At 37.8% G+C, this 288,358-nt stretch overlaps 9 protein-coding genes and 1 long non-coding RNA gene across 21 annotated transcripts; 2 read left to right on the top strand and 8 right to left on the bottom strand.

The window, feature by feature from the left end:
* Positions 1 to 76,829: 76,829 nt before the first annotated feature.
* LOC129359376 (endothelin-converting enzyme-like 1) lies at positions 76,830 to 132,606 on the top strand. 2 transcript variants are annotated; one of them, XM_055028957.1, is made up of 19 exons: positions 76,830 to 76,981; positions 85,528 to 85,710; positions 85,801 to 86,669; positions 87,831 to 87,899; positions 88,934 to 89,044; positions 89,139 to 89,231; positions 91,192 to 91,316; positions 110,945 to 111,167; positions 114,310 to 114,408; positions 114,895 to 114,969; positions 117,619 to 117,722; positions 118,519 to 118,577; positions 119,352 to 119,403; positions 122,740 to 122,807; positions 123,219 to 123,343; positions 125,880 to 125,945; positions 127,054 to 127,149; positions 130,154 to 130,230; positions 130,347 to 132,606. In XM_055028957.1, exons 3-19 carry the CDS (start codon positions 85,818 to 85,820, stop codon positions 130,444 to 130,446), a joined length of 2,394 nt encoding a protein of 797 aa, XP_054884932.1. In that variant the 5' UTR covers positions 76,830 to 76,981; positions 85,528 to 85,710; positions 85,801 to 85,817; the 3' UTR covers positions 130,447 to 132,606. The 2 variants fall into 2 exon arrangements, with proteins under 2 accessions (XP_054884932.1, XP_054884931.1); XM_055028956.1 differs by having other exon boundaries at positions 85,528 to 86,669.
* On the bottom strand, positions 98,934 to 101,551 carry LOC129359377 (uncharacterized). The gene is made up of 4 exons (XR_008605889.1): positions 101,388 to 101,551; positions 100,400 to 100,426; positions 99,677 to 99,767; positions 98,934 to 99,514 (listed from the first exon to the last, which is right to left on the bottom strand). It is a non-coding gene; the product is annotated as an uncharacterized LOC129359377 (long non-coding RNA).
* A 1,862-nt stretch (positions 132,607 to 134,468) lies between the features above and the next one.
* Positions 134,469 to 137,953, top strand: xaf1 (XIAP associated factor 1). Of its 3 annotated transcripts, none has more exons than XM_055028259.1 (7): positions 134,469 to 134,564; positions 135,142 to 135,277; positions 135,386 to 135,442; positions 136,070 to 136,280; positions 136,379 to 136,443; positions 137,215 to 137,457; positions 137,543 to 137,953. In XM_055028259.1, the coding sequence occupies exons 1-7, from the start codon at positions 134,527 to 134,529 to the stop codon at positions 137,585 to 137,587; spliced, it is 795 nt and encodes a 264-aa protein (XP_054884234.1). In that variant the 5' UTR covers positions 134,469 to 134,526; the 3' UTR covers positions 137,588 to 137,953. The 3 variants fall into 3 exon arrangements, with proteins under 3 accessions (XP_054884234.1, XP_054884233.1, XP_054884232.1); XM_055028258.1 differs by having other exon boundaries at positions 136,070 to 136,286; XM_055028257.1 differs by having other exon boundaries at positions 136,070 to 136,286; positions 136,376 to 136,443.
* Positions 137,954 to 138,763: 810 nt separating this feature from the next.
* Positions 138,764 to 144,928, bottom strand: tekt1 (tektin 1). Its single transcript, XM_055028255.1, has 8 exons — positions 144,808 to 144,928; positions 143,701 to 143,870; positions 143,429 to 143,594; positions 143,160 to 143,288; positions 142,897 to 143,043; positions 141,258 to 141,483; positions 140,244 to 140,440; positions 138,764 to 139,013 (listed from the first exon to the last, which is right to left on the bottom strand). The coding sequence occupies exons 2-8, from the start codon at positions 143,864 to 143,866 to the stop codon at positions 138,854 to 138,856; spliced, it is 1,191 nt and encodes a 396-aa protein (XP_054884230.1). The 5' UTR covers positions 143,867 to 143,870; positions 144,808 to 144,928; the 3' UTR covers positions 138,764 to 138,853.
* A 762-nt stretch (positions 144,929 to 145,690) lies between these two features.
* On the bottom strand, positions 145,691 to 156,053 carry LOC129358961 (inositol polyphosphate 5-phosphatase K-like). Of its 2 annotated transcripts, XM_055028253.1 has the most exons (13): positions 155,657 to 156,053; positions 155,267 to 155,342; positions 153,036 to 153,140; positions 152,481 to 152,589; positions 152,218 to 152,334; positions 151,528 to 151,703; positions 151,345 to 151,456; positions 151,126 to 151,235; positions 148,814 to 149,033; positions 148,177 to 148,314; positions 148,024 to 148,107; positions 147,837 to 147,941; positions 145,691 to 147,088 (listed from the first exon to the last, which is right to left on the bottom strand). In XM_055028253.1, exons 2-13 carry the CDS (start codon positions 155,329 to 155,331, stop codon positions 146,999 to 147,001), a joined length of 1,431 nt encoding a protein of 476 aa, XP_054884228.1. In that variant the 5' UTR covers positions 155,332 to 155,342; positions 155,657 to 156,053; the 3' UTR covers positions 145,691 to 146,998. The 2 variants fall into 2 exon arrangements, with proteins under 2 accessions (XP_054884228.1, XP_054884226.1); XM_055028251.1 differs by lacking the exons at positions 155,267 to 155,342; positions 155,657 to 156,053 and adding an exon at positions 153,487 to 155,245.
* Positions 156,054 to 156,133: 80 nt separating this feature from the next.
* LOC129358963 (phosphatidylinositol transfer protein alpha isoform-like) lies at positions 156,134 to 168,792 on the bottom strand. The gene is made up of 12 exons (XM_055028254.1): positions 168,677 to 168,792; positions 166,766 to 166,796; positions 161,521 to 161,666; positions 161,161 to 161,252; positions 160,926 to 160,933; positions 160,773 to 160,847; positions 158,963 to 159,040; positions 158,028 to 158,105; positions 157,839 to 157,949; positions 157,591 to 157,713; positions 156,930 to 156,987; positions 156,134 to 156,845 (listed from the first exon to the last, which is right to left on the bottom strand). The coding sequence occupies exons 1-11, from the start codon at positions 168,691 to 168,693 to the stop codon at positions 156,940 to 156,942; spliced, it is 807 nt and encodes a 268-aa protein (XP_054884229.1). The 5' UTR covers positions 168,694 to 168,792; the 3' UTR covers positions 156,134 to 156,845; positions 156,930 to 156,939.
* A 2,116-nt stretch (positions 168,793 to 170,908) lies between these two features.
* On the bottom strand, positions 170,909 to 197,186 carry LOC129359012 (large neutral amino acids transporter small subunit 4-like). The gene is made up of 14 exons (XM_055028339.1): positions 196,859 to 197,186; positions 193,931 to 194,146; positions 188,661 to 188,880; positions 188,526 to 188,581; positions 188,347 to 188,423; positions 181,188 to 181,280; positions 180,915 to 181,048; positions 180,105 to 180,316; positions 176,104 to 176,247; positions 175,687 to 175,813; positions 174,873 to 175,005; positions 174,422 to 174,495; positions 174,149 to 174,272; positions 170,909 to 174,059 (listed from the first exon to the last, which is right to left on the bottom strand). The coding sequence occupies exons 2-14, from the start codon at positions 194,088 to 194,090 to the stop codon at positions 173,898 to 173,900; spliced, it is 1,716 nt and encodes a 571-aa protein (XP_054884314.1). The 5' UTR covers positions 194,091 to 194,146; positions 196,859 to 197,186; the 3' UTR covers positions 170,909 to 173,897.
* Positions 197,187 to 200,849: 3,663 nt separating this feature from the next.
* LOC129359106 (unconventional myosin-Ic-like) lies at positions 200,850 to 253,249 on the bottom strand. Of its 7 annotated transcripts, none has more exons than XM_055028501.1 (32): positions 253,025 to 253,249; positions 220,665 to 220,820; positions 219,791 to 219,906; positions 217,197 to 217,395; positions 216,879 to 216,959; positions 216,443 to 216,622; positions 215,369 to 215,467; positions 213,513 to 213,623; positions 211,968 to 212,039; positions 211,668 to 211,787; positions 211,196 to 211,269; positions 209,886 to 209,991; positions 208,927 to 209,007; positions 208,319 to 208,410; positions 208,089 to 208,183; positions 207,141 to 207,187; positions 206,976 to 207,056; positions 206,397 to 206,502; positions 204,908 to 205,025; positions 204,401 to 204,514; positions 204,086 to 204,162; positions 203,936 to 204,004; positions 203,718 to 203,802; positions 203,439 to 203,598; positions 202,916 to 202,999; positions 202,718 to 202,811; positions 202,585 to 202,640; positions 202,366 to 202,501; positions 202,196 to 202,266; positions 202,010 to 202,107; positions 201,272 to 201,371; positions 200,850 to 201,110 (listed from the first exon to the last, which is right to left on the bottom strand). In XM_055028501.1, the coding sequence occupies exons 1-32, from the start codon at positions 253,112 to 253,114 to the stop codon at positions 201,084 to 201,086; spliced, it is 3,195 nt and encodes a 1,064-aa protein (XP_054884476.1). In that variant the 5' UTR covers positions 253,115 to 253,249; the 3' UTR covers positions 200,850 to 201,083. The 7 variants fall into 7 exon arrangements, with proteins under 7 accessions (XP_054884476.1, XP_054884479.1, XP_054884482.1 ...); XM_055028504.1 differs by lacking the exon at positions 253,025 to 253,249 and adding an exon at positions 248,723 to 249,175; XM_055028507.1 differs by lacking the exon at positions 253,025 to 253,249 and adding an exon at positions 248,107 to 248,224.
* Positions 253,250 to 260,896: 7,647 nt separating this feature from the next.
* ywhae1 (tyrosine 3-monooxygenase/tryptophan 5-monooxygenase activation protein, epsilon polypeptide 1) lies at positions 260,897 to 273,802 on the bottom strand. Of its 2 annotated transcripts, XM_055028516.1 has the most exons (7): positions 273,561 to 273,802; positions 271,781 to 271,980; positions 269,575 to 269,681; positions 266,233 to 266,439; positions 265,442 to 265,578; positions 264,008 to 264,055; positions 260,897 to 262,086 (listed from the first exon to the last, which is right to left on the bottom strand). In XM_055028516.1, the coding sequence occupies exons 1-6, from the start codon at positions 273,622 to 273,624 to the stop codon at positions 264,048 to 264,050; spliced, it is 723 nt and encodes a 240-aa protein (XP_054884491.1). In that variant the 5' UTR covers positions 273,625 to 273,802; the 3' UTR covers positions 260,897 to 262,086; positions 264,008 to 264,047. The 2 variants fall into 2 exon arrangements, with proteins under 2 accessions (XP_054884491.1, XP_054884490.1); XM_055028515.1 differs by lacking the exon at positions 264,008 to 264,055 and having other exon boundaries at positions 273,561 to 273,800.
* Positions 273,803 to 275,464: 1,662 nt separating this feature from the next.
* crk (v-crk avian sarcoma virus CT10 oncogene homolog) lies at positions 275,465 to 286,999 on the bottom strand. Its single transcript, XM_055028514.1, has 3 exons — positions 286,459 to 286,999; positions 283,930 to 284,498; positions 275,465 to 279,965 (listed from the first exon to the last, which is right to left on the bottom strand). Exons 1-3 carry the CDS (start codon positions 286,670 to 286,672, stop codon positions 279,828 to 279,830), a joined length of 921 nt encoding a protein of 306 aa, XP_054884489.1. The 5' UTR covers positions 286,673 to 286,999; the 3' UTR covers positions 275,465 to 279,827.
* Positions 287,000 to 288,358: the final 1,359 nt, after the last annotated feature.

Raw genomic sequence — 288,358 nt, 5'->3', positions numbered from 1 at the left:
TTAGTTTTATCAACAGCAAATTAAAACACACAGTGGCACTAAAGATAAGCAATTATAATAAAATCAAATATTGGCTGAACTCAAAGGTCCTCCCATAAAGTACATGAACATGAAAAGTAATTTTCTCTCCTGTTTTCCAAGCAGAAAAGTGATTATTTTAAATTAAATTGTTTTGTTTTTTATTAATGAGAGTTGAACAGTTTTCTATTTATTGCTTTTCCTAGACAAGTAAAAATTGTCATCATGTGTGTTTTAAACTAAGAAGAGCCCTTTTCCTCCAAAAAGTATTGTGGTATCAAAAATCTTATAGATTGTTTTTCTTAACATCGGTATTGAGCTTGAAATTTTAGTATAAAAACAACCTTAGTCTGAACCAAGGTGTTGAAAACCAGCCATGCATGTCTCATTTGATAAAACCTAAAAAAAAATTCAATTACAATTAAGTGTATGTTTCACTTACAGCTTTGTTAATTATTTTCAGTCACATTTGCCCTAAGGGAACAGTATCTAAATATTTGAAATAAGTAAACGAAAACCACCACAGCTTTAAAGAACCAAGTCCAGATCATCTGTTTGTGTGTGCAGGAATCTTATAACTGTCTGCTCAATGAAGACCTAAACTCAATCTTTCAAAGGAGAGGTTTTTGCCTTTATTGTGTTAACGGACTTTTTCGACGCTTGGCCAGAAAATGAGGTGCTGAGTTCTTGTCATTGAAGGAGTGTTATTCTGGTCCATTCAGCTCCACTAGATGGCTATAAAGGGACCAGACAGGGCTGGACACTGACAACCACTTTTAAATTGTGTTCAAGAAACTAATTTAGCTTTTCCCAAATTTTCCCCAACATTTAATACAAGAATATTACCTACACCAACACAAAGCTGTGTATGTTACCTGCACAAAATAGGCACAAAGTGTCTACAAATTTGACATTGAAAGCAGGATGTTTGCCCTGGAAACACACATATATAGCTTCTACTGAAAAAGAAACGTCTTGTTCTACAAACAACTTTCTTCAAACAAGACATTTCTGCAGACTACTTTTTTTTCTAAGAAGTGCATGTTTCATTATGTGCTGAGAGCTATGAAGTGAACATCAGTCAGAGCAAAAACAGCTACTGGATAAGTTTTTTAGCATTTCAAACAAATTTGTGCATTTCAGTTTGAAAAAAAAAAAAGAAAAGCAAGTGTGTGGAAATGAGGATGGAGTTGTCATCTAAAAAAAGTTTATGTTCTGGGGGAACAGCTGTGTGTCTTTCAGATTGTCTCACTAACGGATAAATTGAAACATCTGAGGCATTTCGACTCATCCTCTTTTTTTTTTTAAATTACCAGCTTCCAAATTGCCTTAAAGTGTTTGTCTGAGACTTTTGAGTCACTGTTCTAATTTGCTCATGCAGTACCTAGTACTACAAATGTACACCCTTAAAGATTTCTTCTGCTTTAATTTCTATCTTGATAATCAAAGGTTTACCTTTTTTAGTATTTGTTCACATATCTTGAGCAAATACAAGAGAGTTGATTATAGGCCTAGTAATCGGCTGACGTGATTTATTAATTTTCAACTTAAGATTTTTTTTTTGTTTTTTTTTTTTGACTGATGCCTTAAATGTTAATTCATACTGACTGACATGAACCAAGGAATAAACATAAATATTTACGACCACAGAGACAGCTAATTGTGGGATGAAAAGAAGATGGCCAGAGAAACAAGCCCACAGAAAAGGCACAAGAGGAATGTTTTGGAAGTTTTATAATCTGTTACATCTGGAGTTAAACTAACAACATTTTGGAAAACAACACCATATCAAGAATCAAACATGGTGAAAGTGGTAAGGCTGCTTTCTACTTCAGGACTAGGATGAGCTACTACAATTGATGGAAACATGCATTCGGGTCTCTTCTCAGAGGCACGAGAATGAAAACGTCCAGCAATCAGTTTTTGACATTAACCTCAAGCACACTTTAGGTATCTGGCAGAACAATGACCCTAAACACAACAGTAAGTTCCCACTCAATGGTTCCCAAACTTTTTTTTACACGGAGTCGAGTTGGTTAAGATGACTTTCTCCGTAATTTTGTATTTACTCAACTAACATTCACCTCTCATGCGAATTGATTTAACTGTAAACTTGGAACACTGACAAAAAAGCAAATGGAGAAGAAATATACGAGGGGGCAAATACTTTTTCAATGCACTGTACCTTCCTGAGCCTTGCAATGACAATAAATTGTACGCTCTCAACCTCTTCGGGCCAGTAGCACAGGTGAGGCCACAAATCTTCAATCTTTCTTCCTATTCCTCATTTCATCTCCTCCTTCTCCCTGCGTCTTCGTGGTCACTTCTGAAATACAAGTGTGTGTGTTTTTGTATGTGTACAGTGGAACACACAGAGATTTATAGGCCTTGAACATATGCTGGAGCAATCAAAGAATCACCTTCAACTCATTTCCTCTCTTATAATAAAAGGAGACAGAGAGTGTGGGAGTAAACGGAGGGAAGAAAATCATCAAGATGGAGCAGACTGATGAGAGAGACCAAGAAGGAGAAGAAAGAAAACACTCCAGACACAGAGGGAGGGTTGAGAGGAATGGTGGAAATGAGCCGAGAGTAAAAGGGTGCTGACAAGCCTGCTCTCATGGTTTTAGTTCAAACAAAAAGAGGATTAAAACAAAAGAAATAAAAAGTTGGGACAAGAGGAAATTTGGCAGATATCAGAATGAGAAAACCTGAAAGTTAGAAGCAGTGTAAAGTGTAGGCAGATGTGGTTATAACTCATTTTGTTATAAAAATGACAACTTGTTTATAGCTTAACCTCCATCGCCAAAAGATTGATGATTTCCTCAACTTTTATCTTTGTTTATATATTTGAAAAAATTATGAGTGGAATATTCTTAAAATGCATCAAAACAAAGCAGTTTTCTTTGTCTGTACTGTTTTTGTCGTTAGAAAACTTCGGCATGCAGATGCAGTTGAATTTTGTTTGACTGAGGCGAGTCGCTGCCCACTCACTTCAAATAAAGCGTATTACACACTACTCCTCTTCAACCGCTGCATTATAGGCATGGCCATAAAGGCAGTACAGCAAGCTCTGGGGATGTCATTCAACATCTGTATTTCAAATAAATACTGCACATCTTCTCTGCTGTCTCTTCCCTTTGCCTGTTGTCAGTCTCACTCAGTTAAGTAGAGAAGGAGGAGGAGCTTGTTTCTTAACCACAACAACAAAAAAATATTTGCCAACTTGTAACCGAGAGTTGTTCTGTGTCAGTAGGCCCGAGCAGTGAAGCTCTGGTGAAGGCCTATTGTAATGGCAAGATTTCTCGATTATTAGTCAAATTTGACATTGGGATCGAAGCACTGACGCAGGACCTAATAAAATCCCAAGATTTTTGCCACTTTTTTTGGGGGGCCTTTTGGAGGCTTTATCATATTCAAAAACTCACCAAACTTGACCTAAAATTGTCGCCCGAGGAAAATTTTCGGATTCTAGTGGAATCGCACATGGGCGTGGCCAAACTGCTCTACAGCGCCTCCTAACGTGAAATAGGGGAAACCGTAGATCATAGAGATCTGAAACTTAGTAAATGGGTAGATGCCCCCGAATCAAGAAAAAAAGTCTCTTTGAGGTACTTTGAGGTATCCCCTAAAATGCACAGTCACTATAACAGCTTCCTCTGATCATACAAGTAGTCCTGGAGTTCTTTTCTGTCCACTGGGGGCTGCCCTCACACCACAAATTGTCCGGAATTCACAGTTTGAGTAAGACTGCTGCGAATCATACATGATTCACATTTGTTAGTCTCTAAAGAGCCCAATAGCTTTAATTTGCAATTCAGCTCCACTGCGCTTGTGTGTCGTCAGGGAGCGCAACCTAAGACATCGGTGTGCGTCGCCTGGCGAATGGCTGCAGAAACTGTGCGAGAGCGTTGACGGTGGCGGGAGCGTGACATTGCTGGAAGCCCCGCGAACCCCACGAGGCCGGCGGCACGCTATGCTGCAAGGGCCTCCTATTTTCTTCTTTTTGTAGACATTTTTTGTTTTGTTGAGGTATTGCATGTTTGGATGATTATTTGCTCTTGTTTTTGGGTTCAGAGAAGCTGGAGGAATCTTTGCTCAAACTTTTTTACTTTTGAACAGTTGTTATGATGCGAAATGGTGGAAAAAAAGTATTGGCTTTACAACTTGGAGCAGCTTATTATCATCTCAAAAGCACAAATAAAGCATGAACTGTGGCCCCAAATCTCAGACACATTGAAAAGGAGGGTTGAGTATGTAAAGCTGCACTGAAGAGGAGAGAAGAGGAGGAGGAGAAATTTCAAACCATCTATTCCATTGATCATAATGAGCAAGGATCATATCCCTGACTCCCATCTCTCTATCTGGGTTTCCAAACTTGTGGCCAGACAGAAATGAGAAAATTAAGTCGATTAGCAAAGATAACCAACAACTCAGGACGACATCCAGGCCTTGTAGCTGAAATTTGTTGATGATTACTGGAAATCGAGATGTTAGCATGCCACAACTGTCACGCATAATGGCAACAGTTTTCTGTTGTAGAGCCCATCAAATTGGTTGGAAGACTGACTGCTACCTTAGAGTCTTCATGCTCACAGTATCACCATCCACAACAACTCTTTGAATATTGTTTCATGTCATTTGTAAAATCCCCATCTGGCATAAAAGAAGGTTTTTATGTTATTAATGAATTGTAATGTAATCTAAATATTTTCCTGGTTTTCAACCATATTTTCTCAAAGGTTTCTCCATTAATCTATGCAATGATGCTCCCATTGTTCCTCTGAAATTATAGAAAGATATGACAGTTCTAATACTAATAAATATATTCCCATTTTTATAGAAAGTAACTAGTTCTACCAACACACCAGGATTGCATTGCTGCATCCTGGTTTCAAGGTCCCCAAGACATTTCCAACAGGTTTGAAGAAATCAAAATCCAATTCAGTCCACAAAGTCAGCTTTTCAGATTGAAACAGAATATTACTCTTTCTTCTCAGCAGCTTTTTTCAATGAGACTGACTTTCTAATACAGAGGCTTTAGCAGAAGAGTCAGGTTTAGCACTTACTTCAGTGCCCTGCTCTCATTACGTCTGAAAGCCTCTGACACACACCATTACTTAACTCTGTGAGACTTGGTCACCCGTTGTCGTCACTTGTTTGCGAGCTGAACATATTTGACCTTTTCTTTTGAATTCCTTGGTTTCTCTGACTTTTGACCTTTTCTTTGCAAGTGTGTGATGCTTTTTCTTTTGTTGTTTTGGGGATTTTCCAACTTTCTTTGTACAGACTGCTTTAGTACACTTCTGCCTTTTGCTTGAATATTTACTTTTTTACGATCTTGTTAGCTTCCTGCTAATATAGTTTTGTAATTTCTTCAGTCAATGTTTAGATTTATTTAGAATTTAGTTGTTACACGTATGTATTTCAAAGAATTTTGGAAATATTTTATGAAACGGACTAAATCAACACGCAGTGTGAAAATAAAAAGATAATTTCTCAGCAAATATTAAACAGTCGTGATTAATATTGCATGCTCAGTCACTGATTATTTTCAACCGATTTGTTTAATTTTTGTGTCTAAATATGTGTAATTTAGACATAAATTTACGAGTGACTCAGACTTGTTGTGCCAGTCTGAGTCAATGCTTCTTGTCCTCGTTTGTGGTTTTCTCTTTCTCTCTTTCTCTCTGAAGAGCCACCACATACTCCTATTGATAGCATTTTTACCATGCAGTCTATATACGTGCAATTGTTTATTAGCTTAATACAAATGTCAACTTGATGAAGCAGATCTTTGTTAGATCCTCCCAAGCAATCATGGCACATTTGACAGTGAGTGAGCAGAGAGGAGGGCCATCTGGTGTTTCAGATAAGCACAGAGGTCTCTCAGCAGCAAATCACTTCTTAGCCTGTATCACAGACGCACACATTCACACCCAGAAAAAAGTAAATAAACAGAGTCACTTAGAGTCAGCCATCAATCACTAAATTCAGATCTTGTGATTTAGACCTGATAAAGCATGCTCACACAGCACGTCTCATAACTGACAGATCAGTCAGTTTTTGCAGTGTGTGGACTCCTCAAAAAAGCAGTTTGTGTAACTTGTGCTTCATATACGTCGGTGGCTTGGTTCTTACAGACCAGATACTGCGAGTCTGAACAGACTCGCGGCAGTGCTTGTGAAGAAATTCTTACTCTGCAACATGTGATTGCACTATTGATTTTTTTCACATAGACTTACTAACTATCCTGTTCCTAACGTTGTAAGATAGGGGATGTAATGTGGACCGTGTCTGTTAGCGCTAATTGCCAATAAAACACATCAAGTGCAACCACATGCAACATTGAAAATCTAATTTTAATTACCACACCTGAAGGGTTCACCAACTAAATTTTAATAATGAACGATCCAGTGTACATTCTGGATATAATTTAATAATCTACGATAAATTACTCCCTATCCTGAAATACTACAAATAACATCTTTCTAATAGGAAACAAAGGACTAAATTTATTTCCACTGTGTTTTATACAACTAAAACTCTCTCTTTACATCATTGAAGTTAAATATGTTCAGCTGTTAGCAACAAGCAACTGTCAAAAATATCCTTACATTATGTCATATTCTAATAAATATCAAAAACTACACTGAGCATTTGCACAATATCCAAGTCCAAGTTTTGTCAAGTGGTTTGTATTTGAGGCAGTGTGATGTGGTCTGAAGTAGATCTGTAGGCTGATATTTGATGACAGTATAAATATATAGTAGGATGGCAAAAAAAAAAAGACACTTGACCCAGTCCGAAGAATGTCCATAATAATCTGTTTACTTTAAAAATACTTGTGATCTTAACATATTTAAAGTGTGCCTTCTATGTTTGGTTAAAAATAATAGTTAAACAACAAATTTTAGATAGGTATACAAAGTAAAAAAATGACTAAGAACTAGAAATAAAAAAAAATCAATATCCCTGATGGGAACACTTGATAATCTCATCCTGGTTTCCAGTCCCGCTACTCTGACGTTTCCTCTGGATTTCTCAAAATGTCTTCCTGGTGCAGCTCAAACCGCTCCCACCTACATTCCTCATTGCTCTCCATCTCTGACCAGCTGAACACTAGCCTTGTTCTGTCAAACAACTCACTTACAGCCTCCACAAATTTGTCATCTCCATTTATGAGTAGAACTTCTCCTCCTCATCTTCTCCTCTAAGTCGTCATCCAACCTCCAGCTGTAATATTAATCAGTCACCTTCCCTCCTCTGGTGCACCTGGGTTAATCTTTTTCCCACTGGCAGCTCCTTCCTGAAAAATCACTTCTTCAGCGTTAACCTTTCTTTTCTATGTGTTCCCAATTGTTGCCTGCAGTCTATTTAAAATCAGTCATTATGACAGACACAAAGTTTGAGACATTTACAATTTATGTCTTGAAGAAGTAATATTTAAACCTAAATAACAGTTTTAAGCAAATGTGTGTAACTTCTCGCTTTAAAGAATAATTCTCAAACATATTTTTAATTTTAATGCATTGATTACAATGCTTATAATTTAATCAAGTATGAATTGCTCCTGTGCCGTGTTGTAATCTGAAATCATTACTTTGATTCTTTCGGAAATAGAAAAGTGCATGTCTTGCAGCAAGGTTGCATTGCTTTCTCAGGACTAACACATTGATTTTGTATTTATGTTCACACTGCTTCTTGCTCAAAGGCTCCAAAAGTTTTAATCTTAAAAATTGTTCAAAAACCTTAAATGAGATTATTTGCTTCATTGTGGGTGTGTCTGTCTCAATCCAGCACCGTTCTCTGTGATTGTATGATTAAAAAGTAGTTTGATCACAACTTTAAAGCACAGATATTAGTGCAGACATTTTATTTGACATAGGATTTTAAATGCATTAAAAATGACTGAATTACTTTTTCTGTTATGTGCCATTTTTGCATAACTGTCTGTAAGTCAATAAGCAAACACACATTATATATAATAGTAGGGAGCAATACTTCTTAAATGAGCTAAAAGAAAATGAAATGCCTTTTGCAATGCAATTGTCTAATGTTCGCAATCAGTGAGTAAAGCCATACAATTCTAAAAACAAAACGAGAGACATATTTATTTTTTCAAATGATTATTTTTTTCTGTCATGGATAGGTTTTTATTTTTAGATTTAGACACATTTTAAAACAGCAGCTGCTTAATAGGCAGTAAGGGAAAACAGTTTGCTTATGTTAGAAACATTATCCATCCATTTTCCTTACTGACTCATCCTTTCCTTGCTGGTGTCTGACTCAATTTGTCAATGGCTGACAGGCAGAGTAAACCAGAGGCGGGACCAAGTCTCAAGAAAATCTCAAGTCTTTGTCCTCAAGACCAAGTCAAGTCTCAAGTAAAGACGGTCAAGTCGAGTCTCAAGTCAAGACAGGCAAAAGTCGAGACAAGTCTCAAATCGGGAACTTGGAATTTCAAGTCCTTTTGAGTAGTTTTTCTTTCTTTTTGTTTTTAAACAATGTTCCAATAATCCTAAATGCAAATAATAGACCATGTGTTCTTTTTCAAATCAAACACACAATGCACTCATTGCAAATATAGCACAGTGGTTTTGAATTTGGATGTTATGGTAAGATATATATGTCAGTCCAAGTAGGGTTAAATCTACAGCCAATTTCAGGTCGCAGTATTGATAAAAACATGTTGCGTGAATCAACCTTCCCAGAATCACTAACCAAGACACAAAATAATGTGCTGCATTACCATCCAGAAACACTCAGAACGTCCCCACAGTGTTACGTTCTGGATTCTTACAATTGTAAAAGTAATTTCTGAAGGACAGCAAAATTACTGGATTTTGATTTTTTTTTTTTTAGCAAAATTATACCACTGGGTTATAAGTGAAAAATTTGTAGCCTTAATGCACTGACTGCAGTAAACAATCTATTTATATATAATTATATAATTTCCCAACATAAATGTCTTCAAATACACCCATACCTGTCAATTTTTGGATTTGAGAATATGGGGAATGTCTCTGTCCAGAACTCTGTCAGAGGAAGAGGGGACTAAAACTAACATAAGAGCAATGAGAGGGAGGGAATATTTATGGGAAAATACTGATACGGGAGCATGGTGGGAAAGGGGTGTAAGAAACCGAAGTTTCCCTTATGAATACACCATCCATTCTGTGATGGAACTGGACCCAGTTCATCATTATGATGGGATAGAGAGAAACAGGTCCAGAACCTGCTTTCTGATCCAGAGCCCCGCTCACCATGTTAGCTCACACTATCCACCGGCTTCCTGAGCTGGTGGATAGTGTGAGCTAACATGAGTATTGCTTATTAGCATATAGCTTTTAATCCCTTCTTGGCATTTGGTTCAAGCTTTTACCAATGTTACCCTTCTGATTTGAAAATATCGATGGATTGTATGTCAGGTTAAGCCTATGCAGGTGTTTGTCAGCTTGGAATACCATTGAAATTGTCTTTTTATTATTATTATTGATTGAAAAGTCCTCCTTAACATTCTTTGTGTAACTTCAAATACCTAACAGTTGGAAGTTGTTGTATCTTCATCTGAGATCATCTTCTTACAGGTTTTGCATGTTTCACACTGTTTTCAGATGAATATTTTATGATTGATGTGCCCAAAAAAATTACTCACAGAAGCATATTTAGTTTGAGTGTTTTTCTGTCTTTCATTTTGTTTCCCCTTGTTGTTTTTAAATCCTGTTAATTTGATAGGTTGTGCTACAGCTTATGCAAACATACATACGGAGTTTGGAAAAACAGGGTGATGGTCTGCGCGTGTTAATACGGAAGGAATGAAATTAATTCATGAGGCCACTTGATAAATAATGTTTTTTTTCAATTTTAAGACTGAGTAAAATATCAATTCTTTCCAAGTGAGCAGCTTCAAGTCAAGTCAAGTCCCAAGTCAATGGTGGGAAAGTCATAGTCAAATTCGAGTCTTTGTGCATTTATTCAAGTCAAGTCTCAAGTCTTACTTTTAATGACTCAAGTCTGACTTGAGTCCAAGTCATGTGAGTCCAGGCCCCACCTCTGGGGTAAACCCTGGAGAAATCAGCAATCTACCACAGGAGGGTGAAACAAATATGAGCAAAACAAAAAACAAACATTTGAGGATGAAGATTTCCTTGTTCTATTTATGTTTCATGCTGCTCCACCGCTTTGCCCTGCCCATTCCTGGTGACTGCTGATTGCTCCCACCCATGCTGCTGACTATATAAACTTCTGTTCAGCACTCACTCAGTGCAGGATTGTCTGTTGAAATCTTTGTGATAGCCTTCGAACGATCCATGTCTGACATCCTGATTGTGTATCTGACCCGTTTTCTGTTAATCAGCCCTGCCTGTTCTCTGACTGCTTTGTGAGTTACTCTGATATTGACTCTGAACCTTGCTCATAGGCGCCGGAACAGGAGGATCCAGGGGACAGATGGGCATTGCCCCACCCTCACTTTAAGGACCTTCCCTGCCTGTCCACTGGTCCCACCAAACATTTACTCAGGCTGACAATCTGTGACTGACATCTCTCTGTGTTTATATGCAGACAGTGGCACAGTCAAGTCTACTTCTCAGAGACCAAAGTTACATTTCTAAAATCAGATAAACATGTAAACCCTGGTGCAAATATGAGAATCTAAAGTTGTGGCATCAAGCTCCATGAGCTCCCACAGGGCGCATTGGTGACCTCTGTAGTCCTGTTAGTTACACTTCCAGTGTAGTCCTGTTAGTTACACTTCCAGTGTATTTACGACCTGAGTCTTAATCCATCATGTGAAGAGATCCTACTGCATAAACGCACATGAACACAACATTCAGTCACACAGCCAGTTAATGAACTGCTCACATTGTGCTGCCAGTATGTGTGAACTTGTACTCCGCCTCCCGTGTGGCACTTTTATGGATACAATTTATTGTCTACCTCTTTCTCTAAAGGGAATATTAATAGATTTATAACATGGCAAACTGTGCTATTCATTTTACGTATGAAGGAGCGTGAGATCTGGTCTGTCAAAAAAACAACAAAGTGACGGTGTGAGAGAAAAATTAGATGATGGTTGGTTTCTCTGGAGAGCTGACATGTCTGTATTCATCTTTGCAAACCAAAAATGTTTAATCAGCTGTCTGCTTGAAATATTATTTAACCCTCTCAGGCTCAAATTACTTGAAAAGACTGGCTAAGTTGTTGCAAATCTGCAACACCTGCCTGGAGAGGGTTAATGCAACATTTAAAACCACAGATGGAGATAAAAAGTTGGTTTTGCAGGTGACAAACAAAAGCAGTTTGTGGTCAGAGACAAGTGCCTTGTAAGAGAAATATTAATCAAAGAAGAAGGGCTATTATAACTCTGGAGGAGCTGCAGAGTTCCACTACTAAGATAGAAGAATCAGTTAACACATTCATGTACTGTATCTGTGCACATCTACAGATCAGAATTTCAAAGGATTTAGGTGGACAATGCCTGTGATCTGGAAGTCTCAACCAGGTTTTCTTCCATAATTGTTTCCATAAACTCAAACAAACTTCAAAATGTTTGCTGTAGAAACACATCCCCACCCCATGACACTGACACCACCAGATTTCATCATGAGGATGTGGTATTTAATGTGATGTGAGGTGTTAGTTTCATAGCAGCTCATTATTGTTGATTCATCATTAAGTTGACCCAAACATTAAGCTGAAAAGAAGGGGAGAAATGAGGAGGAAAAGGAGTTAAGGGTAGCGGAGGCAAAGAAGAGTAGAGAGAGTACAGGACAAGTCTGCTTTATACCTGCAGAAAGAAAAGAAAAAAGGAAGAAAACCAAGGAACCATAGCAATAAAAAACATGTGTGTAAGAAATACATTACTGATAAGGACACAGTACCAGTTGATACAAGATTTTTTTAGAATAAGAAATTTTGTTTATATAGCACGTTTTGAGCAACACGGGAGTTCAAAGTGCTTTATAATTTTTGGGGTGGAAACCGCAGCCCAACATATCTGAAAACACTTGAATGGGTGTGTGTAAACATGTTTTTGCATATAAGATTTCTCCATAAGAATGTTAAATAGAGGGTGTGGAGACCCACGAAGTCACCCATCCCAAAGGACATGAGGGAGATCGAAATCAGTGTCCTCATGACAGCTAAGGGGTTGAGAGAGAATATTTAGAATAAATATATGAGATTTATACTAATAATGAATGGACGTAAACCTCTGACCACAAATGCTGTGAGGACGCTCAAAGAGCAGTCTTTAATGTATTGACCAAAATCTCTTTGGCACATATGGGGCAAATAATTAATTAATCTACTTGTTCAATCACACAAAAATGCCTAGGTCTTCTGCTGGGATAGATTGAGTCACACTTCTAAACACCTTTGATTTATAAAGAAAAATTGTTAGAAAGACGCCACTGACAGATTAAGTGTGTGTCTGTGTGTATGCAAGAGAAAACTAAGGCTCATTAACAGGTTTTTTAATAGATGATCCAACTGGTTGAAGGTTGTAGGAAGGATAATGCTGCTTCTTAAGTGTGTCTCTTTCCCCCATCTTTAAAGAAACCAGTCCTTTCTCTTGGCCTGCTAAAAGCACAAAAATACAATTAGTTTTGGCTGAGCTCTGTGCCAATGTTTTAAGAGTGGAGAGAAGAAAGGAGAGGGAATAAAAAGATGGGAGAGTGACAGGGGAATTATATATATATTAAAAAAAATATTGCGAGCTGTTTTATTTGTCTTGCGAGCAGCAGGAGTATTAGTACACTTTTGATTGATCCTCCAGTGGTTCTGTGTATTGCCAAGTGGAAAGCTTTGTGCTCTAAAGGAAACACGTTTCCATCCTTTTGTCTGCCACCTCTTCTGACTCACTGTTGCTTGACAGCGATCCCAGTCAGTTCCCACTTTGTTCTGTCACAACTATAAAAACTCACAGTGTCATTAGTTGATGCTGTACGATATGTCATTAGGCATTTAGATTATAAAAGGCAAAAGAAATCATTGTTTAACATTGGAAACATTGGAATATCTAGAGATGATATGCTATTTATTTTTAGGATATCCTGCCCCCCAAATAACACTTTATCAACAAAACTAATTTAGGACTCTTATGAGAAATCTGCAAAACCTGATGTATAAACAATCTGCACATGTTGGGGTAAAGATGTAATTGATCACAAAGTCAGACAGATTAAAAGAAAGCGAATTTTTCCCCATGCTTGAAATGTACAGATGCAGTTTACCTGCCATGTTTTGATTTATCTAATAATGTAAAAGAAACATTTTCCATTGAGTTAAAAGCAACTAGAATGTTCAGCAGCTTTGTTCTGAGGGCCATGACATTGTTGAAAAGTCCTTAACATTTATTTTGTTCAAGAAATACATGACCATGTGTTACCTTTCAACAGGTAAAAATGTCTTTTTTTTAAAGAGCATCACAAGCCAGATGTTAATACCAACCGTGGTAGTTCATTCTAAACATATTTTGAGTATTTACTTTCGTTTCATTCCTCCACAGTTTAGGTAGGTACTGTTGAATAGCTTAAGGAAAACATGTTCTGCAGTCATTTTGTACTTTTCAAGTTGCTTCATTCATCTATTTTTTTGGGTATGTAGAAGTGCAATCTGTCAAATGATCTTTTTGAACATTAAAAAGAGCCATTTTTCAAGAGACTTTGGATACCCAAAGGGAAAGAAATACCAATGCTAGGGACAAAATAAGGATGGAAAAGAGGTGAATTAAGGCAGATATGTTAATTGTTGATGATAAATTTCTTCTTATACTTCTATCAGGATAATACATAAAAGCAGAAATTGTAATATTTTACTGTAAGAACATTCTGACAAGAAACAGTAAAGTTCGTCTCTAATTTTGGATGAACTTGCTCACCCCTAAAAAAAAGCTGATTTTACACATAATAGTAACATAAAGAACCAAAAATAACTGCAAATCCCTGCATGTGAGGAGGTGGAATTAACATATGTATGCTTTCTAGAATCATAAGTGAAACTGTCACCCTTTAATCTCTGTTGTTTTCACAAATTCTCCCTACCTCGGTGTCATGTGACTGCTGCAGGCTTTCGTTCTGACAGTAACAAAAAAAAAACATGTAGCTTCAACCTAATCTTCAACACATTCTTGGGTTTGTGCATCTCAGACAGCAGGACGCCTGTTGACACAGTGATCTAACAGTGTTCCTTTCTGAAGTACATACTCTAGTATACAAAGAAATAACACTGTCTCATTCTTAACACGTTCTGTGACTTTACCTTAATGCTTGACATTTTGGTGACTTGTGACGTCGTAATCACTGGCTGCGCTAGAATAGCAAATTCAAAATGCATCAAGTTTTTGAAGTTATATCTCAAAGAACATAACTTTAAAAAAATCTAAAGTACTTATTTAACGGCATACACAAAAATTCAATAAAGTGAAAAACTTTGAAAATCATATATTCCTCCCGTCACACAGGGAAGCCAGCATGGATGAAAGTAAAAGTAATATGTCTACTATTTACTCCTGTGGCTCATGTCCACTAATCAGTAATCTTCCTTCAACAGAACTCATTCAGCCACATATCAACTGCAAAATGTAAATACTAACTGCTGAACTGCATCCACAACGAAGTTTCAGGATTGACATGAGCTCATGGACATGAACTTATTAAATAAATGTAAAAAATTAGAATTTAAATATATTATAATATATTTAATATATTTAAATATTTCCAAGAGGAAAATAGTTAAAGTGATAATAGATGTGGTCCAAAATGAAGAGGCTAAAATATGAATGCAAAGAATCCCCAAATAAGAAAAATCCATTTCAGGATTCGATAAGGCAAATATCCACTGTTTGTTCAGACTGTCAAGATGAGCACTGTTGCTACTGGAACTGCTATGATGATTATTAATGTTGCCTACAAAGACAGAAGCTTTTATTAACCCACAAATACTGCAGATACACTTGAATATTTTCCTGTTTTTTCACCTTAAACAGGTGAAAAAACATGTCATCTATACATACATAGATGACATGTCATCTATGTCATTGTGATTTTTATGGGACAGACCAGAACAAAATATCACACTGGTTAAAAAAAAAGATAATGGAAACAACAAGAAAAGTGTGGCCCATATAAGCATTCAGATGTCTTTACCACTTCATAGAATCCAGTCAGACCAATTGACTCCAGACGTCACCTGTTTAAAGTAAATGGTATGTGTTTAGATCAAAGCACATTCCTTACTTAAAGGCCCCATAGCTCTGAGTCTCAAGTCTTTTGATGTCTCAAACAAGATTTCTTTCATTATTTACCTGCATTTACCAGAATCCATCTTCCTTTCACCTTGGACCAACTTCCCTCTGCCGGCTGACAAAAAGCAACCCCATAGGATAATGCTGCCACCACCATGTTTTCAGGGTTTTATATTGTAAGGATGATTTACCGGAACTTCCAAAACAGTTTCATTTTAGTCCACTTTTGGGCAATTTGCAGATTTCCCTTATTTAGCTCCATACTTTGTGCCAACTGAGAAGGTTCCCTGCCTTTGCCTCAACAAAATCCTGTAGTATTATTCTTATACTATGGAGATAATATGCTTAGAGTTTCAGCCTCATGTAAAGTTTTGTATTTCTGCAAAAAATATTTTATGATTTTATCAAGTGCCAGTAATGTTGCATTTCTGTTAAGCTTCTTTGTCCTGGCAACAGACTCTCCACCTGAACTTTGGGTTTCTGCAGGTCTGGCAGAGGTTGATCTTCATCTGGTCTGTCAGTTAAGATGGACGGCCATATATTGGTTGGTTTGCAGTTGTCAAACTTTTTGTTTTGTGTTTAATAGACTTAACTTTGCTTTGTGAAATGTTCAGTTTGGGATATTATTAGTTCAGCCTGACATCGACTCAGGAGGAAGCTGATTACATATGCATTTTAGTCCATTTTTGAAATGTCCTTCACCTTCCAATGTGTTTGCATTGTATTGCAGAGACATGAACATAAATTCTGATTCATACAGTGTACAGTTAAACTGTGCTATTTTTTAAAAAACAAGATCAAGAAGAGTCTTATACTGACCTATAACGAATCTATATCCATCACTTGATTGCTGTTGACAATTAGGAATGCTGTGTTTAGACCATATGTTTCCCCCTTTTTGGTCACTGCTTTTTTGAGTCCATCTGTTTATTTTCAGTTTGTTTTGCAAAGACACATCACAAATATTGATAAATCTTTTTAGTGTAAAATCCCTTAAATTCAAGTATAAATCATTAAAGTGTCTGCACCTAGCTTACACAATAAATAATGCTAGTTGACTGAAACATAGCGTATTTCCTCTGTCTCTGAACTGTAATTTCTTTCTGTGTGGATAGTTGGAGATAGGCCAGAAAAGGTGAGGGTAAAGTAAGAGTGATTGCAGAGCTTGTTATCAATAGATGGTTTCCTTCCTGCAAGTGTCTGTAGCTTGTGCAGTTTGCTCTTGTTGGCTCCAGTGAGAGTTCACCTGTTATATTTGCAGAGGATGCATGTGATGTCATCAGGATTTTATTCTGCAACACCAAAAACAATAACCCCTCCAAAGCTTGAAAATTTGTTGAGAACAGTTTACTAGTCCTTTTATTCTGAATGGTTTGTCTTTTTGGATTACTCAATAATCAATAAACTGTGATAAATTTTAAACACAAATCAGACATAGGTGAAACTTGTTCCACATGACTGAACAAAATAAAGAAAATATGGGATATTTTCCAATTGGTTTGGAATTCTTCACACCTATTGTTAGCCAGTGGGAATTTAAAAATCTCAAAAGCTGGAGCTTTTGCTTTTTTATGTGATTGTGACCTGACTTCAAATTTTGAAATATTGGCATGAAGCATTAACTTGTTTCAAATAAAAATGTTGATCTAAATATCATATACCTATATCATTTGAACTGCATGAAACCATCACTCCTCAGGGTGAGTGTCAGAACTTCACAAGACTGATCTACACTGAAGATTATTGGAGACATAGTACAACACTTCTCTGCCATTTTGGATCCAATATGCCATCTTGTGAACTTTTTCTGTCTGGAAAAACTCCTATCCTTCTAGATTTATACTTAACAAATTTAATAAATATTAAATGATGTTGTTGTGATCAGGCTTTAAAATCTGATTCCTAGCCAAAATTGTTACATTTCCCACAAGATCTTAGCTTCACCTAAGTTTTTCATGTGACACCAGTCCACGCTTAGCCCCACTCCTTGGGAAGATTTAATGATGAATTTCCTTTATTGGTCATAGTTTCTAAATTGTATCTGATCACAGACCAGTTAATGTCACATTTTCCAAATATTACATTGAATAATTTCCTGAAAATAAATATGCAATTTCTTCCAACTATTTGCTGAGTGTGATTCACTGCAATGTTAACAGGGGGTGGGGCTTTGTGCTCTCAGTCAGCAAAGTGTCACAGTGAAAACAAAAGTCTACACTGCAAAAATATAATTTGAGTTTGGAAAAAAAAAACCCTACTTGGTAGTGGAAAGAAAATGCACTAAAAAAAGCCAGTTACACAATTTTGTACACACTGCAAACGTACGACACAGAAATGCAGAATTTGGTTCTGGTTGCTGATAACTGGCTATCTCTCCGAGTGAGCAGACAGGATAAACCCAGTTGTGGATAAATCTCTTTCACATGCTTTCTGTCCCTTTCAGCCTCTCTCCCTCACACACATGTAGCAGCTGATCCATTTCTTTCCTCCCTCTATCTGTCTCAAACACACATACTCGCTCAGTCTCACTTGCATTCTGTTCACCTCCCTTCTGCCCTCGCGCTCATACACTTCTTTTTTGCTTTTGACCCCATTTATTTCATTTATGTACCACCCCTCTCATCCCATAACTCTTATTCCCACTCACACTTTTTTCCGTGCCTACATCTTCTTACTGTTTCTTTCTTCATATATCCCACAATCTCCATTGCTTCCTTTTGCATCTGATGCATTACGGACTTTTCTTCCTCCATCCCTTCTTCCTCTTTCCCATGACTTCTATTTTTCATCAGTCTCTAACACCCTGAGGTGCACCATGTGCTCTTCTCTTCCTAAGAGTGTTTTCACACCTAGTTGGTTTACAGTAGTCACAGACCTGGAGCAACAGCATCAGTTTGTGCTGTGAACAAAGGTCCCCCGAGAAATCAGTTTGCAAGCCCTGCGTACCACTGATATGACGGCTGGCTCAACATAAACAGGGTCAACTGAGAGTTAATGTTGTCGCTTTGCTTTTCCGCTCAGTGTACCGTTACTCTAGACTGAAAAATGCAGCAGGAAGGCTAGTCGTTTTTCACTGGCCTCAGTATTAAAGAGGAAATCCTGTACCATCTGTGGTTTCAATCAAAATCCTTCACAATTTCCAACAAAAACACGTTTGTGGAGCTCTACCAGCGACTTCGTATGCATGCAGATTTCTACAATCACATCTGGAGAGAAGAGCCTTGATAAAATAAAAAAAAAATGACTGGAACCTTTCCAAACATATCAGAGAAGTTGTAAGCTGTGAAAACTTGATCCAGCTAAAGCATTATTCCTGCACTGTAAAGATTAATCAACTAGTCACTCTCAGCAATGATTAGTGAATGTTCCTGTTGGCAGAACATTGGAGCAAGGGTGCTGAAACAATATGCTGGCACTGCAAAATACATATTACAAGTAAATTAAGTTTCTTAAAGATGGAAAAAACAGAAAAGAATTGGGAATTTCACAGATTGTTAGGAAACGACAACATTTAAAAGACAGGTTTTAATTTGGAGCATTAATTCTCTTCCATCTTTTCCACTGTTGTACTTATTTGTTGGTCAAGTTCATATCCTTTAAGTTAGACATCTGTGCCAGATTGATAACGGGAAAACTACAAGCTGAAATATTTTACATGCATATTTTATCCAAACAAGAAGAGAAAATCCAAATTTCAAAAATAGTCTATATTTCAAGGAACAATGAGAGTGAAACACATACATAAGTAATAAGCCCTCAAATTGTCTCAAAATCTTCAAGAAGTTTGAAACAATGAAATGAGCAACATTTAACATATAATAATTATCATTGCACTACTAGGTCAGACTGATGCAACTTTGTCTCTTGTTTTTTGATGTGTTAAAAATTACTTAGTCATTGATGTACCACTTTGACAATATTACCTCAAAGCAAAATTGTATCAAATAAAGTTAAGTGTGTCATAAAATTATTTGAAAGGTTGTTCTTTTATTTAAATCACTTCACCATTGCAGCCAGATTGTTCTCTTGTAACTAAGGCTCCTCCATAAGAAATAACAAAAATTTGACCAGTTGTCAGCCAAGACTAACATTTTGCTGCTCTATTTAGCCTTGTTGTGTGATGGTTAATATCACAAGATATTAGACATTATCCAGCACACAGAAATGATCCTGATGATAACCTGGGTATTATGATGAGGCACATCAGCAACTTAGTGATGCAAATGTTTCTGTAGACCAACTAAGACCTGTTTGGTTGGGTCTGATTCAAATCTGCATATATATTACATCAGAGGCTTGTATTTTTAGTAATAAGATATCTCTTGACTTGTTCAGCGATGTAGAATCGAGAGCAACTGAGAGAGATTGATCCTCTTCTGACCAAAGCACTGGGGCAGATGACAAGAGTCTGACAGTTATTGAAATAAATTGTGTGGAGATTCTTTGTACAGGGTAAGAGATTTGGAAAGCCAGGCATTGCTCATCCAATAGATGAGCTCGCATTCTGTCAGGACCTCACTGGCCTAGGAAGTATGTCGCTGACACAAATATCAGCTACTGCAGCTCGTATACATCCCCTAAATTGCTTTCAGAACAGATGCCTACACACACAGCTTTTATGGACTTTACATGTGGTCCATGTCTCCTGGATCTATGGAAACATGCGCTATACGTGTGATTGCTTCTCCAGATGTGGTGGGGTTTCCTCTACAATGAGCTCCATAGAGTGGAAAGCATGGGAGCGGTAGGAACTTACCTTTGATGTTAACATTAAAAACACTCTGCTTCTTTGCTGATATTCTCATTACTCTGGTCATACATATTCACATGCACACTTGACTGTAGTAACATATGTCGGCCACTTCACATGCAACACACACACACACAGCTGAGTGGGTCTTTTAGGAGCACAGTTCAGTCTGACTGATGGACTGACTTTCATAGATAGCTACAATCTGATCTGCTTTTCTTGACTTGCCCCCACACACACAAACTCATGCCCTCACGCACACTTGTAGAGGAGTCAAGGCAGTGAGCACAGCAGTCATTCACAGCAGAATGAGCTCTTCTCGGGTTGCAGTTTGAGCTCAGCACCACTGATGGGTCTGGCAAAGCAGGTCGAGACCGTAACACGCACCATATGTCTCCTGGAAACCATCAAGAACAAAACAAAGCCATCAACAGACTGCCAGCAGCGAGTACACCAGACTCATTCGCCCCCAAAATGGCCTCAAATTCATTATAGCTCACTCTGTGTTGACACAAGAATTCTTAAATGTTCTCGGCTCACAAACGGGGAATTTATTCCTGCAATAGAACGCAGGTTCATAAAGACACAATACTGAGACCTTTCGGTAGCAGTGTGCCCTCTATTATTCACAAAGCAAAGTCCACAGCTGAACAGTCAAAAACGAACATTGGGTCAGTCTGCCTCCAGTTCTGATTAACATGTTATTGTTGGAATAGATGGGCAAAATGAATTAGCACATTGTACACAAGCACTCGCATATCTCATTAAAAACCTGGTTCAGAAGTAGCAGATTTCTCATTTATGTGTTTATAGCCACTGTCTTTTACAACATGCATATTACTCAATTGCTCACATTTCAAATGTGGCCCTTGTCTCAAATACACCGACCAAAACACCTGTAAAAAGGTTCAGAACATCTGCATAAGTTACATCATCTGCACCTTTTTATTTTAGTATTTTTGTTTAGGATTTTTGTTACAGGTAATTCCCAGCAACTATTTATACTTACTGAGCTAATATACAATGCTTTACAAAAGTATTCATACCTTTACATTTTGTCACATATTTTATTTAGCTTTTTTGTGGTAACCCATAAAGCAATAGAAGTAAACGATGGACGGTGCCTTCTAACAGGAAGGTTATGGTTTGGAATCTCAGGCTGGGGTACTGTGATATGAAGCTGATATGAATCTGTCTTTTCTTTGCCGTGTGTCTGTGTTCCACAGTGATGGTCAGGTTCCCTGATCAAGTTCTATATCTCCTCGTGCACAATGACTAAACCAGCTCCTGCGCCTATCGATATTGAGTGGATATTGACGATGGATGGATAGAAAAATGATCATCAAAACATACCACATTAGAACACTGAACTAACTGCACGAAGGCTTTTGTGATATTAGTATTTTTGTCCTAAAAATATCTCTGTTTGTATGACTAGCTCAAAATTCTTTAGTTCCTACTTTGTCCTCTGACATTTATGAAGAGTTAGTAGCTGCACAGAAACTCCATATTCTACATGGCACTAATGTGGATAAAAAGCTAAAACTAGCAGGTGAAAAAAGATTTTTTAACTGACTTCAAATTCAGCAATATACATTTATATTCTTTGTATTGACACTGATGTTCTGAGTGTCTTTCCACAAGCTTCTCATGCAGTTTTCTGGAGATCAGATCCGTACCAGATAGAACTGGTTTGTAGACCGCTTCACTCACATACAACTTTTTAGATCTGCTCACAAACGTTATGTGACATTGAGATCAAGCTTGGATGATGCCCACTCCAAAACTTGAACATTGTTGTCTTTTAGTCACTTTGAAACTAATTCAATTGCATGCACTTTCCCCAAGCACAAGTTTTATCCAATATGCCAGTTTTCTTCTATCCAAAATACAGATTTTAATGGGACATTTCAAGATGAGGGTTCAAACTGGATTGGGTGTTTGGTTCTGTGCTATTTAACAAGGGTCAGCTTTTACGTCATGGAGTAACAATGAACCACAATCTGGGATGAAAGGCTTTAGATACCTTGTTACCTAAAGTACTACAATCTTTTCTTTACACGGTTTGTGAAATTAGAGCTTTTGATTTTAGATGTATCTATGAAATTATAGCTATTATTTTAATCATTCAGACATGATGTTCAATACAAAGCGTAAATGGATCAAAAAGAATTATATTGAAAAGATCATTGTGAATTTTGAGCTTTACAAATGATTTCCAATTTTATGCCATTACAAATGTACAGGTCTCTGCAACAACCAGAGCTATTATTTACATTACAGCCAATGGATATTATCATCCACTGAGGAGAGTTCATGGAGTCAGTCAAATTGGGAAAGTTGCCTCTCAGGAGCAACTTTCCCACATTAGATTCCTCTTTGCAATTATATATGGATGAAATATAAAGGGTATACAACAGTGTGCAATTAAACAAAAGTTTAAAGCTGCTTTATTTCTCTGTGCAAAGTTGTGCTGAAGACAGAAGTCAAACAATTTCTCAACCTGTGTAATCCAAGGACCTTTTCCAGGATCAAGTTAAAAATTACATCACCAATAATGTTTCATTGTAAAGTTTATCTACCAAGATAGAAGCTTCATGTAAATGTTCGCAAAAGCTGTTAAGCTACCAGTATAGTTCCTGATTTTCATGTTAGGTCCAGTTTAGCTCTGGAGCAGTATTAACTTGGGACACAAAAACAGGTTTAAAAGATTTGACTGCAATGTGGAACTAGTATTTCTTTTTTACAAATATTAAGAAATTATTGACATGAAATTAGCTCCTATATCTAGTTGAAAAGTTGCTTGTAAGTTAACCTTATTTTGAATCTTCCAAGATATTTGCACTAGAAACTAAACAAAAATACATGGTAAGATTTTGTTTTTGTGGTGTAGCCCACTGGAACAGTCAGCATCTCCTAAAGAAATAGTTAATTGAACATGTTCAGTAATTTATTTAGTCAGAAAAGTCACATTTTGTTTCTTGATTTGAAAAAGCAATAAAAAGGGTAATGGCATGTTTAACACTTGAGCTCTTTGATTCGAAGCAGAAATGCTTCTTCAATAATGTCTCCGACAGAACCTGCAAATTAATTTGATTATTTTATCTTCTTATTTTAAGTATTTTATCCCTTGCGTATTCAATCCATTAAAGTATGTGGATAACATGAGAAGGAAAAGAACTCCAGCTTTAGTGTCCAATGAAAAACTCTGTGTTCCAAACCCTTAAACTGCAGCAACTACAAATGCAACAACTAAATGAAGCAGATTTAAATCAAACGCTCTTCAAGTTTGTATAAAATGCATTCAGCTGTTCTTTGCAGCCTGATGTACCAAACCATGAAATCGTAGCTGAGTCATTGTGCTGCTTCTAAATTAATGAGGCCACTTTGGAGATTTATTCTTAAAGCTAATTACAGCATCTATGACTCTATGGCAAAATCAATCTCTGCTGCATTAATGACATCATAAGTGACTAAACCACTCAGACCAATGACATTATTTCATAAATGAGTAAGAAATAGCTTTATCAAAGCTACAAAAGTGTGAGCATGAGAAGGCAAATGGATTACCAACATCTGCAAAATGTTCCAAGTCCATAAGATTCAATGTGAGCACATTTATCAGTGATTGCAATTCATTAATAGAAACAATAGAAAGGTTACCACATATTTACAGAATGGTTGTGTAATTTGATTAAACAAGTTAACGTCACACAGATGGATCATCAGACAACCCCACTGCCTGATGATCCCACCATTATTGCGATTGCATACTGTGAAAAGTAAGAGTCTTTGATACTGTATATTTGTAATGAGATATTATATACAGAACATCACCAGCTGATGCACACTGCTCTCATAAGAAAAAGTCACAGAATGACTTTTGTTTGTTTTATACATCTAATGGAACTTTTCAAAGGATCTCATGCTGCATGCAAAGAGGTTTTTATAACTATTTGCTGCTAGGATTAAGGCTTGAGATAACTTATTTTGGATGCCAAATTGCCTGACTCTGTAGCTTCCTCTGTAAAACTGTCATCACAGCGTACATAGAAGCATACATCACCGATAGAGAGGAATACAAGGAACAAAGGTAGAAAAGAGGACAAACAGAGTTAAAAAGGCATTCAGGGAGTATGGCTGCCTTACAGTAAGAAACACAATGGGTAACAGCTTTCTAGATAAAAAGATTAACAAAAACAGGTAAACAACGTTGGAAATAAAATGTCCTCCTTCTGTTCAAAGGTTTAGCCAGTAACCACAGGAAGAATGTGGAAGAAACTGAATCATTTATTCCAAACATTGCATTTTTTCTGCTGAAAACAATTCCAGTAAATAATTGTATGCCACAGAAGGAGCACTACTAAAGTCAAAATGGGATCTAATTATGGAATGAATTTTATGTGAACTCACTAGAGAAAGCATCAAGATAAAAACACACATCAGAGCTGAATTTTGAAATTCTCTTTATGAGTACAGAAACATTGTTTTTTATATTTACTTAAAATTTACAGAGTTAATTTATCAGCTATTCAAACATAATACCACCTGGACTAATATTAAAATTTGACTGCAGGCTATTCTGTTCTTATTCATCTATTAGTCAGTTTAGTCTTTGTTAATATACAAGAATATAATCATGTTTTCTTTTTTTGCAAACCAAGCGACAAGGCCACTCATAAATCACTTAATGAGATTCTATATACAGCAGACTTTCTGATTCCTGTCAGTATCATATATTTAGTTCCAAGCAGTCTTTCTGCTGTTTTTACACATTGGACAATTTTCCAGTTTAAACTTTTTTTGTCTACCCTCAACAGAATCTCACATTTTCCACTTCTTATTTTGTGTTTGAACACTGCTCATCCTCATTCTTTATGTATCATTTTATCTGGTTTTCTAACTTTGTAAACTTCAGTTGCTTTAACACCTCCATTGCTTTTTTTCCATGCACTAATTACAAGCAGACAGGTCAGACCTGAGGATGAGTGTTAGAAACCATATCAACTGTACGTTTCTTGGCCATTTGGGTCATGCCCAGATGGCCAAAGTAAGTAGTGCTTCCAGCATAAAGGCAGACCTATCACTGAAATTTGACAGAAAAAAATAATTTTGATATAAATCTTGTCTATCGGATTCCAAAGTCTAAATATCAGAAGACAATAAGGCAATATACTGTATAAAGTTAAAACAGTATGGCTTACAAAGGTTTTTTGGTAGAGTGAACTGTTTGTGGACTGAACATTTCCTTTAAATTTCATCACATCCCACCAGAATGGTTTCCAGTAAATTACTCTGATTCTATGTTCTCTTTATTACAAGTTTGGATCTCTGCTCATTTGTTTTCCCCTTACGTACTCACTGATCTCTTTCTCCTCTTCTATTTCCTGTAATTCACAAATAGTTTACAGCTTATCAAGATAATCACTGCCAGGATAATGGAAGGGCAAATTATATTTCATCTAGTTTATATGTAGGAGGTAAACTTGTTACTAATTACGTTTTGTTATTAGGACAGAGATTAGCTTCTGTGTGAGTTATTCCCTGAAGTTTTGAAGTCTCATATAGGAATAATTCTGTTTAGAACCAGGATGATGACTATTGCATATTATTGACCTGAAAACGCCTGCTAGTCACCCCAAAGTGCTTGATGAACGTATATCTGTTCTCCACTTTTGGCCTATTTGCGTCTGTGTGTGTGCTATAGCTGCAGCTCTGTCAGAGAGAGGCTATGAGCCAGTCAGTCAGTCAGTTAGCCGGTCAGCTGGTCAGCAGGGGGAGCACAGCATCTCCAAGACACTGATTTATTGGACAATTTCACAGCAGTGTCCGTGGTAATGGGACAGGATAAATGGCTGCCCTCTTACTGGCTGATCTCGACTCCTGGGGAAGAGCAACGCTGGCTCTGGCAGTGGAACTTTGTTCTTCGCTCATCTTTTCTGTTTTTGTTTTTTTTCCTCATTCTCAAAGTGATTAGTCTGTTTTTTATATGTATACCTCCTACTGTGTAAATCCTCTAGAATGAACTACCAACACATGCTAAAAATTTCTCATGCCCTCTTTATCCCTCATAATTATCCTGTTATGACTTATTGACTTTCTGTCTGTCGTCTTTTAACTCCATTTCTATTCATTCCCTCTCACACATTTGATTTCTCTCCCCATAATCCCCATTTTTTGTCCATTTTCCAATCTAATGGATGTTTGAAGTGTGGATTTCTAGTTTTATTTTAACCTCAGTTGACGTAAAATTGGTGTAAACATGGAGGGAGATGTAAATATTTACCAATAACTCTGTATGAGATTATTATCAGAACTCTGTCCACACAGAAGATTTGAAGTGATTCATGAGTACATTTTTGATAAGTTGTTGTCGGCATTCACCCAGTTTGATCAGAGTGTCACTACATGCATCAGACTAGTTAAAGTATCAAGCCTTTAAATGGATTTAATACCAAATAAATACTTTTAAAAGAAAAGGTTTTACAGTATCAACAACATGCTCTTACACTCAGAATTTAGATTATCTTCTCACTTGATACTTGTTGGGGATGTAGCATCTTATTATCCTCTGACATGTAGCTAGACTTTAAGAAAAAAAAGTTAAACTATTAAGAAATTAGAAATATTCACAGAAGCTTTTCAGCTGTTGAGTAAAACTAAAATGAAATTTAGTGATAACACTGAAAGATATCGAAAGATGAGATGTTAATCTCCACCTCTTCGATCAGAGAGGTAGCACTTGATAATCATCTCTTATTTCCATGCATCACAGAATAAAGTGATTAAATGATAAAGACTTGAACAGAGCAGCAAGTTAAGCTGCTTGAAGATACGCTGTGATTTAGACATAATGTTGGTGCGCTTGAGTGCTAAACACAGCAATGACATGAAGCATGTAGTGTGTCAGGACAGATGTGAAAGCAATACCTGTGTGTGCAGTAGGTCTATGGTGAGATTATATCCAATCATCTGCAAAAACACCATTTTAAGATATTAAAAAATTAGACCATAAAATTGATGGTCTGTTGATGAAATGTAGTTTTGTATTAAAGGTGTCAGTGATTATTTATGGATTGAGAAACTGTTTTATAATAAAACTGGATCATAAAATGCTCTAAGAACTGATTCAGAGCAAAGTTTTCTTGGGCACTGTTAGACCGTGTAAGCACACAAACTGTAAACTGAAATCAGGCACATGCTTTCTTGTGCCACACGAAATACGTTAACTGTAATGTTTTGTAATGTTATCTGTATTGGCCGTGTACACCACACATTTTGTAATGAGTCAGCTGATGTAATCTCCTGTGTTGCTGGTGGGATTTGGAGATAGAAATGGATAATCTCTTTGAAGTACAATCAATACATTTGTCATGAATAACGCCTTAGTACTAAAATGATTGTTATGACTTCATTCCTTTCATTTACAACTGTTTATTAGTACTGTGACAAATTGGTAAAATCTAGCAATGTCGAAATCAAAATCAATTATTTATTAGTTTATGCTGTAAATAAACAGTTGTAAACAATGCACCAATCTAACCTCTGTGCAACAAATTAAATGTCGACTACAAAGGTTTTGTATGTAGGTTCAGATCATATTCTTAAAAAAGTGCTCCAGCTCAGACTGACAAAGAAAATCATCGAAACCACATTAGGGAAATTCCCATCCACCCACCGTCCACAAATTAAACAAAATTGGTGTCAAACTTGTGCGCTTTTTTTGTTTGTACCCTATGATTTTAAATATAGATGTTCCCAGAAGTTATCTAAGGTCAACCAGCCTGGACACATTTACAAAAGCAAACACATTTATAACCAGCACAATGTTTGTGCACAATGTTTGTGCTGGTTATAATGTTTAAGATAATTTTTTATAATTTTTAAGATAAAAAAGGAAAAGTTTCCAGACACCATCACAAAACCCTAACTGTATTACAACCAAGCCTGTGTCAAGTAAACGTTACCCTCTGAATCTGAGAATAGGCGTTTAATCAAATTCTATCAAAACCTTCTGTCAAAACAAACCAAAAGTCAGTTTGCATCTGCAGTGGCACAAATCACCATAAACTCCCCACTCGTTTCTCTCGGAAATCATCTATTATAAGTCAAGTGATTCACCGCTTCAGTGGTTACTGTTCCTCCGATCAGGTTGATAAAAGAAGATGCTCAAAGCGAGGTAGGACAGAAAAACCGTCTTCTCATCCATATTACATTTCTGTACCCTCTTCTGTGGTCACCTGCTAACCCCCTCTTGTGAAATCCAGAAGTGCCTTTCTGCCTCAGTAACTACGAGGATGTCTCTGGAGATGAGATCTCTGATGCGCGCCCTGGGCATATTTGCAGAGCTGGGTTTTGACAGGAAAGAATCAAGGAAGCGTGGTGAAGACGAGCCAGATTGCAGTTTCCCGACAAAGAGAAGTTGAAGACTGAACAGGTTTGAGAAGCTGTCGTATTGTGTATTTTTTGTATTGGAAAACTTATCTGAGGAAGTTACATCTAGCTCAAACCTGGTAAGCTTCAGTAGCTTGCTATAAAAGTTTAATTATATCAAATTTAGCAATATTTTTCCCGGCAAAGGTCCTCTAAGGACACTTTACGAGACAATCATGTTTAATTCACATTCAAGCAGATACAATCTACTGGTCAAATGAAAACATGAGTCACATTTTTAATTTTACAATACACCTAAAAGTTCACTATGCTCTCTTTAATTGAGTGCCAGCAAAACCTTGAAAATGTCAAGTGGTCATTTTTGTTCTTTTTAAATGAAATAAATGTTACTATGTACAGTGTTCCCAAAATCCCAAAAACTGACAGAAAATCAGAAAAGTCACTTGAAGAGTGCTGTGGATAAGAGATGTTGTCACAGTCTGTCAGATTTGGAGAAATTTGCCAAGACACGATTGGAAAATACTGTCAGGATGTGAGACACTGACAGCCTGCTGCTCTAGAAAAGTGGATGAAAAGATGCTTCAGCAAAGTATTAATTTAAGGGTCTGCGCACATATGCAGCCAATACATTGGACTATTTTTATTATTTATTTATTTTTTCTTCTGATAGATTTGATTATCTAGCTGAAATACACAGTATCAATATCACATTATATGTGGGACAAAGTATTTATTTCATTTATCGAAGTTTCAATTTCCACATCACAGAAGATTGGTATTGAAACGGGGTTGTATACTTTGTAGAGATACTTTATAAAGTACAGAGTAACTTAACAAATGCAGTGTACTTCATTCCTTTTTTATTTAGTAAAAAAGAAACCTTCATGTTCAGTAAATTTCTCTAAAACCATCTCCACTTTCTTCCAGCTTTGAGGTAGATGAGAGGGAGAGAGATGTTTGGTTTATGCTGGAGAAATCTGCCTCAGACAAGAGACCAAATCTTCTGGTGCCAAGGTGGGATTGTTTATATTACTGACTGTAGTCAGATAAGAAGGTCACAGATATTATTACCACGAGTATTGCCTGTCTCTTCACCCTTTGAGAGTCAGATAGGTAATCAGTCAAGGCGAGGAGACTTTCTCACACAGAGAAGAGAGAAAAGTCTGATTTGGTTATATAAGTTGTGTTTGAGTTTCACACTGTGCCTTTTAAATGAAGTTAAAGCTCAAGGTTTAAATAAGGAGTAGAAGATATTTCATTTCTTATTTAAACTCTCATCAGTATATGTAAATTGTTTCTTTCCTAATTTACATTTCAGGTCATATGGACTAAATAAATAGCTAAAAGTAGCTTTTTGTTTTATTGTTTTTTTTTTTTTTCTCACAGCACAAGTTATCTCCCTCTCTAGTTGCAGAAATAGATGGGCTTATCAGCTTTTTAAATGTTTGTTCAATGAGAAAAGTAAAGAATTAATCTCAGACTGATAATTAGGTTGTTTTAGTTAATGGTAAAATATAGGAGAGTGATTTAATTGTTATTTGACTGTTTAGTGTAAAAAGAATAGTGAAGCAGAACAAATATTTAAAACATCAGACTGTGCATTCTTCTAAATAAGGAAGGTTGGGTTGCTGCAGCTTTAGACAAGAGGGTCTGGTGGTTTCTTAAGAAAACGGAAAAATGCGATTAGGACAGAAGAGACTCACAAGGAGAAAGGATGGAGAGAAAAACGGAAAACGCTGTAAGAAAGGGAGAAGAGCAAAAGACAGTGCAGACAGTGACAAAAGACAAAACAAAACCAGTCCGGAGTGTGAAAATGGCAATGTCAAAAAGGCAAAGAAAGAAAGGAGAAAGAGCGCAAAAGAAATTGAGGATAGAAAGAGCGAGGGAGTAGCAGTGAATACCTAATGGAGAGTGGTGGAGTCTATTGATCCAGTCGGCAGCGCAGGCTGTTTCATTTGGTCATTCAATTATTCAGTCATTTGGCTGATGTTGTTTCCCCCAGCAAAGGTTCAGAGCTTCCACTTCAGGCCACCCATGCAGAGCCTCTGAGCCACTCTGAAAACCATGAAAGTTATGAGTCTGTGGGAGAGTGATAGAGTGACACGGGGCTGTAGACTGGAAAAATTGAAAGCTTTAGCAAGTGTAGATCTTTCTTTATACAGTAGCCCCCAAAATGCTTCAATTCAGTGGTTGGCATATTTTCCTTTCTTCATACATTTTTCATTTTTGTCTCCCATTTTCTGGCCTCTGGCTTTCACATTACATTAGAGAGCGAGAGAGTCGGTTGTGAATTGAAAAGCTTCCTTTACGCAGATGGTGGTTGTAACTAAAAGCCTTTTTAAACCCCTTTCTGCAGTTCCAATTTTAACTTATATTTACAATTACACTTTTCATTTTATGTTAACTTTTTTACCAAAAACTTTAAAAATATAGAAAAATAAAAATTTTTTGACCAAAGAAATTTTTAGCCAAAAACTGCTGAATAAATTCTGCTAGCCAGTTCTGTCAGTGGCAGCTGCAAATTTGTTGATTTCTAGGGCAATCAACCACTTAAATTATAACCCCAAATTATCAGTCATGATCAACATAATTGGACCAGGAAAACATCCAAAAGAAGCAGTACATCAGACATCGATACCTGGAACTGAGATAAAAGCACATCCATGTGTTTGAATGGCCCAGTCAAAGTCCAGACTGGGCTTTGATCTAACAGAACTTCTGTGGAAAGAATTGAAAACTAATGAATTGAAAACTAAAATTAATAGCTCCATCAAGTATGACCAGTTTTGAGCTAATCTGCAAAAATAAATGGACAAAAAAAAATCCAATGTCTCGAAAAGCAAAACATACAAAAATGTACCTCAAAATACTTGGAACTGTAACTGCACTGAAAGGTGTTTCTGCAATGTATTGGTCTGGTGAATACTTGCAAATGGGACACTCTACATCTTTATTTGAAAGTGAAATGTGAAAACTATGGATAATTTTGTGCAATTTCACAAATATCTGCTAACATTAGCAATGCTTTTGTTTAGTAAGTGAAGTTAGCCAAATCCGGTTCACCGTGATTGCATCGTGCTCTAAATCGTACCTTTCTCTGGAATTCCTTTTACCTTTAGCCAAACTGTTAACTGACTCAGTCGTCTGACCTTGAAGAAGCAGGCGGTCCTAGTGTTTAGCTTGGTCCTGTTGTCATTCGCCATTAGCTTCACATTAGTCCAGGAAGATTTGTGGACTGACCTCTCATCAAATCATTTACTTCAATGAATCAATTTAGCCTGACACATGCAGTATATTAATCAGCCGCCTAGGCTGGCTTAATAGCTCAATCAGAAGCTGAGGATGGAGAGAGAGAATTAGAGATTGAAAGAAGGTCGTAATGGAAAAATGCTATCCTCAAGTAACCTGCAGTCTGTTTGGATCACATACTTACCAGACTCTCCTATGCTTGCCAAAGAAAGCAGGATAAACAACAGGAAGCAATTTTTTTTGTAATGTGATTTTTAAGTCAATGGAATGGTTGGTGGATGAAATGTTCTACAATTTCAGGGTGAAATTTCACATAATGTCACCCAGTAAACAAAGGTAAAAAAATGGAATTGAATACATTTTTTTCAGGCATTTTGCCTGTCATTGCCAGGATGCTGAAAAAGTGTAAAGGTTCCTTCAGGGCAAGCCCAAAGTTTTTTGGGACCCTGTGAATATTTTCATTTACACAGGGTCAAATTTACAACAAAAGCTCATCATTCCTAAACTCTACTTGCATGTGTTAACATACCTGCTATCATTTGCATAATTTGTAATTGGCTTACATCATACTTGTGTCACTATGTCTATTGATTTTAACTTTATAGGAGTAGCCAAGAGCAATAATTTCAGTTTTAAAATGCAGAATGATATTAAAGTGTGCCATATTATTTTAACTATTTTGAAAGTGTCAGCACACAAACACTGTATTCACAGTAAATCAAATGAGAAATGTAATTATATTTCCCAATTAGAGGCAAGAGAAAGAGATTAACCTATTATTTATGTACCAACTATAGAAATAATATAGATTTTTTTTTTTTTTTTTACATAGCAGTTCGAATAATGCAATGTTACTTTAAAATCTTAAAATCATGACAGCTTTATTAAATGCTAGACTGATGTTCTGGGGGCCCTCATTAGCTGCATAACTTGCAAATGCCTTTGGCCGGCTCTGGGTGCTTAAACCCCCAAAACTATAACATTCTGCTAAACCTGAAGCTAAAGCCCATTCCTGTGTTTATGTTTTGGTGTATTTAGGTCATTGAATTAGTTATTGACATAGTCATACATGACTGTGTTGATTGCTGGCAGATATGGCAAAGCCTTGTGTTAACACACAGGCTCACATGACTGCTCACCATCGGCCGTTAATTCATTGACTGATGGCAACATTTAGCTGCCATCCGTCCCTACTCTCTCCATCTGGTCTAATGTGCCTTCCATTTTTCTTTTGGCCTCTGCTTTTTCATTGTGTCCATGTGGGAGACAATATGCAGAACAGTGGCAACTCATACGTTTGTTCTTTTAACACTTTATTCTTACTTGCCACCTCCAAACTTATCCATTTCTACTATTATCTTCTGTACTCTTACAATGGATCACCTGTTCTTTACCTTCATCTTTATTCAAGGACAAGCACCTTATATGTCAACCACACATAAGGTTAATTATTTTTTTCTCCAAAGAGTTTTTGCGGTGCTAGTGGCTCGTATTTTCGACAGTAGACAGACAGGAAAGAGGGCAAAGAGAGGGGGGAAGACGTGCGGCAAAGGTCGCTGGGACCAGGAGTTTAACCTCCAAACATGGGGCGTGCTAACCCTCTGCGCCACCTCAGCACGCCCCAGGTGTCTCCCTTTCTACTGTCTGTGTATACAATGAGCCTCCTAGATAGTTTTTGGCTTACACCCCACATGGGGTTACTACCAACACATGCCAGTGTGCATATAACCGCACTCAAAACAGAGATTACACTCACATCAACCCAGAGAGCTGAGGCGCTAACTGGCTAACTTTCAACCAACAAACCTGGCATCTATCTCACAGCAGCTCTTTTCAAGCAGACTTAGTTATACAAAAACTGCCCACTGTACATTAGTGTGTTTAGTGTGTTACAAATGCTAAATGTAGCTTAATAGCAACAATGACATGCTTTCATTGTTTTTTTAACTCTACACATAGTTACAGATAATATTTTCAAAGATGTTTATTTTTCTCCTACTCCTTTAACTTTTCCTGTGTTAAATTGGATTATTCATAAGATTATTAGTATTTGCTAAATCCTAGAAAAACAAGTAAGATAATTCCACATTTGTTTCAATGTCAGACAAATTTAGACATTTACATATATTTCATTCATATTTAGCAGAATTGTCTTTTAAGCTGCACGACTTGGTTCAAACCTTGGCTCATTCCTCCTAGACTAACCTGCTGTAACCGAAGCAGTCATGTAGGTCGCTCTGCTGCCGCACACCATAAATTTTCTGTGGGAATGAGATCAGATGAGTGATAGCCACTAAAAAATAATTACTTTGTTGTTCTTCAAACTATTTCTAACTAATTTGGGCATGTGCATGAGACCATGTTTCATTTGGCAATCCCATTCCCATCGAAGCTTCAACTTCCTGGCTAAATTAAGACTTTGCTTCAATATTTTGTCATTTTCTTCTCATGATCACACCTATTTTGTAAAGTGCTGTGACCCACACAGCATGCTTGTTTGTTCTACGTCAAAGTACAAAAGTAAAACAAACAGCAAATGACTGAAATTTCTATGCCACAGTGTATATACGCATCTGGTTTTAGCTGTATGGAAGTGAACACCTGAATACAGAGATGAGTCATACACTGTTAGATTTCAAAGATGAGAGAAAGGGAAAATAAGTTAAGTGTACTGCTGTTTCCTCTTTGGACCAAGAAAAGTCCAGGGGCTCTCAAGATAATCAGTCGATGTTTTACTCTTCAAAAATAAATATTGGAAATAGACGGAAAGCTAGTTCCAGGAATGAACTCAGTGAAAGAGAGATGGTTTGTTCACAGAATATTTAACAACTATGACAGGTCCAGTAGTTTGAAACCAACTCCAGAAAGAAATGCAAATAAAGCAGATAAATGATTGACTTTTTATTTAATGTAATTTTGTAATTAAGTGTAATTAAAAAAAAAAAATTATGGTTGTTTTCATTGTAAAATTGTTAACCAGAAATGTAACAGACAGATCTAGTACATGAATTGTTGCACAATCTGTTGCCTTCTGCAGTTATAAAATGCCATACATATCAAACATATCTTAAAATGAATTTGACTTTGTGATTTGAAGCCTTGAAAAAGGCCACTATCTCCTTAAGAAGTTCCTGCTCTGACACTCCACCTTCAGTGTTTCATCACAACAATGCATCTTATTCTGCTGTTCACACCATTCCTTGGAGTGTTGGGCTGAGAAGTAGCTTGTATGATAAGATTTGCAGCTTCACCAGGTATTTGCCAATTGCTGCTGCCTCTTGTCTGAGGAGCTGCATGGAAAACGGCAAGCATTAGGCAACCCAAATACATGCCACTGGAGATTCAAGGATTTCTCAAACATATGTAAAAGAGTCAAACACTCCAAGTATGTTTTTGATGAGGGAACAACATAATATGATATAAAAATCAAAAATGCCGATCTGTCATATTTCCCTACAGCCTTTTTAAAAACATGATTTTTCTTCTACTTCATAACTACGCACTACTTTGTATTATTCTGTCACATAAAATCACAGAGAAATCCATTGAAGTTTGTGGCAGTAAAATGACAAAATGTGAAAAAAGTTAAAGTGGTGCTCCTAATCCACCCTGCCACTTCACATAATGCTTTTAATGTTTATGTTGTTCCACAGCAGACAGTCCCGGTAACTTCATTACTGACCGAATGTCCATTACAGTTCAGGGATGCTCGTGATTATTTATGCACATTTAAGCCAGAGTGCGTCTCTGTGTAATTCACTGTAAGGAGGCTTCATTGGAATTGCAAATCAATGTCCCAGCAGGCTTTGCCTCAGCCCCCTTTGGAAATATCTCCTCTCCTATGAAACCAGCCCTCTCCCTCACTGTTTTCCCTCCAGCCAAACATTCCCCTCTCTGTCTCTATCTCCTCTCTGCCTCTATTTGGTAGTTTGTCTTCCAGCCGACGTCTTGCCAGCAGTGCAGGTAGAGCACTTGTACCTGGGCACTTGGCCAATATCAGTCTGGGGTGGATAAGGAGGGAAGTCCACAGGGACAGAAAGATACTACACCTTCCAAAAGTATTCATGAATCAAGATCATTTGTACATTTTGTCCCATCACAACCATAGACCTCAATTTATTTTTATTGAGCTTTTATGCAATAGACAAACACAAAGTAGAACACAAAAAAGTGTAAGGGATACAATAGAGGGACCCATAAATTTAACATGGAAAATATGACTATTATGTAATATATTCTGCCACTGTGTCCTAAGGGTCACCCATGTAAGTAAAGAGAATCTACCTGCTTGTAATTTAATCTCAGTATAAATGCAGCTGCCCTGTTTCAGTGACTTATTAGGGAACAAACAGCATTATGAAGACCAAGGAATACGTCAGACAGGTCAAAGAGACCGCTGTGCAGAAGTTTAAAGCAAGATTAGGTTATGAAACAATATTCCAAGCTTTGAATGTCATGGAGAGCTTTGTCTAATCCATCATCTGAAAATAGGAAGAGTATGACACAACTGCTTGTGCAAATCTGGCCTTTAGAATTGTTAAAGTAAGCCATAAGAAGTCCCATTCAAAGACGCCATGAGCCATGTAAGGGAAATGGCTAATATATAAAGCCTTCTAGAGCTACCATCAATTACTGATATCTCCTCTCCAACACACCTGGATTTTGCATAATGATAGAAGGTTGTAAGATATGTTATGGATTCCTTTGGTTTTCTAAAACGTAAGGCTTTAGAGTACTTTAAATATCAAGCAAAACTGTACTAAAAATAAATCTGAATCTCTCTGGAGGATAGAGTTCACATTGTTTTCTGACTGTGGAAATTTACAAAATACTTTTAGCAAATAACATTACAACATGATCCAAAGCTTGATTTTACAATAATTCCCCTTTTGTAAAAAAGAGCTAGCAACACACAGCTAGAATCTATTGCAGCAATATTTCAATCTGTTTTCTGAATAATATTAAAATGAGAGCAAAAGTAAAATTAACTTATTTTCAAAAATGTGTGAAACATAATCTTGAATTTCTTGCCTCTGCAAGTGAAATTTTTTTCACAAAGCATGCCACACTTTTCAGATATTTTTGCATAAGAAGGCACCTTTTTGTGTTCAAATCCTTATAAAACACATTCAAGTTTGTGTTTTCAACAGAACAAGCTGGAAATCAATTTGTTGTTTAAGAAAGTTGATGAAAGGTGGAAGGAGTGAATTCTAATACTTGTGTTTTGTTTTTGCAGCAGATCTGTAGATGATCCATCTTAGAAGTTACTGACATTGATGCTGGCCGTGGTCCTGCGAGCCGACTGGAGACTTCTCTAAGTGCTCTCCTGGCATGACTTCCCGGCTGGTTATGAATTGATGCAACATGGTTTACAGTTAAAATGTCTGGACCAGACTGTGCCTTTTCCGTCTTTGATCATGACATGTTTTGGAAGAAGATGTCTTCCTTTTATGGTTCCACTTTGAATCAGAAGGCAGACTGCAGCTAAAAGAACAAATCGAAGGAGAGAGATCAGAGGAGGAGGGGATTATTTATGAGCAAAATGAAAAATCCTTCGAAAAGAATATAGCAGCTTGTTCTTAACCAGTGCAGAGAATGTGATGGGAAAGCCAGAGAACGCTGTCTCTTCTCCCTTCCAACACTATTTCAGCCTGCTGTACTTCTACTTCTTCCTTCGCCTCCTGTAACTGAGTGTATCCTTCAGGCTTCTCCTCACTGGCTGCTGTATAAGACCAACCTTTTACTGCTGCCTTGGCCGAATCAGTCACACTGACTTCTTTCACTCTCTCTTCTACTTCCCCCCCCCAATCTTTCTTTTATCTTTTAACCTGAGATTCTCCATAGTCCTCCATTTCTCAGACACTATGTTCTCTCTTCACCCTGCCTTCCCTCTGATTAGTCACATCATTCGTTCCCTTCTTCTTCTTCTCCTTCTTCTGCTTGTTTCCTAAGTTTACAAATGGCAAAAATTTTTCTGTCTGCCTTTACTACAAGCTGCTATCTCTCGGTTTATCCCTCTTTAACCTCTATTTACTCTTTCTATCCATCCAGCCCAGAGGACACATCTCCAAGGATCCCTTTCTTCTTCTCTCCTTTTTTTATACATTCACATCTTCCTTTCCCTCTCTCCACCTCTGTGGATTTTATTTTCTGCAATTTCCTTGCATTCAGCCTCTCCCTTCACCAAGCTGAGCTCAACCAAATCCTTGACGATTTTTTTACTCTCTGTTTTGGTTCCATTTTTGACCCTCAGCGTCTCATCCCTTGCCCTTCCTCTCTGCTGCTTTTTATTTATTTCCCTCTTTCCATCACCGAGTCCGTCTTCAGGTCCTGCCACCAAATAAGATTTCGGGGCCAAGGCCTATGTGCTCCTCTCTACTCTCAGATTATAGTGTGTTACTGAAGGTTGTGTTCAGGACCTTTTACTGAGTGTAACTCCCAAAGAGGAGAGGGAAAAGTTGTCATCTGACATGTAGTATTTTTTTAAATCCATCTTTTTTGTTTGCTTTTTGCTCAAATGATGTTTAGGATGTCATTTTCATCATGCATGTGCTGCCATTATATATATATATATATATATATATACATATGTATATATATATATATATATATAAAAGCAACTATGTGCTGCTCTCATGTCAATATGGACTCAGATCTCAGAGGAATATTTACCATCCCTCTGTTACATTGATGCCCCAAAGATTTAAGGCAGATCTGAAGATAAATGTTGATTCAAACCAGTTTTAACAAGGTGTGCTTAACAAAGCGTTCAGTTAATGTTGTGTTCACCTTAATCGATGTACAACTATTCTGTGAAGGCCTCAGAGGTTAGTTAGTGAACATTGTTGAATTACCAGAATAACTGAATAACACAACAGGCTGAATACAAATGCATGCCACACTTTTGTTTTTGTAAAGGAATTTGAAAATCCAGTATCATCTTCCTTTTTCTTTATTAGTATGCAAAGCTTTTACTGACCTGTCTCATAAAATCCCTCCCCAAAAAAAAGGTTTAAGTTAGACACAATGACAAAAATTTACTTTAAAGGATGCAGACATTTTTGCACAGCTCTAGGTCATATGGACAGGTAAAGTTGAAATCTGTCACGTAACCTCTTTAGCATCATTTGTACTTCTTTCTGGGTGTTTGTACTGACTAATACAGTGAGAACTGTCGTCGACACAGAAAGCAGAAACTAACTCCTCATTGACGGTATCCAGCAGAGTCCTTACTGGAGCCAAACACTAACTGTCCATGACAGGTCATGGCAGAGGGTTGCTCAGTTTTGGAAAATGGAGCATGGCTTGTTTAGGCTTTTAAGCCCACCTAGAAATGTCCTCCTGTGTGGAAAACAAAGTTGCCTGTTGGGTGTAAACATGCAGGTAACAGTCAGAGGAGCATCAACAGCTATTTTCATATAAATGACATCCAAGCACTGATCTGACAAGACATTTTGAAGAGAAACTGTTACTTGATATTTTGTCATCCATTACATTGAATAGTTATCTCTACTGAAATGACATGCAACAACAGTTTTCCTAAAGCTATGTTATAAAAATTACAAAATTGGTTAGGAAAACAGCGGCCCAGGTCAAAAGTGATTTACAGTGATAGGATCATTTTAGTCGCAAGATGTTTTTCCTAATAAAAATCTTTTAGAAAAGGTTCCAACCAGAATGCATCTACATCTACTTATGGGCTATTATGACCATCCATCAACTTATAAATGTATTTCATCTTCTCTGTTTGAAGTAATGTGGGAAAGAACTGATTTGTAGATTAAAAGGCAACATTAGAAGAAAAATGCCTTTATTTTTGATTCAATCAATTAATTAAAGTCCAGTTTAACTCTGAACTCCATTTAATGGGCTCAAATTTCCTCTAACTGCTTTGATCTTTGAAGTAAAAATAAATTGTTCTGCCCTAAAGAAGTGTACAAGATTTGATTTTTTTTATTTATTCAGTGCCATATGTTACCATAGTAAAGTGTTCAGACTGTGAGGCAAGCAATCTCATGAAAATGCTAAAGAAACTATTGTCTCTGATAAAACCACAGTTGTAGCGAGTGTAATCTATTGATATCATTATAGCTGTATTCCTTATTTGGTCATTTCAGATATATTTGTGTCTCCAATTCCCCTGAACTAGCACACCTCTGGCTCCATTTCCCACCAGCAGGAAACTGATCCATCAAGTCAGACACAGTAGGATGCCAGCACTGGCCATTGCCAGTATAACTCTTGGCACAGTGAGCCGGCCTACTGCCACATCATGCCAGGAGGCCAGATTAGATCCACTTCACCTCATCCTGCTGGTATGCCAGTTTTACTTCACCTCTGTGCTCTGCCTGCGGGTGAAGAGGTGCCAATCCAGCTGTGTCTAACCCCTTTATAGACTAAGTTTTGTGTGTGTGTGTGTGTGTGTGTGTGTGTGTGTGTGTGTGTGTGTGTGTGTGTGTGTGTGTGTGTGTGTGTGTGTGTGTGTGTGTGTGTGTGTGGGGGTGTGTGTGTGTGTGTGTGTGTGTGTGTGGGTGTGTGTGTGCGTGTGTGTGTGTGTGTGTGGGAGGGAAGGACGAATGAAGCCAAAGGACCAGAGAGAGAGAGAGATAAATAAATGGACAATGTCGATGGATACGGTTGTCACAAAGACAGGGAGCAGGATTGTAATTTTTCGCTTAAATGCTTTTTAAACTCATGTTTTCCATCTTTAGAAAGAAATATGCATTACAGAACAGAAATACCAACACACACTGATGAACCCATTCCACGATGTTCATGTCTAACAGTAAAATCCTAAATTCACCAAAAAAATCTAGATTAAAAATAGCAACAAAAAAAAAAGTTGTGATTGTCATTTCATGTGCAATACCGAAAAAGAGAAGCAATAGTGGCCATTTTGTAAACGGTCATGTTACTGTTTTGCTTCATCAGTCATCTAGGACACCATGATCTTAACACCCCCATCACATTACGAAATGCCTGCTTTGTGTTTCAATGTCCTGCTTTGCTGCCTTGGGTCAAGAAAACCTCATCATCAACTCTCTATGCATCTGACGCTGCAGCGTATGCAGTATGACCACCAAAGAAGTCAGGCTGAGTTTTTTTTTTGGAAACAATTCTGTAGTATGACCAACACAACTAAGAAATTTCACAAATATACAATATATTCATAAACAGTAAATTGAGAATTTAATCATGAGAATGAAATTCTGTTCAGAATCAATATTTGTTTTTCTTTTTATGTGGTGCTGCAGATTTTTGTAAGCCTAAGGCTGGATCAGTTTTTAGTTATTTTCCTCAGTGAAAGTTATTAGTTGTGGTAAAGCAGAACATGTTTATTGTGACTTCATTCACTCTCTGACTCGACACACCTGCTGTGTAAAAGCCTCTGGTTGGGATTCCTTTTGCTGCATTGGCCCATCACTCACATCAACTTCGCCTCTCTTTGCTTTCTCTCCATTTTATATCACACTTTGCTTTCTCCTCTTCACCTCGGCTCCATTTCATCATTTCCCTCTTTCACGCTGTTTCCATCTTCGCCATCATCCTTTCCCCAGCTCAACCAGACTCTTCTGCATTGTAAATGGATTTATAGATACACACACAATCATAGGTGAATGCACAAACACACAAGCACATTGATATACACAATAATTTGCTTTGCTTCTTGTTCCAATAACCTAAGAAAATTCACATTGACGCTTCATGTGAACACACACATACTGAACAGTGTTTAATCAGTCTGGACCCACAGGCAGGAGCCCATCTGACTGATGATGTTTATTTACGCAGCAAAATCTAGAAGCTTATTTTCAACTCACACTGATCTTACTGGATGTTAATTTACTCAGTGAATGGTCATGAATGTAGCTAATAGATAATTGTTCCTTAAATGAACTCTTAGTATGTTACATTTAACATCAAAGTTTTAATGTGGAGACTCATATACTTCCATATGTAAAGTTCCCCCATCACTGCTGTAAATTTAACATAATTAGGAATGTATAATCATAACATATAATTTACAAATATAGCCAATACATGTTGTCCCAATATATTTCAAATATTCTTTAAAATGAAAGACAGAGAAATTACGTTGTGTCATTTCTGTTTTAGAAATCAGTCCCTTTTCTTGACAGCAAGACATGATTTTCTAATGTGTGCAGAAAGTGAAAAATAAATGGACACCCCTTATACAGACAAAATGCAGCTGTGAAAGCAGCAATACTTTTGCTCTGAAATATCCGAATACTAAAAGTTTCTTGAAATTCCTTTTTAGTATTGTTATTATTATTGGCACAAATGTGGGAATAGCACTGGTGTGAAAGAGTACTGGTGCAATCATTGGTCTGCAGAACATAACATTAGTTTCCTCTGAAAAATGCATCAGGGAAACAGATTTGTCTGAAACTGTCCTTGTCCATGTCTTGACAGAGAGAATTTAGAGGCCTCAGAGCCCAGATAACTCAACAATTCCTTAAGTCTATTTAAGGATTCTTTCATGGAAAAATAAAACTTGAACTGAAGTATCTGAATGGAAATTGGTGTTTTCAAATGCTTGCTTGGATCAGTTTGGTTGGAGGTTACATTGTAGCTAGTTAGTAGTTTATTTGCAACAATAGCTTTTTTAGGGCTTGATATTCAAAAGGTTTGCATGTACAAAAACAAACCTGAACTGCAAAAACCATGCAGACAGGATTGTGTCAGCAAAAGGAGAATAGAAGGTGGAGTAAGTTTAGTGTGTCTGAGTGTTTAGGTTAGGGATACATGCAGAACATTGCCAGTGTCACAATTATAAGCATGACCCTCCCTGTACCTGTTTATCTCCTTTTAAAGTGGATTCCCAAGATAAGTGAAATATGTACCCTACAAACCAAGAGATATAAACCCATAGCTTTAGAGATATTCTGATCTAGACACCAGCCATCACATTTTGACCCATGTTTGTTCTATTTTTACCCCTGTAAAACAGACATAGGGAAGACAATGTTCACTGGAAATGTTGCACTTTGAAGAGATCATCTGTAATATTCACTTCACTTCAGAGGTTATAATGTTATGCCTTATTGAGGGATTTTACTTTATGTTTTTTTTCTTTTTTATGGCTTTAGTGATTTGGATAAAGAGTAAATATATCAACTGAGAACCTGTCATCATTGCTGGCATCTCCCTTCGCTGATTTGCTCTAAGACATCTCACTGAAAATTATGGTCTTCTGGTCTTTCTGTGCTCAGTTTCTCACTTGAAAATTACATGTAATCATTTCAATTACCTTTAATAAAGCCTTCTCCAACATTGTCATTTTATAACCACATATATTGCTTCTCAACTTAGACATGTAAACATCAAACATACATAAGAAAGTTTCCTCATCTCACAGATTTTTAACTCTCAAAAGTGCATTCATTTCAGTAAATATACCTTCATGTCCTAGATTGACTCTTTTTGCCTTCACAACTGAATAAGTTCATTGTGCCATGGATTCAACAAGATGTGAGAAACATTGATATGATCGCAACATGTTTTCCATGGCTTTTTTTGAATAAGCTTCCATCCATTGCTATACTTTTTCTTGCAGGTCACAGTTATCATTTTAGGGTTTCCTCTGTGTGGAGCTCGGCTGGAGACTGGAGAAATCTTATAATATGATATTAAGCTTTAAAAAAAATCAATATTGGTAACAACTCTTGACCCAAAATTGAGATGCCTCTTACGATACGATTAATTTCCAGCTGAAAGGTACGATTAGAAGAAGGGTACATAAAGGAATGAAGATTCTCAATCACAAAACTGAGGTAAGCTTCTCAGTTATTACCACAATATACCAAAAACGTCAACCACACCATTACACTGCCACCAGTCTGAACCATAAAGCAGTACAAATGTCGGAGCACATAATCTGAATGTTGCAGCTGCATTCAAGATTTGTAAACCACACGATACTTTCTAATCTGTTACTGTTTGATTCTGTTGAGTGGTTGTCAACTGTTGTCTCAACTTTCTGTCCCTGTTGACCGATGTCATCCAAGCTTTCCCTGCTCTGACAGTCAGTCATAATGCTCAATTAAAATTGTTATTTACAGTACAGTAATTGATAAAATAGATTGAGATTCAATTATCCCAAAAGGTTATTGATTTCAGTCAAAAACTAATGAAGCATTACTTCCTCATAATACAGTTTTGTCTTTGCATTTTGAAATAGAATTTGGAATACATAAAAAGTGTCCAAAAATCCAACGTGAACATTTCTGGACTCTGGGAAGAAGCTGGAGCACAGCTGAGCATGTAAACTATACATAGATTTAAAACCAGGACGTTATTGCTGCAGCTCCAAAAACATTCCCATTTAAATTATTGTACAATTAATTCACTGAAATAAATTCACCCCACCATGTACAGCAAACACCAGCTAGCACACCCCAGTGCTGCTTTCTCCTCTTAGCAAGGGCTGCGTAATTATTTAGTTTTACAGCTGTGATTACCACAGGCAATGACTTCGGGCTGCAGTATTAGTACATCCATTTCCCTTTTCCCCCTCTTCTGTCACAATGTGGGTCTCCTGTATTCTTCTGTATTGATCTTGTTTGCCTCTGTGATGTGATCAGAGGCAGGCTGTGAGGGTATATCTACTCAGTGACCAGCTATTCGTACCCCTTGCCTTAGCTATGGGATAAAAAGAAACCCCCTGCTGACTAAATGGGCCTGACACATGCAGTGACCGGGTTTTCAGTGGCCCAATAATATGCCTCCCTGCTGAGCGAGTAATGCTGGAATCGACTTGGTGTGAGAGGACACGCCCCTCAGCATATCAACAGAAGTGAAAAAATTCACATGTGTGATGTGCACTGGGATTTGCTCATATTCAAACATTGAAAGGCACATGAGCATCATCACACATGCCTTCAGTAGTGTGTTGGTGGAAGAATGCGAGAGAGTGTGCATGACAGGTGGAGTGCAGCGAGTGCCATTTTAATTTTAAAACTCACTGAAGTAGAGATAGTTCTAATTTGCTGTGGCCTCCCAAGTGGCCCAGCATAATGGACTGAAAATGGGCTCCAAATTAAAGTTAGGGCCCTCCAAACACAGCCAAATGGACTGGCCTGAAAAAGCCTCGCACAACAAACACTCACACACTGCAGTACTCACTAACCTTAACAGCACTACAGGAGTTTAATCACACCATCAGCAGGGTTACTGTAGATGAGCAGAAGTTGTTGATTTTGTTTACTCATTATATTCTCAGACCTCAACTTCAAACTTTTAAGAGACCACCCACCTTTGTTAGTTTTTGAAGTAGCAGATTATGTGAGCAATGGGTTGCCAGAACCTTAGGTGATTTAAGATTCACTTAAATCCAATTAAAAGGACTGGAAAAAAAAAAAAAGTTTTGTTCAACCAAAGTTATGATCTTATTATTCAGATGCCAGAACATTGTTATTCAGGGGTTTATATTTTGTTGTAAATACATTTCTTAATTTTCTGCGTGTAATATACCAGGGGCTTTAAACAGTATTAAAACATAGTTAGCTCCTAAATCTGACTATAACTGCAGAATTATAAAATCATTTCCCTTCAGAGGTAATAAAAAGTGAGTCACACTGGGACAAGCAATAAACGAGTCTTAATTTTGACTCCACCAATCAGAAAAAAAATCTCTGAGAAAGTCACAGGAACATTCTGGTTTTTATGATTTGAGCTAAACAGGTGAATATTTCAATTGAATCCAGAATGTTGGACGTCCACTGCATTTGTTAGCTACTTTTGACATTTTATCAAAAGATAAAACTACTTAGCAAAAGCAGTTCTTGCTGCGCTAGTAGCTTGTAAATTTTTTTTTGATAACCTGACAGATTGGTTGTAAATACATTTGGAGGTTGCTTTCTGCTCTGTTTTGCTCAGATATTTTGTTTTTACATATTGACTGTTAAATAAAAAAAACCTGTCAAATGATTACAGAATTGAGAAGGTTTAGGCACCATTTTTACTATGAGCTTTAGGCTCATCACTACGCTTTAGGTGGTTGTTCTAGTTCTCATGAGCCAAAGTCCGACATGTTGAAGAAGATCTGCAGCACTCTAGTCTATTTTAGATCCAAGCAATCACTTAAGACATGCAGGACACCGGCCAGCAGGTACTGGACTTACCACCTGTTCTAGGCAGAGCCTTCAGGGCTATAAATCCTTTGCTTTTAACAAAGCTATTAGACATTCTGAGGTCTAGGCTTAATTGCAAGGGGAATAACTTACAGTCCCAGTCTTCTCCTTGGCTTTTGGCCTCGTTTCAAGAACATTTTTGATATATAGATTTTTTTATAACTTTGTACAGCACAGTGGTCCAATGAGGTTGTTGGAAAAAACTGGCTTGATTATTCATCCTGATCCACTTATTTCAGACCTTTTCTGAAAAGGCAGTTGGAAATAAAGGCACAATTCTTGTAGGTAAGGCAGAGTGTTTTTTTTTTCCTTCATGGCCTTTGTAAAGCTCAGCACATTGTCATTTGGATCAGTAGCCCTCCCCCTGACTTAGTGATGACAAGGAAATGGTCAATTGAGACACTTATGTGTTCTGTAGATTATCTGGCTTCAAAGTTCATGTCAAAAATATAAATGTGAGTGACAACATGCGCTTATTATGAAGGCATCTTTTCACAGCCAAAACCAGGACAGAAGAAATATCCCTTAAATGAAATGAATAAATATATGTTCACTACTACATGTTTCTAAAACATGTTTTCAGTTCAGTTTGTCAGTAATTTCACTGCTCCTAAAGAAAGAAAAAACAACAAACACTAGATCCATAAGCCGACCTTTTTGAGAATGAACTGCCTTGCTTCACAGCACCAAACCATTCTGATTGCAGGTGGTAAACAACGTGGTGCCTCCTTTGTTCCTCTTATTGCGATGTTTGTTCGCACCTTTTTAGCAAATCTGCAGGTCCAACAAACAATGACTTCAGACGTGAGACATTTTTAGACTCTGATTTGTGTACCAGCTTTAACTGCTTCCGCCTTCTTATTTGCAATTCAGATTTTGACCAAACTGTTGGAATCTGAAAGAAACCCTTTATGTTTGTCAAAATGAAACAAAGTGCTGTGAATGGAAGGATGAAATCCCAGGTTCTCCCTGCAATTTGCTGGTGTTTGGACCTGCTTCAGACAGCTATGTTGGTGATGCGTGGAGTGAGTTAATTACTTTGGGTGCGGGACATCTCAGCAAAGACACTAACATATAGTTAGTACAGTAAAGTCTAGTTTGTTTCCGACACATCTTGTACCATACATTTTGGTTTCATCACAATAAAAAAACAGGATTATATTCAAGCGCAATGTCTCTTGGCAGATTTAAATTCTTGTCAGCCAAAAACAGAGCGATGAAGTAATTCAAGTTCATTTGTATTACACATTTCAGCAACACTGCAGTTCAAAGTGCTTTACACAATAAAAACATAATAATAACCAATTATGAAGCAAACAAAAAATGTTACATTTTGTCAAATGCCATCATCAAAGCCATTAATAATATATATCAAATATATTGATCAATGTTCCAGTTATTAATCAAAGGAAGGTAATTTGAAGCAGATGAGTTTTTAGACTTGAATTAAAGGGACTTGATTTCTGGCTTTTTTGCAGTTTTCTGCAAGTTTGTCCCTGATAGGTTAAGCAAAAATACTGGTTCAAGTCTACTTAGCATCCCCAAGACCAAACATGCATCCATATATCATGACAGGTCTGGAGGGTTGATGCAACAACAAAAGGTCTTTAATGTATTTTGGTGCTCAGCCATTCAGTGACTTATGAACTGATGAAACAGCAATGACAGCAAAAACTAATGGTTTACATCCGATTTCCACTATCTTGATGACTTTTTCATTTCCAAAAAAGCACAGGTTAATATGTCATCATTCTATGACAGGTAAAGTAAGTTTTACTAATAAGAACTTTAAAAAAACCTCACATTAAAAAAATAATATTTTAGAAGATTAATCAAATTAGCAGAATTTGTCAACAGGTAATTTTTCCCAAAATCCCACTACAGTTTGATTTCTTTGAAAACAATTGCAAAGCCTGCTGGGAACTTCCTGTTGAAGTCTGAGAGCTAAATGCAACAGTCAAATGTTTTGAACTTCTGCGGTCAAGATAGTGGAAAAGAAAGCCAAACTCATTTTCCCTGTAACTCTAACATAAGATGCGTGTGTGTTTAAGCACAAACAAAACAAATGATTAAATCATTTATTGAGCAATTTCTGCCAGTTTTTCCAATAAGTGATGAGTAAGTTATGAGTTATAAGTTATCTTATTGTAAAACATGTCTATGTCCACAGAATGTTGCAACTTTTCAGTTGCAGCTTAAATTTCTTAGAATTTACATCATTATCATTATTCTTAATACCAAAATGGCAAGACCTTGCCAAATGAAATGTCTTCTGAGTTTTGCACACAGCGCTGCTCTCCATCATCAAACAGGTGTCTTTGTGTGTGTGAATGAGGAATAGATGTCCCGAGACTCCAGGGTCTGCTCTCTCTTCCAAACAGACGCTGTGCCAAAGTGCCTGTGAGCCTGAGATCTCAGCCTGAAGCCAAGCAATCTTTGAGTCATTTATATTGATCATCTGTGCTATCAGCTCTGCTCTGCTGATATGTTGATTTCCTGCAGTGAGAAAGGACAGGCGTGCATGCTTAAGAAAAGGAAGAAGGCACATCAGTTGAGCCACATTTGATCCGGATTACTGTGCAGTAGCACTAATTCAGTTTGTCAGGTGGACATTAAGGACAAAACGCTCACAGATCCAACATGACATGTGCTTAGACAAACAGAGGTCGACAGACGCATGCAGCAAAATAAAGACCCGTCAAGATGAATGTCATCCAACGGCCCCGTGACAAACACAATTTGTTAAATCATGCAAGGTCACGCCTGCCAATTAAGATTCACAGCTTTGAAATACTCATACGTTTAGAATAAACATTTTTTTAAACAAAAATACTAGAAAAGTTTGATCTTAAACAGCATTGGACTCAGGTTTTAAAGTTAGAAGTCACTTTTATATTTGGATTCCTTGCCATTCCGCATTACCTTCTGTCTGGGAATAACAGCACACAACCAGTTAGTTATAATTTCACAGTATAAATGTTGCGTATGCATATAGAACTTAAGATGTATTATTAATGAAGTGACCATGGAAATGTGTGCTGTTCCACACAAACTCCATACCTTGTGAACACGTTTCCACAATTGTTGGCTAATTGATGACACTCACAGGGTAAGATGGGAAAATTGTTATTGTTGTGAAAACTATTATTGCATAAACCAGAGAAACATGAAAAAACATGTTTGCAGTGATACGAATAGATATTAACTTTTGCAAAGTGCAGCAGAAAACCCCTTTCACATTCATGACTTTGGCCTTTTTTAAATATATTGGTCAAATTATAGTTTTTGTTTTCATATTTAAATGTGGGCATTTCAAATGAGGTAGTGTTTCCTAATGTGTGCTCATTTTAATGTTGATTATGATGTGTAAGAAATATGGCAGGATGCATAACATACATTTGTTGATGTGGGTTTTTTTGTTTTGTTTTTTGTTTTTTTGTTTCAAGATAAACCATGAATCAGTTGGAAATCACCTAAAATCATTAAACCTTTGGCTTTGGTCTTCAACTGGTCAACCAAATCTTAAATGAAAGACATTCTTGGACCCCTTGAAGCCAAAACTCAACTTTGTAGTACTTCCAATTTGAAATAAATTCAATGTTGTTAATTTGATAAATTGAGCAACATGTGTTTTGTAGAGTGGAAGTTCAAGTTTCAACAAAATAAACGCAGCTTACTTTGTAACTGTCCCGAGTTTGTGAGTGAAGTATTTACAGTTTCAGAAATCAAAGTGTCAAAACCTGAAGCTCACAGCAGCTCAGCATTATACCTCCATAATAATCAACCCATATATTCACTGATAAATATCTGACTGATCTCTCAGTCAGCTGACATATTAGCTGACCTTTAATGGTAGGTTCATAATGAAATATTTCTCATTTCATCATCAGAAACAATCCTAAAGATTTAAGATTATGGAATAAAGTCAACTTTCCCTACAGGCTGAATGTGATGAGTTAGCAGTTAGCAGTCATCAGGCTGCCGCTGTGTCCCAATAAACTAGAGTGGTTGCAGAGCACTGACAACACATGGACAGAATCAATCATCACTCCCAATCAGGTTAAATGGAAAACAGCGCTTGGTCTAAGTCCACGGGTGTGGCTTTGCTGCTCTGAGTGTGAGCGCAGAGGCAATGACCTCCCATTGCGTGAGAATGAATTGATTAATTTACACTCTCAGTAATCACTGTACTTGTGAGAATTTGTGTACTGATGAGTGTCATTTTGCTGCACTATTTGTAGGTTCATTTTTTATAAACTAAATGTTATTTATTGTTATATGATGCAGATTAAGAAGAAGCATTCGGTGTACATTGGCAAGGAATTGGTAGCTATTATTTACAACTATCATTATTATTATTATCATTATCTTTAACCATTACTTTGTAACCATTCTGTCTATGTAATTTATTTGTTGGCTTGTTAGCACAGTATATTGAACAGCTTGCAATTTGAACTGGAAATATCATAACACATTTCGGCCAGGTGAAACTCTTTAGAAACAAGAAACTATTGTTTATGATGTCACAATGATTCAGACTCTAGAAAATATGATGCAAACACTTGGTGGTATATAGAGAGTAATATGCATAGGGAAACTGCAGGTACTCCTTTTCAGAGGTTTCTGATAAACCATTAATCATTAAGTTCATGTGAAACAACAACAAATCTTTTATGCAGAAAAATGTCAAAAAAATCACAAACTAAAAAAGGTTGCACTCAGAAACTTATTCAGATTCTCCTCAGCATCTTTTGGAGTTCACACCTGTCATCAACAGACTGTGTCTTGTCTGAGATAAGAGTCAGTGTTTCTCTGACAGGATCTGCCTTTTTATGGGAAGTTTTGGTCGTGCCTGACATATGACAACAAATAGAACTAAATATGACCCCCCCCAAAAAAATCCTGAAAGTTCCCTTGACAAAGGTTGTGGACAAGAGGAGTTCTCACATTGTGAAAGATGTGTAAAACTTTGTAAAGTACAGAAAGTAAATATAGGCAAGAAAAGAAAGAGATTGTTCCCATAGACTGAATTTAACAAATTAATAATAAGGTGAAAACCAAACCTACATACAAATTGATATTAGATATTATTTTTCAGTTGAAGTCCACCACATTGAAGGTGGAAAAAATATAAATTGTGGTCAGAAAAACTTGGCATTTCAGTAGTGTTTTCACTTTTTAGAACTGTTTCTGAGATGAGCACAATACTAGCAATTATTATCAGTAATATATAAACAATATTTTTGTAAATCTTTTATATTTTTAATATTCTAAAAACTGCCCAATACTGTTTACTTTAGTGATATGATGTGTAGTAGAGAAGCTTATTCAGCTGGTAGTAAGACAACACAAACAGGCTAATAATTTTTAATTAACATCACTGCACAGCATCTGCCGTCACATCTGCTGGGTGTCATCAGCAGTTTGCAGTGATAATGATAATACTATTGCTGTCAAATATGAAGCCTAATTGTTTTGGAGAAAGCTGACAATAAACTGTCTCCAACATTTAAAGGTTTGGGGTTTCATATCTCTGTGAGTTGACTATTAAACCTACCAGAGGTAGTTAATCAGAATCAATGAAAGTCTAATTTAATGTGTTGTAACCTTTCAGGTTTTCCTTTACCGTTTCTCTGACATCATTTGGGCTCTGTATGGATATCACTTTTTTAAGCATTCATATAGTATCACTCTCACATGCATTAGGGCAGGTCTGCAGCTCTTTACCAGATCTGGTCTACTGCTTAACAATCAATATGTGTCAGAGTGTAACCTCAGCGCTGCCCAGAAGGGCCTCATTCTGGTTCGTTCATTCTCGTTCGCGCTTCCTCACTGACTGTCCTTGTCTGTCTTTCCAAAATTTTAGTTGCCTTGTGATGGATGTTGTTGTATTATTTATATCAGTATGATTATTCTAACACAGCTTCCAAGCTAAACTTGCCACTCATCACTGTCCAAACTGCACTTAGAATGAATTGTTTTATTTCACATCAATTGATTTAAGGTATTTCCTGAAGTTGACAACTACATGCCTTTCCCAGCATACAGTTTGAATTAGGAGGTGGAATATAAAGGGTCCACACAGGGTGGTCAAATGTATTGTAAAATTAAAGAAGACAAATCTGCGTTGGATTGTGATTAAGTGAGACAGTGATTGTCTTCTTTCAGAAGAATTACGATGGAGAAATAAAACATGGCTGAACTATAGTAAAATAAGTAATAAAAGACCAACATATACTTTTTGGTTAATACGTTACAAACAGATCAAAGATTTAAAGCTATGCTTAAAGAAAAAGAAATTAAGGACTATGCTAAAGAGAAAGAGAAAAAGTTGACCAAAATGCATACATTTCTTCAGAAGTAGGTCTTTTTTATAATGCATGTATCTACTGATGGTGGTAAGCTCATCGTAATTTCATTCGCTCACTGCTTGTAGTGTTTGAAAATGATGAAGCAACTGCTGAGTCAACTGCTTCCCGTCTTTGCTCAGAAAATGCACACATCCTGAGGTCTAATTTCCCAAGTGAATCTATAGTAATTAAGTCCAATTATCACTGATAGAGCATTTTTTACTGATCTAGAAATGATGAATTATGAAAACAACAACATGACCAATTAAGGTCGTAGCTCTGGGCTCACATGTTTTTAAAAATAAATTGTGTTTTTATTTGTTAAGTTGTGTTAAGTTTTCATAAAAGTTTGCTCATTCATTTCATTAAGGAAGATGCAAGTCAGCTGGTTCCTCTTCAGCCAATATATTTGAAGTGCTAAAAGTAGAGAATAAACACTGACACAAAGCCAGTCCTGGGAAAGTAAAGGTACTGTAAGATCTCAGGTTTCTATTAGTGTGAATTTCTTCTTCATGTATTGTTTCAATAGCATAAGCGGAGAGTTAGGGACACTTAGTCAGAGATGGTATTCTGCAGACCTACCTTGGTTGCAGCAAACAGTGAATTGGCCAATCGTGGCTGTAGCAAAATGCTTTTAGGTATCTGGAAGTTGTTACGACAACTTGTTGAGGTTCAAATATTTCAGAAACTGTTGATTTACCTGGATTTTCAACAGATTTATTTATTTTTTTTTGTACTTTAGACTGGTCCAAAAAAACAACGAAAATGTCAATTTGTCTGGCTAAAAATGCCTTATTGATGTCAGAGGTGCAAGGAAATGGGCAGAAAGGTTTGAGAAATCAAATAACCGCTCACTGCGGCAGAGTTTTGCAGAATACCAACTCTGAGTACAAACTGTTCAACCTTGAAGCAGCCATGCTAAGAGCAGGAAGCTGAGGCTATATTTAAAAAAAGGACAACTTCAATACTTGGACGGATGAGCTTGAAATGTATTGCAGGAAAGCATGAATACATCATGTCTTGTATGTCTAGTGTAGGTGGTGCAATGACAGCCGACTGGCAATCTGTTTACACTGGAGTAATCCAGAACAGAGTGAGTGTGGGCACAGGTGGAAGCAAAGTGACGTGAGGAAGGCTGAAGTTAGCAGTAAAACCTGTCCTGCATTAGGCATGATGATGTTCTGAAAAACGAGCAAAATATTGTCCTCATCAATTTAGTATAGTCACAATATAACGCATTAAGTCTCCTCTCTTACCAACTAATCCTGGGTCACTAGTTTTGGCAAATAATTAGCCAAAACTGTCTAACCACCTTCCCAGCAGTATAAATAACCCTGCACCTGGGTTAAAGTAGTAACCCTGTTTTTAATGTGTATTTTTAGGGGTTTTGTGGTGTATTTAGCTTTTTATGAGCTTGTTTAATTTTGACTACATCTGTAATAAATAATGAGGTAGTGAATTGAGTGGTTCTATTTGTGTGTTACACCTAGAGTTAGACGAAAATTATTTTAGAACCTAGTAGAGACCAGATTGTTCACATTGTAAAACCCAATGAATGACAGGGGGTGAACCTTTTTTCTACTTTTTCAGTAGAAAAGATATGAAAGATATAAATAATGAAAGATAGTATGAAAGATATGAATAAATAAATCTCTGAGAAAATGTCTAACATGTTTTTGGCTTTATTTTCATTGCTGCAGTGAGTGAAAGAAAAGACGACGCAGTATTTATGCATCACATACTTTGAATTTCCAATCTCGCATCACAATCACAGCAGGACTGAAACAGCAGATTATTCCTCAAGACAAACATTAATTCATGAAATGTTATTGACTCAAGAAAAGATATATCTTATCACTTAGTATTTTGGATGAGAGGTGAGGTGAATTAGAGAAGATGAAACATAATCCCTAAGTTCGTCAGGGTGGAATATGAACTCTCTCATTAAATAAAACAAATAACCTAGAATGGGTCTGTTCATGAGTTGCAAACAAAACATCTCTGTCACTCCTCACAATATACCATTTTACTTTTCTCAAGCATAGTTTTACGCACGCATGTAAAGAAATGTATTTACTTTTCTTGTGACTGCATTTACTCTGGCAGGGCAAGAATGTATTTCATCTAAAACTATGATTCAGTTTAAATGTTTTTTTATTATTATTATTTTGTCCCAATCAGAGTTAATAATTCAAAATACAGCTCAAGTAATTAAAAAAAACATTGTATACACAAGTCTGATTTCATTGTCAGATTTTTCTAATCCACAAAGGGTTAAAACTTTCATTTCACTGAAACATTAACTCAAATCCATGTTAGTTGTTTACACAAATCTTGCTTTTCTTTTTCTTTCAAAAACATTGAAATCATATGATTCATAATCAACTTGTGCCCCACCAAAAAAAAGTTAAACTATTGAAATGTACAAGACTTACATTACATTCCTGCTGACAATGAATGTACTTCAGAAAAAATAAAATTATAACTGAACTTGTAACACTCCTCAACATAATATTCACACATTTTGCAAACATAAGTAATTACACCTTGAAAAGAATACGTGGACACAGACTTAACAGCAAATAATTCCCGTTAAAACACTTCACTTTTTCCAATTTCACTCTGAAAACTAAGAAGATCCTTGCAATGACCCTGACAGTCATTGAGTCACTGGGTTTGCTGGTCCTTGGCATAACCAGAAACGATGGCCTTAAGGCAGCTGGATGTGGCGTAGCAGCATCACAATGATCTCTCAGCATTGCAGCTTCTGCCAGCAGTCATCCACACACATGCCATATGCCATGCTTCCCTCCAAACACTTCAGTAATCCTTCCCCTCCCTGTCTGCAACAACTGGAACAAAACTGCTGGCTCCCACCATGCAGGGGAGCAAAGAGAAAAGACACCAACTTAATATTCTTCATAGGGATCGTTCAATTATGAGATGAAAGAACATGAGGAAATTGAATCCATGACCAGCAGAAAACAGGAAATGTGAGACTTCACTCACACATCTAGGATTAATAGTCTGCTGTGATGATCTATTCTTTATGAACTCAATACAAGCAATGAGACTGAGTTCACATATTGGAAATGACTTGCTCACAGGATATCACTGAATGCACTGCAAAGGTTCCAATAAAATATCCACTGTGCTTTGCTGTCTTATTATTCTTTGTGTTAGCTTTCTCTTTATATGTGTTGTGTTCAGAGCTTTATTTGGTTTTTGAATTTCTTCAACTCTGCTTCATTTGTTCATTGTTAGATTTAGCCCTTGGATTTTTCCTTCACCTTAGCTGAGTTTACATTAGCAAAGTTTCTTGATTGCATGAAATGTATTATGGAATAAATTATCAGAATGTATCATTTACATGAGCACAAAATTAATTAATATGGCCATAATGTGTGTTTTCATGCACCGTTCTATTTAGTTAAGAAGCACTGACCTGCGCAGAGTTGTAAATTTTCCCTACAAAAACCCCACAGAAGTTGGGGTTTTTAAATTTTACTTATACGCGCCTTGGAGAGAGTCTATTTTAATATGTGCTGAACTGAAAAATAAACACACTAGTGTTTGATCTGTGTCGTCTGACAATCGATCCATGCCAAGTTCTGACAATTGAGATGTATATTTTCCAAGCACATAGTGCTTTTTTATACCACAATCGTAACTGTTACCTCTAGTTGTTCAAAAAATAGCAAAAAAATCATTTAAAAAAATAACTTAAAATAAATTTATCTTTCCATTATTGCTGCACCTGACATCTTGAAAATGGCCTCTGTCACTTTAAGAATCACTTGTTTTTTGTGCCATTTCTCCTTCAGCACGCTATCACAATATTGCTTTATTGAGGCTGTTTATAATTGGTCTGTAAAAAAATAAAATAAAATAAAAAAATTCAATTTAATTTCTGTCATATCTATTTTTATTGTGAATATAAAATATTCAACTTTCAAAACTACAGAAACACTGTAAATGTAAAGAATTTTCTTCTCCTCAGGAATGGGAGGATCTTTAAGCATAAAGCTAAGCACTAAATCTGTTGTTACAGTTTAGTAAGACACAATATTAGGAGTAAAGAGACGATAACAAATATTTTTATAATGACACATTTAGCTTAAGAACAAGAGAAGGTTGAGGTAAATTAAGCTTACTTTGTTTTATACAGCACTGAGTTGGAAAGACTTTCATCGTCATTGAGATGAAGGTAAAATTAAGAAATTTTCACTGAAAAATATGTTCATTGGGTTTACCCTAAACAAAAATCAGTTCTGCCATATTACAGTTCATTAATTTATGCTCATAGTTCACTTTCCAGAGATTAACAAAGTTCAAAGCTCCAACAAGAACAAGAATAAATTCCCCTTCATTCAACATATTTTGGCTGAAAAAAAAGTTTAAAACAATATTTAGTTCATGACGTCATTCACAAAGCGGCATATCATTTATGCTAATGCCTACAATCTGTTTCATTCAGTCTTGTTGTCCTTGTCCACATAATCTGTAGGTTATAATGTCTGAATTTCAAAAACAGCTGTTCTCCTTCACAAATTGTAATGCTACGTCTGAAAGTGGGATTGAAAGCCTGTCAGTCCATTTAGACTACATTTGTAATTGTGGTCACTTTCAACCCTTTTATTATCATCCCATCAGTGAAGGCAGAATTTGGAATGAGCTTTTAGCGTTCTTTTGTTTGTTTGTTTGTTTGTTTTTTAGAGCTGTTTCACTGAATAACATCTTCAGAATAAAATCGTGAACTATAAGCTGTACTGTTATTTTAGCTATTTACCTGAAGTGTTGCTTAACATAGCTAGACCTATACCTCCCTCCAATAAACAATAAATTTGCAAGTTAATTGTTTAGTTTTGATGTTTAGGAATGAGACCTCAGTGAATATTCCTGAGTAACAGCATTGTCAAGTGTAAAGTCAGTGGAGACATATTAAACTATCAATATTTTGTCTCAGACTACGGTTACTTATCTAAATTACTTTGCGTTAGTGTGTGTTACTATTTTCTTTTGTGATTAAATTTTACTTCTACGCACCTTGGAGAGAGTCTATGCGACAGTATCAGCAGCGAGAGAAACATAAACAGTGGAGGGAGATGCGTATTTTGTTGCAGGAAAAACAGGAACTATTTAGAGTTTCGCTCGCCAAGTTCGATTATTATAAGCAGCTTTTGACTTGTGTTTTTTAAAGTTGCTTGTAGATTTAATGAGTTGCGGTGTTTGGGCTTAATAAGCAAACATAAACCCCAGAATTAGTCTGACATTTTAGTTAGACTCTCCCTGTCCATCATTTCCCGGATGATCCGTCCAGCTGTGTCTTTGTTAATGCCAGGTCAACATATTACCTCTGAATGACGTCGAGCTTCGCGTTGCGCTGCAGAAATCGAAACTAATAGGAACAGTGCAATAAATGTGAAAACAGCCATGAACGAGTCCGTAAAGTTGTGCAACTAAACGCCATTATAATCATTGATATTAAAATCCTATGTCTACTTTTCCAAACAATACGTACAAATGTTTTTGTTTTTTTTTTTGTACTGTTGTAAACATGAAACAATCTCCCCTTCAGTTTAACCATATAAGTGGAGACACATTATTTCCACCTCAACTCATGAATCATTATAAACTAACTTGCAATTAAGTAGCAGAAAAGTTTGTACTTACGCCTAAGTAGAATTTAGAGATCAATTAACAAAGCAGTGGTGATTTCAGACTGGGGCAGGAAGCTGGAGCGCCCGGAGACAAACCTGCAAACAGAAAACTAACTTGTAGTTCTCCTCCGCTTGTCCAAGTCCTGCAAAGCAGTCCTCCGTACAGGTGATAGATAGATAGATAGATAGATAGATAGATAGATAGATAGATAGATAGATAGATAGATAGATAGATAGATAGATAGATAGATAGATAGATAGATAGATAGATAGATAGATAGATAGATAGATAGATAGATAGATAGATAGATAGATAGATAGATAGATAGATAGATAGATAGATAGATAGATAGATAGATAGATAGATAGATAGATAGATAGATAGATAGATAGATAGATAGATAGATAGATAGATAGATAGATAGATAGATAGATAGATAGATAGATAGATAGATAGATAGATAGATAGATAGATAGATAGATAGATAGATAGATAGATAGATAGATAGATAGATAGATAGATAGATAGATAGATAGATAGATAGATAGATAGATAGATAGATAGATAGATAGATAGATAGATAGATAGATAGATAGATAGATAGATAGATAGATAGATAGATAGATAGATAGATAGATAGATAGATAGATAGATAGATAGATAGATAGATAGATAGATAGATAGATAGATAGATAGATAGATAGATAGATAGATAGATAGATAGATAGATAGATAGATAGATGACATCAAAAGGCTGGAAAATATGTTTAGTTGTCAGTAAAACAAAAATAAAAATGAACCTCATACTCTTTCTTGTTTATGGTGACTGATACCAAGGAAAACTGAAATTAAAGCTTGCTGCAATATCAAATGGCACTTAGGATGAGAATAAAAGGCAAAGAGGGGGAAAATAAATTTGAAATGAGTGGAACATTTTGAAAGGAAACAATCAGAGTATTGTGAAGAAGCATATTGGATGTTTTAAGGTGAAAAATTGAAAACGATGGAATAAAATCAGGATGAAACAGCCCGTTTTGTCTGGGTGAAGGTGTGTAAAAACCATTGTTCAGCATCAGCTGCATCCTTAAGGCGAGGCTGTATTGACAGGTGTTGTCAGCAGAGGGCCTAATCTAGTTTGGGTTTTTTGCCAGAGGCATTTGTACCCATGTGTGGACAAAGACTGTATAAATTGGGTGGGGCAGATTCATTTTCTATATCTAATATTTGTGCAGCAAACTGTTGTTTATTCATGAGGATTATTTTATGGCTTATGTGTGTAAGTTATGCTATGTCTATCAGCTCAATATCAGCATTTCAATTATTTCTTTTCCTTATTATCCTGACATTGTCCAGTTAGCTGTCTCCAACATCAAGCAGCACATGAAATATTGACAAGGGAATGAACAGACAATTAAAAATCAGAGGTTATTAATTATTGATGTTTGTGTGTCAGTCTGCAAGATGTTGATCCTCCTCTCTGACAGCCCCACACCCGACTGACTGAAGGCTAAAGACTTAAGAGGCATGGCAGGAGGACAGCCTGCTGCTCCCTGCAGCTTTGATTGTCCCATTTGGTGGAATAGGACTACACCAATACCGATGATGGATGAGTAGGAAAATCGGATGGTGGCTAACTGTGTCCGAAATAACAACAAATAAATTTCCAGAGAGCAGAACAAGCTGTAAACATCAACTCCTGTATGTGGAGAATTGAACACTGTGCTGTGGCTTTCACTTTGTATGCTTTCAGCAGCGATGCAAATGTGTGGAGATCAGATGACAGTTATAGTTTTTAACCCCAGCTTTTTTATACAGACATGCCTTTACATGTTCCTTTTTTCTACATTTGTAGACAGTGTTAATTACTAGTTTTATACGAATATGCTTGAGTGGCTGACAGTAGATTAAAGCAGAGTCATGTGAGGGAAACAACACTGTGACACTTTTCATTCGAGTCTTCATCGTGACCTAAAGTTTAAGTCAGCAAAGGTTAAAAATGAGAAAACTAGATTTGTTGATATGGGGGAAGGCAGAAAAAAAGTTTTGTAATTTTGATTCAGCTTATCCAGCTGAATGATTTATTTTTACGGTGAGATTTTGAGTTCTTTGATTACATTCTAATTTTTGCTCCTAATAGTCAGAAAAAGCAAAACTCATTTGAAATATTACAAATGTAAACTGCTACATATACTTTGCACATCCCAGTTATCCTAGGATATGTTTTGAATCCGTATACTGGACTTCCTACTCTCACGCATGAGTGGGGATGTGTAGTAGCCACAGATGGAGAACCAGAGAAGCCAGAACATTAAATTCAACTCTGAATGTTACTTTTAATTATCAAAAAGACAATTTAATTCTAACATAATTAAGGAATAACAACACAATAACTGTCGGCTCATAACGGTGAATAATAAAAATCCCATCATCTTGTCAGTCTTCCAAATGCCAACTTCAAGCACTAGTTGTGATCACACAGCCAAAAGAATTTACCAAAAGAATTTACAGCAGATTGCCGAGTGGAGGCTCAACCTGTAAGGTTTCCGTTTTTCTGTTTCTGATAAGCTCAGTTGGGAAGGGAACTGAATTATTGTACTTTGAATAATTTGTACATTTTGTGTTAAACTGAATCAGTTTGTGTTGTGCAGTTAATGAAGATAGCAGATTGGATTGGTGTTTTAGCTCTGTCTTGACCTCCCTGACCCTTAAATCCCTTCTATTGCCTCCAGAAATTATATTATTAGTCAACAGAGCCCAACTGTGTGTAATTTAATCTCAGTGCAAATCCATCTGTTCTGTGAAGGTCTCAGAGGTTTGTTAGTGATCATTAGAAAACAAACAACTTCATGAAGACCAAAAATTACAGCAGGGTGAGAGTTGTGAAAAAAATTTAAGGGGTTAAGTTTTAAAAGAATATTCCGGAAAGGCTTAGCTCTGGAGGATCTGCAGCGACCCACAGCTCAGGTGTGAGAATCTGCTGGTGCAACACAACATAAAGCCTATTTGCACAAGACATTTAGGAAACACGGCAAACATGTGAAATAAAGTAGTATAACAGAAGTTTTCAGCGAAGAACAAAATCCTGTAGGTGGCAGGATTTTGCATTTTCCGGTGAACATATTCCATGGTGAAACATGGTGACCACAGCATCATTCTATGGGAATTTCTTTAAGCAGGGACAGCAAACTGGTCAAAGTAAATGGGAAGATGTATGGAGCTAAATAAAGGGCTACAGTGGTGAAAAAACAGATAGATTTTGTAAAAGATTCAAGCATGGAATCAAAGTTGGCCCTGAACACACAACCAGAGTAAATTATGGTTATGACTGAAGCATATTCATGTGTTAAATGAGTCACTGAAAGTCCAACTCAATCTAAATGTGAATCTCTCACATTACTGTAAGAACTATAGCTCAAACTCAGCCTGACTGAACTTGAGCTATTTTGCAAAGAAAATTTGTCTTCAGATTTGCAAAGTTTGTAGAGCTATACCACGAGACACTTGTAGCTGTATTTTAATTAAAATGTTTACTCACAGGAATAACAATGCATTCCATAATGCTTTATTTACAAACACGATTAAAAACCAGACATAGCTTCCCTTTAACTTCAGAATTATACCTCACTTTGTGTTGTAGTCAGATAAAAGTAAGTTCAAAAGGTTTCTGTAATTTTAAGACACTGAATGTGATATTTATTTTAGTCCCTCATACGAGACACGTTTAAAGTGATGCAATATAAATAGAAAAACAAGTTATATGTGAACTGAATATCTTGACCATCTATAAAAATGGAGACATGCACACTGAGGCAGTGATGGGAGGAGGGCAATGTGATCTCTGGGAGCACATACAATTTAATTACAGCTGCCATCAGACTAATTTACAGCAACCTGTACCCCAGCCTTGCTTAACTTTTGCATGTATTTAGACCTTCTCACATTTATCTCTGGATTTAAAACTCTGCCACTGTCTTCCACATCAACTCCTGAGACAGACATAGAGGTACATTTATGCCATCCAAGGGGGAAAAAGCTAATATGGGTCGACTGCTTGCAACCATGGAGAGACATGCATTCACTTTGATTTTTTTTTTTTTTTTTTTTTTTTTAGCTTTAATGTAATCTTGCCTCAGCTACTGGCTTCATTGGTCTGATGTAAATGAAAACGGGTATTTATGGTTTTCAGAAAAGATGGATTGAGTGGAAGGGGAGGCAGGGAGCGTGAGGGGGTTACAGCCCTGAACTGACTCCACTCAGCCTATCAATTGGTGGAAAGGGATGAGAAAAGGAGAGGGGTACAGTGTGTGTGTGCGTGTGTGTGTGTGTGTGTTATCTGGGGGACTGGGGTGTGTGTGTGTGCAATGGATCAGAAGTGGAGGATGGGTAAAGACTTGTTAAATGGATGGAAGGAGAGGTGGAGAGATTAGTAATAAAGGGGGAAAGGTGAAGAGATTGCATGAGGAGAAACGAAGGGAGGAGATGAAATAGAGATTGGAGACGGTGTAGATTAAACAGATTGAAAAGCGAGGGATTGTTTTTCCTTTTCATTTCACATTGGTTTAACTTGCCAAGAGGAGCAGTCAAGTCCAACTGTCTGAGTGCGAGTCTGTCTGTGCAGAGTGCAATGTCGCAGGGGAGTGTGATATACAGTCTGACTATTACATGCAGAAAATCCTCTCAGGAGGATGCTGTAATGTGTGCAGTAATGTGGCACTGTGTCAACAGAGAAGAAGGAAAACTCAACCTATGTGTTCTGCAGAGATAACAATGGTGACAAATGCAGAGGTTGCACACTGTCATGATCAAACAACTGAGTTTCTAAAAGTTGAGTGCTTCAAGGAATGCTTTGTGAGCTTTTATCACTGAAAGAAAAAAAAAAACTTTTGTCCCTTCTGTACCTACAGGAGTAACTCAACTGTATAAATAATTCACCTGGGATGGAAAAATACTTAAATACTAATAGAACACAGAGAAATCAGACAATGGAGACACTGCAATGTTTCAATTCAGTTTATCTATAGAGCACCAATTCACAACGCATCATCTCAGGGCACTTAACAAACAGAAGTGAAGTCCATCCGTGCATACATGTCTTTTCTGAGTTTCTTTAGTCTCTATATGTGGTGACTAGAAGAAAGAAGAATGTGCTGTTGCAGTCAGAAGATGTTTCTGGCTAAAGAAAGAGTAATTATGTAGTGCAGAGATTGTTCAGGACTGTTCACCATATTTTCATGTTATGAAGCATCTTTCTCCTTGAGGCCATCCTCCACTTTCTTTAAATGGTTTTTAAAGTCACTGGCTTTGATGCGCCTCCTGTTCCTATTATATGCATGACTTTTGCATCGTCAGTCTCGTCTGTTGCCCAAGAAAAAAACTTGAACAGACTTAAACCCTAAATAATGACAATAAGGTACTGATATTTTTCCTCACTTGCACCTCTTCTCCCTTGGTAGAAATTTTGGCTCGCATATTTCTGCTTCCTCTGAAATCTACAATCATCTCCTTCGTCCTTTTCACATGTTGTTTGGAATTAAGAAAGATCACAGTTCTTGACTTGTAGTGCTGCTGAATGACTACATTTGGCTGAAAGAATTGAAGAAATCTCCACCTCTTTCACATCTTGTATCTGGCACTGTGATAAAATTTGTGTCATCTTGTATCATGCTGTGAAAAAAAGAAGTGCGGATGGAAAACATACATCTGATTTTTAAGCACTCAAAGCTTTTGGTTAACCTTCAGCCCCAAAATGAAGCTAGGAATAGGATCCTATTCCAAGTTTCCTATGACCTTTGAACCACAGGCCCATTTAACTGGTCATAATAAGTCTGTGCTGATATCACAATCTGGTTTTCAAGATCTAAATCACCAAAACTAATCAAAGCTGAAGTGGATAATTCCATATCTAACAAAGATTGTTTAATAGTAGGGCTACAAAGTATGCAATATGTATTATTATTGATGAGTGATAGCCATACGCCTTGAGATGTATAAATAAAATATTAAAAACCATATTTCTGCTTTGGGTTCATAGCAAACATAGATCATAGATAATGACAGTCACAAAGTTTCATTGGAAAACGTGCTTCTGTCTGACTTTTTGATGTTTTGGCAATGAAACAGTTCAGCTGTTGTTTCTCATTGACTTGGCCACCACTTTAGCTTTTAAAAGATTTTATGCTGCGTTAAACAACAAATGTTACCAGTTATATTTGGAGCAAACAGACCCTGAATGAATAATGCTTAAACAATTACCTAACACCTATTGCACTCCATTCAGGGAAAGCACTGCCTCACTTGTCATCATGACATGTAAAGTACTAATAATAAGAGCAAGTCAGTTTATTCACTTGAGTCTTTAATAAACATATTTTGAATGATTTCAGAATTTCTGTGGCTAAAACTGCTGAATTTATGCATTTCTTGTTTGAGTACATTTAAGAGGAAGGTGAGGCAGTGGTGACTGTGACTCCCCTTAGTTTTTATGTATTTATCTTATGTGATACAGCAAACAAATGATTAACAAACTGTTAAAATCTGGTTTTAATTACCAACCAGGATTAAGTCAACAAAAGAAATTGAGTTTGTGGACAAAAACATGAGCAACAATGTGTTAAGATATTCATATTTAGATAATGGTTTTGGAAAATAACAGCGTTTGGGAGAAGAATCAAGAGATGCAATATCGATGGAAAATGGTATTAAATATGCACATTAACACATAATTGAATCAGGGCATGCAATACCAAAAAGCATCAGAATCTGTATGAGAATGGGAAGAGGAATGTAAGTAGTTTAGAACAAACCTTACAGTACTTACTTAGAGAGCTCATAATAAAAAAACAAATTTATTCTTTCACGTACTCTTAACTCGCCTTTATTTCTGTCATAGACGATCAACAATGGTCTAAATTTTTTACAAAATGTCATCATGAGTAATGAATTATTTCGGTTAATTGTCTCTTTTCAAGATTTATCACAACAGGTCAAAACTTTGGGTCATTCTAACACATGAATGTTCAATTCATCAACAAGGACAGCGCAATAAACAAAGTTACCTGTTAAGAACAAACCAACCTTTGTTTTGTGCAAAGAGTTTTCTAACCACAGGTTAATTTGAAACCCATTTCTTGGTTGAACCTTTTTTTAAAAGGCAACAAAATTAATATGAGAACTTTTGATGATTCCCATCACACAGGCAGATGCTAAATTACTTTGACCATTGACACGTATATGAAAATGCATATTACAGAAAACTAATACTCCACAACAAAGTAAGTTGGTATCTATTAGCGTTCACATGTTTAGTTTTCTTTCAGCCATGGATTTACTATGGCTAAGATCAGTTAACATTTTTATTGCTGATAAACTGTTCTAGCTATGAGAACCTGTAAATAAAAAGGACATTTGAAGTAAATGATGCTTCGGATCTTACTGGTTTGCAGTCTCTACCTGGTCCTACTGGAACAAAGCATTGCCACAGTATGATGCTACCACTGGCAAGTTTTATAATGGGTAATGTACAGTTTTAGATTTCATATGTAAGCCAAATAGAAAAAGATTTCATCTGACCTGAGGTCTGTGACCTCTCCCCTACATGGCTTGTGGGAAACTGTGAGGAGAACTTTGATGATTCTGGTTTGTGGAGTGCATGACCAAATGTTGTCCTGCCAACAGATTATCCCACCTGGGCTGTGGATCTTCTGCAGCAGTAACAATTGGCCTCTTGGCTGCTTCTCCAATTCATGCTCTCCTTTATTGACATTCAGTATAGGTACGCTTAAGTACACCCATGGCTCCCCTCTGTTTGTTCCTCAAATTCAAAGAAATACTTTCAAATGTACAGCCCTTAGATGTCAACAGAAGTTTTTTAAGAAAAAAATATTTTATTTTATTGAAGCACTTTACTCTCGTCCTCTTTGTCTTAATGTGATGGTGAGCAGCGATCAGGTTGAGCTTCTGTCAGTGGGTAGCTGGAACTCTACATTCAAATTAAAACCCAATTATGTTCTCATTTCACGCTTTTTTATTGGACCCATAATGGAGAATTTGGAAATCGACACAGTGGGAAAGGAGGACAGAGAAGGAGGGAAAATTGAGGTAAAAGAATCCAAACGAGGTGTAACTATTAACTAATTCCTCCTGGTTTCTTTTATTTCTCTCCACGTCTCTGTGTGCATATTTGACTTGCTGCTCTGAAAACCACAGTAACACTCACAGCGATCATAAAAAACTCAAACGGGCAACCAACAATGAAGGACTTGCATACTTGCATTTCTATGTCCACATCCAGATGATATTTTAACAAGAACTAATTGTGACATAAAATTGTTTTCAGTCCTGAATTGAGATCACAACACAACAAGGTGGACAGACTTTGTTTATACACTAGATGCTGTTCTGTTTCTAACCTGTGTATTTTGGAATTCGCTGAATCATGGTTCTGTCACAAATGTGCACTATTTTTAAATTGTAATTGGATTTATTAAGGGAAAAATCTACGAAACCCAGCCTAAGTATATATAAATTAATAGTCTGAACAGGCCTAAAATAGACAAGTCATGCTGAAAAATCCTCTTTGGTTGACTTAAAACAACTCTGCAAGAGAAGTGGAACAAAATTCTACTTCTCCTTGTCTCTAAACACAGATATAGACTGATGTAAAAGAGTGACCTGACATTTGTGGCAAACTCTGGATTGCAATTTTTTTAATTTGTTGTTTTCTATATGCAAATATATATTCGGTATGCAAACAACTGTAGATATTGTTTAAAAACAATAAATTTGAATTTATTGTGTTTTCCCAAATCAACACTCGCACACAGGCTCAAATGTATGCCAATACCCCACTTGTATTTAATTAAATACCTCTATCAAGTTGCGTTCACTCACACTTTTTTTATATAAAAAAGAAACTTCTAACATAATCTTGGAGGGTATTTGACTTAAATTGCTTTGTTCTACAGCCTAGTTTATATATTTGAGTATGGCATTCATTCCAAAAGAACCACAATATTCCTAATAATTAAAAGTAGACAAGTGACTATTCCAAGTTTGTTGTAAAGCAGCACATTCATAACAAATTCTGGATTGTGGATCATGATTCTTTCAAAGTAAAGTTGAAATAAAAACATGAAAAGTTGTCATGAGTAAACACAGATAGACTGTGCAACTTACTACTGTTCTGCATCATTGTGTTTTCTGAACAACAACAAAAAAGATGCATAGTCTTAAGCAAACTCACATCTTCTCCATTTCGCTCTGGTGTCCTCTCTGGGATGACTGATTGATTGTACAAGAGAACACAACCAGCACAATTAGTTCATCTTGTTAGTGTTTCCCTGGGGGCCTTTTGACATGTTAGCCTCCCTCTTCACACAGACACACTACGGTTTCTCTTACTCCCTCCCCCCACCACTTTTTCAATCACTCTCTCCACTCTAATTTTTGCCTTTTTTTTTGTCCCTAGCCCTCATTCACCTCATGCCCCTGTCCCACCTTTTCTCTGTCAATCAGTCAAACAGCACCTTATTAGCCAACACATTCACATCCTTGCTTCTCTCCCGCTGCTGCTGTAACTCTTTTAATTACAATGAGTTAAAAATTACGAGCCCAGAACGCCGAGCCGCTTGGCAGGCTTGCTTTAATTGGCTCATGTAGTAATTCCGGACAGAGGAATGGGAGTGGGTCGCAGGGTGGGTCGCACATGGGTGGCAGAGAAAGAGATATAGAGACTGACTTTCAAATGACCTCTTTAATCAATTGACAGGCGATAGGGAAGCTTCTGCAGCGCTTATTTCCACTTGCACTACCCCGCCCTTCAAACACCACTGATGAAGTTCCCTTCCTCACACTCTCATCTGAATATTTGCTGTGTAATAAGACCTGCATTGGCTCTGGTTTGCACTTTTAAGAAAAAAGTGATGGCTGTATAGCAGTGTTTGCCTACCGGCACCTCTATTGGTGGTCGGTTCTGCAATTAAATCTCAGCTGCGGGCCCCTTTTGGACGCCGTACGTTTTCAGATTCAAGATGGAAAAGGGCCCAAAGAAAAGCCGCACATACACATCCCAGGAGCATTCCACTTTCAGCCATGAATTCATAATGATTTGAAATGATTTATGGCTCCACCCTCCCTCATATGGTAAGCCACCTCTGGAAGCACTCTGCTATATTAAAAAGAAATGCACTGCTCCTCCACACCGCTGTAAGAGGTAAGGCTGGTCAGCCTAAACAAGTCATAAAGCTCTTCTTGCCTCAGTAGATCCTGAACTGTGCCTGCTCCACTGCAGTTCCTTCTAGGCTGGCTCCACCCATCCAATAATACAGATATATTTGTGTCCTTTGCAGCAAATGTGCATTAAAATGTAGGTCGCTCAGAGGCTAAGTGGATATGTGTGTGCAGATGGTGACAGTGACAAAGATGTAAGTGATGATGGCAGCTGACCAAAGGATCCATATAGGGATGACATCATGCTCCAAAGGAAAAAAAAGAGGAGGGTTGCTTTTTTGTGCAAACAGGCTCAGAATAATAATGTAGGAGGAGATCTCTGAGCACTGATTCTCCCGAGGCTCCTAATCTATCGATGCCTCCACCCCTGCACCCTTCAGTGTCCATAGCTCTTCTGTACCACGCCCTTTATCACGGGGTCCTGACACCTGTCCTTTTCACATGTTCACGAGTTTTTCCTCTGAAAGTGCAGGTTACTGGCCGCTAATCAGGTCTCTGCCTTTTCCAATCACTGTGGTGCCACTTCCCCTTCAGTTCCAATCTGACTCTTTTTTTCTTCTGGTTTGTGGCATTCAGTGAACTGCTTTAGAGCTGAGCAGATGCCGACCCTGACGTCTATAAAATTACTTATTTAAAAGTAAAAAGAATTTGGTGAAAAGGCTTCTCAAGTACTGGGTAAGTGATCAAAATATCAATCATGTAATATTTTAAAATTGCATCATCAGATGGGCCAAAATATTAAATTATATGGAACTTTTTGCATTTTATGGAACAAAATGAAAATTATTAAAAATGTTTACAAAATAACAAAAAAATCCAAATAATTTTTTTTCAATCTATAACTTATTAAACTTTAACAAAAACTGCAGTGTATCTGGTGAATGTTTGGTAAAAACAAGTTTCATTCAGTCAGAAATTTAATTCCAGTGAGAAGCCCGATACTTCACAATAAAATTACTAAAATAAAAGTAAAATAATACATGTTTAAAAATACTCCTAAAAGTACTTTTTTCCCAAAAAAGTTATTTAAATAAGTGTAACCGAGTAAATGTAGTTAGTGCCTAACTGTGAGGTTCTCTTTGCGCAGTCTGTTTGCTCAGATGGGCTGCCATGTATTTCCAATTAAAGGTGGCGGGTTGAACTCAAACTGGTTGTACTGGATTTTCTCTTGAGGTATCAGAGCAAAAAGAATGACTGAAAACGCTTACTTATCAAATTTGTGTCTGCAAAAAAAGAAAAAGAAAATCTAAGTATCACTTCCCTTTGATTTCTCATTTATTCTCAACTGTCTGTTGATCAATTAGAAAAAAATCTAAATATGTGTTGAAATGTTAGGTGCGGCACCCCTGCAGAACAAAAAGTGTTGCGTTCATGTTTATGCTTTGAAGTTGTGAAGGTGTGAGACGTCAGTAATCTGTAGTAAGTGCAGAGGCTTCTGTAGGCTGCCAGTCATGTAGAAAATGCATTCATTTGTTTAGATTAATTACAGCAACATCTCTAAGCCAATGCCTTGTTTATTTCCTCAAGTCAAAAGGCTTCATATTTGTCTGAAAGTTTCTTCTTGAGACTTTCTGCTAAGTTTACTTTCCTGTTTCTCCTTCCTTCACTTATCCACCAATTCTCTCCATCCATCTCCTTCTTTCTCAGCATATCTATCCTATCCATGTTGCCTTTCTCTCCGGCTGTTTGAAGGAGAGCTCTTTGAGGGTCCGTTGACTTAATTAGTGTAATGGGGTTTTGACACTTGAGACTGAACAAGTAAAAAAGATGTAGAAGAGGGATGGAGAAGGGGGCAAATGAAAGGACATTGTTATTAGTTTTATACAAAAGCCTTGGTTCACAAATCTAACAAAAAACACTCAGTGCTCCATGGAGAAATGGTTTGCTGGAACATTTGTTGCATTTTTTTATAATTCCTTCATTAGTATAAATGCTTAATTGTTCCATTTGTGTTTGCAGGAAATAGCAACTTTTTGGGCACATTTCCTCAGCAGTCAAGCATTCCCAAGCCTTTCTCAAAAAAAAAAGTTCTAATTATCTGACTTTGTGACTTTCACCTTGTTTATGGTCTCTCTGCTTAATTGCAGCTCAAGATGTTTTCAGGGACCATTGAGGGGATTAACTTAGTTTGCTGGAAACAAATTTGTCAATTTTTCTTTTCCTATCAGAAGGAAGCTGAATATTTTGACATGCTTCTTGAACTTTTGTGTATTTTATCACACTGAAAGACACAAACACATGTGTATTTAGTTGGAATTTTATGTAGCAGATCAACAGAAATTAAGACATTACTATAAAGTAAAAAATATGAGAAATGGTTTTCAAACTGTTTCAGAAATTTGAAAAGAGTGGAGTTTATATCTACTACTTAAATCTCTTTTGATCAAAGTTTGTTGTATTTCCCACACTGCTTCTGGTAAACTGCAAATAACACTCCATTCAGCTTTCTTTCAACAAGGGCTTTCTTTTTACAAATCTTACCTAAACTTAACATTTAAATCCACAACTTATATTTGCCAACCCTCCAGAGTCATTTAGGGTCTGCTTTTCTAACTAATAATATTAAGTCCCCATTACAGCAGATTGAAGGTTGTGGTTGTTGTGAAAAATGTTCCAGGGGTATGAATTCTTTTAGAGGTGACTGTAAATCTCACAAATTTATATTCCTCTGGAAATCTGGTTTCTACATGCTCAGCAGAAGATATTATTTACAAATGCTGTCCCTGGCTGCTCAATTTAAATCTGGACCTAAAGTAAAGGAAAACTAAACAAGAACAGATGAGTAAAATAATGATATGCACAAAACAAAGAAGTCAGGAAGAAGGTAGTTGGACAGAAGAAAATTGAAAGCCAAGATCTTGTCCATCTTCTTTAGGGTTTATTTACATTTCAGAGATTTTCTCTGTATGCTGTCTGGCACATACATAAGATGGAAAAGCATATGGCTATTTAAAGTAATATTAATTGGTTGTTTCATTTGAATGGAACTGGACATAAGCAGTCCATGTTTTAAGCATATAGAAGTTATACAGTCCCATTTCTTTAAAACTTCACCTCTTTTGGAAGTTTCGATCAGATTTTAATCTTTTTTGCACGATCCATGCTCCCCTGTGCAGCAGGATGCAGGCATGGTTAGGAGTAAGGTGCTCTTGCTGATTCCATAATAAGGAAAATTATCAAATGGACTTGATTAATAACCTGCATTATCAGTAAATGTGACAACCTCTAAAAAGTCAGGAGTTTTAGCAGTTTGCTTATTTAATGCTTGAAGACGTTTTTCTATGCCAAGATGGAAAGACATTAGTATTATCATGAGAAATGCAACTGTTGCCTGCCATTGATTTCAACCAGGGTTAAATGGCAATTTCCATACAATCTATCATACTGAGTGAAAGGATGTTAAGTCAGAAGATGAATGTGACTTTTTTGGAGCCATATTCACCAGTTGACATTAGTACTTGGAAAAAGTATGTGGCTTGGATTTTCAGTTACTATTCACTGAATCGCAATACCTCTCAAACATTATTTTCAGTATATGTCAGACCAAAATGAGGCTATTGGCCCACTGTGTTCTGCACCATTTTTGGAGAAAAACATACAGAGCACATCAGCGCTAATATACCTATTTTCAGCCCTAGTGGTGGAGGGCTGATAATTTGGGGATTACAGAGTCAATTCCTGTGTCAAATGTAAAATTATCAGCAAGGCTGCAGAAGCGTGGCAGAAAATGGATCATAAAACAGGACAATGACCCTCAGTCAAAGCAGAAAATCTTCAATAGCATGGCTGGCAGATAGTTTATTTATTGAGTTTAGGAATGTATTGTTCTGCATAAACACTCTTTCGCTCATAAACCTACACATAAGTGTTGTCAAAGCTTCCCAGCCTTTTACTTCAATTGGAAATGGAATTAAGATTAAATAATTTGTATGGCTTCACATTCCTGCCAAAAATCTGAGGTGTGTATAAACATGTATTAACTAGGAACACACAGGCTGGAACGTGGCAGCAATTCCATTCAACAGAGAGTGACCGGTTTATACGTTCCTCTGGCTTTTGGTAGGAATGTGATTTCTTTTCCATAAATTTCTTTAATATGAATTTGTGACTTACAGAACATAGAAATTACTATATTTATACAGTAGCTGATTTACTGCAGCTGTAGAGTTTATTCTGAAACAATTAAAAGTGTCTCATTGGTCTAACTTGACATTTCATTGACACTGTTCATACACCTGCTGTCATAAATTCCTTGTTTCCTGCCACGAATCATGTTGCCATTCTGTTCACAGCTCCTCCTTTTGCTGCTGATTAGCTCTTTGCTCTTACCTGTGCCTCTGCTTTAGTGCCGTGGAATACTGATTGCTCTCACCTGTGCTGTGGGCTATAAAAACTCCTACTCTACACTCACTCACAGTGAGATTGTTGTCAATCATTGAGTGGTTCTGTCCCATGGCTTTCTTATGAGAAGGTTCCAAACCTGTCGTTACCTCTGCCATGTTTGTACTATTAGTTTCGTGTATTTGAATATTGATAATTGCATCATTATTTCGGCTTGTTCTGCCTTCCATGTCTGCCTATTGCTGGCCTAAATTATTTGGCCCACCATTGAGTTAAAGATCAAAAGCACTTGAATCATTCATGTCCTCTAGGTAAGGCCAGATCAATGAAGTGGAGTGTGTGAATCACTTTACCCTTCTACTAAAGTTTTTTTCTCTCTTTGTGACATAGAGCACATAATTCCCAGGACAGAGTGTGTCCTTCGCTATAAGGTCTTGTGGGTGAAACAATCCCTGGACATTTTGCTTTCCTCCAGGGATTCAAAACAGTCAAGGTCAGAGTCACTGTATATCTGAGGAAAGCACCTGTCAGTTAAACCACTATTCACACAATTCTGCTTGTTTGCTGCCAGTCACTCACCATCCTTTCTTCTTCATAGAGTCTAACCAGATGGCTGCTATTTCAGCTTCTGCATTTCCTATTGTTTCAATAAACATTGCTTTGACCTTTCTTGGGTTCTGGTTTACATCTTGATTTCAACTTGTTGATCTGTTGATCTGCTTGTGCCTGCTTATACAAACGAGTGCTTTGCATTGTCCTTAAATTGTCTGTCACTAAAATTGTCTGAGAAAACTTAGGCTTAGATGGACATTATGTCCCTCTGACTTCTGATTATCACCCTTCAACAATCAACCAAACCTATAAACTGGGGATCCACAAATCTTGGCCTCAAAAGCTAACAGCTTTTATATTTGGCTCTGCTTCACCACACGCAAGTCAAGTGAGAAGGTCATTAACATGACTATGGAGAAGTTGACTGCATACCTATTTGCCAGGCAGCCATTTGATGCAGGCATGTTGAAGAAGGAACAAATCTAAAATTGGATTTGAGGACCCATCCTTTTAATGGTCAATAAGTACAAATGGTATTTTGCTACCAGTTACTTTGTTCATTCTCTGTACTGATCTCACTCTGGTATGCTCATTCCTTTTCTTTGCAGCTCATTGCTGAACCCTTCCAGTTCCTGCTTGGGCTCGTCCCTGAGTTTTGCTCCTGCCGGTCTGTCTCCATCCATCCTTCTTTGCCCTGGCTGCTCGGTCTGTGCCCTTGCTGCTCTTTTTTTCTGCTTGTGCCTGCTGCCTTGTCAATCTGGTTCATCTAATGAGAAAACACCTGCACAGTCAGTGTGTTCTGGCTTGAATAGAGTAATGGGTAATGGCCTAAACTTTAACACAAATATAAAATATATACATTCTCAAACACAGCAAACTTAAATAAGTCCAAAGTTTACATCCTCAGTTTCTGGCTGCCCTAAAGCTAGCAGGGATTTTTTATTTATTTCTCCACTGCACATTTGTGATGAGATAAACTCGAGATGATTATGAGAAGGTGCAAATTCTCTCTCTGCCACATTGTTTTTTTTGTTTGTTTGTTTTTTTAAGTCTCTATATTTCCAGTGCACATACACCAACTTTTTAAAATTTAGAAAGCATTTAACATCCTTTTTGCCATTTAAATCTGTGTCTGATGAGGAGGACAGATTAAAATTTAGTAGAAAATCTCAATTTAGCAATGTAACCATTACAGTGCTTTACAATGGTACACACACAGAGAGAGAGAGAGACATACACATCTAGCTTTAACTCCTCCAGGAATCGGCCTATCCGACAGCTGGGGCAGGGTCCCAGTAGGGGTACAAGCAATATAAATGGCGCTCCCAGTTCTCCATTAGTCTGTCTGAGAGGAAGATGTAGGGGGTGGACACACAGGGTTGGGTGAGGCTCAGGTGCTGAGCAGGCAGGTCTCCTCTCATCTTATCTAAGTTGTTGTACCTTTTGGGCAAACTGCCTCCATCCATCTTAAGCCAAACTAAACCCAAGAGCTACCTGGAGGCTAACTATCCAGTTCTGTTTTAGCCTTTGGACAGGAAGCACAGGTGTATTATCAAGTGTATTATAATGTGGTTTACAATGCTTTGTGTGTTCCTTTGAAATCAATTAGCTTAGTTTTGTAAGTTCTTGAAATACAATAGTCTTTACATTGGACTCATCTCTCTGAGATTTCAGCTTCATTAGGGATCTTGATGAATCAAGTGAACCAGGTCAAAGGAATATTTTTAGAAACTCAGAAATAGCATTGCAGTCCTGAGCTTTATTGAAACTCTTGGATAATTATCAAAAGATGGTATGTTTGCATAAAGAGGTTTTTCAGATCAGCCTTTTTGTATGGTATTTAGTTTAACTATTTTAACAATCCCCAGAGCCAATAGATCCCATCCTTGTTTGGTAATCTGGATTTCTAACTGAGAAGTGGTTTTGTGTACATTAAGCCAGAAGTGAGCAGGTTTCTTTGCTTGTCCCGGTGGCAGCAGGTGTGTAAATAACATCCCAATATCAAATACAGATAAATCAAAGAGCTGAAGGACTAGAACACACACTGCCTTCCCCTTCTCCTCCTCATTGCTCCCTCCCTCTCTCATTCATGTGCTGGGCCACTTGTTATAATTCTGGGTCTGTAGGCCGCATGTGTTGCAGCATAATTTTGCCAAGTGTCCTGCTTACATGCAGGCTAACAGCTGCCCACATCCACTGCTTCACTGAGCCGAATTACAAGCCAGCAGGCCTGGTCTGCCTGACATTATTGTTTCCTGTTAGGAAAATCAGCGCATTGCATGGTGGGAAGAGAGCAGCAGAATGGACCCAAAGAAAAGATAATTAGGAAATCATTTTATAGCAAAATGTCAGTCTTGCAGCGAGTTGCAAAATGTTGTCATTCTGTAACCTTTAAGGTTTTAGTACATTGCCACGTTAGAATGTGTATCACTTTCCTAAAATAATGACCTAAGTCTTTTATTGCCAAACATAATTTTGGGGAAAAAAATTTCCACCTCTTTCTTTTCAAAGGATGTTAAAGGTAACAATAAATACTTTAGGCAAAAACTTACTTAGGCCATTATTTTATAAACGTGACATGTAATGGTGTATTTTTCTGGGATGTTTTATTATAGACAGTCATAAATAGTAACTGTGAAGTGTGAACTTTTACTGGATCTAACATTTTTACATACATAAATCTATAGTGTGCACTATAATTTTGTTCAGTCCACAGAACAGAATACCTCTTTCAACTCTTTACAGAATTGAACAAAAATAATTTGTTCAATTCTTCCCACAGATCTTCAGTTGAATTTAGGTCTAGACTTTGACTGGCCCATTGCTTGGTCCATTCTACAAAAGATGCTGTGCTTGTATTTAGCTTAACCCAACTTCCCATCGGCTGTCACCTTCTTCTCTACATTTAATGAAGAAAAGCATCCTAATAGCATGATGTTATTGCATAGTGTTTTGCATACCAAAAAGTTCTGTTTTGGTCTCATCTCTCCAGAAAACATTTTCTTTCCCAAATGTTTTATGATTTCCCAATCTTCAAACATTTCCTAGAGCACTATTCAATTCATCATCCAAAAATGAAAAGCCAGCATACTATCAGTGGTGTCAAGCTAAATGTATGGGTGAGCAAGAAGACAATTAGAGAAGCACCTATGAGCCATCATTTCTTTGTAGGAGCTGCAGAGATCAACAACAAAGGATGAGAGAATCTGCCAATTGGACCTTTATTAGTCATGCAGGGGAAACAAAAAATATTTGGAAACATTTATTCTGCTCAGATGTGACTAAAATTTAATTTACTGGTTTACATGCAAACTAACAGTTAACATTACCCTGAACACATAATTAAAATAGTGGTGATCATAATGAAGGAATGCTTTTCTTCAGCTGGGACAGAGAAGATGGTTAATTGACGGGGAGATGGGTGGTGCTAAATCATGTAAATATCTTGGAATAAGCCTTGATAGAAGCTGCAAAACATTTTGCAGATAAAGACTGGGGTGGAGGACAACAACCTTAAACATAAATCCAGAGCTATAGAGGAATGAGTAATAAAGTTTTTAAGATAACAAATTAACAGTCATGACCTGCAGATCAGTGAAAGGATTGATTTTATCCAGAGGTTTGATGGTGGGCCATCCTTTATTTAGTCAGGTATGAAAACTGTAATTGAATTTTAGCATTTCATGTAGAAAAACTGGTGTATTTGTGTTTGTAACTCCCTGAGGTGCAGTTTCTTTAAATATGCACTCATCGATGTGCATGTGTGCACGCCAGCGTGCGCGCGTGTGTGTGTCTCACCTTGTTAATGAAGCATTCCCTCCCTTTTTCCCTCCCTCCGCCTCTGTCCTCATACATCGGAGGCTGTGCGCTGCAGCGGCCGCAGAAAGAGCCGCGGATCCTGGTGTGTGCCGATCTCCGGAGGGTCCCGGATAATCCAGCTGGACCCTCAGTGGACTGGATCTTCCTGCTTACCCATACTAAGCAGAAGTGGGGGGTTTCACATTCCGTGCGGGGATTTTTAATTCACTCAGCGCAGGTAAGCCGTTTTAGTACCATAAGTTTTCTTCACTCCGCGGACACTCACGTTTCCACCGAGGCTGATCCTCTAGGGGTTTGCCGTCTGAGAGTCACTGCAGATGGGGTTCAAATGATAGAGAAAGATGATGAAACAAGTGGAGGCGCCCAGAGATAAAGTGAATAAGTCGGAGACTGTGTACCCTGTTCCGCTCCTGTCTCTGCGCACATGGTTTCAGTTTAGGATGCGCAAGCAACCGAAGTTTTAGTGTAGTCACCTGCTGATATGGAGACTTAGTCTATTTGTTAGACTAAATATTGCATACGTTCTGCTCTTATTCTATATTAAGAATGCCACATTTAAATATTCTGAATGCGTTAATTTGCGAGCGAACCTGTTTCCAATGTGAATTGTTGCGTCTTTTCAGAGTTAATTCCAAGATCATCGGAAAACATTTGTGAACCGTAGTGATTCAGATAGAATACATATTAAAAGTCTTTTGTACTGCAATGAGGTTGGATCCTCAGGCCCCCACCTTCCCCAAGTGCGTCTTTACGCGCTGTCAGTTCAGTCGCCAAGGCAAGTGTCAAAGGAAAACAAAGGGAAACAAGTAAAAGAGTCATGCGTCCTTTTTGTTTATTTAAAATATTTATACCCTACAGAAACTTCTGGAAAATGAGTTTGTAAAGCAGATCAGATTTTCTGAATACACAAATTGATGGTTGTCTGCGCGTAATACTCAACCTTGTTTAAAGTTGACTGAAACCTCTTTATATCGCTCAGAGTTTGAACTCATACATTTTAAACGTTGGAAATGTTAATTGGTACAAGAAATCTTAAGTAGGCCTAAATGCTTAAAATACGCAACCTAGTCAAAGAATAAACAGACGCATCAGAGTTAAAGTCCTCAGTCGGTGTGCGCTCTCACTTTAGCTGCTGTGTAACTTCAGTTTTAAATTATGTTCACAGCCGAACTACACTGATTAAAAATACATTCACCCAAAAAGTTTGGTGAAATAAATGGCAAAAGTGTTGTCAATTTTAAACAATATATCTAAATACTAATGCAGCATAAATTATATTCTAATAAACTACTGTTTTCATTTTGTTTTCTGGTTAGCATTCTGTGTTGAAAGAGAAACAAAAAGCTGAGCAAAACATTTTAAAAAACTGAAAGAAATGAACTATTGTCATCTATTGTCAAGGAGACTTGTAAATCTTTTCCCTGACAAGATGCGGCGTTCATTGGTATTGACTGGCTCAAGATTAAGGAGCTCAGCCAGCTACCAAATTTCACTTTTGAAACCAACTAAAGTGGATTCAAGCTTACATTCTTGTTCCAACATAAATACTGTCTCAATCCTGCTGGAAGTTCTTAGGTTTATTAAATTATTACAAATCTTCATACTGGGACCCATAAATACATATCAGTCTTGTTCTCTGCTTGTTAATTGGCAACATGTTAATTTAAGGGTTAGGCAAGATTTGTTATCAAAATGAACAAGCTGATGTTTTGAAAATTCAACCATTATCAAATATTACATTTAAAAACTGATATGATTGACTGCATTTTAATTTTAACGACTAATATTTAATGTCCAAAATTAATTCATTCCAAAATTAATTAATTCATTTTTACAGTGTAACTCAGATTGGAAGCAGATTGTGTATTTTCCCAGAAAATAAAGGATAGATCAATAAAATGGATTTGCATCAGTGTGGACTCAGAAGTGGCTACATTGTAAATAAAAGAATAAACTCTACTTCATTAACATTTTTAGTCGTGTTACTGTCAACCCTGGTATGTCACATATTTTTCATGTAAGTTATCTTCGTTTAAAATATCATCACTTTGTGTCTTCTAATAAAGTATCACAATCTGATACTTATCATTTTCAACAATTGTTATGTTTTAATAAAAAAGAGAACAATTGAACTATTAGAAAAGCTTCAAATAATCTTGTGTGCAAGATTCAGTACATGCATGCTTAAACAGCTCCGCAGAGGAAGTTCTGCTTGAGTACAACTCTAAGTAGAATGTTAGTACTCATGAGCAGTGTGTCCAAATGGGTAGCCCATACAAATGCAGCGCAGCGCTCTGCTGCAGCCTCTGGCGACTGGTGATAAGACTCAAGGGGGCTGACTTTCACTCTGAACCCTCCGAGTGTCGTAGCTATACTGCTCACGGGGAAAAGCTCGGTGACCATTTTGATTAAGGGATAATAAACCCATTTATAGAGGGCTTGCAGGTGATGCAACTTGGCGGAGAAAAGATAAAAGAAGATGGTTGCTTCTAAGCCCTTATTTCTGGGTACCACTAAATATCATTACAAACTGCAGCAAAGAGAGAGCAACTTTTTTTTTTCCTCAGAAAACTTGCAGTTTCTGCTTGGAGTAAAACATGAGCATGATGTGTTCTGACCAGTAATTAGATGACGAGTGGCAGAGTTATTATTAATGTATTAATATCATATAATCTGTGGCTCCGCTGTGAGGAGTTGGCAGACAGTTTTAACCTCAACTGACTTTCATCATCAGAATAAATTCTACGAGACCACAGGGAGCAGTTCGGATCTCATAAAGTCTCAGCTTCCCATGATTCCAAAGCGAAACCATAATCAGCTTCCATTTGCCGAGAACAAGCAATATTCTCATTTTAGGAATTTGAATTATGTGACAAGTAACCTTTATGATCTGAAAATTGTCATCCATCAAAGTCTGTGTGACAGTGATGTGAACCTGGTGCTGCACAAATGCTTCTAAATTAAGTACAAATTGATACAATGTGATTCAGAACTACAAGCACTGTTACTCTTAAAATAACTTTTAACATTTCCATCCATATTTGACACATTTATTCTCTGACTTAAAGTTTCCTCTTTTTCTGGTTGAAGTTGAAGAAAATGTTTCATTTTGTCCCCAGTCGCCACGCGTGCTTGAGATATTTTGTCTGATCTTTAAGAAATTCATGGATTTGTTGCTCTCAGCTTTGCAACAATAATTGACTATTTTTTGTTGCATCAAATGACAGCCATACTGAGTTTGGCTGTCATTAACAAATACATAAGAGCAATTTGTGTATTTGTTAAAAAATGAAATGATGAATGGTATTAAAGAGTTTGGATACACAACATGAAACTTTCATATTTCTTTTTATAAAGTTAAGATTACTTTTTTTGTTGCTTTTGCTAATAAAATAAAATTTTTAAAATAAACACCAGCTTTTAATTCGCAACCATTGTACATTAAAAATAACAGAATAAATATATTTTCTAATTATGAAATGGTTCTAATGTCAAAAATACATTTGAAAAAATGCTTGTACAGGTTTTAGTCAAACTGTTTAGATTTTGAACAAGAGATAATCACATTTGTTCCAGACTCATTAAAGAAATGTGATATAGCCCTTTTGTTAAATGCCAACACTTCAAAGTGAGCCCAAATTAGCAGTTTTTATTGACTAACACTTGTGGTATTATCACAGTGTTTACAAAGTATTTAAATCTTGTCATTTGGTCAGTATTTCCATTTTCTATTTAGTACCAATCTGAGGTGAGAGCAACGACACCTGTGAGCGCTGCTTCTGCAAGTGACTCTTCTGCAAATTGGTCCCGGGTCCGTACCTGCAATGCTCTGAAAGATTTTCTCCTGCATTTTACCTGATTTAAGGTGACTGCGAGAAATGCGTTGTTGTAACTCCTAAAAGCTAATTCCGGTTCTGTTCAATCTACCTTTTCTCTCCATGGCTGTAAACTGTCACACTGAAGAGATCATGTTGAGCAGAAGTGATTTTGTTCTCCAAATCAAACTGTGGTACAGCTGGGTGAGTTGGGTCCAATCAACTCGGCGTGTGGAACTAAAATATAGATATTTTTTAAAAGGGTGTCATGAGAATTAACAGAGATTGTGTATTTATTTATATTTTTGTCAGATTTGCAGGAAGTGCAGACATGTTTGTTTGGGTCAAAAAGTCAAGTCAAGTGTATTTATGCAAATTAAATTACTTACAAATGATAAAAGCTGTATATTAGCTGTTGTTACTGTTTTGTTCTTTCCCTACTCCTTCTTTTAATACTCAGCTCCTTTACTAGGAGTTGAGGATTTATACTAAACTCAAATAAATGGTGTTTGACTCATTTATTTTTGGGTCAAACACTGAAAAATTTGCAAATCATTGCGCTAATGGAATACTAATGGGTATGCATACATGGAGGAGGGTCAATGTACTGTTAACGGAATCTCTGTTCCCCCTGAATATCCCCTAAGCCATATTTTATATCAATAATAACTGATGCGTGGTGACTTTTTGACAACTGCTAAGGAGCAGTCCATCAGTTGTGCTGTATCAGTGCAGCATTTAAAGGTTCATGTGACAAGCTTGAGCGAGAAAGAGGGCGTGCGTGTGTGAGTGTGCAGTTGCATTAGTATAACTCTCAGATTTTAGACTGTGTCATGTTTGGTAAATAGCCATTTATCATGCAAACCTCTCACTGCGATGGTACCCACAAGATCCAATCCATTAGCCATACATTAAATGTCCACCCAGCATGTGATCATCTGTTCTGTGTGCATGTGTATCTCAGAATTTGTTATCATACTTAAGGAGTTGTGACACAGAGAGGGGTGTTTCCAGATTTGCTAGTGGAGGGAAGTTGCATGGAGAGATACTTCATATTTTGAATTGCAATCCAATTTTCTTCACATTATAGTGAACACAGGGCAGGAGTCTGTGTGAGTGGCTCTGCTTGCTTGGACCTAGAATGATTATCATGGGGTGTGTGTGTCTGTGTAACAATGCAGAAGACTGATGGATGATAGGGTGGAGTGATAATGACTCTCCACAGACACAGTATCCTTGAATCTTACTGAGTTTTCTTTCCTATTCTTCTCACTTTGATGTACTCAGTTTCCCTGCTCTAGACTTTTCGTCTGCAAGTGGGAGCAGCATTAGAATGATGTAAAGAGCAAGGGGTCACCATGGTTCCACAAGCTATGTATAGAAGACGAAGGAAGCCTGAGTGTAAGAGGGGAAGCCTTGCGTGTCTGAAGTCTCAGGCAGAAAGGGAGATTCCTCTGTGGTACTGAGAAATGTGTCGCTTTTATTACCTAGCAAGCATTTTCTGATGTTTTATGTTTGCTCTTAAAAGTTTGAAGTCATTTTCTGTAAAATAAAATAATCATTTATTTGATTATGAAAATCAGAAAATGTAATTTCAGGTACTAAAAAGCCATAAACATATTTTAAAGTCACATGTACATGGTTCTTAACTAAAAGCTATAGGCATTTACAAAAGCAAAGACAGAAAAGCAAATCCTTGTTGGTAGTAAGAAAAAAGCTACATTTACACTTTGCATAAAACATGGTAAAATTGGCAATCTTATTTTTAAATAAAAAATGACAAGTAATTTAATTATATATAATTAATTTTTATATATAGACACTATGTATATAGTGCCTTGTATTTATTTATTGTAAAGCACTTTAGTTAATGCAAGGCATTGTTGGAAGATGCTAAGTAAAGTCTAAGTTTATTATTGGAGTAAGAGTATATATCTTTATTTCCTGTATTTAGCTGTTAAAATAATCACCCACTAATCTTATACAGTTCATTATTATCCCTCAAAGAATAAAAAACGTGGGTTCCACTTTTCCTTGGTTGTATTTTCCTTATCTTTATATAACACTTAAAAAAGTCAACCAACAGCTTGTAAAACAAATCAGAGCTGAACCTACATTCTCAGAGGTGATAACAGGGATCAATTTTTACAAACTGCCTTCACAGCTTTCAGCAAGTGGGTTTCCACACACTAAGACACACACACTTTCTTCAACAGTTGATTAACATAATGCATCATCCAGCACTTTCCACTAACCTCAGCTATCCCAAAACGTCTGTTTCTAATGAAGATATTGAAAACTATTTGTCCATTTTTTTAATCCCCTGTTTCAAAATGCTTTAAAATTTTAAACTCCTTAAGTCTTAATTAGCTTAGGTGCCAGAGGAAGAAAACATTTCCGCTTGTTTGTGATTATTAATTTAATCTAATAGGTCATTCTTTGAACACTGTCTTCTGTGGGACAGACTCAATTTCTTTTGTTGGATTTTAGTCTTTCACAAGTAAGCTTAATAATACATCAAAAGAGAGAAGAAAATCTGAAAAGAGAAAAGTATGAATTACATAAAGAACGTAAATTTTGCATTTAACGTTTGCAAATATTTGTGTAGTGTAGCTGAGACCTAATAAATTCTACTCGTTTGCATGATTCCTAGCCTCTTTTACACACTGTATGAGCTCTCTCAATAAGAAATTTTGATTTTTGAACTGATGAAGGCTGGGTTATGAATGAGGGAAAAATGTATTTGCAATTACAAGAATTACCTACTACTTTTGTGCAAGTAGGGAAACGCCTCACTAGATTTGCAGAACTATGCCCAAAGTCAGGATCTCACTTTTTGCACAATTCTACACAAGAGATTTTGCAGAGCAACCTATGAGAAATGTGATACAAATATAATATTTTTAGTGTGTAAGTTTTGCAAATATATTTAATTTTGCAAACAATCTGCAAAGACATTTTAATTGTTGGAAGTGCCTGGAAATATTTTCTTGGAATTACTTGTAATTCTAAGCAAACCTAAGAAAAATTGTAAACCTTTTTACGTTGACTGAAACAGCAGGAGAAATAAAAGAAATCATTGATTTGGAATATCTTGCAAGTAAATGTATTAGAAAATATCTGTTGTCGACTAATTTACACTGAGATTCTTGAAATATGACGGCATAAAATTCAATTAGGACTTAGGATGGAGAAGTGAAGAGTAAACCAAAAACTATTATCTCCCTACCCAGAATATTCAGTGGCATACACTGGAAATATGTTTTTTTCTTTTAGAGATTAGATTAAAGGAGATGGTTGTTGGTTGGGCTGTTTTTCTAGGGATGGCCCTTAAAATTGACTCTGAATCAAAGAAAAGGTTTCCGTTGCGCTTTGGCAAGATCTGACCAACAGAAGAAAATTCAGATACTTGCTTTTTACTTAACTAACATAAATTTAAGTCATAGAGATCACAAAGTATTGAAAAACAATTAGTTACTTAGCTGAAGTACAATCAATCAACACATTAGAGATATTTTGAATTAAATCTCTATCTCCACTTGGCTAAGAGAACCAATTCACATAAGAAACCATGCAGACAGGGGATACCGCTCCATCCTGTGGAAGACGGTCCTGACTCGGAGAGACTCAGACGCTGGCCTCGATGTAGAGGGACTCGGAGGACGGTCCCGTCTCAGAGGCCAGTCCCGAGTCAGAGGCCAGTCCCGAATAGGAGCCCGGTCAGAAGTCGTGGGCCGGTCCCGACTAAGAGGGCCTTGAATGCCATCCCCATTTGAAGGCCTTTCCAGACTTGGAAGCCTTTCCCAACTTGGAGGCCTGTCCTGACTCAGAGGGACTCGGAGGCCGGTCCTGACTCGAAATACGATTCCTTCTCGGATTCCGGTCCTCACTCAGAGGGACTGAGAGGCCGGTCCCCACTCGTACACAGGAATATTCAGCTTTTTATGAATTTTTCACCCCATGGGGAAAACCGCTCTGTCCTGTGGCAGAATTGAGAATTACAATTACATAAAATTGATGTTTTAGGTCCTGCTGCAGACATAACTGCCTAGCGGTGGTTAAGAGATTGATTAACTTAAATGGTCTCTATTATGTGTTTTCAAGATATATATTGCCATTCCATAGCACAGTAAGGTCGCCCTGCTATCTTTTGGTTTTAAAAATGTTTCATACATATCAAATATGATTTAAAAGAAATTTGACCCCTGAAATTAGGTCTCTGTCTCTTTGTGCTCTTTTGCGACTCTCCAACTTCAACTCGCCATCGCAACATTTTTTCATTCATAGTTTAGCAGCATTCTTAGGAGTGTTTCACTGAGAAGAAGTCTGTATGATCAGCTCAGCAGATATGCAGTTTAACCAGGTGTTTGCTTTCTGCTACTGCCACTAGTCTGAAGGAGCTGAGAAAACTAAATGAAGGTGAATAAAAATGTCCATCCTTCATCCAATTAACCCAGGTCCTCAATGCATCCTGTTGTGAAAATGGCCTATTTTTTGTGTAATACCCCAAATAAGCAACTTTGCTGGTCTGATAAATGGTGCGCAGGGTGAGAACGTCTGTCTGTGCCTGTTGATGTGACAGAGGCAATAAAGTCTGGGTCTCCCTGCAGTAATATTAGTTTACATCAATTTGGACTGACACCAGTCAAGTTATGGTTATTGTAACACCTCTCCACGGTCCAGCTGATGCCCAGGTCTTTGCTCACCATCCCCAGTGATATGCAGGCAATTTTAAGTCACCCAAGGGATACTCTGTGTCCCCTGAGGGATGACTAGGACTAATCAATTGAGCAGCTTGAGCTGACAAACAGAGGCAGACAAAGAAGGGAAAGATGCGACAAAACGGATGTTATTCTGTCATTCTCTGTTGTTGTGATGTTGGATTCAATTTCCTATTTCTCTTGTGAGTTACAGCCCTCCTCTGTCTCATTTCTATTTTTATTGACAGGTGACCTGAAACTGATTGCCAAGTAGGAGGACAGGAGAACAAATGGAAGGAGTGCAGAGAGAAAGTGGATAAGAAAGATACCAGAAGCAGGACCAGAAGGTTTCCTTCTGCAACAGGGAAGTCTCTTTCAATACAGGACTTTGACTTCAAAAGCAGACAGTGGGCAATATCAGAATAAGAAAGGTAGGCTTTAGACACACTTTAGTCAGGAGGACATTATTCTAAAGGCAGAAAAAGATAATATCCCAACTTTTTATTTCCTAAGACCTTCAGTTACCACCTGGTCTTTTATGATGGAGAAGACATACTCCCTAACTGCCCACTACGATGAGTTCCAGGAAATCAAATATGGTGGTCGCTACAGCAGTGACATCCTCAGCAATGGCATGACCCTTCACCTAGGCGGCAGCCTGGACCGCCATGTGGTCCGAGGAAGGGGCAACACCTGGTCAAACGGCCGAAACAAAGACCTGAGCGGCAACAGCAGCAGCGGGGGCCTTCCTCGCTGGAGCAGGAGGGAGAATTGTCTCCTGTCTGCATTGGTCTTTGCTGCAGGCATGTGTCTCATCCTGGGGAGCATGCTGGCTCTCAAATACATTTCACTTGATGACACGGACTGCAGGCAGGATTGCCAACACAAACGCTCCCTTATGCGGGCAACTCGCTTCGTTCAGGCCAATATTGACATAACCATACAGCCTTGCCAGGACTTCTATTCCTTTGCCTGTGGAGGCTGGCTGAGGCGCCATGGTATCCCCGAAGACAAGCTCAGCTATGGCATTATCACAGCTATTGGAGAGCAAAATGAGGAGAAGCTACAGCAACTCCTTCTGGAGCCGGTTCAGAGACATGGGCCAGAATCTGCAGAGCGGAAGGTCAAGGAGTTCTATCGGTCCTGCATCAACATCAAGGATATTGACAAACTGGGGTCAAAACCCATGACAGAGGTGTTAGACAGCTGCGGAGGATGGGACCTGGAGGGAGCTCCTTCGGGCGCTGCTGGGTGGGAGAAGGAGGACGCCCCCCAGAGGCCAGATTTTAATGAGCTGCTCTACAGGACGCAGGGGGTTTTTAGCACTGCTGTCTTCTTCTCCCTCACCGTCAATGTGGACGATAAAAACTCCTCCAGGAACGCTATCAGGGTGAGCTCAGAAAACTAAATAGGGTTTGTAAATTGCTTATCTGTGCTTGTGTGCTGTTGGCTTTTTATTGGCTCTTTAGGAACTTAATTGGCATGATCATCTCCTTTATCAAGTTCTACTGTCTTGAGAAAGCTCTGTTTTAAATGCATAATATCATTTTTTTGGTGAGGAAGGGAAAAGTTTACAAGTTTTATGAATCTCAGGATTTGTTATAGCAATCTCTGTTCAGTGCAAAATTGTCCGGTTTGGTCAGCATGATTACATTTTGATCCAGAGGTTGAAGATCAAGTCCAGATTCCTTTTATAAAAATTGTGAAATCACCAATTAGCTTAAAATCAATAGTTAATTCTGATACAGATGTTATCATGACATGAAATTGTGAGTTTAATTGTAAATTCCCACACCACACGTTCATCAGGTTGTGTGTGTATAGAGAGCATTTCTGGGAAAAGTGCCTAGTGGAACAGCACTTTGAGCCAGTAAGACTAGAAATGGATCATGTAAGGTCAGCATATTTACCAGTTATTAAATTAGTCAGTTAAAGAAGATAAATGTTTCAAACATAAAAACAGGCAGGGGTAGGTATGTGGGCCAATTGTCATAGCTTATGCTAATGGTGACCGCACCTTGACACCACTTCAACTTTGACATCCATCATTATGTAGAAAAATTGTCTTTTATTAACATGAAACCTCGTTCAATGAGGCTTACACCCCTGGATATATGGTGCTGTGTAATTTTGATCCAGTCACAGTCACATTTTGAATATGTTATGATGAACAATTATTAAATCTCAGAGTTCATAGGCAAATGGATTCTTTGGCCTGTGGGAAACTCAAGGGTTCAATTAACCTGAAAATAACACAACAACCAAAATCCACAAATCATGTTTTCCCCAATTAACTGCAAAGACTTAATCTTGGCGGATGTGTGAAAATAAGAGTTGCTTAACTGTGTTAATTATTAATTACATGTTATGAATAATTCTGACAGTAGGCATTCAGTGTGTCGAATAAAATGTTGGTGTTACAGCAAAGCTTTCAATCACTGACTAGATCTGAATGTACACCTATGGTGTGCTTACAGGGAAACAGATAAAAACATACTTAAATTTACATCAGATTGAATTCTTAACTTTTTATTTTTTTGTGATTTTGTAGATTGATCAAGAGGGACTCACTCTGCCAGAGAGAAGCCTCTACCTCGGTCAGGATGAGGATAGTGTGAAGGTGAACAAAATTTTGCTTCTGTTATCTCTTCTCATCTTTTCCCCTCATTTTAATTCCTTCATTTCACCTATTTTAGTCCCTTAGTTTCCTCAAATTACTTTTTCACGGTGCATTTCAAAAGTATTAATTTGAAACATCAACATTTTCGCATTTTGTCACTTCACGCACAAACTTCAATGCATTTGACTGTTTTTAAGTGACAGACTAACATGATTGCCTAATTACAACATGGAAGAAAAAAAGTCCCATTTCTTAAAAATCTGAAAAGCTTGACATACATATGTTTTATCCTCTTTTCTTCTAATACACTTTTAGAAAATGAGAAGCAACTAACACAAATATTTTTTTCTGGTTTTTTTTTCATTCACTACTGCGGCTGATTAAAACACAACATCTCAGTTCATCTCTCTACATCTTGTCAAGTCCTGAATTCCTTCCTAAACTCAGTATCCTGCACACACATTTCCTTCTGGTAAAAATCACTGCCTTAATTCAAAGCAACCACAAACTGTTGAGTTGGGCAGCTGATTATAAATACATAAGAGGTGTATTATATATAGAAGAAGTTTTTTAAATAAAAATAAACAGTGAGTAATTTTTTCTTCATTTCAAAAATTTAGCTGGTTTTAAACAACATTCTAAATAAATACCGAGAGGCTGGCGATCCCATTATAACAAATTGTGAAAAAGATGAGAGCTGTAGGAGAACTAAGAGTTTATTCTCCACTCTTTCTTGACCTCCTAACCTCACCTGTAATATTTATTGTTGTTTTTGAAACTGGCCTTGATCGTTTTCTCTGCTGCCCTTCATTCAACCATTTCCCCCTAAATCCTCTCTGCCTTTTCTTGCCCCTCCATCTGGCCCAACTGACTCTCCCCTCATTCTTCTTCATCAACCCACCTGTTATCCCTCACCCACTGTGCTTTTGTTATCCCTTCCATTTTGCCACATATCACCATCGCCACCAGTCATTACTGTTGCTGTCGCTGTGGCACCTCCTGTCCTTCAGCGCTGATGTCACTGTATTTCCCAGATCCTGGCAGCGTACAAAGCCCTGATGGAGCGCCTGCTGAGCATGCTGGGAGCTCACAATGCCACACAGAAGTCCAAGGAGATTATAGAGCTGGAGACCCAACTGGCCAATGTGAGCTGAAAGAGCATAGCCTTTTGCACATGTGCAATCATGCATGCTGGTGCTTGTGCATTTTCATTGTTTAACCACGTGTTTCTTTCAACAGATCACTGTGTCGGAGTATGATGACCAAAGGAAAGACATCAGCACAATGTACAACCGAATCACTCTGAGGCAGCTGCAGCGCATCGCACCTAGCGTGAGTGCAGCACACACAAACACACGCACAGACAACACATATAAATTATATTTAGCTATACTGCAGGAAAATTTTATTTGTCTTGTTTTTAGTTTTTTCTTTTTTGTCATGAGACTTTGTCAGATAACTTTTTTTTTAATCAGACAAAGATTAAAGATTATTTTGAGAAAAAAGCTACTCAAACCAATCAAGCCTCATCGTTTAAGGCACATTAGCCCTATTGAGTTATCTTGGTCTAATATTAAAATTATATTGTATATTTGAATAAAAAATTTAAAAAAAAAAGGTATTTTGGATAGGGGAAACGTTTTTTACAGCACTGGACATACAGATGTTTTTGATAAAAACTGGTTTAAAATTTGAGTTCCAGGAGAGCATTTTGTGTAGTGATGTTCGTGTGTATGACTAAGAAACAGTGAACACAGAAAGAGAGAGGCCTAAGTGGCTCTGAAACCTGTGGCAGGGAAGCAGTCTGAGATACAGATTGAAACAAAATGTTCAAGAAACAGAGAAAATGAGGACGTATTGGGGGTTATTCACAGAAACGGAGAGAAGTAGGAGAAACGGAGAGAAGTAGGAGGAAAGAAACAGGAGGTAAAGGTTAGGGGGAAAACAGCGGGAAAGGAAGGAGGAGTCTCTTGAGGTGTGTCTCCTTGCTTGGAAAGGATGGATGAAAGTTGACTTGGAAGAAATGGAAACTCGGCAAAAGATACAGAGCTGATCTTAAGGAGATCAGCAAACAACAGCTACAATAAAAACTTTGCAAAGGCTTAACTCAAGTGTCAATAAAGGGGGTGCGAGAGAGCGTGACTGTTCTGTAGCAGATTGGATGATGCTTCTTAAAAGCAATTTGTTGCAGCAATTTATTCGGAATGAATTACTAGTTCCTCGCTGCTACCTCATTAACTGGCCAGGTTGGTCTTCTCAGTAGCAAGCCTGCAGCACACTGATATACTAAGTCTTTTGGACTTATACAAACATATATTGTAAAACAAAGTTACATTAAAAGGAGTGCTGGGGGACACTTCAAAGGTGGGAAGTAATGGCTGTGAATGCTTTGAAAAAAGGGGGAAGAGTTCATGGGGGGTTACAAAAGCGTCTTACAAAAGCTGAGTGACAGCTTGAGGTAGCAAATAGAACAAGAAGAGATAGTATTTTATGCTATTTTTAAAGAATACACCACTCTCTCTGTCATCTTGTAAAGAGCAAAAATAATCTGTGAGAACACAATAATGCAAAAACATCTTGGAACTAGAAAAAATGCCTGGTTATCAGTAAAAGGGGCTTTGTGGCACACATAGTTGACATTTTTTCATCACTTTGGATACATCATGTTGGGGTTTTCTGAAGCAGAGCAGATTAAGATCAGCTGTGGATAATCACCAATCACAATGTGGACAATTTCTGTTTTTTTAAAAAAGCTTTGTCTTACAATACCAATTTTATTTGATTCTGATTTACCAGCAACTTTTTTCTAACCACTTCAACCTCAGAAATTGTGAGCTTTCAAAGGTGCCATGTGCTGTTATTACTTATGCATATTAGGAGCAGAGTGGATGTAATGTTGCATATGTGGGAGAGCACTGGATCCAAAATAGGGTTGAACCTTTTTAAGACAAAAGCACAACAATTAACTGTCATTAGTGTCTCAGATTACCAATTAGCACAATTAGTAAGGATATTATGAAAACCGCAAACTCCATATGCATGTGAAGAACCAGAATCTGCTTTATTGTGTGCAAAATATTTGAGGATTTGAAGAGCTGACATCACACAGACATAAAGAGTAAATATAGTTTAGAATAAATAAAATCAATAGCCACTACTTAATGATCTGTTTGATAACAAAAACAATCATGTTATGTGTTTTATATGACTGTAAATAAATACAAGTAGTAAGGTCTTTACAGAAAGTTGCTATTTTTAAGAGGGAATAAGACTTTTGGGATTTCTTCCACAGCTTCACTGGAAGCGATTGTTGGACCGAATTTTCCACGACAACTTCTCTGAAGACGAAGAGATCGTGGTGCTCGCCACTGATTACATACAGAAAGTCTCTGACATCATCAAGAACACTTCAAAGAGGTGAGGAAAGTAAAAGCAGTCCTAAGTGTGGAGCCAGGGTGGGGGAGAGTACAATGATGGTGGGGAAGTGTATGGAAAATTGATTTCATTAGACTCATGCAGTTTACAGTCGGGTTGTTTTATATGTGTGTGTGCGAGCGTGCGAGCGTGCGTGCGTGCGTTTTGTGGGCTGCCTGTGGTTGAGGCCTGTCACTGGCATTTGGAGCACAACAGATGTATAGATTAGCTTTTTAGTGCTGCTGTGCATGTATTTGTGTATGTATTCATGTTTGTGCGTGTTTGGAGAGAGTCACTGTTGGGTGAACTTCCAGTTCTACTGCAGCTGATTATTATTGATCTACACTTACACCTTCCACATCTCCTGCAGTCCCAGATAGAGGCACATGAACAGACCCCTGTGCATGTACTTTCACCTCCTTCTTCTTGACAGACTTCAGGGGAGGTCTTAGAGGGCTGCTGCACGTCAGGGTGTGTGTTTCAGCCAGTGACAGCTCGCCAATAGTCACACTGCTCCACACATATACACAATGGCTCTCAGCCCCCATGCATGGCTGACTGGTTGCATGACTGGCGGGTGGATTTCTTGCTTGTCATTTCTGTCTGAGGCAGGATGCATGTCTGTGTAACAACATAACCGCTTTAGACATTTTGGTAATTTCATGAATGGCCGGTTCATGACGCTACCGTCTCATTTAGTCCTGCCATTCCTTCATGTCCTCTCAATGATTCAACCATACCTACAAGTGTTTTATCCTGAAATTTCTGATTGATTTTGTGCAAATCTGGGGCTGGATAACATATTGATTGCTTTTACACAAGATATATAATCAATTTACCAGAAACATTTCCACTTAAAGTCATGATATGAAATTGGAAATTGACAAAAGTCAGCCTATGGTTGGAGATGACTGATGGCTTTTGTTAATGGAAGCTAAACTAATCAGCTAATGCAGTAATAGATTACCTTATCAAAGTGATCAATGGAAAAAGTTCTTTGTTGTCCTGTTTGTGCTCTCTGTGGCACAAACAGGTCAAGTTGTTTGATAAAACAAAACAAGTTCTTGTATTTTACTGAAAAGTTACTTATGAGTTAGTTTCAATCATTTCAAGCATACAAAGATATTTGCAGTAGAAACTAAACCAAAAGTACTTGTTAAGGTTTAGTGTTTTTGCAGTGTAGTCATCCCCAAACTGATGCTTCAGTTTGGGGATGCAATGCCCCAAACTGGTGCTTCTTTTCTTTTAGCCACGGATTGTTTGTTTGGTTTCTTTCTTGCCCACTCAGCAGTCACACTCAACTCTGCTTTAAAAATTAACATCAAATTCTGAAAACTCACCCAGCAAGTCAATAGTGTGAAATGTCTTTCTGTCCAGTTCATTCTAATGAGATTGTTGCTTTAAAATATATATTTATATGTATATAATGGAATCTGTTTGCAAATTAAAGACAAAAAATATATAGTTAGGACAAATAATTGTAAGAGCAGTATGAGATTTAAAAATAAAAAATTTAACAGGCAAACTGCACCAAATATTTGTGCTTTATGAGTTAAGAATTGGATAATGAATAATGAAGTAAATAATATTAATTTTGAAGATTACTGACACCAAATGCAGAAATGGGACTCTTACCTGATATGGGGTTTTTTAAAAGCAAGACTGTCCACTAAATCTTCCTGCTGAGATGGTGGAGAAACAGGTCACTGGACATTTAGCGGTTCTTCACCTGCACAAAGAACCATAACTCAGATTTCTGCAGTGATCATTCATCTGCACTTTGATACTTGGAATGAGCAGATCTATTTCAAAAAGGTCATCGTGGTTATCATTGCGTTTTGAAATGTCAGCTGACTAATTTGCCTAATCTTTGCAGATAACAAAGACCGGCAGAAACCTTTTGTATCTGAAAAGGTTTCGAAATGATTTTGTCACAAGCAGCTTGAGTCTTTTGCTCATGATCAACTTCAACATACGAACTTATAGGGATATTAAGAAATATGGATTATTATTCACTGTTAATAAAATGTATTGTTTTTCTTGGTAGAGTTCAGAATGTTCACCAATATTTTTGCTTTGCTGTGTGTTTTGGTTCTCCTTATGCTCTTTGAAGAAAGAATCTGATTGGTTCTTGTCCTTGAATATGTAACCTCTGAGCTAATTTGATATGGTCCCTCTCTGGCCTCGTTTACACTGAGCTAGAGTTTAGATCAGGCCTAGCCCATCCAAACCCAATCAGATCTGACTAATTAGCTTTAATTATAGATCCAAACAAATTATATTAAGATTTTGCTGCTTTTGTTTAGAGCATAACTTGAGTAAACAGTGTAACTTCTGGTGTTTCTACCTTTTATCTTTGGTTTTACATTTTCCAACTCCATCTGGTCACTTGATCTAACTTCAGGGTGAGTAAAGTGCAAATCATCTGGGATGTGTGATTGATGGGAGTTGAGCTGTATGTACATTATACACATTCGCTACAGTCTAGTGAATGTCTGCATCGTACCTACTTCTCCTAATCACCTACTAGGACTGAAGTAGATTAACACAACTTTATATGGAGCATTTATGTTTGGTCTTCTCTTTGCTGGATGTATTGTGGGTTTTATAAAGTCACCACAGAAACCCGAGTCGGATCCAACCATCAAGCAAATAATTTTTGCCCAACCCAGCCCAAATTTTGGGTAGAGTTCAGGCTACAAATCTAAACGCTTCACTACGCTGGTTCTCAATAAAACTAACATTTTTGTTGTGATCCAGTCACTTGTTTACACGTCACTGGTGATCGGTGTCTTTGACATCGACACTTTTTGAAACCAGAACTTTTTGGAAATGCTCCCCATGGACGGATGAAGTTCTCTGCAGGTGTGAAAGGCCACACAGGTAATGGAGACACTGAACAGACCCGTGAGGCAAAGCAGAATTCTCACCAGATGCTACAATAACAGTGCCAGATAGTGGCATGGCATGACATTGGATTTAAGGGTTCTTAGTCTCATCTACAGTGATGTAGAGTCATGTAACTCTGGAACATTTCCCCAATAGACATCAGAAAATGCCAGCAGTTTCCAGACAGCGTTCTTGTGTAAACAAAGCCTCAATATTCCAAATCCCCTTATAGCTGGAGTTGTCTGTGAAACAGAGAGAGACAGCTGTGCTACAACTGGAAAATGTTGCTGTCTGAGCCCTTTTTAGGAAACTGAATGCCTTCTTGGAAAGCAGAAGTTGTCTTTCACCCCTGGGACAGCTGGAGTAAAGCAGTATCAAAAGGTTCACCCTGCTCGGCTGAGCTGGAGAGCAGGAGCATCTGCATTCAAGTAAAAATTAAATGGGGGGGGAAGTTGTGGTTTCACAGTGAAAATACAAGAATTTGGGCCAAAAGCTCCATTTACTTTGCAAAAATAATTTTGATGCAGGCAATCCACAATAGTCTGCAATAATCAAAATAAAGACAAAGCCTTTCACTGCATAATGACAGCACTCTCATAAAAAGGCTGAGCAATTTCATCTGTGGATGACTTGAACATTGAATGTAAGTTCTGTGGAAGATGACTGTCTTAATGGCGTCATGTGGACTTGACATACATTAGCTGCTCGGTTTCATCCAAATATGAGAATTTGTATTTCGTGAGGCAACGAGCTGCTCCTTTAAAGGCATCCTGCACTTATCAAAGTGCACTTAAAAATCAACATGAGTATTTTTCGGAAGCTTGCTTTTTAGTCTTGTTTACAGAGATTAGATGATTATTATTATTATTATTATTATTATTATTATTATTATTATTATTATTATTATTATTATTATTATTATTTTGCTAAATATGGCTACACCAGCTTCTCCAAACACATTTTTATTTAAAGCACAGTGGTTGCATGTGAAAAAAAAGAAATTTCAGTAAAGCTGAAACTTACTTTCAAATGTAATAAAGTTTATCTGTTTGCACAGATTCTCGTCAATTTTTTGTACATGCTGTTTGCTTTAATTATGACTGCTTTACTGCAGGCCAGCTGACAGCCTGGCTTGTTCACAAGACAAGATAATCTTTATGGACCCCATTCACAGTATTCTGCAATTTGTGGAAAATTAACTAATATTTACTGTTGGGTTTATTATTCAAATAAACTCTGAAAGAATCACTAGGACCCAAAAACTTGTCTTTCTGCAGACAGGGGAGAAGCGTGTCAGACTTACGTGCGTCAGATGAGCTAACTCCAACAGGCCAACTCCAACAAGGTCTTGCAACATTCATTCACTTCTAAGCATAGGCGTGTCATCGTAATGATAATTCAACAGCAAAAACAAGTACACAAGTACAAAATGCATTCCATATTTGTAACTCTTTAAGAAAGCTGCGTTTGAGTATTTACACAGGATGTCACCTATCTTTGTAGACAGCTGCACAAGTGTCTGCACATTATCAGGAAATTTTATTAAGAGAAAATCACATTTTGCAGAAGTATAAAAACAGCAGATACATCAGTAAATAAATAGTCAAAAGTATCAATTCCCTATCATTTACAATCTCAAGACGTAATTGACACTGCATTCTGTCTCCCTGCTTTTTGGGGGGGGTTTCCGGGTAAACCAAGATACGTGTAAATACTGTCATACATGGAGGTGTTACACGGAAATGAGTCATTAATATCGTATAGAAGAAAAGCAGCGAATGCTGCAAGTTAATGCTTGGTTGCGGTGTACTGGGTTTCATTAGAAACTTTTTTAGTTACTTTGAAGAATTAATGTAGCATACTGTACTGTTTGATAACTAGAATTAATTTGAATGCATGACTGAAGAAAAATTGGGATTTTTTGTAAAATGCTTTGAGAAAGTATTTGTTGTGAATTAGTTTTCTTATAAATAAACTGAGTTGCCCTCCACAAAACTTTTTTTTTTTTCTAGGGCAAATTTGATGTTATCTTGATGTGATTTCAACTTAATTTTTGTTTTTTGTTTTATTTTGCTCTCCTTTTGTCAATTATGTGCATGTTATCTTAAAATGTTGTTGTTTTGTTGGTTGTTTTGCCCAGATATTAAAGGATAATCCAGTTTGCTTAGTGCGGTACCATCCCTGCTTTCACAACTATTAGGCTTGTTTAACTCCTCTTGTAATGCTAGGTCTGGTACCCTGTTGTTTACCGATGCTGCCTCTCAGCTGTTCAACCATCCATCCCTCTTGATGGCTTTTGTAATGAGTTCTTCTCTACATTTCAATCATCCCTCTCTGCCTGTCATTTGTTTTCGCCAGGAGTGTCTAACTGACAGTATGCTTTTTCCATTTTATCACTCAGTCAACGTTTGGCAGAAATGGGTTCCGGTTTAGAGGTACAAACACTTTGTGCTCAAAGGATGCATTCATCACCTTGGAAAACTTGACTCTCCCCAGCCTTAGTTGCATAAAATGATCACTGGTAAACTGCAGAGTGTTTGGTAGTTTTTTTCCTTTCTTCCTGTGCTTGTCTGGTTGGTGAAACTCTTGTGAAGCTTCAGAAGACGCTTGTTTTCTAGAGCAGAGTGCCAGCTTTGATTGAACTTGGCCTTTTGGGAACATCAAGGTTTCTCATGCAGCTATAGTGGTGAAACAAAGATTGGATGAACCAGAACTCTGTCAGTGTACATCGTTCAGTAGCAATAAGGTATGTAGCTCGCTTTGCCAAAACTTCTCACATCTATAAAATGCAAGTTGGAAGTACAGACAGTTGTTAAAATATGAAAACCGTATAATTTTTTTTTCAATTTCCAAACTTCAACACTGACCATTATCAAGTGGCTGTATTGTATAATAACGCAGACATAGGCTATGCCTGTTTATGCCACCTTCTACATTTCAATAAATCTAACCAAATCGCCAGTCTTTTCTACTCTTTAAAAGTTTTGAATTTGCGAGTGTAATTGAGTCAAATTATTTTTAGAATTTGTAAAAACATGCACTGAATATGTACCAAACCATGCATGTTGGACCTTACCCTCTTTCTGACTCCTCCTCAGTCCTCCTGACTCAGTTTTCTCCCCCTCTTTCTTATCCTCTTCAAACTTTTTCTCCAATCATCTGCTCCTCCCGTTGTGCCCATCTGTCTTTCTACTTTCCAAACCTCTCTCTGCATCTGCCACAACTCTTTCTGATAAAATCTTTTTCCTTTCAGTTCTTTTTCATTTCCCAAGCAAACTCTCCTTTCACTCTATCTGCAGTTTGTCTCTGCCACTCCTTCCTTATGTGCAAATCTTTCTTTTCTCTCTCAGCTTCCTGTAACAATGAATATTTTCTTACATATCATTCTCTGTGAACTGCAGAACTGTTTTTTTTTCTTTTACCTGGTTCTGATTCCTAAAAGATAAATTGTTGGAATTTTAGACAGACTAAGATAATAGAATTGGTAACTCTTGTGTCTTAGTTGTGTAATTTAGAACCTTAAATAACTTAATTAAACAAACTCAATGTCCTTATAACAAAAGTACTATTTTCATTTTGTCTGATTTTTTTTTTTCTTTTTATAAAACATAAGAAAACTTTCTAAGACATGCATTCAAGGTTACCTTCTTATTGCAACTATATGAGGAGTTTGTGCTTGAAAGTTTTGATTCCTTTAAATCAGTGTAGAGCAATGTTGAACATATGAAAGTTCACAAAGATGGTTAGCATTGATCTTTTTTTAATATAAAAATTACAAGTCTGACATTTTGCTGCTGAGTGGAAGCTGTGGTACAATGCAGCTTGTGCAAGACAAACAAAAATACTCTAGAATAAATACTTCACTCACCTCTTAAATTAAGTAGATAAAATAATTTTCAATCAGGAGTTCAAGTTAATTGTTGCTCTACATTGCTACACTGAAAAAAATAAGTCATTGGATGAACATAAAAAAATTATGGAAAGGATTTCCACCTGATTACTTTGCTTTATTTCAGCACCATGTACTTGTGTTACTCCTATTTAAAGCAAATGTGTTAGGTCAACCTAATTTATTAAGATTATTCCAATGTAAAGCAAATGTGTTGGCTCCACTTGTTACAATGGTGATTCAATGGGTGATTCTAAATCAAACATGTTGGCTCAACGTAATATATTGTGGTTATTCTTATATAAATTAAATGAGTTGGCAAAACATAATTCATTAAGGTTGTTCTAATTTAAACCAAATATGTTGGCTTAACCAGAATTATGGTAATGCAATGGATGATTATAAATCAAATGAGTTGGCTCTACTCCATTCATTATGGTTATTCAAATTCAAATGAAATGTGTTGACTCAACATATTTTTTAAAGGTTCCTTTAACTCAGTTACTATAGCGTGACCCAATGTAATGCAATACAGCCAGCCCAACTAATCTGCAATGTTTAGGACCAAATCATTGATGTTACTTCATTAAGATGAATGTAAATCTAGTTGAAACCACCTTATTTTACAGTGGTACCTTCACACTACCTGATTCAGTAGGTCCAACTCACTAAAAGTAAGTTAGCTCAACAAATATGCTTCATGCTAAAAGACAGCTAGTTAATCGTGTGGAAATCCTTTCCATTATTTCATGACGTTAATTCAAAGACATATTTTCAAGTGTTAATGAAGCATTTTAAGATAGCACTAGGTGAAAGTGTAGGAAAAACACTCAACAATTAGAAAAGGTACAACACAATTGTATTTTCAGAATTGTTATACATCGTTTTTTTACACAGCACAAAACACAGCCGAGTTGGACATTGAAATAAAAAAAAACAACTACAAAAAGGTTACAGTTTCATTTCCCAGCCAATTCTTTACAACATAAAACATGTCAGTATAGTTGCTCAACTTAGAGAACTGTAACAATATAAATCTTTTCTACTGCAGACTTTAAACACTCATTTTCCATATGAAACTTTGCTCAACTTAGCAGCGAGTTTCATATTGAGAACTTGTGCTTTCTTTGATAAGTTCTTTCCATCCAATTTCATTATTATTTTCTGTATTACTTCAAAGGTATGCTTGAATTACTGAGCAAGTTGAGTGCTGAACGCACTAAACTTGAGGGTAGCTCAAGTTTAGTGCGTAGATTAGTCCCAGCAGCATCACTATTGCAGAAGATACACTGCCCAAGCTGTTCATAACTTCCACCTCCTCCAGGACAATCCCAACATCCAGATGTGCATCGGCACCCTCTGCTCAAATGACGATTCCGAGGACAGTCTCGGCTTTGGCCATTTCTGCACATTCATCAACGTCCTAAGGGAGTTAGGGAAGGGTATTGGGGGGGAGACAATTCACATGTAATTAAATAAATAAATTAAGACTGACATTGATTGAGTCACTCATGGACCTTAGTTGGTGAAAGTATTTTAACAACTCTTAGGAGTTCTATTGTAAACAAAAAACAATTTAACATACCATGTACTCCCTCACCAGCTTCTCTGGATCTTCATTTAGGTACACACAGACCTTTGAGGATGCACTCTCGTCTGACCTCAGCAGTGTCTTCCTAAATATGCAGATCAAAAAACAAAGAGAACAATCTCAAAACTCCAGCAGTATAGGTTCACACACTTGAAAGCATAGCTACATTCAAAGGAAGTCACAACAAAAGTGATCAGTGGCTTGCAGTCTATTTGAAAGATATTTAAAATTGTTAGTATCCCTTCATTATGCCATGACTAAAATTGAGTTTAACATCTCATTTAAACATCTAACTGAAGCTGTTAGATGTTTAAATAAAGACATGAATATATCACCAAAGAAATATGTGAAAAGTACAGAATGGTCAACACAGTCTATATCCTTCTACTTAAATGAATATGCAAAGCATTCCATGTCTTACAAGTACATGGACAGTCTATGTGTGGGCATGGATAACGTCGCATATGCCGGTGTTTAAGTGTAAAATGTTTTAACAGGTCATATCTACGAGACAGAGAGAGACTACACTTCTTACATTTCCACATCCCCACGCAAATAAAGACAAATAAAACAGACTGGCCAAATAAATGTTTAGCTGAACCCTAGCTTTATAAGCACACTAACCCTACATTCAGTCACTTTAGATCTGGCAAAACTTACTATTAGCCACTGAAATCTATAACTTGATAGCCGATGAGCCCCTTGACCAGAACTCACGCAGGTGGATTACAGACAGGTGATGTTCTGAAAGAGATCAGATATATTTTCAGCCATTAAAATATGCAATTCATACTGAACTGAGTTTTATTTTTTAGTACAAGTCCCTTGAATGCCTCATGAATATAACCACTGGACACATGCAGGCACATATGTGCAGAACAATGGTGAATTGAACATGGTAGAAAGCAATAGTAACATAGGTCAAAATGAGCACATGCAATCAACACAAAAAACATCAACATTTCAAAATTAAACCAATGAACTTCAATATTGTTTCTGAGCTACAATTATTTGGGGACAACAAAGAAGAGTCCAAAAAACCCCAACATCTTTACAGCAGAGGAATATGTATTTTAAAGGAAAAAAATAGAAAGCTCAAGTCTGTAATAATGAATAATCCATTGAGAGTTTTAACCTGACAAAATATACTAGAAATCCATAACTAACAGGTATTTTAGGAACATTTAACAAAGCTCAGAAAGCAATGCTTTCTGCAGGTTTCACCGACTGAAATGTAGGACTTTTTATTACCATAATTAATTAAGAATCTCGATGATGATAGAAAGGTACCAAAGTGTGTGTGTGTATCTACATTTACCTCCATAGTAACATTACTGAAATAGAATTAAAATAGTTAGAAATAGACTGATGTTAGATCAGTCTGTTAAAAATCCACTAAACCTCCAGGGAGCTCAGGAGGAGCAAAACTGTGACATTTCTGGGGTCCATTTGTGTCTCTGGCGGCAGCTTTGTGACCCTTACACTACATATGGCTCTGCAGACTTTTTTCGCACAGAATGTACCTAACATGGTGCGGCGATAAATGTAAACAAAAAGCTATCTGCCTTAACCTAACCGACTTAATCTACAGAACATGAAATAATGTGACACAAGTATGGAACAAGTAGAAAATGGTGCAAATGGTAGAGAAATTTTAAGTTACATATTTTTATATGGATTTAGATGAAAATAGTTTGACTCTTACCTTCTTCAAATTAAGTAGATGCACGCCAGGAATCTCCCCTCTGCCCTTGAAAAAACCCAACAAGGTGCAAGCCAGTTATCTCGCGTGATTTTCCGTAATCTCTTGATGTCGCTGGATCCTCTTCAGCGGGAGATGAGTCTGACACAATAGCGCTTTGGAACTGACGTCACTGTGTTTTTTTTTTATTAGATTAACTTTGACAAATATTGATATTGAATAAAATAAAAAAACCACACACATACACACACACACACACACACACACACACACACCCCCCCCCACACACACACACACACACATATATATATATATATATATATATATATATATATATATATATATATATATATATATATATATATATATATATATATATATATATATATATATATATATATCTTGGCACAGCCAAGATACTGCGCAGGACCATCAAGCTCCCAGGCCTCTGGTAGACGCCTGGGAGCTTGAGGAATTAGATGTATTCAAGTTGAGATAACGTCATTCAATCACGTTAGTCCAGTTGAGAGAAAAAAACCGATTGTCTCGCGTGTTCTCGCGTGATATCCCGTGATCTCACTCGTTGTCGTCAGCACAATATCAGTCTAAATATAATGAATCATGTTAGCTCAACATGATTCAATTTTATAAATGTGAAGTCGTGGAATATCTTGTTTATCCAACATGATTTTATCACGTTTTCGCTTCAAACCCAACATTATTGTGTGAAAGGTACATGATATTTTTTTGTTAATGTAATACGCCCCGACGTTCTTTTTTTTTTGGCGGAAGATCTAGCTGACGTAATTGAATCACGTTATCTCACCTTGAATACATTTTATTCCATTTGCGAGAAAAAACCGATTGTCTCGCGTATTCTCGCGTGATATCCCGTGATTTCCCGTAATCTTGCGTGAACTTGCGTGATATCGCGTGATCTCACTCGTGGTCTTCAGCATAGGATAGGTCTGACTATAATGAATCATGTTCGCTCAACATGATTCAATTTTATAAACGTTGAAGTTGTGGAATATCTTGTTTATGCAACATGATTGTATCATGGTTTTGGCTCAAACATGCAATTATTTAGTTAACAGTACATGATATTCTTTTGTTAATGTGATCACCCCTGAGGTTCCTTTTTTACAGTGTAAAATACATTCATCTTTCTACTATTGCTAGAGACTCCAGAGTCGCCTACAGCACAGAGCCAAAGTTTTATCAGATTGTTCCACTAAACATTAAAAATCCTAAACCTCAGATGTAGACTCTTTCTTGCTCTTTCTTTAAAACATTTGTAACACTTCCCACTGACCAGTACGGCATGGGTCAGTGTGGTCCAGTACGCTGTCATTGTCCTTGGCCCTTTTCTGTTGTAGGACAATAGAACAGTATAATCAATGCAGCGCTACTTGGGTTCTTGGAATCAGAAAAATTTCAGTGCTTGACCCCACAGCTCCAGGGTCATTTGTGCATCACGTCACACTCTGCTTTAAACTCACCGGCCCAGTGAGAGTCTCACTAGTGCAGTGGAAATAGTGTACCAAACCGCACTGATCCATGCTGTACCACTTGGAGGAAACAAGGCATCTCAGTGTTTCATTTTCTCTCTAAGCTGTTGTCCAGGTGAACAGCTGCACCTTTCCTCTTAACGGAGGATATTATGTATTTTCCAGGCACATAATGCACAATAAAGTAACTATATCACCACCAGTTGTTATGCATATATCTTGTATGCATCAAAAATTACTTGAAAGAAATCTGACTTTACATCATAGCCGTATCTGACATTTTAAAATTGGGCCTCTGTCTCTTTAAGGAGCTTGTACACTTTCCAACACTACACCTTCAGTGTGTTATCACTAAACTGTTCATTAATGCTGTCTACAATTGTTCTTGAGAGCTCAATGAGCAGCTTCACTATGTGATTCCTAATTATTACTGCTACTCGTCTGGAGGAGCCGAGTGTGGGAATGACATGACAGGAGTGCTGTGTGTGGTGAAAGTTCAACTAGAGACTGAAGCTCCCAGGAGTAGCTTTGTGGAAATAGGCAACTTTTTTTTCACAAAGCTCTGCTAAGGATTTATGTACCCCTGAATGGTTGCTAGAGGATTTCTCAAACATGCATGGAAGAATCGAAACAACACTAAAGTATGTTTTTGAGAAAATAACACTACAGCATGACGTAAAGCTTAAAAAAGTGGATTTTACATTATACCCGCCCTTTAAGATGAAAACGATCCTTCTTTTAATAAGACAAGCTTGCTTTTTTCACATTCCCAGATAAGGTGATTGTATTCTCATGATGACACAAAGCTCTCCACTAATTTGGTACTCAGCTATGTCAAAGCCCACAGCTCCAGGGTCATCAGTATGTTCAGTAAATGACCAGACTGTACAAGCTTTAATGATCCTCTGGAGCGAGGGATCGCCCTCTATAATGCACAACCTGTCTGTTTTAAACACAGAAGCCTTTCTGTCAGGTAGTGAATAAGGTGTAGAGACATCCACCTGTATTTTCTGGCTAAATTGTGTCATAAGCACCGGGGAAATCAAAGAACATGATCCCCACGGTGCTCCCTGAAAAAGGTGGATGATAGCATCTCGAAGAACTGCCCCTTGGCAAAAAGCAAACTGCGGTGCGTCCTGAGAGCAGCCGACTTGCTTTCCAAGGTGCAGAATTTGAGTTGTGCCAGGACTCTTCATGGCTCAGCCGTGACACGCTTTATGCTGTGTCCTCATGGAACAATTGTCTCTCTTTGTCTCCGCCAGTGCCTGAGTTTGAGTTCTTGAAGTTAGCTTCTGTTAAGTTATCAGAATTAGGTCCCTTATGACGGAAGTCTTCTGAGCTGTTTTTAATTGATTCAATCACTCCAAGGATTCATTGATATTTTCAACAAACTCAGTGTTATGACATCTTTCTACTACAGGTGAGGAAAGGCATTCTTACAATGACCTCACAAAGATTCACTTCAGAAAATCCTAACCAACCAGCCCTTTCTGGGCTGCAATTTGTGATGAATTAAAGCAGAAAATGACTGAAATAAGGGCATCTCTCACTTTAGATGTAGAAAACACCATAATTTTCTATTTGAAGTTCTTGGTTAAATGAAGATTATTTTAAATCCGAGTCTGTGGGGGATATGAATAATTTTAAACCGTAAATCCCGATAGATAGGGTTACTAAAAAGGTATATGACTATATTCTTAATCTGTTACTTGTTGCTTGTTCGCCTTTTGTTTCAGATCACTTCTTGTCCTTTTTAAAGCTTTTCATCATCTGCTCCATCGGTACAACACAATTTTTAAAATTTTCTCCCCCACTCCATCGTCCTCTTGCTTTCAGATTGATAAAATTCCCGTCAAATAATTCTACTGACAATAGCCGTCACCCCTTGATGTCTCCCCTTCATTCATCCATCACTTTTGCTCCTCTTCTTTCTCCCTCTTGTGTGTGTGTGTGTGTGTGTGTGTGTGTGTGTGTGTGTGTGTGTGTGTGTGTGTGTGTGTGTGTGTGTGTGTGTGTGTGTGTGTGTGTGTGTGTGTGTGTGTGTGTGTACTGTTCCTGTTGCGGTTGTGAATGCAGCCAATCCCATTAGTCAGATGAGCGGACCGCCAATGAGGGGGAAAGCGTAATGACAACACCAGAGTCTCCCCCACTTTCAGCTCCCTCCCTTGCCACCACCGTCTGTTCTCCCTGTCACTCATGTGTTGGTGTGTGTGCGAGTGTGAGAATCCAGTGTGTGTGTGTGTGTGTGTGTGTGTGTGTGTGTGTGTGTGTGTGTGTGGGGGTGTGTGTGTGTGTGTGTGTGTGTGTGTGTGTGTGTGTGTGGGTGTGTGTCTGTTTGGGTCTTGCAATCCGAAGCCTAGCAGGAGGAGTCTGTTTGCTGTGTGTTTACTTAGGTAAGTTTGCGTGCACTGTGTGAGTGTTCATGTCTAATCCAGAGATGTAAAACAGCAGCAATTGAGGGTTCACTCCCTGCTGTGCCCATCAAGTACTTTCTGAGAAAGCTTTTCCCTAAACAGTAGATTTTATGCTGCGGTGGCTGTCAGCTGTCAAGGGTGGATTCCCAGCAGGGCCTCCAGAGCTGGAAACACATGTCGTTCAGCTACCGTAAGGTATTATGTATAAAAGTCTTACAAAAAGCCTTTTTCTGTCTGTGTAGAGTTTGGGTGGACAGCTTGAGAATTACCATATATCTCTAATTACTTTAATTTAACACTCAGAAAGATCAAACTCAAAAAGTTGCCCCCTAAGTGTCCATCTAAAATTAAAGCATAGCTGGAGTGAAGTTTGGAATAGAGGAGACCCTCCCTCCTCCATTAACTGCATGGTCATTACCTGCAGTAATGTGTTAATGTAGTGCAAAGGGACAGTGTCTTTTCATCTCCTTAACTAGCTCCATTAAAACCTATTCAGCTAATGAGCCTTCACTCAGCCCTGTGGTAATTAAAGCCTATACTGCTTAAACTGTGCAGCTCTCTGACAGACACTTTCATTCCCCTCTGTTGTGGCTCCTCATCCTGTTTTAGTTTGTGCACCATGCAAGATTTCTAGAAGCAAAAGAAGATGCAGAGTCTGTAAAAATTATAGATTTTGTAACACAAAATATAGGCCAATCAATAATTTCACAACTTTTTATACATGTGAACTATTTTTGAAAGAAATTATATTTACATATTAAAAAGCTCTAATAACCTTGCTGCATAAATGTGCAAACTCCTAAATTGTTGGTGTCCAAAGATTTTGCACTGTAGGCCAAAATTTAAGGGCTTACGTTTTTTTTCCCCCCAATTAAGAGCAAAATAATTTTGTTGTTGTTTCTATTTTACCTGCTCAGCTATAAATAAAACATAAATACTTAACAAAGCAAAATAAAAAAAATTTAATCTGAAAAACAGTCTTAAATAATGGTGAAAACTTTTTTAAAATTGTCTGTTTTTTCTCTTTTTTTGGTATAAAATATGTCTATTCTATTCCCAGTGAGTCATGCAATCACCTAATAACTGAATGAGCTTATACATTTTGATGTGGTAAAAATAAATAGCTGAATGTCAAATTTAACATCAGAATGAGGGAGAGGAAGCTTTCAAACATGTCATGGTTTTTGATGGTATGTTCGACATACTTCAGAAACTGTTAATCTAATGGAATTTTCTAACTTAACCACCTAACACACAACCAACATCGTTGCAAATAGAGGTGTACCAGAAACACATGAAGGCAAAGGCTCCGCTTTGTTCTTTTGAATGTACAAAAATAGTGACTAATTGTGTTAAAATCTTTGACATGCTAAAATCGATGTAATTAATAAATCAAAATGGATGCTTTAAGGTCCCGACCCTAAAGCAAATCTGAATAATTTACACAGACCATGCTTACTCTGATATTGTTCATGTATCTTGAATTCTTGATTATTTAAATAACAAGTCACAGAATTATCCATTTACGCCTGCAATAATGATAGGCAATGAAAAGTTGCTATATCTGAAGGCAAGCGTCTCAGAAGGAGCACAACAAATTTCAGATTTTTAAAAAGCTGTTTTCAACTCTGTGGCTTTAATGAGGTGTATAGGTTATAAAATGGTCTGGAAAGTTACATCATCCAGCAGCAAAATTACTCTGTGTACTTTAAACAATCTTGACCTCAGAGCGAGAAACTGCATTAAGCTACAAAACAATGGAGTCTTTTATTTTACTGACACATATTACGAAGCTTATGAGGAAGAAATTTCAAACAGTTTTACCTCTTTATGATGAGCAACTATACTCATTAGCCCAGTTTGCATTGCTACCTCTAACATCACCCCAATATTTATATTCTAGATGTTTAATCTTGTGTCAGTTTTCCAACAGACTGCCAAGTTTTTCAGATTTTACACGCTTCATGGTAAATCCACAAGAGAGAAATATTCTGCATTAGTTACCCTCATGCTTCCTCTGAAGCTGTGTGTTGCTGCTGCAGAACTCCAGTTGTCTGTACAGTCCCACACAACTTCCACTGCTCTAAATGTCTGCAAACAGTACATGCAGACATGTACTGGTTACAGTACATGTCTGCATGTACTGCAGACGCCTGTCTGGCATTTTCTCCCTTCTAACATCAAAATATCTCTGAAGCACAAGAGCACTGGAGAATCCTCTCCCTACTCGTGTTTGAAACATCTATTGACATGCAACACAGGAAACTGATCCATATATTTTATTGTTTTGGTGCGTAAAGTAAAATAGCTCAAAATAAGCCCTGCATCAACAGCACTATCATGGTGTTGGGATTTGTGAATTGGTCGGTGGCCTCAACCCACCTTCAATCTAAGAGTGATGTCAGCATGGGGCCTGATAATATTGAATCTGACTGGCCTCACGCTACAAGAAGAAGTAGGATACATGTTGAATATGAGCCACACAGAAAATACGTGGGCAATTAGAAAAGTTTTATAATTGCAACTTTTCCTTGTTTATGTCACATTTGCAATAAGTATTTCTTCTTTTCAATTTGGCAAGCCATTCAGAAGTCTAAAAAAGCAAACCAGACTCTACTCCACAGTTATTCTTGTTTTGCCACCTGTTGCATCATATGCCGCTATCTTACAACGATCCTAATGTGGCAGTCGCAAAGAACAGTAAACATCCAAGAACACCCAACACCTGCTTTCCTGTTTTACAGTCTTGAATAACAAACATCTATAAATTAAATGGTTTTGCGGGGTTGGTTTTAATCATAATTAACTCATTGTGGAGTGTCCCCAGACTATCATCACTTTTCTTCAGAGATGCTTCAAATAAAGCTGCTCAATACGCATCGGACACATGTCTTAGATCCACCATTATCATATAGATGACTTCCACATAAGTATGATAGCTTTACTTTACACACACACTCCCAAACCTATACCACTCATGTGGGCATAGCTGCAGTAAAAAGAGCAAGTCAAACCTGTAACTGCGATAACATATATATTGTAATCAGCACATTGTCCTCAGCTGTTACCAGAAGTCCAGTCATTTACTAAACCACCCGCCTCTCTCCCTCATCCTTCCTCTTTCTTTGCTGTTAATTAAATTGTCCTCACAATTCTGCTGTTGGACCTCAGGGTGGTGTTGCCAAGGCACTTTTGACTTAACATCTGTCATGCATAAGCAATATTATTCATAAAAACAGCAAAAAAAAAAAAAACAGCAACAAACAACAACAACAACATGCCTGAAGTTTAGCATGCAGCTTCACAGTAGGAGCAGGGGGCATTTGTCTCTGCGAGGCAGATTGGATGCACAGACCCAGTGGGAGCACGAGGACACACCATCGCTGCATCGTCTGGGGGGCAGAAGACGCAGCTTGAATACATACGTGAATGATCCATTTTCTCTTCCTCTGCTTGACATTTTCTTCAGCCCTCTGCTGCCTCACTCCTGTTAGTCAATCTGGATCGGAGGGAGCTCTTTACTGCTGGACCCCGCTGATTTCTCACTGTTCAGCAGTGTTTCTCTGACTCTGCACATGAGACAAGTAGTAGGAGGTGTGCTCAAGATACAGAATCCTGACTCAAAAATCCATGAATTAAATAAGTAATTAAATTCAGCTACACCTTGTTTTGATTCCCATATTTTCACAATTTATATAAAAATAAGGTAGGTATTGTAGTTGGCTAATTATGTGAATTTAGCTGCAGATTTGTCAGTTTGGGCTTAAAGTAAATGAAAAAAAGCATCCTCAGGCAACACTCTGACATTTTTCACATTTATAAGAGGATTTATCAAAATTATTTGCATTTAATCTGCTACCAAATAGGATTTAAAAGGTAGTGACATTTCATCAGTTGAATAAAGCTAACCTATCTCACAACAGTCTAATTGCAACTCATGTTCCATAGCTTCAAGGAAAAAGTGAACGTGTAGTTTTTCTATATATGAAGCTTTAAGTTTGATTAACAACAGGAATGAAGCTAAATCCCTCAGCTCTTGGTCTGTGATGGAGTGGTGGAGCAGCAGTACTGTGAAAGAGAGACTCCTTCAAAATATTCTGTAGGTCCTGATAACATTGCTAAAATTAAAAATAAAATGAGTGATAGATGATGAACAAAGTCTGGATTTCAGAGGTCCAGTTCAGAAAAATCAGCACGACATTCCCTTTAATATGAATTTTGGCTTTTGAAGATTACATTGTCAATTGCTGTGCAAATACAAAAAATTCCAAGTTTGCTTTTTTCCACATTTCAAAGTGTATATTTCATACTTTAAACTTATTTTAATTTTGTAACAACCATAAAGTATTTTTCCAGCCCTTAGCAGTATTTTTTTCTTTTTTGCAGGATTTTCTTCATTTCACTCTTTCCGTATTCCTTTCTTTGTCCAGCTTCCCTGTCCTGTCGAAGAAAATCATATCAACAGCATTATGCTGCCGTCACCATTTTTCACAGAGGGCATGGGGTGTTGAGGTTTCCAGGTATTCTCCCACACATAGTGCTTATCTGTGAGCCAAAACAGTCTGGTTTTGGAGGAATTTCATCCACAGGGTTTTGGTTTCCATACACAACTTGCTGCCAGATTTAATTGGGACTTTTTATGTCTTTCTTTCAACAATGCTTTTCTTCTTGCCACTCTTGCCTAATGTAATTTGTGAAGCGCACAGCTAGATGTTGGTCTGACATATCTTGCTAGGTTTGGTGTTTTGTTTTTATTTTTTAATGAACCAAGGCCTTCCAGATTTTCACAACTAGGGATACCAAAGTCTGGTTTGAGCTTCTCAACTGATCTATCAGTTGTGTTTCTTGGTCTTTATGACGCTATTTACTTGGTAATGTTTTCTAACGAACATCTAAAGCTTTTTTTTTTTTTATCATTTGTGCATTTACCAACAATACAACAGAAGAGAAATATAATTTATTGTCCCACAATTTCTGTGCGACAGTTGCAATTAAAGCAAATACTTTGATACAAAATGAACATAAAATGTAAAAAAAAAAAAACGGAATATAAAATAAAAATACTCTAAAGTACAGTCAAAATTTCACCAATACAGTGTAGTTCTAAAAAAATTGTGTACTCCAGTCCAAAGGACCATGCAACTGAGTTGTTTAATTTTAAAATGTGCAAAACATGCATGACTGTAAAATATAAATAACTGCAACAGCAGAGATGTGCAGACGTCAGCAGAAACGTTATTCATATTGAGTAAAGTTGTACACATTCCAGCATTGATGTAAACACTTATTGAGTTTGTTGGGAGCAGTGATGCATCAAATGCAGCACAGCATTGTCAAATAAAACAAACCTGGACTTTGAAGCATGCTGATGGTAAAATGTCCATTCAGCCATTTTCTTCTCCCAGATAATCTGGTTCAAGAATTATGAGAGATGGAGATATTCCCAGAAGTCACAGTGTAAGAAATGATTGACATATGTCGATCATGTCCACACGATGTATGTGGAAGTATTGTGTCAAAATAATGTACATGTTTCTGGGTATTATTTAATGTAAAATGGTTTATTTTGAAAAACCCTTGACAGAAGAAATGTTGTGGCAAAAGACGAATAACGTATCTATTTTCTTCTCTTCAGGGTCCTGCATAACTACATGTTGTGGCGCATTGTGGCCGCGCTAAGTGAGCACCTGTCCACCGCCTTCCGAAGCACCATCCACGAGTTTTCTCGAGAGATCGACGGCACCGAGCAGCAGCTGGAGCTGGGCCGGCTCTGCCTCACTCAGGCCAACAAGCACTTCGGCATGGCTCTGGGGGCACTGTTTGTCAAGAAGCACTTCTCTTTAGAGAGCAAAGTCAAGGTTGGAATATATGCAGACACAAGCCTCTCCATCTGATGGCTTTACTTTAATCCTTTATTTTCTTCAAAAAAAAATCACTTGTTTTCATGTGTCATAAAATACTCCACATTTAGGCTCACATTTCTGTCTAGAGATACTTTACACTTATTGGCCGCTTTATTAGGAACAACGTGCTAGTGGGAGATTATTCCATTTCGCCATACTGAGGGTGGTTGTGGCGACCACTGGAGTGCAGTGAACACACTGTTGTTTTCAAGATAACAGCTTGAGATTATTTTTTCAGTTCAGCTGAGCTTTCAACTTTTTACACTTCTAAAACAAAGTGTAAAGTGATTTTTTTTCTTAAAAACAATTATTTTATAATAAACAGTATCATCAAACGACAGTATCATAGACCAGCTGTTCTTAAACTTTTTCATGCCATGGGAAAATTTGGGCGACCAATGCAGCTTGGCCACCCAAACTGCTCAGGCTTCTTGCCATGGACTCCTCTGCAAACTCATAATGTTATAAAATATGAAAAGAAACATGGACTTTTAGAATGCTTTTTCTCTACTTAATCCACTATTCAATAATTATAATTATTCTAAATTATATTTGCAGAATGATTGAAAATCAGATTTAATTTCATCTGACAAAAATTTTATTTAAAATTTATGGTTAGAAAATGTTTTGGATATTTTTTTATTTTAATTATTTATTTTTTGCTATTTTTCCTCATCTTCCCTCCAACTTTTTGAGGCCTCAGTAGCGCTCCCTGGTGGCTTACTTTGAAAAACACCACAGACTATAAACCACGAAAGGCAGTATAAATAAAGTTGGTAATAGTCCTTTGTCAGTTACGCATATGAAAGTTTTCAACAATTATTGTTCTAGAACCACAAAAATGTTCTTTCTCTGCTGGCAGCTAGCCTTGCTAATTTAAATTAACCTCTAAAAACACCAAAACTAACATATTAAAATAATTTTGCATAGGTTCTAAGTTTGCTACAATCATTCTAATGTTACCAGAAGCACCCAGTGTGCTTTCTGTGCTTCTAGGGCAGTTCTTCCAAAATGTGGTAAATATCATTTTTCACAATTTAACAGTGAACAAAAACACAATCAGCTTTGACAGCAGAAAATAACAAAGACTTATAGAAACAAAGCTTTCGTCAAAACACATTCTAGCCTGCAGCTATGGCAGCTCACACTGTGAAGTCTGAATACAAACATAAGCATATGCTTTCTGGTGAATAATAACTCTCTGTTTTACTTTTTCTGAAATCAAAATGTTCCATGATAAAATGTCCACTCTGACCAGGTCCAGGTACAACTGAATGCATTTCTGAAATGGAAACATTTAAATGCCTTTTAACAGCCCACATCATAACCTCAGTTAGATGTTTTCTAATAGAAACTAAATCTCTTTTGGCTAATGTATCTTCATCGAATAACAGAAAAACATTTTCGATTCAACAAAATTGTTATTTTCATTTTCCTTCTTTTGGAGGTCATCATTGTATTATCTTTATTTGAGTCTATAGAGACAGTGTCCAGCAGAGTATTTTGTCATGGCTCAATGGCTCAGATGGCTGAACTGGGATGTTGAAATCCCACCAGCACTAATCTGAGACATCTACCGTCTAGTTTTGTTTGCTGCTTTTTTTTCACTTTACTCTGTGCCTTGGTCAATCCCAAACATTTGGCATTTACTATTGTTTCACCTGAATACTCCTCCGTGATTTGTTTTGTCTGTTGTCTGTTCTAGGTCATGGAGATAATGATCCCAATGGGATTTCTAGTCTCTATAACTCCGTGTTCATTCTTTAAAATAAAACCCACCCTGTGTCTCCTTCATCTCTTCCAAAACATCTACTCACATCATCACACACATAGTCTAATATACAGCATTTCTGTTCTTTAATAACCTTTTCAATTTCTGCCAAACTGAATTTTAAAGCATGAAGCATTTTGACTAAATAAGCCGTGAATGCTAATTAATTTTTCTGGATGGTATCTTAATTGAAAGTTAAATTCCTGAGCTCCTTACGTTCCAGTTAAGATTCTAATAAGATAACAAAACTAACTTTCAGAAGTGATTTAAACTAATGAAGCCTTTTTGATTATTGCCAGGGATGAAAGCTTTTCATGATCAAGCATTTAGCAGCGGCTGCTTAACATCTCAAAACAACAATGGTTTTGAAGCTTCATGCGTGTAAATCTTGTATTGTGTGGACGGGATGGAAAGGTTTGAGTGAACATGCTGCATTTTTGTCATCGGCCATGCTAGCAATGATTGATTCTTTGTTTAGCATGCCTGTTTTTGTCATGACCACACAGGTAGCCAACCTCATTAAACATCACTCAGGTACCCTACTTTAGGGCAGTGACATTGTGTGCAGCTTTCACTCACTTACAGATGCTGCTTACCTCAGCATCAACAAGAATTAATGAGCCTTCAGGAGCTGCAGCTGAACAACAGACTGCTGCACAAAGAATGACTGGCTTTCTCGCTAAGCTTGTTATGGTGATTGGCAAATGTAGAGACGCGAGCGTCTCATAGGAGTGGCATTTTAAAAAACACACATGTAACATCTAAATAGGTAGCAAAAGGGTAAATACAAAGCTACTTCACAGCATCTCTGTTTTGGAGCATTTTTCTTCTTCAGAAGCAGAGATACAAACAAAATGTTTGTTCAGATGCTTTGATTTTCTGGCAAAATTCAGATCAGGCTTCATAAAGTTTTGACCTGCTGATACTGATGTTATCTAATTTCTCTTTAGGAGCTAAAGCTCCTAATGATTGTTGAGTAGTCAATCATATTTAAAGCTCAAGCAATTTCACACTGTAGAACAAAGAAGTCAGTTTTACGCTTACATCAAATTCAAAATCAATATATTTTTGGAATATTAATATTTTTTTTATTGTTAACATAATTAGCAAAACTAAAAATGCAGTCAGAGTGCATACTTTGGAAGTAAATACAGCTCTGGAAAAAACTGGAGACCATAGTCCTGACCCCCATTGAAAACCTCATTGTTTTTCCACCAAACATTGACTTCTGAACTCTTCTTGAGTTTAACATTAGTGTTGCTGTTGCTATGTGAATATGATCATTTCTCATTATCTGTACATAAATACTCTACTTTTTCCCTCCAGGTACAGAAGCTGGTGGAGGACATAAAACATGCCCTAGATCTTCGGCTGCAGGAATTGGACTGGATGGATGAGGCCACCAAGGAAGCTGCCAGAGCAAAGGTTGGAATCCTAAAATGAACCTTGAAATCACAAACACGACTTCCTGTGAGATCCGATTAGTACTTGAAAAGATTTTAATGACTTCTTTGTGTTTCTTTTCTTTTGAACAAGTCTAACTGATTGCTTAGTAAGATAGAAATGTGATAGGATACATCAAGGGCTTGACACTGAGAAGTGAGGATTGCCTAATCCGGATCTCTCTGTGGTGCTGATTTAGGGTCTGCACTGCAAGATATCCTTTCTAATTCTTTTACAATCTAAAGTTATAATCCTTTTACAGGGGCATGCTGAATATAAAGAGCTTTTCTGTAATCCTATTACACTGGGTTTGCTTGATTAGTTGATGCGCACAAGAGAGTTGGTCAGAAACCAGGCACATATGTGTGAAATTCAGTTGCTGCAAAGTGGATGTGGAATTTTGTTTGACCAATTTGTTTCTTTCTTTTTTGCATCATACCTACCTAATTACATCTCCTCTTCTCACAGCTGAAGCACATGATGGTGATGACGGGATACCCAGACTTCTTGCTCAAAGATGAACTCATTGATCAGGAATATGGGGTGAGTCATGAACCTCCTATTTCACTTTGGCCCATGCAGTCATCCAGTACCCACACATCATCCCCTCCAGTCATTCTTCCCAGCATCCAGCTCTTTCTCTTGAGCACTGGAAGGATTTATGGAACCATCATGCGTCACTGTGATTGAACTCAGTTAGAGAAAAATCCACCATCATTTACAGGACGGTGATGAGACCATTTATAATAAAGAAGCAGTTACAAGGATTGTTGATTCAGACAGATCCAAATAAAACTCTTGTCAAACAATTTGTTTTTAAAAGACGGCTGACAAATAACTCAAAAGAAATGAAGGATTTTCATTAAAATTCTGCATCGAAGTGGTAAACATGAAAACTAGAATTAACAATGTCCTCAGGAAAGGCAATCTTAAAGCGGTTGGACACAGCAGCTACTTATACATTTACACAATTGGATATTTTCTGATTTTTCACATTGCGTTTTAAGTTTTGTAGTTGTGGAAATCATTTTGTAAGACAGTGGACACTGACCCAGAAATATAACAATTTGAAATGGGAAGACAATCTAAGTTTCCACTCAAAATATTAGCGAGAAACAACACCAGTGATCAATTGCAGCACAGGATACACTCGAACTGCACAAGTAGCATTAATTGTTGCTGTGAAAGTATAGTTTCAAGACAACAAATGTTGATTTGAATGTGTAGATGTAAATCAAGTACATAGAGATTGCAGAACTTTTCTGAAAGCTAATTATGCCGTAGGAATTGGTCCTGATGACAGAGTATAATAGCTAAAAGCATGGAAGCTTGTGGGAACATTAGCTACAGAACAATTGCATAAAATCTCATCTGGAAGACAAACTAAGCATTTGTTTTAGTTTAATTATTTTCATATTTTACCTTCAAATGATTATGAATAACTGTAACCTGCACTGTCACATCCAGCGAACTCTGTGCAAGATGCTTTGATTTTCTAATTAATATCATGAATCCAGCTTTATCAATAAACACTGTATGACTTCTTCTTGAGAATTAGCTCTACTAATTTTATTAATAACACATCAACACAAAGTCGCTGCATAATATGGAAGCTAATGTTTCCATCCATTAGGGAAAATTTTAGTAAAAGAGAGAAAGTTGAGTTTCTTCTGCTACTTTTCTGAGTTTCCTCTACAAAAATCCCACAGCATGTTTTTAAGTAAGTTGATGCAAATATAGTTCCCTCTTGGGACTCAATCACTATCATAGCCCTTCAATCCGACATCTAAATTTCAATTTCTGAGTCGGTGTGCACTGCCTACAACATCTGCCAAAAAAAAAATCTGCTTCACCTTATCAGTCCTCTGCGATTTAAGTAGGTAGACCAAGCTTGGAGAGATGCCTGTCCAGGGTGAAGAGGCAGATTCACAGTGAGACAGTGTCCAGCCTTACTGTTTATTCCTTTTTTTCACACCTTCCTGCTGTGAGTTGTGACAAGTATTTATAATAGAATTAGTAAAGGGATCCAACTGCTATTTAGCAGGGTTTCACTGAATTTCCAATCAAAGAAAAAAGGCGTATCATATATTACGACTATCAGGGCTACCATTACTAGAAATTATTTTTGGGTCAGTAAGTTTTCTTGTGAATAGTTTCTGATGAAGCAATGTTATTAGTGTCTTATATCACAAGTATTATTTTTTTATTTACCCAGCAAATACATGAAAATGCAAAAATGTTTGAGGGGTCAATGAAGTCGGCCAAAGTGATTTTTTTTTGTTTTGTTTTTTTTTTGTAATCTGTTAGCCTTGATGATATTTGCTCTCTCTAGTGTTCCCTCTTGTCCTGAATAAACCACAGACAAGTTGATAAAAAACATTATGTTGTCTACATGTGTGTGCTTCTTCTGACTTCACACTTAAACACTTTACTGATACTATAAATGTTTACATTTGTGTCACTTGGTAACAGCATCGACACTGAAAGAGTGTCGTCAGCTGGATCTGGAAGGGCTTGTACATGGCGCATTCAAAGATAGAAAAAAAATCATATTTTTCTGTTTCCTACTGGATATTCACTGGTCAGAGCCAATGAAGCTAAAAATGGAAAGATTCTGATTTATCTGTCGAGCTCAAAGTTCAGTTTAGGGCAGGAGTCTTCAAACTTTCCAACTCAAAGAGCCATGTTTGTCTTTAGCTCAGTTAAATACAATTTGTTTGGCACTGCAAATGTCACATGATGTTTTTAAGAGAGAAATTATAAATATTATGGAAATCTACTGCATGAAATGTGTTGCCATTCTTTAAAAATATATATAATTTATTTAAATGTTTGGAGTTTATAATAATTAAAAGCTTAAATCCTTTACAAAACAGAGAATGAATACATTTTCTTCTATGGAATTTTTTTTTTAAAACTATATTAAAACACAGTAGATTTAAGATGTTCTTTTAGTTTCATTCTGTTGACTAAATTGCTAAATTGTGCATTTTTTTAAAATATAAACTTTATTGTTTTCACCCATATTATTACCTTTAAAAGGTCCAAAGAACCACTTGTAGCTCCAGACCTGGTCTAGTTGTAGACCCCTGGTCTAGAATATCCAACATGATTTGAATCACATTTCTGAAACTTCTTTGTTTTTAACCCGTTTATTCACACTCAAAATTTCATTGTTCCCTTACTTTGCAGTTTGACGTGAACAAGAAGACCTACTTCAAGAATATCCTCAACAGCATTAAGTTCAACATCAAACTGTCTGTCAGAAAAATACACGAAGAAGTGGACAAGACAGCGTGAGTGTCACTTTTTAGTTTTATAATTCCCAACATTATTCTGCATGTTTCAGATGCATCCCTTCCCCTGCTACGTGACTCTCATGTGTCTAACATGCCTAACATATGTTCCCAGAAATCTCTCTATTGCCACGTTAGCTGATGTACCTCTAAATTAAACAAACAGATCCTAAATCAGCATAAACAGCTGCAGAAAATCCATTTGACGTACTTATCTGTAGCAGCCAGGCAGCAGAAGAGTGCTGTGGGACACACGGTTCATTTTTCTAAAATACAGCCCTGCTTGGCTTGGATTGAGTGCATTTCTGTTATGACAACACATTACAGGCACATTAGTATTCCAGCATGCTTGACACAACGGTATCGTTAGCCCACACTCACATACGCCCTCTTTATCACCAAAAAGTGGACGTTTTATCACTCACTAGGTTTTGTCTGTGTTAAATAAAGACAGAAACTGTCTGTCTTGTCGCTCCACCGTCTCTCCTCAGTCCATGCAGAGCCATCACTCCTTTAGCTGGAACAAGGGCATCTTAGTCTGTCTGAGTTAGTCATTTGGGGGATCTATGCCAATCGATTTTACTGGCTTTAAGTGGATTACCATAAAGGAACCATCCATGTTTTTGTATGCACAAAGACACTTCAGCTGCAGAATGTTACAGAGTGGATTTCTCAACAGGGGGTTTGGAGGGATAAAGGCAGCAGTGTTTGTGATTCTGTTCAGTGTGTTTGGAGTGGATAGAGTGTGAGGGGATCTTGTCTCTAAAACCTTTTTTTGTCCAATTTTTTTCCTCAGGTGGCTTCTCCCCCCGCAGGCTCTTAATGCCTACTACCTCCCTAACAAGAACCAAATGGGTGAGTGCATGACTTTCCATCATTCACGGCCATACAAGTGCCAGATTCTGCCACAAACAAGCACACACACAAGGGAACCCTTCCTGTGTTTAGTCACAGACAATTACTCCATGTTGCTGTCTGTTTACAGCAAGTCAAACACAATAACTTCTGGAGGAACAAAAAAAATGTTAATCTCCCTATACCATAATCCCCCTCATCCCTTCCTTTCTACAACAGTTGGATGTTTAATGCACCCCTGAAGGAAAAACAAGCAGTATCACCTTCCTGAGCTTTAACAAATCTAGCCTGGCGATATCACCCCTTCCTTCGCTCTTCATCGTCTCCCAGGATCGGCCTGCCGTCTGTGTCTGCCTGAAGGATTCAATCTTTTCCAGAAAAATCAATGGCATGCTCACAGATTGATGCTGGGGGAGAGAAGGAGTTTGACAAACACAGTCATCAGAGTCCACAGGAATATTTTTTCTTAGCAGATAAGCTCTTACTCCTCTCAAGTTATCCACATTTTTTCCATTTTCCTTCCTTGTGTTCACTGTTTTTACAAGTGTAGTCAAGTTTGATTTTAAGACCAAGGCCATTGAAATGTAAGGCGGATGTGCAATAGTATGACAGTGTATTAGAACTCTAAGCAAAACACATGTGGCTTAAAGGAAACACAAAACTGCATTCCATTAAATATAAATTTTTGTTGTTATATTCAGGTAGGATTTTGGCCTAATACATTTCTAAACACTTGTAACTCTCTCATGTCACCTTTTTTTTTATCTGTCTCAGTTTTTCCTGCTGGCATCCTGCAGCCCACCCTCTACAATCCTGAGTTTCCACAGTGAGTATCCCCGCTGCCTCTCCTCAGAGAGTCCACAGTCGCTCCGCAGCTACAGCACCGGTCGTTAAAGACCGCGTTAGCCTGGAAACCCTCTGCTTCTCCTGATGTCCCAGCACACCTGATTAAACCAATTTAACTACCCACCAAGAGCTCAATTACTGAACAAGCCACTGCTAATGGAACAGGTGTCATTGAAAGGTCGTCTCCCTAAATTTAAGTCCTTCGAGTAATTTGATGGTGCATGAAAGAAGATCACGTCCCTGTCTGTCGCTGCCTGATATAACTCTCTCACTTGAGTATCAGATGAGATTTTTCTAATAAAATACTAAGAAATTACAGTAACAGAAATATTGGCTACAAAAATTTTTAATATTCAGTTGCTGTCAGAGGTTAACATTATCATTATAAGCAGATAGCATAGAATAGAATACAATTATCTTCTATTTGTCAATCAAAGAGGAAATCCAGGTGTGCCAGCAGTAAAGTGAAAGGCAAATTAAAGAACACATATACATTTAAAATGAAGCAATCCAATAACAACTATACAGTAAGATCACATATCCAGTGTATGAAAGACTGTACAGAATAAAATAGCTGATGCAGAATCTAAAAAATGTGCGGAAGCACCAAGATGATCACCGATGCTAAAATGAATGAGAAATTAGAATGCCAGAGTTAAAGTCCATCGTGGTTCTAGTTTTATTGCACAATAAACTGAGAGTGTGCTGACCAAGAAAGAAAACCCGGTTTCAAATACAGTACCTTTATAGCTGCAATAGATAACTTTTATTTAAGACAATCATGTTTTTTCAAATATTCATTAATACTGTCACTATGTAATGACAATATAATATAAGACATAATATCTGTGAAAAAATTTAGCCCCTCTGCCTTCTCCATGTGATCCTACTGCCATCTCCAGATATACAGCACTCCCGGTCAGAAACAGCCAATCAGAGTCAGGAGGAGGATGTTGGCACTGTCAATCAGCTCATGTACACACTGCCAAATGTGTTAATGGCAGACGAACAACTTACCGTTACAGGAAAATTATTTATCTGCCTTCATTGTTGGCCATTCTAACTGTCCCCATTAACAGCAGTCTCCGCTGCGGGGAAGGAGCTGTAGCGCAGCAGAGAGCAAGGGGCAGAGTGTGAGCAGTGCATACACAGGGATGATTGACAGCACTAAGACACTCCTCGTGGCTCTGATCAGTTGTTTCTGCAAATGACAGTAGGACAGGGGTGCCCAAAGTGGGTCCTCGAGGGCCGGCATCCTGCATATTTTAGTTTTCTCTCTGGTTTAACGCACCTGGATCCAATGATGGCTCATTAGAAGGCCTAAGACGAACACTGACTTGCTAAAAAGGTTGTTACTACCACCAGGGAGCAAACTAAAACATTCAGGATGCCGGCCCTCTAGGCCGGACTTTGGTCACCCCTGCATTAGGACATGAGGTTTCACACTGTAGTGACAGTTTTAACTAAGAGAAAAACGTATCATTTCTAAAAGTGAATTACTTTAGCTGTAATTTTGACTGACATTTACCCACATGGACAGGTCAAATCACTTGTGAATAAAAGTTTTATGGACAGATGAGTTAGAGACTCAGTTGTTGACCTCAATGACAAGAACATATGACTAGCCTAGATAATTCTTTTAAACAACAAAAATTAAGTTTTCAACTCTCACATTCTGTGAAACTACACTACACTAAATCGCCTGCGGGTTTATAACTTCCCTGAACAACAAGCATAAAATAATTAGACCTTAATGCTGGCGCATTCAGCTTTTCCTTACATTTTTATGTCTTCATTAGAGGTTATCACCACTACTTTTGCTAGCGGTAGCTATGCGTGCGAATCGATTTTAATTAATGACTGTACCAACACACACACCGCACACTCACAGACACATGTCACCGTAAAGTTATTACTGCGGTAGCCTCAACCTCCCATATAGACTCTCTGACAAACACTCACACCTCTGCACTGATGTTGAGCATAATGACGCTTCAAACAGCCTGTTAGTTTAGCAAGGGAGTCGGCCCAGTGTGAGGTAGCGTATTGACTAGCTGTCAGAAAGTCATTTTCAGATGTAGCCATGTGAATAGCCTTAAGTCTGCCCTCTCATCGCTCTATGGATCTGCATGTACAACCCACACACACATACGCCTCCCGCTCCCCACAGGGTTCAGGGTGATGGAGGGGCAATGTGAGGCTTTTTGGGGAGGACATAAGAAACTTTTGGGAACTTGGGAACATGATTTGTGACATTTATTTTTTATTAATCAGTAACTAGGGAAATTAAGATTTCTGTGCATTGCTTGTGAAACATACATTTGATTCTCTCTAATTAATATAAAAAAAATAAAAAGGTGGCATTGCTTTGATCTGTATTCAATACAAATCCAAAACACATGGATTCAAGCAAAGTCTCATTTGCTCAGTTTTTTGATCCTGCTTGGCTAAGCAGAATTTCCAATGAGGACACAGGGACACAAGTAAAGTAAGCCAAGTAACTGACAGTAATGAGACACCTTAAATCAGTCAAATTCCTTTTTTTGCCAAATGCTATAAAGAGGTCAAGTGTATAGCATTAAATCTGAAAAACCTGTAGGATATTAATGGTGATATTTTGGAAAAATACCTCTTAGAGGGAAACTTTAAGAAAAAATGTAAAGAAAAAAGTGTAGCTAATAGTAAATATTGATAAAGGTCTTAGAACATTATTTATCAATAAAATTATTTCCACCGACATTAGTCTTAATTTGTCAGTCTGTCACAGTATGACACTTAAAGTGCTAACTACCAAGGTTATAACATCAGGGGGTTTTGAACTTGCAATTTTTTACAAAATACAAACCATTACTTTTCAAAAACAACAATAGATTTTATTGAAGGAACAATTGAAATCATTGAATCATGATTTCTAAGTACCAGTCTATTTACTAGATTTATAATTGGAAATATCATAAATATAATGTGGAAGTGTGTGTCTGTGTATGAGGGTGTGATACAAGGACAACAAAACCATGTGGCCACTCCGTTCTTTAAACAAGACGGCTGCTGTTGCTGTGACATAGGAACGTCTTTGTGTTGGTTAAATAAGGTGAGGACAAACTGCACTTATATTGTCTGATTCAAACTTTAAAACGTCAAACCTAACTCTCTGTAAAGTTCATCAACAGTTAGCACTGTGAGCTCATCGGCTCATAATTTTGACTTTCCATTTTTTTTAAAAACGATTATTTCTTCCTCTTTATTGTTCAGGTATGTGTAGACCTCAATTAAGTTTGAATTTCGGTAATTTTCTATTTTCACATTCTGCTTCCAGATCTCTGAACTATGGCGGAATAGGAGCTATCATCGGGCATGAACTGACACATGGTTATGATGACTGGGGTAAGAATGAAAACCTCTCTGTCCATGTTTTATCACATAAACAAATGCTATTTTTTGCCATTTTTTACTTTGCCTCCTCACTGTGCTTCATTATTATTTACTTATAACTTTTGATCCCAGTCAAAAACTACCATGATGCTCATTTGATATCTGCTATTCACCTAGCCATCAACTGGACAACAAAAGCCTCTTAAGATGGTGTATTTTGTGCTTATTTGCAAGATAAATGGATTTAACATACAAACAACGTAAGGGGAATTTGTAGTTTAATCTGTTCTCTAAAATCTGGAGCAACAGCATGTCTTTGACTGTGGAGAAAAGTTATAGATTATGCTGACTTCATGCTAATATTCAACATCCACCCTGCACTTTTGCCCTTCATCTTAGTGATGCAATGGTTCATGTCCCTAGGGGGCCAGTACGATCGCTATGGCAACCTCAAGCAGTGGTGGACTCAGGAGTCCTACAGAAAGTTCCAGAAAAAGGCTGAATGCATCGTCAAGCTCTACGATAACTTCACTGTATATAACCAGAAGGTGGGCTTTAATTCATACAACACAAGTACCACTGACTGAAAATGCATTTGTTTTTATTTTATAACACAGTTGATATTTGTACATACCTCTCATTGAAATATAGTGATTCTTTTTGTGAAAATAGCTTCTGAGTTCTTAATTTCTGTCCTGTATAATAGAGGCAGGTGACACTCACAACATATGATTAAAACTTGCGATACAACTAGGGACAATTGATCTGAGTGTCCCGGCTCTGACTGTTCTGCTTTCACTTCATTTGTTATAGATGCATAGTTAATAGCATTCTAGTGGACAAATGGCTTGGTAGAGGCAAAACCTTATTCTGTGGCAACAGTGTTTTTAGATGTTGTTCAAAATTTTGCATGATAAAAACGTTTGGTTCATTTAAAGTGTTTTATCAACAACAAATTTATGTAAACGGTCAAACTACAGAGTTGACGCTTCTCCCTGACTCACATTGGTCTAATCTGTTTTTTTAAAATATAGTAGTTTCATAAAACCTAATTAGATATTCTCTGGGGGGGTACAGATCTGGAAACTTTTTCAGCAGAGGTGGTGGATCAATCCAAAATATTCATAATATTGAGTCCATATCAGTATACAATCAGTAGTATCATAAGATGGATACTTTAGTTTCAGATTCCCTCTTTAAATTTTACATTATTTTTGTACTATATTTTCTCAACCCTAGAGTAAAAATAATTTTGCTTCAATTTGCTCATGACAATTTTTTGCACTTTTTTTTATTTAGGAAACAACGCTCACAAACTAGTTCTGTTTTTCTATTGGTTTTCTTTATCGTGTTAATGTTATTAAAGTATCTTTTTAGACACCAATAATCTTTATCTGAATTCTGTCCTAGGTTTTAGCAAAATATTTTAAAGGAAAAATCAGTGTGTTTGAATATATATCATATTTGAATAACAAGTATTGGTATCGGTGTGGGTTTTGTTGGCTCTGAGTTTTCTTGGTTTCAGATCGGTATCAAAAGATGCATTACTGTAACCCCAACTTTCCAGGCAACTGGTCCTAAATATCAATTTTATTTGAGCTCCTGAGTAATCCCTCTTTTCTTGTGACACCATATTCTGTCATGTTGTAAAATATTCAGACATCACTACTTTATATCGATTCTCACGTTTTGAGCAAATTTGCTTGTTCCACGGACAGTTTTTAGCTAATTACATTTTTTAATTAACTGAATTCAACTGTATTTTATTACAGTTTAAACCTGAATCAGACTGATCTGAAATACTTCACATTGAATTGACTTCAACATGATGAAGACCATTGGTCAGAGGAGTCAATGCCGGTTGCATGGCAGACTTAACACTATAAGTCAATTTAACACAATAAAATACATAAGTATTAAAAAATGTCACATAGAAAGGATTTGTCCACCTTAATACGTCTCACGGGGTTTCAGTCCGTTCTTGATGTTTTTCTTGGAAACAACATGGTTTATGATGCCTTGTTGTAAACAAGATAACTATCTGAAAGCCTTCATTCCAAATTCTATTCAGACTCTGCTGAGCAAGCTCTGCACTGGTGGGAACACACTGTCATAGTGGAGTCGTCTGGAAGAAATGGTTCTGAACGTTTTGTTTTGTTGGTGCTCCACTTCTTGATCATCTTGAAAAGGTTCTATCACATGTGAAATTCGTAGCAGCATTTTCTTTATATGCAAGACCATTTTTGTGGAGTGGTGAAGACTTAACATTTTTCTTTAAAGATTACTATTGTAAACAACTATCATTATCATCAGCTGCTCATTTCTACTTAGGAATGTCTCCAGCCGTCAACATGTGAGAGAAAGTGCAGACCATGAGCAGATCGGCGACAAACCCATGATCTTCTTGCTGCTAGGCAACAATGCTGCCCATTTCTAACTGAAGATGCTGATGATGATTTAAGGACATCTGTTCTTTTTATAGCAATCTGAATTCAGCTGGAAAGTCTTACAGCTATATTTCTGCTTTTAATTAAATTCAAGTTAATAGTTTGCTCACCATTTTCCACCTGTGTAATGTGGAGTTTTTTGTTGGAAAATGAATGTTTTTAAATAAATCTCTGACTTGGAATGATTTGAAATGCAAACATCTTATTAATCTACACATCTAAAACAAAACTGTGCAAAATTGGTCTCACTGTTAAGCATTTTAGCCACGACTGCATGAAGTCAAAACTAGATAACTAGTGTTGGCTTAGGAAATAAAACAGAAAGTAGCTCCAAGAAATCACAATATTTGTCCAAGAACTAATATGATGACACTTTACAAAAGAGCAATGTCCAATTCATTGCATCGTTTTAAAATTACAAAATCAAAACAAAAATAACTGCTAGCTGCACAACTTGAAGGTTTGACATGTAAAGTCAAAGTGACCTTTGACGTGAGTCATACAAAATTGCAAGCCCCACTGGAGCATTTACCATTGTTTTGCAGCATAAATCTCCTGGACGGAGTGAACTTGATATTACAGTCCTTTAAAAAGCTTTTTACTGTTTATTAATCTTCCGTCCTTCCTGTGTGTTCAGGTGAATGGCCGCCTGACATTAGGAGAGAACATAGCCGACATGGGAGGACTAAAATTGTCGTACTACGTAAGTAAAAAACTTTGCAGTTATAATTCAATTTTTCCCCCACAGCTTTCTGAACATTTCTTAAATCCTAGTTTGTTTCATTAAATGAGTAAAGGCTGAACTGCACTAGAGTCGAGATAAAAGATCTGATTTATTTAAATTTTTGAATTTCCTTAGAAAGAGAAATGTGGATGTTCTATTATTGTCTGAGAATATATAGTAACTGAAGAGTATTTAATGTTGGTAAATACAAAAATTAATCTCCCTACAGTTACATAATTCACATATAGTGCAAAAACCTTCATACCTCTTTTTCTATTAATATCATAAATTATTATGCCTCTCTTTGGGATTTTATGTGACACATAAACTCACAATTGTTAAGGAAATACAGATTTTTCAGAAGAATGGGATGCATTTTTATTCATTCTTAATTAGTTGTACACCTCTAAATAAAATCCAGCAACACCAATTGTCTGCAGAAATCACCTAATTACTAAATCAATTCCACTTTTGAAGAATTTAATCTCAGTTTAAATGCTGTGAAGAGAGAATGCACCTCCAACTTTAAAAAATTGTGGTAAATGGTCACAAATAGTAATTTGTCAAAACTACTTTATGTTTTCTGAACTTGACAACTTAATAATCAGAATAAATTAAGTTGGATAAGCTAAATGTGATTCATTGTGACTAATTAATGGGCCCCACAGGTTTGTTAGAGTGCATTGGTGAACAAAGAGCATCATGAAGATTTTTGAACACAATAAGCAGGTCAGGAGAAAGGTTGCAGAGAAAGAAGAGTGGTAAGAACAAAGCAGTAGCTAGGAAAAAAACAGCCATAACAAACCCTCTTTGCGGTTTTCTAAAGGCCGTGTGGATGAGACAGCAAACAAGATACAAATACATCTCACACTTTTTTATTCACAATTCTGTGCTACTTTGTACAGGTTCATCATAAAAAATCCCAATAAAATAAGTGAACATGTATTTTGTAGCATGCTTGAATGTTTTCTGCTACATCTGTTTTCTTACTTTCCTTTGAAAAGTGAGGAGCATTCTAACATCTAACCTGAAGGTTATTTGTTTTTCTATTTTCTGTCAATCATTATCCCTTCACTTCTCCTTGCAGGCTTATCAAAAATGGGTGAGGGATAACGGTCCAGAGAGGCCCCTCCCTAAGCTAAAATACACCCACGAACAGCTGCTCTTCATAGCCTTTGCACAGGTGAGGAAGTTTGTCTCCGGCTCTGTTTTTCTTTACATTTACTTATCATATCATATCAGGTGCCACTCTCAGCTGGAGCTGGAAACTAGAGGACAGGTTGTAGGTGTCACATACCAGCATTAGCTGATAGATACATTAAGTATTAGAGGGATTAAATCAGCAGAGCCTTGATGACAGCACAGTGTCTCGGAGCGCTAGACCACCCCTGATCCTTTTAAGTATTACGAGTCGTCATTGAAATTCAATAGTTTCATTGAAATTCATAGCTTAATGTAACCGAGGCGGAATCTGAAAACGCTTAAGAATGCAACGTGGTGTGTTTAGGCTCATTTTTTTAAAACTCCTGCCCTGAGGGAAGTGTTATGAAAATCAGGAATATGTGCTTACATTCATTTGAAATGTCATGTGCAAGTGTGAATAAGATGCTTGAGGCGATGCAATCACCTCGAACAAAATGAATCCGACCCTCCAACCTGCACAGCAGGCTGACACACGTGTCTCTTAAACAGAAGACTTATAAGGTTGACTATAAAACCCAAAATAAGTTAAGAGAAATGTGATCATCACAGCATGAGGACTTCAAAGGTATTAATCACAAACAAATTGCAGGGGTTTATTCCATTTAATTAGTCGTCACATAAGAAACAAGTCCGACCACACAGTTACTCTGTGTTCGACCACATCAACAATAGAAAAATGTGAACCAGAGAAAGCTGTATTCGATTATTTTCTGTCAACATTTCTGGTCACTGTACACAGAGGAAGATTAAAAAGTACTAAAAAAAGAAAAGAAACCTTTAAACAAATTATTTTTAAGTTACAGAACCAGGATCAATTTCTAAACATGAAAGCATTACCTTTAAATCTAACACTTGTCCTCTTTTGTTTTTTAATAAAGTGGTACAGTTAACGGTGCCCCTAAAATTACATATATTTAAATATTAGATCAGCATTGTTTTCAAATTACCACTATTTTATGTTGATCAGATTTCTGAGATGGAAGTAGGAACTACTGTTTCCTGACTTCTTGTTTCTCTGGGGTATAATTATTTGACATAACACAAAGACCAATTTCTCTCAGGTACAAGCTGCTAAGCTGAACGATGACATTTATCTTGTCATTATTCACAACATGTAATTATATATAAAGTTTTTCAAAACAGATGAGTTTAGATGAGATCAAAGTTTAGTTTAAGGGCATCAAACACCTCAGGTGGATGACACATGCATATTATTTCAAGAAAACAATGCTACATTTGTTGATCCAACTTTTGGAAATACTCTCTACTTATTTATAAATGCATTTCAGTGATTCTTGAGAAATGAGACTAAATGGGTTTAAATTTTCCCACACATTTTTAAGTTATTCTTCCAGTGTATGTATACAAATATGACAAACAATGTTTTGGAAATGTAAACATTTTAAGGTACAGGCTCCCAGTTGCAACATGTTTTTTGAAAATTACAAAATTCTGACAAAGATAAATATAAAATTATTTTTAATGACCCTATTACTGATATTTTTACTCAGTTTTACGGACAAATGCTGCTCAAGAAACAAAAAAATACACTATTTAAAATAAAAAACAACAAAGTCCATCTGAAGGAGTTCACAGTGCATGACAGAGTTGACACAGAACTGAAGGTGGTGACAAACTAGTGAGTAAAACAAAAAACTTTATACATGTGAAGTAAAGCCATTTATGTAAAATATATTAAAATGAATTAAGTGCACACTTAAGTGAGATTTGTTGACACTATCACTGAAAGAGCCCCACTGTCAGTTTGAAACGCTGACGGAGTTGACAAAATGGCAAAATACCTCAATTAATATGATGTTACTCTGAAGGAGGCCATATAGACCTCTTGCTGAGAAAGACCTCAGGTCTTTCTTGGCTATAGGTCTTCATGGTGCTTCATTATGCTGGAAGATGCTCAAGATAATCACCGAATTGTTTCTAGATTGTTTCTGGTCTGCCCTGCTGGGCGTCTTTATCCCACTCTACATTCAGCTACCTCACAACCATGGTGGCTCTGCTGTTCTTGTACTTCCTGCAGAGTTTCACACTTTAATTGATGTCTTTCTTAGATATTCTACACTGAGAAAGCAACTTTCAATGTGTTAATATACAACTAGCCACTCTTCATATGTGACTGCCTTAACATTTGTATGAACGCTTCTCTCTTAAACTTTTTACTTGTGTGCTGCCTCGCTCTGTTGCACATTTGCTCAGCAAAACTGGTGTTTAAAAGGCATAAGAATTTATCACAAATGCAGAAAAGCTGTTTAAAACACCATAAAAAGTAGTTAAATAAAAGCACAGCAGAAAATATCAAGAAAAGCATAAAGTGACCAGAACTACAGCTGCAGAAGCTCTGGTATTTTTTTTCTCATTTATTGTGATACATGGATGCTTATAAGGTCAATGCAATAAAACTAACTGGAATTATATACTGTTTTCTTTTTATAGCTTTTCCATTTCAATTCTGTTCCAGCCTCTTGATATGTATATTTGTTTTACATGATTACAAATAAAAAGAAATAAAGATCGCACAATACAACCGACACAAAAGCTATTGAAAGAGAGACGACATGGTGTTTGGAGCACTGACCTTTGACACCAGTGCATCACACTATGGCCACACAAGGTCAAAGAAAAATCTCCGGGGAGTTTTGTTCTTTCTTTCTTTTAATTGCAGGATTCCAGTTTTTTATATTCTATGAGCAATAGGTCTACACTTTAGAGTTCTCAGTTCATCCCTTTTCTGAATTGCCAGTAAGCCGCCACATACTTTTTTAATATGGTGTCTTTAAAAAATATATTTTACTAAATCAAGAAAACAGCACTGTTGACAGAATGGTTTTTAAAATTACTGTTTAGAAAAACCATTCTTAAGGCAGACTTTGATTTAAAAGTTTTTCATACTTTCACCATGTTTTCAAGCTGCAAAATGATATAAACCCTTCAAGCCACTGTTATGTTGTTTTGTTTTTTTCTGTCAGAACTGGTGTATGAAGAGAAGATCTCAGTCAATCTATCTGCAGCTGCTCACTGACAAGCATGCACCAGAGCATTGCAGGTGACATTTTTATTTAATTTTGGTTTTGAAAAATAATTCTGCTATAACATTCATGAATAATGTCATATTTCACACATTCCACATCACTTTTAATTTCTTTTTATTCCTATTTGCAGGGTGCTGGGCAGCGTTTCCCAGTTTGATGAGTTTGCCCGCGTTTTCAACTGTCCTAAGGGGTCTCCGATGAACCCTGTGGAAAAGTGCTCTGTTTGGTGACCCGGTGACCCTCAATTTTCAAGATCCAAATGAAACTCAGCGTTTCTTCAGACACATCACATATTCCCGTAGCTCATCAGGGAGGAAACAGTGTTGAGACCCCTGCCTACGGATCATCATCATCACTGTCAGTGACTGAGTACCACTGGTCAAACCAAGCATAAGTCATGTGACTGTAGCTTGTGTACAAATATCACGTGATTATAAATATTTTTCTATGTTTACATTTATTTTGAAATCATCTATTTTTCTATTTAGCAGATATCTCATACATTATGTTTAGAATTCATAGAGTTTTGTTTCAGGTTAGGCATTATGTTTTCTTGTTTGCTTTTTTATGAAAAAGGCTTATTTCATAGTGAAAAAACTGTAAATTTAGAGTGAATATCTTAGTGCCAGTCAAACATTCAGGAAGTATCCATCTGCAGGCGTCACTTTCATTCTCACTACCATTTCCAGTTCATAAATTCTTTGCTCTCATGCCAGGAAATTAAACATCATATTCCCCTTGCTGTGGCTAAATTCCTATTTTTATTATCCTCCAGAGAAAACACATTTACATTCATGCGTACGCATTTTTTTTTTTTTTTTGTTTGTTTGGGTTTTTTTTCTCACTGTATGGTATTAGAGCTAACTGAACTTTTTCTGTTATAAATCAATTAGGATTAACAAACTTATTTCAATTCACAACATGAAAGATGATAAAAAATTTGAAGAAACCCAGATGATGTCATCCGAGTTAAATGGAGGCATACGTACAAACATACTGTTCCAGGATAGAGACAGGTTCTGTGTACAAAAGATGAGCGTAGTTTGGTGTAAAATGTTTGTATCGACCCCAGGAAAAAAGCAAACTTTGTAAAGATGCTGACTGAAGCTTGTACGAGAGTCATTATCTGCTGTGAAATGAGTCCTGTATCAGCATGGGGAGAAAGGCCCTTTAGAGAGAAAAAATCCTCTCCAAAAGCAACAAAAATAAATAAATAAATAAGATTACAGTTTGCAAATGCACTGATTAACAAAGATCTTAGTGTTTGGAGATATGTCCTGTCCTGATTAAAACCATCCCAACTGTGTACCACAGAGGTGGCAGCATCATGTTGTGTGTATTATGAGACAAGTGCACTTCACACAGTAGATGGCATTTAGTAGAAAGATCATGAGTAAAAATCAAAGCAACATCTCAAAATCTCAGCCTGAAAGTTGAAATTTGGTATTAAATGAGTCTTTCAAATTTGCACTTTACTACACCTTACTGACAATTAGTTACAAAGTAAGTTAAGAACATTAAAGTTAAAGTTTTGGAGTGGCCAGTAGAAATCCTTGATTTCAGTGGATTTGTTGACAGTTTTTTTTTTTTTTTTTTAATGTGTGGGTAAATAATAAAATTAAATATTAAAATTGGCTAAAATTCCATCTTACTATTGTGAGAGCCTCATGGAAAGAAACCCTAAAACAGTTTAGAGACAATTCCTTCAGTTATTAGAAAACATTGGTGTTTCCTCGCTCTGGGGTTGGAATGTAAAATGTGTTGCAGCGCTGCCCTCTTGTGGCCACGGAGAGCAATGGTCAGTGTTCAGCTCGTCTCGACTGTAATTAATGTTTGCCTGCATTGGTCTTTCGTTGCTGTGAGTGTTTGTAAGACTTTCTTATTTTATTTTTATTTTATTTTTTTTTCGGAAAAAGAAAACAAACAAAAAAAACCCTGTTGACTCATGCTGAGTACTTTTCTCAGGATTTGTAGCAACACGCAGCACCAAAGAGAGAAATCGTCTCTTCAGTCCATGCTGCCAAAACAGAACTATTGGAGGTCACATGTTACATGTAACTCATCACAAAACCCAACATCCTGTACAATAAAGTCCAACTGTAATTCTAAAGAATCATACATTTGTACACAGTGTTACTTTTCTATGAAGAATTTGTTGATACCAAACCAGAAGAATGATTAGACTCTTTGTACAGTGAAGAAGTATATCAGATATAATGGTTGTTGAAGTGAGTGCATGTTTCCATCCAGAGCAGCATTAAAACCTGACTGATTAACATAGAGGATCACACATGCGCCTCAGTGTACAGCTGCTAACCCACATGTGGCTGCTCTCTTTTCCTCTCTGTTGGTCGCTGTTTAATGTTCTAATAAAAACAAAGGCTCACTCACCGTGTCCAGGTGGTTCAATAACTGCGTTTTCATCCAGGTTCTCAAGATCTGAGTGATGTGAACTAAAACACTTGGCTTAATATCGTCAGGCATTGAAAGTCCACCTCTCCCACTCTGCCTCAGGGTTGTTTATGACATGCAAACCCTGCCAGAAATCAATACAACACAATCTGTATAAGCTAGGATGTTGTTTTATACAACATACAGAGCCTTGCATAAATTTTTACACCATTAACCTTTTATATATATTTTGCAACATTGCAAAAACAAATTGCAATGTATTTGAGCTGGAATGACTCTTTATTATTTTAATCCATGTCGCTAAGAATAACTGTGAAATGTTCAAAGACTCCAGCTAATATTTTTAAACATAAATAACATAATAAATGCAAGTTTGAGCAGTATCAACAGCAAAAGTTGATACAAAGTCTTTAGTCTTCCAGCCTCCACTGATCTGTGTACTGCATCAGAAACAAGCAGCTCAGTCAGCACTATGGATTTTTAATAGATTGTGTGGAGGCATGCATATTTACACTGATGTGTAAATCACTCAGCAAATCATTCCCAGCAAATAAGAGACCCTGTATGGAAGATTAGATTTGCAGAACAGTGTTTGGTGGCATAATTTCAATCTAAAATTACTGTTGTTTTCTTAACCAGTATAAAACACCAGTGTTGTTTCTTTACACTTGTGTTAAAATAGAAACATGCCTGATTTGCGTTCATGCTCCGATTCAGAACTTTTACCTATGGTGATATGCATCTCAGATCCTCCGGAAAATAGAAATTGAGATTTAGGAAGCTGGTAGCTCTCAAAAAAAATTGCAGTTTTTTTTTTTGTTTGTTTTTTTTTCATTTTGATTCTAAAATTTCTCCCATATCCTTCAAAAAAATTAATGTGCAGAATTAGAAATGATCTGATGCTCCCAGAAGCATCAGATCAAGTATGCCATCTTTTCAAAGTGGTATTTCATTTCAGGACATATGATGTCTGGACTTGAGAATGTCTTCTCAGCAGTTGGATTTGCAGCAAAGTCAGATGACATTAATTGTTTTCTAAATCACAGGACTTTAATTTTGAACAAGAAAGATTTTTTTTTTCAAACTGCTGCTTTAAAATGTAAATTTAATCTTCTCTGAAACACTGTTTCGTGAGGATTCTTTTGATCAAAAAAGGAAAGCCAAATGGAATGTGCAACAGCTAACCTAAAATATTTCAACTCAACTCACAAAACCTAAGACAGAGATAAAAAGAAAGAAACAGTCGAGCTAAAAAGAAAGCTCTACTTTCTTTTTAGATGTGAAAATGCATTCAACTGTTGTGTTTTTGCTTTATACAAAAACAAAACTGATTACTGAAACAGTTTCAGTTTTGCTTCAAGAATTTTCAGAGGTGCTGTTTTGATAAGCAGCCACAATTTCCTTGTAATTGATTTCCAAGAATTGATTCTGGTGAAGTGATTTTTGTTTTAAAAACCAAGTTATTATTGGTCATAAAGAGCTCCTGCTAGAAACTCTGTGCTTCTGTTTCTTTCATCACACCTGGTGAAGCCAAAGCAGCAACTGTCTTTGAAACACTGATATTGTATATAAACAGAAGAAGAAAATAAAATTAAAAAAAATTAAATTAAATAAACATATAGTGATAAGGAAATAATTTACATTGAATTACAAGACTTTTTTTAATAAACGGAAGCAGCAACTGTATTTGACGTTTTGGTATTTGAAATGTTAATATATGAGTAAATACAGCAGTCAATATAAATCACCACTCAAGTGCCTGCAGCGCCTCCCGGTGGTGAGTCGGGGTACGTGCAGCCTGAAGAGCAAATTATTTCACTTTCTGTTTCGGAGAAACGTGATTGAAGTTTGTGTTGACGCTTCAAGACAATCTTTCCCTTTCTGAACAACAGCTGTCGATGGACAACACAGAACCAACCCGAACCTGTGAAACATGGTAAGAAGTGACTCAGAACTGCACTGAACGATAAATGATTTAAGTTTTGTTTTATTATCAGCATAAACAGCCTGAATAATAACAATACGGATCTTTGAGGTGTAGATGGTAAAGACGCCTTGGTTTTAGAACCAATTGTTCACATTTCTATCTCAGCCCAACCTGAAGTTAAATGTCTGGAAGCTCTTTAAGGTGTTTGACTAAAAGAAGCGCAGGTGCAAAAAGAAAGGTATCACTTCAGTGTGGCCTAAGTTTGAAATGACATATTTGGAGTCGCTGTGTAACTTCTCTGTAGGTCCTGGAAAACAGCTGGTCAAAATAAACAATAAGTTAACTTTCAAATTTAAAATGATTTCTGCCCCTCTGATCAGAGTGAGTCATGTTGTTAAGACACTGTTAAAGGGAAATAACTCTTGAATTCACTTTTAGGGTTACACGATCTCACCCTGTGGAGTTGTCAGTCCTTGATAAGAGAACTTCCTGGTTCAAAGATTCAAATCTTTACCAGGTCATAAAAGCATTTAAAGTTATCCCGAAGTATTTGTCTCGTGAACTTGCACTTTATTTTCCCTCTCAGCCACAAAGAGGTGGCAGAGGCCAACTTCCCTCTGCATGAGAGCCACTGCAAACGATTTTTGAGTGTCTGTCCTGACTGTGATGAAGCTGTCCCCAAAGACCAGCTGAGCCAGCACAGAGAGGAGCAGCACACCCAGGTGATCATCCGTGTATAAACTACACCGCTTTGTTGTTTTCCAATATTTTCCCTGCAGAATGACCCTAATGAAGTTATTTCCTATCAAACCATTTCTCTCTGTCTAAAGGTGAAATGCTCCAAGTGCAACAAGAAGATTGAACGGTGTCACCTCGAGGATCATGAAGTGAGTTTCTTTGAACTCGTACAACGTTGTGTGGAGAAACATCTGACATCTCAACCTTGATGTCTTTCTACGTCCATTTTTTGTTGTTGTTGTTGTTCATTTACATCCAGTCTCACTGCTTTGGACTGAAACATTTATAAGAAGTTAAGGTTAAGGAAGTCTAGGGCCAGGAATGAGATAAAAAATAGACATCGCTACAAAAGCAAAATAGATTATACAAAAAAAAGCTATATCTTTGGGATCTCCAATTCTACATGAAACTTTTGGTTCACCTGACTTTAGCTGACTGAAAACCGACGGACTTTGCTTCAAAGCCCAGTTAATGATTAGAATTTACCAAAACTCTTTATGCTTTTCAGTATAAGCTAAGTATACTTCAATTGCCTTTAATGTAGTAGTGCGATATCAGTGCAGAAAGGACTTCTTGGATATTATTTTTCAAGGGTCAGCTTTGTCTGAATGGCGTTGTCTCATTATAATTTCACTGAATGCAGGTCTTTGCCACCAGTATCAGAAACCTCATGCAGCCTGTAGGGAGTTATTTGAAAAAGCAATTTCTTGTCAGAGTAAACATATCGGTGCATGCGACAGAACAAATGGATCTTTCCAACTCTGCTGTGCTTCCAGGCAGAGGAGTGTCTGGAGCGACTGCAGAAGTGTATGTTCTGTGAACTGGAGGTGCCGTGGAAGCAGCTGGAGGAGCACACTGTGATGTGTGGGAGTCGCACAGAGCTCTGCCAGGACTGCGGTCGCTATGTCAAACTGAGTGACCAGTCAGAGCACAGTTCAACCTGCTCAGCTGCCGATGGAGAGGACTCGACTCAAACTCAAACTCAAACTCAAAGTACTGAAATGGACCAATTCAGCCTTGAACTTACTTAAAGTCCAGAATATATTTCCCTCCTGTTTAGCCTGAACTTTTCTTTGTCTCAGCAGAGAACAGAGTGAGCTGCAGTAACTTTGGGAGATCATTTCTAGAAAAAGAAATAGACCATCATGAGGTACGTTAAACATATTTCATTATGTTTTCTTGAGAAATTGTGAATCTAATATGAATCATGCAGTTCATAATTCATATTTTGTCATAATATTCTCATAGACCTCAATATGGCAATACTATCAAGGTAATGTATAATTGTCAAGAGGAAGGAAAAGGATGCAATATTTAACTTTATTTATAACAAGTAAATATCTGAAAAGTGTGGCATGTATATGTATTAAGTCCCTCTGAGGCAGTGCTTTGTAGAACTATACTTTACTTCAACTGCAGCTGCAAGTCTTTTGGGTTATGTCTCCACCAGCTTTGCCCTGCTTCAGTATCCCTTGTCACCAGAGCATGCTAATGCCACTACCATGTTTCACACATCTAAAAAGTTGTTTTCTGACCAGATTTTTTTTCCACTGAGGCTAATTTACCTTTGGGCAGGTATTAAACAGACCTTTTATTAATTCCACACCATAAAAATTTATGGTAAAAAATTTGTAAAACATCACCAGATACATACTTTAAGATTCAAAGCATTACATTACCTTAGAAAATACATGGAATTAATATAACTCAATAAACATAAATTTCACTTAATTGATGCAGTCATAAAATTCAGAAAACACAGAAATTTGTTGTGGATTGATATAAGACTTTATTTAGTCTTAAATGTTGTGTTTTGTCATCTGCTGATCCTGAACTGCATCTCCACAGTAATAGTTGGACTTATAGCCTCAAGAATTCACTTTGACACGTATCTATGTCTGTCTTCCTTTCTCACACGCAGGTGAGGTGTTATCAAGAATCAAAGCTGCTCTATGAAGAGGTTGACAACAAAGAAGAAAAGTGGGAGGATAAAGACGACTTATTCAAGCAGCAGAGTCAAGACCAGCTGAGAAGTGCTTATAAATCCACTTCCCAGTCACATGAAGGGACACGGGGTCCGTGGGTCAGTGGAGACCAGGACCAGATCAGCACCTGTCCACATTGTCATCTGGCCCTGCCGGTCTCAACACTGAAATGGCATGAGGTAAAATACCTGAATCACACAGGCTTTTTATTTATGCTAAATATTTCCTTTGATAACAATGTTTTTCTTCTTTTTCATGTTGTAGGCAAAATGCAGAGTCCATGCTGTCTTGAAAGACAGAGAGGGCTAAGGACGGAGACAAGTTTTTTGAACGGATCACCTGAGAGTAATGATCAGCATCCATTGTCTCAACTGCGTGTGTGTTTACATTTTTTTTGTTTAGTCATTTTTATTTTTAGCTGAATCATCTTTTGAAAGTGGAGTATTGTATATTTTCAAGCCATATGAGTGTCAATGGTGTGTCATAAAGACATCAGCTTTCCTCTTGTTTAAACTCTTGTCATTTGAAGGAAAGTGTGAATTCATCCCGGCAGAAGAAACACTATTTGGTTTCATGATATATTTTGTTATGAATATGAAATTACAAATAAAATCATCCATTATTGTGAATTTTGTGTACTTTCATTATGTAGTTTAATAAAATATTGTCTTTAAAAAAGTCAACAATTACTTTGGTCATTTAGTTTGTACTAATATGTTTGGAGCATAAACTACAGTAGTTTAGATTCCATACCCTACTGTCTTATTTCCACACTCACTGCAATTTTATCTATAATTCTGTTCAATGTATTAAAAATTTGTAAATATCCTGTCTCATTACATTTTCAGTGTCCCCCAAAATGCCAGTGTTTTTTATTGGAGTCCAAATCAAAGTAGTGTACTGTTGTGAATCGCAAGGGAAATGATGCATGTTTATAACATTTAAAATATATTTTTTTAATCTAAAAATTGGGTTCACCTGTGTGTAACTGGATATAGTATAAGCCATCTGTTTTGTGACATTTATAAATCTACTTCACAGGCTTTGAATGTCTCACAGAGCTTTGTTCAATCCGTCATCTGAAAATAGAGTATGCCACAACCAAGATATGGCCATCCAAATGAACTAAGTCATTCAAAAAGAGGTTTAATTTGAGAAAGCAGCCATGAGGCCCATGGTAATTGGAGGAGATGCAAAGATACCACAGCTCAGGTGTCTGTTGTCATGACTCCTTATAGTTGTCCTGGCAACTGAAAGTCCATAACATTTTATTGATGAGTTAGAATGTCAAACTATGCATCACCTTCCTTCCTCTTCACAATAATCTCCTACTTTGTGTTGGTGTCTCACACAAAAGTCTCAATAAACTACAGAGGTTGAAGTTCAAGAATATAATTAGTTTTGCCAGGCAGTGTGCTGACATAAAAACTTTTAGTAAGTGATTTTAAACTAGGAAAGTTTCAGTCACAGCGTAAAAAAAATTGGTATGTTATATAACTGTATTTATTTTCTGACATATTCTACATGCCTATATGTATCAATAACACATACACATGAAGCTTTGCTGCTGATTGGTCAGACGTGGCAAATGACAACTGGCTCCCGGAGCTGCATGCAGACGACCTCATCAATGTATAGAGAGTTGGTTTTGATGTTGATGTTGTCCTGCAGCTCCATCTGACAGCGAACCAGCGCCCTCTGTTCCTCCTCAGACAGAGCCAATTCCTCACGCAGTCTAACAGAACAAAATAAAAAACAAACAACCATGTCATGACAGGCTCTGAAGTACAATTTTTATGAACAGGAACTCTGAAAAAATCTATGAAAATAGAAAAGGGACGGTGGGTTTCCAGTGATATTCCAGTAAATGTGCTCTGTATTTCTTTGAATCCTGTAGTACTCACTTTAAAGCTCTAGAAATGTTAGCCATTGAGACATTACTTAGCAATACTTAGCAGATGGTAGAAACAGGGTCGAACCAGAGATTTGACAGAGATTTGACATGATTTTAAGATATAAAACCTGAGTCCAAGGCTATCCTAAACTTTCTACCTGAAGATTCAGCCAAATAACCAAGAGGCTGGAGGATAAGCTTTATTTTTACAATTACTGTACTATTTGTGGAGCCAAGAATAATATTATTTATGTTTCGTCTTCATTGAACTATAGAAAATTTCTTCCAGACAAGCAGCTTTTAATTTACCATAGTAAAATGTACCGTTTCAAAACTTAATTTTGAAGATAAAAGAATTGGATATCATCTGCATAGCAATGATGGAAAATATCCTTAAAAGATGACAGTATTGGGCCAAGTAGAAGCAGGTACAATAGACACAGCAATGGCCCCAAAACAGAACCGAATGTCAAATCGAACAGGACAGGGAAGGGATCTGTAAATACATAGATCTAACACAAAAGTTTTCAGAGAGCTGACAACATTTGACAGAGGATAGATCAAAACATGTTCATTACATGTTTTACTTGGATTACTTTAAATCCAAGTAAGCTGTTGTTGGCCACAGCCCCAACTCAATGTTTACACTCACATGTGAAAATACCTGCAATCAGATACACAATTATGCAACTGTACAAATTTGAAAAGCAGAAGTAGAGCCTTCTGCACAACCAACCACAAAAAGAGTGCATCAAGTGGCTTCTGGATGGTAAGCCTTCTGGATGGTAAGTCAACAACAAAACTCACGACTTTTTTAGTAGTCGTTATAGAGCGCATGTAGCAATAAAACCAGCTGACCAAACATGCTGGCACTTGGGTTGTTAAGTAATGGGCTGGGTTCTGCTGGGGTTGCTAGTTGAAGGGTAATGCCTGCTGATTTGTGATGTTATGTTCGAAAGACTTTTGAAATGGCTCACTTTCCAGACACCAAAAAACACTTGGGTTGTTTTCAGAAGCAAATGGAAGTACACTAACAACAGCAATTAACATGTATCGTATTGTAGGACTCACTTGGCGATGTGAAGGTTGAGCTGCTCAACCTCGGCGAGGAGTTGGACCTGGGGTGCATCGAGACACTGCTCTTTGCCAGGCCTCTCTTTGCGCAGAAGAAGCCGGGCCTGGGCCAAACTTAGGAACTGTTCATGCTCTGCGATGGCTGCCAGCAGATCCTCTCTGATCTTCTGAAGGTTGCCGATCTCACATAAGACCTAGAGAGCAGTACTCATAATTTTAACCATAAATCCCTGCCATCTCAAAGATACCAAATTAGACAATAAATCTAAAGCAAGATGCAAAAACAGTATCGGGCCAAGTAAATATACTGTGTCTTTCTTTGAATACGCAGTACAAATACTTACTATAAATCACTATTACTTCTTGATTTTGTCTTATTGTTGATATGTTTCTATTAATTTTGTTGATACTTCTCTTTTGCTTCTGGCGATAAACAACAATCCATAACTGTCCTGCACCTCAGCTAACTGTTGGGTAGTTATGGATTATTCTAAAACAAAAGGATGCATTTCCTTTTTCTGGTTACAAACAAAGAACGAAAATGTTTCTGCCCCATCCACCTTCTTGTGAGTCCACAAATTATCCATTTACACCTGCACGTGATTGGTGGTATGTCTCCACCATCTGATTGCGCATCTGAAGACTAAATGTTTTGGATGAGGAGTAGTTTTCAAATGAAGCAATAGATTTTAGTTTAGGTTTTGGTATGTACTTTGACTGAGCCATTTTAACATCCCCCTCACCAGATCACCTCGCTGCACATATTTGCTTTGATCCCTTTCAGCAGTGGCCTTCAATTTGATAAATTTTGGAATTGCACAACTAATAGTTGTCCTATTAGACACTATACTAATAGAGTATCTCTGCAGCTGCTCCAGTGACCCACAGTTCTTTTGGCTGCTATTCTGACTAATGCACATCTTGTCAGTTTTGGTGAAGAGCGAGGTCTCTGTAGATTAGAAGCCAGGCCATCCTCTTCTTCTGATCTTGTGACCGCATATAGAGCCCTACCTTCGGAAGCTTATCTTCCAGTTGGGTCTTGGCAGCCTTGAGCAGCTGAATGTTGAGCTGGAAGGCTTCATTAGTATTCCTGAACTGTTTCTGCATATCATCAGCCGCCTGCGCCAGCAGAGACTCCACCAGAGCACGCAGGGACAAAGAGTTATTCTTCTGCTGCTCCGCCCTGGCTATGTTGAGGTCTGAGATGTTCTCCCACTGCTTTGGGGTAACTGTTGCGCTGGAAAAGGGAAAGGAAACCATAAAAACAGCTTGGACTGAAAATACTTCATGATCTTCACCTGAAATCTTGACCAGTTTTGAAGACTTATAAGTCAAGTCTATAAACACAAATATATTAGGCAACTCTCAAAAGACGTTGAGAGATGAAGTTATAAAGTACCACCTTTTCAGTCTACCTAAGGATTCTCCAAATCGATCAGACTGTGAGGTCTTTTCCTGTAAACAGACTTTTAAGTAATCCCCAGATTTTATGTCAGATTTAGTTCTGGAGACTAAGATTTACTTTTTCTCTTCTGTCGTTATTGTCAAGAGGATGTGGATGCATTCTTGGACTCATTGTGGTGCTAAAAAATTTTAAAACTCCTCTTCATCTTCATCTTTTAGAGACGAGAAAGTTTCAGGTCAAAACCGACTTGGAAGAGTTTATGATTTTATTCAACTTGACAGAAAACACAAGTTTATCTATTAAAAAAAAGTTATTCCACAGTAAAACACTATCTCCACCATGTTTCCCTGTAGGTGTGGTGTTCATTTAGTGTCCACACACAGCTCTTGAAACCATTGTCAAAAAGGTCAAGTTTGCTTTTATTAGACCATAACATATTCTTTCATAATGTTGTGGGGTATTCTATTTAAAATATTTTAAACATTTTGTACCCTTCTCCTATGTGACACTTCTGAACAATTAGTTTCTTTTCATCTCTTGTCAATCTGGAAAACTTCATCTGCTTGTTTGATTTGATCCAGTTGTGCTGCAGCAATGAGGCATCTACAAGTTTCAGCTGTCAAAGACACCCATGGTGTAAATTAAGTTCATAGGTGTGCACTCTTATACAACTGGGTTACTGCTTTTTTTTTTTTTACATTTTTTATATTTCCTGCACAAACACACACATCCTACCCCTAGTGGATGTATTTTTCCGTTGAATTTTACCGAACAAATGTTAGATTAAATGTGGAATAGATAGTTTGTTGATCACTGTCTAATTCTTTACATGACAACGTTATTTTAGAAAGCCTGTGCGCAGGACCTGGCTCTCTCCAGGTACTCTAACTTCCTCCCACAATAGAACAATGAAAGGGTTACTTTTTTATTAGCGTAACCTGTTTCCTTGTGTGCTGTTCTGTTGCATTTTGATCAAATGTCCAGTCCTGTCCAAACCCTCACAGCTCACCACCATATCAGGCAGGTATGAGAAATTAAGTATAGAATCATGGATGGATGACAAATGTTTGTAACATTTTGTCTGTAAATTCAGATTTTTACCTCAAGCTTGTTATGGGCTTACTATTTTGTGTAATAGGTGCATTAAAATTAAAACAATAAAGAGGGCTTCAAATAACAGGCTTTAGATTAACTACACTATAGTATTTCTTGTTTTCTGGGAACAACAAGAAGCTGATGGTTTACCTTGACAGCATAGTGATGTTTTTCTTTGGCATTGGGTTATTAGGGATTGTCTGCATGGTCATCAAGGCACAAGAGTTGTCAATGTTTTGAGCTTGAAATTTCTCCTTCAGATCCCGTTCTAAATAGAACTTAGCAGACCTGTCCAGACTGTAGTAATAAAAGAAGATCAGCGTCATTTCATGTTCCTGTTCATGAAATGTATACTCATTCAGTAGTATCATTATAGGACAACACAATACACAGATATTAATCAGAGTTCTCACCGTATCTGCTCAGCAATCTGCTCTAGCACAATCTGAAGGAGACCTGACACTTCCTGTAACATTGAACATTCTTTCAGCAGCTCGGCGTCCACCGCATCATGCACCCTGTCAGAAGGGGCCCGTTTCCTTCTGCAAGGCACATAGCAGAACATTTTCACTCAACAGCGAGGCGTTTAAGCTTGAAGTTACTGAAATTTCAGGACAGCTGTCAGAAGCTTAAGACAGAAAAGAGAAAGGTAGGCCGTTTGCTTCTGATTTAGTGGTTTCACCTCGCCTCCAGACAGAGAAGAGTGACTTTCATTGCATCTTGGTACATCGCCAGGGCCTTCACCACTCTGCTTTGTAAGGCTTCAAGGGCATCAATCTCTGGAATAAGCTCTTCAAGCTTCATCTCCACCTCCTTCCTTAAAAACTGAATATCTCTGACCCGCTGATCTGAACACCAAGGAGAGAAAAGAAAAAGATCACAGCTCAATTACAAGCAAGCAATTTCCTTTAATTCTAAACATGAGCCACCACAACCCCATCATTTCCTACTTACCAAGGCGCTTACTGTCACCATCTTGCATACGGATACATGCGCTCTCAGACTCCGACATGAGCCTCTTGCACTCTGCTCGAAAGAGCTCAGAGCGGTTCAGGACAACCTCAACATTGAGGAGATCAGGTCCATCAAATTTCGGGATAGTCACGTCTAGGACAGACATGGTTCTGAAGAAAGATAGATGGCAAGGAGAATGTCAGAGGAGCGGATAACAGAAAATACAATTATTAATGGTAAAATATAAATAATTTACCTCTTTTATAACTGGGTTTTTAGATGTTAGGGAAAATTTAAAAATAATTTGGTCTTTACCTGGTCTTAAAATTATTCTAATAAATTTTAAGTACCAGTAAATAAAAACACAATGGATTCCACTATGCCATTATTTATTACACAAAACATAAATATCATGTCAGTACTCTTAGAAAAGGACTATGCAGGTACTGCTTTCAGGGCTGAAACAACTAATCTTCAATTAATTTAGTATTCCGTTCATTTGAGTATGCAGACTGAGAACAGGCTGTTTGCTGAAAGAACAATATGCAAAAGAAATTTACATTTTTCATTTAAGATTAAAAAAGCCTTTGTAAATTTGTTCTACTCAGAATTCCTGCCCAGGTAATAGTCAGAATATTCGATAGATTAATCAATTAATCAAATAATCATTTGTTGCAGCCCAAATGACTTTTTAGAAAAGGGTCCCAGAAGAAAGCTTTGTCTATAAAACCACTGAAGCAGTCCTGCAAAAAAAAAAAAAAAAAAACTGTGGAAAACAACAAAACGAGAGACTGAGAGTTTAAGTGACAGACTGAAATGCACTTAAAACCTTATCCTGACTGCGGGGATTCTGTTATGTGTTTTCGAAAGGACTAAATAACATACTGTTTCAGAATACTTAAAACCATAAAACACATTGAACTTTATTTTCACGCCCGAGTTTTTATTCTTAAACAATTAAAAAAAACAAAAACCGTTGACATTAGCAACAAGTCACCCACACCTGAACCTGTTAGCTAACCAGTGCTCTTTAAGAAAAAAAAGTACAATTTTCATCTCGACATTAATATAAGTTTATGAATGAATAAGTTGCTGTGTGAAACGCACCTTCTTTCGCGCAGCTGAAACAAACAAAATGTAGCGGATATCCCGCCGACTGCAGGCACAAATTAACAAAACAAATGGTTACTATGGCAACCGCTCGGGACAAGCTAAAAGCGAGATTCCTCCGCGGGCAGCACTGCGGCGCTGCGTTTGACCGCCGCGTTTTAACTGCATGGTGCGTTCAAGTCAAGTCGTACACTAGCCCATCAACGTTGAGACAACTCTAAAACGATTAAATCTTTTTTTTCTCTCTCTCGTCAACGGTCATTAAAGGTGTTTTACTACAAGTTTCAGCTGTAAACTTGTTTCACATGACATTATTGAAGATCGGTTCTGTTAAATGATCGAAATCTGAGGTGTTGCTATCCATGGTACTGGACAGTCCGTTTGTTTAATTGGAAAGAAAATATTCTAAGCTGCAGCAGAATCACAATGAAACTTTAATGGCTTGTTAATTAAACAGTTGAAAGGAAAGTGATTCAATTTTAAAGCATTTTAAAAAGCGGCCACTATATTCAGACAAATATTAATTAAGTGTATTATCTCATTTTTTTTATCAATCAGTTTAATTGGTTTATATTATGATTCTTTAGCAGGTTTTTTTTTTCTGAATAGGCTACATCAGTTCTCTGACATTTACCAAGTCATGTCCCCACATCATTTCCATCCTGAATGCTGTTATTTACCATCTGTGTTAATAGAACATAAGTTTTTGTTTAGTATTTAAAGTGTTAACTCTTTATTACATTCCTAGATTATCTAAAAATTGTGCAAAAATTACAGTAAGTGAGCTCAAAGCTGATTAAAAATGCCAGTTACCAGTACATGTTGTACATTGTCCAGCATAAATACCAACAAATGAATAAAACCAAGACAGTATGGAATTATATAAGTTTTATTTTTGAAAAGATTTTTTACAGTACATTTGGAAAGAAGCAGCTGACAAAAAAAGTCAAAACAAGTTCCAGAGAGCTGAGATATGGCTCTAAGTTTATAACAGAAAGACCAAACTGAGATCTGAAAAAATAAGCAATATAGATGTCAAAAGATTAAACATAAGGAACTGGTGATGAAGAGGTCAAAGTTACGGCAAGCAGCATACAGTTCAGTTTAGACAATAGCTTTGAAGGCACTTGATGAATTTGCCACATAACATATGCTGAATAAAATAATGACAATTTTTAAATATATACTATATATATATAGTCGTACACTATGTTATATAGTGAACACTATATTTTATATAGTGAATAGATATTCACTATATAACATAGTGAATATATATATATGTTTAAAAACATTAAACAGTGCAAAAACATTCATTAAGTTTACAGTGATGCCACAATCTACATTTAAAGGGAATGATTTTGATATTTTCTTTTAAACTCCTATGGGCTGAAGTTGCAAAGCTGACCTGTAGTCATTGGAAATGGATCCAACTAATAAAACAGCAGTTCAGTTCTCAGTGAACAACTGGAGATCTTTAAAATCCAAACGGTCAAATTGTCTTTGTACAGCAGCTTGTCTCTAATATCAATAATCACAAATAATTTAAAATCACAATCACATCTAGCTTTCACACAACAGCAGTGATTTTTTTCATGACAGTACACAGAAGCAATGCAGAACAAAAACTTCACATTTTTCTAAATGTTTCACACTTTCTGCACACTTTATAATTTAACAAAATAATCTCTTTTTTAAGGTTATTTTCTTCAATGAGAGAAGATGCTGTAAAATGAGGAATCAGTGCTTTTCACAAGCACAGACTGGCTCTCAGAAAAAGCATAAAATTGCTGAAAATGTGAAAAGTTTACATATAAATTGGTGTAATTAAGATAGCATGGAAAGAGAACAGTTTGCTTCCCAATTCCCTTTTCCAAGCTGACTGGAAGTTTGCTGTCTTCTAACAGAAGCCGAGCTTAAGCAGAAAACCTGCCATAGTTTCTTCGTCCCTGAGCTGCTCTAAAGGAAATTCTCCAACATCCTTCATCTTTACATCTATAAGATATTGGACATTTACCAGGTAGCTGGTCTGTCTACCAGAAGATCATTCATTCCAGAAAAATACACCAACCACAGAGGTGTTGGCGTCAGTCGGGATGAGATTCCTAATTTGAATTCTGAGCTGGAGGTCAAGAAACCGGGCCAGTTAAGGTCAGATCATTTGTTCCACATCTGGGAGCAATTTGCTTCAAAAGTCTTCATTTCTTGCTATTCTGTCCAGTCCATTGATCCTCTCAGGAAACAAGCCTTCTGCTACAGCTACCTTGGACTCTTGGACCTGAAAATACAAAAAAAATAAATAAATAAATAAATAAAGAAAGAAAGAAACAACACTGAGTTTTAGGCGATTCCTTGGAAAAATTTAGAAAATTTGAGTCGTAAAATGTTCCTTTATGGAGGGTTTTTGTAGATGTCACCAACTCAAATGAACAAAAGGAAATACTATATTTTATATAATAGCGCCATGCATTTTTTTTTCCACAGAATGCATGTTGTATTGTACTGGTTGGCAACAGAAGTGAGCTAAAGGCACAGACAAAAGTCATCCAGCCAAGTGCCGATAATTTACACTTATCAATGAAGATGAAGAAAAACCACAGAGCTGGCAAGGATTTATTAGCAACTTAATCGGTGGCATCCTTAGTAGCCTCAAGTCCGAATATAATGAAGATATCTCAATTTTTGACTAACAGAAAAGTCCCATGAAAAAAATTATGGGACTTTAATATGGGAGATTAAACAGACTAATGAGTATTTCAGATCAACTTACCGGTATGTATTTTCTAAGGAATTTAAGACATTTTAAGGTCTTAAGTTTGGATACATGATTTTCAGACTTTTTGAGGATGTGTGAACACCCTGCTATGAGTGCTCAGCTGACAGTAATCCAGTAGAAATATTAATAACTAACATATTGAAGAATTATGTCCCCAAATCAAAACATTCCAAAAGCACAATCATTTCATCAATCCTAATTTAATGCACACTTTCTTTCATATTAATGCATGATTTTGTTGATCACTCACCTTAAATGGTTCACTAATTCCAATGATGGACCGCAGTTTGCTGCTATAGTAACACAGGACACACTCTCCCCCCCTAACCGGGATTTCCTCTTTACCCATGAACACCTAAAAACAACAAAAGAGTAAAACCCCTCTGCAAACATTTCTACTCAGGCTCAGCAACACTCCAAGCTTCTTTAGCTCCTACCTGCATCACTTTGTCGTTAAAGGCCACTTCATCGTCTTTGACCCATGTGTAGGTGATGTAGTCCGACATGCTACTGAATCCAACCTGAAATCCAGACATGGAGTGAGTGAGGTTGAAACAGAAACCTTAATGAGCTGCTGGTGGACGGATAACCTTGTAGAGCCCGATCCAGTCCCAAGAACTGGATGGGAAGGGCTGCAAGGGGTTGTAGAGAACAATGGAGTCAATGTCCGCACTCCAGTCGCCTTCTGCATGCAGACTCACAAGAGGAGTTCGGTGCATCCTTGTCAGCTTTAAGGATAAAGATACCAAATTTAATGGGTGTTTAACTATTAAAGACAATCATTATAAAGCAAGATTATACCAAACAATGTGTATTTATTCATACCTATTGTCAAGATTACAAAAACAAAGTTCATCTTCATTTTCATCTCGTCTTAAAATGACTCAAAATCACAAAGTTGTCTGAAAAATTCTCTGATTTCCTAACTGGGAAGTCTGAATCTGGGGGACCTTAAGGTTAATTTTTCCAACTCAGAAGTCAGAATTTGTTGGGTTCTGAATACATATGGACTGCAGCTCATCTGTAGGTTAAATCTCATATTTTCAATAGCAATTCTTGTCATTTCTATGAATGCAAAAAGAGGTTTCAGTTCACGTATGCAGCCCTTACTTTGGTTCCAAAAACAGAGGCCCTGAGCTCAAACTGTATTAATGCAGAATGAAGACACAAAGCAAGAGAACTGAGCTCTGATTCATCAATTTCTTCCCGCTTGATGGAGTTTCTCACCTCCAGGGTGAAGATGCCGATCACAGGTTTGTGGTCACTGATGCTGTACTCCATGTTGCTGGTGTATAAGTCCTGCCGGACCTTCAGAGGATATTCCTCCTCCTCTTTCAGTCGACTCCTCTCCTTTACATCGTTTTCATCTTGCTCGTCATTGGATTGGAATTTGGGTCGGACCCGCCACAGAATCCGGTCGGTCCAGGCAGGTTTTCGCTTCTTACCGCTAAACAGGTGATCACAGACAAAACAAGGAAGGAAAATGTCAATTTGGCAAATAAAACAGTGCTTGACACTTGTTTACAAGTTTTTGTAAACAAGAACTTGTTGAACCTGTTCATGTTTGATGAAATGACAACCACAAACTTTATGCTTTGGTAAAGATTTCAGGTGATCAGCCAGCACATAGCGGTGCAATATTATAGAGGCGAAAGAATAAAACTTTGTCTATATTGACATTTTTCTCCATCAAATATTTGAATCTTTTATTTCTGTTAAGGCTGCAGATATTTAAAACATGTACAACATATTTATTTCCCATCTTTGTGTAGCCAACTGCTTGTTTCCACTGTTAGATACAAAAGCAAAGTATTCAACCCTGAATAATGCAGAGAGCAGCATCAATATTTGTATCCACTCAAGGTGTAATCTTACAATCACTCCTGTTAACATTATGAAACTCATACAGTCACTGGTCAAGAATTGCTGCAACCCTTATTTCTGTCCACACATGTTAGATATTAAGCCAGCCATATTAGAAAACATGCTTCCTTTTACATGAACAATTATGAAAAGTAGCAGTATGGTGGCAAACAGTGAGGGTTAACAGAAGGCAATACAGGTAACGGATACCAATGATGCTTCACAATCCATATTTCTTATACAAATAGCATTTAACATGTAATCCTCACAAAAATTTAGGAAAATTTGGCTTTGGGGTGAAATATGTAGAATATGGATCTGTGTTGCAACCTGCTGATGATGACCTAAACTCAATTTAATTCAAGATACAATGCCACTTTTAGTAGGAGGTAAAAGTGGTACATATGCACATTAAAGCATGGTTAGATGAATTAGGTACAGCTAAATACAGAGCCTAGCTAAAGCATTCATATCTCTCAAACCTTTTTGAAAGCTGCAGTATGAAACTTTTATAAAAATATATTTTTTTATATATTTCTTAAAACTTTCACTATGTCCTGATGGCATACCAAGACATAGAACATCTGTGAGAAAAAATGAGCTCCTATATGTCCTCCCAGTGCTGCTATTGCTGGCTGCAGAAATACACTGTTCAGTCAGAAACAACCAATCAGAGCCAGGAAGAAGGCCTTAGCGCTGTGCTAAATGTGATCATGGTGGAGAAAACAACTTCCTGTCACAGGAAAACAGTTTATCCTCCATCATCGGTGGCCATGCTAACTAGCCTGAGTTTTCAGGCTCTGGTGTAGGAAAGGAGTGTAGCCCAGCAGAGAGCAACAGCGCTGAGATCCTCCTCCTGGCTCTATTTGGTTGTTTCAGACAGACTGTTGTATTTCTGCGAACAACAGTAGGACCACAGAACGGAGGGAGAGGAGCACAATTTTTCAGATTATCTGTCAGGACATAGTAATAGTTTTAACAAACATGTAAAAAAAACATTTTTCATAAAAGGTAATTACTGTTTATTTAAATCTGATTTTGTCATGTTACAGCAACAAACTTTAATGTAAATTTGAGCCCAAAAGTATTCATACCCCTGGCAGATTAGGCTCTTAAGAGCATGTTGGAAAAACAATAAAACTGCTTGAAAAGAGTAAAGATATTTAATCATTTAAAAATAATTGACCTGGTTTTATTTACAATTTACTAAAAATGTCACGTCAATAATAACCTATAGCCTTATAAACAATATATGGCAAGATATTTATTGGCACTATAACAATGAAGGCCTTTCTATAATTCCTGATCAGGAGTCTGACTGGGTCACTCAAAAACTATTACCATTGCTTCCAGTCAGAGGAAACATGCTGGTAAAATGAAATGACAACTAAAACTAAATCTGCAACGAATATGAATAATTTTGGTCTTATCTGTATCTGTGTTTATAAATTGTGTTTATAACATGGTGAAATGTGGAAGAGTTCAGGAGTAGCAGTGACTTTAGAAGGTTCTGTATTTCAGGAAAATGTGCATATGACTGGACTTTAGGAACGCTTACATAAAGCCAAACCATGTTGTGTAGAATCTGTAAAGTTAAAAAGACGCGAAGATAAAATGAACACAAATTGGAAATAAAATTATGATTTTAATTATCATCATGATTTCAATCTGAGTACCTGCTGTCATAGGTATCTGAGTTCAAGTCAAATTTGTATGTGGGCTGAAAGTCCAGTGGTCCTTCTTCAAACTCCTGCAGCAGCTGTTCCTTTTTCTTCAACATGATCAGCTGAAAACACAAGTTTTTTACACAACATCATCATAGTTAGCGAAGTACTGATGGATGACCCCTGGATTTTCTCACAAATACGAGCTGAAAGACCGTGAAAAAGTCCAACCTGGTCATGACTCCAAAGCAGGTTGTAGGTTTGGTTGTTGATACACGAGCGGACAAAGTGCATGCCATGGTCCTGGATCCTGAAGTTGAGATCTCCAAACCAGAATACTAACCTGATAAGAACGACAGCAGAAATGAATAAAACATGTTACCTATGCTGTTTGAGCTATGTGTGTTTTCTCACCTGTGGTCAATTATTCTTGGAGCTTTCTTGCAATCGAAGGTCTGTGTGTTCATGATGTGCTCAAACTCATCCACCCTTTCATTTGCATAGTTCATATGAGCAGCCAGGTGGCAGTTGAGGAAGCAGAGCATGTGTCCATAAAAAGACAGACGAACCGACACACCGCCTTTGTTACCCTGACAGACAAACAGGAAGAGAGAGAAATAAAACAGTCAAACATGCAGGAGTAAGAGTAAAAACATACGGAGCACTGAAACATACAAAAATTTCCTTCTGCATTTTTGGTTCACTTCATGAATCAAACAGAATAATAAGGATGCAGTGTGGTTTTAGGAACTATTGTACTAAAAATGTGAAACTTCAAGTGTGCATTTGAAAATGTGCTCTCACATTTTTCACATTAAGTTTTTTATGTATTTAACAACAAATAGTGACACATTACTGTTTTCAAACACTCCTGGTGAGAACATCACTGGATTCAGAAACAGCTTAGGCCCTCTTTTTACCCGATTATAAAGTCCTAATAAGAGTATAAATACAAACTAGTGTGTGCGTGTGTGTGCGTGTGTGTGTGTGCGTGTGTGTGCGTGTGTATGCGTGTGCGCACACGCGTGCATGTGTGTGTATGTGCTTCAATTCAAAACTCAATTTGAATTAAATTGAAATTTTCTGTGTGTATTTACTGCTCACCCAGTAACCAAATATGCCAGTGCGGGTGTAGGTGGCCTGGATGTCTCTGATGAAGGGGACGTGCTCCAGTTTGGAGAAGAAGAGCAGCAGCAGACCCTGCATTCTTATCGATGACAGCTGAAACATTTTGTTTCACAACATATACAACCCTTAGTTTGAAAGCATTCACTGTTTAGTAAGACGATTAATAATAAGACAGTAAGCAGTGTAGTAAGAATACTATGCAGAATATGTCCATTAGTTGGTGTATAAAGAAAATGTACCTTGACATAATTTAACGGAGCTAGTGTGGAAATAAACAGCTGACTCCATGGGTCGTCAAATATCATGTCCGACACAAACCTCACTGGTCCTGAGTACACTTCCTGCAACCTGCGCACATACAGGTATGACTGTCAATCTGCCATATAAATACACACAAAATTGTTGGTACCCCTCTAGCAATGATGGAAAAATCCATCATATCTAGATGATGGCCACAGAAATAACTTGAAAGCAATAAAAGTAATAATAAATAAAAATGTACTGAAAATAGCCTATGGAAATTTGACATTGTATATGAATTTCAACTGAATAATTTTAAAAAACAAACAGACCTATAACTTTATTGTTGCTCAATCTTTTGAAGCAATCACTGAAAAAAACTATTTCTGTAACTCTTAATGAGACAGCAGTGCATGATTTTCATTGCTTCATTTTTATTACTTTAGTCAATTTCAAGTTATTTCAGTGACCTCTGTTTTTTTTTATTCATTAACAAAGGCCTACCAACAGTTTTGCCATTTGTACAACTATGAAAAAGAAAACTTCAGCCATACCCTATGACATAGAGGTCAGGAGTCTTTGGTGAATTCAAGTGGAGAAGTGAGGCCACATCATCAGGAGGACCAGCCGTCGCCACGTTCCACGTCACCATGTGAAGTCTGGAAGATGGAAAAAAAGATCATTCTGCTTCCACTTATTCGTAAAACTTTTTGGGTCAGCGCTTCTCTTTAACCACCAACCAAAGAAAAGCTCATCAAACCTGAGCGTGAACGCTGTTACAATGGCAGCAGTGAGATACCGCTGCTGGAAGTAAATCAAGCTGCTACAGTTTATTCAGACTCAACTCAGAGCTACAAATTGAAGAAAAATAGAAGAAGTTATGAAGGAGAAAAAAAGACTTTTGTTGAGAACAGAAAGGGGCATAGATAAAAAAAAAATAAAAAAACAGAGCAAAAATATTTCTCTAAAAAACTGATCTCTGCGTTCAGCTCCTTATTGTTCCACCTGAAGTTGTCCTTTTTTGGCTTGTTGGCTCTCTTGGCACAGGAGAGGAAGGCACTATCCAGAGTCTTGATCATTTTCTGGTGTAGCTCGGTTTTGGGGTCCAGGTCATCCACGCAGGTCATCAGCTGGTTTAGCCGATGGCGCAGAGCCAGTTTGCTCGCTGTTGACTGTGTGGCATCAGAAGAGAGGGTGTCACTTCGGAGGCGCCCCATGGTTCCCAGCAGACTGCTGATTTCGTCCATTCTGGCTCAAGATGCAAATCCAGTAACAACTCCCTGAATCCCCCACTGAGAAGGTTCTAAAGTTACCTGAAGCACTCAGTGAAAAATATTAAAAACGGGTTGATTAAAGAGTGAATCAAGGGAAACAAGAGTGCTTTTAGTGTAGAATCAAACCACTAAAGGGGAAGTGGAGAAAGCCCAGGCTGAGTAGCTGGGCAGGGAGATTAGGGAATTGGCTCATTTGTCTACAAGTCGTCTTTGTGCTCTGAACTCTACCTCTAATCTCACTGGAAAATGTCCCAACAATAGGCCTATTAAAATAATTGAGAAAGCACATTGCAAACGAGATCAGAACTGCTCCTGCCTCAGCTAGACGGCAGCACGCTGGCCGGTTGTTTCACTCCAAATCCGCATTAGGTGTATGTTGTTGAGCAACCTAATCCGCCCATCAGAATGCAGTAGAGTGGTAAATAGTGCTCCGGGTTTAGAGTTACAACACATTCAATCCTACATGACTCACGCAATTAGGCTTTTTAAAGAGATCCCTGCAGTACCAGGCACGGCTCAAAGAGCAGATCCACTATTTACACCAAAACCTTTGAGAGAAGAAGGAGAACAGCTTCATGCTGACACTTGATGAAGATACTTTTTAACTTGGTGCTACAATGTAAAGTAGGATGTCATGATGAAGAGTTTTACCCTCACCTACCCTATGATTATGACATCGAGATCACAACAGAAATAACAAGACCATGAAAAGAGCTTCGCCAGTAGAAAATAAAGCATTAAAAAGAGTCAGCTGAGTTGGTTCAGACATCTGATCAGGATTCCTCTGACAGTCCGGACTCATCTCAAAAGAAGAAGATCCTATGGGAGGTCCAGAACTCAGTGCAGGGAAAACATTTTTGTGACCTTCTGTGAAGCCCCTTATGCTGATGGGTAAATGGCAAAAAGTGATTTCTGTTCAATCACAATACTGTAAACAGAGTGATCCTTGGTGAACATCCCAAATTAAGCAAAGAACAATGGATGAACAAATAGATGGATCCATGGAGACCCTTCTTGCAACTTCAAGGTCTTAAAAGATCTAATGCTGACAGCTTAGTACTAAATATAGCAGCAAATACATGGCTATAAGTATTGCTGTGGCTAAAAATTCTTAATTTTGTGCAATTTTTTAAATACATGTTTACCTTCGTGTGAGCCTCCATGCTTCAATCCTGGTGTTACACCTGAATTTTTCCACCGTGGGACAATAAAAGATTTCTATTCTATACGTGCAAATCATAGGAAGTATTTCAAGTTTGTTTAAAAGATTCTAAAACATCACAGAAGTGCTGCAGGCAACATAAAAGCAATAAACAACAAAAAAGAAAAGTAAGATTAACTTTCTGTTTGAGGGGATATGCACCAAGCATCATCTCATTTCACCCAACACTGTTAACCAGGTAACACTTTATACCTGGTTTCTAACTTGTGCCAGATCCACCTTCAGTATTACAGAGCAGAACATCAATATGACTTGATTGACTTGTTCATTAACCGGAAGAAGATCCTACCTGAATCTTTCACTTTCCTTCTCCAGTGGCTGATGATCATCTGGTTTCTCCTCGTTCTCATCCATCCTCTCTACACCTAGCAGCACCAGATGTAACAGTTCAACTCCAGATTCGTCATTGGAAACAGCTAATCAGCCAATATCAGACCTTTTATTATTTTTTCTTGAATTCTGTAAACTTATTTATTACAAACCGTTGGTTCCAAATCCTCTGGTGATGTGCTACTGTAACGAAATACAACGCTAGCTGCATTGCGCAGCAAGCTAAAGAGGGCCCTGTTTTAAATTAAGTACTAAATACCCGAAGCAACGAGATGCACCAGATGTTATATTATCACGTTCAACCTGAAAGGGTTTGGTCATATTTATTTTGGCTTTAAAATCAACTTACACGAAGGAGTACAACAGTCAGAAGCCGCAGAAGTGCAATGTTGTTGTTGTTCCCGCCCCTAACCGGAAAGCAGGTAGTTTACTTTCAAAATAAAAGACTTCCTCTAAGAGCTGCTTCTTCTATACGTCAGCGTGTTGGTCATATTGTGAGTTGCAAGGTCGTTTACTATCTAATAGATGTGTGTAGTCTGGATTTCACAAATAAAAGAGGTAACAAACATCTGGATTTAATTATTTCCATTTATCGGTTTATCTAGTTCTTGTAACACTAATGTTGGTGAGATTTGTAAATATGCTTTAATGTTGAATCAACTTTTTTTTACGCAAGCAGGGAATGATTGTCTGCTCCTCTTAATATGATTCTTCCAGAATTCAATGTCAAACTACATGTTGCCAATGAAAAATGTATTTAATACAACGCACACATCCCATAAAACTCTAGAATATTTGCAACTGACATCTGACAAGACTCATAATGACAAATTTTTTTTAAATCTTTAATCAATTCAGCTTCTTGGAGACATAACACTCAAACCTTGATCTTAATTATTAAGTATCTAGTGCTGGTAGCTCATTATTAAACACTCTTATGTGTCTAAAAATATCTATCCTCAAGTTTTTATTGTCTCAGTCAATCATGGCATGATTGAAGGCACAAAAAGTGGAGCAAATGATAATTTGGACAAAATTAGGAAATAACATCAGTGCCACAGAAACCATCACAGGGAGAATATTCCTGACTCCTCTAGTTACTTACAGTACAAAAACAAACAACACTTACAAATATTGATAGAAAAGTTTCCTTACTGTGGAAAGTAAACAATAAATCAAAGAAATAATACAAAATCAAGAGGATTAACAAATCCTTTATGCCCAGAGAACCCACACCAGTATATTTTAAAAATTGTTAGGAATAGGCATAAACAAGAACATTTAATCCAAAAAGAAGATCTTTTAACTTGCATCTTAAATAAAAAACTAAACTAAAAGCAGCCGTAGTCAAATTTAATAGTACATAAATATGCACGAGTGCTTTGCAATAATGAGCTCTTATTAAGAGCAAATCTTTATTAAGATGTAAGGGGCAGGTGTTCTTGATTATGCCTAGGAAGCCACTGTAGTTCCAGTCAGCCTGGTGAGTGGAGGGCAAGCTTGCTGGACAAGGTCAGGTCCTCCAGCATCACATGGGTCTGGGTAGAAAAACAGAAGACACAATAAGACTAATTCTGTTTAGAGAAACATTAATTTAATATAAATGTTTATTTCTGACTTACAGCTTTGACATCACTCATCAGAGGCACCCATTCCTTTGACCTCCTCAGTTTCCCTCATCTATTGACAGAAACATGGTAGTGAGAAGTGTGCACAGCTACATCTTACTTTTCTTGTATATACATTTTTCATAGAATATTTTATCTAATATTCTATTTTTGCCATAATCAAAATGACAGTAAATAAAGACTTAAAATATTGAATTTCACCTGTACTGGATTTAAATACGAGTTTCACTCTCCTGAAATGGGGTGAAAATTATGAAGTCATGCTTGAAAGTTAAGTTAGTATGTTAAGTTTTGAACTGTACCTGTATGGAGGAGGAAGTGGAGATTGCAGTTTGATATGAGTATCACTAGATGTCACCATAACCCCACAATTACACTTTTGAAAAAGGAATTTCTCAAGGTGGATTTATTTTGTTTGATCCATTCAATACATGCAGTCCAGGGTGCAGTCAAATTTAGACAGATTAAATCTGCCAGGTGATACTTTAATTTACTCTTACAGCACACAGTCCAAAGAAGCTGCTTTTAAAATATTTGTATTAGGTCATTTCCTTTGTATGAAGTCTTGTACTAAGTCTTGTTCACTTTAACTGGAACTAGAGATGCATCAACATTTGGACTGATATCCAAACATATTTTTCTACATTTCATTCACCTGATCTAGTTCCTTCTTCGTCTCCTCCTCCATACGCCGAATGTCGTCCATCGACAGCTCAATCCATTTGTCAATCCAGCAAAACAGCTGCCTGTGGAAGTGGGTAAACAAACGCTTTTCCACCTGGACACAGCAGAAGTGGGAAATGACAGAAATTGAAAGGGATGGAAACAGAAGTCAACCATTTTTACAACAAAGGCCAAATTCTACAACAAATCAAAATATGACAATTGTAACATTTCTTTTACTTTTTGAATGAAGCTCTCCATCTTGTTTTGTAGTCCCAGCCACTTGAATTCAACAGTGACTAATTTGTAGGCACACATGTGAGGACAGTCTTTGTTGTTGGCAAGCTCATTCTGCAGATTTAGAGAAAAAGCAAAAATTAACAAGTTAAATAAGTTAAGGTATTTTAATCACAAAATAATATTCTGTACCTGCCACCCAGTTTTCAGAGGGCCTCTTCCTGTCTTTTCTGATTTAAAGATGGCAGGATCTTCTTCCTTTTTGTAGTCCTGTAAAAATCAAGGAAGCATGTAAAATATCATTGAGACAAGAAAATACCTAATCACTCCTTTACTGAATGTATTTTCAGAAGAAATCTCATTTTCCATTATTCTTTTCTTCATATCACTAATAAATTTGATGGAGATATGACAAAGACGGCAAACTAAATGGTGCCAACTTTGTCCCTAAATTATTAACTACCAATTAAAATGCTGTTTTTCCACTTTTTTTTTCTTTTAACAGACCCATAATAATTTAATTTCTGACCTTATAACGTCCATGTTTCGGAATTTCTTCAAAAATTCAAGTTTTATTTCTTAATGTGAAAATATTTTTATGGTAGATTTACAGAGCTAAAAGTGGAGTCAAAGAGGTTGAAATTGCAGAAAATATGACTGAAGATTTCTCATATATACTTCAGAAGTAACTTAATAAAAACAAAATATATTTTGATCATGATATTTCTATGAGAACCCATTTTTATATCTAAAGTACACTGATAGACCAAGTATTATGCATAAGCAATAAAATAATCCTAATCAATATTGCTACCTATTTTTGATATTCCTAGGATCAAGTAACAACACAAAAAACTGTATATCAAACACTAATAAAAAAAAGACAGCTACACTAACATTTAAAAATTTTAAAGGAATAAAAATTCAGAAAAAGCATGATGAGGACTGATAATGGATTAAAAAAAAAACATTTGAAAGCAACAACGTGAAGCAAGTTATTCGTTCAGCATTCTGTACAAAGATAGAGTACTAAAAACAGCATCTGAAGGTTATATTTAGAAGCATTCATCACAGAAGAATCTGAGCTGAAAACTGGTCTTGTTTAAGTTTCTAAAATGTTTTCTTACCTTTTCATTGATGCAGCTGTTATCTGCAATGTCAATTTTAACAACTTCAACTGAATCCCATTTCTCCACGTTATGTACCTGCAGAGTAGTAAAGAAATGTTCAGGGTTTCATTGAACAGGGAGGACTCAAATAAGTGGCAGAATTAAAACAGAAACAGCCAATTACAAAGCAGATACGCTTTATGAACTCTAGCTCTTGCATTGATAATTTAACACATGTGTCAAATGTGGGAGCAATCTGAAGAGAAGTAGTTAAGATCCAGGGGTTAATGGACAACTGAGAAGGTTTCATGTTTTTCTTTTCTTGGGTAAACATGCTGCCGAGCAGACATGCAGGTAAAATGCAGCTCTGCACATGCTCTGCACATTTGACATGTTCATTCACAACTTCTTATTGGTTCATTTTAATATACTGATTTATTACCTTGTGGTCAATAAAAACAGAAAAAGCTACTTATGTGTGGCAGGATTGTTTGAGTTTTAAACATTCAGTGAAAAATGAAGTTTTGGAAATAACTGATCTGTCTGAACATCAGAAACCTCGAGCATCCTGTGTGGTTTTCAGCACCCTGATTCACAACTGCATTGGAGCTGCTGGGTTACATGCACAGGTTTTGTGTTATCACATTAGAATATAAACACACAAACACAAAGCTTTATTGTTTTGTATTAATAGGTCCCAGAACTACATGCAACATTGGCATACAATGACTTCAATTATAAATGAAGGATAACATTCATATTCTGAAGAGTACAACATCTGCGGGTTCTGTGTCAACCTAAGATTGTTTAATATTTTATTTTACTGCTTAGGCAGAAGGCAGTGGACATAATTCCCTCAAAATCATGACCGTCTGTGTAAACTTTAATTTTTCTCCCATTCTTTTAAATTAATCTCAGCTGAACTTTAGCGCATTGATGTCAAACTCAAGGCCCGGGGGCCAAATCTGGACCGCTGTAGCTTCTTGTGTGGCCCTCCAGACTACAAATTATATCAATAAGGCCCTCTAGTTTTTCACAAATTTTCAAAATTCACAAAAATCAACAAATCTCCACATTTTTCTCTGATTTTACTGCAAAATTTCTCAATATTGGTCTAAAATGTTGAGTTTAAGTGACTGGTACCTCAGCCTTACTTTAGATACCAGTCAAGTTATAATCTGTAATGAAAAGTCACATTTATCAAACACTAGCACAAATATCATATAAAATCATGGCAAAATTTTCTAAATTGGCACCACAGAACCTGTAATTTTGATTGCAAAAAGACCCTCACTAAAACAATCATTCTGGAGATACCATTATTTATTGGCATTTTCACAGTTCATTTAGATTTTTCAATATATCCTAGAACAACCATTCGTTTAAGAACATTCATACTTCTGTTATGGCCCAAAATGAAAATGAGTTTGACACCCCTGCCTTAGCGCTTCCAACTAAAAGTTTAGCAAGTACTTTCTTGAGTTTGTATGAAAGATTGTGGTACACTTTTTCTGTTCATCAAGTTGACTGAAAAGATCATAAAAGTCCCATCATAACCCTTTTTAGATAGTCATGTTAATTTTTAAAATGACAATGACTGTGGCCTAAATCCACAGTCTCACACATTCCCCCTGATCTGCCTGGACTTGAACTGCAACTCCACTAGTGTGTAATTTAGTCTCCAGTGGGATTGCTGCAGAAACTACTGGCATAAAGGTTTTAGGCTTCTGACCAGCAGATTTCCCCTCTACACATCCAGGCTTTTTGCTTAAATGTTCTCTGTAAGTTCAAACTAAATCTAATAGCAGCAGTGGACATTGTGACTTACATTCACCAGTTTGCCCATATCAGGCTTGTGCCACGTCTCAATCTTGATCATGAACTTTTCTTTCATATAGACGTTCTGTAGTTGCAGGACAGAATGGTCAGTGAACATGCAATATTAGTGTGTTCAACTTAAGTATGATTCACAAATACTTACTGTAAGGACTGTTTCAGAAGAAGAGGTGGATGGTGATGGAAGAAGGATTGTGAGGAGAAAATTTTTTTAAAAGATGTAATTACAATCTGCAGATTTCAACATAGCCATACTTTTTGCATTGAGGTTTATATCAATCTCAAGGAAAAAGGGTTTCAACTGAGAAGGAGTTGATCACCCATGTGCAGGGTTCAGTGCGTCACATGTTGCTGTATGTGTACACTGCAGTGTGACTTACTTGTACGGCAGTAGGGATATGCATTCCAGGCCTTCTCATGGACCTCAAGAGAACCTTTTGGAGCGATCATGCGGACGAATGACGGCACTTTGCTGCAGAAACAAACATGCAAAGTGAATGTTTTTCTGTTGGTTTTTTTTACACTTCATTTTCCTGTTGTCATACATTTTATGCTGTATAAATTAAACAAATCCCACTCTAAATGTAACATTTTTACAGACATACTAGTAGAGATTAATTTAAGGTTTTGCAAAGTTTAACCATAATTAGCAACAATAATGGTAACTTTGACATGAAGGAAAGTCAGAGTAAGAAAATTGTGACATGCATGAAGGGTTTGGCTAACCAAAGATCACCTACCTTTGGAGGTGGTAAACCTTATGGGTGTATTGCCCCTTCTCCCCATTCTCCTCATATGGCTCGTTCACAAGGACCTCCACACCTTCTCCTCCTCCTGTCTCATTTTTGCTGGCTTCTGCTACTGCGTACAGCTGCCCCACTTGGTACTGAAAAGAACCAAGAAATCAATTTTTAAAAAAAAGGTTTGTTCAGTTTTAAATACAAATTTTTTATTAACAGTTCTTTCTTAAATCTTTGTAAGTGCAAGTCCTCATCCAATATCTTAAAATTTTCTTTATTGGAAGAACACAAAAGGTAAAAGAAATAATTTCTATTTAATATTTTCACATTAGAACCATAAATGTCGATGTGCGCCAGGGTTTTCCCGCAGTGAATTATAAGCTTAGCGGGCCACCAACTAAGCATCATTTAGTTATTAAAAGTTTTTTCTTGTATGTTTGGATTTTTTAAAGACTTTATAGTTGGTGTTCAGGTATTAATCTTTCAATAACACATAATTATCAAGTGATACATTCAAATTTCCTGACAGCTTTAAACATTTTTAACTCAAAAACAAGACAGGCTGCTGGAAGAATGACTGCCCCAGCGGCCCAACAACCAGGCTTAGCAAGTTTTTTGGGGGAAACCCTGTACTCTATTTTGATTTCCTGTGATAGAAAAAACAAACAGTAGTGCATAATTGTCGAGTAAGAAATAAAAATCTGAAAAATGCAGAATACATTATTCCAATACGCCTTCTGATTCTAGCCACCTTTCAATGCAATTACAGCTGCAAGTAATTGGGTCCTCTACCACGAGGGTCCCACCAATATAAAAATAAATTTGGGCCAAACAGAGGTTATGGCCGATAACAAATATTTACTGATATATTCTATATATGTCCTTACACTTTCAAAACTGTGTAAATTCAACCACACACATTGCTTTTCTGCTTCAGTTAAACACTCCTACAATCATGCACTGCCTCACCATCACTGTTACATGATCAAATATCACACGGTCATACCAGAAACATGTAAACAAACAGCAATATAATGGAACTTGAAATCAGTCGTCAATATCAGCCAATACAGATATAAAACTGGATGGATCGTGCCTGTAAACAGAAATATTCATGTTTTACCACATATTTTTAAGTGAATTTAGGTCTGGACTTTGACTGGGCCTTTCTAACATTTCCTAGCTTCTCTGACTGCATGCTTAGAGTCGTCAACCTGCTGAAAGGTGAACCTAACTCCAATGTTTAGCTCCACCAATTCTGATGCTGAAGAAAGGTATCCCCACATCATAATGCTGCCAGAACTTTGCTTCATATTGGAGATTATGTGTTCATACCACAGCATTCTGCAACACATGTGCAACACACGTTTGCTGTGTCACTACTTGATTTGTGGCAAACCGCCAAGAAGATTCTTTTAGTAATTTCCTTTTTGTTTGTGTAGTGCATGACAAACAGTTATCCTTCAACAGATTCTCCCACCAGAGCTGTGGCTCCACTAGAGCCACACTCTACTTCTGAGCTGCTTATTTATGCCATCTTTGCAGAGGAGTCAGTTGGGATAGACGAACAAGTCTAGGTAGGTTTGCAGATGTGCCACGTTTTATTTTCAGGCAACAGATTAAACAGCTCAGTTGTTGAAATAACTATAAGTAATCCAGTAATGGGAGTAAACAACCTAAGAAAGGCCATTTGTTGAAAGAACAGTCATAGTAAACGGTACAAAAAAATAAGTTTTGCATTAAAGAATAAAAAAAAAAACAGCATTGAAAATATTGCATAAAAAACTTAAATGGTTAAATGAAAAATCTGAATGTGCAATTTTGTTTAACCTGATGATTCATACTAATCAATAGATTAATCTATTAATAAAATAATCATTAGCTGCAGCTCATGTTGTTTGTTCACAAAAAACTCAGCCCTTCACAGAACATCGGGATTTATACTGAAATTAAAATTCCACACAGATTTGCTCTGATTGTGGAAGGTGAAGTTCTGCCTTAGCCTCAAGTCTCTCTGGGTCTCTGATAGATTTTCCTCCCAACATCTCTGTCCAGTTGGAATGATTTGCTTAGGGTGATTTGCAAGATTATCCTTTGGAGTTCAAGTTCAAATAAAATTTTCTTCATGAACGGAGTCACCAAAACATCTCTGTACTGAGGTACTAATTATCCCGACATGCTGGACAGCCAAGGCTACACAAAGTTAGCGTTTAACTAGGATGCTACAATCTAAGGTGCTGCTTTGAATGTTTCAGAGTGTGCCAACATAACTCAGATAGTCAGAGATTTTACATCTGTTTAAGTGTCGGAGAAGAACGTGATGACTATGTAAAGCACTTCTAGAAGAAGTCAACACAAATAATACAGGTTGAAAATATTTTAAAAATGTCATTCAAAGTACTCTTAATTGCAGGAGAGCTATGTAAGAGAAGCTTATAAAGAGCAGCACTGACCAATCATAAAGTTTTCCAGCCACTACCAATTTAATGCTTTTTCAGAGGACAAGCAGCTGTGTGAGCTTGTCTAACTTGGCTTTCTTCCTCTTCCTCCCAAGCCAGGCAGAACTGCTGTGGCACTGGAAACAGTGACTTACATCTTGGGTGTAGTCGGCTTTGTCACACACTCTGACAAAACAAAAAGGCTTGTCGGCTGTTTTATGCAACGCTGAGACGTCTTGTCCACCAGGGCAGCTGCTGTGTCATCATGTGGCGTGCTTACCAATGGGTTACAGTTGAAGAGGAAATGCCACAGCTGGTGCTTCAAGCGGCCCAGCCACACAGATAACAACCTAATCTTGTATTTGGATTCAGACAACCCCTCTGCTACAGAAGCACGGCCCGACAATTTGTTTATGTTACTAATGGATGTTCAGTTTCTCCTTTGAGACAAGGAATGTTACCTGCCATGTAGAACCAGTCTGACTTACCAACGACAAAAGCAGGCAGCTCCCATTAGGAAACAAACAGTCATCATCAGCAAGTAGCAACCAGACAACAGCAACCATTACAGCTTCAAACACAGAACTGCATCTATCAGGCTGATCAAAGAAAAAGACAGCCTGCTATAGCCTGACAGGGACAAGGTGTGTGTTTTAAAGTTGAACAAGAGCCATAATCACCACAGTAAAAGGCTGCTATGGGCTGAGTCATACAAAGAAACATCAGAATAACTTTAATCTCAATCTGACCAAAACATCAAGCTCTTTTTTGAGTCAGAGCTGAATAAACATTCTGCCATTCAGAATTTGTGTCAATTATTTTTTGATGCAATAATAAAATTAGTCAGGCCTTTTAACCTCTTTTTTATTGGATTCAACACAGATTCAAGGTAATTCATTTAGGAAATATGCATTTTGGATCTTTGAGGTTTCCAAGTCAAGACTTGTTATTTGTTCCATATTATAGACGTCATCTCTATCTAATCTAGGATCAGTTCACTGTCACTTGAACCAGATTCTCTGGGGGAATCCAAAGCAAACAGAGAAACAGATTCCCTACAGTGTGTCCTGGTTCCTCTCCCTCACCGTGGAGTAGGGATGCAAAAAATCTGTTTGCAAGTGTTCATTAGATTAAAATTAGTCCTAATCAATTAATTAAAAACGTCCACTTAGAGCATTACAATCCGGAAGAGTGTACTAGCTGTCATTCTTAAGCAGAGACAGCAGTTGACAATAAAAATGTGAAAAAGATGGCAGGACGATCCCAGATCAGCAAAATAAAAATAATAACAGGTGTAGAATGCAAAATGCAAATTATGCTGTTCTTTTTTTCAAATATAAACTGCATGACCTGCATGTTAGCACGGCATCAACTTCTCAAACGAAAATTACTGATGAGCTACAAAGGCGATAATGTGATACTAATGTTTTATGTAAACATTCAAACAGAAACAGCTGATTCCTTTCTGTGACTTTTGATCCAGAATTTCCATATTTTGACAACAATCTGGACACACTAGTAGCATTTTTTAGACTCTGGTTTCTTGCAACTATCTAAACTACCGGTACAACATATCCTGACCCTTTTCATTCAGTAATTCAGCTGATTATTTCCATTAATCTAGTTTCAAACCTGATAATCTGATAGACTCAAAATTGAGAGTATTTTAAATAGAAGCTTAGTCACTAATTCTGAAAGAATAATATATAATTTTGATATAAATTACTGACCATAAAAACACAATCCTGCAAGCCAAGGCCAGAACTGAGCTCTATGTTTCTCTGACTGTAGACACCCTGGATGCGTTAGCATGCATTATTAATTTGTAACTCCCCAGATGAAAACTTCATGAAACCTGATCTAAAGGAAGGGTTACACTTTTTTACCTGTTTAGCGCTAGATGAGAAGCTTAGCTCTTGTGTCAGAGTGAGACATTCATCTGACCCAAGCACAGTGCAATAGGAACCAGGTCAGCCACTAGCATGGCTGAGCCAGCTTTGGGAAGTAAACTCTTCACCTCCACTCTGTCAAAATATAAAACAAGTAACAACATCCATCCGTTTGGGTTAGATGGTTTTGAATGTTGAAACTGCAAATCCACGATAAGCATTAGGATTGCATATGGCATCCCTAAATTATATCCAATGTGATCCAAGGCAAGATGGCAAAAACGTTCCTATTGCTCAACTAACAGGTGAACCAACTTTCCACCCTGACGGGAGGAAAAGCCGGTCTCACGACAAACTGGTTACGTGCTTGAGTGAAATGCTGGCTTTTGCTCTGTGTGACACACTAGAAGAAAAAAACAGCACTTTGTTTTAAATGACATTTGAATTAAAATGCACAATGAATTAAAAGGGAGGGACTCATCTAACCTGAATATTCAGGAAAAACCAGCATTACAGTAAATTAACCCTGACCAAACAAACTCCTGGCTAACACTTAATCTTCAAGAGCGGTAATCAATCATCTTGGAGAGACAGCAGGGTCCAAATCACAAACTGAAATAAGTGTGAAACCGTCTTTGCTCATAAATAATCAGCATCTGCTTCGGCAGAAAAACTAAAAGACATACTTTCAAAATCAGAATGAGCAAAAATTCCTACATCTTATAAAAGCTGCCAATAAAAAAATAGGCACAAGATTCTGCTAGCTGCATCTCTAACTGTACAACAAGTGACAAAAACAAAACAGATAAAAGACAGTGGGAATCCAACACATTTCTAAATATAAAACATGTACACTCTGCAGAAGGCAATAATCTTGTATTTTTGATATGATTGAAATTGAAGTAACTAAATGAGTACCTCTTCGACTGAGATGGGCAGGACAATCTGGCTGTAAAAGAGAGAGAGAGGAAAAACAAACATAACTCAGAGTGCACACATCAGCGGGAAGTGATGAATACACACTAGTTATAGATTTACTGCTGAGACATCACATCTGTACAAAGAGAAATTACAAAGCTTTTCCTCTTTTCAGTCAAATAGTGATTACATAATCCTATGGGGTTTAGAGGAACAGTACTACCTGCAAATACTAATATTTACCCAGGATAATTAAAAGTTTCCAAGAAAGTACATAAAGGCAAAGCATTGAAAGGTTACTTTCAGATTTAAGCTGAGTTTTATTGTGAAAGTACTAACATCTGTACAAGTACAGATGTTAGTACAGATACTTCTTTATCTGGAAAGAAAGAAAAAAAAAACACTTGGATAGTATTAAACACTCCTGGATAGTATCTTTGGTCCACAGTGATAGTCCATTAAGAGATGAGGAAACAGCTGCATTTATGGGCCATGGCTTTTACTTTAACGCACAACTCATCTAACTTCCACTGCACATGAGCTGAAATATACAGTAGGACTCAGAGAGATAAGGTTCGTCAGGCACAGGTGAGTAAGACTTTAGGTCAATAACAGGCGAAACCAAGGCCTCACCCCATGGATCACACAGTTATGAAGAAAAGACACAAACATATTTATTTTTCCTATCTGCACACGGTAACAATCAGAACGACGATGAAAAAAAGTGCACTTATACAATGAATTCACAATGTACACTGGGAAGTAGCAAAGCATGTGATCTTCTGCTGGAGTCTCCACTATCACAAGAACTAAAAGAGCAGGAAGAGGAAATTATGAAGCTGCATTCAAGACGTGTCCCATAAAGCGAACAAACAAGTCTTGAGGTTTTAGTGGAAACTTTACCTTTGAGTGTCTGTCTGCGTTCTTTGTCCTCCTATACAATAGTGAATTAATGACTCACTGTTGTCAGTCTCGCTGAGCTTGAATATTTCATAAGACGGATCAGAGTGGAAGAGGAGCTTTTAAGGCATCAACATGTTGCCTACTGGGCTAAAAATAAGATCAAATGTTCGGATTCAAAAGAAGAAAAGAAACAATTCAAATGTTCTTCTAGCACTACTATGGCCTAAAAGCACATTCAGCTTTATTAGGGATTGTAATTAGCATTGCAGTGCCTGGTAATGTACTTTGCACCGTGGTCAAATGACAGTCATAGCTGGATGTCGTCCCAGCACTGATGTGCATATGACAAGAAGTGATAAACCACAGGAGCTCATAAGCCCAAACACTTGTCTTGTAAGGACATTTTTCAAAGAAATGCAGCAACAACGTCCTCTTGTAAATTCACCGGTATGTTTCATTTAATGCAATCCGACATCTTATTAAACAATACTTGTTTTTAGCGTGGGATAATAGTTTCAGGAAAGGAAATGGAGCGGGGGAATACCTCACTGCTCCGTTAGCCTCCGTGTTCCTGTTCTTTAAACTGCTCTGAAGTCCACTTTCAACATTTAACTCCATTATACTGCCGTTTCAGGCGCAATTCAGTAAACCTGCTTAAACCGAAGTTTCATATATTCACGTAGGAGATCAACCGCACTTATTTCTAAATACTCTTCTTTGCACATTTGCTAAATCGAAAAATTGAGAGAAACAGGAAGAAATCTAAATGAAGTTCTGCCTTGAACAACTCCGCGATTATATTCTAAAAAAATATGAGAAAAGACGCCGCTTTTGAGGGGGGGAAATGCAAGTAAAAGTGAGTCATACAGTAGGAAACATTCATGTTACGTTTTAAGGTCTAGTTAGCAGTTTACTAGCAGTTCATCAGATTTTATTTTAGTTCAGACTTTTCAAGTCGTTGGAGTGAAATGGAAACAACGCAGCGACTTAAAATCAAAGCGAACTTACAACTCTTTAATGAGCATGGTGGCTGTGCGTCCGTCCAAACGTCCGTGTCCGAGTGCGGAGTGAGCGGAACCGAGCTGTTCATTCAGCGCTTTGAAAGGGTTCTTCTTCCTGTTGGATGCCTTGTGTGTAGAAGGGGCGCGGCCGAGGAGGAGTCCCCACCTTGTTTCAGGTAACTAGCAGTTGCGTTCAGGTTCTGTCGGAAAATAATCAACCAGCTTTACCAGTTTTTCTCGAGCCACACGTTTCGCTATTGGGTAAAAAACGGACTAACTGTATGCGCCGCACAAATCAAATGTAGTTTCACTACTCTGTTTGTATATCCACCTCTAAGCAGAGCCCGTTGATATGCCCAGTGTGCAGTTATGGTGTTTCTGATATGGGTGACATGGGCAGCCGCCCAAGGCGACTTTAAGTCCAGAGCGGCCTGAGCTCAGGCAAAAAACTCCCTCCTCTCTCTCCACACGCACACACACGCGCGCGCGCGCGCACACACGTGTGGCTACAGCGCGTGTGGGTACAGACCCAAAAGTTCGTACCTACCTCTCTTGCCTCAATTTAGTCTAAACAGAAGCAGAACATCCATTATTTTCCTTGGTATTTTTATTTTATTTTCTTATAGCTAAGCAATTTTCCTTTATTGGAAAAAAAATGTAGAAGTTCAGAAGCAATTTCCTGTCAAACTCTGACATATGCAGTGCCATTTAGCACAGAAAATATGAAACCAGCAACAGTCTTTCAAGAAAAAGCCCACATTTTCTATTGTGCTGGTCTGGGGACTAAAACGCTTCATCACTCTGTTTGTTGAAGTCATTCAATCATTCAGACTGACTGTGTGTATTAACTGGGAGACTTGCATTTCTTACCATGTATAAAATGAGTGTCACTCACTCTGAGTTCTGCACAATGTGTCAGACCATATTCTAGACATGTACTTTTGATTCTGGGAACACACAACCTCATGTTCTCTACTGAGCTGCCTCGTCCATTTATCAGCACGTCTTTGTCTTCTATGGGAGATACAACAATAATAAGATAAATGATGTTTTTCACCTCCTCACATTTGTTGCTGTTACTAAATGTACATTTCCTTGAACTGGAAAACAAGAGTAGCTATAAATATCACAAATGGGGGAAACAGCTCAAAAATCAGATTTTCATGGAAAATTGTTTTAAATGAACAAATCCAACATTCATTCATTCCTTTCTACACCACTGAACTAATGAAATAACTTGCAAAGTTATGACATAGTTATGTTCACTTTTTTAAGTAATAAATCACAATGTGAATCTCAACTATTCATGTTTTTTTATAATACTTTATTTTATAAAAGTATTCAGACCATTTTATTATTGTATTCAATCATTCATTTATTTTCCTTGGTATTTTAATTTTTTTTTTTTATTGTTTTGGTTTGTAGATTCACTCATTTCTCCTTTCACACCATCAGCATGTCACATTGGATTATGGTATCCATTTTTAATTGTTATGTTTTCCAAGAGTGTTATAAATCTGTCAGAAGGACAACTATGTGTATGAATGCTTATGCAAAGCATTATATTTCTTAATAGTTCTGTCCTTTTTTATTTTTCATTTCCTACCAAATTGCTTCAAGTTTTCTTCCTCAGAAGTTTGTCTTCTACAATCATCCAATTTTGCTTGTTCTTTCTCAAACTTTTAGACAAAGATCCTGGAAACAACTGTTTTGCAGAACTCCTGGAAGGACTTCATGTTTTCTGTTGTTTCTACTAACAGTTCTCTTGCTGAGGGACAGTTTTCCCAAGAAAAATGGGTCAGACGTTACTCATTAAGGTTTGCAAGCAATCACTTCTGCTAAGAAAATCATTTGCAGACTAAGACTGGACCCAGCATTTGTTTCATGAATACAAATTACAAGCAATTAATTTTTTAAACAAGATGGTTTAGGTATTTTTTTTTCTCTAGTTGACCTGGAAAAAAGGTTGTGGTTTCAGTTGTGACAGTCACTTAACTTTATACATTGAACAAAAAGTTTCAAAAAGTATTTCAATAAAAAAGAATTTGGGTGAATTCTGTCATTTTTTGCAGCCCAGCTGTACAATGTACAATGCTGTCTAAATATTAGCTTTAACATGGAAGTCTGACACCTAGTGATATAGAAAAGTATTGTCTCTCCTTTTCTAAATCACTAGAAAAGAATTTAGAAAAACACTCAAACACTCTTGTTTTTGTGCCATTAAAACAAGAGACAAATATACAAATGATTGTTTATTTAATTTTATATATTCAAACTTCCTTTTTCTTTCAGTTGAAAGAACATATTTTTAAAAGTCACCGACAATAGTTATATTGTGGAAAAGGCAAAAAAAAGTTATACAAGGTAAAATAACATGGAAATGCACAATTCTTTCTTTTTTCAGAATGGGAAAAAAGTAAAGACAGTTAGACACGATAGGAAAAAAAATGCAAAATGTCAAATGGAGAAAAAAAAAGGTATATGTTTTTTCCTCTTATATCCCCACTTTTACACATCACACATCCATAATTGTTAAACGCTAACACCCAAAATGTATTATCAGGTAACAAAACAATCCACTGAAACGAACAAGAATCACGTCAGGAAACACGGTGAGAAATCTAAAGAAGTCAGTGACTCCGTTCCCATTTTCTCATCGCTTGTTCAGTACAGGCTCAGGTCTCACATTGGTCAGCAATGCTAGACAACTTTCCTGTAACTACTACTGCTATAATACCAGGAACTCAGAAACAAAACACTTTCACCCAAATTCCTGCCTCTGACTTTCTTTTTCAGAACAACCCCAAATTATTTAAGGTAGGAAAGAAAATGTTATCAAAATTAGATCTGGGTGAGGGACAAACTGTGTATTTCAATTTAAAATATCTGATTTCTTTTAAATAACTGTGCAATTCTTTTAGTAAAATATGAGTACAGAAAGGAATGAGTACATTCATTCCTTTCTGTCTAAAAGGAATGAATTGAGAACTGAGAGACAAGACTCTGCTGCACCTTCTGTGTGAATGAAGGCCAAATGTGAAGCTACAGCTCTTTTTTTTCTGATTATAAAAAAATAAACATATTTTAACTTTCACAGGATGAATAAATCTACATCCAAAAGCCCTGGGTCTACATTCTTTCCACTGTGCACCACCATTAAGGAGTTGTGTGTTAGAAACAGCAACAACAAACTGTGCAGGAATATGCAAATAAGGTCCATTTTAGACATTTTAAAGTGCATGATGTGCTTTTTTAAATCCTCACTGAAAGTCTGTCCCTTGGAGTACGTGAAGGCAGCAGAGTGTCGTCTCTCAGTTCGTGCACCTGTGAACAATTTACATTCAGTTTGCAGACATGGGCAGCTGAAAGTGATTATCAGACAGTTTTACAGATGGAAGGAAAGAGAATCATCCTGCCTGGATTCACCTTATAACAAGCTTCACTGTGTAGCATTTACAGTCAGGAGACTGAGTAATATTCAGCACTCCATGCTTCTGTTTTATTTGTCTCTCTAAAAGACAAAGAGTCTTTCTTGTCTGTGTTTGAGCTCATTACGTTCAGCTTTTTTCTCTGAGAACAATGAATTGTTATGGTTTTCTCTTTTAGGCAGAGGCCTGTTGCCATTACAAAGTTTTTAAAACAGTAAAAGTAATTCACAATGTTTATACAAGTACTTGTAATGACAAGACACTCACTAAAGAAGTACCACCCATCGTTCTTATTAAGGTAATGCTGTTTTAAATCGAGTTGGAGAGCTACGAGTGTACAGAAGCTGACTGCAGACTAGCTACTGGAGCTGATAGCTGCACTAAACAGCTATCAGCTCTTATATTTGCTTTTAAGAAGAGAAAGATAAAACAATATTAAAATATCCTAACATAAAAACTAAATGTGGTTGTGTATTCAACATAACAATTTTGGCCATGTAATACAATTTTGTGCTAAATATTTGTGCAAATACTGTGAAACTGTTAGGTTACCACACTGTCATACCAGCCCATGCCTAGTTGCCATCAAGCAAATTGCTGTTCCCAGGTTTATGACAAGGAGTCAAGCTTCCCTGAGCTGCTGATGCTGATGATGCTGTACATCAGGTTTTACATTGTGAAATCACCATGAAATGCATACAAAACAAACACTACATGAAACTGCAGCTACACTAACTCTTTGGAAATCAACCTGGGAAGGACAAAAATGGATATTTGATTTGTTTGTTTGCAGTACGACCACCTCAGCTGCACCGTGAAATACAAACACATTTCTGATGTTCTAACTAGCACCGTCCACAGTGTAGGAAATAGACTGGGTGAAATGAACACGTATTTATGGATGAATGTCCAGCGCCCATCACCGCACTGAAATACTTATTGTTGAGATGAACAAATACTATAATTTCCTTGTGTATGGACACTCCTCTGATGTTTAAAAAAATGTGCTGTCTATCTGCTCTAAACATTCCTTCATATTATTGGATCATGATTGAATATTATACAGACACCCTAATCTAAACTAAAACAATATCTGACAGGTTTGTCAAACACAAGCTGAGTGTAGATCTGTTTTCCTGCTCAGGAGGCTGAGTAAAACATAAACAAAGGATCAACACTGTCACTGGGATCATGCACCCACAATATAACACAAACACTGGGGATGCTGTGTTTCTTCAGTGACTTATCAGTGTGTCGTGCACTGATCTCAAAGCCGTTGCCTTGTGGGTTTCTGCTGAGTCCAACAGGAGGAAGTGGAGATGCCAGCACAGAGAATGCTGCTCAAATTTCTTTGTGTGTGTGTGTGTGTGCGCGCCTGTGCGTTACTCTAAAAAAGTTGAGTAAGTGAACAGGAATGCAGAACCACTGCCCTCTGCTGGTTAAATTCAGATCCACACTGTTGATTGCAGTCAGCTGCCATTTTCTGTGCTTCTGAATACAGAATGGCAGGGGTGAGAAGAAGGAAGAGGAGCGATTAGGGGAGAAGTGAACTGTCTTTTCTCTCCCTTTTTAGTCAGTTTTGGATCGTGATTGGAGGAACTGCCTTCTCCCCGCAGTGTTTCAGTTTGCGTTGGCTTTTTCACAGAGCATCACAGAAGGTGAAACTAGTCATCACAGTGTTCACGCGTGCAGAATCAAGAGTTTGATATATGTGTCCGTGTACAGTTTCACCACACGTTCATCCTCCTCTCTGTGCCTTAGCTTGTTTATTTCTAAAAAACAAAAATGTCTTCATCCCTTCTACACGCTGGCCTCCGGCGCGCTGCCGTTGTTCATCTTAATGTAGACTTTAGGGTCGTTGTTTTGCTCATCTCGCAGGCGCTGGAGGTGCCGGCTGTGGCACAGGAGGTAGAAGGGCAGGCAGAATCCCAGCATGCTCAGTACCAGCAGGCCCACGTTCACCTGAGCATCAGATAGACAGAGTGATAAATAGTGATGCAGAACAGGGAACTTTGCGCTGTCATGCTGGTGTCTCAGTGTGTGTGTCTTACCCAGAGAGGGTCTCCCTCCAGGGGTCCCACCATGGCCATGAAGAGAGGCTGCTGCAGCAGAGCGAACAGAGCGCTGATCAGGGACTGCATGCCTGTCAGGCTGCCAAACTGAGAGGATGGGTACCTGCAGAGGACAAACAGAATGTGAGCATATTTGGACCGAAATGATGATTTGAGAATTTCAGAAAGAGTTTTTGAGGAATAAATGCTTTTCCTATCTCTTTGTAGCCCCTTTTTTGCTGCAATCATCTTTTAACCATGCCCCACACTTACACAGCAGCATACAGGCCTCCAACAGCAGAGTGGATGAAGCCTCTCACTATTGTGTGGAGGACAAAGGACAGAATCTGTAAAGAAAAGAGAAAATAGACATGTTCTCCTTTACCGATCATTTTACAGCACAGCAGGTCTATATTTAGCACCAGCTGACTTTCATCTCTGATAAAGGCCATTCAGAACCAAATGGATAAATAAGAAGCAATATTCAATTTGTCCAGTAGGTGTCAGTAAAATACCAAGAAACATTTTGTTTCAGTGTAGTGCAGCTCGGGTTGAGAGAACTGCCTGTCTCTGCAGTGTTACCCCTCAGTGGAACAACATAGGCACATGTTTGGAAATGTGAATCCCCAAATATCTATAACATTGCAGAGCAGTAACACACTCACGCAAGCACACACCCACGCGCACACACCCTCCCCCCCCACACACACACGCAGTATCACACCTGAAGCGGGAGATTTGGTATGATGCATGTGGCCCCAAAGCCAACCAGCAGCAGGTTGGTGAAGATGAAGGCTCTAGTTGCGTTGATGATCTTCTGAATCTTTTTGGTTGGGCGCCGGGGCTGGCCAGGCTCACTGATTAGAGAGAGAAAAAAAATTATAAGATTAAATAAAATGTTTTAGGGTGGAAACATTTAATCGGATTAATGGTTTGTTGAAATAATCCACTAATTTAGTAATTAATTAATTGTTAACTGGATAGACTTTGCTGAAAGAACAACATATCCAGAGCAGCAGTTAATCCAAAACTATACAAAATATATACATATTGAATTAAAAAACCTTTTTAGTTTGTTAATGTGTTCAACCCAAAACTGCTCAAGTCATAGTTCTAGCCTCACCTGGTTTGTAGAAAAAAAAAATCTCCTATTATGCATCTTTTCTATTCAACTATTAATTGGTTAAATCAAAAAACAGTCAAAATATCAGCCCAATTTGTTTTAGCTCCAGGTGCAGCCTTTATTACAAGTGTTCAAGCGTACACTGAAGTAGTTTTATGTTAATGCACTTCAGCTAATAAAATGTTTATTTTATTATTTTAAAAAAAGGAAATGTATTATTTGTTTATTTGTATTTTTATGTATTTCAAATTTTGTGAAAAAAAAGCTAAAAAAGATGAAAAATTGCAAGACTGATTAATTGTCAGACTAATTGGTAGAACACTTAATTACTAATATAACTGTTAGTTGCAGCCCTGCAATGTTTTATCCTGTTTCTAGCTGTTGCTTCTGAAACTCTAAGAGCTTGCACTCTCACCTTTTGACAGTCTTGTCATTCTCATCCTCACAGTCTTTGAGCTTCCAGTCCATGACGTAGCCAATCACAGGAGAGGTGATCAAACACAGGAGCTGGAGCACGCCAAAAATGGAGGTGTAGACGCTCACTGAGGAACACACAGCAAAAACACATTTACTTATTATTCTTTCAGGCCAGATCCGGAGCACAACAGAAAAATGATGCATGATGGACAGCAAAGAGAGCTCAGGACAGACAGTGGAGGAGGGGAGGAATGGAGGTGATTAACTGGGCCTCAGAGCTCTTACCCACTTGCATCCTCTCCACTGTTAGAGCAGCAGGAAGTAGGCATGACAGGGATGTTCAGAAGTTAAAGATAAAAGACACACAGAGCAGCTTCTGCATTTTTATGTGCAGCTTATGGGTGGTTGCACTCACCAGTGTCCAGGTCTCCATCTGTAAGGGACTCCAGGATGGTGTTCATGGCTCCCATGTAGAAGATGAGCCTTAGCTGTGTAACGCACATGGTGATGAGGCTCAGCAAGAAGATGGGACTGAAGATGCTCCTCATAAAAGACTGGGCTGCAGAGGAAATGAGGCGAGATTTAATAAAATGCTTCAGATGAGTGATCAAAAAGATATGAAATATAATAAAAAGTGTGATGTTTGATTGGTTGTGGTGAGTGCAGGTGCTCACGGCGGGTATTTATTTGGAGATATTTCATAATTTGCCCTCAGTGCACCCAATGCGACTCTGCTCTCTATAAATTACTCAGTGATTCTGTTATGCAACACCCCCCAGGGCAAATCTTATAGCAGCCAAACCTTGATTTTATCTTATCCAGCAGCAGGATTCAACTTCTGTACTCATAATCTCTCACATTGTCTTCTGATCACATCAACAGCAATAAGCTGATAAAGGGAGAATACTTACTAAGCATTATGTGAGTACTGAGGTCAGAATGTGGCTCAGAATGTGGTCAGAACTGATTCAAAGTTAACTTTTCAGTTAACTTTTTAAAAGTGGTTGAACTTGTAGGAATGTGTCTAGTATCGCCCGGTGACACATTTTAATTATGGCATTATGCAGGTAAACAAATTTGTTTTCAATCTAATATTTGGCTATGATAATAGGGGTTTTATTCAACATTCATATTTTCTTTATTTTGATTCCCACAAAATGAATCAGATTGCAGCTGCTACAACATTTTAGATTTTGCTGGCACGTTTTAAAAATGCACACATAGCCTATTGTAAATTTGAACAAACTACATGTGTACACTCATTAACACATGCTTGATGAGTGGTGATAGTATGGCACTGTGTCTCATATTTCAGCAGCAGGAGATCATAATCTACCTTGCAGACAAGTACAAGCATGGCTGACTTTTGTTTTTCTGCACTAATGATAGAATGCTGCTCCAGTTGCTAATTTTCAAATGCATCTGTCTTGAAAAGGCTTCCAATTCGCTGAGTTTTTCACATTTTGTCACTTTATAACCTCAGACTTCAATGCATTTTAAGATTATCGGGATCATTTTAGCATATTTGGTGGACAGCTGTCAGTTGGAAGGAAACAGATGGTTTTCAAAATTTCCGCAACTAAAAATCTGAAAAGTGCATATTACAACCACTTTTTAGTCTTTATATTTTGCATGCAGGCCAAAATGTTGGTTTCATTTGACTAGAGTCAATTCTTTAGCAGTAAACTGAACTTTTTATATAACTCTTCCAAAAAGGCCAGCGTAGCAAAGTCAAATCAATAAATCAACTTTATTTATACCATTAGGTATAAATAACCTAATCACTTGGTAAACAGTAATAGTTTTCCAAAGGTCTGGTTGTCCTGTCATCAGACTCTCCCACCTGACCTGTTGCTCTTTTACAGAGTTACCACCAGCCACTTGGCTGCTTTCCTTACATTCCTAGCGGCCAACTGGTTAAGATGGACGGCGCTCTACATGGATTAAACGATGCTCTGTGAGATGTTCAAAGATTTATGTGTTCTTTCCTCCTGTTTGTTTCAGCCTATTATATAAAATCCCAGTGAAATACATTGACGTTTCCAATTTTAATCTAACAAAATGAAAAGTTCAAAGATTGTGAAAAGTTTGAAGTAGAAATTCTCATCTAAATATTTCTGTTGCCTTCAGGAACTATGGTGACACTTCTTAACCTAAATTAGGAGCAGGAGGATCCAAAGAAAAGCAGACAGTAAAGTTGATCATTAATGAAGCTTGTGAATACAAATGGAAAATGGACACTTCTGTCCATATGGTTAAGTACTACAACATCCAATTAGTGGTGAATCCAGATGGACCAGGTGGGTTTATTGCCTTGATCAACAGATACCCATGTCAGGCTAATCACTGAAAATGTTTGGTCATGGCCACAAGAAATTGGGATGTTTTCCAAGCCCTTGTAGTCATGAATTATTAGAATCTGATCATGATCCATTAACCCCGGCATAGGGCAAAGAATGAGCAAACTAGGACTAATTTGTTGCAAGTTTCCATTACAGCTGGGCTTTTAGAAACACACAAAATAAGAGTTTTTTTCTGAATATCAATCAGCCACAGAAAAAATAGGTCCTGTGTTATTTCCAGAGAGGGAAGCCAGTGGTGTTCACATACCAAAATAGTACACGCTGGTCTCTAACAGAGATTTTGTTATTACATTCACATAGTTTATGACTGTTACAAACATATTATGAGCAACTTTTAGATAAAGCTAGAAACTGATTAATAACTAGCTAATTCAGAAGACGGTCATGCTTCTTCTCTACATTATTTCCATTAACAGAATCAATCATTTCAAGAAACTCTTCCAAATGCAACCAGATTTTGTTCTTAGAACTTCCTTCTGCTTTTAATGTCTTTTATTTCTTTTTTGTCTATCCTTTGCTATCTACATTGTTCTATATAGAATGCAACATATAAAAGTGCAACATAAACAAAATTTACAATGACATTACATTACATTACAGTTCCGGACAGCTGCTCTCAATAGGGTATGCAGACATAAATATGAAGTGCACACATGTTTGAACCAGTTAACCCCAAACAATGCCTCTCTGGAGCTCCCTGCCAGAGTGCTACACCCGCTGAGCGACTTTCCTAGAAATTAGTCAGAAGTGGTTCTACGGTCTATTTGGTATCAAAAGGATCAAGAGGGAACCCACCAGTCTACCGCTGGGAGAACCTGACCCTGCGGAAGAATTTAGAGGCCCAGGAGAGGCCTGGAGGCATAGGGTTGACAGAGGTGACAGAGGTCGATGTAGTGTGGAAGTGGTGCAAAGGATTCTTCTGTAACTGCTGCATTGGCCAAGTCTCACTGTTTATTATGTAGGGCTTTTATAACTAAAAATCTGGTGTTTTTACACATTCTTTCCATAAAAAGAATGCATAAAGTGGTTGTCAGCTTGGCTAACTCATTATTTTCCCATTATTATTCTTTTATGCATCAGTTTAATTTACAGTTTCTATCACTAAAAGACTGAGTGCTAAGGTGTGTTGAGCAGCTAGCTGCTCATCAGGCACAGGCTGCACAGTAAAATTTAAAAAAATTAAATATTATTGTACAACAGTATCTAACTGATTCATTAAAAAGAGAAACGGAATAATTATTCCAACTTATTTTGGCTATAAGCTCCAGCTATAACAGCAGTTCAAGTTAAAATATCTATTGCTTTTATTGAGCAAAAATTTGCAGACTAAGACACTAAAATTAGTTGAGTTTATTTTGGTTCCTTAAAGAGTGACACTATACAACATGTAAGCTGGTTAATCAGTCAGGGTAGCTAGCTTGCAGCCAAATGGCTAACAAACATGCTAACTGTGTTTTATAAGCAGTATTACCTTATTAAGGCTAATGAGAGGAGCTATTTTAGTCTGCATTAGGCAAAGCTTCACTCTAGCTGGAGAAAGCTCGATGTTCTTTCAGTCTTTATGCCATGTCCATGTATATCTTGATATGACTACATGCCTAATTATTTAGTTGCCACTCGCTTGTTTGGATTAAAGAAGTTAAAATTAGCTTAAAGTGATATTTCATTCTAAGAACCTCAATCATGAATCATTTCCTTCATGCCTTATCCAGCAATCTGATAGCCAAGGTGCTCAGATGCACATTATTATTATTTTAGCTGACTCAAAATAATTGTGGATTATGCTATTCAGTACTGAATCATTTAGGCACATGTTATCAGTTTTATTTAGGGATTCTGGCTCCCTCTCAAATAAGCATGCTGTTAATATCAGCTTGTTCAGATCAGATGGGAATAAAGCCAAAAAAAGAAAAGCCGAGACAGAAATCCCCTTTCATGGCATGGCTTTGAAACCATGCCACCTTCAGAAATTGGTTACCTCTTACTTTTTACTACCAGCTTCAGTCTGCACCATTGCAGAATTTCAAAGTGAGATGTTCCTTCTGTGACTTACACTCTTCGCTGCCCTTGCCGTTGACCTCCAGGTTTACGGTGGACAAGCACAGTTTGTTGGCGTCCTGCGCTGACAGATCTGTGGACGGCTGCTGCGGCTGCTTTATTGCATTGCCCACACTGAGTCGGCGGCCCACCGTGGTCACCTGCCGGTAAAACTGCTTCCCGGTGATCTTGTGGTCAAAGCCCAGCCAGCTGAATTTGATCTTTACCCTAAAGGGATGCATGAATGGGTAAGAGACACAGAAGGTTCTTTGTTAGCCCATATATCTTGCAAACATGCAACATGACAGCTGAAAAAATATAAAAGTAAGAAGAAAATCTGAGCGCACAGAGAAAAGAGAAAAAAAAACTCCCTTGAAGAACCATAAGAAAGAGAGCAAATCCTGCCATTCTTCTGGGTTTAGGTTCTTTCCTCTTTAGGGCTCAGTGGGTTCAGCTGCTTTAGAGGATTTACCACATTGAAGTGAGCTGGCATATCTATGCAATCTGCTATGTGTGTATTTAAAGGCTAAAGTGTCAATGTCTTGTTTTGTAATGACCACAAACTACTGCGTATTTTAATGGGACTTTGTAAAACAAGACAACACAAGGAGGGGAATGACAAAAAGAATTTGGATTTTTTGTAATAAGTTCTGAGTGAAACTGACGAGATGATCAATCATGATTAATTGATTATTGAAATAATTGACAAATAATTTAGTAACTGAAAGAAAAACACCCTCAGAGCAGCAATTATTCAAAAACTGTACAAAAAAAAAATTTAATTTACAGAAAGTATTTACAGAGTGAGCATGTCTTTTGGTCTTACGTAAAGTCCATGTCCTCTGGACCTGGGAAAGGCTCGAGAGGCCAGTTGATGAAGCAGTTGAGGAAGACGAGGCCAGCACAGCCGGCCCAAACCACCAGGATGGAGATGAAGGAGGCACCTAGATCATAAATCACCTGAAGGCAGACAGACAGAAGCCAAACAAAAACATCATAATGGAAAATCAATAACACATCTTTTGCTGTCTTTTAGGAAAGAAATAATGGCTGAACAAACTGGAGAAAATCAAGAATGGCGTGAAGTTTGAGGATTTACCTTGATGCCAGGAAACGTGACGGCAGAGGAAGCATAGGATCCAATCATCAGGGCGATGAAGGTTGACCTCAGGTCTCCAAACATGTTGGGAAGCTAAAAAAAAAACAAAAAAAAAACACATGCACATATTTTTGATGGTCATATTTCTCTCCAAGTGAGATTTGCAGGATTAGAAGTAATCTGACAGGATCTTGGTGCATCACTTCTATTATTAATTTAATGCTGAACTGGAAGTTAACGAGCATAAATAAAGTTGTGTGATTCCACAAGAAAATGGTTCCAGTATCAACGTAAAACTCAAAGAATGCGCTGAAGGAAACTAGATTGTCGTTGTTTTTTTTAAATACTATTTTGTGCATCTTCATTGACATTTTTTAGTCTTTTCTGTCTCATCTCACCGAAGAATCCTCTTCCACATGTTTACTGTATCCTGAGTTTCAACCAGTCAGTCTTTAACTGACTGGAAAACACTTCCCTCTTTCTGGCTTCTATTTTCTTTAAGTCTTAATGAAACTGCTGATTATTTAAGGCACTTCTTAATAAATCACTCCGAATACAAATACACACCAAACTTTGTATAACTTTCCTTCTGTTTCACAATTGAGCCCAATTTTGTTGAATATTTTGTTGAATCAAAAGAAATTGTTGTGAAATGTATTCATTTGTGTGATTGTACAGAGACCAAATGGTGAAAAAGTTGAAGCAAAATGATTGTGAAAGTGTACTGAATGTGAGCTGAAGGATTAAAGATTTCAAGCTGATACACAAAATTATATCTATTGGATTTCCTTATCCAAAATCAGATTTTAGCTTGTGCTTGCAACAGCATCGGAGGCTCCACACCAATCTTTGTTAACCGACAAAAGGTTATTGATCGGAAAAGAATGTGGTAAAATACACTCATGTTGACAGATGATGTTGAATCCCACAGATTTCTGATTAAGCTGTTCAGTAGTGAACAGAACTGGGTGAATATCACACCATCTGTGTTTTGGTGTTTGCAGCAGTGGAGTGAAGAGAAAAGGCTGCGGTTGCATTAAGTCCTGCACAATTCAAAAAGAAGACACCATGTTCTCAACCAGACGAAACAGTGCTCTTCAGGAAGTCAAAAGCACAGAGGAGTGAATACATGCCTGAGTGGTTAATAATCTCTATGATGTATGTTGGCCCCTAAACATTCTTTGCTGTTGTACTTTTGTGACATTTGAACTATTTAGAGTGAAGCTACAGAACTCAGCAGCAGTGAAACAAATGAGGCTGATTGGTAAAGGCAGTATTGTGGGTCAAATATAGTTTTCCTATCCTTCTGTAATTTGTCATGATTTATCCATCCAGATAAAATGTTCACCACAGGTGCCTAGAGTGACCAGCTTCCTGAACCTGCTCAGCCCAGACAAATGTCATCCTTTGGACTAAATGGAGCGTAAAGTGAGATCCCAAGAATCACCGTAGGCCCCACAATTCAAAGCAAATTAAAAACTTTCCACATTCTCTGCATCAGGATAGAACTAAATAAGTCTAATTTGAAAACCATAAAGGGAGAGATCGGGTAAGATGCCTAACCTACGTTCTGACCCAAAGCTGCTTTTTTAGTCCGATATTTTTTTTAATTACTTTTTTAAAATATAGAACATTTAATCAGCTCTAGTGGTCTTTTTTTGAAAGTTGTCAAAAAGGAAAGTAGGTTGTGAGAAACGGGGACCTGCAGCAAAGGTCATTTTCATCAGTTACTTAGTACTTAAGTAACTTTTTGGATGGCTACGTTTTACTAGTAAAAATAGAAAAAAGTAATGATACTCTTGATTACAGTGTTTACATACTCTACCCTACTATGCACACAGCGAAGCTTTTTTTTTAATGTCACTCTGAGATTTTCTCAGGGTTACTATGAGTAACTAAAACCAGTGTTTTCCAAAAACATGTGACAATCCAGTCTGGGCTTCTGCTCAAGAAAGATGCAGCCTGGATTAATGGATTCGGTTGCGGTGTGAAATGTGAGTGAGTATGTAGCTGGGAGGAGCAGCTGCTCAGCCTGACGAGATGAAGATTAAAGTGTTTTTCTAGCTGGAGGAAAATAAACCAGATCAGCCAGGCAGTCAGTGGTCTGTAACTGTTACACATGAAGGAACAAAGAAACAGCTGTGGGTTCAGACCACAACGCAACAGGAACAGTTCTAGAACAGAAGAAACAAGTACTGGGATGAGATATGACTGACTCTGAAAATGCTTCATCAGCTGACTACTGTCTTTTCCTAAAACGAAAGTAAAAAAAAAAATTATTTAATGTGCTTACATTTAGACTCCATGCTGTTATTCAACTGTACAATTTTTCAATAAATTTAATGACTCAAACTGCTTCTTTTCCAAAAGTTAAGTGAATTTTAAACGCAATAGTTGCATGAGGTTGAATTTATTGCAGATTATTTTATCATCCACAAAGGGTCAAAATTCTGTACACAAACTCCAATATGAGATTATAGCCCCACTAAAGTCTCTTGAGGCATCAACAAGCTTCTGGCGTCATTTGAGCTCAATATTTGATCACTTTTCCTGGGAATAAATAAGTACTTTACAGGACTGAGCAGGAGGTTTAATGTTATCCTCTTTTATCCGATCCAAAATCTGTTTTGATGTGTGTTTGTTCATTTTTCTGTTGAATATTACAGCTTTGATAGAACAATAACGCAACACGAACAGGGTACAGTAAAGTTTAATGTTTCAGTCGATAGCTGTTTTAGGATGTTATCACAGTCGAAGACATGAGGCAACTCTTTGCACTGAAGGTTAAAATTGCTAGATAATTCTAGATCGCTCTGATCTAGAAGCAGAGCAATTTTTTTTTTTTTTTGCATACAACATACAGTATGAGTTAAAATCATTAATTTTGAATCGCTGCCTGTCCCCAAGGCTACCTTAGTCTCAAGGTGATTTCATGTTGTGAATTCCTACTAGATTTTCCAGAAGAGAACAGTAGCTTGTGTTGGTGACTTTTAATCATCGAAGGAATGTGTTTTCTATGTTTCTCAGCCTTCAAAGTACACCATGTGACTCCTGATCAGTCTTTTAAAGTGTTTGTTTCGGAGATTTTGTCCCTTCTTTTACCTCAGCTGCTCTTTTCTAATTAGTCACTTTGAGATGTATTAACACCTCTATTAGTTTTGTATCCTGTGCTACAACACAAATAATAGGTTTGGGATGTTCTTCTGCACAGATACATCTATTGCTTCTTGACAGAGTAGTTCCTTTGTTAGCTTTCCAATAAGTAGATCCAATGCAGGAAATCTACTATTTTGCTTAACCACGCTTCTTAAATTCATCTTAAATGTGTTGGTTTTTTCAGAGCTTTGCCAAAATTGCAGTGCTTCTCAGCCTCCAATTTGTGTTTCGGCTTTTATAAAGGCTTATTAAAATCTTATAGATTTTCCTATTCATCTGCCTTAAAGGCAATTGAGCTCTGACCAACGTATTTGCATTTTCCTTGTCAGCTGAGGAGTTATTAAGGCTCTTCTTTATACATACAGGAGTTTTTAAACTTTAGCACCAGCTCTGTGTTTTGTCAACCATCACTGTTCAGTTGAGTCGCTGCAGGCGGAGGGAACGACTTAAATATCTGTGTTTTCAGCACTGTCATGCAAAATTGTATGCTAACTTGGGTAGCAGCTCTTTTTATACCTTTAAAAATATTTTTGTTCTGTTTATACTGGCTTGTTAAACAACTCTACACTTTAATCAAACTGTGGTTTGTTTGCCAAAAAATGTGCGGTTTGTTTGGGAAGGTGTGAAAGTGCCATCGAACTCTGATGTGGACCAAAAAAGTCAATTCTTGTCTACCTAAAAACTAAGGTCTCAGTTGAAGTGAACTCTAGTGCAGTTTGAATGTATACATGAATGCTAAGCAGAAGCAAAAGCATGAAGGGCAATATATAGCGCAGGGCATTTGAGGTAAATACAAGCAAAACATACATGAGTGCCTAGCCGTAGCAAAAAAAATGGTTTATGGTTTTTGCCAAAGAAAAAAAAAAGGTGAGGAGGTTAACAGACTTTTAAAAGGGCCTGGTAGTTTGGTTCAACAGTGTAGTGTGAAAACGAACTGCACCAACTGAAAATGTAGCAAATGTTGCCATTTCGGTCTCCAGTCGAACTGAGTCTACCTGACTAACAGGTCTTAAAACACCCTAAAAGCAGCTGTCAGTAATGTTTACCTGCTTCAGTCCTGGTGAGCTTACATTAGTCATCTTTTGAGTGAGAAGGCTGAATGTTTGCATCCTTGATGCAAACAGAGGAGATGAATGTGTGTGCATCATTCATTGTTATTATTGAGAGTATTTCAACAATTCCTCAGACAGAAGTGACACTTTCCTAGTCGAACTCTTGTCTCAAACTGGGAACATGTTCTGCAAACAAGGTTTTCTGTGCATATTTTAGAAGTAGGATAAGGCTGTGTGCTGAGTGCTGAAAACAAAAGTGAACACAGCAGATTGCATTGTGACTATTAGACCAAGGAAAAGAAGGGGAGACATGCTGAGCCACTTAAACTGAGTAAAAAGAGGAAACTGGAAACGGCTGTGTGAAAGGAAAAAAGTCAGTAACGAAAGGAGGAAGAAGGGATTTTTTTGTTGCTGCATCGAGTGGAAGCTTCAGCTGCCAGAACCAGCTCTAACCGGTCCTGTCCTGACGCATGAAGCGGGACTCCTTCCATCATAAAGAGCAGCCAAGTGGACTGGAAGATTAGCAAACACCAGCTGACGAACAGCAGACAGCATGCCTCCATTGACCTGACGTCAGCTTCTCATCCATCTTAAAACACATTCCTCTCACTGCAAGGATTCCTTCCGCATGAGATTACAGCCGTCATAACTCTTTGGTTCCTCTATCCAACCCTTACATCCTTAATATAAAGACTAAATTCTTCTAGCTCCTTCTACTTTGGAGCTCATTCATAAATACTTTGGATGTCTTAGAACCATATCAACTTCTGCTTCATCAAAAGGGTGTGAGGAAGATGATCACTTGTGGGACCATTTCACACGGTCCATACATATGAAATATGGTTGGTGCTGGGTAACAGACAGAGCCTCACATGTTGCAGAGAGGACGCACGGATGTACTAAACGTCTACCGTTACCAGCATAGAGGGGCTTCTATTTGAGAGTTTTTTTAAATGAAAAAAAGAAGGTGCATTTTCCACAAACAGAATAGGACGTCATTCCATCCAAATACAATCCATTTTTTCCTTAGAGACTAAATGTGGCCAAAGAGAGGGGAGGATGAGGTAGTGATGATTGGGAAAATAACAGACAGGGTAGAAAATAATCCAAGAGAGAGAGACTACATTTCTGCAACATTTGACTAACTCTAACTAATGATGATGTTGGATTCGGAGATCCATTCACATAAATTACAAAAAAGGTTGTTAAAGCTGTCACTGTTGACTACGTTTAATAGAAACAAATAAAAACAGCAACTAATTAGAACATTTTTCCAGGACCAATAGGAAGCTGTAAACCACAGCCTGTGCAGACACACCTGCACACACAGCAGATTGCACAAACTGTTGCGTACCCGTGACATGCTTTTAACAGCTGCATGTGGGTCCTGTCTCGACAAGACAGAGGAGGCTAAAAGCAGGAGAGGTGGAAAACAAATCTAAGATTGGGAGGCAGGGAGTGGCAGAACAAGACAGACTGAGAAACAAGGGTGGGTGTGTGTTAATTCAAGTTCCAGCATAACAGCAGAACTGGGTGGAAAATACTCTTGCTGCAGCTTCCTGTTTGGTTCTTCCTCGCCAATATTTCTCTGAGTGTGTGTGTATGCGTGCGTGTGCGTGTGTGTGTTGTGACAAACAGAATGTCCATTCTGCCACAGTTCAAGGAAAGCGATATCAGCCAGAAACAATGTATCACAAACCCAAATACAGATTTTATGTTAAGTGTAACTCTCATATTGTTGTGTGCTATTAAGGTCGATATGCATCTGGCAAAATACAATAATCTGTGTTCTGTCTGTGAATGAAATAGTAATGAAGAGTTTTCTGGCTTCAAACCACAGCAGTGAAAAATAGATAGCTGAAGCTGCCTCCATCCTCACATGGTATCTCCTATGATGCAGCACAATCTGAGTGATGATATCATCCCACCCATCATATCTGCTGATCAGTAAACTGCTCTGCTATGCACACATCTGCTCTTCCCTTTCTAAACAATTCTGCACCGCAATCCCTCATGTATCTTCTCATTTCATCTTCCTGTCTAAAGTACGTCTCTCCATCTTCCCTATTCCTTGAAAGTGGACTAATGCACTCTCCTGTCCCACTTCCTCTCCTGTTCAGCTTCTTCTTCTAATAAGACAATATACAAGAAAATTACACTTTCTAAAGTATTTTAAGACATGTCTGCGATTTATTCAATCTTCGAGAGAGTAAAAATTTTAATAATAGGAAGGGTGAACAAGTGAACTTTTATTCTTTTCTTATCTTGATTTACACCGAGAACGCTCAATCACAACAGCTTGACATCACCAGCGCTCCCAATATATTTGATGAATTTACATCAAAGGAATTGTAGAAAAAGAAAACAACGTCTCTTTATATCTCTTTTAAATTTAAGTCTTTAAATGGAAATCAGAAACAGTCACAGGATTAGCAGGTTAAAGCTTCAAAAAAAATTTCACTAGATTTCTAGTCAGCTGTACCCTCAATCAGAAAATAGTTAGAAAGTAGACCATATATTCTATACTGTTTCCAGGGACTGGTTTTATTGAGCAGACATTAATGGTTCTACAACTTTGAAATATTTTACCTTTGAATTTATTGCATGAATATGTCTAAAGAAAAGAACTGTGCAACAACCCTTTGAGTTTTACAACAAACATCCTTATGATTAGATCATGAAATGTTCACTACAACGTCCTAAAACAAGATAGACGGCTGTAAAATCGAAATTTTTGCCGTTTTACTCGGGAGAATCACAATATTTCCCCTTGAGAACAGAATCTGGAGCCCTGCTGTGAATGTATAGATTGTTACACATTCTAACAAAATCATTGTTTTTAGGACAGAGGAAAAACAAATAAGTAAAACCTTTTTGCCTCTCTAATTAGTTCTCCTCTGCATTTGCACTTATGAGTGGAACTAAAACAGGAAAATATAACTTGTTCTTACCGTCAGAGAGGTAAAGGTCATACACATGCCCCCAAATCCATTCATCGCCAGAGCAAAGAAGATCAGGATGGAAAGATCTGACAGTAAAACAGGACAGATTAGCCAAGTCTGGCTTGACTGAATAAAATGTAGATATTCGGGATCATGGAGGACCAAACAGAACACAACAAGATACGCACTGTTAGGATCGCTTGCACCATAAGCAATCAGGAGGCAGGACAAGGCAAAGCAGGCACTGGGAATACAAAGTTTTAGTTATGCATAAGAAGAAGAAGACATTTTTAACGAAGAGGGAGTTCATTCTCCATCCTCACCTTCCCAGAAGTCTTAGCTTACGCGGGCCATACTTGTCCATGACAATGCCCAGAGGCAGAGTAATGGCTGACAGCAGAAAGGAGCCCACAGTGAAGGCCAGATTCAGCATCTCATCCTGGTCTTTGCAGATAAGCCAGTTATTCATCAGCAGGAACTCCTCTGCCTCATCGTCAGCCTGAGACTGGGATGAGTTGGAGATGTTGAGGTTGGACGAGTTTTCTACAAGAAAGGAACAAGGGAAAAACTTTTTTCTTTACATTCAAGTGTACGTATTTTTTACTGTTACATTTTCATCTCAACTGCTTCTAAAACAAGCAGTAGCAACTGCCACACCAGCGTCTGTGCTGTGCTGCTCGTATGTTTCAAGTATTGCTTACTGGGGACCAAACTTCTGTTACCTCACTGCCAATGTCCCTTACAGCCGACTAGCTGATTGAAAAACCAATGAGTAAACAAACCAGAGGGGGGAAAACTCAAACCTGAGTATACAGCCCCCAGAAATAGTCATCGTCTGAACTTTGGCATGGTGGAGGGAACTTTTTGTCTCACTCCCTCGAAGCTGAATTACTGGTAAACACAGTCCACTGAGTTCATTTGGAGTCTATTTCTGTCCTGATGCTCTATCGCTATGTCAAAATCTGTTGGTATAAACAGATAGATGGTGTGCTGAGAACACAGCTGACAGGGGAACAGCTCATCCCCCACCTTGACTTGCTTGCTACACAAATGTCAGAGAGCCTCATGGAGAATCTACATATCACAGCCCCTCCAAATGCAGGGAAACAATTTTCTAGAGACAATTATATTCCAGTTAAGAGCTTCGCTGTCAAGAGCAACTGAGCTCTTAACTTTATCTAATGAAGAACACATCTGAAACCAAGTTTCCTCTCTGTGCTCGGGCAGAAAACATAACGTTGGTTTCGCTCTTCGCTGAGTCAGCTCACAGTGAAACAGGACAAGGAAGATGTTGACGCCAGCAGCCTTCTGGAAAAGGGAGCTGTGGGTGGGTTCAGAGCAACAGGAAGCTCAGATGTCAGATGAAATACTTCCTGAAGTAGAAAACTTGTTTGTGTTTATAAAGGTTTAAGTAGGCGAAAGGCTAACTAGACATAATGAATATCTGACTGCTGCAGTGTTTGAATGCGGATGCATAAATTCACAGAGGGATGTGAGAACGGTGGATTTTGGTAGGCTGATTTTTAGTTCCCACAACCAAAGCAGAACCGAGGTGACCAGTCATCAGAACCCAGCAAAATGACTGATATAAATATGAGGAAGTGCTTTCCATCAATATTCAGTCAAATGCAGCAATTGTCTTGTAGTCAGACAGGATGGATAGCACCTGTAAATGCATTTTGTACAATTTTGCAACAAATTCTCAATTAGATTTAAGTCTGAAATAAGTGTGATGGGGTATAATTACTTTTACTTTTTAAATCAGAGTCACAGACTGAGGTAGAACAGATTTTGCTGTGTCAAATGTTAAGACATTTCATACTTTAAATAGCATCTTAGCACTACCAAAGTTTAATTAAGTGTATCCAGTTGGTATTTCCAAAACTTAGGTGAGGGGAGTTTAAAATAGAAACTTTTTAGCATCAGCTGGATGACTTGTTCTCCTAGGAAATCTGGTATTTGAAGTGTTTTTTGAGCATTAAGTGCTGACTGTGTGGCTAAGGACAACCAGCAGCATCTGTCCCTCGGCGGCTCCGCCTGCTGACTAATCAAATGATCGCAGCAAACCTGAGTCAATAGGGGAAGAACCCTGCACACACACAAACACACAAAGACCAGGCAGAATCAATCCTCCTCAGTGAAAGGTCTCTTTGTGTTTACTGCACACCTACTAAACTTTAGCGAACTCTCGTGTCAACACCATGAAGAAAAACCAGCGAGTCTGTCTCTTCACGTGACCTTTTCTTTCACAGCTTTGTCATGTGCACATTTGGATTAATCATGAGGAAATTGTGCCAATAGAAAGATACCGCTCACAGTAAAAGTTGAAACAATGCTGTGACAGAGACACAGTCAGAGGGGAGATGTCTAAGAGATAAACTTAACAATGGTTGTTTTAATAAACAACAGAGGGAGGAAAACCTCCCAGAAACAGGCTTCTGTTCAGACAAAGTGCTGTACACAAGGATATAGACATTGTACAAATTAAAAAAGGACTTACTAGATAGTTATCTGAAAGCCCACATAGAAACAGACATTTTAACCATTCAAATGTCCCATGTTTTTCCTTGGTTAAAGACCTTCTTCTTTTCGTCAGAAACAAGCTTTTCATATGACTGATGATGAATATTAGAGCAATGAGGGACACTCTGAGATGACACAGAGCTTGCTTCATGAGTCAAGTTAGAAACATAAAGTGTTATGCATTGTCTAACCTTTAACACAGTTAAGCTGGACACCAGCAGAACAACCACAAAACAAGAGCGCAGCATTCATGACTGTGGTCTCATCAAGACGGCAGTCATTACGTTACCTTGACTCGTCAATGTAACAGTCTCTTTAGCTTAAACAGCATGCTTGTCTAAGCATGCTGTCATGCTCAAACAAGCATGACAGCAAGGCCACATAATAGAAATAGACACTGAGAGGTACAAGAAAACAAACCATAAATGCAACCCACGATGTGTGCAGGTTGTTTTTCTGCTCATTCTGTGACTGAATCTTTTTAATTATTTCACTCTATGTCAAATCTAAGAACGGTCTTGCAGTCGTACGACTTGAAAATTTAGGTCAGCTGTAAATGTCTTGGGGCTTTAGTCGGCAGCTGACTACATCAACAGAAACCCCAGACTAGACTTCCACTGGTGTCAGTCAAACTTCCCCAAAAAACAGCGATTTTAAGGCTTGAATGTGGCAGAGTGATGGTTTCAAGGCTTGGTTTTAGATAGTCTGACAAAACAATGTTCTAGGGAAGTATTAGGAAAACCAAAAAGCTGCAGATATGCTGTACAATTATGTATGCTTATACATTAACAGAGGTTATTATGAGTTAATAAAAAGCCAGTAGCACCACCCACAAGCATATATGCTGTGACATTTCTTGTCACAGCACATTTCTTGACACTGGAGTGATCTGAACTTTTGTAGGTTGAGTCAATGTAATCTGTCAATCATTCAAAGATTGTAGGATTATTCAGGTGCTACTTTTCTACCTTCCAAAGCAACTAGATGTACTGCAGTGCAAATTTTAGCTTGTACACCAACAAGAACAAGTGACTAATTTCTTTTCACAGGTCTCAATATAAACTTTGACATAAGTGTTACTTGCTCACCACAGTCTGACATTGTGAATTTTAACTTTTATTTAACAGGTTTCATTTACATCTAATTTAAGGAACCAGAAGAGTCAACTTGTATTCAAGGAGTTAAAGAAGTATTTCAGGCTGTCTTCTTTGAGCTACAGGGAGCCAGTACAGACTTTAAAACTGTGGAGATGTGCTCTACTTTCCTAGTTTTTGAGAGAACGCAAGGAGCAGTGTTTTGGATCAGCGGCAGGTTTGTGACAGATTTTTTTAGGCAGACTTGTATGTTTACAATAATGCTTTATTGTAAACATACGATAGGTTTACAATAAAGCATTATTCACCTGGTTTCTTATTAAAACCAGGTGAATCCATGTTTTTTAGGTCGTCAGTTTGTGCTACAATAAACCTACAAAAGCATTTTTGTAGGTTCCAACTGAAGGGAACATTTTCAGTAAACTTTTTGCTGGAAAATATTAATTAGTGGAGGCATTGTACTTCTGTTGGCTTTAAATGGTTTTCTTTATTAATCAAATCTTAATGTTTTTTCCAGTGCGCCATCACATGGCACTAAAGTAGACAGAAAACTGAAGTGGAGAATAGCTAAAAGCAATTTAGCTGAAGGTCAGAGAGTCATCTGAGAGTAAAGGATAGAAAAGACCAACCAGTTTCTTTTCCAGTAAAGCTCTGCTGATTTTACAGTTACATTAGTAGAACAAAGGTCTGCTTGTTACAGGCCTCATAGAACAATGACGGTTATGCACATTTTCATTTAGAGCAGGTAACTGAGATGAAATCACAATAAGTCATGCCAGTATGTTTTATCTCTGGCATGACAACACATGAACTTCCAGCCTTGTATTATACGGTAGATTGATAGAACATAGTCCTTGATAAATGTCTGTCAAATGAAGTTGGTGTAAAACTACAGCATCACTTCCAAAAAATAGGCCTTTATTCACAGAATGTAAAAGTACTTATCTGAATGTTCTCCTTTAGTGCAAAATAAGAGCTGTTTTCTCCCAGCAAATAGTTTGAAGAACATTTTAAACATTTAAGACTCTGCTCTCATCAAATATTATGATAGTACTTGAAAAAATAATTACTATGACTAAAGATCAGATAATACACACAGATAGGTGAGAGAAATGTAATCATTTCATACAAATAGCAGACTGCGTTTCTATCTTTCTCCATTTGCAAAACTTTGAAAAATGCATAAAAATAAATAAATAAATAAATAAAAATACAGTAGGAGGATTAAAGAAATCTACTAAGCCAGAGATCATGTCGTTGATGGAGCTAGACCAGCTTTTATTTTATATTTGCGCAAAAACACCAAGACAAAACCCCTTTAAAGCCTCATAAAAGGCCCATGAGTGCAGCAGCTCACCACATATCCTTTGATCATAGTGAGCAAGGGACAGAAAGAAATGATAATTGAATTATTTTTGTTTTATTTGACCATTCAGAGCTCCGTATTCAGCTTATTAAGAGGCAGTTCATTGTTATTCAAGATGTAAATAAGAGTGCTCATAAGTTTGCTGATAAATCTGATACTTGCTGGTATAATTACAGAAAAATCAGTGGATTTTTCTGTAATTGTGGTTTGCCCCAAAACCTGCAGAAATTCAACCAGCAGGTGTTGCAACAGGCCAACTTGGATAGTTCTCTCATTGTTGCTTTATGCAAGCTCCATAAAAATAACTTGCAAACTCTAAATTAAATCCAGACCGTGTTTTATGGGAAGATAGAGAATGAAAACAGACTGGCTGCAATTAAAATACACAAAAAGCCTTGCCTGTAAACAGGGGCGCAACTGCGTACAATTGCACCCCTGCGTACAGTTTTGCGGCACTGCCTGTATTTCTAATGCATCACAAACAGCCAAAATCAATGTCATTTATTAATCTGATAACTTCACAATACTGCATTAGACATAACAAGGAAAGACATCTGCACCAATCTAACCCCCTGGTCATAAATGATAACTCAGGTAAAGGCAGACACACCTGGAGCTTTGCACATGTAGGAATAGAAGCCCTCAGACTTCAGCATGATGAGCAGGGACGACCAGCCGAGCAACACAGCAGAGAAGAGCAGGTTTTCAATGACTGCCGTGACGGCCATCCACCAGCGGCGTCTGAAAGCTGTAGCGAGGGTTGGAGCCATTTCTGCTAGCCTAGAGGCACACTGACCGGACCTGATCTAAGGGAGGTTGCAGCTGCCTTAAAGACAAGAAGAGGAATAGACAGAACAGAAGATGAGTCAGAATCACATTAAAATATGTCAAAATGTCGACAAGAGAAGCTCTGATCTCACTTTTCTTATTAAAACCAGGTGAATCCATGTTTTTTAGGTCGTCAGTTTGTGCTACAGTAATTTCCATTTATAATATTTTTTTCTCCCCTGCCCTTAAAAAAAAACTATGGAGTGGGGCGATATAACTTGGCTTCATTTGTAACAAATCTAAGTGACCCGCTGAGTAACTGGAATTGAGAGACTTTATTTATTATTTGGGATTTGAAGCAAGTTTCTTGAAGCAACAGCATTAATTTCCCATTTTGCAAATTCATATTCATATTTTGTCCCTATCCACCTTCATTTTGTATTTAAACCATTTTCATGTCAACTCATTTATATTTGGAGTTCAATATTTTTTCTGAATTATAGAAATCAGTAGTCACTAAAATATACGAATTTTATATACAATTAGATTTTTCCCAAATACTAAATTGGGGTGTTATAATTGACAGATTGACACCCTGATTAACTCAAACTAACTCCCTTTCTGCATAAATGATCTATTGAAGTTTTCAAAGATTCTCCTTACATGAAGTGCGCTATTTGTTAATAATCAAATTAACAAATTTAACTTGGTGTCTTAATGGAAAACTGTTTTTCATTAAGACGCTTGTTTTGGATTAGGATGAGGGATGATTCAAGAATTGTAGTATGACCTCTTTCAAAAGATTTCTAGAACAAATACTTGGGAATTACTTTAACTAAATAATATATTTCATGTTTTCAAACTGCCTGAACAACAACAGCCTTCAGGTGACTTTTTACGCAACTACCAAGTTCAACTCTTTGTTCTCAGCACTGTAATGATGGAGAACAACAAACAAGCGAAGCCCCAAATCCCACCTTTAAATATTTATTACTACGCCCACATAGATGTCCGATTGGCTGCAAAGTTTATTATCTCTTCGCTTATTGGCTGCTGGGGACATGGCTTGAAGTTACTACACGTGAGTCGGTTGCTGCATTCTTGACTGATGGGAAAAGGTTGCACCGAGATCTTTTACTGACAAAAACAGGCTGCTAATGTTAGCGCCTACGCCCCAAATACTCACGTACAGAATTAGCTTTCTCGTTTTAGATCAGTGAAGCCGTACTCGGTGACAGAGCGGCTCTCGAGGTCAGCGAGATAAAAAAGGTGGCACCGTAATTCCGTCATGAAAAAACACTCCACTTTAAAGCTTATCGCATTTTATTTTAATATTATATCCACGAAGCGTGAAACTTGCATGTGCAGTTAAAGAAAATGCAGAACGACTGAGTGCAGGGGATCTTTCTTCTTAAGAGAAAACGTGTTGTTTACTGGAAACTGCACGGAACGTGAATGCAGCGCGAGCTGAAGCCAGTTCGAACCGGTAGGGCGCGAGACTGCTCTGTGGCTGTGCACGAGCGCTGCCGTGAAGATGCTGGCGGTCAGCCGCAGCTGTCAGAGTGTAGGTGTAAAGAAAGCACTAGTTTAACTGCACTAGTTTAACAGGTAAGGCTCATGATTAAAAACAAAAATAGTAGTTTTCGACAAAGCATTTTGTCAGCAGAAAATTAGTACACCCTTTGTGTGCGCGCGTTTCTGCATAAACTAACTTTTTGTCTCCCCCATGTGAACAATAAGCAACATATAAAATAACAAAGGCGCGATTTTCCTCTCATTTGGCATACCCTTTATCGCTGTGAGAACAATTAAGGAATACAGAGCTGGAGGAAACGCTGCCTTGAAACTGGTCTAAACTGGACTGAAATCATCTGCACAATGGCCCCCCTTCCTCCCCTCCATCACACCCATCCGTCGCTTCCTCTGTGAAGTTAACGACGACGAAAACACAGCGCTTCCGCCGGGGACGTTTTCATGACAGAAACAAGCATTTCTTATTTCCGAACGCGAATACAAATATATGGCGAGCCTCGACGCCACATTGTATCAGTCTTGAAAAGAAGCAGATGTATTTTAATTGACGTGTCGTTGTTCGTGGACTTATTCATTGGATGTCGATGCTTTTATTGTGAAAGCATTTCTTAGCTTTTGTAGGATTTCTTTGCCTCTTGATGGAGCAATTAAAAGCGCTCAGCTGTTCAGCGATAACAACAGCAGCGAGCAAAACATCCTCCTCCTGAACAAAGACAGTTCATCACGGGCAGAGAAACGCAGCCAATTTAAATTATATAGTTACATGCTAATATTTTTAAAATACACGATTCGCTTTTTCTTCTGCATTTAACAAACAACTTCAATGCAACACTGAAAAATGTCTGACTTCCAGAGTCACAGATAACTGTCAGCCTCTTTAACTAAAAATGGCGACAGTGAGATAATTTTACCGCAGTATATTTTTCCCCCTATAGTTAACAATGTTAAAGACCAAAAAGCGGAAGCTGTCTGTGCACATAAATAGCCACAGTCCTGAAGTTCATGCAGTGTTTTCGGACTGTTGCGCCGTCATTTAACGCAACCATGAAGCAGAGATGAAGAGGAAGCGACTCAGGGGTGACCAGAAAGACGCAAAATGCCTCTAATGTCATTACACTGTGCTTTCTCAAAGCCAGCCGCATTAAGAGACATCCTGTACTCTTTTGTCGGGGCTCCGCTGTGTGTGTAGGTGTGTGCGTGCGTGCGTGTGTGTGCGTGTGAATGCGGACAGCCTCACCTGAGCGCGGGGATGCTCGGGCTGGGACAAGCGGGACAGCTCCTTCAGCCCGCGGCTCCAGGCGTCCCTCGCTGACAAAACAGACCAAGCAGGGATGGACGGTCACCTGCGGGGATGTCAGCTCGCTTTTCTTCTCTCACTTGGTTTCTGTAATTTTGCTTCTTCTTTCATTGCTGCTGTTTTTATATCAGCTGCAGCGGCGCCGCACAAACAGCCGAGCCTCCGTATTGGTCCGCGGCTGGGCTGAGAGACCACCCTCAACCAACCATATTACATGTGTGCGGTGTTTCCCAATGTTTTTGTTTCGCATGGAGAAACGGTTTTTTGAGAATGACTGGCTGAAGGGATAATTTTCCGAACCAAAACAACTTTTAAATCAAAGCAAAAAAATTATACCCTGTGTTTTTAAAAATATTTGCCAAATAAGGAAACGTCAACAAAGACACACCAAGAAAAACTAAATTATTTTATTGCACGAAAGGGACTTCTTTAATCTCTGCAGCTGACTTTACACATACTTTGCTTATTTTTATTTTTCATACTTCAAGCATCCAGAGTGGTTTGTATAATTTTAGTTTATTCCGACACTTGTAAACACTTCCCTGTGCTGTTGATGTTCCTAATACTCCCACCGTCCTGTGAGTCGACACCCTGTTTACAACGCTTCTTCATACCAGAAGTGTAGTTCTTAGAAATCAGGGTTCACATGTTCGGCCTGGAAGAGAAAGAGGGGGTGAAGACAAGTCTGTCTCAAAGTGGCCATCTAGTGGCCACTTTATAAACACAACATTCAATACTGGAAAACCGTGCAAAAATATCAACACCCTTGATGTATTTTTATAACCAAGAACTGCAGCGTATTTTAGAGGGATTATGTGGGAGAACATCATCTACAACATACTTGCAAAGTGGAAAAAAATTGCGTCTTTCAATGTTATCTTTTTATATTCAGAATCTTAAAAAATGTCAGTCATTTGTAGGACCACAATTGTTTGCAACCACAACCACGGCTAGTTTTTTTTTTTTTTTGGTGTGTTTCTATTAGCTTTACAGATAATGAGAGAGAGGAAAACAAATGGATGCCACATTTTTCAGAATTTTATTTCTAAAGAAAATCAAATTTTACTTTATTTTGTCCGTCCTTCAAACATTGTCTTCTGATTTTTTCCAGATGAACCTTTCCAAACTAAAGTTGTGTTTACAGAAATGCCAGAAGATAGATGTTTAGATGGTATAATATCTATTGTCAATAAGCATTGTTAAAAACAAAGATTCTGGATAAACTCAAGTGTTTTTGGAAGAGATGGAAGGAGTTTTGTTGTTGCCTTTCTCGTCATGAAATGATTTGGCGCCCCCTTGTGCTGAGTGCGTGCCCTCTGTTTTCTGTTGACAACACTGCAGGAAACCTGACTGACCTTTCAGCCCAAACAGCCTATAACACAGGAGTCTGCTTCCTTAAGACAGGAGTCTGCAGCCTTTACAAACCAAGAAGCAGATTTTGCTCCAGTCCAGTTAAATAAAAGTCATTAAGAGCAGCGAAATGTTATGCCCCTTTTGTGAAAAGACAACTTCTTACTTCTACAACTTTAACTTTTTCAAAATGCTATACGTTTATTTCAGGAAATTTGTGGTCTTTTTAAATGGCTTGGATTTATTTCTGTTTGGGGGGTTTTAAAACACAGAAAAACATAAAATCTTAAAGCGAGAACTGGTACATTTTCTTCTAAAACAACTTGATAATGAGAAAAATATTACTGCAAATTCAAAGCAAGATTTATATGGGAAATACTAAAAGAAAACCTGGTAAAATCTGCATTTGTTATATCTGGATTTTTTTAAAAATATGTATTTATTCTGCACTTTTTAAGCCAATTCATTAAGAGTCATTGTGGATAGTCCAAAGAACCATATGATTAGATTTTGAACTGCATTGGTATCTCAGTCTTAGAAACTAAACTATTGTCATTAAACAGTTTCACTAAGCTCCCAATTTTTAAAAACTCAAATGGCTAAGTAAGTTAAAATTTCCAAACAAACACTCGCAAGCTAGTATTATTTTTCAAAAATTTATTTATTCAAATTATAAGTATTATTTAGTGTGTTGGCATAGTTATACATTGGTTGTACAGTAAAATGAGCCTGAAAGCAGGAGTGTATCTGTAAATCAACAAACATTGGACTTGGTTTGAATAAAGCTTGTACAAAGGAGCACATCAGACGGTCAGAGAGGGATTTCTATCAGGCTGACTAAAAGAAGGCACATGAACACAAAGGGTCCATTAAACGTCATTAAAAGCTTTTTTCCCTTCCCTCATCAAACCTCTCTCTGTTTGAACCGCTCTTTTATAACAAACATCACAAACTGTACATCTACAAACCTCTCCCAACAGAAACAAACAGGACATTCATTACAGACACAATTTAGCATATTAATTATAGAACACTGAATCACAAGAAATCAACCAGATCTTTGGCTAATAAGTGCAGCGGCACAGTCTAATATCGTGGAACCATGATGCAGATCAAGAGTTCTATCATGGAGTGAATTTTGTATAAAATATGAAATATATATTTTCATATTATAAATATGAAAATACACTATGAGATTTGTTTGAGAAGTTTTTCACCACCAGTCTTTGGTCTAAAAGAGGTCAGAGCTGGAGTTAGACAGCGTTGGTTGTTGCAGAACTGGTTCTCTGGGTGCCTGGGATTAAAAACTAGACAAATCCTCTGCCAAAAACTCCAAGCTATGCATTTTTTGTGTTAAAGGCATCAGTATTTCCTCTCATTTCTTTTCTCTCCAGAGCAGCTGGGCATCAGCAGACTGCTGTGTCATAAAAACTGTTCTAGTTAATATTTGTGTCAGTGATGAGCCTGATGCTAACAGAGATGAAACTACCTCTAGTATGTAGCTTCTTTAGATTAGATAAATGGCAGAGCGGCTTTATCAAATCTTCACCCAAAATGTGAAACTAATCCCTTAAAAAGAAAACATTTTTCTAACGTATTTATATCGTTCACTTGTCAAAAGGGTGTTTTTGGTGTTTGTTTGTGAGAAGTTTAGCTAAAAAGGTAGAGTCCCTACAGTTAAAAAATATAGTCTGGAGCCAGAAATGAGCTTGTCTCTGGAAATACAGATACACAAGAAGAAAATGTGTCCAAATTAATTATTGCTATTGTTTGTACACCTTGCTCAGACTCCAGCCAGATGTTCCCATGAGACCAGTTCAGGCATTTGGGTAAGGAGGACAGCGAGACTGAAACTGCAATTTAAGTTTTAGTCAAATATTAACTTTGTCAGAACAAATCTCTTCTCTGTTGAGTGCAAGAGTTTTCAGAGTTGTTAAAACAACTGAGGAACTGTCCTGAAGAAATTAACCAATGCAAATAAAAACCAGGCAAAAGGTAAAACATAGCTGTGCTTTATCATGCTTTTTTTCCACCGTTCTCTTATACATATCTCACTTACTTTTGTCATCTTCATGCAGCCTTTTCAGCAAACTACAGCAGCTGTTTCTGTGTTCTAGGCCTACTGATGAACTTTTTTCTCACCGCTTTGCCCTTCCTCATCCGCTCTCCGTGCTTTCAGCGTTGATCGGTACACCTTCATAACAATAAATCATCTTGTCCGGAGAAGCAGAAATTAAGCAATTTAGAATTGAAAGCAAATAATAAAACAGCAACAAGTTACTCTGATTTTCTCCAGAAACTGTTCTCCTTGGTGTCTGAATCTAGTCTGTCGCTCACCGTGTTCTCGCTCCTGAATAAAGCACAATAAGCAGGCAAGGTGCAAGAAAAATGCACCAGAAATATTTGTTATTCCTTGGCCTTATACGTATATATATATATATATATATATATATATATATATATATATATATATATATATATATATATATATATATATATATATATATATATATGTATATATATATATATATATATATATATATATATATATATATATATATATATATATATAAAATCAGAATATTCAAACAGCAAAAGTATTAATCTCAAAAATATTATATATAAACATAAATATATCAATTAGTTTAGCTAGATTTTTATCTGTTTTTTGGTTTAGAATTTTAATCGCATGCACAAGCCCGCAAATGAAGAGACAGGTGGCGTCTGATTGGCTAAGGCAGAGCGATGTCTGCGTTCGTGTGATTGGAGGATGAGGAGCTTAGGGGGTTCCTGCTACGTCCGGTCAGGGTGGCCATCATCTGGAGTTCAGTCTCGGAGCCGTCTGGGGAACAAAAACAAAGTCAAAGCTCAGCAGGATGTGAATAAAGATTCTGTAGCATTTTAGAGTCAGACGCAGCTGGGAAAAACTCAGTACTTTTCTTTAAACATCAGACTGTCAAATCTATGATGGCATGTAAACGGAAAAGAAAAATCCTCTCTCACCACAGACAAGTGTCCGTTCTTTGCCTTTTCCACGTGGAGTTCTGACCCGGGCGTGAAGTCTATAATTCCTTCTTTCCCATTACCTGCTGTAAACTTTATGCTGCAGGAGCAAAACAGATGATAAACAGAGTTACAACAGAAAACAGAGTGTGCAAATTTACAATTTATTTTCTTTGCTTCTGTACAGGAAACATTCACAAACACACGATGTGATCACAAGTGAAACTCCAGCAAAATAAACGTGTGATCAGACTTGCAACATATTCATACATCGTCTTTGGTATTATTAGAATCTTATTCTGGATGTGGGAAAATTTGAGAAAAACTGGAAGAATTTAAATCCTCCTACAACCACTAGAGGGAGTTATTTTGATTTCTCATCAGAGAAAAACAACATTCAGAGGGCTTGCTGTAGGAGCTTACAAACCATTCACATTGTTAAGTCAAGGTGTAAAAGCTGAATTACACTTTACTGGACAATTCTCGCATAAGTTAATCACAGAAAAACAACAACAACAAAAAACCAATTTAACTGGTAATATGATTAATGCTTTGCAATGACGTGGATTTTTGTAATGTCTCTATGCATCACCAATCTGAGGAAATCCAAGATTGACAAAGCACAAAGGCTATTTTTTGATTTTCGAATGGAAATGAAACTATCAATTCATAGCTGATCAATGCTCGTTGTGAACACACATTTAATGCTAGTTCTGCTGCATCTGTGCTGACTCTCACCTGCCCTGATTGATGTTGATGCTGTTAATTTTGTCGGCACAGATGGCGATCTTAGTCAGGGTCTCGATTACATGGTCGCTCTGCAAAACCACGTCCCCCTGCGTGTAAACAGGCACACACACATTTAGCATTTTCACACAAATGAAATGAGAAACATTCTCTTTTGTGGCTTGTCTTTGGTCTCACCTTTTGTTTGTTGTCCTCACTGGGCACATGCAGAACAAACAAACCGTCACTGAGAGAGCTGGCTGAGATGCCTGAAACACAACAATAATGACAATAAATCAGATCCTGGTTCAGTTTGATAATTTTCCATCTAATCCTCAGATTTATTTCTCCTTAGAGGCATTTCTCGCCTTTCAGGGCTCCATAATCGATGCGCTGTTTGAGTTTGCCCTCCTCGACGATGATGGCGCTGTTGGAGGTGAGGAGCAGCTGCCGGGACCGAGACTTGTAGCCCTTCCTGTCGTACTTGGTGACCGGCACTGCATACTGAGATTACAGCAGAGACACGTCAGCATAAAAAGCAGAACCCTTCAGCAGTATGAAAAACAATAAAGGAAGGCTTCACTAACCTTCATTTTCTCATTGCCCAGAGCTTGTATTGCTTTGGGGTTGATATCCTCTCCATCTGAGCAGCAACAGAAAAAGCAGAATTAGATCAAATACTGGATAAAAATCTGCATCGTCTGAATGTTGAAGTCTTACTGAGTCTTGTGCCGACAAACAGCTTGGGAACACTCTGTGGATAGTTGTCCTTCTTGTCCTTGAAGATCTCGCTTGCAATCATTTTCTGCTCCATCTAATTATATATAAACCAGAAATGAATAATGAAGCGAATTCAAAGAGCAGCAAACACAAAGTATAGATTCTAAATCGAAGGGTTTGACTGGTGACATTTCTCACCTGGTGTTTCCACTCAGAGTTGATCTTCTTGCAGTAACTCCACACCATGTTCTGCATGCACATCTTGCGCAGAAGCTCTGATGCCTTAAAACACAGTCAAGGTTTTCACAACATTGCATAAAAGCGCTGTGTAAAAGAATTCACCTCCCATAAATGTTCACATTTTGTGAAATTACAAACACAGACTCTGCTGTATTTTATTAAGAATTTATGTGATAGACTAACACAAAGTAGTGCACACTATAACTTGGCTGGTTCTTGGAATAATGTTTTTCTTACAATGGTCTTTTTAGTTGGCCATGTTTTGGTAGGTTAGTAGCTATAACATCAGAAAAAAAGTTCAAAGGGTATGAAGATTTGTGCATGGCACTGTATCTGATTTATAAGAGACAGTAAGTTTTCCTTTACTTAGTTTATTGTTTAGTGCTTTCTCTTTGTTTAAGATGTGAAGAAATGATTACGTCAAGCGTGTTGTCTATATTATATTCCGAATATCTGTAGTTGAACAAATCCAGATTCCCACCTCAGTCAGAGCAGCCGGAGGTGTGGGCCAGCTTTTGTCGAGGACGTTCTTGGGAAGGTTCCTGTGCAGATTCATGAGGAAGGAATAACGCACGTAGTCCAGGAAATACTCGTTCTCTGGACAGCGTTCTTTGTGTCGGTAGATGAAGCCTTTGATAAACCTGAAGAAAATGAAGAGATCACGCTATAATCAGTCCAAGTAACAAGATGGCTTTAAAATAAGTATTCATCTTCCTTACACCTGTTTTATATCCTGACATACTTCTGTATTGTCACATACCTGCGTATAGTGTTAGCTGCCTGTCGCCGGCGCTGGGCCTTCCTCCTCGCCAGGATGCCCCGCCACCACGCCTGGATCGCAGTGGCTGGTTGGGACAGAAAAATAAATTAATTGGTCCAATGATATTTAACTGTTGCTTAATGTGAAATTAAACACATTAATTACACATTTCTACATGTCTTTCTACGTAAGACTTGTAGAAATGGTGGCTTCCTGACCTGAGGTCCTTAATTTTTGGTATTTGGTCTTCTGGCAGTAGCCTTTCCATCCCGCCTGTAGCTTGGTTGCTGTAAGACAGAAAAGAGATTAAAGAAATAAATTAAAACTGAAAAAGTTGATAAATCTCGACAGAATATCCTGATTCTTACCAAGACCATGTTTTCTGGTCTCCAGTGCATCCTCCGTGGCAAACAAAGTCTTTGGGAAGCGGATGAAGATTTTGGATCTGTTGCGTTTAGAAATTAAACATCACTTTCTACTCTACATGAACAACCAGATCGCTTTGTAACAACACACACACACACACACACACATACACACACACACACACACACACACACACACACACACACACACACACACACACACACACACACACACAGACACACAGACACACACACACACACACACACAAAGTTCAGGTGCTAACAGTAACCTCTTTCACAGATTTCTGTGCAGCTCACCTTCCCAGTTTGTACTCCTCAGGTTTGTATCCCATGTGTTTGACAAGTGTGGACACACCATCAGACAGCTTTCCATTCCAGTTAGGCCATGTCTCCGGGCAAAGGGACTTGTACCTAAACATAAAGAAGGCAAAACACACAAACACCAGAATGGTTGTTCAGATATGAAGCTTAAATGTTGAAGAGGACACAGTGACGGTGAAGGTTTGCTTTGTAAAAAATCTCTTTGTCTACAGGTTCTTTAAAGTTGACCTATTATGCTTCCTTTAACAGGTAACAATATACAAAAAGTTCATTACATTTTTGCACAAAATTATTCTTGGATATTGAGGTTTTAGTTTGGTCAGTTCTGCCTATTTTGATCTCCTTTCAGAATGAGCTGTTTTAGGGCCTCTTGTTACTTTAAATCCAAATAAACTGCAGTTGGACATGTTTTGCTGGTGTGTCTTAACAAAAAAACAAAACAAAAAAAAAAAACTAAAAGAAAAAAAGAGAGTGGCTGATCACCTCTGTAGGAAGATCTCATAGCGCCGCCTGTAAGCAAATCCAGCCCTCCTCACCCTCAGGTTCTCCATCAGTCCCAGATACTTGACCTGGTGACGGATCAGCACCTCGTCAAAACGACCTGCAACAGAGGAGAGAGAGAGAGAGAGAAATGAATCAGCCAGCTGGACAACATGAAGCAGGGAGAGGAGTACGTAGATGTAAGCAGCAGCAGTAGGAGTAACAGAGGACAGAGGGACAGTGTGAAAACAACAAAGGACCAAGTGTGCAGAAAAACAAAGGCAGCCACACAGAACCTCATACTGTCTGTCCTGATGCAGCAGAAATCGGACTGTTTGGGTCGGTACTGGTAAGATCTGCATCATCACGAGGACCAGATCTGCTTCAGTGGCGTTTACAAAAACGCCTTAAAACTCTGACACGATTTAAAGAATGATTTCAGTACCACTGATGTCATTTGGCTCCACTACTCTGAATATTAAACAAAAAATTCAATTTCTACAATTTTGAAATAACAAAGCTGTATGAAAAAAATATTAATTGTATAGATGCACTAAACGTTGTTTGATCACCGCCCAAAAGTAGATCTTTTTGTGTGATCTGTGAATGCATAATATCTACGCAATACATCATGTCATATTTTCACAAAAAACAACAAGCTGCTATAATGGATTATCCTGTACTTATACATGGTAAATGTTTTTCTGCTGAGATCATGGATTGTGCTGCTGCAGGAGTTTTTTTTTTAACTACGTCAAGGGTCTGATACCTGCGTCTCTTTTGACCTTTCACAGTGTTTCTTAGGCACATGGATAAAAGTAATGAAGAATCTGTTAATACTTCTAAATATAGTTATAACTCATGATCCAAGAGAATGAGAGAGGGAAAAACTTTCAATGAAATTACCATGGCATGTAGGCAAAATCAAGAGCAGAGAACTACCGTTTTAGAACATGCTGAATTTGGAAATGTTGGCAGACTTCTGGAAATTTTACTTAAACTCAGCATCTTCATTTGCTACAAACTGCACATAAAGGCTTGTATTTTAGTAACTAGCCATATTTTCAGTTAATGTTAAATTTAAAAACATAATATCTAATCACTTTATAAGTTTTTTAAAAGAGCAAAAAACTGCTTTACAGTTTCTGACCTGTTGCACATTATCATATGTGCAACCGCTGCAGCTACTATAAGCAATTAATTATTACTTATATAATTTCATAAAAAGAAAACCAGAATTGGTGAGACAAGTAGTCAGAAAACCACAAATTTATGATCAATACGTCTCTGAATAAACGTCTAACTAGATGTCAAGACAATAATACAAAGCTTTATTTTTTTAATTTCTACATCCAAAAAATATAATTCTACTTTCACTTGTTGTGCCACATCTTTAGTTTAAAACCAACTATAGAGCAAAAAGTTCAGATAAATGCAGTAATACATTATACATCAGTAAATAATAAAAAAGAAGAAAGGATTAACACCCTACTTGATTGTTTGGAGTCATTGGGCTTGATGCAGCGGACATACGACGGCTCCTTGGACATGAGGATCTCCATGAGTTTCGCCAGACTGGCTTTGAATTGGGTGGCTGCCTGAAGGGGCAGACACAGACAAATAAAAAAGATTCAAGACTGTTAGGAAGGGATGGTCGGGGAAGCGACTGGCAAAAGAGAAGAACTGGAAACGACAAAGAGGCGAGCAGCAGGTTAGGTCGCGCTGAGGAAGACGATGTTAGCACAGCGATGGTCGATGCGACTGAACACTGGGTTCACTGTGGAGGACTGGGATGCTAACTTACCAGCTTGTGACAGTGTCTTACATCATTATGCACGTATGTTTGTGTGTTGGTGTGTGTGTGCGTGCTGGGCATTCCTCAGTGCGAAGGCAGCTGTGGAGAATCCCCATCAAACAGCCCACTTAGCATCGGAGAGGGAAACACACGGCTGTTTATTGTGCTGTGGGAAACTATGCTGAGAAGCATTCAACCAAAACCAAATCATTCAATCAAAACCAGCAGAGAAACTTTATGAGAGCACAAACACATGCAGGGTGGAGGATAGCTCACCGTGTCAGGACGTTTCTTGTCACTCAGCTCGTCTCGGTCAAAACACTGCGTCAGAATCTTGTTCTCAGACATGCACATAACCTGCAGATACAAACACATCGACTCACCTCAAGCTGTAAAAACAAACAGGAAAATGCATTGTTCTTTATTCAGTCAGTATCTAACCTCTTTTAAATTCCTGAAGAGAAGATCGTTGTTTTTGTCCAAAAATCCTGGAGAAAAAAAGAAAGTTTTATTCATCTAATCACAAAACAAATCGGACCAGCTTCTCTCCCTACTTCCTACACTACAGTAGGAGGTCACATATGTTGAAGGATAAAAACTGCACTCATCCTCTAAAGTCTCTAATAATTGTTTTGCTGCAGAAGAAACTGATATACTTCCTAAAATAAATGGCATCATGACAAAATCTAATTTTCCAAAAATATTGAAGCAACATTTTAAGACATCATCCAAGAAGTTAAAGCTCACACTCAAATGGTCTTTCAAGTGAACGATGACCCTAAACATACAGTCAAGGTGTTTACAAAGAGGCAACGATTTACAAAGAGCATCACAAAGTCATAGTCTCAGTTGGAAAAATGAAACATCAGTTCTGTCAGCAGGAATGAGCCAAAGATGCCAGCAATGTTTTACCTAACTGGTATAGCTCAGAGGCAGCGCTACCAAATAATAAAGAATTGTATGTTTCAATATAAATAGAAAAAAAGCAATAAATGATTGACTGTACAATTATCTGATGAATCATTCTGGAATTTGGCAGAAGGAAATAATTTCAGTCATCTGTAATTTATCTTTCATATTTTAGAATATATAAATTGCTAATATCATGGCAGTTCAATGCATTTTCCAGGCATCTGGTGCCATTTTGAAACATAATCTTGTAACATGTATGTTCCCATATTTGTATGACATCATTTGATATAACTTCTAAGTTTTATCAAACATAACTTAGAAGAAATTTGACTTCCCAAACTCAACACCCTGAAATTGACCTTTGTCTCTTTAAGAAACTCCCCCTATAAGTTTTGATGAAAATGTAAATACAGTATGTTTATCAAAGAAGGAATCTGTTTATTTTTATAAAATAATCCATTCAGAAAGCACACACACCGTTAACGTTATAGTTGACCTCCCCAGCATAGTGCAGCAGCCTGAATTCCTCTCGGCCCATCACCTTCCTGGTCTTTCCGTCTGCCAGCTTGTGACTGAAGGGAGACACACACACAGAGTGAGAATAATCAGCCACATTAATGACACTGCTTAAGTCACCTTGAAGTGACCTAGCAGCTCAGGTTTTCTAATCTAAGCTCAAACTTGGGTTGAATGAGTATCAGACTGACGTGACGAAGTGCGGGTGTCCCCCCAGTGTGTCCTCCAGCTTCTCCAAGAAGGTGAAGTCGCTGGCATCTCCAGGTCTCAGACACTCTTCGTCCTGTGAGGAGAGGACAGGGTTAAGATCTCAGAGGAGAAAATTTACATTTCTGTTTACTGGATGTTCAGCTCTGTTATTATTATTAAGAAGAAAATTAGGATTTAAATGAGTCACAAATGAAAACATAAAGGTACAACTTTCTATCTGCTAAATAAAGCTTCAAAGAGTGAACTTCAAATCTTAAATTTGCCAAAGTACTTTTAAAAAATCTCATCTATGCTTAACATAAAATGACTAAATAATGCAAAATGATCAGATATCATTTTGTGCTCAATACATGCCTATTTATTGAAGAGATTTTATGTTGGCAAATAATGACAGAAAACTAAGTTCTTGATGCTGCTATGGCCAATTTCCACCATGTAAAACATGATGTGGAGCATCATAAAGTCCTCAGAAGGTCAGGAGAAGAATATGAAGCCTTTTTCATTTGTTGAGATAAAAGCTTCAAACTTGCACAGTTTGGAGCAATGAAAAGGCGAAGTTTAAATTAGGTGTTTGGGTGCAGCGCCTCACCAGGATGGAGATGATGCCTTTGAACTTCTCCTCCACCAGGTCACAGATGATCTTGTTGTTGAAATACTGGACCGGCTCCCACTACAAACACACAGATCATTATGTGAGAGCAGCGAAAATTAACTGATTGTTGGAAAGGTCATGGGGGACAAAAAGCGAACACTGATATAAAACTGTAGCTCCTTCAGAGAGGAACAGCTGAAACAGCTGGTGGCAGCTTTTCATAGTACACAGATTTAAAGATTCAGAGAATGCCAGGAATCCTGGCACACAGATACATCCTGCACCTACATATATATGAATACACACACACACACACAGAGAAATGTTCACAGGCACCATTAGCTCATGTTAGCTTCGAGAGTCACATCTTTTCCACAGAGACACCAGAGGGAGCAACCCACGTTTGTCATGACGCATCATAATGGGCTCTTTGAGAGGCAAAGCCAAGATTCTCCCACAACTTGTTTGCTCTCGACACATTTACATTAGACTGAAACCAAGAGGTCTTTGTTCTGAAAAGAGCAAAAAACTGAAGTACTGAAGGGCAAAACAACACGACAAAAAGGCAGAAACAGAAAAGGACAGAAGAGGAGAGAGAGAAAAAGGAGAAACATCACCGGGATCGACTTTCATTAGAGGGCTGTTCTGATATAAAATCTTCTAAGGAGGTTTTACCTGAGAATGAATTACCAAACAGTCCAGCATGTGTGGATTTAATTATTCATGGTGCAGATTCTTTCTAAAAATATATGCACTCAATACAGATGGATGCCATTAGGAGAAAGCTGCAAAGTTCAAACCCAGACTGAGAAAATGTAACAGGGATGATAGAAGGTGATCAGCTTTGTTCTACTGGAAATATTACACAGATCAAGATAGTGAGTCACATTTTCACATTATTCTGTGGAGATTGTGTGAAGAGTGTGTGTGAGGGAATGGGCAGAGAAGCTACTGACTGTGATGCCTTCAGCTTCGTACTCCTCCTGCTCCGACTTCAGGGTGAGCTCGATGAAGAGTTGCTGCAGCTTCTCGTTGCAGTAGTTGATGCAAAACTGCTCAAAGCTGCAGGACAGAGAAAATCAGGAGGATCAGATGATCTGACTGAGCAAAACGTAAAATGAACATCAATATGTCACACAGTTTTGCAGGTTGATTTTTAAAAATGTCTAAGGACCAGAGACACTCATTGCACGAAGGAAATCAACCAGGACTAAAAAGGTTTTCCACACTTTGGCACATTATAACCACAAACAATACCAAGGAATTAGGGTTGAAAATAATCATGAATATTAAAATAATTATAAGCAATTTCATAAATTGTTAATCATTAACAAGAGTATAAACACTAAAAAAACACTGTTGTTCTTTCTGAAAGAACAACATATTAAGAGCAGTAATTAGGCCTAAACTGTACAAACTATATATACAGTTTGCATTTAAAATAAAAAGCATTCTTTGTTGGTAAATCTATTCTACCTAAAACTCCTCAAGTGTTGTAGTTTTAGCTTCACCTGGTTTAAATTTCTGTTAAAAGAAATCTTATTACCTTTTTGATATCCAATTATTCAAAATATTTTTTTTTATAAATTGCCCCAACAATGTAGTGACATTAAGTTAAGCAGAAAGGGCTGAGCTCTTCACATGTTGATGTTATTTTTTTCTTATCTGCAGATTCATTCTTTGCTCCAAATGCAACAAAATGTTTAGTTTTGTAATTAAAAAGAAACTGAATTATTTCTTTATTTGTAGTTTCATGCATATATAACATGCATAAAGTTTAAGTATTTAAATTAAAAATATGCAAAATGAGCTATGTTTTTTTATCTTGTTTATTAATTGTCAAAATTGATGGAAAGGTGAGTAGAAAAATCCTGAAATAAAACCTGTTAGAAGCTGCTCAGGTTCCAACAGAATAAGAATCGTAAATATACATAGTGGTAGTAGCATTACTCTCTTTCAAATGTAAAATTGTGCACAAATTTGTGGTTGTTTATCACAGCAAACCTCAACAATATACACTCCAAGGAATCAAATTTGTTACCGTGGAGTGAAAAAGTGTTTGTCCTCTTTCTGACTTCTTTAAGATTTTGCACACTTAAGTGTTAAGAATATCAGCCCAATTAAAACATGATTCAAAGGATAAAAGAAACCAGGAAAAAAATATTTTGCACCACTGCACATTTTAGAGAAGCTTTTAGTAGATACATCTGAAAATATTAATTTAAAACATCATGCTAAAACACAGAAAACATGGAACTATCTTTACCTGTTGTGCTGGAAAACCTCAAAGCCGTAAATATCCAACAGACCAATGACGGAGGAGTTCTTATGAGATTCATCCTGTTGGAGAGACAAAGAAAAAAAAATCATATTTGATATGAGATTATTTACATTCCCAAGTTTTCTACATAACTTGATATTTTGGTCCACCTCATAATGTAACCTTTTAATATTAAATCACTGATGTTTTGGTCAGTACTTGAGAAACCTTTTTACAAAATACTATTTTTACCCTCTTACTTGAGTAATCTCTAGCACATATACGGGTTTAAGTAGCGCTACTTTTCCTTATCTATAGGTCTCAGCCACCTCCGGATTTAAGTAGTCTGGCTATAAATGATAATCAAAAAGCAATCCTTTATCTATAGATTATATTCAAGTTGTGGCCACAAGGTGGCGCCATCAAGCTACAGAATAAAGGCGATCCTTGCAGCAGGGTTTGGTCAGTGAGTTTCTACCTTGTATGTCAGCGAGGTGTTGATTTTGTTGACCAGCCAGGTGAAGGTGCGTCCGTACACCGCCTTGGACAGAGCATCCCGAGCCGACGATGCCTGCTCCAGGTTCAGAGGGCTCACAAGCTGCATACACACACAGGCACACACACACACACAGTGTGACAGAGTAACTCAAAGCTGAGCTGGGACACTTACACGTGTAACAATATTATTATTATTTCTAACCACAGCAGACATTACACAGACAGGAAAGCTTTGCATACAAGTGCTTATCACACAGTGACAGTGTGTATTCAAACCTACCTCCTCTCCCTTGGCAATTATCTTCTTATGTGTGAGTGCCTCCGTCAGCACCGTCCCATTCACCCCCAACAACTGGAAAAGCACAACAACATTAGCACGCACACACACACCAGCAGCAAAACCAGAGACAAATCCACCTCTTCCAGAAAACAGACAGACGTCACCAGTCTGCAGCCAGAGAGGTTTCTCTGCTGCCTGCTTATTATGTCTGTGGTTGGTGGGGCCAGAAGAAGAGGTGAAAATGAACTGAGGAACAGAGATGATCTGTTTTTTGTCTGTAGATTCACGTTTGGAGTCGACAGAAAAAGAGAGGAAATAATTTGTCAGCACCGGTAGAGGCGCAAACAATGAAACATAATACATAAAATGAGTATTTGGCATTAAATACATAAAGTTATCATGTATTTTCAGCACATAGTCCCATTTAGTAGCAAAATCAAGCACCTTTGCAACCTTCAGTTGTTATACGAATGCTGACTTAAAGTATAACTTGAAAGACATTTGACTCCTATAAATTGTCCTTTGTCTCTTTAAGAAGCTGCTATTATTCCGACACTCCACCTTCAGCATGTCATCACAACATGTGTGTGTGTGTATATGTGTGTGTGTGGAGCTATTATGCCATTTAGGACTGTTCATAGGAGCTTTGGACTGAGAACTTTTTTGTATGATCAGTGCAGCAGATCCGAAGCTCTACCAGGTGTTTGGCTAATTGCTGCTGCCGCTAGTCTGGAGGAGCTGAAGGGGAAGGAGCCTAAGAGAGGTGCTCAAATATTAATATCAGCCCAGGTTTACTTATGAGACCAATATCACTATTTCAAAAAAATAAAAATAAAACAACTAGCCTGAGGGTGTTAGCCTTCAGTAAACTGCTACAAACTTGGGAGTCAAAATTTAAATTTTATTTTATTTTTCTGCTCTTGAGTTTTCAAGCCTATAAGCTGATGTTTCTATTAAACTAAGTAGAATAGAAAAGTTTTGTACTTGCCTAAATTACTAAATAAACATGCAATCATTTAGTAAAGTAGTGCAGTTTTGAATAGTTTGGTGGTCGACCGGAAATTTTATTCAACTAAATGATTTTGAAATTGTAAATTTAAAAAAACTCAAAATATGTATATACAGCTCTGGAAAAAAATTAGGATCCAGTTGGTGGCAGTTATTCCACCAAATATTGATTTCTAAACTGAGCTGTATGTATTAATAATTTAAGAAATTCTGAATAGTTATTGAACCCTCTGACACTGGATGTCATTCTGAAAAACAGCCTGCATCATTGAACCTAAAATAAAACTTTGTTATCAGAAAAGGTTGACCCATCATAATAAGAACAGTGACAATCCTCTCAGTGTGTTTGATAATAAATCTAAACTGTGGTTTCTATAATTTCGCCGTCTCTGAAACCTTTACTATCCGAGTCATAATCTGCATGCTACTTTATTGTGCCTACTTTCTTTTCATTTCCTCAGAAGAATTTTTTATACACTTGTAAAAATCTCATTGTTTGATCTGGAATGTTCATGAACCGGCTCAGCGTAGTCTTACCCTGGCCAGGTACTTGATCTGCGTATCCGACGTGATGCGGGCGTAGCCTTCATCCTCGCTGTATTGCACGTTGCCGAGGTGAAGCACACTTGCGATTATGTTCAGCAGCTCCTGCACAGAATAAAAAAAAATAGAAAATGAAAGATGAGCTGCAGGAGGACACGGAGGGAACAAAGGTGAGAGGATAAGAGACGGAGGCGCGGTAAGATCGGAGCTATCTTTACAAGCAGCTCAAGTGATAAGCCCAGCATTGATTAAAAACTGGACAAAGATCTGAGCGTCCCGGGAATGCAGCAACCCGCACACACTCACACCTGCTGCTCTCTCTGAGCAGTGGGAGCTCCTAAGGAGCTTTGGGAGCAAGCCCAGACTCACAAACTTGTAGGAAGACTCCCACGCTGAGCAAAAGTAACTTATGACTACATAACAACAGCTACACACCGTTCTGTCATCCACAGAGAGGCAAAAATGGCCTCAGAAACACTGAGAGCTCCACCTAAGGTAATATAATACTTCAACGTTATAATATTTTTTATGTATTGCCTACAATATATTTATTCAAAACATTCTTATGGACTATAAATGGCAAAATCTCCACCAAACTATAAAATGAAATTCTACAATCTCAGGTGTTCAAACATTAAAAACTGTGACACATATAAGTCAAATTTTATTCATTCATTTTAAGAAAATGGTTCTAATTTCCGCATTCAGGTAATCTAAAGTATTTTGAATTCAATGAGATTTAGAAACGTCCAATTAAAAGTGTCATGAACCACCATCATTAACCACCTAATAAACTGTCTACATATAAGTTAGGTTTCTATCTTTATCATTCTGTGCAAATATTTTGACATTTCTGTTAATTTGTTTAGTTCTGCATTAATTTGCCTAAAACTGTCTCAGGGCTGCCATCATAGGTTGAATCGTGCCTAAGCTGTTAAGTTCTCCGATTTGTTTAAAACGGATCGGCTTTTCATCACACAGCCCTGGTGGCGAGTCAAGAGTTGGGATAGTGAACTTTTATCAGTAGCGTTTCTCAGCGTGTGTGATTTATTTGCAAAGTGGACACAGAGTTGGATGGGCCTCCTCCACTCAAACTAATGTCTGCATGCTGTTGGATGGACTCTGATGTTAGCAGGAGAGGCTCACAGCAGAACTCTGTAATTGCACAGAACAGAGCCCAGCAGCAGAACTGCTTTCATTTCTCCACAGAACTTTCCAATTACAGAAAGAAGTTCTTAGATTTGTAACTTGTCGCTTTTTTAATAGAAAGTTAATATGGGGTCTGAGAAGTTGCTAAACATTGTGACACACTGGATAAATAATAACACAACACAAAAAAATTTGGTGACTGAAAATAAAAATAACTAGATCAGTAAAAACAGCAACTTTAAGTTCAAACCTCTTAAGTTTATGTTGTTCTGATGTCAATTAAGCAATAGTTAAAGAAAAAGCAGACTTCTTTACAGGAACACCATCTCTACCAACAGTCAAAACACGAATAAATGAGGAAGAGGCGAAATAAAGGGTAACTGGAACGTCTTTCAGTTCCTGAGTTTCTTGTTTTGAGACAAGATATGATTTGGTCCTTAACACAAATTAATGCAAGTCAAACACAACCTCAAAACCTACAAGACATAAAACGCACAAATACGCAATCCTCTAGCATTTCAGTTGAGCTTCTGTTATTATGTCAAATTGTGGCTGACTTGAGGTTGCCACAATTTGACATAATTGTCAAAAATGTTATTCCCATTAAGAACCAGACTGTAGTTTGTGTTCTGATGCTTAAAACCAAAGGCTAAAAAGTCTCTCACTTTATTCTCACTATAATTACATTGTTTGTTTCTTACCTCCACTTCATCGTCATTGAAGCCAATGACAGTCAGGGCTTTTCTCACCACCTTCCAGTCGCTGCGGTCGTTGATGGAGCTCACTTTGGGACAGTTGCCCTGTGGGACACGTCGGACAAGTTAAGCTCAAATTTGGAAACCAAATGAAGAAGAGTTAAGACTTTTTCAACCATGAGACAAACATGTAAGGCAGAAGTTCACAGAGCAGATGACGCGCAAACAGCTGTTTACAGCTAAACACCTTTGTGTGTGTAATATAAACACCTACTTAGACAAACACAAGTGGAAGGTGCTTTGGTTTGGAAGGTGATGGAGAGAGTTTGTGTGAAAAGGAGTGTTCAGCAAGTCCCTCAAGACAGATTTGTCCTCTGAGGAAAGCTCTTACACTGCTCTGAGCATTGCTCGCTCTGAGCCCATTAACTTGGCCGTCCACTGGGAGACAGAGGCAGGCGTTCAGGACAGACCAAAAGCTTCAGGCAGGTTGGACAAAGTAAGGCCACTGAAGAACATTTTGCTCGAGTGGCTAAAGCACTTTCTCAAGAATGGCACAAGCTTCAAATGGTGTCATTACCCCTTAAACTTTTCACTTTTTCCCAGGTTAAAACCACAAATGTACACACATTTCATTGGGATTTAATGTGAGAAAGTAATGCATAATTTTAAAATACTATTTGCTAGCCTGTATGGCCGAGTACTAAGTAGATCCTTTTTTGTCTGCAAGTTGAGTCAAGTTTAATTTTACAGCAACAAGAAAATCTATTTTCTCTGACCTACAGGGAGCCATTGTAAAGACTTTAGTGTTTTGGAAAACATCTCAATTATTACCCATTTTTATTTTCTCAGACTTATGTTTGGACTTTGACTAGGCTCTCCTAACCAGGGTTTGTGTTCTACTAGCATGTAACCTCAGTTTTAAGTCTTTTGAAGCGTCCAGCTGGTTTGGTTTTGTTTGTTTTTGCCTCCATCCATCTTTCCATTAACTCCCCGATGAAGAAAACCATCAAGCTGCCACCATATTGTTTCAAAGTGGAAACCGTGAGTGGCAGAACATCGATGCGTTTGTCCCACCCTCACCTTAACAAGGTACTGATACTGCTGGGTGTTCCTCTCCAGGCCAAGTCGTCGCAGCAGGTCTTCTTCACCTCCTTCGATCATCTGATAGAAAATGTGGAAGTTTCTCTCCCCGTGGTTCCGGTGGACCACCCGGGACTTCTCCAGTAGGTAGTTGATGATGTGGCCGCCGACCGGAGCCCCCTGTCGACGGGACAGAGGCCAGGGACGGAAGTGGGAAGAAGACGAGGAGAAGGAGGATTGGGTAAGGCTGGGGTACTGAGGTGTAATAAAACATGCAGGTTCCAGAGGGATTTTGTTGTCCATTAAATATATAGTGCACTCATAAAAAAGGGGAGGCGTGGATTAGATGTATTATAACTTCTTAATCCTCAACATATGTTCAATTTCTTTATAAATTTTATTGGATTTTGGAGACTTTTGTCTGGTTGTTACTCACCTTAAAGTCAAACTGAATGTCCATGTATTTGCCAAAGCGGCTGGAGTTGTCGTTACGCAATGTCTTGGCATTCCCAAAGGCCTGGAAGGGAGAAAGCCACAGCAGATAAGGAAAAGACAAAGAGGAGAGGAGTGATAAGTGATGGATTATGGAATAGAGATAGCAAGATAGTGCAGATGAAGGAAGGTGATAAAGATAGGAGGAGATTAAAGAAAAAAGGTGAGGGCGAAAAAGGAATGAAGGAAATTGACAGAGCTTGTTAAGAAACCTACTAGTAAAGATGATTTTTTATATAAAAGTAGAGTCAAATACAGATACCTCCAGCACTGGGTTGGACTGCAGCAAACGGTCTTTGACGGTCTGCACTTGTTCGCTGGCTGGACAGGTGACAGCGTAGTACTGCAGGATCTTTTTGGACGCTTCCGTCTTCCCAGCGCCGCTCTCTCCTGAGATCAGTATGCACTGGTCCTTCCGCTCCGTCCTCATGGAGCGGTACGCATTGTCTGACACCGCATAGCTGCAGGAGAGGAGGAAAGCAAGAGTAGCAGAAAAGTTTATGTCTTAAGGGAAGAGGAAAATGTATTTGGGTGCTTAGTTTGCTTTAATCAAACTCTAGGTCATTTACCTAGAAAGTTTGATTTGTTTGCAGATGTGTGAATGTGCAAGTGAGCTCTGATGCAGACCAAAGAAGGAAACTCAGGTCCACCTAAAAACCTACGTCTCAGTTTAGTAGATGTGAACTTTGGTGCAGATTGACAATTTGGATTACAGCACAAACAAACGAGAGTCTAACGGGAGAAATGGCGCATGGTCTTTTACCAGACAGAAAAATTTGACAGTGGCTAAAATCTGATACTGCTCCACTTCTGTTTGTATTTTGTGAAGAAGAAAGTTGTGCTCAGTGTGTTCGTCAGATATTTTTGTGTCGTTTCCTTCGTTTCCTTCTTGGTGCGGCGCCAAGAGGTGAACAGGTGTTCAAAAGGTTTGGATACTTTAACAAAATGCAGTGTGAAAGCAAACCGCACCAGCTGAAAATGTAACATGTTGCAATTTTGGTCCCTGGTTGAAATACCTTTAGTTTATCCTGAGACAAGGTAAATATAAACTTATTTTTATAACGACTGCTTCTTCACACATCGTGCTATATCACTTCTTTTTCAGAGATGAAATCAAGGAATTGGAAATTCACAAAACTCTGGGTGTCTCTCCTTATCCAAGATCAGCTAGTAGGAGAGAAATTTTGGAGGTTTCCAGCCAAATCCCAGGTCAGATTAGTTTCAATAATCCATCAATTGAAGAGGAACGTACATCAATTCAGTACCAAAGTGAAGCAATTCTGTTAAAAGACTTGGAAAAACAAGAAAAATCTGGAATAAGAGCAATACATCCCTTTACTGCATGACAATGTGTTAAAGAAAATATTGACTTTGGAAAATTCATGCTTGGAATGTGTCATATGCCAGCCGTCACTGCCTGAGTATAAGCATGAATCATAAAGACCAGAGTGAAACCCAGCTTGTTCCAGTTACAAAATCGCTCATCAGCTCCGGATCGCTATCTTCCTGGTTTTGTTATTTCAGCATGTTTTGACACATTTCTGACAGTGGACTAATCGGTGAAAGATAAAAAGCAGCAGCTTGAACGTTGTTGCACTTGCACTTGGTGCCGTTCGTGTTTGACACTGGAGTCTGAGCAGAGGTCAAGTTTGGCGGTCAAGTTGGGGTCAGAGGAATTCCCTCTGCAGGGAGGAAACCGTTCGCCTGGTACCAACGCTTGCTTACTTTTCTTTCCAGCTCCCCCCCATCCTTCACCCTTCTGACCTCTCCCCTTCACCGAAGCACATTTCTTTTTCCACTCAGAGGGAGAGAAAACATTAAGCCACACACTGGAGTGCAGACAACGTGAAAGCACAGGCTTGTGAAATGTTTCAGTGTAGCTGCGCTGGATTCTTTATAATGTGCTGGATTGTTTCACTGCAGGTCTTTGAGTTTTGGAAGGATTTAAAGGGAATTCCCTGACCCTTCCTGTGGCAGTATTTCAAACACGCAGCCTTGACAAATAGAGAAAAGGACAGACATGACGTAGCTGACCAACTACGAGAAAAGCGAACAAAGCGAATATTTTAATACATCTTACCGCTGTGACAGTATTTAGCACAGCTATGTCATTCTAGAAAAAAAGCAAGGAACACATCATAGCTCTCTGCTGGATTTGATGGATTAAATAGTCTGACTACACATTAGTAACCATGTAACAAAGCAGGAAAAAAGTAGGATTCATGAGAATCTGTTTCAATTTATTCACTGTAAGCCTCCTTCACATCCTGAGGAACCTGCTGATTGCTCGATGCTGCAGGTTATTTTCTTTTAATGATCAATTATTATGATGACTAATTATAAAAAAAAAAGATCGTCACATTTTGCAGATTTTTCACTTAAGCCTTTTTCAAACATTAGAAAAACATAAAAAGATACAAATTTCCTTTTCAAATAAGAAAATAAATCATTGATATGTGAAAAACCTTAACATGAATACAGAGAAGGGCTGATGTACTGAGCATTATTAATGGAATAATTAGACAGTAAAATGTGATTTCAAGATTTTTTTTTTTTACAGAATTTGAACCAGGTGAAGAGCAGAATATATTCAGACAAATATGGATTTATCTTAAATATATTTTTGGTTAGTTTTGACTCAATTAATGCTCTGAGCATGTTGCCTTTTTTGAGTTTGTATGATACAATTAATGATTACTGGATAACTAAATCAATTGAGAATTATTTCAATAATTGATTTAATCCCAATAAGTCGTTTCAGCCTTTTAGTACATTCTGTACCGAGAAACATCTCAGACAAGACGATTTGCCCTTTAATGGAGCGGTGGCTTCATACGGAGAGATTGGTGCACTTACATGTGTGGAGAAACCTCATAGAAGTTGACACCACGGTAGCGCTCCATGTGGTTCTTGGTGTAGATCTCCAGGTCTTTATACGGGTTCACCGATACCAGCACAGAACCGATATAAGTCTGAGGAAAAGAGAACGAAGCGGTCACGTTGTCATAAAATAAAAATGGTTTTCTAATAACATGTTTGAAAATTGTCAGCAAATTTCTTATTTGTGTAAATTATGGCTCTAGCAATGAATTTAGCAAAAGAAAGACTGTAGACTATATTAAATTTTAACAAAATCATTAAGAAAAACTCAGACTCTCCCATTTTTGTTTTTTAAAATAAAAAGAAATTAAACACATTTGACAAGGATTTGAATGATTAAATTTTATCTCAAGAGGTCCAAATGCCCCAGCCACAAAAAATAAATGATTCATAACAACAATGTTTTCAAGATCCTAATAAGTTTCAGAAATCTTAAATTGCTTAAAAAATGGTTGTTGTTTTTTCCAATAGAGCCATACAAAACCAATTTAAAATGTACAATTGAAACCAAATATTTCTGAATTTCAGATTAAATTAATCGTCCCAAAGCAGCTTAAGAATTGGTAGCTGGTTGTGCTGTACAACTAAACTATGTAGACCGACTTTCATAACGCAACTCGCATACAAAATCTTTTACTTTAAAATATGGGTCTCAAAACTTACTCTCACTTTCATAATGAGAGTTTAGTAATTTTTCATCTGAAAATCGTGATGGTAATAAATAGCTGCTTTAGGAGAAAAGTTGAAAAATAAAGGCGGAATATTAATAATAGAACTAAATTTAAATAATCCCATAAAAATCAGGACAGTTTTGCCCTGCATGAGCCCTTAACCCTCATCATTGACTCACATAGATCAGGTTCTCCTTGAAGCGTTTTCGCAGGTTCTCTATGAAAGCCGCCTCGCTGGTGTAGTTCTCCAGCAGGACAAAGTCCTGCACTCCCACCCGGTCTCTGGCTGTCAGGGCCGACTCCATCATAGCCCGGACCCCGTCACTCGCCACCACCTGAAACAAAAGGATCAGTTAGTGTAACTTAAAAAAATAATACAAGTGTTATTCTTCAGTGTGCAACACAAAAACCAATGGAGATAAATTAGTCTTTGATTTCCAAGAGTTGTGAAGGTAATGAACAAATAAATAATTTCTAGTAAAGAGATAGAGATATTGCCTCGTTCAATATTTCAACAAATACAAATCTACACCAGTTCAAATGCACACCACTTGATAAGTAAAAAGTAGTGTGGAAGTAAATGAAAGAAATATTGAAGTCTTTCCATCCTCTAAAGACACAAAAACAAATGCATTTTCTGTTTTTGCTGAAGAAAGGCTTGTAAGTAAAAAGCGAGATCGAACCGAGCCCAGATGTGGATGGGGAAGTGTTGTCGCCCCAACCAAAGTGCAAAAAAAAAAGAAAAGACCCACCCTGGTTTCACTTGCTTAAAAAAAGTAACACCAGACAAATTTAGCATCAGAAGTGCAAAGTCAAAGCGCAGCACTCACATGTCTCAGCTCATCGAGGCGTTTGCCCAGGAAGCCATTTTCTAAAATAGTGGCTTGAGTTTTCCGCATAAGACTGGCCAAGTTACTGACATCCATTGTTGAGCTGCAGTCAGCAGTACAGAGTGCAAACTAAAATAAGTTGGAGGAGGAAGGAGCCAGTCTAAGGACAGGACCGGCGCACAAGACACACACAGTAGCACAGCAGGTGTTGTTGTTGTGTTAGGCAGTGCAGAAGACGTCTCCCTTAGGAGACTACAGTGAAGACTTGGATTGAGAAAGAGATGAGAAGGCTTGAGGGAGAATAGAACATATTAATTAGAGCAGAGGGAAAAACAGGAGAGGGAGAAAAGGGAAGGTGAGTCTGACAGATGCCGGGTTGTGACTCCAGTCCAGCTCCATCACTGCTTAAACCCTCCGAGAAACTCCTCACTACTACAGCCATCTTGAGGCCCCTTAAAATCTCCGCACACACAAACATGCTCTGCATCTTGTTCCAAGTTTCACCCAAGTATGCAGAACCACGTTTGATCTCAGCCCAAGCATTCGGTCAGACTTCCCCTCCCTGAGTCAGTCCATGTCCCTGAATGCATCGCCCGGCATCAGGACAACAAACCTGACACAAACAGCAGCTTCCTGAACCTAATAGCATTAGCTAACACTGCCTGCTCCATTTGCGCTCTTTAATTAACTCAACTAGCCTGTAATTTATCTTTACAGCCTCTCAAAGAGGTGAGCCGATGGGAGGGAGGGAGGCTGCTGGAGTCTCTCTCTCCTGATGCTTATTCACTGTTGTCTCTTTCAGGTCAAAATCAAAGCTGACCTGAAAGAGACAACAACAGAATTTATGTCGTCTTATAAACGGCATAAATTCGGGGTAAAACCTTCTGATTCAATCCCCATCCAGTTTCAGTACCAGTACCAGAAGTTTAAAAGATGTAAAAAAAAAAAGGGTCAAATAATTCAGACTGCTAAAATAAGAGACAGACCTCACCCTGAGCTGCTCAGTTCACTTTCTGGTCATTTCATATCCAACTATTTTTGGTTCAAAATGGTATCAGATACCCAACCAGTAATGACACTTTCAATTCCATTATATCTGAGATATATTACAAAATAAAACGTTTACCATTAAACTTCTCCACAAAAAATAAAGTTCTTTTGTCAACCTTTTAACACTAACTCAGACAGATTTCTGCAAAGATGAGGCTATATTCATACAATTTGGCTTCTTTATATAAATAACATTTCACCAATTGGCTTTTATGATGAACTGAATCTGACTGCAATGAATTGTGTGTGACTGCATGACTGCTTTGAGTAGGAAGGATTTGGATTACTTATTGAACAATTATTCATTTCCTGAGCATGGAATCAAATCTAAAGACGAAGTTTAGTTTATTTCAGATTACCTCTGTCAGCATCAAGTCATAGCAAACATGATTTTTGGTATTTATTATCTCATATTTTGTCTGTGGGTGCATATCCAGTACTGCATATCCGGCAGTACTGGATATGCAGTACTGCATATCCAGTACTGCTGGGATATGCAGCAGATTCTCTCTCCTTTTAAGCTTTTAGAAACAAACACTTGAAATAACTCATCCTCTCAAGATATTTTCTGATTAAACACATGTAGCGCAAATCCTGCCTGAATGATTTATTTTTATAATGTATAAATGATCCTCTGCTTTCTTAACATGTTATCAATGCTACATGTAAAAACAAAGTAAAGCAATGAATCAGAAGTCGAAGAAGTTGGTAGAACACCTCTGGGGATTATAATTGTGTGTTGATATGTAACTTTATCCCACGCAGCCGTGTGTCTCCCACCACTCAGCTCTGTTTGGACAAAATGAGCTCTGGTGACCTATTGTTTCACACAGAAAACAGCAGCTGTGAGCGAGTGTGTGTCGCTACAGCTGAGTGTTTTAATATCCTGGCAATCAGTCACCACTTAGACTTCATTTTATTTGCTCTCCTCACCTCCCTGTAAAGGAACGAGTTTCTACCTGTATGTTCAGATATTTTACTAGTTTAGATCTTTGAATTCAAGCATGTTGCTGCAGCTGGAAACGCGACTTCCTCCTCAGAGGATTGTTCATGGGAAAGACTAAAGTAGCAGGATGTGAATAAAGAACCAAGCACATCTTACTTTAAAATCGAAGAAAATTTACATGACTTTGAATATTTTATGAAGAGACAGACTAATTAGAGTGACCAGCACATTTCTTCTTCTTTAATAGATCCTCATCTGTGTCGCACTCGCGCTCCATTACTTCACTGTTTCCCAATTCTTCTTTCACTGGCTGGCTTTCCTGAGGGTGAGCCAGCCAGACCTCCACCCGCTTTCAGGAACTCAAGGCTTACATGCCTGCTTGGTTGCCACTAGTCGTCATGTTTTCCAAATCCTGTTCAGCAAACAGAGCCGCTCGGTGCCAGGATGGAGGGAGGAGAGCTGAGAAGGTCCCACATTTCTGAGATGACTGATTGCTGCAATCACTATCGCTCAGACTAGGGCTGAAACAATTAATCAGATTCATTGTCAGCTAACTTAGTAATCGCTGATTATTAACTGGAGTATACAGAAAAAAGCAGAGCAGAAATTAAGCCAAAACTGTACAAAAATATATATAAATTTTGCATTTAAGTTAAATATAAAAATCATTATTTGTGAATGTGTTCTACCCAAAAAGTAATAAAATATTTATTTTCTTATTCTTCTGATTAAACAGGAATTAAATTGTTTGTGCATTTTAATGCATTTCTAATATTAATACTAATATAGTATTATAGTCTTGCAGCTCCATAAATCTGGAAGAATCAAAAGAATTAAACCATTATGATCAGAGTTAAGTAGCAGAAAGCCAGATTCAGCCATTTAAATTCAGAAAGTGTCCCAGCTGCACACTTAAAACAAACTGCATTTGCTTTGCTGCTTGTCTAGAAAACCACAAATGTTAAAAGGACTGAGTTTATTTAGCACTTTTCAAGTCAAACTACCACTTAGAGTGCTTTACGCTACAGCCGCATTCACACACAGTTCAGTAGGAAACTTGAGGTTGAGAGCATTGTCCAGGAGAACAGAGACAGGAGACACAAGGAACTTAACACACAACCTTCCAGTTGCAAGAGTCTGCCCACTGGTTCAGACGGTCACTATTAAAGTTTATGACTGAGGAGTCAATGCACAAGATGCAAAAAAAAAAAAAAAACAATCAAATCTTATAAAAGCATTATTTTTAAATTTTATCAGCTTACAGCTGCAAACATCATTGGAGTTTGCATCATTCAAACATCATCATTCAAACATCATTCATTGGAGTTTGTTGTGAAAGACCAACACAAAGAAATGCATAAGTATAAACAGGAAGGAAAACAACCCATAGTTAAAAAAAGAAAAACTTTAAAAAATCTGAAAAGTGTAGTGTGTGACTGTGTTCAGCCCCCTTTCCTCTGATTCTCCCAAATAAAATCCTGTCCAGTGTCTTCAGAGCAATCTGGTTAATAAACAGAAGTTGAAGAGGAGTTTAAGCAGAGGAGAGGGAAATGGGAGAGCCTAATAATAAGGTCATGTGGTGTTTTTTCATTCCTTATTTGTTTATTCTCTGTTCTTCCATAGACTTTTATTTTTTTTCTCCTTCTCTATTCCACTCCTTCTCAAAAATATCTGTCAATTAATTATAAAATAGAAAAAAAATACTTAAAGTAGATTAAAAGAAAATAGTATATCCTAATCCACAAATTGATCAATTTCAATTGATTATGTTCTGCGTTTCATTCTTGTTTTGAATGTATTCATTTTATTGTAAACACAGGACTCTGTGTATCTGAACTCGTTGGCTCGATACTTTAGCATAAATTTATGCCACATCCAGTAAAGCTTTGTATAAACCAATCAGACTCCAAGGCATGTAAACCACATAAAATATAGATGACATATGCAAAAATGTCTTGTTCTTTCTTGTTCACATTATTTACAAAAAAAAAAGTGTGTAGATTTGCACAGGTCTGACTAATTTAAATGCTCTCTCAGTGTTTTGCCCCTTTTCCACATTTTCATTTCATCAATAGGATTTCTGGCGCTGATTTCTCTCCTCATCTGGTTCTGCACTGGCTGGTTGAAACAAAAGGGAGCAGTCTATAGAAATAAAGACTTCAATTTAATTCAGTCTTAATTAGTAAGAGACTGAGGTTTTAAGTGAAAGCTGGAGTAAAGCTAAATGCACTGTGACCCCAGAAGCTATGCATGAGCTGCTGGTTTTGTTAGGATCCCAAGCCAACCACAACCCAGCATTTTATAAACAAGGAAGTGGTTAAAAACAACACAACAGAAATCTTTTGCACAGCTCCAATCAGTCAAGGTCTCCCCAACCTTATGTGAATGTGGAGTAAAACATATCCCACAAGTCTGTGCATGTAAAGCTGTCAGTGCTTGAAGCGTTCTCCCACTGCTCACCTGCACAAGACGCAAACTGTACTACCATTATTTTTTAGTATTACCATAGAGACACTCCTCCAGCAAGTTTAGATCTCTCCACAGAGCGTAACAACGCTCAGCAAAGCAGTCAAACAGGTGGAGCGAGCAAAAATGAACCACTCATCTGAGGTCATGTGGGCTAAACAAGCTGGCAGCTGCTAAAATCCTCCTAATTTTCTTCCACAAAAATACATTTTAAACAATTCACATTGTTTATTTACTCTATTCTCCACTAGCCATGTAAGGATCCAGTTCATAAAAACAGACAACACATGATATTGGTTTTCACAAGGAGGACACAAGATTTGAGATTTAATTTTGGACAATCTAAGAATTCTAACTTTTTTTCTTTAACTTATGCATAGATTGTGTTTTTATGCTGATCTAATTTTAACAGGCAAAGTATATACATTTAAAAAAAAAAAAACCTTTCAAATCTCCTGTCATGTCACAGTGGGTGTGCTAGGAGGCTAGAAGGGCATTTATGTTGTGCAGCAGAGTGCAAGCTAGTCAATCAATCAGCCAATTACTTGTTCACCGTTTTAGTTTTTTTTTCTTGATGAAAAGTTCCTCATAAGTCATCTAGCTGTGCAGAGGTTTGCTAATCAACCCTTCAAGTGTGTTGAATCAAGGCAACATTTAAAAAATGCAGAACATTAAACCTTTGGGTACGACTTTAGACACCGCTGCTCTACAAAGAGCAGAACGCAAAAAGATTTAATACTCTGCCCAATGAGCATGTCTATAAAAACTGTCAACTCGTGTCCTGCATACCAAATCTGTGCCAATGCCTCAAAATCAACAGAACAATTAATATCATAAAATAAATTTGAACTGCAATATGTTATCAGGCTGAACTTGAGAGATCAAATCTCACTTCTTTGGAATTATTTCAAACTATTCTTAAGAAGTAACTTCTATTATCCAGGGCCAATGCTCTTAGGATGTTTTCACCCGTGACAGTTTGGTAGATTCAGTTCGATTGGGAAGATTTGTTACATTCTCAACTGATGTGTTTCACTTAGAGAGCAGTTGATACTGGGCTTGCCGAGCACTTTGAAAGATGTGTTTCACCCTCTCGCCTGTGGGGGCGCTGCACCAGGAACCATTGAAGGAAACAACATGAAGAAGAAGACTGCAAGCACAACTTCCTTCTTCACAAAAGGTACATAAAAATTGAGTGACATCAGATTTTTTTAAAGATTTGTCCGTCATTTACAAAAGACCACAACTAATTTCTTCCACCAACATTGGAATCGCACGTTTGTTTTGGTTCTCTTTACCCAGAATGCTCTGGGCTAAAGTCCTGTTTAGCCCAGAGCGAATCTGCTTGGCCTCGACCCACACCAAAGTTCAGAAACGGAATAAACACCAAATTATCCTGGTCACACCCAACCAGTCTAAAAAAAAGTTTTGATTTTGAAGTAAAAATTACCATTAAAGAATTATCACTGTTTGCCAACATACAGTCAGCTAGTCACAATATTCTCAATTTTTTTTTAAATCGCATCTTTCTACTCAAAATGTCACACAAGCCATTCATTGCATTTCTAATCAAGTGATGTTAGCTGAATCTGTCAAAACAACCAGGCAACTAAAGAACTACTTCCTTTCTTATTTCAAAATAAAACTTTCCAACATGGAACCACTTACCTCAACAAACTAAGCCGCATTTTGACAAGAACTAAATACTGCCTCAAAAGAGAAGGTACTTCCATGAAAAACATTAAAATGAAGAAGTCTCCTGCCACACCCTGCAAAACACCACCATCTACTTTCATTAGAAAGAATCACTTCCTGTCCTAGAAAACTAAGAGGTAGCGGATACTTTTAACCTACAAGTCAGCATTTATGCAATGGTGAAGAACAATTTGTCATTCAAACGATCTGCAAGAATTCACCATCTTACCTGACACCAACGAAACTCCATGGAGAGAGGCTGCTTTGTGGCTTTCATATCATTAATCTTTACCCTCAGCCTGATTACATTCCCTTACAGAGCAGGGAAAAGCTTTTCACAACTCAAGTTTGCTACAGTCTACAAAGTGACAACCAAGGAAAGCCTGAAGAGAATGAGGCAAGCCCAGTATCAACTACTCTCTAAGCTGAAGTCAAATGCCTCGCAGGCAACAATGACAAGTGTGTCAAGAATTTCTTGGAGTAATATGCAACTCTGGCATGTGTCAGCTATCCGTCGTACACGTACATACCCTGCTGAGGCTCAGTGAAGATTTCTGATGTGCATAAAATCCCTATGGATGCAGAGGCATGTCCCAAAGCATGAAATAAGTCCTGACCCGCTATGTCCAAAGTAATAAGCAGCTAGAATCTCCTCCACATTGACACACTGACTCTTAGGTTCAGTGAATGTGCAAGAATGCAGCGGAGCTACGCAACACCACTGTGTGACTGCCTCGCCCTGGGGCACTGCAAATACACACACACATGCAGACACACTCAGAGGTGAGGGCACTCCCTTGTAGATATCATAAAGATCCAACATCACTGTGACAAATACAAAGCGAGATGTGCAAAGATGCTGAGAGGAGACAAAGTTTAAAAAAAAAAAAAAAAAGCAGAGCAGGTGAGCATCAAGTTACTCAATCTCACCTGTGTCCTTCAAGTCCAAAAACGTACCATCAAGGTTGTTTCACAATCTGAAGCACAGTGTGGGAATCTTATTTAACAAGTCAGATGAAAGTAACTCCCCTCCTAAAGATTAGTTCTTACCAGAAGGCTATCTGGTATCTCTAATTGCAAACTAACAAGTCCAAACTTGACCTTCTCTTTTGTGATCAATCACCCATAAAATGCCTCCTCATTAACCACATCCACAACAACTTTTTCCTCTTTTTCTTACCAAAGGTCTGTATTTCATGGCTCCTGTCCAACTCTCCGGCGATCTGGACTTGTTCTCGTTCCCACTGTTCCAACTGCCCGGCTGTCAGGAATGTGGCCTCCAGTGCCGCGTCATGACCACTATTTAACCGAGAGTTTGTTTTTAGAAGCTCTCCCCTTCGTCCTGAGAGCCAGCTGCCATGGCTTCTCCTCTTACTACTGCTCACAGAGCGCACACCTCACTCTGCCTCCTCTCACTGCGTTCACCCAGTCTTCCTCTCCCTCCCTTTGGAGGAAACAGCCCCTGTGTTTTTGTGACATAATTCCCCTCCTTTCTTTTTTCTTTCTGTAAGTATTTTCCCTTTTGCCAATCCAGTGGACAACTAGACTTTAGGGGGAAAAGATCGAAAGCATGCTCCTCATCTTCTTATCGTGTGCACAAACACACATCTGGCCCTAACCACCACTGGAGAGAAGAAAGAATGAGAGGGAAAAACTGCATGCTGATGCCACTGTGGTGAGGAGTGTGTGCATGTTTCTGTGCACGCATCCAAACTTAACCATGTTTGCCTTCTTTAGTTCCTCGCCTCCACTTAGATTTTCTACTGGTGTTCGCTTATAACCGTTGTTTAGCAAACAAACATCCCATGTACACACATGCAACGTTGGCATTGTTCAATCAGTATCGACACAAGGAGGGTAATTTGTCCAGACCGGTGCAACATGCGCATGTACACACCCGTCCGCTGCAGATCAAAGGTCTCTGTGGTCTAATGCATCTGCTTGTTAACACTAATAACATCTGGCATCTCACAGGCGAGGGGCGTGTGTGACCGTGAAACAAGGAGAGATTTCACTACACTTACCGGACTACGACATAGATGTTGCTACAACCTCAGTCATCATTTAAATACAGTGTAGATTTCATAATCTTACAAGCAACTTGAAGCATTTAGTGGTTTTCTCTATACTCTCAGAGCACCGGACAACATTTTGAGGCTTAAAAGTAGCATTGGACGTATTTGTTATGTCGTAAAAAAAAAATATAGGATCACGTTATATAAAAAACAGCAATCTTTTAGCTAAGGCCAGTGAGCGGGAAATGAAGTGCTCTGAAACAACATTTTAAGAAAGAAGTGGAAAAGCCAACCTTGGATTCTGGTCAATACTTTTGAAAACAATTACGTCATATTCCCACCTCTGACTCGCAAACCTGCCAGAATGTTTTATGGAGGTGGGAACTGGACCCTGCTGGTGAAATTTCAGAGAAGTAGGTTCAGCCGAACACATAGCCTGACAAAGTATTCACTCTTGACTTGAAAGTATTTGGTAAGTTACGGAAAGTGGGAAACACGTGTCATACATTTCCTATATGAACTTTATTACCAGGCAGATTACACCCGTTTTACAACACTTAACACTAAATACCCCAAATCCCAATATCTCTCACAAAATAGAAACAAGCTTCAGAAGAATCTGATACACAGTGAAGTACTTTTAAAAGTCGAAACAGGTCTGTGAGATGTAAGATTTGCTCACACTATTGTAATGACGACATAGCTGTGATATATTGTGCAATCCGAATAGGTATTAACATGCATCCTGGTGGATACAGACAAATGCTTTAGGCATGACACACAGAAATCTTGTGGAGCATCCATGCCCAATACAAATGAATTAAGACATAAAACATGCATTCTTCTTTTCATTTAAATTTGCATGGTTTACACTAAAGTCCACTCAAGTTTTGCAGATTTATAGCAAGGATTAATGAGTTAATAAATGATTTTCTTTTCCCTGAAGAAAGCTAGCCATGGCTTCTTGCTTTGATGAAACAGTAACCTGCAAAAAATTGTTGTTTTAAATGGCAGAGTAACCAGATATTGCAGTGGGAGATTTCTCCATTCTCAAATGATAATTCTTGTCCTGGGAAGAGCTGTCTAGTTGCTTTCTGAGCAAATCCATTTAAGCCACTATGAGGCATGGATAACAAGGTGTGTACTATTGTGTTGATGTTGCACAATAAACTCTCTTTGTCCAGGGAAAACTTTTGCAAGAATAAACAACTTCAAAAATTGTGGTTTCAATTTCTTTGATCCAACAAAATTTGGCTTGCTACACCTTACTCTCTGAGGTAAACATCTCCTGAACAAGCTTTGTGTCAGAAACAATCAACAGCAACCTCATCAGGAGAACCGCTTACAGCAGGGCAGTCTAATCAAAGCAACAGCAGCCCACATGTTCAAAGAGAGGAGCGCCAGCAGGAAAAGCCAAGTTTTATAGACCTCATTAAGATGCCTCACTTCTTTCTTGTTGGTCTGACAGAGTAAGCCTCTAATCCAAACAATTAGCACCTGCTTCCTTTGAATGTTGTCTCAACATCTCACCACATGCATTTTTCAGTCAGAAGAAGCAGAAGGCAAAGTGGTGAAGAAGACAGAATTTGTAGAGAAGTTTCTGTCTCTCTGAAAGCATTTCATTTTACCTCAGTCAGCTCAAGCGAGGCAAAGTCTTCCTCAAGGTTATCCTGTACTTGCTTTTAATTAATTTACCTGAAGGTGCTCAGCCCCAAGGGCAAAGACCAAGTCTCCTCTGGAGGAACAAAGGCCCTTTTCAATCCCGGTAAACTGAGCAAGAGATTCTAGCACTTATTTGCCATCACAACTCTTGACAGCACCTCAGCATTATGTAATTTTTGAAAATGGAATAATTATGTCATGGTGATCAACAAACAAAGTCATGTGGAAAAAAGTAACATTTTACAAATTTTTGTGCGTCTGGTTGGGTCTCTATTGCTTATAAAAAGAACCTAAACATTTACAAAAAAAAAAAGACAATCAGCTGTTTTTTGATGTCTGGAAAAGCAATGTTATTGGTTGTTGGCTGGAGGCTCTACTGCTTTTCAAAGATATACCGTTGTATAATTACAAATCTGTTTGCAGCCATTTTCATGTTCAAGTGTAAGAGTTGAGTAAAAGCAGCTCATTCTGAAAGAAGACTTTTAAAAAAATAGACAGAAATCATTAACTAAAATTTTTTTTGTGAAAAAAATGTAACAAACATGTTTTATATAGCCCATATGCTCATCTTAACCTGTTCAAGGAAGCATACCTTTAACTCTTGTCAAACAGAACTAAAGAGGCAGAGAAGGACAATGTCACACAGTCTAGACTCTAGCATGCCCTCTACTGGCCATCTCATGCCTTTTCTCCTCTGCAGACATTAAAGCAGCTAAAATATCTGAAACAATAACCTGTGTGCTCAGAGGTAGAAAGAGACAACAAACCCTTTATGTGGGTTAGGTTGCACTCGTTCTTTGTCAGTTTTATTTGACGGCACCTTCCTCCTCCATAACCAGTACATTGAAAACCTCTGCTGCAGGAATTTGAGTAATGCTTTCCAGACGCTCTCACTCTCTCCCTTTATTCGTGTCTCACTCTCACCACAGTGTGAGAACACCGTGGTCAGACGGAGGCAAGAAAGCACTGATAAAACACCAGATAGCGGCTAACGCTTGTTACACAATCAACAGATCCTGTGAGTTTCAGTCGCTCATCTCTGCCAGCCACTTCTGGCTGAGGATTGAAAAGGTGTGTGAGTGTGTTTCACGCTGAGGCAGCATATTTCAGCTGCGCTGTAAGAGAGGAGGGGCTACATCTGACCGCCACTATCTCACTGGGCTCTCAGACTTTAACCCTTTAATACTGTCTTCTATTATACCTAAGCAGATCCTGGCACTGGACTGAACATCTGACAACACAACACAATAAAGGGATTGTATTTGCTTAGTATCTAATATGTGAATTTTATAACTAGAAATCTATAAATGATGGGACATAAAACCACTGAGAGGCTATAAATCCATGGAAACAACACAAACACTGGTTTATACCTGCTATTTCTTCCAGGGTGGAGCATTCAACCTCTGATAGCCTAGTGCTGCAGCAGGTCCATCCACTTTACAAACAAAACTTCGGTCACTCTGGTGTTAATCATTACAGGATTTACTTTGTGCATTGAAGTGCGCCTTTTAAGTGAAGCCCTACTACTCTGATTTGTAGTTACATACAGACACGTAACTGTAGGGAGAAAACAGTGGCTTTATTTGCGTATAAAAAGTGATTGTTATCAGGTCAACGCATGTGATCTCAGTTCCGTGGGAAATGAGAAACGAGAGCCTGACTTTCCCCTCAGGCTCCATGCCTCCTCTCTCCCCATGACTTAAATTCTTCTTTCCTGTTGCACTTCCTGTTCAAAGTTTGCTCACAGTCGTCTTGGATATAAATAGCAATTTTCCGTTCTCCCCGCATTGCGGGCCCAACAAAAAACAACGACTTGTAAAATGTGCCGTGTAATACGATACACATCGCTCTGTCATAGTTGGCAGCTGCTAATGCCGCACTGCAAAGTCTCTAAGCTATAAGATTTGTCTGATTCAAGGTGTCCTCTTAGCAGCCAGTATGCTCTGAATATATTTCCAAACCAAAATGACTTTATAACATCTCATCATTGACTTATTCAATGCATCGAGTTGAGTCTTTACACACGTTCAAAATTACATAAAACCAAGCTGAAAATTATTACTTTACAGAGCAATTTAGAAAAAAATCCAGTTCTACTAAAAGAATCAAACTGATAAAAAAAAGCATTTTATTGATTAATGCAATGACTCAAACATCACTTTCAGTCTTAAATTTGAAGTATGAAAAACTTTTTTGTAAATTGTAAATACAGATGAGAAATAAATCATTTCAAAAGAACTTTTAAGATTAAAAAGAAAATGCTAATAAGGCAATTGTAAATACAGCTTTTTATATTCTATTTCACTTTCAGTCTCAAGTTCATAGTGTGGAAAAACATAAGAAAGTAGATCATTTTAATCTACTTTGTTTTTATTCCTTGTGTTATTACTCTTCTTGATCAGCAAGTACCAACAATGTTAGCTGAAATGTATAACAGCCCAAATTCTGTAGAAACAATCACTAAAAAAGTATTTTTGCAAAGACTGTTTTCATTATGAAATAAATTAATAAATAAGAAAATCTTCCCTCCCTTCACAATGATGCACTATTTAACGATGGTTTATTATATATACTATTATATATTCTATATAAGTTTGTGGTTCTAACATCAGAAAATATTCAAGTGGAGCTTCTGCAAATGTTGTATCTACCAGAAGTAACATGCTATTACCAAGTCATAAGCTTATTTTTTATGCTTTTTAGTCTGTAGTGCTGCTAATGTGTTTTATTTGCATCTTTCTCATTTCCTCAGGTGAATTTATGCAGGAGCAACAACAAGCTGTAAGTCAGATGAGCTCACTTCCCGAGTTGCATCACCAATCTGAGCACACCCTTGACTCCAAGGTTGCACAGCTCATTTTTAGCCGATGCTGTAAAGGTTTCATCCCCCGCAGAAAGAATGCTGATAGACACTCATCTGAAATGTCTGTAACATGACTCCCTCACACTAAATCACAATCATCAGTCAGGAGATTAGCCTGGAACTCCAACATCATGGTGGAGCAGTAAAGCAAATGTGTTAATGTCTGCTTGTCTAGAGCTAAATCAAGATGGACAAATTAAAGATTGATCTCTTAAGGAATGATTCAAAAATGACTTCTATCCCTCTTAATTACAGCCAGACAAAATAATCTGTAAGATATTAAACTCCTGACCTAGTGGGCACAGTTCTAACATATTTGCCTTTCATCCAAAAACAACATATCCGATACTGACACAAGTTATGTCAAAGAAACACATCTATACAGGGAGGAATTTGGCCAGCTGCAACTTGATTAAAGATTGTCGAGGGATCTAGTCAGAGCGCCCCTGACATTTCAATTTCAGTCGAAATCTCAATGAAAGATACAGCAAAGGAAGGAAAACGAGAAATACTGTCGTCATCAAAATTTAAGAGGAAGTGTTTGGCCATTTCTGGCCTTCTCCTTCAGCCATTATGTCTGTTTCTGTTGATGCAGAAATACTCCACTTTTTTTTTTTTTTACAAACGTTGCTCTTGTACAGTAGCTATTCCACAACAAGAAACCTTGAACAACAACACTTGAGAAAACTCAAAACCTCTCAACATTTTCTCTGTTTACTATTGTACAACTAAAGGTTAAATACTGAAGGTGTAACACTTTCGGCCCTTCTTTGTTGCTCAATACTTTTCTCAATGAAGGGTGTGACAATGGCCTACGGAAGATCAAACATGAGCTTCGTGTCATCAAATCACAGAATGAGGAAACAGTGTTTACTCTTGAAGCGTTAAATACATAAATATATCCTACATATCTGGGCAGAAGTGAGAAAGAGATCCTGAACTGACACAGGCAACGAATCACAGACAGTAAAACACTGGAAATGAATGGCAGCCGTGATGTCAGAGCGAAAGTATGTGAGCCATGTGGGCGGCAAGCGAGAGATGGAGAGAAGTGTAGAGGAAGAACAGGAAGAAGGAGAAAGCTGGTTACACATGGTGAAAGTGTGACTGTAAAAAAAAAGACTTGAGTCAGTGAATGATTGTGTTTGTATTCTCTGAGATGACTAGAGGGTCTGACAGGCTGAAGAGATCCAGACCTATATTGACACAAGGGGGTTCCCAGGAGGCCAATTCGCTCAAACTGGCCTGCCACCCACTTGGGCTGCCTCTCTTCAAGGCCCTGATAATCTGGACTCAGTGAGAAACCACAGTGGGTGTGTTGGTGTGCACCAGACCGTAGCAAAGTGAGATTCTGGCACAGCAACACTTAAGCGACAGGAAAAGAGAGCAGCTGGCTTAAAAATAAGTAAATGAAGGAAACTGGCCTGCTGGGGTTTTTTCCTCTTTTCAGTTCACACACCAAATATGGAGACGCTCTGTGTCCTTTGCACATAAACACACCCACATTTCCACTGTGGCAGCACTTTGGTCATGAAGGCATTTCCTAAAGTTTCCCATGTCTATCATAGAGGAGGAATCCATAAGCAGAAGCATAAGGACGTGTTAGCAGAGGATCTGAGTCGAGAGCATAAGCATACAATCAGAAATACCGTTTTTAGCACCTTTGGAGTCCAGACAGGCGCGACACACATTTAAAGAGTTTGAAGCACTGATACAAGCCTGTGCATGCATATAAGAATGAGGCAAAGCAAGAGTTAGCATCAGTCATGAGCCACATGCCAGTGGGATTCAACATCTACAGGATTTCTGAATAACATGGAGAAATCATATCAGAAATAATCAGTCTTTTCACCCTTATCCCTAGTGGGGTCAGGAGGTGCTGGTTCCTATCTCCAGCTACGTTCAACCTGGACAGGTCGCCAGCCTGTCCAGGGTGAACCCCTAACAGTCATGTTTTTGGACTGTGGGAGGAAGCCAGAGTACCCAGAGAGAACCCACGCATGCACAGGGAAAACATGCAAACTCCATGCAGAAAGACCCGGGCCGGGAATCAAACACAGGACCTTCTTGCTGCAAGCCAACAGTGTTACCATCTGCGCCACTGTGCAGCCTCAGAAGAAATAATCAGATAGCGATAAAATACGATCCTAAATATCCACCATAATGTCACTCTGAAACCGAACAGGCTAATCTTATCAGAGAAGATTACTGAGGTGCTACATAATAAGCAGGGTGGTAACTCAGTATCAGTCCCAGTCAATCATTAGTTCTTACACTTCATGTTCAAGATTTAAAGTCCACATTCTCTCGTAAAACAACCACCAAATGATGAATAATGCAACCAGTCAAGAGTCAAGACCTTGATGTGGACCAATTAAATGATATATACACTGAGGAGCAGAACGAGGAATTCATAACAGGCAGATAAACTATTTCAGCTGCAGGACAGGTGAAGACTTGTTGTTTCTTCAAATTTTCTTAACTTTCTGAATCTCATTCCACCATTTTTTATTTTTTTTTCAAAATAAAGTTTACATCCGTTCAGCTACTCTGCAGATATTCCTACATCTGAATCTCATAGTGCTCTTCTTCTGCTGCATGTAGAAGTGCCTCGTTGCCCTCCTGGTTGTATTAATACCCATCAAGATTTAGTTGTGCTGATTAGAGTCATGCTGACAGATTTATCACAACAGAGCCTAATAAATTAACACTATGAATATATTATGCTGGATTCATAATCTGGGTTTTCACTCGTACATAGACTCTGTTCGACTGGTTCCTGTGTCAGTTTGTGTTGCAGACAAAGTTTAGGCTAAAATGAATCAGGAAATGTAAGATCAGATTTGACTAATTCCATGAAAATTGGACATGTCAACATGTTTCCAAGCCACTGTTTCTCTATAGCACTGTACAGACAGAGCTGCTAGGTTTCCCAACAGTGAATGTCCTGTTTACTCTGACCACTTCCTTCAAGCTAATTAGGCATTATTCACAGTAGGGACAAAACAAAACCAGATGATGATGACTAATGAAAACAACATAAAAGCTGGTGTATTCCCTACTCTCACACTGGGAATCCCACTAATGTTTCTCTCTTTCCTTTTTCTTCAAATGTAAATTAGATCAGCACTTCTGATCCAACCAGGAAAAAGGTGAAGCACACCATCTGTTGGAGCTGCGCTTCAAAACTGTAAAAAGCCCTGTACTTTATTTTTACCTGGTTGAATAAAGGTTTCATGATAAAAATAAAAACAAAAATTAACAAGAGAATCTACAGGAACACACTGTGAGATGTGAATGGTGAATAATTAGAACAAACAGCTGCCACTAATTAAGTTAAGATTGGAAAAATAAATGCACTTATAAAATATCTGGTGACCAGAAGAGATTGAATTTAAGAAGATCTTGATTAACCAGCCTAAACCCAAAAGATCCAATCTTTTATCACCAGTAAACATTAAACAGGTCTCTGAAAATGTAGGAACTGAATCCTCCAAAGGACCCAGATTTTTTAGAAAAGTAATCAAAATATTTGTTTATTTGTATTCAGTATATCTAATATTACTTCAAAAATTTTAAGTGGTAAAATGAATAATCTTCAGAATGTACCAATTTTTTAGCTAATTAATCACCAGAATAATCAATTACTAAGATAATCGTTAGCTGCAGCCTTAGTTACATGCTGAGTTTTCATATTATTCATTATTTTTTATAATTAAACTAATATTTACATTTCACAAAAATTATACTAAACAAAGTCTGCGCAAATGACAAAATCCTAACAACACAACCACTGTAATCTTTTCATCTTTCTACCATAATATTTTAATAAGCTAACATTTAAAATTTTCTGCTTTATCCACCATCGTTACAAGAACAAAAATCTAGCATTTTGCCCGTAAGCTGCAGCGGATTCACCAGACCCATTCTTAAAATCAGGGGTGAAGACGAATGCATTTGTGGGCGCAATTATAGGAATCTTTGGAATTGGGCAGCCTTGGTTGCATTGCTGTAATTCAATCGGTCTGCGAAGGTTGCAGCCCCTGAATTTGGACAAACCCTAGAGCAGTGCATGAAAAGTTCATGCCAGAGTGAAAGAAGTCTTTAGGTTAATGCTGTATTTTCTCCAGCTTCTTAGGGCATGTTTGAGATTTATTCGGGCTGCAAGAGAGCAATGAGGAGCAAGGTTACACAAAGTGAAGCACACTTTTCCATCTCTGAACATGATGAATATAGAATAATTGGAGCTAAATTTGTAAGCAATATACCTGAAGATGAATGTTCTAGTAATATAAGACGCTAAAGAAACCTTAAAATGTCAGCAGTGGTAGTTTAATGTTTTGGTTAAAAATATAAGAACCTCAGTTTTGATTATCTTTATTAGCAAGGAGGCTGGATAAAAAAAAAAAAAAAAGAAATGAAAACTGCTCATAAATCCTCCTATGTTTCAGTTCTTCAAGAAACTGGAATCTGTTGAAATAAGTGCGTCAATCAGTCGCAGTTTTACAAAACCCAGCAATCGGAAATCAGCCACAATACTCTGATTGTTGCAGCTCTGATTTGAAAGTGTGCCATTTACTAATACAGCTCTTCTGTATACAGCTCATCGGTTTCTAATTAAAATGTAGTTGCACTCAATCTAAAAATGACAGGAGTGGATATTTATGAGTGAATAGCTTAAATGGATAAACTTAACACAGACCTCCTCCCAGCATAAGCAGATGGCTCAGCAATTTGATCATGCAGGCTTTGTTGCAACATCTCAATCTGAATCCTCAACACACACACAGTTTCACACAAACACACTTCATTCTGAGATATGCATCACACCCATTTGTAAAGGCAGCATTTAACCTTTCGCTTTTACTTTTTGTTTGCACGCTGCAACTCATAGTTGACATAAAATTAATCAGAAAACACACACACACACACACTTCAGCTCAGACACACAGGGTTGCTGTACAGGATGCAGCAGGTCATTTGGTTAGAGTCACCCAGCAGTGACCAGACCGCTATTCAGTCCTCGACACAGACAAACACCTTGAAGTCATCACCATGATAACGATAAGACTGGCAGACGTGGATTATATAAAAACAAACATGGAGACAGGAAGGCGCAACATGGTGGGGAGGGGATGTGCTCAGATCCAAGACAGCTTCTGCAACACAAATAAGGGATATAGTGATTTGTTACAACGCAGTAGAAGAATTTATGGGAAAGTGGAAGGGAGAAATTGATGGGAAATGTTTTAGGAGGTTCAGATCCCAGATATGATGTCAGATCACATAGTAGAGCCTCGTTTAAAATTATGCTGATTGGTCATTAAAAGCTTGTTTAATTGAGAATACCAATTCAAAAATCTTTACTGAAAAGCAGGATTCTCAAACTCTCTGTCTCACACACACAAACACACACACAAACACACACACGCACCTAAACCACCAGGGAAACGCTGAACAGAACCACCGGTCCACGTTGGACGCCAAGCACAGACATCCGAGTTTGGGGTGGGCAATACAGACTTCACAATTTATCACAATATTCTGAGATAATATGATAGCAGTAAAAGTGATAATTCACATTTTATTACTTTTTGAAAGACAACAATCATAGCCGCACACAAACAAACACTGTTCCATTTGAAATACGCTTTTTTTAGGACACCAGACACAAGATGTGTGATTAGTATCACTAAATTGCACAGAGACTTCATCTAATCATATCTTCAAATTAACTGATATTTATTGATGCTCTCCTCCAGTAAAAACATTTCAGAAAATAGAAAAAACATTTCAGTTAGTGATTTAACATTAATTAATATTTCTTTAAGATACAATAAATGCCCAGCCCATTCAAATAGTTGTAGAGTGGGACAGCAATTTCTTTTTCCACAAATATTAGCCCAGTAATTTCCCTGAATTTCCAAATGCAGAAGGCAGGGAATGTCGATAGCAGCATTAGATTGACAATCATTACCAGCTGTGGAGAAACACATCCGAAATTTGACATTCTTTAACATTTACATTTAACTATCTATATATTTATGGTAGATTTAGAGTTTGTAAAAGTCAAAGCCTATATAGATGTAGAAAGTGTGAAAGGAAGAAAGGAAGGCTTATTTGTCAATGTGGGCTTCACTGGTGATGAGAGAAATCAAACAAACACAAAAATATGTTTCCAAGACACCTATCAGCAAGAATGAGCTTATGGAGAAGTCCTACTCACACTCATTGTTTTTAGTTCAAATACAGAAGGAAAACCATAAAAATATAGAGCACAACTTTAAACCCTGCAGCAGCCTTGGCTGAGTCACTCCAATGGACTCCAGATGAAGGTGAAAACGATTAGATGGGAATTCTGCACATCAACCTTCTATTAGGTTAATAGCTTTAGGGCCAATAAATGCTACAATGTGTGCAAAACTTCCACATTCTTCAACAAACAGCATGATGAGGCAAAGAATGAATGATTAGATGGTCCACACTCAGAGGTTTGCTTCAGCGCTTCCATTTCTTCAAATTGGACTCGTTTTTCCTTTAAAGACACACAAATGTTTCCCTTCAAACCAGGGCCAGGACTTTCAATTTCATTAATTAATTACATAGAGTCTAATGCATTAGCATTTTTAACACTATCAATTTATGTTTTTCTTTCTCTTGCACACAAAATTTCCAGCCAGAACTTTTGAATATGAGTGTTTCTGGTAAGGCCGTAAAACAAACGATGGACGACAAAGATGCTTCTCTTTGTCCAATGGGGGTTAAAATGATTTGATGGAAAGCTGGAAAAAAGAAACTATTTAACCCTGAAATGGCATTGAAATGCTAAACACGTTGCAGAAGCACAGACATACCCATTGCTGATGTTAGCGTCTCCAGTCCACATTTCTAAAGTAGTTTTTTTTCTAAATAGTTACATCAGATGTTCCTAAAATACTTGAAAGCCAAATGGATATAACGGCACTTTGCACCAATCCTGAGGTTGAATAACACATTAAAAATCATAAATATCTTTGTTGTCAATTTATTCAATGATTTAGCAGCAAAATTGCTGTGTTAATTGAAAGTGTTGCTTATGTTGTCGCTAGTTTTTGATTAAAATTTCATTAAATTACAGATTCTGCAGTTAACTATATCAAAAATATGAATCGTGTTCCACCAACACCTCCAACACTTTGTGGCATTCTGCCTGTGTGTCCAGCAGCTCCGACTCTCCTGCCATGTGGTTCTTTTATTTACTCAGTCCACCTCATTCTCTGCAGGCCCAGGGCCACACCTACCTCCATTTATATTTATTTTATCCATGTTCCAAGGAAAGCCTTGGTTAAAGGTTAACAAAGAGGCACCGAATGAGACAAAGCCATAACTAAGGACGGTGCATCGTCTCCCACAGCAAAGCAATGGAAAACACGCCCATCGCTTTGCTAAAGTTCACTACACTCTACTGTAGGATTATCACCTTAATCTGATCCACACAGCTGAATTTGCCAATATTTGTTGCTGTGAGCTAAACATGAATTGTTTTAAGCTACTCAATAATGTCCATGTGATAATGTTGCTCATTGATTTTCTGTGTTAGTCAAATAATTAGCTATAGTCACCACCAAGCAAATCAGCATGGCACAAGATACGACCATTTCAGCAGTTAATACAGAGTCATAGATGGGCAGCTGATGGATTTAGGAATCCAACATTTCCAAAAATTTTGCCTCCTGAGACTCAAAACTCTGGCTTTATCTTTTTAAATAACATGGCTGGCTTTGTTGATGATCAATGAACAACCATCAGCAGGTTAAAAAGGGCTTCATTTTTGTGACTTTGTGTCAGAATGTTTTTTTGGGAGAGGCTATTAAACTTTCAGGATGAAATGTTTGAACCCTGTCCTGTGTTAAGTGACATGCCTTGTATATAATTTATGTTTGCAACTTCGCTACTTATGATTTTCCACTTTATAGCTCATTAAAACCTGACATTTAAAATTAGAACAATTTTTTTAACAACAGAAATGAGGCATTAAGATAAAGTATAATTAATATCTGCTCAAATGTTATGGTGTTTTTAATCTTACAAATGAGACTCATAAAGATGTGTATTCTGATCTATTGAATATGATTGTATCTTATTCTGAGACTCCAAATGTGTTCCACTTCACAAATAATTTTAATTATCTCCAGCTAATTTTGAGTCACTCAGAGCTCTAAAAATAAAGATATCAAGGAGACTAAACAGATGCCTACAAGGCATAATAAGTCAACCTAAAATAAAGCTGAACTGCTTTATACAATAGCGTTAATAATGAGATACTTTTTAAGTGGTAAAAAATATGAATTAATTCAGCTGACTTTATGGTGCTTTTAAGGCCTTTCCGAGGACTGAATCAGGAATATAAACCAAACCCATGTTTGTTTAAATTGTGAAAGAGGGAGTTCAATTCTGCCTCCTTTCCAGAGGCATTTATCAATGCAATACAAGCAAACAAAGACACACCATACAAAGCTTTGTTTCCACAAGAACTCAGATTTGCCTTTGGTGTCATATCACAGTAATTACCAGGTAACAAGGTGTGCCTCAGCACAGAGTGTATAGATTTGGATTTGAGGTCACGGCAGGAATGACATACTATCAAATCAGCTAAAAATTCTTTGACTTCTTGCCAAAAATACAGCTGGGTTGAGGTGTGGCTGTTTTTAGAAACAGGTGAGAGCCAAATAGAAGTATAATACATCCAAATGTTTTATTTATATAATAGGTCCCCTTTAATTTCCTAAAAAGCTAGGTTCTGGTTCTGACTGACATGATTCATGTGAATAAACAAACTGCTTTTAATCCTGAGACTACCTATGCTCTCTGCGCATGGGAAGCAGCACCCCAATACAATGACGCACTTCAAGATGTATTTAAATAAACATCTTTTATTGTGCATGGAATAATGTTGGAAGCTATGCTGACTGCACAGTCACACGCTCATGACCTAGAAAAATAAGTACAAGGTTTAAAAAAAAAGATGGAGGATTTTAACCAAACACATCTTTCAAACAATCTCGGATCTCTTCTCTGCCAGGCCTGGCAGCAAGTACATACAAAGCACAAGACCAGATGAAACGGGATTACCGGTTATCTTGTTTGAAAGGGGTTAATCTGGGTGCAGGTGAAGGTGTGAGTACAATCGAGCAGGATTATGAAGTAGCTTGCTCAGCAGTGGTGCATGTGAACATGAATGAGCAGTTTTGTCCTTGGATGACGCACAGCCCTCCATAATGTGAAGCAGGTTATCGAGGTTCAGGAAGTCTGTCCCTCGAGAAGACTGTAAACACTGCTGATGATGCTACGGTCAGTCAGAAACCCCAAGATTGATTTTATGGTACACAAATTGAGCTGTGTTGGCTGAATCTCTTGGCTCAGTTTAAAGATGTTTCTTTAAAACCAAGACAAACGGGAAAAAATGGAAAACTCCATTATTTTTGGAGGCCCGGATAAGTCGTTCAAGGACCTCCCACCTCTTCCAGCTCATGTCCAAAAATGGCAGTGAATCTGACGTGGGTTTTGACTCACATCCAGGGTGTTTTCCAGTCTAAGCAGTCCAGACTATAAAAGCAGAGACAAAAAGGACGAGTACCTCTCTAAATTTCTTTCCAGCAGTGTGTTTCTCTTTTACCTGAGCATTTCTTAGGTAAAAGAGAAATGTCGAGTAGGTCCTTTATTTACCCCTTTTTCTCAGGTAAAAGAGATGCTAAGCTATTTCAGACACACCCCTCTAATTGGTCCCATTCTACCCAAACACTCAGCAGAAGTTCCCACACACTGCATCTGCAAAACAGCAATACTGAAAACAGTCTAACAGTTATTGTACCTTCATCTTTTTGACCAAAATAAAAAAAATACATTTGATTCATAATCTTTCATTTTAACCCAGCACCTTGCAAAAGCAAATGATTACATCAATATTTCTGCTAATGCTCAAAAAGCTGCTCTGAGTTTTCTGGAAAGAGATGCTGAAACTATTATAATAAACCCAGAATGCCTTTCTCTGCCTCCAACTGTCTCTGCCAAAGTTCAAGTCGATTGACATTTTCCTCCAACACATTCTTATTTCAAGGTCTGACTCAGTTTCTGAGCAGCAGCCGTCATGTAAACCGTCTCCCCCACATACCATCAGCATCGCTCACTCAGCTATGTTTTATCCACTTAATGGAATCAGTCCAACCTGATCTGATACGTCTCATGTTGCATTCCCCAGATTTGTCTCACAGGAAGCATCAACTCACTCTGCAGACATCAGATCATCACTGTGAAAAAAAATCTGTTTACCCCTCTCATACAGTTTTTACCGACAAAGAAACTGAACAAGCGTCATGTTTAGAAAAGGCAGCAACAGAAGGGAGATTTTAACATTTTTACAAAACTTAACACTCTCCCACGTTTGGCCATCAAGATTGACTTTCAGCTCCAATTGCATTAGGTCCTCATCTGTCTTACTTCTGGGTCAGATTAATCTCAGCTTTTCATTACGAAAGGTTCAAACCCCTGAATGCATCTTGGCTCTTGAGTTGTAACTAAACACACACATGACAGATTGTAGATGAGGCATACAGTCATGGGAAAAAAACAACAACTGCCAACACAGCTCCAGGAACAATTAATTACATCTTTGCTTACAATCTACAAGAGAAAGTAGCAGCCACGTTCTGGGAATCAAATGCTACTGGTTAACTTATTATCAGTAAGTGTAGCCATATCTCTGAAACCCAGGGTTTATAAACAGTGCCAAGATGGATACCAGCAATGATGCAAGAGACAATGACCAGCAAATGCACCCCAAGGTTGGACTGCGCAGAGATCAGCAGGTGCAAATTGCCTGAAGTTCCTTCTCAGCCCCATGTGGGCATGTTCATGTGAAAGTTTGATGACGAAAGTAGAAAACAACATAAATATGACGTGTCTGAAACAGCTCATCACAGGATGAGCAGAGGTATTTGCTGCTGAAAATGAACCACACAACCGCTTTATTCATCTGCTTCAGACAGATAAAAACTGCATGTTTGAAGAAAACCAGCCCTGTTTAATCCACTTTAGTTGAACTCTAGTTCATTTGTGTAGAAAGTCTGGTTCATTTGGGGAGGTGTGAATGTGTATTCGAACTCTGATGTGGACCAAAAAAAGTGAATTCTGGTCCACCTACAAACCTAGGTCTCAGTTCAGTTGAAGTGAACTCCAGCGCAGTTCAAATGCATATGTGGATGCAAGTGGACCAGTCTGCTCCAAAAGCAGGAACCAGACTACAGCACAGGGCATTCTGGGTAAATGCCCAGAATGTAACCAAAACAAATGTGCATGTCTAGAGCTACAAAGAGAAAAATTATTTTATCAACTACAAACGAAAAATCATACAATCACTAAAATTTGACACTGCTCCATTTTAGTTCACATTTTGAGAATTAAGTTGCACTCCCTGTCTTCTTCAGGTTTTTCAAAGAGTGTGAAACCGAACTGCACTAGCTGAAAATGCAGTTTTGGTCCCCAATCAAATTACATCGACAAATCTTTTGGGTATGAAAACACCTGAAAAATAAAACAACCCAGATTTGCAATGGCCCAGTGATATTCCGGACCTCAATACGAGTAAACTTTAATCTTCCAAGCTGGTTCACATTTTAGGTCACTGAAGTGGAAATAACCCACCCTGACTGTTTCCTAAAGCATAGCACAGGTAGTAAATGTGCCTATGCAAGTCTGTTTTTCCTGTTACAGAGGTGATGATGCTGATCTTTCTAACGGCCAATCGGTTGGGTGTGTCCTGTGGGAAACTGTCAGGATCCACCTGACGAGTAGCTGACACCATGTTACCATGGAAAAAACCTTCAGCCTGTCAACGGCAAGTCGCACTTCCCTCAAAACAAAGCACACATTCCCTTTGAAGCACTCTCTATGTACTTATAGTTCACAACTGGATGTAGTTTTTTGTACATAATATCCTAAGATGGTTTGTAATAAAAACAAATCTGCTATGAAATGTTCTTCTGTGGAAAAAAATGGAAGACTAGAGTTTAATCAGATAAACAGTCCAGAGCAAGCCAGGACCAGCCTACCCACATTTTACCCCTCCCTTCGAATACCCTTTAAGTGTGAAATGAAAATGTGGGAAAGATAAGTGTACGGACATTTGTTCTTGTCTATCTACATTACTGTAGTATTTACCCCTTACAGATTTCTTCTGTTTTTCCTCTTGTTGTCCAACAACTATACCACATAAAGATAAGACGGTTTTAAAATGGTAATTTTTATTAGTTAGGGAAATGAAATCTATCCAAATGAATCTGACACTGTGTGAAAAAAAAAACTTAAGCCTATTAACAGATTGTTCCACCATTGTGATAAGTTTGTGTTAACTGTTAATGAGTGTTTTATTTCTAGCACCAGAATCTCAATCATATTTAAGTCCATACTTTGACTAGGTCACAAAAAACTCTTTGTTCATTTTTCCCCTTTGCATTCACAGTTGGACTTGTAGGTATGCAAATTTTTTCAGTTTTTTTGTCTGACCTCCGTAAGGATTTTACTCCGAAATCCTGGAGTAACTTTGGGAGGCTGGCTACCTCTTTGACGGTACACCACTGTTCCAGGATTTTTTTTTCTTCCATTTCGAGGTACATGACTTGTGGTTATTATGGTTCTTTGAAGTCACAACTGACAGATGTCTCTTTAGCTCTGGGCATCATCTATTTATTGGATAGTTTATAATTCTACAGACTTCGCAATAATCATGCCTGGGTTTGGCTGGTAAAACTGAATCAAAACAATTTCACTAATGATTTAACAAATGGTGCCAGATCAATTTGGATATATTTGTTGTCTTAGCAATGTATAATTACATTGATTATAATAATCCCCTAAAATAAACCCATAGCTCTCTCACTGATCTTTGTAGTTTTAGTGACTATAGACTCATAAACAAAGTTGAATTTGCTGTTCTGGCTTTTGCTGTTCTATCCAAACCATTCAGAGAATATGAAGCCTGTGTTTAATGGAAAATCAAAGACATTAATCACAGCGCAGCATGTCCCACTGGAGGTCTGTTTTGGAAAAACATATTGACAGCAGGACATTGATGTTTTATCTCTGCTGCTTTGTTGTGTTCAGGCCGAACATTGTGCCTTAGGAGGCTTTTAAAGAACCAAAGTTCCTAACCCTCCTCAAAAGGTCAATGTTACTTCATCCTGCCTTGCTTCAAAGCCAATTATTTCTAATAACAAGCTGTCCTTAGCTATCTATTCAATCTGGCCATATTTTAGGAAACTTCAGGCACTTCTGATAGGATATTTGACCATTGTTCTCAATAGAAAATTAGTTGGTTTTCTGCTGCAGACCTAGCTTAGAAGAAAAGTACACAAACTTTTGATCAGGTCGAGGCTACCTGGATACCAGAACTGAAGGACTGGAGTTGAAGACGCCTGTTTTGAAGCATGCAAGACAAACATTGATCCTTTTGGCAACAACGTTAGCAGTGGTAAAACAAAAATGTTCAAATTTAATTTCACCAACTAACTGCCTTGGCTGCAAACTATTAAGCACGGTGGTGGTAGCATTATGCTGTGAGGCATGAAATGGACTTTACCTCAACAGAGTCCTGGAAAGCCTCTCCAAAGCCCTGGTTATTAAGCATACTGAAAGTTTATGAACTATGCTCAAAAGTTAGGTACACTGCAAAAACCAATGAATCATTCACTTCACCAAAAGGTATAATGATCAAATAACCAGGCAGTGTCATGGCAGGATGCCTTGGTGATGCCTTGATAATTCAGCAGATCTAGCTATCTTACTCGATTAAATCTGCTTCCCTTTGAGAAGTTTCTTGCAGGAACTAGTTTCACCAACAGGCAGGTGTTCTGCAAACCTTTCCATGTTTACAGAACAAACACACATTAACAGGTGGACTGTTGATTTCAAACTGCAGAGACAGGTGTCCAGCAAATAGGAGTCCAAACAACTGGTGGGACACTGGCAACACAAAGCCCTCTCATATATATGTAAATACCTCATATAACTATAGGTTCTCTAAAAGCTCAAGAGGTCAAGTGAGGCAGCTTGTATTACCTGTTTATTCACGCCATCTCAGAATCGCTGAATGATGATTTTCAAAGCAGAGTTAAGAGCAAATATTCCCATGTTGATCTAACAGTATAAAAATGACTTCTCCCATCAAGTAACCTCTCCAGCCTTCTGGTGCTGAGGTGTGGGACACTGTTCAGTTAAGACTCTTAGTGGGTGTCTGCGTGGAGTCTATAAAAAGACAACCACAACCTGAAGGTTGTGAGCCACAAGCCCAATTAACACCTCTAGTGTCTGTCAGTCAGCCAATGAGGAGCTGAGCTGTGTGACACTTAAAATGGGCTTACCACAAATCCATTCCCATCATTAATTAATATTGTTTGTATTCTTATCATTGCTACTTAAGGTTTTTTTTTTTTTTTAATCTTGACAGCGTTTGTCACATGGCGTCCATCCAGCCCACGCACTGAAACATGCTACAGTGACACAAACTACTCAGCAGAATCAGTCCATATGTCCCTATAGAGCTGTAAAAAAAATCCCTCTGTTTTGTCGTTCAAGGTAAGCAGAGTAAGGTTAATAATAGCCTATTTTAGAACAGGATAAAAATGATGACGCTTGAGGCTAAACATGAGAGTTACTGTGGAACATGTAAACATACCTGAGGTCAAAAACAGCGTGAGTTCCTCCGTTCAAAAGGAGACGGGACAGACCGGCGGTTTGCGTTCGGTCCCCGCGTTGTGTGAGACAGTCAACCCGGTCTGCTGTGGCCCAGTCCTGCCGGGTTCTTCCCGACCCTCCCACTACCACTCCCAGCGGTTTACCCACAGTGGACTCTGCTACAGCTGCGGCTTCTCCCACAGCGCCGCACAGCGCACCGTCTCCAGCCGTTCACCCGCAGGAAACCCCGGTCACTCCCATAACCAGGACTCGAGTGAAGCGTTAACGGAGCCAGCTGTCTGTCAGTGTGCAGCTTCTGCCGAGACTCGGTTCCCCTGGAACCGCTGTGGGAATAGTATGGCAATTTCCCCCTTTCCTTTTCTGTCATTGAAGGACAGCTACACCCAGAACTACCAGGAAGTTGACCAAAAAGCCGTCCCACTCCTGCTGCTCGAGCCGAGGCGTCTAATGCCAGCAGAACAGAACCAGGTTTTTCATCATCCTCCAGCTCAACGTGAGCGCTGGTTGTCTTCATTAACAGGAGTCTGGTGGAAATAAAATGTCCACCAGACATTCATTAACGCCATCAACTTCATTAACTTTATCGTTCGCTTTTAGTTCTGCGTGTTTGCCCACCAAACCATAAATCCCGGTCATAAAACAATTCTATTGGTAATTTTTCGCTTTAATTCAACTTTTTCTTTCTTTCTGAATGACTTTAAACCTAAGCAGATAGATGATAGATGTAACGTCAATTCAATTCATGTCCAGGTTATGCAGATGTTTAGTGAGAAATGTCGAAACGGCTTTCAGAAGTAGCGCGGAGAACGAAAGGAGCTCTGGCGCCATCTGCTGGTAGGAAAAATGCTGTTCCTGTGGTGGGAGTAGATATTACGTCTCTTCCAGTCATTTGGATCAGGAGGGTCCATCTGAGTCAAGCTTATTCTTAATAATATTCCAGAAATGGGTTCCGACTAGTCTCGTTCGTCAGATTAAAATAACTTTCTGAAAATAGAGTTTAATCAGGTACTAAACTCTATTTTATTTTTTAATAAACCTACATTTCTGTATTGAAAATATTTGTATTCTTTGTGCTTTATTATCTGAAAGTGAAAAGTTGTTAAAAATGAACAGTCTGCCTTATTCCATAAGTTTTTTATATAGTGATTTGAGTTACTGAAATAAACTTCTCAATAAATTGTAATAAGTAATTTAGTGATCAATGACTCATTAACTCCAGCACAAAAACTTATAAAAAGACCATTTGCTGACAGAACAATGTACTCAGACCAGCAATTAAAGCAAAAGAGAATATATACATTTTACATTTAAGATAAAAATAAAAAATAAACCCTGTCTGTTCTGCCTCGTACTCCTCAAGTTGCTTATTTTTAGCTTCTCCTGATTCAAATTCTTTAAAATTTCATAAATATTTTTGTCTTTAGATATGCAAGCTGGTGGAGATATATCCAGAAAGACTTGCAGGTGAAACTTCGGGGACTGACTCAGTGGGGCTGAATTCAGAGGCACACCACACTTTTTAGAATTATTAGTGAAAAAAAAAACTTATGTGCCCTTTTCCATTCACTTCACAATTACAATCATAATCAATTAATCATCAATCATCATTAAGTTCAGATTTCTGGGTTTTTTAATTTTTTTTTAAAAATTTAATGTAAATTATAATTTTAAATGCCAAGTTTTAAGTAGCTGTAATTGCAAAATCATCATAATTAATAGAAATACATGTTTCAAATAATCATCTCCATATAATATTTTACTAAGTGATAAAGTTTCTGAATGAAATTGACTTTTCAATAATCCAATTTATGGAAGGGGCCTATATTCACAATTTTCTGGTAATTGATCACAAAAATAAAACATACAGAGTATTGTAATTGTAAAATGATATCTTTACCTTACATTTTACCCAGAAATGTAAGGTAAAGATGAATATTTCTGCATTTTGGACTTTCATAATGGAGCAATATGGGCCACACAGACAGCAAGCTTAAGAGCAGCCTGTGTGTTTGTGATCTTACTGTGGTTATGCAATGTGCACTCAGCTCATGTGGCGGTGACCTCAGCCAGCTGGACAGAAGAGAGCACATGAGGTAGACTGTAATATGGCTGCACTGCCAGAGGGGGGAGTGATCGATTCAAAACAGAGCCAGAATCAGTCAACATACAGTAACACATGGACGTGTCCTGTACGCAAGGTCACGTTGGACTGTGACTCTAACAAAGGGAAAGGTTGTTAGCCTTTTCCCTCTGCTCCCCACTTCTGTGTGTATCAGATACTGACGGTTTCATCACCCCACTCTGTGGCCATGATGCAGAGAACTTAAGAAATGGGAACTATGTCTTCACATCATCATGCCTTCAAGGGGTTTTACAAGATGGCTGGAAATGCTAGGTTACACATGATGCAGGGACTCATTTTTCTTTATTAGTATAGATCTTTTTTAATGAATGCATGTTTTGCTGACATTGTATTTTGTAAAATACCCATATTAGGTGAGTTGTAGTAATATTTTGGGATTCTTATTAATGTAAACAACACTCAAAGACCTGTAATGTATGAAATTACAGTAACTGTTTGGAGAAAAATACAAAGATTCTAGTCAAAACATGTATTATTTTCAGTTGGTATCATCAGCTCATACCCAATTATGTAAAGAACTACCTATTAACGTATTGTAATTTCTATTAGGAAAAGCATTTTTCTTTCATGGATAAGGCACCAAATTGGTTTCCAGGGGCCCACATCCTTGTAAATGCGGCCCTGCACATGGCACAGGCAAAATCGCCACAGATCCTAATGACACGGAGTGATCCAGCCCTGAAGAAATGTCGGAAGGGAAACAAATGAAGCCGAGCTCAGGAATGTGTTTGTCGTTTCCTCTCGTCCAGGCTCCAGTACATTCCACACCTCCCCAGTCATCACCGGCCCGGGCACAGCCGGCTGTATTCAATCCTCTGACTGAAACTCTAAATCTTATATGAATCCATGATTTAACTTTACCACATGGTTGGACCTCTGAAAGTCTGCTTTTTAAAGAGCTCACTCCTTTCATTCCTCAGATGCTCAGCCCCTACAGAGAGCAACACATGTTGAACAAACTGAGTGCTACATCTTCTGTTTCCTGCAGGGCAACTCCACAAAGGCAGAAGCTAAAGGTTGAGACCAGAAGATCTCAATCAGACGTTAATCCCTTAAAGAAACCAGCAGAATCCCAGCAAATATTCCTTAACCTGTTTATAAGTCTTCACAGATATGAGTAATTCAAGTAAAATTTTACAAAAACAACATAATGTAGATTTTGAGCAAGCAGCTGTTGCAAAAGTTCAGAATCGACCTTTAATAGTGAGCAGAGTTTTTTTTTTATTTGTTGCCAAATTAAGTCAGAAAGTGAAAAGGACTTGTGGGCCAAAACTTAAGGTGCAAAAGGGAGTAAAGTAATAATGAGTAAAGTGAAATTGTTTGTTGGGAAGGGATGTTTAAGTTATTGTTGATCCAAAACATCAAATAAGGAATTAATAAGGTATGCCTTATTATAAAAATTAGAAAATGACTTTTCTTGTCAACTCTGAGCAATAAAAAACAATATTTAGGTCACTTTTATTGCAAAATATATATCCAAATTTGATAAATTCATTAAAAGCAGATCTGGGTGCACCAAAGCATGCTGGGTAAATGTGGTCCTCATACACAAAAAGCATGTGTACTGAATACTTTCTGCTGTCGCAAACATTTTCTATTGTAAGACTTTCATTTGTCAGTTCTGTGCAGTGGGTGGCCAAACTTGTGTCATTCTTGAATTGCAGTCATGGGCCACAAAAATCACCCACAAACAGCCGACAGGCCACATTTTAAGCTTGTGGGCCACAATATAGCAAATATTTTCATATGAAGATTGACCTACATTGTAATTGATTGCTGAGAATAGACAAAATATTTTTCCTGTATTTTTCAATCAAGCCCAAATAAAAATAAAAAGAAACAACAAAACAAAAAACTTGAAGCTTTTCATTTAACAAAGAAAAAACATTTAAAGTTTATTGAAATTTACAGAAAAAACTGAATATGCTTGAAGTATTTTAATACTTCAAGCATGAAGTATTAAAATACTTCATGCTTGGTATATTGTTGAATAAGTACAAAACATACATTTTTGGTGAATTTAGTCTTTAAAAATGATATTTCGTTTTACCTTTGAGTACTTTTGAGCTGGTCGTTTTTGCCCACATGACAAAAAGTGAGGACACCCCTGGTCAAAACCCATCTGATCTTTGAGCTTACCTTGCAGCTGTGGCAGTAGTTTTCTCCATTCTTCCCGGGAGGAAGGATTATTTCCCCCGTTGGGATCAGCTGGATCCTCAGCTCCATCATTGTTCCCGTCTCCCCCTTATTTCTGTTCTCTCTCTTGAGTTGATTTAATCTTCAGCTGAGCCCAGAGAAACCCTGCCAGAGTGAAAATGCTTCTTTCCACTGCTGTGAGGGAAAATTCTTCTGAATGCAACCCCAAGCAATGCCTGAAGAGGAAACAAGTAAACGTCAGAGATCTCCTTTGTTTTGTGCCCTAGGCAATGTTTCCAAGTGAAAACATGAAAGGAGGGAGTGTAGATGTCAGTGCAGAGCGTAGCGGCTGGGGTGTTACCTGTTGCAGGGCGCTGAGCCTCAATGAGGGCTGCTTCCCCTCGCTGCAGCCAGAGGATGTTGCCTCGCCGGTTGAGGGATCGTGGGGAGGATATGGAGCTCAGCCGGACTGGAGATGGGTGTCACATGCAGAGGATGTGTGTCTTTTGTCTTACAAATGAGTGGAAATGATGCCCTTGTCCGGATATACAAGATTCACAAGATGTGTCGGAAGATATGTTCATTAAGAAAGAACCAATATTAGCAGCTGCGTAGTTCTTCTAAAAGTGAAGAATACTGTAATTACTTTTCTCGTGGCGTTCAGCATGTGATGTCACGTTTTCATAACATGACAACTGGGGTTGGTTTCAGGCCAGATTCAATCTTCATAATTATTTACATTGAATAATTAAACAATAAGCAAATATTCAAAGTCAGCATTAGTTATCAGTCAGTTTTTTTGGTTACTCTGACTTCCTCCCACCATCCAAAAGCAAAAAATGGAGGGTGTCATTGTTCATTATTGATTCCTCCCATTATCATTTCTGCTCCCCCTGCAATTACCTTTAAGTTTTTCCTTTTGTTATTGTCAATGTTACTTCCAGCTACTTCTTCTGCATTCTAAATGCAGCAAGACTTAAAGTCCCAATAAAATACAATGTAGTTTCTGGTTGTAGCAGGACAAAATACCAGAATGATGGAATGATTATTGAAATAACCATGAACTAATTTAGTAAACGTTTAATATTGGAGTACACAGCCTCTGTAAAAAAAATTCTGTATTGTTTTTAACTAAGACCAATTAAATACCTTTTTACCATTCAATTGTTATTAGGTTAATAGAAAAAAATAGTCAACATATTGCTCTAACAATGTATTGATGCTAAATCAAGCAGTAAAGTCTGAGTTTTTCACATTTTGATGTTAGAATTATTTATTAGCTGCTGATGCTTCAAATGATAAAACGTACACTCAGGATGTGCTCTGGCATTTTCAGTAAGAGAATATATATGTTCTTATTTTAAAAATAATTTGAATTATTTCTGTATTTATGTATTTTTATGTATTTCTAATGTTGTATGAAAAAGGTTTAAGTGGTTAGATGAAAACTCAGCAGAATGTAACCATTTTTTAGTAATTGATCAACGGTCCAAAAGCAGCAAAGCAAAACAGTTTTAAAAAATGATTTGACTGCATTTTGGTCCCAACAAGGTCAGCTTGATACCAAAAAAGGTCCTGAAAAGTGAACGTAAACAAGACTACAAACACACCCACGCACACCCATACACACACGCACACACACACACACACACACACACACACACACACACACACACGCACACACACGCACACACACACACACACACACGCACACACACACACACACACACACACACACACACACACACACACACACACACACACACACACACAGTTGGTCTGAGCAGGAGTTTCCTTATGGAAACAGCATCCTGCCTTAGACACTTTCTGTATCCACCCTGAAGATTTAGTGTGTGTGACATATGTGGCGTGTGTATCACCAAACTCTCTACACAAGCGAGAGCACTTGCTTTCTAAAAACAAATAAGGACATACGCTGTCAGAGAAACACTTCCTGTCCCTGCAGACTATAGACAAACCGCAATATTTACACACATATTCCATCCGACAATAGCATCTGTTAACAGTGAGGTTGGTTTCCAGGGTTAAAATGTAACTCAGACGCTCCTGTGTGTGAACAGAAACTATAAACAGCCCCATACTGATAGACAAACATTCATCATTCAGAGGATCTTCCTGACACTTCTGATAACTCCGTGTTCCTGCTCACGTTGCATCCAGTTTATCCTGCTGTGCATAACATTTTTTTTCTGAATTAGATTTAATCCTGGATGAACTCGCTGTTCCTGATTCTGAAAAAGAAAAGTTTCTGTTAAATGTTAAATGCTTTACAGATGTTACTTGACAGCGGTTATGTGATGAGTGGTGGAGTTGGCATACTGCACACTGTTGCTAAGAGAGGGGAAGGGACAGACACAGACATCCTATGACCTCTGACCCCGGCTGGAGGCATTCTCGGCAGCCTGGCATCAACAGGAAATCTGCAGCCTTCACACACTCCTGTGAACGCACACACACACAGGCACAGTCCTCGGTGAACTCACATCTCTTCTCAGTGCCGTTTTCACACAATGTGAAGGGAATGAAAGTGAAAAGCAACAATATGTACTGCTTGGAAACTAAACGAAGGTAATGAAGTATGTTCATGAAGAAAATCATCCATTAATGAGTATAAAGAGCTACAAATGAACCCGAATCTGTACTCAGGTTTGCTCCCCTTTATAGTAGAAAAAAAAAACATTTCATCTGTATTTTTTCTTCTCTGCAGTCCTATAATAATGTAAACCTGCACTATACTTCCAGAGTTTGAAAGTTAATAATTACATTTACTCATTTATATCTGCTTGAATAACTTTTTGGAAAATTGTTTTTTTGTTTGTTTGTTTTGTTTTACTGGAGTAAACTGCAGACTGTATTGCTGCAGATTTTTTCATAGAATTCAGATTTTTTTTTATTGTTTATGAATCATCAGGTAAATTTAAACTCAAATATACCAAGTAAATTTGGGATAGGCTAAAGTACTGGTTTTCAAATCCTATAAGAAGGAAGAAAGTGTTATTATTTTCATATGCTAACAACAGAATTGACATACACCTAAGAATGTTGGTTACTTATTTGGATTTTGACACAGATTGACACAAAACTATAATTCTGAAAAAAAAAAGTCAGAATTCTGAGATTAAAGACAGAATTCTGGGAAGAAAAAAATCTGAATTTTGAGATAGGGTCAAAATCCTGAAAATAAGTAGATAAAATCTGAATTCTAAGGAGAAAAAAGGCAGAATTTCGACATAAGGGCAGAATGCTGACAGAAAACAAAATATTCTAAATTCTAAAAAAAAAAAAAAAATCCTGATTGAATTTTCCAAAAAATTGTGACATCACAGAAAACTAGAAATCTGAGATTAAAGTCATTAATTTATCCCCTTTGTTTCTGCTGGTCCTAATCCTCTTCCGTAGAAAGCCTTGTTTTTAAGGAATAATCCTAGGAGGGGAAAAAAACATAATTTGTCGACGCTGTGTGATTTAAGCCCACCTCTGGGCTCTGCAGAGCAGTTTGAAGGGTGCATGCAGGACGAGGAGTGCTTCATTTTACAGCCTCATCCTGCCGTATATATCAGCGGCTGTAACCAGATCCCGCTCAGAACCCACCGGCCTCGGGGTGAGTAAATCTCACAAGTGCTGCCTGAAAATAGCCCCGGCTATTAATAACTGCTGTCTCCACAGCAGGGGAGGAAGTTACTAATACTTCTTTGACGTTTGTTCCCTTGGTCCCACTTTGCGAGCAGGAATCTCGCTCCAACAACAGAACACCGAGGCGGTTTCCAATTTCCACAGGAAGCTGCAGGACGCTGATCTGGCTGCAGATCGAGCGCCACCGGCTCCTCGAATGAAACACACCCTGTGGAGAACCGCTAATGAGTGGAATGTTGCGCCGTGTTTTGTTCACTCGCTGCGCCTCCCAGGACCGTCTCCTGTGGAAACCTGGAAACCACTGCAGGATGACTGATGCATTCATTGTCTGATTAGATGGAACCTGCTGCCCTCTTAAGGTTTCACATTAGAGCAGGACGAGCCAACCTGAAGGCACCACAGCAGATTTCCAGGTGTACGTCTGCACCAGATCAACACCTGACAGGACAAGTTTAGTATTATACTTGTTATATAAAGAGCAGATTTTGTACTACTGCAAAATAACTTATTGCTTGTTTCTACTCAATATCAGATCTGTCTGGTATTTTTACCATATTCATATATTTATCTCATACCATTTTTATTGCTTTATTCATATTATTATATTACATACTTTTCATTTAACGCATCGTACATGGAAGCCCTGAAAAAGTTTAAAAAAATACTTTTACAAAGACTCCAGTTGTACTTTTCACAATGTTTTCTCATATATTTATATGTTATACATCGTGTGCTTGCACATAATATATAATCAATACATTCGTTCTTGGAACGGTCTGTTGTTTTTCCACAGCGCCTCTAGTGGTAACAATAATAATAGTTCTCATTTGCCTTTAACAGACTTAACAAAAAGCACACTGGATCAGACTTTTTGCATGTCATTGGATTATTTTGGGAAAGGTGAGCTTCAGGAAATGTTCCATGAAGAAATAAATAAACAGCAACAACAACAGAAAAACTTGAAACAATTTATTATAGATTTTTTCCTGATATTTTCTGAAGTTGCCAAGAAAAGAACATTGGGTGAGACTTAGAAAACTGTTCTTTAAAAAACAAATATACAATTTTACATACTTCTCCGGGCTCCTGGATTGGTCACATAAAAACACAATCATATATCAACGTTATTATTTGTAACATGACAAAATATGGAAACGTGGAAGGCGTTGTAATATTCAATAATAGCAAACATATTTTACTGATCACCGTAACACGTTCTGAGATGCATCCTGTTAGTTGTCTGGTTTCACTTTGCAAAAGGTAAAAATGATCAAGATGTACAAATTGCATCTTGAATGCAGGACGAAGTAAAATATTTTTGATACAAAACGGGTATTGTCATCATGTAAAAACTCCACCAGTCTGACCATTAAAATGTGACTCATCACAGTCTCTGCTGTGGAGCTGGTTTGACATGCAGAGGGCACCAGAGGAGCTGCTGTACTTCTGACCAGCAGCGATGCATGATCCACATCAGCTCTGTCCTCCAGAGGAACGCACTGTTTCCCTCATGCTCCACTCATATTACAGCAAATCCTCAAGATGGACATAAAATGTTCTGACAGGTGACGTAATCGTTTTCAAATGCAAAAAAAAACCCCACCATTGTTGCACTTTAAGTTCAACTGAATAAAAAACTTCCTCAAAGAAACATCAATAAAACAGAGGCTTTGAATATTATCAAAAATGATTGAAATGCAGCTTTAAATAGTAGTCATTCAATCTGACTACATTTTATGCCTGTATGCTAAATTCAGAACAACAAAGTTCAAACATTAGTTCCCGGAAGTTATCGTGACTTTATTGAAATATATCCTTTGAAGTCTTTAGGAAACCTTACAGTTATGGAAAAAACAAACACTAACTTCAATTCTGAGTTCTCTACTGACATTCACTTTGCCGTCCGCCATGTTGGCAAAGGCCAAAAAGGTCCGAAATGCCACTCTTTTCTCCGTCTGGAAACGCCCTGGGTTGTCCAAACGAAAAACTGTTTCCTTGATAATTAATTGTAGAATAATAAACTCTGAAGACCAAATAACTATTTCTAACTGATGGACGGCAACTTTCACCTCTTTATGATCATTCCTGATGTCTTTGTATACTTCCTTCCCAAAAAGGGGGGATAGGGTTCGGTGTACTTCTAAGTAATCAGTGTTTTAAACTATTTTGGGCCACTCAGAACTTTCTAAGCGCCTCAAATAAAAGCAATATTCAACATTAATGCATCATTTTAACACTGAATTGAACAGGTGTTTGGATTGCCATTATCTTTCCACTGAAAAGGCAGGCATTCTTAAAGTGGCTAACATACGGCTAGCAGGCTGCATTAGTTTTTCTCTCCTGTGCGTCTTGTGGTTAATTGACTGGTCTGTCAAGGTTCTCATGTCAACTGCTGTTTGTGGAAATTAATTTAGAAAAATCAACTTCCAACTGCAGTCGACGCTTTACCACACATCTGCAATCAAGTCATCTCTGTTCAGTGACTCTTTATTTTTTCTGATTGTTATATGACCCAAAATTAACATTTTTGCTGCACCTTTTTGAAAAGTTGCAGTCAAAGTGGCTTTTTATAATTTATGTGAGAGTTATACAAAACATGTAGCATAGACAAATTGATTGAAAAAAAATCATGTCTCAAATGTAGTTAACAGCCTCATTAGAGAGATAAAAGTCAAAGGTTACAGCTGGATGGATCCAGGAATGTTAGCACTGGCTCAGACATCTGGTCAATTATTTACAGTCTTGAAATAATTTTTAGCTACCGTGCAGAAATAATATTTAATAGTTTGAGATCACGTCAACAACTGGATTATTAAAGTTTTACACAAACTACAGTTGAAATAGCACTTTTTATCATTCACCGTTGTCTTAGAGAGAAAAGGGAGACATGCAGGACCAGAGTTCCCCTCCAGACAACTGCTTCAAGAAAAAAATAGCCTGGCTTTACCAGTACATCATGTTGCAGCTCTAACAGTAAATACTTAATAATGCAAAGAACTGCTAAGAACTAATGACAACATAAAACCATCTCTTCAGCAGCAAATGCAACCTTTGCAATGCTGGATGCTCCGACAGTTGCTGTGTGACGGGCTCCTCTACTTTCAGTCCAGAGTCTAATTTTAGCGCAGGGTGGCGCAGCCCGTTAGGGTGATGTAACTGTATCACAGAGGTTAAAACTGAAACTGAGGAAGTAAAAGGTTAAGGCCCCTTCAGAGGGACAGAGTATGAACCAAGCATTAAGAATGCTTTTCTGGGTATAAGAAGACAAACGCAAAGATTTTCGTGAGAACTAAGACAGAAACCTGAGCTGAAGTGTTGAGGTGGGGCTAGAGAGTGGTCAGTGTCTTTAAATGGTGCCTTCACCTGCCCCTGTTCATCATACTGCTGCACTGACCACTGCGCTCACGACATCAATGCAGAAACACAAGCATTTGACTTAGCTCTGTCTCAGAACCTGGAACCTTCTAATTCATAGAAAATGTGAGTTAATGAGAATCAAAATCAGATTCTGGGGAAAAAGACGTCTGCTCTGAGTTGGAACAAAAATCCAGCGTCCATTTGCACTCATATATTAAAACATTTTTTTTATTTCAACACTTTGTTAATGGTGAAGTCTGAATGGGATAAAGGGAAGAATGCCTCTGCTTCTTTGTTTGCATCTGTTGGTCTTATTCCTATACGGAGTTAGCCGTTCGTCGGGTAGACTGAAATGATTCAGGATGTATTTTAAAGTCACATTTTATGTTTTTAGTTTGTTAAAATCATAAATAAACTTTTACTTTTCTCAGCAGGGAACAAAGGAAGCTAAAATATTTGGACAAGAATTACATTTATGAAGATTTCCTGTAATTTCAAAAATGTTCCACACAGAACTGACTGAAGATTTGGTTACTAATTGCACCTGAATGCAGCGTAGAAGGACAGGTGTTGAGAAAACCCCCATCGCTGCCATTAGAAAAGCTTTGTGTGGACATAAATTTCCACAATGTGGGAGAATAAAGAATATATTCTGTACTATTCAATATGTTACTGGATTTGTGATGAATCTAAATAAGTTTCACTTTCTGAAGTGAGGAATTATCTAATTTTCCACCACATTTATATAGTTTTTAGATGTTACAGTAGTAAAATGTTCAGTTTAGTAAAAAAACCAAACAAAAACCTGAACAGGCAGCACAAACACTTAGCTGTACAATTATGTACAAAAGAAACACAAAACCAGCTGTTTTAATTTATTGTTTAATGTTAATGCCATGCTGTGTTTCAATAAGAACGTTACAGATTCCCTGTCTGTAGCTCCAGTCAGATATCCAGTAGTACAAATCAGCTCCAAGTTACATATAATGAAGCAAAAAAAAAAAAAAACTAAAACAAAAACAAAGAAAGCAATAAATGAAACAGAGCAAGAAAAGAAAATCTGATTCTAGAGGAGCTTCAATAAAAGCAAGGGAGAAGCAGCAGAAGCTAGCGGGTCGCCTCGTGTCTGTACTGCCCATGATCTCAGCGCTCGGGCAGGGAGCCGGGTCACACAGACACTTTCACACAGGTGAGAAATCTCCCAATGTTTGTAAAGAACCAAACAGCTAGAAATAAGTTAGTGTTTAGAGATTTAGCATGTGTGGACACTTACAGTATTTCAGCACTAAACACAGTCCAGGAACAGCTACAAAACACAAGACTAACTGTAGTGTAAAACATTGAGCACTTCTTTGCCCCACGTGGATATCACACATTCTGCCAAATTCCTTGGAAAAAAAAGACTATCCTAACCCAACAAAATGGGCTCCTGGACTTCTCCAATGCGCCTGTAAAAAGGTCAGATAATCTGTTCGACATGTCACTAAAAACAGAGATAAAATAGCTCCTATAACTAGTATTCAACATTATTAGTAATAAAAGTTAATTTCTGTAATTACATTAAGAAAAAAAAATCTCAATACATCCAGCAACTGATAAAAATATGGAGGAAAAAGCAAAAACAAAACAAACAAAAAAAAATACAATAATGAAAACAAAGAACGTTTTGCAGAACTGCTTGTACCAGGACAAAAAACAGCAAACAGGGACCTCTTTCTTTCTCTTTCTAGCGTTGGACTTCCTTTAATTAAGTGGTATTTAACCAAATGGTGTCAGGGCTAATACAAAAATAAGAGAAAAATAAACTCATCAACTCCATGGCCCTGCTGGGTCAGGGAGCTCCAGAGGTGAGGAAAAGGAAAAAGGAGGGGGAGGCGGCGGAAAAGGAAGGTGGCAGGGAGGAGGAGGATGAGGAAGACAAAGGCAGAGGGAGTGAGGAGTGTGAGGAGGTGAAGGGCAGAGGGGAATCAAGTTGTTGGCTGTTGGTGGCTGTTGATAGTCTCACTGGGCCTCGTCCTCAACGTCTTGCAGTGTCTCTTTGTTCTGTTCTTCACCTGGGGGACAGAAAACACATCGTTAGAGTTGCTCCAAGACAAAACGTCCATGGGTAACAAAAAGATGCAGGCAGGTTTTACATTTTGTGTGCAAGCGTCTCAACCTGGACAAGAAAGTGAAATGACACAGTGTGTAGTTTAATTTTGATGCTCAGGGAATTAAAAAAGGAATTTCAGGGAGAAAACTGCCCCAGACAATGACATTCATTAAATTGTGGAAACAACTGAGCCACCTTGAGTTTGGGAGGTATAACTGCAACAAATTTACAGATTGTAAATTTCTGAACTATCTTGGTCAAGTGGGTTTACCGTTTCTGGACAGAAAACACTAAAGTCCAATCAAAGTCTTGATAAAAGCATTTATGAATGCTCAGCATTAGATGGTGGTTTTGTTTCAGTCACACCCAAAAAGAGTTTCTTGGCTAAAAATAACTAAAAAAATAATTAAAAAATCACATCCTACCTTTGTGTTGCAAACTGTGTTCTGGGCTCAGAGCACTTTTTTTTTGGTGACCAAACAAATCTTGATTTCCCTAAAGATCTCTATGGGGAAAGTGCTTTTTACCCTTCCTGTTTGTCTGCGTCACCTGACCCATTTGGTTCTGTGTGATCTGTCCACACAGACTTTAGTGGATGAGAAAGCTTTACAGAAAGCGACAGAAGCACAAGTCTTTAAATTTTACAACAATAAAAGCAAAGTACCAACAAAGCAGGAAAACAAGTTTCATCTGCATGCTCAGATTGGAACTGCAGTGAAATATTTAATTATCAACAAGTCATTTCAAAACAGCGTTAACACGCTAATGTTAGCCTAGCATGTCAGAAAACAGCTGTGCATTAAAAGTCTTTCATTTTATATGTTGGCAAGAAATCCACTGCTGTCCAGATAAATGGACATTGTGGCATCTGGAATATTACTGATGAGTGATTTACGGTCATCAGCGTATTTTTTTTTTTTTGTCCTTTTAACCCTTTAGCTAGTACCTACACTGCTGCACTTGGTTTTTACTTGTCTGAGACAAACTAAAAAAGAAAACGGTGGAATACTGACTGTCATTAATTGGCTATGAGATGATGTCCAGAGTAATGTAGTTAAACCTGGAAACAGCGAGTGAGCGTATCCTGAGCTAAAAAAAAAAAAATGGCAACACAAAAACCAACACCATGATCCAAAGACGAGATTCAGACCTTTTTGATGGCTGATGAGAAATTTCAAAGGAAAATAGATAATGGCTTGTCTCATCTATTCACATCATGTTACTTGCTCCTTGTTTAGCTTCAACGACTCCATATCAGGAAATGCCAAGTCATGAAATAAATCAATAGCAGGGGTTCCTGATGGAACATCGCCTTTATGTATTGCAAAGAAAGCTTGTATGTTCAACCAAATGCACGATACTTTTACATTTCAATAGTACTATAGAAGTATTCTAACTAAAGACTACTGCTACTTTGTAAGATGCTGAGCAGTTTAACCTTAATCTCAATCATTAATCATTAGTTAATCATCTAAGTGCATGCAGTCATATTCTGTGGCCCAATAAATTACTTGGCAATGCTTCCTGCTTAGAGTAGCAGAATATGTTTAACAGGAGAATTAAACCATTAGAAACGTTTCTGCCATGTTGATTTAGCTTCACAGTACATGTAGAATCAGCATCACATAATAATAATAATAGCAAAACAATAAACCTGTAAATATAAATATATAAAACAATGAATGACTGGATCGGAACTACACTAATGTATTTCTCTGAATGTGGTGAAAAATAGAATAAAACAACATTTTTAAATGAGCCGGAGTGAGAGACAGGCAGGTCAGTGGACACAGGTATTAGTGAGTTTGGTGCAGAGACGTCACAGAAGGCATTTGTGTGAGCACAGAAACAGGTAGAGCAGGGCGTGGGTGAGCAACACTTACAAAGTACAGTTAACATGAGAAATGAACAGCTTTGATTCCTTTAGGGCTCTACAGCAGAGGGAATGAGAGAGAGACAAGAGACATGATGAGCCGTTGGTGAAAATCCCGCTGCGCTCCGTTCACCTGGCGTCACATCAGAGTCAGAGTGGCACTTCTGACAGCTGATGATGAGTTTAATGAATCTGGCAGCCATATTGCATTTGATTTGTGCTGGGGAGCTTCAAATGCAACTTGTTTGGTCATTTTCTTTTCTAATCAATGAATTACATTTTTATTTCAAAAAACAAACTGAACAGAACAGAGTTTAGCTGGTGAGCTAGAATTAATTTAAAATGTCATTTAGCAATCCTGAAGGGAAATTAGAAGTAGGAGCTCTCATTATCTGTACTTCTCCAGTAAGTCATTACAGATGGTTGTATTTGTGAGAAGAATAGTTCTCCTGCAGCTGTCAGTGTTGCAGCAGATCTGTAGAAGCCACTGGCTGAAGTAAAACTGTAGTTAAAGTAATCACTGAAGGCAACATGAACATTACAAAGAGCCACAAAAAGGATTGGCCAATGATGTATGTACCAAATGTTTTTTTCTGATATCAAGTAGCCCTAATTTGACATACATTTTTCATAAAAATGTATTTTTGCAGAACAGAGGAGATTTTTTCTCCTCACATCGATGACTTTGAAGAACTTTTGATTGTAGGAATGTCACACAATTCTGTATGGGTTTGGTCAAGTGTTACAGAATCAAAACATTTGTCTGGATGTATATGAAAGTAAGAAGTTGTGTTATTTTAAAACAATAAACTGACTTTAAATATATTTCCATACGATTCTATTAACCAGCTATATGTAAAAAGGCTATTAATACATAAAGAATGATCTATGGAGTGTAAACAAAAGGAAGCAAAATACATCTGCCCATTGCTTTGATTTATACATTTCTTTGACAATGTCAAAAGTCTTGGCCCAAGACAAAATTTTAAGCTTGAAGCATCAGATATAAAAGAAGAGCTGGGCAATTGGAGGCTGTGAAGGTACTCATCACATCCACCTGCAAAGCTATCATTAGTCCCAACAGCTGCAGTGGATCGCTACAGTTTGTCATTAGAGGAACTAACTCCTTCTCAGTAAGTATAACAATTAACCGGAGTAACAGGTACTCAAAATTCCCCTGAGTGGTTGCAAAGGAAATCTAACCAACATCTGCAATTCTTCATTTCTTTTGGTTCAACAGACTTTTGAGAAATTCTCGTTTTAATTGTGGGAGAATAAAGTTACAACATATTGAATTAACGAAGCAAGAAAACAGGAGATGAGTGAGAGAACTGACCTGTGCCAGCAGCTGCGAGGCAACAAGACGGTAGACAGAGCGGCTCATCGCAGAATCATAAAAGCATGACTGTTAAGCTAAAGAAATAACCGCGCAAGTTTTACTCACCCTCTCCCTGCATATCTGAAGTCCATAGTGTCAGGTTGTCACGTAACAACTGCATGATAAGTGTGGAGTCCTTGTAGCTTTCTTCACTCAGCGTGTCCAGTTCTGCGATGGCGTCATCGAACGCAGCCTTTGCCAACCTGAGCAAACACACTCCTAATTAAAACCCTTTATAGTCACGTCTGAGCCACATTTCTCACTCTCATAAAACATCATATCAGAGATCATGTACATGGGTCAGTGTGGTGTGGAAATATATTTTTTCTATTTCATTATTCAAATTGGGAATACATTTTTTAAACATACATATTTATTCTCAATATTTATGCTGATCCTATTTAAAAATACAGGAAAACAGTCTATTGCAGGGCAGCACAGAGACAGACAGGACAAACAACCAGGCACTCACACCTAGGGAGAATTTAGAGAGACCAATTGACGTAACAGTCATGTTCTTAGACTGTGGGAGGAGGCTGGAGAACACAGGGAGAACATGTATGCAAAGAGGAAAGACCCCAGGCCGGAAATTGAACTCAGGACCTTCTTGCTGCAAGGCAACGGTGCTACCAACTGCGCCATTAACTAAGATATGTGCACTAAAAACTAGACCTGTGTGTTTGCAGAACAGAACTCCATTCTTCCTGTGGTAGTTTTGTCTCAATCTGATCGTCAGTAACAAGCAGCCTGAAGCATGGTGCTCAACTAAAACATTTCATCCTAAAAACAGCTCTGAAGTGTCAGCCGATTTCCTTCAAAGACAAATCCATAGTCCCTCGTTTAGAAGAGACAGTCACCTGCAGGCGCGGTCGGGCGAGTTGAGGATCTCATAGTAGAAGACGGAGAAGTTGAGAGCGAGACCGAGGCGGATTGGGTGCGTGGGCGGGAGCTCCAGCATGGCAAGGTCCGTAGCAGTTTTATATGCCACCAGGCTGTTCTCTGCCGCCTCCTTTCTGTTGTTGCCAGTGGCGAACTCTGCCAGGTACCTGTGGTAATCCCCCTTCCTATAGATGGGAGAAAATACTACAATATTACAAAAGTTGAGAGTGTTAAAAACTACTGACCTACAGATCAGTAGATCAGAAGATAAACATGGAGAAATAAAACATGTTCTGTTTGTGAAACATGGAGCAGGTAGTTTTATGGTTTAATCTTACATTTTAAACAATAGCTAAATGAAGAAGACAGGTAAATCCTTCATAACATAGCAAGACAATGGACTCAAGATTCAAGATATTTAAAGCAACAGAGGAGATCACCAGGATAAAGTTGGAAACAACTGACAGAGGCTGCAGTGAAAGGCATAAAAACAACGATGAAGAGAACTGACATCAGGGGTTTATAGTTCATCTGAAAATCTTGTAAAGTGTCATTAGAAAACCTACAGCATCAGCACTGAAAACCAAAAACTGTAATCTTGGCTTTAGTAACTACAGAAAAGAAGTTTGGCATTTAATACTGTTTTTATTGTTTTAATTTTATGACTTTGTAGTTATTTTATACAGGAAATGTGTGGACTTTTAATCCATATTTTATGATTTTAGTCTGCATTATTAACTCTCCTGCTCAGGGACTAAAGATGGAAACTAGTTCAAGCTAAATCTGGTGTAAAGCATCTTTTATTAATGTTTTTTGCACATTGTCTAAATTTGATCAATTTTATGCAAGTTGGGTTTGTAGTTAAATATTTCTTTATTTCCATTTATACAACTCACACCCTCTGACCCCTCATGAGATGCACTGAACAATTGAAATCAAGGCTAAAGTTGTGATTCCTGTTTCATATTTTTTAGATTAAATTTGGACCTGCTTAAATTGTTGTATAGCTTTCTACAGTCTAATATGACAAATGAATGAAAAGCTTTATGGCTTCTGCTGTCAGTGAGACGTTCCAATGAAGTCCAACACACATCACTACTCTGTTTTCTTTCTGCCTGTTCAGATTTAGCAGAAGGTTTGGCATTAGGCAGCAACTTACATCGGAAGGCCTTTTGGCTTGTTCAGCTGCTTTCAAATCTTAATGGTGCAATAAACCAGAGTTAAGAGATGTATGCTTAATGAATATGCTAAAGTTTCCTCTGTTACTGGAGCATGGGTCAAAACTCTTACAACAACAAACCAACTGTGCTGTAGTGATAAGAATCTAAACAAGTTTCAAGAAAGCATCTCCTCTCTGCCGCTGTCACAGTTCCCATGAGAGCAGCTGAACCAAGGAACCGTGATCTTTCAAGGCATCTGATGTTCTGGAAAGAACTGTCCTGCAGCACCGATTCAGCAGCTTTCCGCATCACGCCTTAATAAGTACAGCCAAAGTCTAACGGCAACTGTGAGCTTTGAGTTTTTAACCCAGGGAAGGAGCTTGAATGGTGACATGCCTGTAGTCATGATGGGGGACAACACAAGTCTCACCTGAACAGACATTTTGGAATGTAATGGTGCTGTGGGTCGGATCAGAACAAGGTTTTTCTGAGGCCTTTGTTTCTAATCATAAACTGCTGGTAGATCATAAAAACAAAGCTGAAGTATCAGCCTGTGTATCTGTACTTTACTTAAGTAGCTTTAATAATGGACACTTTCGACTTTTATTCCACAACATTTCACAGTAAGTATCTGTACTTTCTACTTCATTACATTTTTTCTACAAAATCGACGCGTTAATCGTTACAACCAAGTTTTTTTTTTTTGTTAAAATGTGAAGTTCAGGGACTTAACAAGGCGCTGTAAAATCCAGGCAAAAACGTGACTTACTAATTACGTGTGTCTGTTGTCACCCACAGGCTCCTCCTTTTTATCTTGTCTTGGAGCTCCAAGACATTCGAAGTGATGTCCTCTGAGCGGGAGAAGATGTCTGTCTAATCGTCAGTAATATAATTTCGCTACATAGATCATAAGATTTGGCGACATGTAAAATCAGCAGCGTTTCGCTGACCGTGGGAACTTTGTCCAACTTTTAGCGTCACTTGGAAAGAAGCTTAAAGATAAGCTATGAAAGATAGCAAAGCTACCTGTACTGAGACACATGTTGCATCAGCAATTAAAAAACATTGTCACTCATGCGCTTAATTATTCTAAGTTATATAGTGATCACAAATGATCCAATTCTTCTGGATGGATATTTACTAAGTCCTTGAGGATTGAACTCTCACAGAGCCACTCTGTATTCTTGTGAGGCTCTGCATACACTGTAGTCCCTATTATTATTTTATTTAATAAAAAAAAAAAAAACAGATTTATTTAATTGGCAAATAAAGAAAACAAGAACATATGCTCATTGCTCTTTGTTTTCGTCACCTGTCATGGTGACAGACAGGGTGAGAAAAGTCACGGTGCTCCTTCTGCTTGATTACTTCTTGCTTGTTGCGACTTGGACAGTGTTCACAGATGAGTGTTGTTTACCATTGGGGCATTGCCTTAATTGCTATGTTTAATGGAGAATACAGTTGTGGTTTCTGACATGGGTGATATGGACAACCGCCCAGGGCTTTATCTTTTTAGGGATGGCAGGAGACCACTGTGGACTGTGGCACAGAGATGGAAGCAAAGCAGAATGAAGACGAGTTTGAATTGATAATGATACTGCTTAAATTTATTTCAGTTCTAAGAATTTAATATCTATGTGTTTTCATGGGAATGTAAACTTTCAGATCAATTTGAGAAGCAATTTTTATAGATTAATTTTATTGTGTCATGTAGCCCGGGGAGGTGGTCTTGGTCTTGGTCACAGGTTACGTGGTCTTGACTAGGACACTGCTACGTGGCTCCTTGGTTGCATGTCCTCCCCTATCCAATTTATTTTCATCCTCTTTCTGTGGGATTTCTTTCAAAATAAATGCCATTAGTGGCAAAAAAAAGTGAAGTTCATGCTATGTTAGGACAGGAGACAAGATGTTTCCATCCTTAAAATTATGATACATGGAATTACATATCTAATTCTTAACTGTCACAGAGTAAACACAATAAAAACATGCTTTATCTGTAGCATTGTTCATTAAAATGTCACATAGCTGTTGTATTAAAATTATGTACAATAGGTACACTTAATGGCATTGTATTAGCAATTAGGTAATGCATTCAGCAAGTACTTTTACTTTTAATACGTAAATATTTTTAAAAGCCAGTACTTTTTTACTTTTACATACATTTTGTTGTAGAAGACCTTAGACTCTCCCATTGCTGCAGAGGGGAGTAGGTGTCTGTCCAGCGCGTCCAGGATGTCACCACAGATTGACTTCAGCTCCTTCTCCACCTGCCAGCAAACACACAAGAAACAGACCCTCACAGAAACCGTTTCAACAGCATTCTTACGACTTGAGCTTTTCAAAGGGGGAGAGATGGAAACAAATTATAGGCGCACCAATTGCAGCTTTCTGGCTAAATGTTGCAAGAAAGTTGATGAGTTGCCGACAGTGAGATGACTATTGCGAACTGCAAACACATAGACCTGAACTGGTGGGCTGGACTGCTGGTCAAAGCTCCCTCTTAGCAGAAGGTGATAACAGTTGATCTAAATGCCTTTGCCAAAGTAGATAAAATCAGTAGTGAAGATCGGCTTCACATGTAAAAAGTAAATAAATATATATATTTTTTTTAAATCGGCCGATGACCGATTTTCCAAGATTAGGGAAATCAGCACCGATAAATCGGGTGGCCGATAACTTGGCCACCCACCTTGCATCCCCAAAACAAATGCAAGGTGGCAGAAAAACACCAAAAGATAAACTAACATCTATCTAGGCCAGTGGAGTTCAAACTTTTTGCCATTCGGTCCAAAAATGTCAGTTTGAGTACTTGAGGGCCACGTTCTTTCATTAAAACTGAAAATTTTATTTATTAAAACACTGTTTTTTACAATACACCAAACAGACAATATTTTAATAAGGTAATAAAGCAAAGAAATCTATGTTTTGTAGAAATTAAATCTGTAAATCATCATTGGTCCAAATTTAAAGAGTATTGAACAGCTGCTGTACCAAATGACAAATATACAATTACTAAAATTTTTGGGGCTTATTATACTCGTTTCTTTTTTTCTTTTTACGTTCGGCAAAAAAAGGTTGAGCAACACTTGCTGGTATCAGCAAATTGTAACCAATAAAAACATAAACACTGTTTATTAAAAGAAAAATACTTTATCTTGCACCTAAATAAATGTTTAAAATTTTATGTGTCTGTAAAATTAATCAAAAATTCACTCCATTCTCAAAGTGTTGACCAAGGGGCCAAACAAAATCATCCAAAGGAACGCAAATTGGAAATTAAATAAGAAAGCGCTAATTTTCATTTAGAACAAGCACATGGTAGCAGCAGGTATTTCTTCAAACTCATTCCCCCTCATCATGGAAATGACACAAAGAAAAAGATGCCGCTTTTAAGTTGAGGGCTATCGATCGAAATAGAGCCGCTGCACATAAGCTCGGCGTGAACGAGTCCAGGGTTTGGCGTTGGAGACACAAGGCTGCGTCTTTGTAGCAGATTTATTATTTATTTTCCTTGTGGGAAACCGAGAGTGGTGGAGATACCAGCGGCTTATATATGCATGCTTCCAGGTTTTTTTTTTTCAAACGATTTGAGGGTAAAGTTTATAGTGAGGTGCGCTCTATAGTCCAGAAAATACGGTAATATGTTGTTCCTGAAATGCATCAACATAGCATTCCTTCAGTGAATTTGAACCAAGTGAATATTAAAGAAATTTCACCTGAGGAGTTTTGGATAAGACATATTGACAGACAAAGATGTTTATTTTAAATAAATATAAAATGTACATCTTTTTGAACAGTTTTGGCTTAATTACTAGTCACTGCTCTACATATTTGGGTTTTTGTATTTTCAGCAAATGGCTTTCTTTTGAGACTGTGTACTCCAATGAATTAACCAATTACTAAATTAGTTGACAAGTATTTCAATAATCGTTTTGTCACAATTAATCTGATTAAATCAATAACATTATAAAAGTCCTGCTTGAAGCTTTCCTAGACATTTATATAAATGAAACTGGGATTCATGAGCTGCAGTATTATTTCATGAAATGTTTTCTCAAATGGAATAGAACAGTGACTCTGGAAATGTAGGTGTACTCAGCTTGGCATGCCATTAGATCACTGTCTGCAGCCTGGCTGCCTCTCCCAGCATAATAGCTGCTCTTATTCCACTTCATAAAAGCATGAGAGAGTGCAGGGAGGACCCGGCAGCGATGACTCAGACGCAGTAAGGTCCAGTAGCTGCCCAGCAGCGTGCATCATTCACCGGAGATTGTGATCTCACAATCACCGGGGCAAATCACAGCTGCTCTTACGTGACGCGGACAGGCAAGAAAACGAATAGGCAGCTTCCTCCTGCCGTGTTTACCGTTTGCCTGTATTCCCGGATCATCTTCAGCTTCTCTTCACCGCCCTTGTTCTCTTCCCTCTGTTCGATACTACTGATTATCCTCCAAGACGCTCTCCGAGCCCCAATCACGTTCTTGTAGGCCACCGATAGTAGGTTCCTCTCCTCCACTGTGAGCTCCACATCCATTCCTGCAACCTTTTTCATAGATTCCACCATCTCTGTTAGAAAGGAAAAAAAAACACTTTACAGAGCTAAAACTTTCACCAACAGTTTATAGCCTTTGGATCTTAGAAGGATCGTTCATAATAAGTAGCTGATTGACAGGATATCCGCTGTTGGTCACCTATGCTTCATGACACAGTGGCTTCATCATCATACTGAAAGTGGTTCAGAAACAAGCATGACTATTGTAGACAATTGGCTGAACCAAATTATTTAAAAGGGATCAACGTTGCTATAATGTGACATGTTTGTGACTAATTTAGGTTGAGAGACTACATCAGCACAAGACTTTTAGTAGATAACAGGAAGGAAAAACTTGCTACTTTTTATTCTTTTAGAGCTTTTAGCCTCTGTCATATGATAGGTTAGGAGTGGGTGAGGGTCTCTGTTTTCTAGGGAAAATACATGGAAACCGTTTTTTGCTTTTTTGAGAATACTGAACATATTTGACGCTAAAGATGGTATGAAACACGATGAAGCAGGCAGACTAGAATCAAAAACAACATAAAGATGCCCATCTTGCATGTTCATATAATATAAGAAAAAAATTGAGTCATCAAGTTGTTGCTCTGCTCTTTCTATTTATTCAGACCAAGTTTGTGCTTTTATACATTTCTATTTGATCTATTTCACCTCTTTTACACTAATTAGTTTAGCTGTGAGCCATTTATTTTACTATAAAAGATACAGAAAAATTACTTTTAATGCTTCACCATTCAGCAACATGTGGATTTAGGTGAACTTTTAGGAAAGGCAAAAGTAACTTTCACTACATTCCAGTGAGATTACAGTTTAGCCACCAAACCATAAATCACCCCCCCCCCCCAAAAAAAAAAGAGGTCTCGGTCCAGATCCTGTGAATGAGTCATGGTGCATTCACTTAACGTTGCCGGGCAACGAGTGACCGGTGGCAAAGAAACCCGTCCCAAACAGCCCCCCCTTTAACGGCCAATAAGCGGCTATGACAGCGGCAGGTTTGCACCGGGGTGAAGTCGTCTTCTGTGATCGATCCGCGCAGCTCGCTCGCAGGAAACACCCCACCAAAATGAACAGCTGCGCTCCCACTCCCACTCAACAGGCTTCATGCGGCTAATCGTGCATTGTAGCTAGCATCGAGCCAATGTTGGAGCAGATGAAACTGTGAGAGACGTTCAGCTCGGTGGTTTTATATCCTGGAGATGCTTATATGGAGCTAACAAGTGGAGCTGAAGCGCTCAGATCCAGAGATAGCGTGGGGCATGGGGAGGCAACCCCCCTGACAGCTCACGCTTCACTGATCCGCCATTTTGTTGTAGCCACATCGCTAATGCTAGCCGGAGTCAACAGCATTCCTACGATATTATTGAAACCGGCGAGCTTTGTGGCGGTTGGTAGGGATTTAAAGCAACGTTACTCTCATTTAACAGTAATAAATGTGGCATGTCAGTAAATAGCTGGATAAAAAGCGATGGGAGTAGCAGAGTTAGATCATCTTTACCTGCCCATAGCTATCACTTCAGCTAGTGTTGCTTGAGGGGGGAAAAATCCGAGATGTGAATGCGTCCCACTCCCGGGCGGCCCCTAGACTCTCACTTACCGTCATATCTTTCTGCCTGTTCGGCAAGTTTTGCCTGATAAACTAGGTCTTCTCTCTCTCCCATTGTCGAAAAAGATGAAGGGATAAGATGTCAAGTTTTCAAATCAAAGTGTCAGTTCTCTAACGAGAAGTCACGGTGCTGTGCCAGGTCTGTCGGCGGTTCCTAGAAACCAACTGATCGATGAGGAGTGTTCCGCCCCACCGGCAGCGCTGTGAAGGGATAGAAGAAAGATGGCAACCGGTCCCATCCGGGTACTAGGGACACGGACCACCAAAACGTTCTCTTTCAGTATGGCAGGCCATTTTAACACATTATCTACTGCACTTTATTTGTAGACAGCAAAGTGTGACATCCAGCCTTGAAAGGGATATTCCAAAATTTACACAGTGAAAACTGTGACAGGAAATATATCTCTAAAAGTACATTCAAATGGAATATATCTAACAGTCCGTGTAAGTGAGCATTTCTAAATATATGGCAAACGTGAAAAAAGGGCAGCAATAATCAGTAAACCAAAGTTTCCGGTTTGTGAAAAAGTACTTGCCCCCTAAACTAAATAACTTGTGGCAGCCTTGGGGGGGAACAGCTACCATCAAACATTTGTGATAATGGGTAATCAATCTTTTGGATCTCGTGGTGGATTATGTCTAACATTAACATTTGTTTGATCATCTGGAATGTTTGAGGAAAAAAAAGGAAAACAGAAAAAAACTGCAAAGTTCAATTGTTTTGAGAAGAAGAAAAAGCATTACATGTGGCTGAGATTGAAGAATTTCATTGGAATTATTGCATTTTGGTCAAGAGCATATAACCATTCCAAAGTCGCTCGACTTTCTGTAAAATGACTTTACAGAAAGTCATTTCATTTACTTTCTGTAAATAAAATTACTCATTTACAGAAAGCCATTTCTATAAATCACTTTACAGAAATAAACATCTGTAAAGTCATTGGCAGTATGAGATAAACAATTTTTAAAGTCTGCTTGATATAAATCCTGACTGTACTAGTTTTCATCCTGGTCAAGGCATTCAAGAAGAATTTGATTCTCTGATCAAAATGAACTTCTGGACCCTGCAGTTAGCATACTCTTAACCATAGTTTTAGGCAGTAACTCATGTGTGGCAGGTTTTTATTAATCACTCCGTGTTTACACATAGTTTTCAAAACTATACTAGCAAATTTCTTTTTACATTTTACATAACAGCTTGCAGTTTCAAGAATATTTTTATTCAACAAATATTTCCATCTGTTTTGCAAACTAAATTTCTAATTATAGAAATGAACTTTTGATTAAATCCTGACTGATGAGTTGCTACTTTTGGCTTCCATCTACCCTGCTGTTTTTAGATTAATTAATACGTGCAAGGTAAATATCTGCAAGGACTCCTGGAAATTTTCTACAGCAGTGGAAAATTTGCAAACCACTGTCAGATTTTACCTACAATGTTGGTAGAAGTTGCTCTCGTCAAATCTTTTAATTCATTTCTACCCACAAAATGTTCATGGGCAGAAATGCAAAGATGCACACTCCCATAATGGACAATCTAATATAATATAAGGATATATATATAAGGGTTGGATCAGGAAATTTGGATCAGTAAAAATGTTTTTTGCCCATTATGGTGCTGTATTAGTAGTTGTAAGCCACTACCTCCAGCTGAAACCAATGCTTTTTGAATATCGACCAAGCTGCTTTTTCTTCTGCTCAACTTTCCATTAAAATGTTTGCATTCAGCACTTTTGTCTCAGCCATAACATCCCTTTAGTAAAAAATCAATTTGTGGTCTTACAGAGTTTACTACTGTTAGTTTTTTGATGATAATATAATTTTCTGAGATGATTCCAAACCTTTTATAGTTTTTCACTAAATTAAAAACAGGGGAAAAGAAATCTGCAAGTCTGTCATTTTTCATAGGTTTGACTTTATTTACTAGTATATTAACACATTACATGCTACTGAAAATAAAAAGGTAATTTCAATTGTCTTGAAAGAATATAGTGTTATAATAAAATGGCACATTTCGATATTACACAGTTTCCACTGGCACTCTGCCACCTCCTTCCTTCTTCTGAAAGGAAATGAATGACTTCATGCAGGGCTACTAAAAAAATACTTCTTGGTGGTTTCATTGGCAACACAATTTAGACGATGAGTTATGTGGCAGAGCACCTGCTGTACGCAGAGTCAGAGAAACAAGGCGGATTTGATCAGAACCACACACAGATAAATGGACTGTATTAAAAGCTGGCAGTAAATAAAGGTTTCTCCTCTGAGTCACTACAATATTACAAGAGCAGAAAAAAAAAACAGAAAAGACAAATAAATGAAGGCAGGATAGAAAATTAGGTCAGAGAGATGTCTGGGGCCACCTGAAGACAGATAGCATCATAATACAAACGGTGCATTTAGAGAGGCGTGAACATTTATTAGCACCCCTGATAAAGATGTGTAAAAAGCCTTAAAATAAACCCAGCGTTTTTGAAGCAGCACAAGATCGCTCTGAAGTAATTAGAACAAATAACAGCCTTTAACTTGAGTGCATTCATTTAGTCGGGGAGGAGGTTCTCCTCTTAACAAAGCCACTCCCGAAAATCCCTTCAAAACGAAATGAAACTTAAGAACCTTAAACCGTCTTCAGTGGCATCTTGTGTTTCCATAGCAAATGCTAGATGTTTGTGGATGAAATAAACAATTAAATTCATATTTCAAATAAGAGGGATTTTTAGCTTAAAATGTCAAACTGATTATTTTTGGATTAATTGATTAAAATAACTCCAAAAGGTGGTTAATAGGTGAGGTTTTCTTTTCAGATTCTAAAAATTGAGGAATTATAGGTAGAACATTTGTTTCAGACAATTGAATTTTTTTTAATCTTCAAACTCAAATTGTATACATTTTGGTTCAGTTGTGGCTTAATTACTGCTCAGTGTTCTTTCAGCAAAATGGTATTTTTTGAGTCTGTATGCTCCAGTTAATTACTCGCTTACTAAATTAGCTGACAATAATTTGAATAATTGATTCATTGCTTCAGCCCTAGTGTGGGATTTTCTTTAACGGGTGTGGAAAACACACAACAAAAGTACAGCAGTGGATCTGTGATGCTATCAGGCTGATTTTCATCCACAATAATCCTTTTTTGGTGAATTTCCAAATTATTAAATGAAAGCTTGTTGGTTTCTGATGGGAGACTAACAACAAAACCGTTACACACAGGATTATGATTAAAAACATGAGACATTAACAAAAACTAACTGTCTTCCATGTTCATCTTACATTACTAACTAAAAATGCCCATTCAGACTTGATACCATCGAATTTCTCTCGCCACTCAGTAAATACACTGAAATTAAAGGTTTGGGAGTAGAAAGCATTCTGAGGTATTGTACACATCTTTACCAGAGGAATCCCTCCACCCCTTCACTGTCATCAGGACATGCAGAACATGGTCCCATCTGTCCAAATGTTGCTGCAACGCCATCTGCAGGTGGCTGCTGCACCACAACAGAGAAGAGGAGAGGATGAGTTCCCACAGGTCACGCTTAAAGGTTTTCAGCTTTTGTTCACAAGTCTGCGTCATGATAAATAGTAGCGCTGATGATTGTCACAACAAAACACCTTCCTAAAGGGGCAAAAAACATCATGAACTACAAACCTCAAAGAAACTGTGAAAAGGAAGAGGTAAAACAATAAAAAGATGCTTGGGCCTGTGCTTTGCAACTAAACAGAACTTTTAAATGAGGAAGAGCAAAACAGAAACTAATAAAATAATAAAAAAAAGAACTAACTTGCTCAAGAAGTTCACAGAAGGCTTTAAAACAAGAAGGACAGGTACCAAATAACACCACTTTCTCCTTCCTTTGACACACACGACGAGACGTGGACACACCGCCGTCAGCTTTAGTAGGGTAAATTCAGTGGGCTGAATGCAGAACGCTAACATGATAAGACGGTTCTAACTAGAGTGGCTGGCAGCCTCCTACATTCAGTCTGTTTTACTTCAATTGTGTCCATCAGAGGCAGAGTGAGAACATGCGAGGGTCGGTCAGTTCCTCTACCACAGAGATGTAGTGCCCTCCCAATGTTAAAATCAAAGCAGCTATGAAGACAACTAGTAAGATATAAACAATACTCAGCATGAAATGAGAACCACAGTTACATCATTCCATAACAATATGTTCTATGAATCCTACAAAGGACTACTTGGTGGTGCGTGGTTGGAGGTGATCGGTGGAGCAAGGTTCAGGTGAGAGAGAATGTAGTGTTGCCTTTATCCCCACCTCGTCAACAGTCTCGCGGTTTCTCCTTTGCGACTACATCCAGTTGCTCTTACTGTAGCTGCTGGTTTGAACTTGAGTGTTCGATACTCCATTTAACCGAGAGTTCTACGCCTTCATGTCTTTTTGGAAACGGTTTGCTGCTGAACATGAGCCCTGCTGCTTCAGTCCTTCAAAGTCAGGGGTTCACGCAGGATATTGCTGCATTCATGGCCAGTAAAGGAAGGAGTCCTTCAACAATGAAACAGAAAACGCCTCAGGTTTCCGTTCGTTTTCATCAGAATTAATGCAAATTTAAAGTAGAGAAGTATCGAGAAATCAGCTGACAAACAGAACTGACTGACGATGGTTTCCATACTGAAAAATCACCAATCTTTGGGGTGGATGCTTCTATAGACGCAATGTCATTTTTATACCAGCCCTGTTTAGTCCGCTTTAATCAAACTCTAATTTGTTTGCCTAGAAGTCCGATTGGTTTGCGGAGGTGTGAATGCACAGTCAGTCACTCTGATGCGGGCCAAAAAAGCAAACTCTGTTCTGGCTAAAAACGTAGGTCTCAGTTTGGCTGAAGTGAAGTCTGACGAGATTTGAATTCATAATGTGAATGGAAGCGGACCGGAGACCGCACAAACACAAGAAGTGCACAGGGCATTCTGGGTAAGTACAACCAAAACAAACGTGCGATTCTCACGCTAGAAGAAGAAATGGCTCATGGTCTTTAGCCAAAGTCAAAAGAGAAATACTACCACTGCAGACTTTTCAACCGATCCATCAATAAATTTTAATTATAAAGCACTCTTCAAACTAAAAGCAGCTCAAAGTGCCGTGCAACTTAAAAAATATACTGGTAAGGAAAATGTATAAACTGATCACTACATTTTTACACTGAGAATTTAGAAAAACTCAGTGTAATACATACTGAGACAGTTGTTCTTGTCAAGCTAGCTGAGCTAAAGGCAGCTCAATACGTCAACTATCATCGGTTTCTCTTGTAAAACCGTTTTCCAGTGAATGACATGACGTCATCTCTTCTCCTAATATTATTTCTAATGAAAATGGCAGCCTGAACAGAAATACATCCTGTTTTTATTCTTAAAGTTGCTAAAGAGAAGCTAGAATCAGCTAAAGTTGGTACCAGCAGGTGAAGTTTTTTAAAATCAAGATTGGTGAATCTCTACTTCAAAAAACTTCATGAGGAAATCTGAGTTCACACAAATGAAGCTGGAAAGATAACATTGGAACTGTGAGCATATTTAGATTAAAAGGACTTTTTAAAAATAGGTTTAAAATTGAGACGGGAATGGGGAACTGACACCTAAAATCTGTCTCCTGAAGTTCCATCTTCACATGGATGCTGAAGATGCAACAAGAGAACTAAAATAATTTCTCCTTATTTCAATACATGAGGATTTGGATGTCAAAAATTACATTAAATCACTAAAATCTTTGAGGACTCATGGAAACCAGTTGTTATTAGAGCAAACGTTCTGTTTTCCCATCTGGCATGAATGCAGCCTGAGTGATCCTTAGTGGAAGATAAAAAATAAAAAAATGACAGCAGCCATTACTGGTTTCCACACAGGAAGAGGAAGTGGTTGAACGCTACGTCAAGGAGTCTCCTTAGGAGCGAGCGTCGATAAGCCGTCCACGGCAGGAACGAATTACAGGGAGCGGTCGCCGAGTCCGTGGAGCAGCGGAGGCAGGTTCATCTTCTGTGTTGCAGTCTGGGAGAGCAGGAAGGACGACGAGGAACAGGAGGTGATTATTAATACAAGTAGAAACGGATCACGTGAGGGTGGAGGGGGTCCGACGAGGGCCTGCTTTGTTCTTCGCGATTCCCAGAAACTGTACTTGGTGTGGCTAAAAGCTCAGGGAGGAAGAGGAGGGTGGGGGGAGTGAGCAGGATGGGTGGAGAGGGAGGAGGTTGAGAAAAAGAGAGGTGAGGAAGGGTCTAGTACTAGTGTCCAGGTGGTAGCGTGGCGGTCCGCCCTCAGCTCAGTTCGTCCTCGGCGCTGTGCTGGTCCAGCAGCTTCACGTGCGTGAAAGGAAAGTGGCCATGCTTGCCTTTACATTCGCCCTCCCACTGGCCGTTCACGTTTATTTTGGTCACCTTCACCATGTCGCCCACCTGGGAGGGAGAAAGAGAGAAAATGAGGAACAGAAACACGTCAAACAGAGCAAAGATCTGAGTTAATACGGTAAAATTCAAGCACTTTCAAGGTATGTTTTCACACTTTTCCAAAACCACATAATACAAATGAACTACAACAGTTTCAATTCACTATTATATATATATATCATTAATATTGATAATGTCTTGTAATAGTATTCTACATCCCATAGCGGGGATAAGGTAAACTAAAATATAACTAAATTAAAAAAGGTTTCCTGCCATTTAGCTTATAGGAATATTTTTGGTAATTCTAAATGACCTGAAACAAGAAAAGTTTAACTTCAGACAACGAGGGAAAAATGAGTGTATCTTTTTATCAGGTGTATGGAAATATCTGGGTTCAACTGTAAACAATGCTTTCCATATTTAGGCTTTTATTCAAACATCATTGCACAAAACTGTGCACTTTTCAAACCTGGAAAACATCTACATGAAATTGAATTTTTTCAAGCACCTGTCTTGTATAAAACCGGCATGTCGACGTTTGACCTGCACAGGGAGAGGAGCGGCTGGTCCTGCACCAATTAACCCGAGCAAACAAGTGCTAGCAGACAAGTACAAAGTTCAAGTCGACATTGACAAGAGCAGAAGAGGAACAATCCGATAACTGAGAGTGACGATGACGATACCTGACAGGAAATGACAGATTTCCGATCAGATCACGTGTTAAGATTCCTCACAAAACTAATTTCTACCCTTTAACTTTTGATTTATTTTACGTGTTACGACCAAAATGTTATTATGTCTTATTAGGATTTGCAATAACAATGAAGCAGGACTAAAAATAAGATGTATGCCTGTCTACACATCCAGTGTTTAATTCAAGATTCAATTATTTTTTATTGATTTTATAAATAAATAAAAAATTTTATAAACAAATTGTAAAAGAAATTGTTCTGTGATGAGCCTCAATTAAAATTAGTTAATTGCAGGGTTAATCGATTATTAATTATTAATTTGTAATTAATTGATGGGAATTCATTTTAATCAAAAATCACATGTCCACAAAATAAATATTTTCTATTCAAAAATCCTTTTGCTGGTAAATTATTGAATAAATAAGACACGTGAGCTCAGCAACAAATATATATATATTTTTCCAGAGTTGTGTTCTTTAATAAATTAAAGTCGATTGCTCTTTGAGAGAGCGAACTTGAATTATTATTTCATTCTCAATACATTAATTGTAGATGGTCTTAAACAACATTATCGCAATAACTACCGGAACAATTCCAGCAATATTTGTTACTGCAACAGGCCTGCTGATCAGTTAAAAAAAAGTATTTTATAAACAGACATTAGATCAGGAGCAGTAATTCCACTGGATTCAGAAAACCTACAACAAAACCAGTAACTGGCCTCAACCAAACGCTTGTTAACATTTCACTAAAAATAGAAGAAACATTAGCATTCATAGAGAAAGTTAATCATCTTTAAAAATGTTTCAAAGTAGCTCAAGAAAACATTAAATCTGCTGCTTATTTAGATGCAGCAGATTGAGCTGCACTCAAAAGGTTGAGCTGCAGAGCAGCATTCAAATAATTAGAGATGTAAAATTAAATGTAACACTGTGGATGAACTCTGCCAGTGTGTTTATAATTTCTTAGTAACTATTCAGCCTGTTTGCCTGACTCGGTTTAATAACAATGTAGTCATTATTGCCTGGAAGCTTCACTTCCAGGCAATCCTACTCATGGTGGAGTGACCGTCCACTTCTGGTCACCTTGTGTTTTACTGAATTATATGCTAATATATTCCACTACCAGTACCTCCACTCTGACTTTATGTCAGCTAGAGGTCGTAATTTACTGCGACATGGTCTCTCTGTCTGACTGGTCGGGTCATCAGGGGAGAACAAGAACAAACGGTTCAAGCTGCAGATTTTAAAGTTTAACAATGATTTTGGTTTTCAATAAAACAGTCCGAGGCAGAAATATGGCTACCAGACTCCAACCTGTCAGCAAACTTTCAAACAAGGCTGGAGATAACTGTTTGTTCACTGATGGCAGGAAGTTTGACTTCCTTTGCAACCTTTGCCATCACCAAACCATGATCAACTTTACAGATTCAAAAACTGGTAGACTGTTAGAAGAAAACTGAATTTTGAATCACAAAAGTGTAATTCCTGTACATTCATAGCAGAGACCCACTTGCAACTAAATGATAAGCTGTAATAAAAAAAACTCAAGGAAAAAAAAAACTACTGATGCACTGAACCTTTTTTTCTGACTGATTTTAGGTTTTCTTTGAGATCCAACAGTAATACAAGAGAAAAAGCCCCAGATGTTTTTAATAAAGTAGTTTTGAATTAAACAAAAATTACAAAAGATTTTTCCAAATCATACAAAGCACATGTTCTTAACCCTCATCTGATACTTTGGACAAAAGTGTACTACAGTACATGTCATTTGCTGGTGCATTGACAGAAAAAAAGATAGGAATGCTTAGTTTTAAAGCTTTTAGTTCAGGATTTCTAACTGCTATATATGGTTATCGTCCATATCAGTCATTTTGTAGCCTGTTTTAAAAGAATAACTACAGAGTGGAAGAAATCATTTGTAATCCTACACCCAGATGGAGATTTAAAGCAAACGATGTGGATTAGCAGAGCTTAACATCACCTGATAGTACCATCCAGGATGCATTACTGTGGAATATCTTTTCTGTTGCCCAAAAATTGAACTGCTAGTTTGTCATGATCGCCATAGGACTAGTATACAGTCTTCAGTCAGAGGCCTCTTCAGGTACATTGGAAGACTGACTGCTACCGGAGCATCACACATCCACAATAACACTTTGAAGATGTTTGGATCATGATAATGAGGTAGAACATTTAACTTCCCTTTGAGAGATATAAAGTATTTGCAGATTAAATAAACTTGAGAAACAAAATGTTCAGACTGCCAAGGAACTGTGGACCTGCAGTTTGAGTGTTTCTCAGGTGAAGCAAATGGCTGAAAGCATTGGCTGGTTCTGCTTGATACCCCATGAAATATGTAACATAATAAAAAACTGCTTTCAATTGCTCGGTATAGATCTTTCAATTTTGTTTTTTGGAAACAAGGAAATGTGAGCTACTTATTAACCACTCAGTGCCAGCATGCTGAGTCACTCCGGGCAGACTCCTGTTGGATACAGGTTTCTTTCCACAGAACAACTTCAAACAAATTTGTCCTGTTTTCAACCTGGTAGAAGACTAGCATAAAGAAAAATGAGCCACAAGCACATTGCTTGTGCTTTGTCAAGACACAAAGGGCCAAACACTGGCTCTGGATGTGCAGCCCCACTGTCCAGCAGCGGGGCGTGGAGCGGGGAGACAACGAGCACATTTCGCCTGGCCTGCCTGCTCATCCCACTCCAGGCTCAGCCGGATTCCAGGCTTCACAGAAACCAGAGGAAATGGTCCTGTTCCCAAACACAAACTATTTCCTTCCCCCGATGACCTGCTCTGTGGGAGCCCCGCTCTCACTTCCGCTTCAGTTGAACAGCCCAGGCACAAAGTGCAGCTTACCCAGCATTAGGAGCATATTTTGATAGCATTTGTAAGATTCAAAGCACCACTGACGCCATGTTAGATGGAGCAGATTTTGAGTGAAATGGTAACAGTTTTGTTTCGCTCGCTTACACAAATACAGGGTTTATTCTACGTGTGCATGGGCAGATAAAAACAATGATGGACAGCACTGTGGTGTGTTGCACTACTTAGCTTGTTTGGTTTAGCACAACTTCTGATATGTATTCTGTGTGTTGCAAGACTTCTTGGTTCATGGGAAACAGACTACTTTTTTCTAATGAGGTAGAAACTAAAGATCAAAAGAGAATGAGCGTTTCGACAACATGCTAATGACCATCTCCTGAACTGCAGGTAGGAAGAGAGCAATAAGATCAGCGAAAGACGGCTCTATGACTCGATATTTACCTCCAAGGCCAGGGCGGTCTTGTCGTAGGCATTGGGCACCCTCTTCTGAATGGCCCTGGCATAGACTGGTCCGTTCTGGAGATTCGGCAGGGGAGTGGGCTGGGCATACTGGCTGGGGTCTCCTGTCAACGGAGCGCCGGACTGAGCTGCAGAGTTGTCTGAGTTCCCTGCAGGCGGCACCGCAGGCACGCCGGCCCCGGCCACCGCGCTCGGAGACGCCGGTCTGAACTGCTCCACGTACGGGACTGGAATCATCCCCGTTTTTCCTTCAGAGTTCTGGGCGTTCCACCACTGCTCCTCAGGCTTCTCCAGTACTCTGAGGATGTCCCCCATCCGAAATGGGAGATCCTCCTCGTCGTTGCCAGGGAAGTCGAAAAGCCCCCGGACGTACTCATCTTCCAAGCGTGCCGGAGGTTTGGCCACGCCTCGGGCGGAGCGGGGATTTTTGGACTTGTTCATGGGACCTATCAAGGTGGTGGTGTCCAAGTAGTGGATTTTGTAGAACTCGAGCAGAGCAGGAAGAGACTCAAACTCCTGGTCACCAATACGAAACTTGTGGGGAGGCGAACCTGGTCCAACACAGGAGAAGGAGGGAAGGTAGAACAAATTTTCATTTACACTCATTTTATTTTCTTTTGGCTGAAACAATAGACACCTGCTCTAAAGCAAAGTCAGTGTCTGAGGTCTAAGACTGTCGCAATCAATCAATCGCACGATAATTTAAAATGAGCTCAATGATTTCTATTCTAATGATTAACTTCTTTTCCAGAAAGATCGTTATCCATTTATTTATGGCTTTCGTTGTGCTGTTGTGTTTTATTTTGGATACTTAAAATATCTTTCAGTTCCACTATTAAGCCTTGTTTACAACATTAAAGTTTATCTCTGACAGGATGAATTTGCATTTTTATACCTCTATCCATACCTCAGACATTAAGGTTATTGTTTATCGCAATAACTTCTGGGACAATTTATTGTCCAGCAAAATACGTTATCATGACAGGCCAAGTGAGGTCCTGAACAGAATTTTCTTCTTTGTTTTGTTACAAATATATAACTATAATTTGAATGTAACTACAAATCCAAAGTTGAGATTTTTGAAATGACCAGGACTCTTGTAGCGGTTGGTTTGCTTGTACCTCACGCTGGCCCTGCTTCGTTTTGATATGCAACACGTAGAAAAGGTGGATCCAAACTTGTGTCCAGAACTTTGGTTCTTTCCACAAAAACTTTGAATCCACTTGTGTTGGTATACATGAATCCTCAGTTCTTCCAAACTTGTTTTGTTGTTGTTGCATGTTTATTACATACATTTTAAATATACAAAAAAACACATAGAAAAACAGAAAAAAAAAATGAATTATGAAGTCTTTATCAACAAAACTGTCCTTCAGAAAAAGGTCTAGTTGAGATCAAAACACTAGAGTGAAGAATTATGTCATCCAGTTTTTGGTAGAAAGAGAAAACCTTTAATCTATGATGCAATTAGTTGATTTATTGTTTATTGTGACAGGCCAACTAATTACAACCCATTCCAGGTGGACAGCTTACCTACAGTAACCCAAACAAATTTGATTTAGATCAATAAAATCATCACAGATCATGAAGTTTGACATTAAAATGCACCCCAAATGCTCAAGAATGGGCCGGCCCTGTTGATGACGAGTTCACAAGTGCAAAAGGCAAGACTATTTCTGTAACTAGTCATGATGTTGGTGATTTCCAGAGTGACCAGGAAGCATCTTGGTTTCCTTATTTTATGTTTTTCCCTCAAATGTTGAGGAACAGGTAGGTCTATTGCAATAAGAGATAAATGAGTTAATTGCGTGATAAATGAAAGTGAACTCAATTTTTATTTGGATGATTTATTTATTTTTTTCTCTTTCTCTCTTCTGCTCCCAAAAACTGGATGATGACAAAAGTCTTCATTGGTCTCAACTAGTTTTAAAAGACAATTTTGTTCAAATAGACTTTTTTTGTTTCTCTTGTTTTGTTTATAGATATTAAAAATGTCTTGCAGTTCCAGTTGTAAATGTTTATTACAATTTAAAGCTTATTAATCTTTGAGAATGTGTTCTTTCAACATTACTATTCCAGTACTTGAAAATGGTCTCAAAACAACAATATTATCGTTTATTGCAATAATTTCTGGGACAATTTATCGTTCAGCAAAATTTGTTATTGTGACAGGCCTGGGACAGGAGCCTTAAGCGTCAAAACTAATATCATTTGAAGTTCTTGTGAACATTATCTGCACTTTCTGGAGGCATATTTATCTCTGCGCTGCAAATATTGCTCAATCTGTTAATGAAACTATATGATTTATAGTCACCCATCTCTAGACACAGTGATATGCTACAACAAACCAGATTATGATGCGTCTCATTGTGCATGGCCATCTATATTCCCTATGCTGGAAAAAGAGTGGCACTATTCCGCCTCTTCTGTGGTGCAAGTCATGCAAGAATGGTCCCATCGGTGGCACCACCGTGCACCGAGCCCCTCCACGCCCCCTCTCCGTGCTCTTACCTGGCTCGGGCTTTCGGCTGTTCGTGTTAATTATATAATGCGAGACTCTGGAGTTCTCCGACACCGACAGCACGTAGTCGCCGGGGCTGGTGATGGAGTCCCGGACCAGAAACACGCCGTGCCGCTGCCCCTGCAGCATACACACAGTCTCCGCTCTGGTCAAGCGGCCCCAGTACCAGCTCTCGCGGTCCGACGCGTCAAATCTTCCGGCCATGATCACCAACACAAAGCCGAGGCTTTACCCGTGGCCTTCCCTGCTCTCCCTCCTGTTATCCACAAGCGGAGCCTTCAACTCATACAAAAAACTTTAGCGCCGAGAGCACGTTCAGTAAACGGGCGACATCCGCAGCTGGCCGTGTGGGCTCCAATCCGCAAATACTGGAGGAAAACCGCGCTGTAAAAATACCTCCGGTGTGGTCTGTGGTCAGCCTGCTGGTCTACCAATCATACAGCTTGTGTCAGAGGCACGAACGTTGCTACAAACCAGCCGCTGATGACAACTAACTTCAAAAACTGAAATGGCGGATACGGGAAAACAAAAAAGGCCCCACTCACCGGAAGGGACGTAGACTTTGGACGCAGAGCACGCACGACGTCAAGCTCCATACGTCATGATAAATAGATAAACACAAAGTTATTGAAATACGCTTGCAACTTTGTTGTTTCTCATACTCTCTAACTGTAAAAATTATTTTTATATACCGGAAAATTTATTTTTCTTTTAAAATGCTAGACTTTGTAGTGGTTGACTTCGTCACAACTTCATGTTTTACACAAAAAAAATATATTTTTATATTAGTACATTAAATGAAAAATTTTGGCCCAGGAGTCATTTAAGGTTTCTCCTCCAACAAGTAAACAAAAGCGTGCACATTTTCAACAAGGGAAAAGAAATATGAATGTGCAATTCATCTTAATGTCCACAAGATGTCACTGAACACACGTTAGTTTTGGTCTGTACTGCAACTTGTGTGATACAACTTCATGACTTTTGAACGTGTTGAAAATATTGGAAAAATATTTCTTTAGAAATAAGTTAGCTGTAGTGTATTCTCTTTGTCTTATACTAATCTGAAAATGCCTTATAGATTCATGGAGAGACGGCAACAGTCATTTTCTACAGTAAGTTGTACAGTGACCTTGGATTTTGTGACTGGTTTGTGAGTTGTTTTTTTTCTTCTCTTCCCAAATTCTGAAACGTAAAAATAATTTGTAGGTCTTATAAAAGATGTTGAAAATAATGCCCCGTCATATTTTCAGGTTTTCAAAGATCATTTCACCTTCAATTCAAGAAAAGTAATTTTCAGCAATGAATGTCAGACAATTTACTTTTGTAATTCAAACAAGTTTAAAAATGCAAAAGGAAATTAGAAAGATGCAAATTCAAAATCTTGAAAAAGTTTTCATACCTATTAAAGTTTTTTTTTTTCATATTTTATCAAAGTGCAACTACAAATGTTAGTGTATCTCTTCTGTATCTGCATTCAGGTTTTAAACTAATATATGATTAAAGTGTGTGTTTGTGTTTCACTCTACAAATAGAAAATGCAGTTAGTTTAACAGTGTAAACATTTATGGAACCAGGTTATTGTAGCTTTTTAATATCTCACCCTCAATTGACTTTTTGGGTTTTCTTGTTGAATTGAACAAGCTGTCAAATTACATGTCAAAACAATGCCCTCCTTTTTTACAGCTGAAAAAAAAACTTTTTTGAAAGTAACCACACAAATACTTTTGCAAAGCATGTCATTTACAATTTTAACTTTATCTATAGCACTGTCTATTTATTTCCAAGTCCACTGAGGAAGCAGCTGTGTTGGTGAAATTATACAGTATAAGTAAGTGGCTGTTGCAAATGGAACACAAAATAGCTGAGTTATTTCTTACTCTTATCATAGAC

This window comes from Poeciliopsis prolifica, unplaced genomic scaffold (genome assembly GCF_027474105.1).
Source record: "Poeciliopsis prolifica strain line A6 unplaced genomic scaffold, Auburn_PproV2 SCAFFOLD004, whole genome shotgun sequence".
Classification (NCBI taxonomy): Eukaryota; Metazoa; Chordata; class Actinopteri; order Cyprinodontiformes; family Poeciliidae; genus Poeciliopsis; species Poeciliopsis prolifica.
Note: the sequence above shows the minus strand (reverse complement) of the source record. Positions and strands in the feature narration are given on the sequence as shown.

Coding starts and splice junctions, on each gene's coding strand:
- LOC129359376 (XM_055028957.1), top strand. CDS start 85,818: ATGATGGAGAAGACATACTCCCTAACTGCCCACTACGATGAGTTCCAG. Junction 86,670..87,830: donor CCTCCAGGAACGCTATCAGG/GTGAGCTCAGAA, acceptor GTGATTTTGTAG/ATTGATCAAGAGGGACTCAC. Junction 125,946..127,053: donor GACTAAAATTGTCGTACTAC/GTAAGTAAAAAA, acceptor TTCTCCTTGCAG/GCTTATCAAAAATGGGTGAG.
- xaf1 (XM_055028257.1), top strand. CDS start 134,527: ATGGACAACACAGAACCAACCCGAACCTGTGAAACATG. Junction 135,443..136,069: donor GTCACCTCGAGGATCATGAA/GTGAGTTTCTTT, acceptor CTGTGCTTCCAG/GCAGAGGAGTGTCTGGAGCG. Junction 136,444..137,214: donor AAGAAATAGACCATCATGAG/GTACGTTAAACA, acceptor TCTCACACGCAG/GTGAGGTGTTATCAAGAATC.
- tekt1 (XM_055028255.1), bottom strand. CDS start 143,866: ATGTCTGTCCTAGACGTGACTATCCCGAAATTTGATGGACCTGATCTC. Junction 143,044..143,159: donor CAGATTGCTGAGCAGATACG/GTGAGAACTCTG, acceptor TTATTACTACAG/TCTGGACAGGTCTGCTAAGT. Junction 141,484..142,896: donor AACATCACTATGCTGTCAAG/GTAAACCATCAG, acceptor TCCCTTTTCCAG/CGCAACAGTTACCCCAAAGC.
- LOC129358961 (XM_055028251.1), bottom strand. CDS start 153,728: ATGGACGAAATCAGCAGTCTGCTGGGAACCATGGGGCGCCTCCGAAGT. Junction 152,335..152,480: donor CTCCGTTAAATTATGTCAAG/GTACATTTTCTT, acceptor AAAATGTTTCAG/CTGTCATCGATAAGAATGCA. Junction 147,942..148,023: donor TTAACGACAAAGTGATGCAG/GTAGGAGCTAAA, acceptor TGTTGTTTTTAG/GTGTTCATGGGTAAAGAGGA.
- LOC129358963 (XM_055028254.1), bottom strand. Junction 158,106..158,962: donor ACAGCTGCATCAATGAAAAG/GTAAGAAAACAT, acceptor TGATTTTTACAG/GACTACAAAAAGGAAGAAGA. Junction 157,950..158,027: donor CTCTGAAAACTGGGTGGCAG/GTACAGAATATT, acceptor CTAAATCTGCAG/AATGAGCTTGCCAACAACAA.
- LOC129359012 (XM_055028339.1), bottom strand. CDS start 194,090: ATGGCTCCAACCCTCGCTACAGCTTTCAGACGCCGCTGGTGGATGGCC. Junction 181,049..181,187: donor TCACGTTTCCTGGCATCAAG/GTAAATCCTCAA, acceptor GTCTGCCTTCAG/GTGATTTATGATCTAGGTGC. Junction 174,273..174,421: donor GGAGGCCTGTATGCTGCTGT/GTAAGTGTGGGG, acceptor TGTCCTCTGCAG/GTACCCATCCTCTCAGTTTG.
- LOC129359106 (XM_055028501.1), bottom strand. CDS start 253,114: ATGATGGAGCTGAGGATCCAGCTGATCCCAACGGGGGAAATAATCCTT. Junction 204,515..204,907: donor TATGAGATCTTCCTACAGAG/GTGATCAGCCAC, acceptor CTTTATGTTTAG/GTACAAGTCCCTTTGCCCGG. Junction 203,803..203,935: donor CCAAAAATTAAGGACCTCAG/GTCAGGAAGCCA, acceptor TGTCCCAACCAG/CCACTGCGATCCAGGCGTGG.
- ywhae1 (XM_055028515.1), bottom strand. CDS start 273,624: ATGGGAGAGAGAGAAGACCTAGTTTATCAGGCAAAACTTGCCGAACAG. Junction 269,682..271,780: donor TCCGGGAATACAGGCAAACG/GTAAACACGGCA, acceptor GTTTGCTGGCAG/GTGGAGAAGGAGCTGAAGTC. Junction 262,087..265,441: donor TTCAGATATGCAGGGAGAGG/GTGAGTAAAACT, acceptor TCTGTCCCCCAG/GTGAAGAACAGAACAAAGAG.
- crk (XM_055028514.1), bottom strand. CDS start 286,672: ATGGCCGGAAGATTTGACGCGTCGGACCGCGAGAGCTGGTACTGGGGC. Junction 284,499..286,458: donor CAGCCGAAAGCCCGAGCCAG/GTAAGAGCACGG, acceptor GTGTTGGACCAG/GTTCGCCTCCCCACAAGTTT. Junction 279,966..283,929: donor AGACCGCCCTGGCCTTGGAG/GTAAATATCGAG, acceptor TCTCCCTCCCAG/GTGGGCGACATGGTGAAGGT.